This window comes from Notechis scutatus, chromosome 4, assembly GCF_049901735.1.
Source record: "Notechis scutatus isolate UNSWTSFEM ecotype Mainland chromosome 4, rNotScu1.2, whole genome shotgun sequence".
NCBI lineage: Eukaryota > Metazoa > Chordata > Lepidosauria > Squamata > Elapidae > Notechis > Notechis scutatus.
The window spans coordinates 53,492,061-53,780,418 of NC_142012.1; the positions used below are offsets into that span (position 1 = coordinate 53,492,061).

General features: G+C 43.3%; 3 protein-coding genes across 47 annotated transcripts; 2 read left to right on the top strand and 1 right to left on the bottom strand.

Annotated features, from left to right (window-relative positions):
• The first annotated feature begins 11,163 nt into the window (after positions 1-11,163).
• APBB2 (amyloid beta precursor protein binding family B member 2) lies at positions 11,164-106,835 on the top strand. 16 transcript variants are annotated; one of them, XM_087965778.1, is made up of 15 exons: positions 11,164-11,251; positions 23,333-23,443; positions 29,207-30,025; positions 50,922-51,130; positions 54,761-54,823; positions 55,261-55,346; positions 57,172-57,232; positions 65,131-65,277; positions 67,071-67,198; positions 90,789-90,903; positions 94,045-94,132; positions 95,807-95,890; positions 97,950-98,065; positions 102,334-102,513; positions 102,991-103,940. In XM_087965778.1, exons 2-15 carry the CDS (start codon positions 23,398-23,400, stop codon positions 103,156-103,158), a joined length of 2,310 nt encoding a protein of 769 aa, XP_087821904.1. In that variant the 5' UTR covers positions 11,164-11,251; positions 23,333-23,397; the 3' UTR covers positions 103,159-103,940. The 16 variants fall into 16 exon arrangements, with proteins under 16 accessions (XP_087821904.1, XP_087821907.1, XP_026531131.2 ...); XM_087965781.1 differs by having other exon boundaries at positions 95,810-95,890; XM_026675346.2 differs by having other exon boundaries at positions 50,925-51,130.
• A 5,705-nt stretch (positions 106,836-112,540) lies between these two features.
• On the bottom strand, positions 112,541-142,535 carry NSUN7 (NOP2/Sun RNA methyltransferase family member 7). The gene is made up of 12 exons (XM_026675336.2): positions 142,253-142,535; positions 137,405-137,779; positions 135,025-135,083; positions 134,127-134,257; positions 133,638-133,790; positions 129,783-129,966; positions 128,929-129,139; positions 128,138-128,281; positions 126,115-126,216; positions 123,792-123,909; positions 122,843-122,966; positions 112,541-114,029 (listed from the first exon to the last, which is right to left on the bottom strand). The coding sequence occupies exons 2-12, from the start codon at positions 137,724-137,726 to the stop codon at positions 113,385-113,387; spliced, it is 2,193 nt and encodes a 730-aa protein (XP_026531121.2). The 5' UTR covers positions 137,727-137,779; positions 142,253-142,535; the 3' UTR covers positions 112,541-113,384.
• A 28,571-nt stretch (positions 142,536-171,106) lies between these two features.
• Positions 171,107-273,680, top strand: RBM47 (RNA binding motif protein 47). 30 transcript variants are annotated; one of them, XM_087965803.1, is made up of 7 exons: positions 219,190-219,271; positions 219,703-219,768; positions 228,525-228,594; positions 246,378-247,545; positions 267,499-267,705; positions 272,267-272,469; positions 273,297-273,680. In XM_087965803.1, exons 4-7 carry the CDS (start codon positions 246,408-246,410, stop codon positions 273,537-273,539), a joined length of 1,791 nt encoding a protein of 596 aa, XP_087821929.1. In that variant the 5' UTR covers positions 219,190-219,271; positions 219,703-219,768; positions 228,525-228,594; positions 246,378-246,407; the 3' UTR covers positions 273,540-273,680. The 30 variants fall into 30 exon arrangements, 24 of the variants coding, with proteins under 24 accessions (XP_026531127.1, XP_087821922.1, XP_026531124.1 ...); XR_015749564.1 differs by lacking the exons at positions 219,190-219,271; positions 219,703-219,768; positions 228,525-228,594 and adding exons at positions 174,368-174,519; positions 253,555-253,625; XR_015749568.1 differs by lacking the exons at positions 219,190-219,271; positions 219,703-219,768; positions 228,525-228,594 and adding exons at positions 174,368-174,519; positions 253,555-253,625 and having other exon boundaries at positions 267,502-267,705.
• Positions 273,681-288,358: the final 14,678 nt, after the last annotated feature.

Below are 288,358 nucleotides of genomic sequence, written 5' to 3' on the forward strand. Positions count from 1 at the left end.
GAAAGGGAGAAAGAGGGAGGGAGGGAAAGAGAAAGAAATGGAAAAAGAGAAAGAGAAAGGGAGAAAGGGAGGGAGGGAGGGAAAGAGAAAGAAATGGAAATGGAGAAAGAGAAAGGGAGAAAGGGAGGGAGGGAGGAAAGAGAAAGAGGGGAGAAAGGGGAAAGAGAGGGAGGGAGGGAAAGAGAGAAAGAGGGGGGAGGAAAAGAGAGAGAGAGAGAGAGATGAGAGATCCTGGTGTTTTGTTTTCTGTGGGAAACGGGTCCAAATGACTCTTGAGTATTTAAGGTTGCAGAAATAGGCAGCCAAGCTAAGTGCCTGAAGGACCCCATCCCGTCAGTGGGAGTCCAGGCGCTTCAGCGAGCAGCATGCTGGATTCATATTAGTGCTCTGCGGGATTTAAAATTGATGGTCCCTGAGTTTGGTGGTCCCTGAGGTCCAAAAGGTTGGCGACCCCTGTTTGGAGAATAGGTTGACCTCCTGTTTTTAGTAATTTAAAAAGATAAAAGAAAAATTCTCTCAGAAAAATAGACATTTCTGACAGAGCCAGAAATATTCATGAGGGAATTCCCAACACATTTCAAATCATTTTCTTCTTTAGGGTCTTTTTTTTTCTGAAAAGAAGAAAAATATTCTTATCGAGGACAGAAGCAGCATTAGTCTGATTTTATGTTTTTTTTCAGCAGAACGACAAGGTTTATCTCTGAAGCACAAGATAATTCTCTAAAACGAAACTGGGCATTTTTTATTTCATTTGTTCAATATTTCTGGCTCGTCCTCCTGCGAGATTCATCGTTTTCATAACCGATTTTTTTTGTTGTTGGTTTGGATTTTTCTGCTTATTTCTCCAAGCATTGCATTCCTTTCTGGCCTAATTGGAAACTGTTTTTCTTGAGATATTTTATCATTTCCTGTTTGGTTTTCTGGACTCAAGAGAGACGATCTTTATGCCTTGGTGGGGGTGGGGGGGGGAAATTGGCCTGCAAAGAAAAGTATTCTCAGTCTTACAATTTGTGTGGCCGTCCCAAAAGCCACATTTTCAAGGCTTCCTTTTACCTGCTTGCTGTCTGTGCCGCATAAATGGTTGGTTAAAAATGTCACTGAGGAGGAGAACAAAGCAAAGCAAAGCAAAGCAAAGCAAAGCAAAGCAAAGCAAAGCAAAGCAAAGCAAAGCAAAGCAAAGCAAAGCATATATATATATATATATATATATATATATATATATATATATATATATATATATATATGTATATTATATGTATATGTATATGTATATGTATATGTATATGTATATGTATATGTATATGTATATGTATATGTATATGTATATGTATATGTATATGTATATGTATATATGTATGTATGTATGTATGTATATATATATTATCATAAGAATAATAACTGAAATAGGAGGTGTGCAAAGAACAAAGCAAAGCAAATAAGTATGTTGTGTGTGTATATATATATATATATATATATATATATATATATATATATATATATATATATTATCATAAGAATAATAACTGGAAATAGGAGGTGTGCAAATAAGAGCCAGGGCTACAAGTTTGTCATTTCCTGTCACAGCAGCTGCTGAACAATAGCAGCTGTAGCCCCTTCTCACGGCTGGAAAGCAGGAAGAAATAAATATTTTCCCAGCCTAGACTATACAGGTGGTACTCAACTTTGGTTCGCTTATTGACCGTTTAAAGTCACAACAGCACTGCAAAAAGTAACTTATGACTATATTTCACACCATTGCAGCATCCTCATGATTCATATTTATGACGATTGCAGTCTCCTGGGGTCACGTGATCCGCTTTTGCAACCTCCTCACCAATACAGCCCAACGGGGAAGCTTAACATTGCTTAACAGCCCTGTGATTGATTTAGCAGGGGCAAGGATTCACTTAATGACAGTGACAAGAAAGATTGTAAAATGGGACGGAATCCACTTCCTGGCTGTCTTGCTTAGCAAGGGAAATTTTGGACCCCAAATTATACATATATAGAGAAAGAGAAGAAAGAGAAGAAAGAGAAGAGTGAAGAAAGAGAGGAGAGAGGAGAGAGAGAAGAAAGAAGAGAGAGAAGAAAGGAGATAGAAGAGAGAAGGAAAAGGAGAGAAAGAAGAAAGAGGTGGTAGATAAGAAAAAGGAAGAAAGGAGAGAGAGAAGAAAAGAGAGAGAGAAGAAAGAGAGAAGAAAGAAAGAGGAGAAAGAAGAGAGAAGAAAGGGGAGAAAGAAGAAAAAGAAAGAGAAGAAAAGGTGGTAGATAAAAGAAGAGGAGGAAGAGAGAAGGAGAGAATAAAGGAGAGAAAGAAGAAAAAGAGAGAGAAGAAAGGTGGTAGATAAGAAAAGAAGAGGAGGAAGAGAGAAGAAAGAAGGAGAGAAGAAAAAGAAGTGAAAGAAGAAATACAGAAAGAAGAAAGGAGAGAGAGAAGAAAGGAGAGAAAAGAAAGAGAGGGAGGGAGAAAGAGAAGATGGTGTTTTTTATTTTAATTGAAAGGTCTATCAACTGTTTAACTTTTTTTCACGTTCACTCGTAGCCTCAACCCGAGGGGAGGCCAAATTGTTGACAGCACAGCTTGGCACCAGCAAAACACATCTTAATTGTTTCAGTTCAAGGGCTGGGCGTGTTTATTTTTACAACAGATTGTTTCTTTTCTAAAGAGGTCAAAATACACGGTGTGCCATGAGTAGCTTCCATGGGCTTTTAGCCTTAGCTTTGTTGGCCGACTTCTCAACATTCTTTCATCGGTTTCTCTCTCCATGGCGCTGTGTTTCAAGATGTCGACAGAGCCTTTACGGCTGGGTCAGTCTATCTACCCTCCAAGTGCCCCCGTCCCAGATTAGAGGAATCGGAAAGTGACAAGCAACCTTTGGCACCGAAGAGTTGTTGTTTTTTTCCCTTCTCCTTTCTGCCCTTTGAGATAACATTACCCTCAGAGGTGGTATTCAGCCAGTTAGGACCAGATCTGGCGTACTGGTAGCGAAAATTTTAACTGGTTCAGAGAGACCCGGCAAATACCACCTTGTGCGCTCCGAACAGGTAGGAACATTTTTTGAAACCCACCCCTGATTACCATCTAGTGCAGTGACGGTGAACCTTTTTGTTGTGGTGTGCTGAAAACGCACATGCGTGCCAGCAGTCACAATGCAATGCACCCCACATCCCAGGGGCTTGAGGGAGGCCCCTGCAGCTTTTGGAGGCCGAAAAACAGGCACGTTTCGTCACTTCCAGTATTTCCGGAAAGCCTGTTTTTTGGCCTTCTGAGGCTGCAGAGGCTTCCCTCAAGCCCCTGGGAGGGAAAAAAACAAGCTTAAATGGGCCGAAAATCAGCTGGGAGGCGCACGCATGCACAGTGCAGTTAAGTTTGGCTGGGGCTCGCATGCCCACACCACATTTCCCTGAAAATATGACCTACCCTGAAAGTAAGTCCTACTTTGATTTTTACACGTGCACCCAATATAAACCCTACTCCCAAAATAAGCCCTAATTAAGATCCCGCCCACTCCAAAGTGGACGGGTAAAAATTAAGCTAGGCTGGGGATGGAGCGGTGGAGTTACTGCTTACCTTTGGACAGTTGTAGCCAGGCCTTGCACATCCTGACACCTGCCTTCTGCAGCCAGCAAGACTGGCAAGGCTTTCCTGAAGGCCTCTGTAGCTGAGAACAAAGCTCCGGATTGATCTGGAGCTCTCTTATCAGCTGCAGAGGCCTTCAGGAAAGCCTTGCCAGCCGCAGAAGAAGTTCCTGAAGGCCTCTGACAGCAAAAAGGAGGCTGGGGGCGATGCGGGCAAGTGAGGTTAGTCAGTGGATGGCATACCCTGAAAATAAGACTTGGTGCCATTTTTGGTGGCAAAAAATATAAGACAGGGTCTTATTTTGGGGGAAATACGGTACTTCTTATAACAAACGTAATAGCAGGTTTGCGAAGGTGAAAAACTGAAGTCAGATTTTATTTCTATTATGATTGGCCATAGAAGTGACATTAAAGCAAAGCCGTATCCATGCCTTGAGGTAGCTGCTGAAATGAGACACCTAGCCATAATGAGGCTGGATGGAAATGTTTATTTTGCAACCAGTTTTGGAGATTCCTCTTTTCTTGGATTCATCAAGCGAAGGTTATTTTAGTCATGATTATAGAATAGATCTAATTCCCTGCTTGGTAAAGGCAATTTCCATCATTGGAGTTCCTCTTCAGAACAGTAAGGTTAAAAGTACCCATCTGAATAGTTGCACAGATTTGTGTGTTTCCCCCTCCATTTTCTGTACATGCCATTTACCTCTTTTTCTCACAAATGGAGGCAAACATACGTGTCTCAGGATAATGTTGCAGGATCCAATCTGGATCGGGACCAGAGGTTTAGTCTTCCGATTTTCAGACTTGTGCTGGAGGGAACTTCTCTCTAGCAAAGTGTTTCCTTTGGGGTGTTCTGTGTGGCGTATTTATATGGTGCCTGTTGTGTGTGGCCTTTTAGTTGTGGATTGGGGTGTTGATGGCTGGCTATTATGTTAAGGTAATGAAGATTTAATAGCTGACCAGCTGCTGTAAGGCTGCTGTAAATGCTGATGCAATGAGGATGAATCAGCAGGGTTATTGCTGCTTTAAGACTGAGGGTGGGTTGGCAGGGTTATTGCCACTATAAGAAACTGTCTTAAAGTGAGGCCATGAGAGGAACCCACCCCTCTCTCTCTTTCCCTCCCTCCCTCTCTCTCTCTCTCTCTGTTCTGTCTCCATTGTAGTTCTCCGTGTAGAGCTGAAGATTGCTTGCTTGCCTGGTATGTGCCTAATGTGTACGTATGTATGTAGTAGTCTTGTATATAAACCACTGTTAAAAGACAAAGCCTCTGTGTCTTGTGTTTTGCTCCTGGGTTGTCTCACAATAGTAGTCACGCTGTAAACACTCTGACATATTAAGTCATTGGCTGTTGTTTTCTTGGGCTGCCAATCCTTCACCTCCTAAGGTACTTGATGAGCTGGTGGTAAATCAGCATTCCTGTTGACTGACGAGGGACCCCATTTCCCAGGCTTCAATCACTTCCCTGCCTGTTTTTGTGCCTGCTCGTCCAACAATCTTAGTAGCTGCAAAACTGAATAAATATATCTGTTAGCGTTCCAAGTAATGCATCCAAAGACATCAGAACCCCATGGCAGAAACATTCGTCAGAGAACATGTTGATTGGACCCATCATATCGGCACAACCAGTGAAAACCGACTCTAAAAATTTCCCGTGGTTACCATGTAATTAAAAGAGCAATGGTTTCCCTCCCCAGGTGTCACAGGTCATATTGTCCAATCGAAGCAGATGGTCCTTCTTCTACTGCCACCTGTTGGGATGACTTTCGTTCCTTGGAGACTCTTTATTTTGTCTACAAGACGGTCTAACTATTTCCCCCTCATCCTCCCCCCATAGTGTGTGACCACTATGAAGCAGCGCAAAATTGTTTCAGCCTGGTTCGATTCAGAGTTGGCAGTATCTCCTTGGTCATTGTGAAACATATTTTCTCATATTCAAAAGTGCTACTTGAAATATAAGCATTTAGCACTTGCCTCTTATGATTTCTGCAAATGTACAACTTGAACACAACAGATAAGTAAGAGACTTCTGTTGTTTATTCCCAAGATTCATCATCATTTATTCCATGCTGTAGATTATACATTGTTTTTTTTTAAATAAGTGCAATTCTATGAACATTTATGTGAAAGGAAGATACTGGGTAAAGAATGCCATGAAGCATGTCCAGCTAACTAAAACTGGATTTCATTTGTTTGTTCATTCATTTTCAATTTTTTTGCTACTGTAAACATTTTGGGAGGACTGGGAGACCATCATATTTTGAAGATGTTGCAGCTGTTCAAACATGAAATATGAAAAATGTATATATGAAAAGAGAGCTACCGTGTTTTCCCGAAAATAAGACCCCACTGGAAAATAAGGCCTAGCATGAATTTTCAGGATGCTCATAATGTAAGCCCTACCTCCAAAAATAAGCCCCAGTTAAGATTGTCAACAAGATGGACACATTTAGTACAGTATTTTCCCCAAAATAAGACCTAACTGTAAAATGAGCCCTAATGGAGCAAAGATAACAGTTGTTAATATAATTAACTTGAAAATTAAACGAAAATGTTGAAAGCAGCCCCAAACATCATGCACTGAGTCTGCTCTGTGTTTTGCGTAGAGATTTGGCAAAATTGCATTTGCTAGATGACAAATAAGAACATTTGCGCTGATTTATCAAAATCAGGATCTTCAATATTTCGGAGAATAAAAAGGTCACTTGGGATCCTGTCCCCCTCTTAATATACCTTTAAATGCTGCTTCATAACAATGCTGACAGCACTCTGAGAAAGAGGCACAAATTCTTCCTTTCTTTAAACATGATCCAGGCTCCCTTAAATACATGTCTAAGATTGAATTAGCCAGTTAGGCTGCCTTAAACAAGTCCTTGTTCTCTTGAGGCCAATTGATTTGCTTTAAGGATTTTTTTTTTTTTCCAGATTCCTCTGTAGTCAGCAGTTTCATCTGCATGCAGTTCTGCTTTGTCCGTGTATCATTATTTGATTTGACCATTTGCTGGATTTATATTTGTAATAGCGTGTGAGAATGACCTTGGAACACAGAGGGAAGAGCTACAATCAGGTTGATCCTCTGCAGAAAAATGGGAACATTTTAAAGGTCGTAGAAGTGACCCTCCTTAATTTTGACCAGAGATGAATCCCACCACTGTTGTATCATTTGTAAATTTAGTAATAGTATTACTGGCGTGAGTGGGAATGCAGTCATGCCCATAAAGAGTATAGAGTAAGGGACTCAACACGCAACCTTGTGGTGTACCAGTGTTAAGAATAAGGGCTGGAGAGATATGACTCTCTTAATCTGACCCTCTGGGAGTGGCCACACAGGAAATCCATAATCCAAAGGCAGATTGAATTTTACAACTTTTCTTGTCACAATCCAGAGATGGTATTCAGCCAGTTCAGATGGGTTCTGGCGTACCGGTAGTGGAAATTTTGACTAGTTCGGAGAACTGGCAAATACCACCTCTGGCTGGCCCCGCCCATCCGCCCCCACCCTGTCCTGTCCTATATTCCCTTGTGTTTTACCTCAGCTGAGTGGATTGCCGTGCCTCAGCTGAGCTAAAAACAGCTCACCTCAACAGCGCTGACAGAGAGTACTTTTTGAGTGCTGCATGCGTGCAAAGCATGCTCTCATAGAACCAGTGGGGGGAAAAAATTTGGAATCCCACCGCTGGCGCAGTCATTCAGTGAATTATTGCAGTTCTTGTATTAGCAACACAGTTGTTAAGTGAAATGAAATGCAATCGTTTTGAAATTGAAATGAAATTGTTTCGACCATGACAAAAGCAGGTAAAAATCCATGTTCTCATTCAGCGGATATAATCCTTGTGACGTGAAATTGGTAAATTAGGACTGTGAGTTTTATTTTTCCTCTAGTGGAGACTATATCAAAGAAGATATAATTTCTCCTGAAATGACTTTTGCCCTTCTTGTAATATTTATTTCTGTAGAATTGAAGTGATTTGAGCCTAAGGTTTACAGCATTTTCCCCAACTCCAAAAGCTGCATATTTGAAATATTTTTCTTTCGCTAGAAATAAAATATTTGAAATATGCAGCCTGCTGAATTTCCAGTTGAAAAATCCTGTATTGCATCGCTTGGAATATTCCGTTGATTGTGCCGTTCATTCGAGATAGTTTCAAAATTAAATGTTACACACACACACACACACACACACACACACACACATACCTAAATGGAATTAAAAACTATACCGAGGCTGTGATTATTAAGGAAATGAATTTATGCTTAGTTAACTTGTTAATTTGGTCTGTGTATTTTGCTTAATCTACGTCTAAGGTGCCCTGAGTCATTTGGGAATAAATGGTGTGATTTTGCTGTGTTGCCTTGCTTGTAATTGTAAATCCAGCACTTTCCAAGATACCTTTCTTTTCTTTTCTTTTTAAAGTATTCCTACAATCTCTCCTTAATTAACTTTCAGGAGGACTTGTTATTTCTTTAACGAGAGATTTTGGTGGTGATTGGCAGAGTAATTAACCTTTCCTTCAGGAAAAGAAACTTAGCTTGGATTTAGAGGTTTGGTGGCAAAATTTATTCCCACAATAGTTTTTTTCCACTGCGACTTTGAAGCAGCAGCTGAAACCCTTGCCTAAAAGGACCTCTGAGATTTTAGCCTTACATTTTCCATCCAAGCCTTTACACACTAATGGGAGATGTTTACCTCCGTTGTGAATAAGTTTGGAAGATGTTCAAGCAATAGTTTTTATGTTCAGCCTAGTTTTTATGCCTGGGTCGAGGGAAAAATGAACCCTGATCTCTTGAGTTTCAATGTTTAGTTGATCTAAAAATACCGAGCTAATTTTCATGGCATCATTTGATAGAGGGTGTCTTCTATAGACCCAAATTTTTATTAAATTTAATTTTCCTCACTGTTGAGGAAGTTTCTCCTTTAATTCCTTTGATTAGCTAGTTTGTTGTTATGGATAAAACCAATAATGTATCCAGTTAGACTTTTTCTTCTCATTACAGGTGCTCACGTTCATAAACAGGACAGAGAGGTCCAGTGGTGAGCTGCTGTCGGTTTGGACCGGTTTGCCAATCAGTTGGCCCCATCCACTCACCCACCCTCGCCCTGTCCTGTTTTACATTTAGGGGTGGGATTCTACCGGTTTGTCCTGGTTTGTACGAACTGGTTTGCTCTGATGATCAGCTGTTGCTCTGACGATCAGCTGATTTTATGACTTTCCCTGCCATAGTTGCTCAGTGAATCATTGCCATTGTTAAGTTAGTCACACGGCTATTAAGTGAATCTGGCTTCCCCATTGACTTTGCTTGTCTGAAGGTTTAAAAAGGGGACCACGTGATCCCCCCAGGGACCTCTGCGACCATCGTAAATATGAACCAGTTGCCAAGCGTCTGAACTTTGATTGCATGATCACAGGGGTGCTGCAAAAGTCATAACTTTGACAAACGGACGTAAGTCACATTTTTCAGTGCTGTTATGTGCCGTATATTTTTCAGACTATAAGACATACTTCTACTCCCACCCCCCAAAAAGTGGGTGGAAATGTTTGCGTCTTATAGAATGAATACGGGCCTGTTTTTGGCCTCCTGAATGATCCATGGGTCCCATTTTTGCCCTCCCCGGTGTCCAGAATCACTCTGCAGGCCAAAAATGGACCTTCGGAGGCATCCGCATGTCCCATTTTTGGACTCTGACGCTGGGGAGGGCAAAAACGGGACACGTGGAGGCAAAAAAACCTATTTTGGTTTGTTTTCCTCCTTTAAACCGAGGTGCATCTAATCGTCTGAAAAATACGGTAACTTTGAACGGTTTTAGCCTCCAGCTTCCTTAACCATCTTTGTTGCTTTTCTCTATTGCCCTTTATAGTGTCTAAATACCTTCATTTTCTCTGTTTGGATGTCACTTTAACCTTTTGAATTCTCCAAGGGGTTCTGACTTTTCACCCATACTGCAGGATGATCCCTGTCATCTTTCCCCCATCCTGTAGCCATCTTGGACAATAAATAGCACTTGTCTGAAGATTATCAAAGCTACGAATGTCTACAGCCCATCATGAAGGGTTCAGTGTCTCCTTTCTTTCTTGTCCTGAACTCATTAAGGCTGTAAATCTTTGCTAAAGGGGAAAAGGTTAAAGTTCTGTTTTCTTTCTTCTAAGTGGACCTTACGGGCTGGGGTTGACCCTGTGTTTTCCGACTCCTGCAGGCCAAATGCTCCACATAGTTGTCATTCCACACTCAGTGCAAAATAGACAAATCTCGTTGTATGTTGCAGACGTTAGTATTGGTGGAAGAGACCAGCAGCAAATATCTTAAGCGGTTTAGCGAGCCTTCCTTAGAAAGAGAATAACTTTTTTTTTTGCACAACGATGGAAAAATGAAAGGGATCACTACAGATGAAAATGTAATTTTTAAAAAAGTATTAGAATGCACAGAAATGGATAGATTAACACTCAAATAAACGAGAAGGAAGACATGGATTATTTTTTTAACATGGGATTCGTTTTATCAATGGTTAGTTGACAGAAACAAAAGTTAGAAACCCAAAACTTCCTCTTGGCTTCTAGGGGCTCACTAAGAAAGGATTTTTCCAAATGACCATCAGAGCATTAGTATTTCCTATATTATTATTATTAACACACTCTGATGCTAAGGAGATCTACTCCCCCTCGCAACCTGAAAAGAAATCTCTTCCAAATGCAAAACCCAAGCAGAGGAGAGGGAGTGTCAGTTTCAGTTTTGGAACACCAAGCAGCTTTAGTACAGAACAGGTGAGCTAAGCCATACCCAGGCTCCGTGCTGTCTCCTTCTTGCTCACATAGCAAATACAGTTTCAGTTTCCAAACAGCCCTCAACTCTCACACTGACAAGACGCTAGCCAGGTGAATACTGATGGATGCTTGTAGGCAGAGGCAGAATCCCCCCCCCCTTTATTTTCCTCCCCAAAAACTAAGTCCGACCACATAGTTTCGTAGCGAAGCACAGGTATCGAGCTAGTAAATAATAAAAAGAAAAGAAAGAAAGAATAAACCTACCACCACAATTGAGGCTAAACTTTTTGAACAACAGGTATTTTATTTCCTCTTGCAATGTGGGTCGTTTCTGGGTTGTTTTCCTTTGAATTTTATTTTAGTAGTGTGCCTTTTTGTGGCTGAGGTCTAGGAAGGCAATTCGCCTGTTTAACAAGAATGTGGATAAGAGGAAAAAGATACTGCCTGCAAAATGTAAAAATAAATGTAACTTCTACGTTGATTTGTTTGGTATAAACATCAAGGCAGATACCAATAGTCTTTGATTTACAACAGCTGGTTTAGCGACCATTTGAAGTTACAATAGCCTTGAAAAAAGAGACTGAGGGCCGTTTTTCATGGTTACGACTGTCGTAAAATGGGGACAGAACTCACCTCACGATCGTCTCACTTAAGAACAGAAATGTTGGGCTCCACTGTGCTTCGTAAGTTGAGGACTACCTGTACGCTACCCAGAGTTAACATAACCTCAGGTTAGGCAGCTGGATAAATGCATAAAAAATAAATAAGTCTTTTGTATTTAATTTTTCCTTGTCTTTTTTTTTGTTTGTTTGTTTAAAAAATATTTCTAGGTTATTTCCAATGAAGGGAGCCCCTGAAAGTCGGCGCACGTCGTGCCTAAATTAACGTCTGAGAAACGGCAGCCGTCCATTAAAGCGTGAGTACGTAAATAATAATACATCTTTTGCAATTCTTCCCAGCTTGATTCGATGGCGCGGTTTGAAAAAGAAAAAACCTGTTTAGCTAAAGGAGCTGGGAAGAACCAGGTGTTGCTACACTGCAACTCTCACCGGCAGAGTCAGGGTCCCAGGGCAACAGCTGGAGATTTCTTATCCTTCCAGTAAAGGATGGGTCATTAGATTCAGAGTTGGAAGGGACCTTGTAGGTCATCTAGTCCAACCCCCTGCCCAGACAGGAGACCCTACACCATTTTTTTACAAATGGCAGTCCAATCTCTTCTTGAAAGCTATCTATCATCTATCTATCTGTTATCTCCCTAACGAACTATATCTAACAGATTAACAGAGTTGGAAGGGACCTTGAAGGCCATCTAGTCCAACTCCCTGTCCAAGTACCATTTCTTTCAATCTCTTCTTGAAAGTCTCCAGTGATGAAACTCGCACAACTTCCAAAGGCAACTTCTGTTCCATGGGTTGATTGCTCTCACTGTTAGAAAATTTCTCCTTATTTCTCAGTTTGAATCCTAGGTGGGCGTAGCTTGATGGGCGTGGTGTTCTGTGGGCATGGCATGACGTGGCTTGGTGGGCATGGCTTGGTGGGCGTGGCAGGGGAAGGATACTGTAAAATCCCCATTCCCTCCCCACCCCACTAACCTGCTTTCCAGCTCCATTCTCCTGTGCAGGGCAACCAAAGAAGACCCAGCCCATCAGCTGGGACTCAATGGGAGGCGGAGAATAGATGGGGGCAGGGGCAGTCAGAGGCGGGATTTGCCAGTTCTCCGAACTACTCAAAATTTCCACTACTGGTTCTCCAGAACCTGTCAGAACTGGCTGAATACCCACCTCTGCTCCAGTCCCCCTGGAGGCAAATGCTATTTTATTATGGTCCACTGGATCTCTTTTGAGAAGCTGTAGAGGGCATCATAGGTCTGTCTTGGTGTAACTTCCAAATAGTTGGTGGCCAGGAGACAGTTTTGCTGGTAGCCTCCAGAACTAAGAACCATTTGGAACCTGGTTCTCCATGGAAATAATGTCCCCCCCCACCAAAAAACTGATAGAAGATAATATTTGGAGCTCAGGGTTGAACTGTGCGATCCTGGGTGCTTTCTGAAGTTGGCTGTTTTCCTGCAGATGTTTAGTTACCAAGCTAATGGTTTTTGTATTGTGGCTAGTGAATACATTCTCAGTAGTAATGAGTGTGGTTTGCTCCTTCTTTATGCACAGGAGCTCTCAACTTGGTTGTGTCATGCCCCTGGTGGAGACTGACTCTGAGGGAGAGGAGGAACAGCCAACAGAGAGTGGAGGTGTGGCTCCAGAGGTTGTGGAGGAAGCTGGGGAAGGGCACAGGCCTGCTGGGCATTCAGGGGAAGACCCAGGCCCATCCCCTCTTCATCCTAGGGCACGCAGGGAGGAGTGGATAAGGGAGAAATGTGAATGGCATGGTCTACGGGGGTGGAAAGTGCCCTGATCCCCTTCATGGGCTGCAGCTGTGAGAACTGATTAAAAGGACGGACATGTGTATGGGCCAGTGCTGGAAACAAAGCATGAAAATATTTCTAGTCTGCCCGTTCTTATCTGAGTTTGGCACCCTTCCCAGTGTGTATTCCGATATCTGTGGATGTCTTCATCTTGCCTGGTTCCCTTAATTATTTCAGTGTGGTTTGTGTTGTTTTTTCTATTTATAATTTATAGGTATTTTTAGTTTAAACGGCATATCCTCCTTTTTGCAACTGTTTGTGGGGGAGTTTTTTGTCTCCAGTCAAGGATATTTGGAGCTTTGAAGCCAAGTTGAAGGAATTAAAGGGGCTTCACCTGTTTTTGTGACTTCGTTGACGTTGTATCCCACTCTGGGTCATCACAGATTGCTTCTTTGCAGATGTTTCCTCATCCCAACTGGGTAACATCATCAATGCTTGTTTTTGAGTTTGCCATAAGTGGGAAGTGGGAGGGGAAACCCTGAAAGAGCAGTACGGCAATAAAAACCAGAAGTACCTGAGAATCCTTTGTTGGAGAATGTGATTGATGACACCCGGCCCATGATTGTGCTAAACCACATCCCAGAGGGCAGGAACTTTCTGGCATGACAAAGAGGGAGATGAATGGAATATAGCATATAGCATTCAACTACCTCTTAGGCAGCTTCCAATTCAAAGTTACGCCTTTCAGACATAACAGGTAACAGATAATCAGAGTTGGAAGGAACCTTATAGGTCATCTAGTCCAACCCCCCCGCCCAAGCGAGAGACCCTACACCATTTCTGACAAATGGCAGTCCAGTCTCTTCTTGAAGGTCTCAACTGATGGCGCTCCCACAACTCCCGAAGGCGACTTCCTTTCCATTGGTGGATAGTTCTCACTGTCACAAAGTTTCCCCTTATTTCCAGATTGAATCTCTCCTTGTTCAGTTTCCATCCATTATTCCTTGTCCGGCCTTCGGGTGCCAGAAAATAGCTTGACCTCTTCTTCCTCTCTGTGGCAGCCCCTCATATATTGGAAGACTGCTATCCTGTCTCCCCTGGTCCTTCTCTTTCACTAGACTAGCCAGGCCCAGTTCCTGTAACTGTTCTTCATATGTTTTAATCTCCAGTCCCCTAATCATCCTGGTTGCTCTTCTCTGTATTTTTTCTAGAGTCTCAACATCTTTTTTATAATGTGGTGACCAAGACTGGATGCAGTACTCTAAGTGTGGTCTTACTAAGGCTTTATACAGTGGTATTAGTACCTCCCTTGATCTCGATTGAATCTCTCTGTTAATCCTAAATTGCATTAGTTTTTTTTTACTGGTGCTGCACACTGCTCCCTCATATTTAGCTGGTTGTCCACTAAGACTCCAAGATCCCTCTCCCAGTTACTGCTATTGAGCCTGGTTTCACCCAGTCTGTATGTGTCGTTTTGGTTTTTCTTGCTTAAGTGTGGGACTTTACTTTCCTCTACATTGAGTTTCATTTTGTTAGATACAGTGTTCTAGTCTGTCAATATCCATCTGGATCTTGAGCCTATCTTCTTGGATGTTAGTTATTCCTGCCAGCTTAGTATTATCTGCAAATTTGGTGAGTTCCCCTTCTATTCCCTCATCTAAGTCATTAATGAATATATCAAATGTCGTTAATGAAGATATGAAATGAACATATAGAAGACATATCAACGTCTTTCACTGCAAATAATATTTGACTTCAATCGTTGACTTGTTGACTTCAATAGCATTTGAACATGATTTCAGTTTGTGTTGTGGAACTCCTGGAAACTTCGATGATGCCAGCCAGCAAATCATTTCAATTGTCAGTTTCCAGTGCTGTCAGTCTGCCATCTGTCTGAATGGTTGATATTTTGTGCTATTTAAGAACGGTCAGTGATGTAACTGTCTTCTCTCTGCTGATGAATTGGCTTTCCATTAGTGTAACAGGCTGGCTAGCATTATTTCACGTAGTCAAAGTTTAATGCAGCTTTTAAAAACCGGCCTCTCTTGGCCTGCTCAAATATATATTCTGTTTGCTCGTGTTTCTCTTATTGGTATTTTTCTTTCCTTTCTCTTGACTTTTTGTCAAAGTCAAAGCAAATAAATAAATGGTTAGCAATAGCGTACATAATACATTTATTGATTACATTAATTTATTTAATACATTAATTCTTAGAAGTTAGGTTGCGGTTCTAACAAAGGGTCTCGCCCACAATCTTTTAAAAAAATAGCTTTTTCTTGGCTTACTCAGTTCAGGAATGGTTCTAGGTGTCATCTGAACCTGGATTTGTGGTTAGCTTATCAGTCATGAGGCCCCCAGAAAAATGTGCTAGAGCAGTGGTTGCTAACCAGTGGGCCAGGGACCACTGGTGGTCCGCGAGAAAATTTTGGTGGTCCACATAAAAATGTCACCCCCAAAGCAATTAATCCAGGCTGTGCAGGAACACAAGGCTGCGCTGCCCACATGGCCCACGGGAACACAAGGCTTGCGTCGCTTGCATTGCAAACAACATGAGGTAGTGAGGGGAGGGAGGAAAGGGCGAATGGGGAGAACTTGCCCCATTCGCCCCGCATGCCTGGCCTGGCCACCGGGCTGCTTCTTTCCGCTTCTCTCTTTTGCTTTTGGCTGCACGCAAGGAAAGCAGCCAAAGTCTTTCTTTCTCTCCCCCAAACTCCGCCAGAAATGAGTCTTTGGGACCTTGCAAGGCCTCCTGCTCCAAGAGGCTCCGCTGGCAAAGATTCATTTCTGGTAGAGTTTGGGGGAGAGAAAGAAAGGCTTCTGCTGCTTTCCTTGCTTGAAGCCAAAAGTCTCTCTCTCTCTCTCCCTCCCCTGAGAACGGAGCTGGAGACGGTATCCTGTGATCCCCAAAGAAGAACGATTGACCAGTAGGAAAATGGGGTGGGGAATTTCCCTGCATACTTTTGGGGGGATTTTTCCCAGGGTCTCTGGTCCGCGGGATTTAAAATTATGCGTTTGGTGGTCCCTGAGGTCCAAAAGATTGGCGATCCCTGTGCTAGAGTGCCAGAAGGGCGACAGGGAATAGGTGTTCCTGAGTAAACATCTTTGGTTGTTTTACAGAATAACAGAGTTGGAAGGGACCTTGGAGGTCTTCTAGTCCAACCCCCTGCTCAAGTAGAAGACCCTATACCATTTCAGACAGGTAACTGTCCAGTTTCTTCTTCAAAACCTCCAGTGATGGAGCACCCACAACTTCTGGAGGCATCTTCTGTTCCATTAATTGATTGTTCTCATTGTCAGGAACTTTCTCTTTAGTTCCAAACTGGATCTTTCTTTGAAAACCTTCCATCCATTGCTTCTTCTCCTTCCCTCAGGCGCTTTGGAGAAAAGATTGTCCCCCTCATTTTTGTGAGAGCTTCTCAAATATTGGAAGTTGGCCATCATGGGACCTCCTCGTCCTTCTCTTCATTAGACTAGACACACCCAGTTCCTGCAACCGTTCATCATATTTCTTCCATAGCATCAATTTCTTGTACAACATGTGGCTTTGGTCCCCAATGAAGCTCTTGTTCTGACCTGGGCTTCACAAAATCACGAAGCAGACGCCTCGTCCCGACAAAACCCCTTTTTTATTTAGGCTAATGTGAATTCCTCTCATTCACATCCAGCAAAGTCCCAGCAAACAGTCTTTCAAGGGTGAATTTACAACCACAGACCTTATCAGGCTTGGAGAGTTGCCAGGCCGATAGCTTCCAAGCGCAATGCTGTACAAGGAAATACTTGGCAAGGAGTCTCTGAGAGTCACGAACAAATCTTCACACTAATTAAACGAACTAATTGTCTCCTGCAAACACCACTCCCCCTTTCGCTCCTCTTTATTCCCTATGGGAGGAGCCATTCACCATCCACCTGTAGCTTTACTCCCGAGTCGACCCTTGTTCCTTAACTGTTCCCTTCTCCTGGCAGCTCTGTGCATGCGCACACTGGGAACAGGCTCCAGCTGTTCTTCTGCCCCACTGATCTCTGACTCCGAAGGCAGCTGATAACTGTCAGGCGGCCCTGGCCCCATCTCTGCCGCCAACGCAGAGCCCTCATCAGAGCCTTCCTCAGACTCCAGGACTGGCCCAAGTTCCTCCCCAACCTCCTCACTGTCCGAGTCTGCTGCCAGCTCTGCTGACTGCTGGTGGGCCACCACAGCTCTTAGCAGCTGAGATAATCATTATGGTTGGTCACACAGTCATCTAGATGTTTAGAATGGATTTGGCGTTGTTATCCACCTATCAAGTCCTTCCCAAGTATAAGAGAAATGAAAAAAAGAGAAGTTGGCTGGCCAGCCAGTTAAAGATGTAACACCCCACTCCACAAATGCATCTCTTAACATAGTTTAACACATCATCAAACATGTCCATGGTCTGCTTTAAAAATCCTTCCGTTGTTTTATAACCAGCTGAAGGAAGGAAGCTGATGTAACCTTGTATTTTCTTAGCAACTGTTTTTTCCTTCTTTGAAAGGCATTTTCCCTTTTGGGATTTTAACAGTAGCAAAAAATAAATCTTACTGAGTAGACTTCAATCTAATTGTGTGGTATCCGGATTGATTTGTATCCACTGTTTTAATGCTCCCAGTAATTAACAATTTTTGCTTTACCTTTTTTCTAAAAGTTTAGTGGAATATCCTTATTGTTATCTGCTTAGAAAGTTGGGTTAGGTTGTGGTTTGCCGGCAGCAGAATCAAACAGTGGGTGTTGTGGTTAGCTGGAAACAGGTGCAGACAGCTGAGGAGAATGTGGACTCAGATCAGGGGCCAGTACCATTAGGGAGTGGACTGCTGCCTTCAGAGATTGTGGGGGCTGGCAGCAGCGATGAGGAGGTTCCCAAGGAGCCTGTGCCAAGTGCGCGTGTGTGCAGGGTTGCTCTCAGGAAAGAGCAGCTGCAGAGAGCATGGGCGACTCGGGAGTAAGGCTGCAAGGTAATGGCCCCTCTTTCAAGAAGATAAAAGCTAGCTGTGAAGCGGACGTTCTTTGCAGGAAGCAAAAACGTTTTGAAACTCCAGCCTCGTGGACATTGCAGTATCTTAAGTTGGTAATTGAAGACTCTTGTGTTGTAAAATATTTTTATCTGTTATTCTTGGCAACCTCGCACAGTTTTGGCGAGGCTTGTGCTTATCAGAGTTAATTAGTTTGCAGCAGCCTTTTAACCAGGGATTTGTAAGAATCATTAAAAGGTTTCTGTTCCCTTTGGTTCGTGTTTGTTTTATTGGAAAAGGGTTTGGGTCAGAACAGTGAGGAAGAAAGGAGACGAGTCAGGGTGTCTGGAGAGGACTGGGACGAGGGTTCTGCATCTGATGCAGAGATGGGGCCAGGGCCATCTGGGAGTGGGGTGCTGCCTCCGGAGCCTCCGGAGCTGGCAGCAGCGAGGCAGAGGACCCAGGGGAGCCTGTTCCCAGTGCACATGTGTGCAGAGCTGCTAGAAGGTGAGAGCAGCTGAAACAAAAGGGGTGACTCGGAAGTGAGGCTTGGAGGTGATTGCCCCTTCCCTAAGGTATAAAGGAAGTACAAAGGTAGGAAAACCTTTGCAGGAAGCAACGTTGTTTGCTCTGATCGGTTTGGACTCTGAAAGCTGCGTTTTGTTCTCCGTTTTGGTTTTGAAAGACTAATTGGGACTTTAGTCGTTGGCAGCACTTCAAGTCAGATAAAGGTGTGTTCTTATCAGACTTCTCCTGAAGGACTTTGGCAGACATTCCTGGGACTATTTATAACCGGTTGAAACTCTTTCCGGGCTGTGAATGATGATAATTCACAGCCATTGAACTAAAATAAAAGGGTTTGGGATTTTATGTGTGTTTGTTGGTGTCTCAGGAAGCCTTGGTCAGAACAGGTTGGGAGGCAGCATTCATGTCTTGACTATATAACTGAAAGGAATGCAGGTAATGTTTTGTAAGGAATGAGGTTGGTGAAGAAGGAACCAGCAATTCCGGGCTGGAGAAAGGATCACTAGGATTAGGAAAGGTCCGTCTAAGGCCTTCGAAATGGTAACAGAGTAGCTAAATATCTGTTGACTCGGAAGTGAAGGAGGAAAAGGCCTGGAATTAGAACTTTGGAATAAGAAGCTTGTAGATGGGCTTGGTGTACCCCATTAGGTAGAACTTCTGCTATTGTGGTTGCGTTCTTGTCTCCAGTCAAGAAATGAATGTCACAGGGTCATGTCTGGGAAGCCAACATTTCCAGATCTGCCTATGGAAAGCCTTACTCAAATGCTGTACAGCTGTGGCTTCCTTCCTTCCTTCCTTCCTTCCTTCCTTCCTTCCTTCCTTCCTTCCTTCCTTCCTTCCTTCCCTCCCTCCCTCCCTCCCTCCCTCCCTCCCCCTCCCCTCCCTCCCTTCTTCCATTTCCCATCTCCCTCCTTTCCTTCCTTCCATCCATTCATTTCCCCCTCACCCTCTGCCTGCCTGCCTGCCTGCCTGCCTGCCTGCCTGCCTGCCTGCCTGCCTGCCTGCCTGCCTGCCCTATCTATCTATCTATCTATCTATCTATCTATCTATCTATCTATCTATCTATCTATCTATCTATCTATCTATCTCCATATCATCTATATCATCTCTTCTATTTATATGATCTATCAATCTGTCATCTCTCTATTATCTCTCTATGATCTCTCTATGATCTGTCTGTCTGTCTATCTATCTATCACTACTACTTACCTACCTATCCATATCCATATCATCTATATCTATATCATCTTGCTATACAGTTTGTATATCTATCTATCTATCGATCGATCCATCCATCCATCCATCCATCCATCCATATCTAAATATCCATCCATATCTACCTACCTACCTACCTACCTGTCTCTCTATATCATCTATATCTCTCTCTACTTCTCTCTATATCTATCTCTATCACTCTATCATCTGTCTATCATCTATCTAAAGGAGAATATTACATAAGTCAACTATACATATTATATTGTATTATTATTGTATCATTAGACTCAATATGAATGTATGTTTGGAAGGGGAAGACTGTTGATATTGTGACATTGCACGAAAGAAATGTACCAACCGACACACTGTATTTTGGAAGATGGTTTTAAGTTTGTGTTTGTTAGTGTTTGTTTTTAAAAAATAAAAAACTTTAAAAAAAAAGAATATGTATATGTATATATGCGTATACTTGTGTGTGTGTATTCAAAATATATATATATATATATATATATATATATATATATATATATATGCATATGTATATATATATATATATATACAGTATATACACTCACATACACACACACATACACACTAATATAATTAAAATATAATATAATAATATAATATAATAATATAATTAATATAATATAATATAATATAATATAATATAATATAATATAATATAATATAATATGTTAATATAATATATAATATAATATAATATAATATAATATAATATAATATAATATAATATAATATAATATAATATAATATAATATAATTAATATAATATAATATAATATAATATAATATAATATAATATAATATAATATAATATAATATAATATAATATAATATAATATAATATAATATAATTAATTTCCATATTACTTTTTCGGGCAGGCTTGGAGCACTGAGCTCCTGGATCTTCTCTTTCCAAACAGAGGTGTTCATAAGGATGTTACCAATTATACCAAGTGGTGTGGAAATTTGTCCAGACCTTTGGGAAGTGGTGGGGAAACAATCAACACCGACAGTGTGAAAACAAGTCACAGGCAGAGATGGCTGTTGTTTATTCAGCCTTCTGCTCTTGTTAACTATGCAAGAACAGCCCCTCTGGGAGAAGATATTTCCAAGAAAAGAAAAATAGCCAAAAAAAAAAAAAAGCAACCTGTAACCTAAAAGGAAAAAGAAAAAAATGTCTTTTTTGGATAACAATCCAAATATTTCTTGAAAAGAAAATTTCCATATGGGCTTTTCTTACAGGAATATTTTAGGCTGTGTTTTGTTTTATTTTATTTTATTTTATTTATTCTATTTATTTTATTCTATTTGTTTTTTACTTTATTATTGTATTTTATTTCATGATTATATTATGTTTGTTTAGTTTTATATTTTATTTTATTTGAAGAATGGGTGGTGTTGTTTTTTTAAACTGCAGCTAAGGAACCATTAATTCTTACTAATAGGTAGCTTCTTAGTTTTCAAACTGTTTTGAAGGTGGCTTCTTGGTATCCACACCGGCTTTGTAGTCAGCTGAATCAGTGAGATGGGCAGACTTGGAAATCAATAAAGAAAACAAAAATAAATAAAACAAGAAAGCATCCCACAATCCTAATAAAGGCCACCATGTAGTTGTGTGGGTTGAGAATTTTTTTATTGTAATCCTAACTATCTAGAATGACTGGTCGCTATTTTTATTTTAAAAGAGGTATCAGTGTTGATGCGGTGGCTCAATGGCTAAGATACTGAGCTTGTCGATCAGAAAGGTCGGCAGTTCGAATCCCTAGTGCCGCGTCATGGAGTGAGCTCCTGTTACTTGTCCCAGCTCTGCCAATCTAGCAGTTCAAAAGCATATAAAAATGCAAGTAGAAAAATGGGGAGCACTTTGGTGGGAAGGGAACAGCGTTCTGTGCACCTTCGGTGTTTAGTCGTGCCGGCCACATGACCATGGAGATGTCTTCGGACAGCGCTGGCTCTTTGGCTTTGTAACGGAGATGAGCATCGCCCCCTAGAGCCGGAAACGACTAGCACGGAATGTGAGGGGAACCTTTACCTTTACCATAATGTTGAAGGAGATCTGTCTATCTCAAGGTGCTTTTTCGAAAGGCAACTGGGCTTTGTTTTCCCAGAAAAGTTGTAAAATGGAGCCCAGCTCACTTAAATTTCTCACCTAGCAACATAAATTCGGGGCTCAATTGTGTCGTACATTGAGGCTTATCTGTACTCGTACTGGAACCAATGATGTTACCGCATGTGGTAGTGAAACATCTGCAAGAAAACAACCAAGAGCCCCAAGGATCCCTAGTTTTATCCACTTGCTAATTGTTAGTGGGAGAAGATTCAGATAACAGATAATCAGAGTTGGAAGGAACCTTATAGGTCATCTAGTCCAACCCCCCGCCCAAGTGGGAGACCCTACGCCATTTCTGACAAATGGCAGTCCAATCTCTTCTTGAAAGTCTCAAGTGATGGCGCTCCCACAACTTCTGAGGGCAACTTCTGTTCCATTGGTTGATGGTTTTCACTGTCACAAAGTTTCTCCTTATTTCCAGGTTGAATTTCTCCTTGTTCAGTTTCCATCCATTATTCCTTGTCTGGCCTATAGGCGCTTTAGAAAATAGATTGACCCCCTCCTCGTCTCTGGGCAGCCCCTCAAATATTGGAAGGCTGCTCTCCTGTCTCCCCTGGTCCTTCTCTTCCCTAGACTAGCCAGGTCCAGTTCCTACAACAGTTCATCGTATATTTCAGCCTCCAGTCCCCTCATCATCCTGGTTGCTCTTCTCTGCATTTTTTCTAGAGTCTCAACATCTTTTTTATAACGTGGTGACCAAAACTGGATGCAGTACTCTAGGTTTGGTCTTACTAAGGTTTTATAGAGTGATATTAGTATCTCACTTGATCTCGATTGTATCCCTCTGTTAATGCAACTTAGAATTGCATTAGCTTTTTTGGCTGCTGCTGCACACGGCTGGTTCCTATTTAGCTGGCTGTCCACTAAGACTCCGAGATCCCTCTCCCAGTTGCTGCTATTGAGCCTGGTTTCACCCAGTCTATATGTGTCCTTTTGGTTTTTCTTGTCTAAGTGTAGGACTTTACTTTCCTCTACATTGAGTTTCATTTTGTTAGATACGGCCCAGTGTTCTAGTCTGTCAAGATCCATCTGGATCTTGAGCCTATCTTCTTGGGTGTTAGCTATTCCTGCCAGCTTAGTATCATCTGCAAATTTGGTGAGTTCCCTTTCTATTCCCTCATCTAAGTCATTAATTATGATATTGAAGAGTCCTGGGCCTAAGATGGAACCTTTCCTGCCCAAAGCCTTGAGCGATAAATCACCACATTAGAACCTTCATGTGCAGATCTGGTTCTTCGCACGTGACACTCCCCTGTTTCCCTGAAAATAAGACCCAACTGGAAAATAAGCCCTGGCACGATTTTTCAGGGTGCTTGTAATAAAAGCCCTACCCCCAAAATAAGCCCCAGTTAAGATTGTCAGCCAGACAGATGCATTTCGAACTGTATTTCCCCCCAAATAAGACCTAACCAGAAAATAAGCCCTGAATGCATCTTTTGGAGCAAAAACTAATATAGGACCCGGACTTATTTTCGGGGAAACACAGTAACAAGCCTATGGCCGCAGTGTGTAGCTTGAACTGTGGTCCTACCAGGTGTGCCAGGCTACCTGCGCCGTCCTTTTCCCCATCTGCCATGTTGGCTGGGAGGTGATTTATCGTTATCAGCCTAGAACAAGTCGAAGTAGTAAATTTGCTCGGGGCTGACAACGCAGTGGCTCATCTCTGCTGCTGGCAGGAGGGTGAATAATTTATAAAGCCGTTATTCAGCGGCAGGGAGAGGGACATTAGCATTTTAATGAAAACAATATAGGCATTGTGTTAAATCTTTGCATTCTTCTCCTTCTTCCTTCTCTTCCTCCAGGAAAGCCATTCTGTCAAGTGCTTTGAAAACAGCTGACAACACCGGATAATGTGCTGACGAGCACTATGGGCAGGCGGTACCCAGGAGCCCACTATCGTCAAAGCAATTCATGTACGTTTGCAAAAACTTCCCCGCTTAACCGAGTTAGCAAAGCCCAACAAACCACGATACGACCTCAATTTAGCCCAACATTTCTAATAAGGCAAGTGAGACAGTTGCTGAGTATTACGACTTGTGTTGCCGTGGTTGTTAAATGAATCCTGCTTCACTTATCAATGAATCTGACTTTGCGTATCAGAAGGTCGCAAAATGGGATCCCTTGATCCCGGGACACTGGAAACGTGAACCAGTGGCCAAGCAGGGGTGGGCTGCTACCGTTTTGGGTGAACCGGATGTTAATTTTACATCTGGTTCACCGAATCAGTAGTTGCAATGATTGGCTGGCCCCGCCCACCCCGCCCAATCCCCCCAGGCCCCATTTTGGGTCCCAGGTAAGTGCAGGGCTCGCGTGGAAGGTCGGGGTGGGTGAAAAACAGGCCTTCCAGAAGGCCGGATATGGGCCCATTTCCTGCCTGCAGAGAGCCTTCAGAGCATGGGAAGGTGGGAAACAGGCCTTCTAGAGGTCAGTTAAAGCTTCCAGAGCCCAGGGATGGGGAAAATGGGCCTCCCAGAGGCTCTGGAAGGCCAGAAATGGGTCCGTTTCCCACCGCCAGAGAGCCTTCGGAGCCCAGGGAGGGGGAAACAGGCCTCCCGGAGGCTCAATAAAAGCTTCTGGAGCCTACGGAGGCAGGAAACGAGCCTTCTAGAGGCTCTGGAAGGCCGGAAATGGGCCCGTTTCCCGCCGCCAGAGAGCCTTCGGAACCCAGGGAGGGGGGAAACAGGCCTCCCAGAGGCTCTGGAAGGTTGGAAATTCGCCCATTTCCGGCCTCCAGAAGGCCTCTGGAGCCCAGGAAGGCCATTTTCGCCCTCCTGGAGGCTCAAGGAAAGCATCTGGAGCCCCCGTGGAGGGCAAAAATACTCACCTCCCACCGTGATGCAGGAGGCCGACTAGGCCAGGCCCACCCAGCAACCGGGCAGAGAACCGGTTGCTAAATTTTTTGAAGCCCACCCCTGGCAACGTCTGAATTTTGACCACGAGGATGCTGGAACAGTCCTAAGTGTGAAAAATGGTCATGTCACTTTTTTCAGTACTGTTACAACTTCGAACCATCACTAAGTGAACTATTGTAAGTCTAGGACTACCTGTAGTAAGTAGCTTTGCTTGGCTGTCTTGTGGCCTTTTGAGATGGCGTGGCCACGGCTGTAGACATGGTGATTTATTGGGATATCTTTTATCGCCGCAGGTGTGAAATTGTGGTAGGTGTGGTTTTGAAGCCCAGGTGAGGTTGTTTTCAGAAATTTTTCCAGCTGGAGAAGGAAAAGTTTGCTGCGTGTCAGTTACTCGTTCCTCTGAACTGAATTTTTTGTTAGGCACAAGTTGAATTACAGCGTTTTGAAGATTTTCTTTTCTTGCTAAGTTCAATATGGCTTCAGTCAGAAATATACACATTTCTCAGATGAGTAGATTGAGTTCTTTAAAAAGTATTCTTCCTATAGCATAATTCTATGTTTTGGTAATGTACTTCTCGACTTATAACCAGAGTCGAGATCAGAATTTCTGTTGCTAAGCAGGACAGTTGTTGTCACTTAAATGAACTGTTGTAAGTCAAGGACTATCATGCAACTCTCAGCACCTTACAAGGAAAAATGACACAATACAAATCTATATATATAAAAGCGAAATACCACTCATGCATCATCACAAAATCTACAGAATTGTAAAGCCTACAAACTTGAAATTTGGCACGTATGTTCCTCTTGGCTTCTAGAGGCTCACTAAGAAAGGATTTTTCGAAATGACCATTAGAGCATTAGTATTTCCTATATTATTATTATTAACACGCTCTGATGCTAAAGAGTTCTACTCCCCCTCCCCACCTAAAAAAAAAAATCTCTTCCAAATGCAAAACCCAAGCAGAGAAGGAGAGTTTTAGTTTCAGTTTCAGTTTCACAGCAGCACCAAGCAGCTTTAGTACAGAACAGGTGAGCTAAGCCATGCCCAGGCTCCTTGCTGTCTCCTTCTTGCTCACACAGGGAATACTGTTTCAGTTTCCAAACAACCTTCAACTCTCTCACACACTGACAGGACGCTAGCCAGATGAATACCGATGGATGCTGGTAGGCAGAGGCAGAATTTTTTCCCCTTATTTTCCTCCTCAAAAACTAAGCCCGACCACATAGTTTCATGATGGGAAGGTAACAGCTTTCCGTGCATCTTCGGCATTTAGTCCTGCCGGCCACATGACCATGGAGACGTCTTCAGACAGCGCTGGCTCTTCAGCTTTGTAACGGGGATGAGCTGGAAATGACTAGCATGTATGTGCGAGGGGAACGTTTATCGTTACCTTAAGATGGGTGAATATAGTTGATCTGAACTATTGGATGCATTGTCCACCTTAACTGACCAGCCCAACATAAATTCTGCAAACTGAGAATGGCTACAACAGGGTTGTCAAACTGGATTTCTTCAAGGGCTGGATCAGCATGTAGTTCTCTGCGGGTCAGCTGGGAGGGAGGGAGATGGGATGGACGTCTCCTGAAGCACCCTGCCAGCCAAAACGGGACATGCGCAACCTCCCTGTACCCTGTTTTGGCTGGCAAAGTGCTGCAGGAGGCTGTCCAGGCCAAAAACTTGGTGCCGCGGGGGTGGGTGGGCTATGCCCTGTTTTGACTGCCAGAGGCACCGCAGGGTTGGTCCTTTGTTATTTCCAGGCCGGCGAGATTTAAGAACCCCATGGGCTGGATCCAGCCCGCGGTAGTGGTGCTATTCCAACGGTTCGGCCTGGTTTGGCCGAACCGGTAGCTCCGAGCATCATCTGTGATCGAATCGGTTCGCTCCCACGATCAGCTGCTGGGCCCTCCCACCTGCCTCCGGCTCTATATCGACCTTTATTTCCCGCTTTTGAAACTCAGCTGCTTCACGCCTCAGCTGTTTTACGCACAGGGCTTGCAGCAGAAGGTGAGTTGCAAACGCTGCAGGTGCGTAAAGTGCACGCTCACACCAAACCGGTAGGAAAAAGTTTTGAAACCCATCACTGGTTCTATTCCAATGATGGCGAACCTTTTTGTTGTGGTGTGCTGACACCCACAATGCGCTGCGCCCTGCCCTCCCTCTGTTCATGCACGCGCAACACCCCCACCCCCTTACCTGCACTGCATATGCGCACGCCCACAAAGGGAGAATGCAGGATTGCAGGAGAAGATCAGTGTCAAACCCTCTGGGCCTGCGCAAAGTGTGCGTTCATTGCGCATACGCGCACCAAGCACGCCCACCAAGCCACGCCCACAGAATCTGTGGTAAAGCAAGTTGAATCCCACCTCTAGCCCGCGGGCCTTGGGTTTGACACCCCTGGACTACAACAACATTAGGTTGTTTAATTTTTGTATTTTAGGGATTGAATTCCAACTCCAGGAGGTCGGCAATTTCAAGAGCGCTTTTGATTTGTGGAGTTGTAGAATTGGAGGGAAATAAGAGAGCTAAATAAAGCCTTACCTTTTCAGAATGCGGATGAGATATTTGAATAAAAGATCTTTCATCTATTCCTCCAGTGTTGGCCTCCTGCCGTAAATATTGAATACTTTTAAGACAAAAATCTTACCCTTGCATGCAACCCCAAAATTAAAGTCCCAGCTGCATTGTGGTTTTTTTTTTCCCTGTAAGAAGGCAAAGTTTTAGAAGCTTAACTCATTTGCAGTAAATAAAAGGTGCCAACATATGCAGCGGCTATAAAATATCCATCTTGGCTGATCTCCCTCTTCACACCACCCGCAACTTTTCTCCTGCCCTTTTGTGATAATTCCCTTAGTCATTTTATAGCCTTAAAAGAAGCGGGGGAGAGAGAAAAAAATCCCAGGGTTACAGATTTCAAGAATACAGATTTACACTTCCGAAAGGGGAGAAACGGTATAAATATTCTTACATAGTGAGAACCTTTCATGATTAGAATTTGGCATTCTTTCCGAGTCTTTCTTTTTTATCATAAAAAAGAGCTAATAAATTTTCTACTCGTTGTAGCCAGCCTTTAATGCGGGTTCTAATTTAATCCAACTTCAGGAACAGTTAGTTGAAGTTTACTAGGGTTGTGGGCCAGCGTTAAAGTAGAAGCTTTTGTTCTTCCTGTTTCTTTCCATCTCTTTTACGGATAGTTACACCTGTTCATTTTATGACCATTCAAAGTTGTCACAGCACTGAAAAAAAGGCCACACATGGCTGTTTTTCACACTTACAGCCGGTGGAGCACTCCTGTGTTCACACGATCAAAATGTCGCTACTGACTCATATTTATGATTGGTTGCAGTATCCCAGGATCATGGGGTTCTCCTTAACAACCATGTGACTAACTGTTCTGACCCAGTTCCCCAAAGACGACAAAACTCTTGCCAAGTTTGAAGACCCTCCTTGTCTTAAGCTGAAAATCTTAGGTGCTATAGCAGAGGTCTCCAAACTTGGCAGCTTTAAGACTTGTGGACTTCAACTCCCAGAATTCCTCCTCCAGTCATGTTTGCTCAGGAATTATGGGAGTTGAAGTCCACAAGTCTTAAACTGGCCAAGTTAGAAGACCCTAGAAGACTCTAGAAGTTTCTTTTGCATCAAACATGTAGATCAGGGCTGTCCAACCTTGGCAACTTTTAAGACCCACGGACTTCAACTCCCAGAATTCCTCTTGATCAAATATGTAAATCCAGGATGTCTTCTGCATCAAATGTTTAATTCAGGGTGGGTGGGTGGGGGTCCAATCTTGGCTGCTTTAAAAACCTGTGGGAATTCTGGGAGTTGAAGTCCACAGATCTTCAAGCTGCTAAGTTTGGACAGTCCTGAGTCTTGAATTCTCCCGCTGCTGGGCAGGTAGGGAGATAAGCATCATCTCAAACACCACAAAACAGAGAATTCTTAAATCAGGAGTCCCCAACGTATGGGCCTCTTAGCCACTGGGCCGTGTGATTGGCTGGCCATTGTACACGCCTGTGCACCTGTGCGCACACTCCCCACTCACGCTGGTGTCACCATGAGCATTGCATGGGGGCTAATGTCATGAGCGTCACGTGGGCGCTAGCGTTGCTGCATGCATCACGTGTCCATTGGCAGCCCCGTGCGTTCAACCCATTCACACATACATGCATAATGGTGCCTGCCCCTCCCAGATTAACAGAGTTGGAAGGGACCTTGTAGTAGGTCATCTAGTCCAACCCTCCCCCGCCCAAGCAGGAGACCCTACACCATTTTTGACAGATGGCAATCCAATCTCTTCTTAAAAGCTTCCAGCGATGAAGCTCCCACAACTTCTGAAGGCAACTTCTGTTCCATGGGTTGATTGTCCTCCATGCCAGGAAATTTCTCCTTATTTCCAGGTTGAATTTCTCCTTGTTCAGTTTCCATCCATTATTCCTTGTCTGGCCTTCTGGTGCTTTAGAAAACAGCTTGACCCCCTCCTCCTCTCTGTGGCAGCCCCTCAAATATTGGAAGACCGCTATCATGTCTCCCCTGGTCCTTCTCTTCACTCGACTAGCCAGGCCCAGTTCCTGTAACCGTTCTTCATATGCCTTAGTCTCCAGTCCCCTAATCCTCCTGGTTGCTCTTCACTGTACTCTTTCTAGAGTCTCACTATCTCACCGGGTTGGGGAAATCTGTCCCAAAATGACCACATTAAGACCTTGATCCCAACTGGAGACCATGCAGAAGATGAAGCATCTTGACGTTTTGGCCACCCTGTTGTGATTTGCACCGGGTGATCGCGGGCGTTGCGTTTCTCACCAGCCTTTGTCTTTCTCCTCTAGTTGATTCCGGTGTGGAAACCTTGGCGGGGTTTATGGCAAGTAACGGCACGTCAGACGTTGTGAATCGCAATGGACCCGCCACGCCCCCCAACACCCTTCACCTGCGCTCCTCTCACAACGAGTTGCTGAATGCCGAAATCAAGCACACGGAGGTCAAGAATGGCACCCCTCCCAAATGCAGGAAGAAATACGCCCTGACCAGCATTCAGACAGCCATGGGCCTTTCGGACCCTGCAGCCCAGCCTTTGCTGGGCAGCAACTCCTCCAACATCAAGCTGGTGAAAAACGGAGAAAACCAGCTTAGGAAAGCAGCCGAGCAAGGACAGCAGGATCCCAACAGAAACCTCGATGCACCATCCGTGACGACGGGTCTAAACATAACTTCTGAGAAGTTGGAGGGGAAGGAACCAAGCCAACAGGACTCTTCCAGTGGTGAAATCCTGCCCACCCAACACCGGAGATCGAAGAGCTTCCTAAACTACTATGCAGATCTTGAGACATCAGCCAGGGAGGTGGAACAGAATTATGGGGAGAGCCAAGAGGCGGCGGAGGATAAATTGCCTTCACAGTGCCATAGCCAAGCCTCCATGGTTAATGGAGATACATTGCTTCAGAAGCAAAACAAGGCAGAGAGCCCCGAAGATGGGCCAGCAGCTACCATCTCTTCCAGTCCAGAGACTAAAAAGGATCACCCTAAAACAGGTGCCAAGACCGACTGCGCGCTCCACAGGATTCAGAACCTGGCTCCGAGCGATGAAGACTCTAGCTGGACCACATTGTCTCAAGACAGCGCTTCTCTGAGTTCTCCAGATGAAACGGGTAAGGATGCTTCTTGGATGTGTCTTTGGGCCTGGGTGGAGGCAGGTGAGGTGCGAAATATAATCCTTACTAAGTGTGAAGATACGGAGGAGAAGAGCAGGCAGAGTTGGAGGGTGAAGTGAAATACGTCATCAGCTTAGAGTAGAGAATACAGCCGTGATGGTGAACCTATGGCATGTGTGCCACAGGTGGCATGCAGAGCCATTTATGTGGGCACGCGAGCCTCAGCCAAACTTACCCCCACTGCGCATTGTGCATGGCTTCCGGCTGATTTTCGGCTGGTTTGAGGCCTTTTTCGCCCTCCCAGAGGCTTGAGGGACGCCTCTGCAGCCTTGGGAGGCCGAAAAACGGGCATTCTGGAAATACCGGAAGTGCCTGTTTTCAACCTCTGGAGGGCCTCTGGAGCCTGGGGGAGGCAGTTTTCGCCCTCCCAGGGGCTCGAGGAAAGCCTCTGCAGCCTTTGGAGGCTGAAAAACAGGCCCATTTTTTGGCTTCCAAATGCTGCAGAGACTTCCCTCGAGCCTCCGGGAGGGCGAAAAAGGCCTCAAAATGAGCTGGGAGGTGCGCGCATGAGCAGTGCAGGTAAGGGGGCAGGGGGGTGTTGCGCGTGCATGCGCAGGGGGACGGGGCGCATTGCATTGTGGGTGCCGGCACACCATAACAAAAAAGGTTCGCCATCAATGGAATAGAACCAGTGATGGGTTTCGAAAAGTTTTCCTACCGGTTTGGTTTGAGTGTGCACTTTGCGCAACGTTTGTAGCTCACCTTCTGCTTCAAGTCCTTTGTGTAAAACAGTTGATGTGCGGCAAAACGGCTGTGCCGTGAGAAGTAGCTGAGGTTGAAAAGCAGGAAATAAAGGTCAGTATACAACGGCACCGGTGGGAGGGCCCAGCAGCTGATGGTCAGAATGAACTGGCTCACTCACAGATGGTCATCGGAGCTACCGGTTCAGTTGAACCGAGCTGAACCGGTAGAATACCACCACTGAATAGAACAGAATAGAACATCGGAGTGGAATGGAGTGGAATGGAACACAATACAATGCAACACAACGCAACATAAGACAACATTTGGCCATGTGTGGTTAACACACAAGGAATTTGTCTTAAAGTCATTACGTTCCCACAATCCGTCCAAGTTCAACCCCCCCCCCTTGAATTCCATTGACCCGTATCTGGTTCCACAATTTAGTGTTGAACTTTAGTTGACCAGATCCTTATACATGTGCTTGAATAAATCTTCTCTGCTACAACTTAATGGACGGTCTTGATCCCTTTGCAATTGAGATCGATCTAGTCAGCTAAAATGCAATGCTAAATTAACACCAGATGTGATGACCCAGGGTGGGATACAAAACAAACACAGTCACAAAAACCCCTTTTATTCCTTCACTTTGCTTCCACGCTCCAAATATCCTTGACTGGAGACAAAAAACTCCCACACAAGCAGTTACAAGAAGGAGAGAAAAAAACAGCACAAACCAGGCAAGATAAGGGTTGGAGGACATCTACAGATAACAGAACACACACTGAGAAGGACGCCAAACTCAGAAAGGAATCATAAACTAGAGATATTTCCACACTTTGTTTCCAGCATTCACTTGTACGCATGTCCGTCCTCTTAGTTGTCACAGCTGCAGCCCATGAAGAGGATCAAGGCCCTCTCCTCCCGAATAGACCATGTCTCCTCCCTGCATGCTCTAGGATGGATAGGGGATGGGCTTGGGTCCTCCTCTGACTGCACAGCCAGCTTCTGCCCTTCCCCAGCCTTCTCCACAACCTCCGGAGCCACACTTCCACTCCCTGTCGGCTGTTCCTCCTCTCCCTCAGAGTCAGTCTCCACCAGGGGCATGACACCAGATCAACGGAAAGGTCAAAGGAATTCAGGAGGGGTTGAACTTGGACCATTTATGCTAACATAACAAGTCTAAGCTAATGACTCTCTTAACTCCACCACTACCCCCAGCTCTGCCTGCTCTTCTACAATTCACTAGCTTCAAGGGTTGCTGCGAAAATTGCAAATATTGTGCTTTGGTTATAGTACAGTGTTTTGTGTTTTTGGGATTATGGTGCCTGTTACTTTAATTTTCTAAAGTCTTCATTGATGGTGTTTAGGAAATGTTTACGGTAAAATCAAAGAGGCTAGTCCATCAATCATGACTCCGGGAACATTTTTTCTCTGCTTTTAAATATTATGCGCTGTTTTTGGAATAGAAATGTAAAGTCAACTTAGAATAGAATTCTTTATTGGCCAAGTGTGGTTGGACACACAAGGAATTTGTCTTGGTGCAAATACTCTCAGTGTCCATAAAAGAAAAGATACATTCGGCAAGAGTCAAGGATCATAAGGTGCGACACTTACTGATAGTTATAGAGTACAATAAGCAATCAAATCATACTAGGAAACAGTCAATATAACTTGTAAGGATACAACGACAAAGTTACAGTCATACAGTTACAAGTAGGAGGGGATGGATGATAAGCAGTGATGAGAAGATTAAAAGTAATAGTAGTGCAGACTTTGTAATAGCTGAACAGTGTTGAGGGAATTAGTTGTTTAGCAGAGTGATGGCTTTCGGGGGAAAACTGTCCTTGTGACTAGTTGTTTTGGTGTGCAGTGCTCTAGAATGTCATTTTGAGGGTAGAAGTTGAAACAGTTTATGTCCAGGATGTGAGGGGTCTGTAAATATTTTCACAGCCCTCTTTTTGACTCGTGCAGTATGCAGGTCCTCAATTGAAGGCAAGTTGGTAGTGGAAATGTAAAGTCAACTTAGAACTAGCAGCCTCTAATTCTCTGGAACCTAAAGGTAAGGGAGGGGAGAGATGCTTTCAGACTTGAAGGTTTCTGTTACTATAACCTAGAGTAAAACATATCGATATGCTTGGTTTTGGTTTTGGTTTCTTGAACTGGGGTTTCCCCAACCATGGCAACGTTACAATGTGAGGACTTCAGCTCCCAGAATGAGACCACATCTGGAACACTGCAACCAATTTTGGTCACCACACTACAAAAACAATTTTGGACAAAGTGCAAAGATGAGCAGCTAAAATGATTTAAACAACAACTAAGATTATTAAAGAGACTAAAACATATGAAGAACAGTGGCAGGATTTGGGTTTGGCTAGTCTAGAAAAAAGAAGGACTGGGGGAGGGGGGACATAATAGCAGTATTTCAGTATTTGAGGGGTTGCCACAAAGAAGAGAGGATCAAATTGTTCTCCATAGCACCAGAAGGCAGGACAAGAAACAACAGATGGAAACTCATCAAGGAGAGAAGCAACCTGGAATTAAGGAGAAACTTCCTAATAGTGAGGACAATTAACCAGTGGAATGGCTTTTCTTCAGAAGTTCTGGGTTCTTCATCACTGGAGGTTTTTAAGAAGAGACTGGATAGCCATTTGTCTGAAATGGTGTAGGTTCTCCTGCTTGAGTAGGGGGCTGGACTAGAAAACCTCCCAAGGTCCCTTCCAGCTCTATTCTATTCTAAATTCTATTCTAAATTCTCCAACCGGCTATAGCTGGCTGGGGAATTCTGGGAGTTGAAGTGCACACGTCGTGAAATTGCCACAGTTGGGAAACACGACTATCCGGACTACCTTGAAATTCTGACATATATTGATCTGTGAACCCTGACTGTAAAAGATCCAGCTAATTCTTGCCACCAGAGTGACATGTAAATGGGCTGCAGTTGCCAGCAGAAAACACACAAAATGACTTCACTATAGAAGAATGCCATTCTGTGTCTACAAAATTCCAGTTGTGTTTTTTTCAGAATTCTCAGCAATGATGTACTTGAAAAACTTACAACTGAACGCAAATCTGAAGTTCCAACCATCTCTCTCTCTCTCTCTCTCTCTCTCTCTCTCTCTCTCTCTCTCACACACACACACACACACACACACACACACAGGAGAGAGAGAGAGAGAGAGAGAGAGAGAGAGAAGGACACATTGCTGAACAGGTAGTCCTTAAGTTAGTAACCACGTTGTTAAGTGAATCTGGCTTCCCCATTGAGTTTGCTGGTCAGAAGGTCGCAAAAGGGAATCATTTGACCCCCAGGACACGGCAACGGTCATACACATGAACTCATTGCCAAGCGTCTTGAGTTTTGATCCCATAATCATGGAGACGTTGCAAAGGTTGTAACTGTTGTGGCCCACCGGCGACTGGTGGAGCTGGCAGCAGAGTCGGACAGTAGTGAGGAGGTTGGGGAGGAACCCGGGCCAGTCCTGGAGGCTGAGGAAGGCTCGGAGGAGGGCTCTGCATCAGAGGAAGAGATGGGACCAGGGCAGGCTGGCAGTCATCAGCTGCCTTTGGGCTCGGACAGCAATGAGGCGGGGGAGCTTCTGGAACCAGTTTCCAGCCTGCGTACACACAGAGCTGCCAAAAAGGAAGGCACAATTAAGAACTCAGGGTCGACATGGGAGTAAGGCCACAGATGGACAATGAATGGCCCCTCCCATCAGGATTAAAAGAGGAGCAAAAGGGGAGGGGGCTTTTGCAGGAAACAACTCACTTGTTTGTTCGTTCCAAGCTGACTGTGAATGAAATAAATTCACATTATAATGTAATCAAAGAGGTTTTTGCCAGGACTTAAGAAATCCAAACAAACCTAAAATCTAAAATAGGTCTAAATAAATCTAAAACCTAAAATAGGGGCGTGCATAAGCGCAAGGAGGCGTGCATAAGCGCACCAACGTGCCTCACCGTCCCTGTCCTATTGTTTCTCTTATTCTTTTATTTTTCTTATATGTACCCATTTCATGTATTCACAACTATGTATACACTTATACTTATTATCTTGTAAACAATTGGCAAATCAAATAAATAAATAAATAAAATAAAATAAAAAGTGATTTAGTGCTTTTTGGGGAGGCCTAGGACAGAACAGTAACTCTGAAAAACGCCTGTGAGTCACATTTTTCAGTGCCATTGTGACTTTGAACGGTAACACTAAACAAACTGTTGTAAGTCGAGAAGTACCTGTAAAAAAATTGGGGAAAAAAATTGTCCACCCTTCTCCAGAAGGTAACTTCTCTGGCCTTGTCTGCCAAGTTTGAAATTCTTCTGTGGTCATCTCTGTTTAATGATGAGGCAAACCAAATGGAAACCCAGTTCCTTGCAGATTTGTGATGCTTTCCATTCCCCCCGCCCTTTTATCGCAATCCGATCAATTCTTAAAAGCCATAAAAAGATTCTGAAGTCCCTGAAGGACAGTAGAGCCATTAAAATAGGTCACACTCACAGCCTGATGGGTCCAATTGATCCACAGATGTTGCTTAGACATTAACCTTGATGGAGCTTGCTGGCTTGGCTTGGCGGAGAAAAGGTGACTCTGCTAAAGAGCTCCTAAACATGACAAGTGAGCAGATCGGAAGTCTACTGTATCTCCTCTTTTCTTGTTCGCTCTGTGGTTCAAACGATTATAGAACCCTGGGGCTGGAAGCAGAGGTGGGATTCAGCAGGTTCTGACCAGTTCTGGAGAACTGATAGCGGAAATTTTGAGTAGTTCAGAGAACCGGCAAATCCCACCTCTAACTGGCCTTGCCCCCATCTATTCTCTGCCTCCCGAGTCCCAGCTGATCGACTGGGTCTTTTGTTGCCCTGCACAGGAGAATGGAGCTGGAAAGCAGGTTAGTGGGGTGGGGAGGAAATGGGGATTTTACAGTATCCTTCCCCCAGGAGTGGGGGGGGAATGGAGATTTTGCAGTATCCTTCCCCCAGGAGTGGGGAGGGAATGGAGATTTAGCAGTATCCTTCCCCTGCCATGCCCATCAAGCCATGCCACACCCACCAAGCCACGCCCACAGAACCAGTAGTAAAAATTTTTGAATCCCACCACTGAAGGGACCTTGGAGGTACAGGAGTATCAAACTCAATTTCGTTGAGGGTCGCATCAGGATTGTATTTGACCTCGGGTAGCCAGGGTGCGCATGGCCAGGGTGGGCATGGTCAGCTCGACATCACTTGTCGGGGGCGCCTGTGACAGCCCGGGCACTCTGCCAATGAAAATGGGCACTGGAGCTCAGTTTTTGGCTGCAACAGCCTCCTGTAACCCCTCTGCCAGAGAAAATGGAGCTCCATTTTTGTCAGACTGCGCACAGTGTGCCTATATGAGACAACCCAGGAGCAAACACAGTAAGCAGAGGTTTGTGTTTTTAAATAGTGGTTTTATCTACAAACCATATATACATACATGTAGTTTAGTCAGACCGCAAACAGCAGTCCGCAATTACAGCATGGAAGCACACACAGATACGCCCCAGTAGAGCCTCTTCTTATTACAGGCTCTTAAAGTGATATCGGCCCAAAAACCTTGGTAACTCATTCCCAGCATTACAGCAGCTGCTCAGCTGTTAAATCATTACCCTGACAATTTTCACTGGCAGAGGCCCTGTGCGCCGGTCCTTCTCTGTTTCCAGGTTGGCCTCGTGGGCCAGATCTAAGCATCCTGTGGACCAAATCTGGCCCACGGGCCTTGAGTTTGACACTCCTGTTCTAGTCCAAGGGTTCCCAACACATGGGCTGCAGCTCAATTCTGGGCTGTATCCCAATCACTGCCGGACCACATGTGCACATGGCCCCACTCACATAAGCCTTGTGGGCACTGGTGGCCCCACTCACATGAGTGTTGCCATGAAAATTGCAGGCGCTCACATGCCTCCACTCCCACAAAATCATCCCTGCTCTGGCTGCCAACCAGGAAAGATTGGGGGAACTCTGTTCAAGTCCAACCCCTTGTGCAAAGTAGGAATCTGTACTCTATCCTGGATAAATGGTTGTCCAGTCATTTATTGAAACCCTCCAGCATCCATAATTCCAAGAGGAAAGCTGTTCCTTCTTTTGCCATCCTCGTCTGTCATGCCCCTGTCGGAATCTTACTCAGAGGAGGAAGCTGAACAGCTGACAGTGAGTGGGAGTGTGGCTCCATTGGCTGTGGAAGAAACTGGGGAAGGGCAAAGTCCGGCTGGGCAGAGCAGGAGAGAGGTAGAGCAAGGAAAAGGGAATTCAGAGGAAGACCCAGGCCCCCACCCCCTCTTCATCCTAGGGCACGCAGGGAGGAATGGAGAAGGGAGCAACGTGGATTGCATGGCTTATGGGGGAGGAAAGGGCCCTGATTCCCTTTATTAGCTGCAGCTGGGAACACTATAAAAAAGGCAAGCTGCGTGCAGCAAGCTGTTGGGAGCAAACGTGACTTTATATTGCATCGCTGTGGTTTATCTGTGTTCCTGGCATCTTCCCAACTCTGTAAGTTTTGCCATGCTTTCAAGTTTGAATTCTTGCTCCTGCCCTGCCAAACTAATTACTTCAGTTTGGTTTGTTTGGATTTTAAGTTACAGTTTGTGTTGACCATGTTTTGGACTTAATTTTCTGCAGTCAAAGGCTGTTCCTGGGAGAGTTTTTCTCCAGCCAGAAGGTAACCTGGACATTGGGGACAAAGTTGGAGCTAATAAAGGGACTCTTATTGCTTATCTGTCTGTGTTGCCTTTGTGCCACGCCCCGGGTCATCACATCGTCTCTCTTCCTTTGCTCGGACTAGCATCTCTGGCTAATTTGGGCGCTATCTAACAAAATGAAATTCAATGGTGAAAAAAGTAATGTTCTACATTTAGGCAAGAAAAACCAAAGTGCACAGGTACAGTATATGTGGTACTTTGCTCAATAGTAGTAACTGTGAGAGGGACCTTGGCGTCCTAGTGGACAATCACTTAAATATGAGCCAGGCATATGCTGCTGCTGCCAAAAAGATTAAAACTGATGCTGGATGGCGTTAGGTGCAAATTAATGCACAAGGGAGACGAAGGAAACAGTGAACACATTTTTTTCTCCATGAACATGATTGATGAGAAAGATCCAGTTTCTGCTACTCTCGGTCTCATCCAAAATACAAAGTTTGCCATCTGCTTTCGATTAGCCCCCTTGGCCAAAAGTAGTAAATTTGGATTTTTGGCAGGGCAGAGAAAAGTAGAGACAGAAAATACAGTATGTTTGTGCTTGTTGTTGCATCTGAGTTATAATAAACGGCACTCTAAGGAATAATCCAGGAATACATTCAGCACTTTGTAGTCTTGTGCAAGTCAGATGCTTCTTTAGTATAAGTGGCGATCTAAAAATGGAGAGGGGTTTTGTCTCGTTTTTTTGTATTAAAAAAAAAAAATCAAGAGGTAAATGTATTTAAAACAGCAGCAAGGCCCAAGGAATCGGAAGCAATTACGACAAAAATCATACAAAAGTCCCAGGGTGACAGTGACATGTAGAAGAAACCACTGTGGGTTCTATGGACGATTATTTCTAACCCAGGTATCCCTCGACTTAAAACTACAATTGAGCCTCAAATTTCTGTCGCTAAGTGAGATATTTCTTAAGTGAATTTTGCCTCGTTACACAGCCTTTCTTGCCACAGTTGTTAAGTCAATCGTTGCCGTTGTTAAATTAGTAAAACGGTTGTTAAATCAATTTGACTTGGACTTTGTTTCAGGAGTGGGATTCTACTGGTTTGGACCGGTTCTATAGAACCGGTTGTTATGATTCTGCACAGTTCGGAGAACTGGCAAATCGTGCCCCTGGCTGGCCCCGCCCCTCTCCACCCACCCCTCCACTTACGGCATCGTGTGATGCCTGACATAGCTGACTGCATTCTCCGCCCCCCCAGCTTCTCCTTAAGGTATTTCCCCCCCCCGTCCCGACGATCAGTTGTCCTGATGATCAACTGTGTCGGGATCCCCCTTGCTGACTTACTCCTTCGTCCAGGAGGCTTCCCTGAGGCCCAGGAGGCAAAAGGGGGCACAGGGGTGTGTGCAGGGAGGGAGCGATCCATTTTTTTCTAGGCCCCGGGGAAGTCTTCTGGGAGCAAAAACACCCCCCAGGAGGCTTCCCTAAGGCCCAGGAGGCCCAAAAATGGGGGGTTGCTGCAAAAAAAGCCACACCTACCCAGTCACATGGCCACGCTCACCTAGCCATGCCCAAAGAACTGGTTGTAAAAAAATGTTTAATCCCACCCCTGCTTTGTTTTGTCAGAAGGTCGCCAAAGGGGATGACGTGACCCCTGGGACATAGCAAAGGTCATAAATATGAGTCAGTTGCCAAGCATCTGAATTTTGATTACGTGACGATGGGGATGCTGCAATGGTCAAAACTGTAAAAAAATAGACACGAGTCAATTTCAGGGGTGGGATTCTACCGGTTCAGACCCGTTGGAGTGAACCGGATGTTAAAGTGACACCTGGTTTGCCGAACTGGTAGTTGAACCGACTGGCTGGCCCTGCCCATCCAACCCTGCCCTTCCCAGGAGTCTCCACATGGCCCATTTTGGATACAGGTAAGTGCAGGGTCCTCATGGAGGCTCTGGGAGGGCAAAAAACAGTTGAATCGGGAGTTCCAGAAGTCCAGGAACGGGCCTGTTTCCAGCTTCTGAAGCCCCTCCAGAGGCCGTGGGAGGCCATTTTTGCCCTCCCAGAGGCCCAAAGGAAGCCGAAAAATGGCCCTTCCAGAAGTTCCGGTAGGCCACGCCCACCATAGCCACACCCAGGCAGCAACCGGGCAGCGAACTGGTGGCTGGGATTTTTGAATCCCACCCCTTGTCAAATTTGTAACTTCAAACTGTCCCTAAACGAACTTTTTTTCAGTTGAGGTCCCCCTGTATTTATGATAGTTGCACTGTCCCAGGGTAGTCAAGATGCAACACGGCATATAGCAAGGAGGACTAAATGCAGATAGTCCTGGATTTCTGACCACAACTGAGCCCAAAATTCTTTGTTAAGTCAGACATGTGTTAAGTGCCCCGTTTTACGGCTTTTCTTGCCACATTTGCAACTGCAGCAAATCACTGCAGTTCTTAAATCAGTCACACGGTGTTCTGACCCAACCGGGTTCCCAAAGAGCAAACACAGACAAAGGCAGCAGCCCCCACCTTTTAAGGTTTAATCATGAATTTTGTTCCTTTACAGATAAAAGGCTGCTCTCCACTAATTAGCCCCGACAAAAAAAAGCCTTGCCAAATTGTTTGTCAATGATACCAAACCCCCCGAGATAAGACTAATTTACAAGATTCTCCAAAAACAAACTAAGAGGTCCACAAGTTGAGCTTCAGAGCTTCTTTGCCTTCTGCAAAGAACTCTTCCAAACCTGGCTTTTATCCTCTTGAGGGAGGGGCCATTACCTTGCAGCCTTACTCCTGAGTCTCCTGTGCTGCTGTAATTGTTCTTTCCTCCGAGCAATCCTTCGTGCAGGTGCACTTGGCACAGGCTCCTTGGGAACCTCTTCATCACTTCTGCCAGCCCCCAGAAACTCTGAAGGCAGCAGTCCACTCCCTGGTGGTCCTGGCCCCTCATCAGAAACTTCGCTCTCCTTAGCCATCTGCACCTGCTGCCGGCTAACCACAACACATGGTTGTTCAGTGAATCTGGCTTCCCCATTACCTTGGCTTGTCCGAAGTTCACAAAAGGGGATCGTGTGGCCCCGGGACACCATGACTATCATAAATAGGAACCATCTGAATGTTATTCTCCTGACATAAGGATGCCATGATGGTTGTAAGTGTGGGAAAAGGTTGTAAGTTCCCTTTTTTCACTGCTGTTGTAACTTCAAACTGTCACCAAATGCACTACTGTAAGTCAAGGGACTGTCTCTTTACAAATTTCTCCTGAAAGGTTCGAGGTGACCCTTTCAAGGAGAATCAGGACCTTCTGCAGATGATCTACTCTATGTTTGCATGTCCTTAGAAAGTCTAAATCGGAAGTCTTCCACAACTGATCAGAAATTCTAGATGTGGGCCCTTCATTCCTTCCGTGATCTCTCCCTTGACCCACCTGTCCTGGGTGGTTGTTGTTTGTTAATTATGTTATTATGACGGACTAGGATCATATTAGGACATCTAGTTTTTGTCATGCTTCTGTTGGAGACTGATTGTCATGATCCTGGTGGAGACTGACTCTGAGGGAGAGGAGGAACAGTCAACAGGAAGTGGGAGTGTGGCTCCGGAGGTTGTGGAGGAGGCTGCAGAAGGGCAGAGGCTGGCTGTGCAGTCAGAGGAGGACCCAGGCCCATCCCCTCTCCATCCTAGGGCACACAAGAAGGAGAGGATAAGGGAGAGATGTGGTCTACTGGGGGGGGGGAGAGGGCCTTGATCCTCTTCATGGGCTGCAGCTGTGACAGCTGGATAAGAGGACGGACATGTGTACGGGCAGGTGCTGGAAACAAAGCATGGAAATATCTCTAGTTTATTGTTCCTGTCTGAGTTTGGCGTCCTTCCCAGTGTGTGTTCTGATATCTGTGGACGTCTTCGAGCCCTTATCTTGCCTGGTTTGTGTTGTTTTTTACTCTTTATAATTTAAACGGCATTTCCTCCTTCTTGTAACTGCTTGTGTGGGAGTTTTTTTGTCTCCAGTCAAGGATATTTGGAGCTTGGAAGCAAAGTGAAGGAATAAAAGGGGCTTCACCTGTTTTTTGTGATTGTGTTTATTTAGTATCCCACCCTGGGTCATCCCACTGATTTTGCGGAGGAAGATGAGAAGGAACTGGAGCCGACGGAGATCGAGGGGGCGGCTTCTTTGGTTTCGGAGGAATGTGTGGAGTCAGGCCAGGGCCTTTCAGGATTGCGATGGCTTGTAGGCAGGGAAGAAGGGGGACAGGATGATCAAGAGAGGCTAAGCAGTGAAAATGAGAGGCAGTGCTCAGGCGATGAGCAAAGACTGCCCCTTCCTGATCCTCAAGCACAGAGAGTGGAGAGTAGACTGACCCAACTACTCGGGAGGAGAGCACCTCGCCCCTCCTCACAAGGCACAACTGGGGACTGAGACTTAAAGAGAGGAGGGGCATTTGCCGGGAGGGGCATTTGTCGGGAAAACACTGAATTCCTTTTTTTTTTTAAATAAAAGTTTTATTGTTTTTTAAGACAAACATAGACAAACCCAACATAAAAACATCAAGCCATCTTCCATATATGTACATACAGTGTGTCGGTTGGTTTACAGATTGTTTTGTGCTTCCACTTCATAGTCTTCACTTACAATTACATTGTATATGTTCTAGTTTTGTCAATCAAATATTCCTAAATACATTAATATCATTGTTCATCATTTGACTATGGTATTATTCATTCATGTTTTACAAGGTAATCCATATTTTACTTAATTTGTTTTATAGCAGTTCATATTATCATCTCAAATCTATCCTATAATCATTTTGTAGATATAATAAAAATAATACATCTTTATATATTCATTATATTTTAAAAATCTACATATTTCATTACCATGTTTTATTGCCTAACCATTGATAGAATAGATCCCAAATCTTATAAAATTGTTTATCTTCTTGTTCTCTGATTTCAAATGTCAATCTACTCATTTCAGCACATTCTAGTATTTTCTTAATAACTTCCTCTTGTGTTGGTATTTTCTCATTTTTCCAGTTTTTAGCAAATACGATCCTAGCCGCAGTTAATACATTTACAATCAAATATTTCAATTCCTTACTGTATATTTCAGGTAAAATTCCCAATAAAAATATCTCTGGTTTCAAGTCTATATGCTTTTTTGTCATTTTTTCCAACCATGTGTGGATTTTAGTCCAATATTTTTTAGCATCAGCGCACGTCCACCATATATGGTAATATGAGCCAGGTATCTGATGACATTTCCAACATTTTTCAGACTTGTTCTTGAATATTCTTGCTATTCTTGTCGGGGGGAAATGCTACCTGTAAAACATCTTATACAAATTTTCTTTATATGCTGTTGACATTATCATTTTATAATTTTGAGACCACAATTTTTGCCATTTCTCTTGATCAATCCCATATCCAAAATTCTTCCCCCAAGCAATCACTGTTTCTTTAACTTGTTCTTCTAGTTTAATTTCTAATAAATATCCATACAATTTTTAATCACCTTTTCATCAGTACCTGTCAAAATCTTATCTAAATCAGTCAATTTATCATAGAAACCTTCTGTTTTAGAGTCTTTATCATACCTTGAATGTATTTGCGCATATGAAAACCAATTCATCTTTATATCTTGTTCCTCTAGTTTTTGCATAGATGTAAGTTCACCCCTTTCATTCAATATTTCACTTTATCTAACTGTTTGTTCCTTTTTGTATATTATAGGATAAGAGAATGCTTCAATAGTCAATAGCCAGACTGGAATTTTCAAATAACATTGTCTTTTAATCTTCTCCCAGTTTAACCACAGAGACTCCCGTATATAATGTCTTCTAAAATACCCCTGTGTTTTAGTTCTTTTATACCATAGGAAAGCATGCCACCCCAACAACAGATCATGTCCTTCTAATGTTGAATTCCTGGAGTGTTGAGTGCCATTGCTGACATTGGATGTTTCCTGGATTTCCTGCTTGCTTTCTGAATTAATTGCCTTGCGCTTTTGCTTCTTGGGCTCAATGCCTTGCCTTGCTGGATTTCTTGCTTTGCAGCCGTGGTGCTGATAGCTTATTATGATTTCTTGGAAATTTCAGAAGGTGTAGAATTCTGTGGTTAAAATCAGTTAAAATCACCAGCATTCTGAAAATAATATAGTTTAGGAAAGAAAGAGGGTCTTTCACTGTGTTCTAAACACCTATCTCCTACACCAGTGGTCCCCAACCTTTTTTGTACCACGGCCCAGTACAAAATGATCCACGGACCAGTACCGGCATCAGCACGCACGACCAAGGCAAGGCGAGCCGAGTGACTGGCCAGCCAGCCGTCCCCCGCATCTCCCCACCACCTTCAACTCCTCCTTTGTACCTTCTTGTGGTCGATGGGCTTTTCGGGCTCTCTCTTAATCTCCTCCTGAGTAACGTGAGATTCCACTGCCATCGGGACGGCTCTTCGTTCAAAGCCGCCCCCCCCCCTCTTCGACGAAACTAAGGCGCAGGGATTCCTTCAGCACCCAAACACCGCTTTCCAACCGACGACCGACAAGCTCACCCGGAAGCACTTTCTCAAGCACCGATTAATCACGATTATTCATTCTTTGCGGCCCGGTACAAAATGATCCACGGACCGGTCCGGGGCCCGGTGGTTGGGGACCCCTGTTCTACACCATGTAGCTTGGAAGCAACTATGACAATATTATCAAATGGAAGTTTGAAGAAACAATAAGGCACAATATTGGACATAAGTTTTGTCTATAACAAGGAATCTCCAAACCTTGGCCACTTGAAGACTTGTGGACGTCAACTCCCAGAATTCCTCAGCCAGCCATGTTGACTATGGAATTCTAGGAGTTGAAGTCCACAAGTTATAAAAGAGCTAAGTTCCCATGCCAGCTCAGGAATTCTGGGAGTTGAAGTCCACAAGTCATAAAAGGGCCATGTTGCCATGCTGGCTAGGGAATTCTGGGAGTTGAAGTCTACAAGTCTTCAAGTCGCCATGGTTTGAGATTTCTGTTCTGTATAAGTACAAAATGCAGAGTCCTTAGAACCACATTTTTATTAGTTCCTCTACAATGGGCGAGGGTTTTTTTTTTGACAGCTAAAAAAATGATCTAGGGATCCAGCACACAAATAAGATTCCCATAATTAATTTTTGAAATAACGTCCGATGTAGACTTGAATTTGATTTCAATTTCAGCCGTGTTTTTTTAAGCAGGAAAAAAACAAAAGGCAGTTTCGCAGGTCCTTTTGGCTGACACAGTTCTTGGCATGGCTTAAATTATCGATCGAAGCGAGGAGGAGGGCCTTGAGTAGGGCAGTACTTTTTCTAATAGAACCGTTTCCCTAAATCAATCGTACCGTTACTGCAACGTATCTTCAGGGAGTTGAAGGTTGCAGAAGCCTTATGCGGAATATGTATATATATTTGCTAGTTGCTTTTAAGGAAGCGAACCTTTGTGATAAATTTTGTTCAATTTTGAAGTATTCCCTTCCTTTTCCTGCCCTGCTTTTTTTTCCCCCTTCCTTTTTTTGAAATATCGAGGCATCTTTAATGCGCATTTACAAGTGGGAGGCAAGCCTTCGATGAGCCAGTTCAACCTTGATCTGAGCCGTGCTTTACCCTGAGATGGGTCCAAATGGTGTCACGTTGGACCCCGTCGGTCAGGAATTACAAAGCTCTGGCAATCTGACATCGGTTCCGTAACGAAGGCCTGGCAAGTACACAACGTTGGAATTCCATTTTTTTTTTTTTTTTTTTGATGCATTAGAGAAGGCATTCATTTATACCTGCACCCTGTCTTGTTTTCCCTTGGCAAGCTGCAGACCTTCTATCCAATGACGGTTGGGTCTCCCACTTTCAATTTCATTCCATCTTAGACTAATTAAACAAATGGCATGTAGGAAGCGGAAGGATCTTAATACGCGCGCACGCACCCCGCTTAACTGTCAGGGCCACCTGGAGGTCTTAGCCAAGTGGGGGAGCCACAAGCAGCCACGAAGATGTTAGAACATGTGCAGAGCGAAGTTAAAGGATGCCGATAGCAGGCCAGACAAGATGGAACTGCCGAGGACTCTCTAGCAAATGTAAGTGGGAACATCACACGGGATCCTATTCAGTGGTGGGTTTCCAGATTTTTTTTTCCTACCAGTTCTACACGCAGGCGAAGGACTCAAAGTCCGACCTCTGTCAACGCTGGTGAGCTGAGCTGCTTTTTAGCTCAGCTGAGGCATGGCAATCTGCTCTGTTGTGCGAATCAGCTGAGCTAAAAAAACAAAGGAATATAGGAGAGAGAATGGCAGGGATGGGTGGGCGCGGCCAGCCAGAGGTGGTATTTGCCGGTCTGCAAACTACTCAAAATTTCCGCTACCGGTATGCCAGAATTGGTCCGAACTGGCTGAATACCACCTCTGATGCTGTTCTAACTAATCTGTACAATTGTGCTATTAGCAGCTTGGTCTTCTGTGTAGACCAGTGATAGCTAACCTTTTCGTTGTCATGTGCTGAAAGTGCACGCACATGTGTGCCTGCACCCATAATGCAGTGTGCGCATGATATCCCCTGCCCCCTGTGCATGACACGCCTGCGTGCCGTGTGCCTCTGCGCATGCACGCATGCACTGCCCCCGCACATGCCCCGCCTCCCTGCACATGCGTATCAGATACCCGACAATCAGGTGGCTGGCGGGAGGCGTGCGCGCATGCTCAGTGGATCTGTTCCGGGCGACAGCTCGTGTGCCAGCAGAAATGGCTCTGCGTGCCACTTCCGGCATGCATGCCATAGGTTCACCATCATGGGTGTAGACCAATTGGTTATTTAGTCTGAAAATTGTAATCTACCTTGTGCATTTGCACGTAAATCTTAGCATTTTACTTTATTCTATTTTATTTTTCTGCAGATTGTGTGATTTCCTTTCCCATGTCACAAATCTCTTCCTGGTGCTTCTCTCTTTTTCTCTCTCCTCTCTCTCTCTCTCTCTCTCTCTCTCCCTCCCTCCCCCCTCCCTCCCCCCCCCCCTCTCTCTTAACTCATCTTATCCTCTCAACTTTTTCAACCTGAAGCTGAATGAAGTCAGTCTGCCATATAATGGAAGATTAGTTTTCAAATGCTCAGCGTTTAGTCAGTTAGATCTGATTGGTTTCTGTCAGATGGCTTTGATAAATAATCAGGAATTATTCTCATCCCATTTCATCGAGATGACAGTTGTTTTCACACCACGGATTAATCACCTGTTAAATTGATCAGCCTGGAATAAATGTTGGTAGAAGCCAGTTAAGAAAAAAAAAGTTGATCTATAAATCAGTTATGGATTTTTGTTCAGCTGCAATTATATTTATATCTAGTCACAAGAATTCATGGGTTTAAAGATATTAATGAGGAAAGGTCTCGTTAGTTAGGGTTGAACAGTCAATCTAATTGCACTCTGGGACATTGGTGTGCTTCGGATGAAATTTCAGCCGGATGAAATTTCAGTGAAAACCTACAGATGCCTGTTGAATTATACTGCCATCCTTAATTAAATTCCAGAAACATCAATGCTATGTCACCCTGCAGCTAAAGTTTGGTACTTCCTTCATTAAAATTTGCCGCTGGAGAAAGGCTATCTGGATAGGTTAAGAAAGAGTTATGGAAAAACTTCCTATAACAGGGAGATTAACTAACCAGTGGAATGGCTTTTGCCTTCAGAAGTTGTGGATGCTTCATCACTGGAAGCTTTTAAGAAGATACTGGACACTGGACAGTCACTTGTCTGAGATTGTATAGGTTTTCCTGCTTAAGCAGGGGGTTGGAATAGAAGACCTCCATGGTTCCTTCCATATTCTATTCTATTCTATTCTATTCTATTCTATTCTATTCTATTCTATTCTATTCTATTCTAATTCTATTCTATTCTATTCTATTCTATTCTATTCTATTCCATTCCATTCCATTCCATTCTATTCTAATATCTATTCTATTCTATTCTTTATTCTGATATTCTATTCTATTCTATTCTTAATTCCAAGTTTTCACTACCGGTTCTCCAGAACTGGTCAGAACCGGCTGGATACCACCTCTGGGTCCTAGCTTTGATTTGGCATTTAATATAGCCAGGGTCTCTAAAATACATTTTTGTCTTTTGGGGAAATTGGAAGTGTTTATGACTCTAAATGTAGAAGTTGCTTTCAGATCCATGTTGCCTTTTACTAGGTTTATTTATGCTGTTTTTTTTCTGGCTTAGCTACAGTATTTGTTTTGCATGTTGTTTCCCAGGGAAAGAAATTGAATTTCTGATTGTTTGTGGTGTGCAGAGCTGCAAACCATGAACAATTATTGCTGTGTTCCTTTCATCTTTGTGCAGCTGCTTGATATGGAAGTAATCGCTCATTAGGAGCAGCTGGGTATATTTTGCCTTCATACGGATGTTATTTTGAGCTGGAGTTGCACTAATTCATTTTTGTAGTTCCATAGCTACTATTTGCAATATTAAGGGACACACAGCAGGCAGTGCCTAAAAACCAAATTTGTTTGGTAAATGACTCTTAAAGCAGCCCCATCATTTGAAGGGGGGGGGGAAATGAAACTTTGAGTTTGAGTTTTGCTGATTAGAAAAGTTTGCTGTTATAGAAATGATTTACTACTATATAAAAAGTAAAAAATTGAGGCTGTAATATTACTATCTTATTCTACTGCGCTAAGAAGAGTTGGAAATGATTTTTTTCTTTCTTTTTTTCCATTTTCCCCTACTCCTTTTCCTCTTCCCTTTTCCCTCCTTACTTTCTCATGATTTTCCTTCTTTATTGTAATTTTATATTTTGATAAGCTAGTAAAACATTTGATAGTTTATGTCTAATCTCCCTTCCGTTTCTTTCAAAGCCTCCTAAGATCTCTTCATGAGCCAGACAACTTTGTGTGTGTGGGGGGGTGTTATTTTCTACATACTTATTTAAAACATTGTAAATTCTGAATTCATATTTCAGACAATTCAGAACTGACTTTTCGTCTTCCACAGAAGATTTAAAAAAACAAAAATGAAATGTATAAATGCAGGGTCGTATTGGTTCTGCCCTTGGTTTGACACAATTTCAGTGACTTTGTTAATAGAATAGAATAGAATTCTTTATTGGCCAAGTGTGATTGGACACACAAGGAATTTATCTTGGTCCACTTGATCCACCACTTGGTCCACTAATCCACTAAGCTAAACCATAATGTGATTTGTTTTAGACTTTTCCTTATTTGAAAGACCTTGTTTGTAAAGATTTGTTTATGGCTCAGCCTCTTACATTAAATCAGGCCATAATAGTTTAAAAGAGACTTTCCGATTCAGCAGTCACAAAACGGACAATTTGAAATGTGAATAATGTGCTTCAGGAGTTGGATAGTTTTCAACTTTTGCACTACCCCAAATCAGTGAACAAACATGGTTGGTTTTAAATAATACTTGGTTATTCTGGTGTGACAATAATTGATTCAGTTGATCGTCTGAGAGGTGAGATGTTAATTTATTTTCAGAGTTAAGCGGGAATCTTAAAATCAAGCCCTTCTTGAAGCTTGCTTTGCTGACAGAATGGCCATTTTGTCCCAAAGATGCTTTTGCAAGAGGCCAACTGGACTTCCTTGTTTTTCCTCGAAGACATTTTGCTTCTCATCCAAGAAGCTTCTTCATTTCTGACTGAATGGTGGAGGATAGAAGGATTTTTATTCCTTGCAGTCATCTGGTCATTAGTACTCTTTCTGAGAGTCGTTGAGTCCACTTGGAGGTTTATCTGTGTCCTCAGGGTCACCCGAATAGTGCAAATGGGTGTGGAACCTTCTCGGACCTGCTGTTCCATCCAAACAGCACTAAGCCTCCCCAAACAGCACTAAGTCAATTCTGAGCCCCGGCAAAAACCTCTTTCATTACATTAATGTGAATTTATTTCATTCACAGTCAGTCAGTGGCTTGGCAAACAGTCTTGCAAAGGTATACTAATGAGCTCAGACCTTTATCAATCCTGGAAGGCTGCCCGGTAAATAGGTCCACACTCAATGCTGACAGGGAAGGGCTGGGTTATACAGACAAATCCCCACAAGGCTGGAACGAAGGAATGAGTGAGTTGTTTCTTGCAAAAGCCGTCTCCCCTTTTGCTTCTCTTTTAATCCTGATGGGAGGGGCCATTCACTGTCCACCTATGGTCTTACTCCCATGTCGACCCTGAGTTCTTAATTGTGCCTTCCTTTTGGCAGCTCTGCGCATGCGCAGGCTGGGAACTGATTCTAGAAGCTCCCCCATCTCACTGCTGTCCAAGCCCAAAGGCAGCTGATGACTGCCAACCTGCCCTGGCCCTACCTCTGCCTCTGATGCAGAGCCCTCATCCGAGCCTTCCTAGGGCCTCCAGGAATGGCCCGGAGTCCTCCTTAACCTCCTCACTACTGTCCAACTCTGCTGCCGGCTCCGTCAGCCGCTGGCGGGCCACAACACCTGCTGAAAGTTCAGCAATTCAGCAGAATGAGAGCTAACAACCAGAGGACTGCAAGGATTATAAATCTGCCCCCTTTCAGTCAGAAGTGAAGAAGCTTCTAGAATGAGAAGCGAAAGTCTTCAAGGAAAAACAAGGAAGTCCAGTTGCCTTTCAAGAAAGCACTTTGGGGACAAAATTGACCTGGATGATGTGAGACTCTCCATAGATCAAAAATGGAAGGACATTTGGATTCCCACAATGGACGAATGACTGCAGAGGTTGATGGACGTAGCAGAAATGGCTAAACTGACTGCTTTGATTAAAGAAAAAAAACCACAATTACTTTTGTTTCTACTTGGAAACCACTTCTGGACTTTGTGCTTGAGGTGGAAAAAAAACCCTGAAACTTTGATTTTGGGTTTACCAATTAGATAGGTTTGTTATGATAGAAATGGGTAGTTTATACTATTATGTATATTATATATTACGTATAGGGGTCAGTTCCCAGCCTGCGCATGCGCAGAACTGCCAAAAGGAAGGCACAATTAAGCCGGTATGGACCAGTTTGGGCAAACTGGTAGTTCTGGTGATTATTTGGCTCCGCCCACACATCCCTGCTCTATTCTGTTCTATATTTCCTTTGTTTGAAGCCCAGCTGATTGGTGCGGTGTATTGCCGCACCTCAGTTGTTCTTATTCACCCAGGATGCAGTAGAAAGTAAGTTTTCCTTCTATTTTCAAAAGTACCGTGCGTGCGAAGTGTATGCCCACCGAACTGGTTGTTACACCGATTCAATCCCACCACTGATTACGTATTATGTAAAAGTAAAAAGCTGAGGTTTGATGTTATTATCTGATTTTACTGCCCCTCTTTTATACACTTTTCCCTTCCCCTTTTCCTCCCATATCCTTCCTACTATTTTCTTTTGTAGTTTTGTATCTTAGAATATCAATAAATAAAATGAGAAACTAAAAAAAGAGAGAATCTCCATAGACAATGGCCATTTTGCAAATATTAGACCCTAAATTCCCCCCCCCCCTTTCCTATTCGTTGTAAGCTTCGCAGTGAAAGAGACTTTTGGGTGGATTCTTATTCCCAGCAGATATTTGGAGCGATCATTCCTTTCAATCCGACCCTGATCTTCCACCGGGTTGGAAGAAGATCAGCGATATAGCGGGCGTCTATTACTGGCACATACCCACAGGGACCACTCAATGGGAACGCCCCGTCTCGGGGCCCACAGATCTTCAGTGCTCAAGGAAAGGCTCTTTGAGTTCCCTCACCTCGTCGCCTACTCCAGAAACTGAGGTAAGGGTTGAATGCCACCTATGATCAAAGAGGGAGAGTAAACCTTGTTTTAAATTAAATTAAAGCAAAACAATCAGCTGTCTATATGGTGCAGTGGCCTAGGGATTGGAGCTCTCGCCTCACAATTAGGAGGCACGATGAGAATATGTCTGTTGGGGGGAAAAACTCCGCATTGGTGACAGGGAAGGGCATCCGGCCAGTAAACACTTCAGCACCATTCAGTTGCCCTGACTCCACCCAGCAAGGGTCATTAAACGACCAAAAATAAAAATAAAAACAGCTGTCTATATCCCTCAAATGATTGCCTTTGTTTCTTGATGCATGGATCTGCATGCTGGGTTTTGCACAGATTAAATGGGTAGTGTTAGAAAATACTCCTGTGATCTAACAAATCTATCTATCGGTAAGAGAACATTCATAAAATACAATATTTAACAAGTGATAAAACATCACTGTACAATGCCATTTATCTTCAGAAGATACACAGTTCGGACATAGCAATATACCAATAGCACTTAGACTTATATACTGCTTTATAGTGCTTTACAGCCCTCTCTAAGCAGTTTATAGAGTCAGCATACTGCCCCCAACAATTTGGGTCCTCATTTTACCCACCTCAGAAGGATGGAAGGCTGAGTCAACCTTGAGCCTGGTGGGATTTGAACTGTCAAACTCTAGGCAACTGGCTGCAGAGGTAGCTTGCAGTACTGCACACTAACCACTGCGCCACAGAGGCTTCTAATACTGCACTGTCATGAATCCTTGTTGTTAGATTGCAAAGTATTGCAAGTGTATAATGCTGATTTTTTAAAAATCAGATAATGGATGAAATGTATAGCTCTATTAATCGATAGGATTTATTCACTGCCTCTCGCAGTCTGACTGGATTGCAGGAAGTTTGCTGGCATATATTTTATTTATTTTTATTCCCGACTTTATTTACTTTTGCAAATAACTGAAGGCAGCGAACATATCCAACACAACTTCCCTTCTCCTACTTGTCTTCCATGATGATAAACATCTAATCATAGTTTTTGATCATTTTAATCATTTGAATTTTTTAAAATACAGTATTAAATTAATAATTTCCCTTTTTCTAGTTGGTGCATTTCTGACACAAGACGAGATTGTAGAAAGACAATATATTTTCACAGATAATATTCATCTGGGTGAGCTCGGCTCTTTGCCAAGGACCCGGAATAATGACTTATGTATGATTAGGAAACCATATCTTAAGATAATCAATTGATTATCTTCCGTCAAGTCACCTGGACAAATTCTTTGGGGAGCTGCCATATTGTTATACCTGGCCTCTGACACTGATGAACATCCATTTTTTATTTGGATAGACAACTTAATTTAAGTTGTCCTCAGGGGAGCAACTTTGATTTGCTTTGAAGGAATGGAATATAGCCTGGCGGTTTGACCTCATTCTTATTAAAATTGCATTTTTGCAAGGCAGGATGCAATTAAGCAGGAGATTCAACCAGGGTAATTCCATGAGGCAGGTGGGAACGATTTAGAAAATAATATTTATAATTGATCCTTAAGCTGTTTGCATCCTCAAGCCTCACTGTAGGTATCCTGTTTCCCTGAAAATACGACCTACCCTGAAAGTAAGTCCTAGCTTGATTTTTACATGTGTGCCCAATATAAGCCCTACTCCCCAAAATAAGCCCTAATTAAGATCTCATCCACTCCAGAGTGCAGGGGTAAAAATTAAGCTACGGTGGGAATAGGGTGGTGGTGGAGATTCCCTACTACTTACCTTTGGACAGTTGTAGCCAGGCCTTGCTAACCCCAATATCTGCATTTGTGGCCCATTTCTTCTGCAGTCAGCAAGGCTGGCAAGGTTTTCCTGAAGGCCTCTGTAGATTGATAACAAAGCCCAGGATCGATCCAGAGCTCTGTTATTGGCTGCAGAGGCCTTCAGGAAAGCCTTGCCAGCCACAAAAGCAGAAGTTCCTGAAGGCCTCTGACAGTGAAAAAGAGGCTGGGAGCGGCGCGCACAAGTGAGGTTAGTCAGTGGATTACATTCCCCCGAAAATAAGACCTGGTGCCTTTTTTGGTGGCAAAAATAATATAAGACAGGGTCTTATTTTCGGGGGAACACAGTAGCCATTAACATAGTCTCAATGACTTTCCTGCCAAATACAGATAATCCTTGATTTACAAAAGGGGTGTCCAACTCAATTTCATTGAGGGCCGCATCAGGGCTGTGATTGACCTCAGGGACCCGGAGGGGCATGGCCAACTGGGTGGGTGTGCTGCTGAGTCAGTGTGGCCAGCTTGACGCCACTCCCCAAACTGCTGGCCTAATTGTTCCTCCTCATATTGAGTAGACCAGGACAACCCTCTGGGCCGGATCTGACCACATCGTGAGCCGTATCTGACCCGCGGGCCTTGAGTTTGACACCCCTTCCTTAAACAATCTTTGGTAAATCAAGGATTATTCTTTTTTTGGCAGGACTGCCTCTTGAGAAAAATCTTTGAGACTACGTTAATGCCTACCGTGTTTCCTCCAAAATAAGACCTTGTCTTATATTTTTTTCCACCAAAAAGGCGCCAGGTCTTATTTCCAGGGGATGTCATCCACTGATTAACCTCACTTGCGCGTGTCGCTCCCAGCCTCCTTTTTGCTGTCAGATTTTTTTTTCTTTCCTATCCATGGTGATGAAGGCTGAATTGGTGAATAAGACCAAAAATTTATCCTAAAGCACTGCTTTTTTAAAAAAAACCATCATGGCTTAAAAAAGGAAACAACGTTCAGTTATGTTCTATGCATGGGCAGTGATTGACAGGAAAAGAAAACCTGTATAAAGGCACCTCCGTATGTGTTCACTGATTTCCAAGGAGTCTGCAAAATAATGTTTGGCAACCTATTTTGTTTTCCCCCTTACTTCCAAATCTCATTGTATCGGGGCTGGCTCAGAGGACTTCTAAGCTAGGCAACCGGCTTTCGTTAACATCTCTTCAAAAATGTGTTTGCTTGATGTTTGATAGCAGTACTGGCCAATTTTTTGGCCTAGTAGTAACCACAGCCACGGGGAGTGGGAAAAATTGCATTCTGTGTTGGTTGTTTGGTCTTTGCATGATTGAGAAACAAAAGCAGAACCAATCTGGAAAACGCCGGAACCTGAAAAAGGAAAAACAAATCTTCCACTGCTCTTTTTCTTAAAAACCAGATCAGCTTGCTGATGATCAGAATTGATGTGACTATTTATGAGGATAAACCCCTTCAGGGCAAGCTCCTTCCAAGCAAATCTCCTGCTTGAGTGAGGGGTGGTTGGACTAGATGACCTACAGGGTCCTTTCTGACTCTGTTCATCTGTAAATCTAAAAAGCTTTAAGCTTTTCTGAAGGTTTGCGCCTCAGTGCTTTGAGCCAGCTCCGCTTTGCCGTAAAATTATATTTCCGTGAAATGTTAAGGTGTTGTTATGTTCCCTAACCCAGCCTTTAAATATCGGTGCTAACAGAGGTGTTCTGTGTTTTCTTCCCTCCCTCCCTCCCTCCCTTTCCATGCCCTTCTTGTTTATTTTTATTCTTATTTTTTTTTTTAAATCAATACGCTTTTTCCCGTATGAATATATACATATATGCACGCACACACATATATATATATATATCTAGAAACAGCCCTGGAGTGATTTTGCGGTGCTGAATGGGGGAAAGATTAATAGTGACATTTGGAAGGCAAGTATCTGGTCAGATTTCAGAAGAGCTGTTGACACTCGTTTCAGATTTTATTTATTTTTATTCTTTTTTTTTTTTTTTTTTTAAATGATCCATATTTTGCATGGCTGTAGCTGTACGGCTGCTCTCCCCCCACAAATATCACTCGCAATAACAAAATCGGCCAAATTAATGTGAGCTTTCTCCCCAACCCCCCATCCTCCCAAAAAAAAACACGAGCTTCCCACGCTTGGTCTTTTCACACAGCCCAGATGTGCTTGTTTTGTCATTCCCCACGTGCTTGCCCTTAACCATTGTGCTGTGAACATGCATGCTTGTGTGTCTGCCGAGCATCGTTGCTGCTATTGTGATTGTTTTCCACCACCACCCTCTCTCTTTAGGAGGGAGGGGTGCTCTCTTCAGTGGGCTTAACGCAACTGCCTTTCGTCGTTCCGCAGGACCTACATGCGGCCACCGTGAATCCCGACCCCAGTTTAAAAGAGTTTGAAGGAGCGACCTTGCGATATGCTTCCCTGAAGCTCAGGTGAGAAAGAGGGAATTTCGGTGTATGAGGCGGTGAGATTCCCGTTGAGATTATTTAAGTGCTCGAGCCAATCGGCACTAGATAGAAGTCAACAGAAATTCAATGGGGCTTGGGCTTAGAAAACTTATGGGAATATAATGATTCCAGGCTAATTCCTCTTTTGACTCCAACCCCAGACATGGAGGCTTTTCCTCCTCCTCCCTTCCTCCTCCTTCTCTCCTCCTCCTCCTTTCCTCCTCCTTCTTCTCTTCCTCTTCTCCTCCTTCTCCTCCCCCTCCTCCTCTTCCTCTTCTTCTCCTCCTCCTCTCCTCCTCCTTCCTCCTCCCCCTCCCTCCCCCCTCCTCCTCCTCCTCTCCTCTTCTTCCTCTTCTTCTTCCTCTTCTTCTTCTTTCTCTTCCTCCTCCTCCTCCCCTCCTCCTCTTCCTCCTTCATCTTCTTCTTCCATTCCTTGACCTGTACAGGTAATCCTCAACTTACAACTGTGTCTTTAGTAACCATTCAAAGTTATGATGGGAAAAAAAAGGACCTGCAACCGGTCCTCACTCTTATAACCGTTGCTGTGTCCCCATGGTCACGTGATCAAGAGTTGGGCATGTAATCATGACAGTTGCAGTGTCCTGGGGTAACGTGATTGCCACTTGTGACCTTCTCACCTGGCCTTCCAACAAGCAAAGTCAACGGGGGGGGGAGGAGAGCCTGATTTGCTTAATGATTCACTTAACAACCTGGGTGTGATTCGCTTAATAACCATAGCAAAAACAGATTGTAAAATCAGGTTGGTCCAGTTTTTTTGTCAAAAAGACTGTAATGGATGGGCTCCATTACACTTGTTAGTTGAGGACTACCTGAATTTGATGGCGATTATCTATCTATCTATCTATCTATCTATCTATCTATCTATCTATCTATCTATCTTATCTAACTAACTAACTAACTAACTAACTAACCTACCTTCCTACCTACCTACCTGTCTGTCTGTCTGTCTGTCTGTCTATCTATCTATCCTTATATTTATCTATCTCTACTGTCATTTATCTATCATTTATCTATCTGTCTTCCATATATATCATCCATATCTATTTGTCTACCTATCTCTACCTATCATCTATCTATCTATCCTTTCTATCTATCTCTATTGTCATCTATCTCTATCTATCCTATATATCTATCATCAAACTTATTGGCTGCCATTTTACCCTAAGAACTGTTAATTCCACAAAGAAATGTTGGGAAGAAAACCAAAAGGAATTTTTTTCTTTTTTGCTGGCGGTGAAGGTTTCTCTTTTATTAATGTTTCATTTTCGTTTGGTTGTCAGTTGTGCGTTGTTGTTTTTACCTTGCTCAGTTAGCTGGACAAAGCCCGAGAAGGGCCCCCCCCCCCCCCCCCCCCCCCCCCCCTCCCCCCCCCCCCCCCCCCCCTCCCCCCCCCCCCCCCTCCCCCCCCCCGGTCCTTGATTTCTGCCGGTCCCTGGTACAAAGGTTGAATCATTTTGAATCGTGTCCTGCCTTCAATTTCCTGACTGCTGTTATCGGTCCTTAATTATTATTATTTTATTGTGTTCTTGTGGCACTGTATCAATGCGCAGTTCTATTTCAGTTGTGCTGTGGTGGGCTGCCTATAATGTACAGAGTCACATTTAAAGGTACCAAAATGTAGCACCAGCACCTTTCTAGCCCATCCTGTGAAGTCTGCCCAGTGTTTTGGAATCGCCAGTGTCAGATTTAAAACATTTTCCCCCTCCTTGGTGTAATAGTTTGGAGTTTCTTTTGACTTGTCGGTGTATATTTGAACCTTGGTCTGACAGAAGGTTCTCCTCTTCAACAGAAATGTTCCGCAGTGCGACGAAGATGATTCCTGCAGCATCAACAGCGATCCGGAGGCAAAGGTCAGTGAGCAAAATACAAGTGGTCCTCCACTTACGACCGTGATTGAACCCAAGCTTTCAGTCGCTAAGTGAGACAGGCGTTTCATGAATTTTTGCCCTGGTTATACGACCTTTCTTGCCCCGGTTTGTTAAATGAATCACTGCGGTTGTTATGTTCTGACCAAGACTTCCTGAGACCGTAATTAAGCACACGCTTAGTCCAAACAATTCTTGTTTTATTTCAACGCTGGGAATTATGTTCATTCCCAGCCCGTAATGAGTCCCAAACAGTCCCTCGAGATAAGCACCCACCTTTATCTCCTTTGAATTGCTGCCAACAACTAAAGTGCCAAATGAACTATAAAAAAAATCAACTGAAGTACAAAGTCCACACAGCAAACAACGTTGCTTCCTGCAAAGGTTCCTGTCCTTTTCTCCTCCTTTATGTCTTATGGGAGGGGCAATCACCTCCAAGCCTTACTCCCGAGTCTCCCCGCCCCTTTTGTCTTAATTGTTCTTGCCTTCTGGCAGCTCTCTACACATGCGCACTGGGAACAGGCTCCCTGTGATGACCCGGGGTGTGGCACAAAGGCAACACAGTCAAATAAGCAAGAAATGTCCCTTTAATACCTCCAACTTTTCCCCCAATGTCCAGGTTACCTTCAGCTGGAGAAAAAACTCCCAAGAACAGTCTTTAAGTGGAGGAAATTCAGTCCAAAAACAAAGTACATACAAACTATAAATAAAAATGCACACAAACCATGCTACAGTAATTAACTGGACAGGGCAGGAGAAGGAATTGCAGACTTGAAAGCCCAGCAAAACACACACAGGTGAGAAGACGCCAGGAACCCAGATAAGCCTCGACGATACCAGATAATTCACAATTTGCTCCCAACAATTTGCTGTGCGCAGCTTCCCTTTTTAAACACTGTGTTCCCAGCTGCAGCTAATTAAGGGAATCAGGACGCTTTCCTCCCCCGTAAGCCACGCAACTCATGTTGCTCCCTTCTCCGTTCCTCCCTGTGTGCCCTAGGATGAAGAGGGGGTGGGCCTGGGTCTTTCTCAGAATTCCCTTTCCCTTGCTCTACCTCTCCCCTACTCTGCCCAGCCGGACTTTGCCCTTCCCCAGTTTCTTTCACAGCCAATGGAGCCACACTCCCGCTCCCTGTCAATTGCTCGGCCTCCCCCTCTGAATCAGATTCTGACAGGGGCATGACAGTTCCCCTGTTCCTCTGCCTTACTCCTGTCAGATTCTGGAGGCTCTGGAGTCAGCACATAACTCCCAGATGGCCCTGGCCCCATCTCTGCATTGGACGCAGAACCTGAGTCCTCCCCAGACTCCCGGTCTGGTCCCCTTTCTTCCCCACTGTCCGACTCTGCTGCCGTCTCCGCAGATTGCCGGCAGACCACAACACATTAGTAGCACAGTTGACCAGTGAAGCTGCCTTCCTCATTGACTTTGCCACGGGACACTGCAATCCATCATAAGTATGAATCCGTTGCCAAGCACCTGAATTTTGATCGTGTAACCGTGAGGATGCTGCCATGGTCATAACTGCGAAATCCAGTTGTAAGACACATTTTTCAGTGCCGTTGTAACTTTTGTACGGTCACTGAATGAACCGCTGTACATTGAGGACTAGCTCTGTACCCTGACGTAGGGTGCCACAGTTAAGTCTCAGTATTATTTTACACCAGTGTAAATTTTTTAGTGATCGGGGCATGAAATGGTAAAAGCAACCCGGTTTGGAGCAGATCTGCAATTTCTTGCAAGCTGTCCACTTAACAAAGCATCGTGTGGCAAGCATTGTCTACAAGTATGGGGCGCATTTCCCCTTTCAGTAGTGCTGCCGCGAACAGCACAAGAGTTGCCCATCTATGGAGACTGAAAGAAGATATGAAGAATGGCTACAGGATTTGGGTCTGGCTAGTCTAAGAAACAGGGACGCAGTGGCTCAGTGGCTCAGATGCCGAGCTTGTCGATCAGAAAGGTTGGCAGTTCGGCGGTTTGAATCCCTAGCGCCGCATAATGGAGTGAGCTCCCATTCCTTGTCCCAGCTTCTGCCAATCTAGCCGTTCGAAAGCACGTTAAAAATGCAAGTAGAAAAATAAGGACCCCTTTGGTGGGAAGGTAACAGTGTTCCATGCGCCTTTGCCGTTCAGTCATGCTGGCCACAGGACCACAGAGAGTCTTCGGACAGCGCTGGCTCTTCGGCTTTGAAACGGAGATGAGCACCGCCCCCTAGAGCCGGAAATGACTAGCGCGGAGGTATGAGGCGAACCTTTACCTTTACCTTAGTCTAAGGAAAAGAAGAACTAGGAATGACATAATAGCAGTCTTCCAGTATTTGAGGGGCTGCCCCCAAAAAAGAGAAGCTCAAATTTATTTTCCAAAGCGCCAGAAAGCAGGACAAGAAATAATGGTTGGAAACTCATCAAGGAGAGAAGTAACCTGGAATTAAGGAGAAACTTCCTAACAGTGAGGACAATTAACCAGTGAAATAGAAGTTGCCTTCAGAAGTTGTGCATAGTTTGTGGTGGTTTTTATGAAGAGACCAAACAGTCACTTGTCTGAAATGGTATAGGTTAATGGCATTTAATGGCATCTGTTTGTGTACGTATGTATGTATGTGTGTGTATGTATGTATGTATGTATGTATTTATTTGTTTATTTATTTATTTATTTGATGGCATTTACAGCTACATAATATCTCAAAGCTTCTAGATGCTCTCAAATTAAAATGATTTTGGAGTTGCTCATTGGCTGCAGTTCAGGGAGAGAGTCACAAGATGGCAGCAATGTTAAAGAAAATGCTAATAAGAATTAACATTTCTGTGCCTTTAAAAATAAACATTAATCTTGCATTAATCGTGCCCCAGAAACGCAATGCTTTTAACCACTGATTAATATCCAGTATCATTGTACCGATATTTATTTATATTTATTATTCAACATATTACCAGTAGATAGATAGATAGAGATAGAGATAGAGATAGAGATAGAGATAGAGATAGAGATAGAGATAGAGATAGAGATAGAGATAGAGATGAGATAGAGATAGAGATAGAGATAGGGATGGATGGATAGATAGATAGATAGATAGATAGATAGATAGATAGATAGATACATACATACATACATACATACATACATACATACATACATACCGTGTTTCTCATATAATAAGGCCGGGTCTTTTTTTTTTTGAGCCCCGAAAAAACGGCTAGGCCGTCTTTTTGGGGGTGACTTAATTCCCCCCCCTTGCATCTTCAGGCAGGCAGGCGGCGACGGCTTGGATGTTGACCTCGGCGTTGGTGGGGCACTTTGTATCAGGGTCAACGCAGGCAGCACCATATCCGGGTGTGCAACAAAAGTACTTCCTAACAGCAAGCCCCCCTGCCATTTCCCCCCCATTTTGCATGTTTTAATATAGGCCTTAATTTGGGGGGAGGGGCTTAATTTCATTTCATGCCTATAAAACATGCTGGGACTTCCTATTGGGGGAGGCCATATTGTTGGAGAAACGGTACATTCATTCATACATACATACATACATACATACATACATTTGTTTTCGTAGATTTTCACGGGTACAGGTATGCAGGTCAACTTTTGTCTGTCAACTTTTAAGACTTGTGGACTTCAACTCCCAGAATTCCCCATGCTGCCTGGGGAATTCTGGGAGTCCACAAGTCTTAACAGTTGCCAAGTTGAAGATGTCTGTTCTAAGGAGATTGGACTCCTGAAACATTTTATTTCTTTCAAAGTATTTTTTTTTAAATCTTCCCACACGCCTTCCAGCTTTAAGCTACGCCAGTATATCTGTAATATTGGCAGCTTCGAGGCATAAATTCCCCAATTAAAGCTGAGAAACAAACAATAGTTACTAATAATATGATCGTTTACTTTTTTTTCTTCCTTCAGTTACATTTGCAAAGTAAGCCATATGCCCCTGGTAATAAATTTAGCTCTTCAAGGTGGGGAGGATTTTTATTTAATACTTTAAAAAAAATCATATATTTTGTCAAGTTAAAATCCTTGCGTATGGACCATATTTTTATTTATTTTATTTAAAGCTTTTTTTAGAGGTCTCCCCTCCATCATGTAGCCAATTCCAGGTGGTTCTAAAAGAAATCAAAGGTAAAAATAGTATAAAAACCGTTTTTTATAAAAACTACAAAACTAAACACATTACAAACAACAAAACACCTGGCGACATTCTCTTCCCAATTTTTTTCTTTAGTAACGGCGAGGTTCAATCAAGACAGAACGTTTTCCCAAAGTATTCCAAGGAAACTGTAATAATATTAAACTTGGGTTTTCTAGTTCCTGGTCCAACATCATAGCTTCACAAACATTATAATTATTTACCAGCAGCTATCAAATATTGCAAAAAACCCACCCATCCCCGCTGCCCCTTACCTGCATTGCACCTCACAGCTGATTTTCGGCCAGTTTGAGGCCTTTTTCAGCCTCCCAGAGGCTTGAGGAAGGCTTCTGCAGGCTTTGCAGGCTGAAAACTAGGCCCGTTTCATCACTTCCGGTATTTTTGGAAAAACAGGAAGTGACAAAATGGGCTAGTTTTCGGCCTGCAAAGCCTTCCTTAAGCCTTTGGGAGGTCGAAAAAGGCCTCAAACTGGCTGAAAATCAGCTGGGAGGCGCACGCATCTGCAGTGAGGTAAGCTTACCTGCAGCTCACGTGCCGGCACAAATAGCACGTGTGCCATAGGTTCGCCATCATGGGTATAAAGCCTAAATGTATACATGTACGTGTATATATATGTGTGTGTGTGTGTGTGTGTATGTATGTATGTATGTACCGTGTTTCTCCAACAATACGGCCTCCACCAATAGGAAGGCCCAGCATGTTTTTTGGGCATAAAATCAAATTAAGCCCCTCCCCCAAATTTAGGCCCTTTTAAAATATGCAAAACAAGGGGAAGGGCGGGAGACTTGCCGTTAGGAGCGCCCGGCGGGCCGGAATTCCTCGCCACCAGCCGCTCCTAACGGGCGATCATGGCGAAGCACAGAGAGCTCCCTACTCCCACCAAACACCTTTGCTGCAGACACCTTTGGCACCCGCCGCTGTTGCTTTCCCTTCTGCCCATTACGCCGCCACGTTTGGAGCTGCCGCTTCCGTGTTTGGAGTGCCGTCGCCATTTGGAGCTCCAACGCGGAAGTGGCAGCTCCAAACATGACGGCGGGCGATCTTTTTATTTTGGTCCGCGCGAAGTTCAGAGCGAGCAAGAGAGGGAGACTGCGATGCCTCTATCCGAGATGGCAACCTCACTAGTGGATCACAACGTGGCTGGAAGCCCGAATCGGCGGGATACGATGGCGATCTTTTGGAGCGAGAGGAAAGGGAGAGAAGAGTTGCGAGGCGTAATTTGCAGGAGGAAGTGGGTGTACCCCACGGCAGGGAGCCCAAGGAAGAAGGGCTGGTAGGCAACGGAGAGCGTCCCGTAGCTCCGGAAGCAGCCTAGAGACGCGCCGGGAAGAGGCGCAGATGCTGCCTTGTAGTCCCCAAGCCAACTGCGTGCGCCGCCTTTAGTTATGTGCGCTCCGCGCTTTGGGCATCTCCGTGTGATCGCGACCCTGTCCTTTCCACCTGGCGCCCTTGCTGCTTTCTGGCTCTTTAGCAAGGCATCGCAGTCTCCCTCTCATGCTCGCTCTGAACTTCGCGGCGGACCAAAATAAAAAGATCGCCCACCATCATGTTTGGAGCTTCCGCATTTGGAGCTTCGCCGCCGTTTGAGCTCCAAACAGCGGCAGTGCTCCAAACACGGCCGGTTGCTAAAGAGCCAGAAAGCAGCCAGCCGTGTTTGGAGCACTGCCGCTGTGTGGAGGCGGCGTCCCTTTGAGCGGGACTGGATTTCTTTAGTGGGTTCCCTCCTTTGCCCTCCGTTGTAGCAAATTCTTCGGAAGAAGCGGGAGGGGGAGGGAAATACCGACCCCCTTCTCTCCCGTTTGTCAGAGCTCTCCGAAGGAAGTGTCGCCGTGTTTGCTTCCCACCCAGACCCAGCCCTGCCCGGCCTATTAACGTTCGCCAGGTTCCGTCCGGCCCGAACTTAGGTGGCTTCGGGAGAGAGAGGGGGTTAAGGGGGAGGGAGAAAGAAGGAGAACGAGGGGCGCTGCTCGCTCCTCTTGGTTTGCTCTCACTTTCGACGCCCGCGTGCTTCCCGTTGTCGGTCTCCCGCTTCCCCCGCCCCGCCCCTCTTCCAGCCCGGCTGGATCCGGGGAGAGGGAAGACGAGCACCAAGGAAACGCGGTGCGCCTTTGCCCTTGACTCCTGCGCTGCCCCCATTGATAGAATGACTCTCTCTCTCTCTCTCCCCTCCGCAAGAAAGGAGAGTATTAGAATCCAGCCCTTTCGTCTCCCTCCTCCCCCCACTCGCCGCCCGGCGTTTTCCCCTACTCCGCCCCCAAACGAGGGGGCGTGAGGCGTTTATTGGCTGCCGCTATTAGTGCGCCGTCGAACAAAAGCGGCTCCTTTAATCCCGAGTCTTTAGTGATTTCTTCTCCCTTCATCCCCCGACTCCCTCCCTCCCTCCCCCACCTCTTTTTCGCTCCTCGCCTTTCCGGTAGCCTTTCCTCGAGCTGCCGCTGCCGGCCGCTGATTGGGCCCGCCGGCTGGGAGAGTGAACGCCCGCTGCAGCTTGCGCGCCGTCCAAAGCAGGCTCGCCTTCCAAGCGCCGGCTTCGGCTTCCACTTTGCCTCCTCCGCTTGCCTCCTCGGGCCGCCTTCGCGCCCGCCGTCGCGGCACCCGAGCGCCTGCAACTTCGGACGGGGGTGTGAGGAGGAAATCTCCAGCGAGAGCCTCGGGAGAGCACCTCTTCCCGGGCGTGTCTCTAGGCTGCTTCCGGAGCTACAGGACGCCTCCGTTGCCTACCAGCCCTTCTTCCTTGGGTTCCCTGCCGTGGGGTACACCCACTTCCTCCTGCAAATTACGCCCGCAACTCTTCTCTCCCTTTCCTCTCGCTCCAAAAAGATCGCCATCGTATCCCGCCGATTCTGGCTTCCAGCCACGTTGTGATCCACTAGTGAGGTTGCCATCTCGGATGGAGGCATCGCAGTCTCCCTCTCTTGCTCGCTCTGAACTTCGCGCGGACCAAAATAAAAAGATCGTCCGCCGTCATGTTTGCAGCTGCCACTTCCGCGTTTGGAGCTCCAAATGGCGGCGGCACTCCAAACACGGAAGCGGCAGCTCCAAACGTGGCGGCGTAATGAGCAGAAGGGAAAGCAACAGCGGCGGGTGCCAAAGGTGTCTGCAGCAAAGGTGGGAGTAGGGAGCTCTCTGTGCTTCGCCATGATCGCCCGTTAGGAGCGGCTGTTGGCGAGGATGCAAGGGGGAATTAGTCACCCCCGAAAAGACGGCCTAGCCGTTTTTTCGGGGCTCAAAAAAAAATAAGGCCCGGCCTTATTATGTGAGAAACACGGTATGTATGTATGTATGTATGTATGTATGTATGTATGTATGTATGTATATAAATGCTTATAGTTTCTTTTGATCTTTTCTAATGTAAAATGTAAAGACTGAAATGTATGTTAAAGTCCACCACGTTCGATATTTTTAAAGTTTGTTCTCAATAAAAATAAAAAATCTAAAACCAGTAATAGTATGCTGCCGGTTTGCACCGGTTCTAGCGATCCGGTAGCGCCGGTCAGCAGTTGGCCCCGCACCCCTGCCCCACCCTTTCCTGTCCTATATTTCCTTTGTTTGTAGCTCAGCTGATAGGTGCGGCAGAGCAGGTTGCCGTGCCTCAGCTGTTTTACTCACCAGCGCTGATGGTAAGGGTAAGTGTTCATGCTTAAAATTCCCCCATTTTAGAATGGTCCTCCCGCGCCCGCAGAACTGGTTGTAAAACTATTTCAAGTTCCACCACGGTCTGAAACGTCATTCCTGATCTCTTCACAGTGCTTCGCCGTTCGTTCCTTGGGATGGGTCGAGATGGGGGAGGAAGATTTGGCTCCCGGAAAAAGCAGCATTGCGGTAAACAATTGCATACGGCAACTCTCATACTGCAAAAACGACATAAGAGATACCGTTGGCATTTGGGGAGAGGTAAGAAATGTTTTATCGTTTTATCTGTAAGCCTTCCTTCGGTCTGTTTGGCCATGTGGTTTTCCGGCTTCTTTGAAGGCCAGGCCAGCCTTCTCTGTGAAATGATCTCTTTTTTTTTTTTTTTTTTTTTGGGGGAGGGGGGGACGGACACAAAAGTTTTTGTATTTTTTAATTATTTAAATACATCTTTGAGAGACCAGTGTGGTTCCAGGTGTTTTACATTTTAAATCAGTCATATCCATAGTCACAAACACAGCTTTCTAACATCACATCATTATCTATTACCAAGTTTTCTTCTTTACCTTGATCATATATTCTTATGTTCAACATGTTTACAGTTTAATCTATTCATACCATTTCATTGATCATTCAAAATTTCACCTTAATTTATATTATCTCCTGTTAAATCCACTTTCCAATATTACATTTATCATTTTTTCACAAATATATTTTCCATCTTATCTATTACCAAATTTTCTTTATATTCTCATAAATTACTTTATATCAGTCTCTTTATTTTTAATCAATCTCTATTTTCCTTGATCATATATTCTTATGTTCGACATATTTGCAGCTTAATCTACTCATACCATGTTATTGACCATTCAAAATTTCACCTTAATTTATATTATCTCCTGTTAAATCCCCTTTCCAATATTACATTTATCATTTGTACACAAATATATTTTCCATCTTATCTATTACCAAATTTTCTTCTTTATATTCTCATAAATTACTTTATATCAGTCTCTATTTATTTTTTATAAAGCTTTATTGATACTATTTGTATTTTGGATGGAAATACGGAAGGCTGCCCTGAAAGGAACTTCTTCTCTAGCTTTTGTCATCAGTGAAGGTGATGGGAACTTCACCAGAGGCCGTCACAGTCCTAGGAAAGCTTCAGTGGGAATGTTTCCTTCAGCTTCCAAATGGGTCACCTTCAACTCCCAGAATTCCCCAGCTACTGTGGCTATGGCTGGGAATTCTAGGATCTGAACTCCACATAAATTTGTGGTCTTTTTATTTAGATCAGGATCTAAAGACCATAGCAATTTGTGGACTTCGAGTGTCAGAATTCCCCGTCCATCTAGGTGTAGCATCATCAGTACTAGATGCTGCTCTCTCCATACCTGCAGCAAACCCTACTCCCTTCTAGCACTGATAATGTTCCCTAGTTGAGTCATGAAACGTATGCAAGAAAACCACCAAGCTTGTGGAGCATCAAGAACCCATGCAGTGGTGGTATTCAAATAAAGTTGCCACCGGTTCGGTGGGCGTGGCTTGGTGGCCGTGCTTTGCACGCATGCACACATGCGCCAAACATGCACTTTGCGCAGGCGCAGAGGCGTTCTAATTCGCCTCCTGCAAGCCTGCACGATGGTGGTCGCTGCAGCAGCTGCCGCGTGACGCTATTCTGCACCGCGCAAAGCAGCTGCGCTTTGAATTCTGGCCATAAAAGTGAGTATGGGAGCCTGGGCGGGCGGGTGGGTCAACCACAGAGCAGCGAAGAGAACCGGTTCGGTCTCCACTGCTCATTGCCGCTACCAGCTCTCCAGAACCAAGCAGAACCGGTTGAATACCACCACTGAACCCATGGTTATATTTTTCTTATGTCCGCCTTCTTTTTTCTGAAATAAGTGTTGCAAGGTGAAAAAGATTTGTGCTGAGTATGTTTTTTTAATTCTTTCCTCCCTCTCTCTCTCTCTCTCTCTCTCTCTCTCTCTCTCTGTCTCTCTCTGTCTCTCTGTCTCTCTGTCTCTCTCTCCCCCCTCTTCTTTTCTTTTTTTACTTAGGGAAAAGATATGTATCTTATCCTGGAGAACGATATGCTAAATTTGGTTGACCCCATGGACCGTAGTATTCTTCATTCTCAGCCCATCGTTAGCATCCGAGTTTGGGGAGTTGGTCGAGATAATGGCCGGTAAGTTTTGCAATATGTTTTGTCTTTCTTTATGAGATGGACATTTGTTAAGGCGCGTATTTCAGATAGATGTAGCTGCCGACAACCTATTGAATGTGTCTTTTGTGTTCTCGTTGCATCCATTGGTATTCATCTGGCTAGCGTCCTGTCAGTGTGTGAGAGAGTTAAGGGCTGTTTGGAAACTGAAGCGGTATTTGCTGTGTGAGCAAGAAGGAGACAGCAAGGAGCCTGGGCATGGCTTAGAAGAGATTTCTTTTCAGATGGGGAGGGGGAGTAGAACTCCTTAGCATCAGAGCATGTTAATAATAATAATAATGTAGGAAATATTAATACTCTGATGGTCATTTCAAACAATCCTTTCTTAGTGAGCCCCTAGAAGCCAAGAGGAACATGATACGTGCCAAATTTCAAGTTTGTAGGTTTTACGGATCTGGAGATTTTGTGATGATGCGCGAGTGGTATTTCACTTTTATATGTATAGAATATTGTTGTGTTGTCCTAAGAATAGGCTGTAAGCTGCCAGTGTCTTCAAATGTCCCTGAAAGGCAGATTTAACACGCATTAAGTAAACAAACAAGACATCATTCTACATTATGTCAAAACTCCAGAAAACTTGTAGGGAATCTTAACTGTGATTTATTTTTTAAAAAATTATTTTTAAAATCGAAAAAAAATATTATTAAAAATTGAGACTTGGTGGAAGAAACGCAGAAGTTGACACCTGAAAACCCTCTTGTAGTTTGAAAGGTTAAAAAAGAAAGCAATTTTTTTTTTTTTGCCTAGAATTCATTAGAACGGCAACAGTTCTGATGTCTTCACTTCAGAGGAGCCCACAAAGCAAATAACTTTAAAAAAAAAATGCTTTTATACGAGCGCTGGGTTTGAATTTAATTAATTAGGGTTTTGGTTGACTTCATTGTCCTAGTTAAGCTCACAACTGCAAAGAGATCTAGCCAATCTGAAGTATATCTTCTATGATTTGAAGAACAGACATTAAGCAAAGGATCCTCTCTTTTTTCATGCTTTTTGGACTTTTAAACAATATCGTGAAAGTGTTGGTCATATGGCAAAGCGTAATAGGAATGAAGGAACTCAGACAGTACAAATTTGTTCGACAAATCTTACAGTTGGATTGGGGAATTATAGAATGGTTTGCATGTCATTTTGGAAATCTTTGCTGCTGTTGTTTAAAAGCAGTGGTCTCTCCTTATTTGAGGAATATATCATTGTTTGAAGAATTATAGCTACATCACACGACCAAGGATTGCAAATAAAAAAGAAGAAGAGGAGAGATAAGTCAACATTAGAAAGTCAGACTTCATCCCAAAATTAACATAAGTGCTTACTTTCCATTTGTAACATGGCATGCACTGCTAAATAGTGTTTTATGTGGCCAAGGTTTAATAACTTATTCTAACATTCAGCAGCTTGGTATATATTTTTCATTTTTGCATCCGTTTCTTTCGTATTCCTTTTGTGCATAAAGATTAAAAAAAGAAATTATATATTCTTCTTAGAAGACAGGGTTACATCTGAATGGAAAATGAAGCCATTGAGAGTAAAGTTACCTTGGTCTGGGAAGCAGAAAGATTGCTGAGGGGGATGAAACCGTGTGCACAGGAGGCAGTGGTGGGATTCAACCGGGGTAACAACCGGTTCGGTGAGCGCGCGCTTTGCGGTACGTTAAAAAACAGCTCTAAAACTTACTTTCAGCCCCAGTAAGTAAAACAGCTGATTCGCCACAATCTGCTCTGCCTTGCCTATCAGCTTGGCTTCAAACCAAGGAAATATAGGACAGAAAAACAGGCCTTCCAGAAATACCGGAAGTGCCGAAACGGGCCCGTTTTTCGGCCTCCAAAGGCTGCAGAGGCTTCCCTCAAGCCTTCGGGAGGGCGAAAATGGCCTCAAACAGGCCGAAAATCAGCCGGGAGGCGCGCGCATGTGCAGTTCAGGTAAGGGAGCGGGGGGTGTTGCACGTGCATGCTTGGGGGGGCAGGGCGCATTGTATTATGGGTGCTGGCATGCGCACTTTCAGCACACCACAGCAAAAAGATTCGCTATCACTGCACTAGGGTGAAGATTTTAGTCTACCAGTAAACGAATATATTGGCAAAGTGAGGTCTGCTGGCAGTCATTTTCTGCCTTACTGATTTCCACTCCTCATCCCATGTTCCTCTGCTCTGTCTTGTGATTCTGTCCTGCTTTGTTGGATCTCGTAAGTGCCAGAGACCGTCCCCCCAGGGATCAAAGGAAGCTTTGTTACCACAACAGCGTCATTCACAACACTATATGGTTGATCACACTGAATTTTTGACATTCCCCATTGTTCTTCTTCTCTGGCATTTTCAAGATTTGTTTTTTTCTAAGTTACATCTTGGCTACTTGTTGAAGCTGTCCAGCTGCTCGCTCGCGTTTTTTTAGCTGCCATGGAATCCTTCCCTCTGTGTCGTAATCGAACAGAACAGAATAACAGAGTCGGAAGGGACCTTGTAGGTCATCTGGTCTAACCCCCCATCCCACTCAAGCAGGAGACCCTACTCCATTTCTGACAGTCTCTTCTCGAAAACCTCCAGTGATGAAGCTCCCACAACTCCTGAAGGCAACGTCTGTTCCATGGGTTGATTGTTTCTCACTGTCTGAAAATTTTTCCTTATTTCCAGGTTGAATCTCTCCTTGTTCAGTTTCCATCCATTATTCCTTGTCTGGCCTTCAGGTGCTTTAGAAAATAGCTTGACCCCTTCCTCCTCTCTGTGGCAGCCCCTCAAATATTGGAAGACTGCTCTCCTGTCTCCCCTGGTCCTTCTCTTCACTCGACTAGCCAGGCCCAGTTCCTGCAACCCTTCGCCATATATTTTAGCCTCCAGTCCCCTCATCATTTTGGTTGCTCTACTGATTTATTTGGAGGGCTTTCTGTGTGTCAGTGAGAAAGCATTTTGAAATATGTTGCAAAGTCTTGATGTAGTTTGAAAATGCGCTGGGATTTTAAGCTGTTTGAGCTTCAGGTGTCTTTTGACGCTTCTGTGTTACGTTTAATGGTGTGAACAAGATTCCCTCAGTTCTTTTATCTTGTCATGAAAAGGCATCTGACAAAGGATTTGATTGAAGCAAAATTCTACGTCCAACATGAGCCTTCAAAAGTCCTTTTTTCAATATATCAGAGCAACGAAGGTTCTTAAATCTTCCTCTTGCACCGCCAATCATTCAGTCAGAGAGAAGATTTAGTCTCACGAAAAGAGAGCAAAGGCGTTGGAATCTCTGGCTTTTAACAGATGGACGTATACATAGCTCAGATAGCTGGAGAGGAGGCAACCTATGCACCAGATGTGTGTCTTTGGGTCTCCGCGTTTCTGCCTTTTCATCACCTTGGCATTACACGGCGGGAATCTGAGGGTAAAATGAACAGTGTGGCACAGGGTTAAATCTTTATTTCGCAAAAATGAAAAATAGGAATGGGAATAGGAGTCCTGACCTAGATTTCCCCAACAGCACAAAGCCGAGTCCGAGTCACAATAAACTCCTTTTATTTAATTTACAATGAATTTCCTCTCCAACAAAGTCCCGGCCAATAGTCTTTCAAGATAGTTCCCAGTTACAGACCTTTATCAGGCTTGGAGTGTTGCCAGGCCGATATCTTTCAGATGTCACAATACTTGCCAAAATGAACTAATTATCTCTTGCAAATCCCTATTCTCCTTTTGCTCCTCTTTTATCCCCTGTGGAAGGGGCCATTCACTGTCCACCTGTGGCTTTATTCCCAAGTTGGCCCTTGTTCCTCAGCTGTTCGCTTCTTCTAGCAGCTCTGTGCATATGCACATCAGGAACAGGCTCCAGCTGTTCTTTTGCCCCATTGATCTCCCACTCCGAAGGCAGCTGATCACTGTCGGATGGCCCTGGACCCATCTCTGCCTCCAATGCAGAGCCCTCGTCAGAGCCTTCCCCAGACTCCAGGACTGGCCCATGTTCCTCCCCAACCTCCTCACTGTCCAACTCTGCTCCAGCTCCGATGTCTGCTGTCGGGCCACAACAGCAGTCTCCCCTCCCATGCACTCAATCTCTATCCTCCAAAAGGACAGCCGATGCGCCACTTAATTTTGCTGCTTGGCTGTTATAATTTCAGCCTGTTATCAGGTGTTTGGGTTTGTAAGGGATCGAAATTATCTGCTGCCTCCAGGTCCTGCCACCTCACTGTGCAGCCTTTTTTGTCTTTCTTATCGACAGTTGTTAACTCTGGGATGTTGGGTGACAGACGCTCGTCTGTCTGAATTCTTTTTTTCCTTTTACATTCATTTGACATCAGCTTCTGCAACCATTCATCTATGGTAGGAATCGAAGCATCCTTCCATTGTTGTGCATACAATAGTCTTGCTGCTGTCAACCTACATAGCAACAAAATTCCAAACTTTTTCTCCCAATTCTTTCTCCATGAGAACCAAAAGGAAAAGTTCTGGTTTCATTTTTATCTCTGTTTTCAAAATCTTCTCTATTAAAATATGAACCACACTCTTCCCCCCCATTTTTTTTTTATTATCACAGATCTACCATAGATGGTAAAACGTCTCTTTTACACTTCCAACATTCATTGGACATACCTTTGTACATCTTAGATAACTTATCTGGTGTTAAATACCAATGCTACATCATCTTATGGAAATTTTCCTTTAGATTATACAGTCATTTAATGTAAATTTTAAACCCTTGGTCCACATATTTTCCACATTGTTCAAGCCTACCCATGATGGTGAACCTATGGCATACATGCCACAGGTGGCACACAGAGCCATTAGTGCTGGCCCGCGAGCTGCTGGCAAACTTACCTCACTAGGCATGCACGCGCCTCACAGCTGATTTTTCGGCTGGTTTAAGGCCTTTTTCGGCCTTCCAGAGGCTTGAGGAAGGCTTCTGCAGGCTTCTGCATGCTTTGCAGCCCAAAAACTAGGCCCACTTCATCACTTCTTGTTTTTCAAAAAATACCGGAAGTGACAAAATGGGCTTAGTTTTCGGCCTGCAAAGCCTGCAGAAGCCTACCTCAAGCCTCTGGGAGGCCGAAAAAGGCCTCAAACCGGCCAAAAATCAGCTGTGAGGCACAGTGCAAGTAAGGGGGTGGCGGGGGTGGGGGGGTAGGGATTGCACACGCATGTGTAGGGGGCATGGGGAGCGCATTGACTTCTGGGTGCTGGCACGCGAGCGTGCATGCGTGCACACCATTTTTGGCACAGGAGTCCAAAAAGGTTAGCCTCCACTGCTCTATACACCATAGGCCCACCACAATATTGTGACACCATCTAGTTACACACACAGCCGCAAGCTGCAAAATCTGTTTTTTTGCTTAAGTCATAATCCTTTTGACACCCCCTCTCCCGAAACCCAAACACACAACATTGTGGGACCTGGAAGCATTTTTCATTCTTGAAACATTAAAAAAAAAAAAACACTCTCAGAACAAGAAGCTATCAACTTGAAGTAGATTTTCACTACCTACAGAAAACAGCTGAAGAACGTGGGAATCAAACCTGCACCGAACCCAGAAGTTGTAATTTTCCCCAATCCCTAGGCCAAATTTTGCATCCAGGATGAAAGAGGCCCTGTCTTCTTCGTTCCCAAGGTGATAAGACGCCAACATCAAACAGCAATAATGCTGTACTGAATTCGAAGTAGGGAAACTTCACAACTGCAGGAAATTTGACATCAGGGCTCCAAAATTAAGGATAAAGGAATATTTCTGGCTCTCAGGATGCTCCCTTCCAGATCTCCAAGTGGTGGTTTGGAGAGGAAGAGGGGAAGAAAAGATGTTTTAATTAGTGGCGGGATTCAAAATTTTTTACTACCAGTTCTGTGGGCGTGGCTTGGTGGGCATGGTGTGGCTTGGTGGGTGTGGCAGGGGAAGGCTATACTGCAAAATCCCCACTCCATCAACCTGCTTTCCAGCTCTGTTCTCCTGTGCAGGGCAACCGAAGAAGACGCAGCCAATCAGCTGGGACTTGATAGGAGGCAGTGAATAGATGGGGGCGAGGCCAGTCAGTGGTGGTATTTGCCAGTTCTTCGAACTACTCAAAATGTCCACTACCTGTTCTACAGAACCGATCCGAACCGGCTGAATACCCAGCTCTGGTTTTAATAGCACAGCCGAGCGAGACCTTGCTGAACTCACCTATGTCAAAAGATGTCAGGCAATTCAAACACAAACACAAACACACACTGTGTGTGTTTGTGTGCTTTTTAAACACATTATAGGTAAACCTCAACTTTCTACAGTTTGCTTAGTGGCTGTTTGACGGCACTGGGAAAAAGCAACATATGATCCTTTTTCCACACTTACGACTGTTGCAGTGTCTCCATGGTCACGTGATTTATATTTGGACGTTTGGCAACCGACTCACATTTATGATGGTTGCAGCTTTGGTCAGAGTTAGCCTGCAGTCTGGCATTCTAATTACTGGGAAGGGAAGGAAGGAAGGAGGGAAGGGAAGGGAAGGAAGGAAGGAAGGAAGGAAGGAAGGAAGGAAGGAAGGAAGGAAGGAAGGAAGGAAGGAAGGAAGGAAGGAAGGAAGGCTGAGTCAATATTTCAGCCAGTCAGGATCGAACTACTGGCAGTTGGCAGAGAGTCAGCCTGCAATAGTGCATTCTAACCACTGGGAAGGAAGGGAGGGAGGGAGGGAGGGAGAAAAGGAAGGAAGGAAGGGTATCAAGCATCTAGAAAGTATCCATGATATCAATCACTCCGAGACGTTATCTCTCCAATTGATTGAAGGGAGGGAGGGAGGAAGGAAGGCAGGCTGAGTCAATCTGAGCCAGTCAGGATCAAACTCCTGGCAGTGGGCAGAGAGTCAGCCTGCAATACTACATTCTAACCACTGCGCCCCCACGGCTCTTAATAATACATACATACATAAAAGATCTTTTTTAACTAGCCTCAAGCAATAATTTAAGTCTTTCCTGGACAAAAGAACTATTTGCACAACGAATGCATGCCAAATCATGTGTATTTCTTTTGCAGGGTATTTGTTTTACTTTGATCCCGGGCATTTAACAGTTAATTTGAGCAGCTGATCAAATGAGAGGGAGGGGGAGAGAGGGAGGGGGAGAGAGGGAGGGAGAGAGAGAGAGAGGAGAACCTTGTAATAATAGAGATGCACAACGAGGACGGTGGGAGGAGTGGCTGAGATCTTTTCCTAGATAGAGAAATGTGAGATTCCAATCATTATTTATTTTTTTAAAGCGGGTTTTTAAAGCAAGGAGGAGCCGTGGAGTTGCTCAGAAAACCTAGCGGTATCCTCCCCCCCCCCCCCATCACCGAGCAAAGTGGGAATTAGAACATCTGGCAGGGTTGACTGGTCCAACTTGATGCGGGGTGAATGAGCTGTCAAGCCCAGCTCTCTAGGAATGCTTAATACGAGAGAGAGAAAGAGAGGGGAGGGAGACACTCCAAAAGAGGGAGGGGGGGACTTGGTTGAGGAAGGGAGAGAGAGAAACGCGCTTTGTGCTATCTGATCTCTATGCTAGGGTCTGAAAGGGGGGGGAGTGGAGGGAGCTAGGCAGACCCCTCCCCAAACGAGCTGTGTGCTTTGATCTGCTGGCTGAGAAGACCCTCATAATTCTTGCTCTTAAGATGAGTAAGGTCAGAAACTTAGGAGAGCTGCCAGTGGCTGGACCGATGGAGATCCAGTGCTGAATAAGCAGAGAGCCGCATGCCTTTTGTCCTGCTTTCCTTCCCTGACTCTTCGCCGGCTGAAGGTCCCCCCCCCTCCCCCCCCTCAAAGTGCGATAAAAAGCCAAGGACGCCTCTCATTTTCTTTTTGGGAAGCTGTGGCACCTAACATCTGCTGGGCAGAATAGCTGGACTCCCCCGTGGAAGGAGAGTTGCACTGTGAGTAGATTTCCTCCCTGAGTAGACTTCTCTCCTCAGCAAAAGCCGGGTCTTGGATCCCTCAAGAAGATCCCTCTGGCAGCTTTTTTTTGGGGGGGGGGGTGTTTTTTAATAATTGTATTTATAGGGTTCCCTCCCCCCCCTTTAAACTACACAAGTGCTTGGTGAGTGATATATTGTCTAGGTCAATGTACTTCAAACAGAAGACTAATAGCAGTGACAATAATGTTTAGGTAGGTGTGTAGTAAGCCTCCCTCCACTTACCTGGGAGCCAAAACGGGGTGCGTGGAGACTCGTGGGAGGGGAGGGGAGGGGCCAGCAGAGGTGGTATTTGTCGGTTCTCTTTGAACCAGTCAAAATTTTCACTACCGGTACATCCGAACCGGTCTGATCTGGCTGAATACCACCTTCGGTGCTGATAATCTTTCAACTTCTCACATTTACATCCGGCAGCTTTTTATGGTGGATTCTTTGGTCGGAGGTCTGCTGGGTGTGGGGTAGAGGGTGTGACTGGGTTCAGCTATCGATCTGCTTAAATTGGCACCTTGCCCCCCCCCCCTCCTCGCTGGACAATTTGCTCTTAGAGTTTAGGAGGGGTCAGATTGGGGGTGGAAATGTTTGAAACTGCCAATAATGAACAGGATATTGAAATAGGGAGAGACCTGGACTGGTGGCGCACGGGGGTTTGTTGGTGCCAAGGCGGCCTGCGTGGGGTTGTATGAGATGCTACGTTCCTATTTTTCGGGTTCTGGAGCATTTGGTTGTTTAATTTGGAGACACGTGGAAGGGGAAACCGCTTTTTTGCAGCCTTTCCTTGATGAATGGCACCCTCTTGCATTGCTCATGAATTGTTAATCACAGTGTCTTGCAAGTTGGGAGACCCACAAACACGCCCCAAGATAAATAAAGTCTCTTTCCTTTGAACCAAAAAGCAAAACAAAAGCCAAAAATACACACTCTAGGTGAGAGAAATGCTTTGAGATTAGTAGAATTGCTGGTCATTCTTTGCTTTCTTTATCCTTGATATATCCGCTGAAGAATAGAAAACAGAGAAGTGTCTTATCAGTGTGTTAAATTATCTATATCTATATCTATCCATCTAATCTATCTATCCATATCTAATCTATCTATCTATATCTAATCTATCTATCTATATCTAATCTATCTATATCTATATCTATCTAATCTATCATCTATATCTTTATTTATATCTAATCTATCTATCTCTGTATCTATATCTATCTATCTAATCTATCTCTGTCTATATCTATCTTATCTATCTATATCTATCTATTTATCTATCTCTATCTAATCTACCTATCTATAAGAAACCTCATTAAGGTGGTGAAGAGGAGGATTTGAAAGAACACAGGGTCCTATCAATCTTGTTTCCTTTCTTTCTTTCTTTTTCCCCCTCACCCCTCAACACACGTGAGGAGAAATTTCCACTTAAACTATTGTCTATCCTTACGCGTTGGTTTTCCAAGTGTAAATGATAAAGCCGACTTGTAATCCGATCCGTAGCAAATTGTACAAAGCCAAAGACTTTAAATTATTATATGTTTGGAGCGGTTACTTCTCCATTAACATAATTCAGCGACAGTGACATACCAGTTTTTTTTTTAATTATTAATTTCAGAAATGTGTTTTGGGAGGCACGCATATTGTAAATAATTTATTCTAGCAATGGAAAGCTTCCTTCCTTCTTCCCTCCCTCCCTCCCTCCTTTCTTTTTCTTTCTTTTTCCTTCCTTCCCTCTCTTGTTTTCCCTCCATACCCTCTCCCCTCCTTTTCTTTCTTTCTTTTTTCCTTCCTCTCTCCCTCTTCCTTCCCTTTTTTCCTCCATACCCCCTTCCTTTCTTTTTCTTTTTCCTCCCTCCTCCCTCCCTCCCTCTTGCTTCCATCTCTTCTTTTCCTCCATTTCCTTCCTTCTTCCCTCCCTCCCTTTCTTTCATTTTCCTTTTCCTTCTTTCCTTCCTTCCCTCCCTCTTTCTTTCCTTCCTTCTCCCCTCCCTCCCTCCCTCCTCCCCTCTCTCTCTTTTCTTTCTTATTTGCTAACTTAATCCAGGCTCTATATTTTGAATATATAAATCACTTTTGAAAACAGTGCATGTAATTTTTAAAAAGATGCACCCGATCTGTAACTGTTTAATATTGCAGCTGGGCTAAATATAAGAAGGGGAGCTACTGATTTATGACACCAATGAATGATTAGAAAATGTAGGAGTCTAGATCTTTAAAAACTGTCTTGTTGTGGTACTCTTTTCAGGTTGCTTTTAATTCTGTTTAATTCTGCTTAAAGGTGGGAGGGTGGAGAAAGTTACAATAATTGTGTCCATTAGTTCAGATTGGGAAGAAGAAAATATGATTTGGAACACAGGTGGATAGCACATAGCACCTGTCAGAAATTCTTCATATCAAAGCCTGCTTCTTCCCAGCTTGTCCTGCAGCTGCAAAAGTCAGTCCTACAATCCCAGGAAAATGCACCATTACTCTTTAAAGAGTAACTCTTTGACTTGTGCTATGTAGCATCTCTTCAGGGTCGAAAACAACTTTTGTTCCACTAATCCAAAGCCTTGCACAAATCTGATAATCTTCAAATGTTGGTGGGGAGGAGGACCTGGGGACCTGGAGTCTGAAACTCTAAATTCATACCTGAGAAGAGGCATTCTGTAAATACCTTGGGAGGAAAAATCAAATGACAGCATGAATTTATCAAGACGGGTTAAAACAAAAACAGTGCTCCAGTAATTTCTCTAGTGGATTGGGGGGTGGGGAGGGAATGCTGTAGACATAATGTATATGTCAACTCATAAAATATTTCTAGAGTCTTTTTAGAGTTGCCAACAGAAAGGGAGGATGGAGGAGTGCAGCCACTTGCAAAGCCAAAAGTGCCTTTTTAAACAGTTTTCCCAGCTGCAGCCAATGAAGGGGGTCAGGGCCCTTTTCTCTCCTGTAAGCCACATTGCTCCCTTCTCTGTTCCTCCCTACATGCCCTGGGATGAAGAGGGGGTGGGCCTGCGTCTTCCTCTGAAGGCCCAGCCAGACTTTGCCCTTCCCCAGTTTCCTCCATAGCCATCGGAGCCACACTCCCACTCCCTGTCAGCTGTTCATCTTCCTCCTCGGATTCAGATTCCACCAGGGACATGACACAGGTAGTTCTCAACTTACAACGGATGATTTACTTTCTGTTCTAAGTTACAACGGTGCTGAAAAAGTCACTTATGGGCATTTTTCACACGTACGAACGTTGCATGGTCATGTGATCAAAATTCAGATGCTTGACAATTGATTCATAGTTATGACGGTCAAAGTGTCCCAGGGTCACGTCATCCCCTTTTGCAACCTTCTGACAAGCAAAGTCACGGGATTCACTTAACAATGGTGTCACTAACTTAATAACGGCAGCGATTCACTTAACAATTGGGTCCAGAAAGATCGCAAAATGGGGCAAAACTCAGTTTTTACAAGTGTTTCACTTAGCAACCAAAATGTTGGGCTCCATTGTGGGTCATAAGTTGAGGACTACTATACAAGATTAGTTGGCCACCCTGCTGTGTGGAGTTAGAAAATATTAAACAATACAAAACGAACAAATAAATTCAAATAATGACATTTTCCTGTTGATAATTTGGTCCTGCGTGTTTCTCTTTTTTTGGCCCATTTATTTCTTTTTAATTTGGCCTTTATTTCTCCCCCCTCCCCCTTTCCATTTAATTGTCTGTGATTCTTGAAGATTGTCTGGACAAATCCCTGGAGAGAGAGGAAAGGGAAAGGAAAGGAAAGCAAACAGAAGGAAAGGAAAGGAAGGGAAAGGAAAGAAAAGGAAAGGAAACAGAAGGAAAGGAAACAGAAGGAAAGGAAACAGAAGGACAGGAAGGGAAAGGAAAGGGAAGGAAAGAGAAGGAAAGGAAAGGAGGAAGAAGAAAGGAAGAGAAAGGAAAGGAAACAGAAGGAAAGGAAGAGAAAGGAAAGGAAAGGAAGAGAAAGGATAGGAAAGGAAACAAGGAAAGGGAGAGAAAGGAAAGGAAAGGAAGGAAAGAAAAGGAAACAGAAGGAAAGGAAACAGAAGGAAAGGAAACAGAAGGAAAGGAAGGAAAAAAGAAAAAAAAGAAAGAAAGAAAGAAAGAAAGAAAGAAAGAAAGAAAGAAAGAAAGAAAGAAAGAAAGAAAGAAAGCTAAACCAAGAAAACAATAACACTCACTATAAATGTCAAGGAACTTGGATTTTTAAAAGCATCCAAGGGAATATCTTAAAGAGTGATTGTGATTACAATAAATTGGACAACTCATCTAGAGATATTCAGAAACTTGTCAAGATGAGGAAGGTGAGTAGGGTAGGAGGGGTTGTGCGTAGCACAACTCCCAAACTGTCGTAGAAGGTGCAGTGGAAAAATACGACCCAGCCGTGTGTGTCAGCGGCCCCCCAAAAAAGCCAGTGCAATCCTGGGCTGCATGACAGATAACAGATAATCAGAGTTGGAAGGGACCTTGTAGGTCATCTAGCCCAACCCCCTGCCAAGCGGAGACCCTACACCATTTCTGACAGATAGGAGTCCAATCCCTTCTTGAAAGTCTCAAGTGATGGCGCTCCCAGAACTTCCGAGGGCAAGCTGCAAGAGTAGAGGGATAGCTTAGAGATCACATGAAGTTCTACTACCGTTTTACAAAGCCTTAGTAGGACCACCCTTGGAATATTGTGTCCAGTTTTGGTCACCATGATGTAAAAAAGATGTTGAGACTCTAGTCCCGTGATGGTGAACTATGGCACATGTGCCACAGGTGGCATGCAGAGCCATTTGTGCCGGCACGCAAGCTGCAGGCAAACTTACCTCACTGGGCATGCGCGTGCCTCACAGCTGATTTTCGGCTGGTTTGAGGCCTTTTCGGCCTCCCAAAGGCTTGAGAAAGGCTTCTGCAGGCTTTGCAAGCTGAAAACTAGCCCCGTTTTGTCATTTCCTGTTTTTCCGAAAATACCGGAAGTGACAAAATGGGCTAGTTTTCGGCCTGCAAAGCCTGCAGAAGCCTTCCTCAAGACTTTGGGAGGCTGAAAAAGGCCTCAAACCAGCCGAAAATCAGCTGTGAGGCATAGTGCAGGTAAGGGAACAGCATAGGTGGGTGGGGATTATGCGCGCATGTGTAGGGGGTGTGGGGGCGTGTATTGCCTTCTGGGTACTGGCACGCAAATATGAGCATGCAAACGTGCGCACAATTTTTGGCATAGGAGCACAAAAATGTTAGCCACCACTGCTCTAGAAAGAGTGCCGAGGAAAGCGACAAAGAGGGTTAGGGGACTGGAGGCTAAAATATACAAAGAACAGCTAAGAAAATTAAGTATGCTTAGCCTAATTAAGAGAAGGATTATGAGGGGACCTAACAGCCATTTTGCAATACTTGAAGGACTGAGGTCATTGGTTTAGTCTCCATTTCTTTCCAGCTTTGAATAAAATTAATTTATTTGCAGAATGTACTATAAAGAGCTGGAAGGGATTGTTTTGTAAATGAGAAGACCTCTTCTACTCCATAGCAAGAATTTGTAATGTTATTTAGATTTACTACCTTAAGCCAGCTGACTTTGGTGCCACCATAAAGTGTCATATCATAATCCTTCTTTTAAAACGTCACCGAAGTTTATATCAGATATTAATCTATTGGTTACATAGGAAATTCTGTGTCATTACTTATTGGATGATATAATTCTACTGAAATTATTATTGTTGTCATTAATATCCACCTCAGTTGTGTTCAGAAAACGCATTCATAGATTTGATTACAAGTATAAAAAGTCATTTCTTACATCCATAGCAGCATTTATAAATGTGTTTGAAAACAGTCTTTTTATACCAGTATGAAGTGTTACGAATGTACATTATTTTGGGAAGTCTGGGTCAGATGTAATGTTGACTTTGATTTCAAGAGACAATGACTTGCTGAACAAGTTTAAAAATTTAGGAGAGAGTTAAAAAAAGACACAAATTAAGTTGTCTTTATTATAAGGACATTCATAATATCCAACCTTAATGTATGCATCTTTTTTTCCCTTGCTGTAATAATTAATAACATGAATGTTTTCTTGGCATGACCTCTTTTTAAAATTATTATTATTTAGCCCAAAGGACGAATGGATTTCCTTTTTTAAAAAAAATCTGTGCACATAAAAGGATAACGAAAGGGGGAGAAAAAACAATTTTCTTTTCAGAATCGGTACAGAATCCAGGGTGTTGGCCTTAAAGAAAGGGAAAAAATGGGAAAGATGGTGGAAAAGCCTGCATTATGTAGTGCAAATGCATTACTTATTCATTTGTTTTGACATTGTCGCTTTCAATATGATCTCCTCTTGGAAAATGCAACAAGAAAGAGTGCACATGTCGTCTGCATTCCCGATTTTGATGTGTGATATTTTAAGCCCATATTTCACTTCATGTGTTGCCTGCCATTCAGCTCATCCTCCCAGGCCTCGTGACAACTTCCAAAAATATTTCCAAACATGGACAACCTCCAACTAGAACAGTGCAAAAGAGAAGTTGTTGTTCGACTTAGTCAAGGACAGGGAGGGTGAGAAGGGGGTGAGTTTCTTCTGTGCTTTTCCTAACTCTCTCTGCTCTATTTTTCCATGCTTTTCCGGATTCAGAGAAAGGTAAAAATGATGATTTTTTTCTATCTCTCTCTATTTCACGTCCTGCCTGCCTTTTGTCCTTGTGTTGCCTTGCAAGTTGTGGTTGAAGTATTGGATTATGGCTTTGGGTCCCTGTGGCTGATCGGATTGTAGTCTGTGGATCTCTTGAAGTGGTCCCAGGGTTTGCTTCTGTTTTCCTTCTCTAAGACAGAAAGAAAACTAGAGGGAATTCATTCATCTCAGGGGGAAAAGGAGGTTTTCTCATTCCATTTGCTCATTTCTGAATGATCTACTCAGACCCTGTCCTTAAATTCCAACTGAGCAGAAATTTAAACCGTGTTTTTTTCTCAATTTTCAGTCTAGTTATATATTGTAGACTTGGGAAATAGATGTCTGGTCCATTAGTGAGAAGGATGACCAGAGGAAGGAAGGAAGGAAGGAAGGAAGGAAGGAAGGAAGGAAGGAAGGAAGGAAGGAAGGAAGGAAGGAAGGAAGGAAGGAAGGAAGGAAGGAAGGAAGGAAGGAAGGAAGGAAGGAAGGAAGGAAGGAAGGAAGGAAGGAAGGAAGGAAGGAAGGAAGGAAGGAAAGGAAGGAAGGAAGGAAGGAAGGAAGGAAGGAAGGAAGGAAGGAAGGAAGGAAGGAAGGAAGGAAGGAAGGAAGGAAGGAAGGAAGGAAGGAAGGAAGGAAGGAAGGAAGGAAGGAAGGAAGGAAGGAAGGAAGGAAGGAAGGAAGGAAGGAAGGAGAAAGAAGAAAGGAAGGGAATAGAGGGAAAGAAGGAAGGAAGGAAGAGGAATAGAGGGAAAAGAAGGAAGGAAGGAGAATGGAGAGGAAGGAAGGAAGGAGAAGGAAGGAAGGAAAAGAGAAACAGAGAGAAAGAAAGAGAAGAAAGAAAACATGGATATACTTGCCTCTGTAGATTGATAGAATGTGGACAGAATAGGGTCCTCCTTCAACTCAGCACCTCTTCTGACCTGCTTCAGAAGACTCTGGAATCTTCTAGTAGAGATTTCACAACTGAAGAGTTGGAGAAGAAAGCTCACCAGGAGAAGAACAGGATATTCTTCTGTACAGCAATTCTCAGTTTCTTTGTTTCCTTGGGAAGAAATCAAGATCTTGTGAATGTTTACAAACTTGGAGAGAGTAGAAACTCACAAAGCTGCGTATGGGTTTAGATCTCACTAACATCTCACATCTTTCCTTTATGAAGATCTTAATTAGGGCTTATTTTGGAGGTAGGGCTTATATTGGACGCATGTGTAAAAATCAAGCTAGGACTTACTTTTGTGGTGGGTTGTATTTTCGGGGAAACGTGATTTTTGCAAGCTGCTGAAGAAAGTCAAGAGTAATTATTTAGTTGTCCGTCAGAAGACCACATCCTTAATGGACTTCCGTGCTGCTGAGAGCCCCAGGGAATTCAGAGTGATGTTGGTGAAGCGGCCTTCTTACTAAGTCTTGGAGAGACCATTTCTCAGTTCATATTTCATGAACTCCCAGGAGAAATTGAAGAAGTGTTATTACTTGGCTTTAAGTAGAACAGGAGCCATTGGATCAAAATTCCGAGCCACAGATATTATAAATAAGAACTACATATAAGCTCACTGTTGGATGCAAACCCAAGATCTGATTTTGATTATGGCTAGAATGCCATAGAAACATAGCTAGTCCTCAACGTAATGACTATAACCGAGCTCCACATTTCTGTTGCTAAGGGAATCCTTTCTTAAGTGAGGTTTGCCCCATTTTATGACTTTTCTTGCCCCTGTCGTTAAGTGAATACTGCTGTCATTCAGCTAGTGACATGGTCATTCAGTGACCCTGGCTTCCCTGTTGACTTTGCCTGTCCGACGGTCGCAAAAGGGGAACAGGTGATTCTGGGACTCTGCATCCATCATAAACACGAGTGTCTGAATTTTGATCATGTAACCATGGTCATAATAGGTTTTTTACCTAACAACCTGGTTACTAACTTAGCAACTTGCAGTGATTCACTTAATACCTGTGGCAATAAGTGAGGGAAAACTCACTTAACCTATGTCTCACTTAACAACGGAAATGTTGAGCTCGGTTATGGTCGTTAAGTCGAGGACTACCTGAGCAAGGCTCGGGAGCAGATGCTGGTTAAGACTTCCAAGCAGTTTCAGTGGATGACCAGTCTTTCTTAAAAAAAAACACACACACAACTTTAGAAAATCAACTCAGCGGTTTACTCCTGCTTGTACAGAATTATAACACTTTGCTGTTGGTGTATTGTCAAAAACCATTCATACAAAGAGGAGGGGGTCAAGTTATTTTCCAAAACACCTGAAGGCATATGAGAAGAAACAATGGATGAAAACTAAGCAAGGAAGAGAAGCAACTTGGAATTGAGGTGAATAGACTAGACTAGACTAGAATGGAATATGATAGGGCTGAAAGGGATCTTGGAGGTCTTCTAGTCCAGCTCCCTGCTCAAGAAGGAGAACCTATACCATTTCACACAAGTGACACTCTAGTCCCGTGACGGTGAACCCATGGCACATGTGCCACAGGTGGCACACATAGCCATTTGTGCCGACACGCGAGCTGCATGCCAATTTACCTCACTGCGCATGTGTGTGCCTCACCGCTGATTTTCAGCCGGTTTGAGGCCTTTTTCGGCCTCCCAAAGGCTTGAGGAAGGCTTCTGCAGGCTTTGCAGGCCGAAAACTAGCCTCGTCACTTCCAGTATTTTCAGAAAAACAGGAAGTGATGAAACGGGGCTAGTTTTTTGCCTGCAAAGCTTGCAGAAACCTTCCTCAAGCCTTTAGGAGACTGAAAAAGGCATCAAACCGGCCAAAAATCATCTGAGAGGCTCAGTGCAGGAAAGGGGGTGGTGGGTGGGTGGGTGGATTGCTTGCGCATGCATAGGGGGCGTGGGGGGGGCAATCATTGCCTTCTGGGTGCTGACACATGAGCGCAAGCATGCAAGCGGGTGCACAGTTTTTGGCACAGGAGCCCAAAAAGTTTAGCCACCACTGGTCTAGGTTCTTCTGCTTGGGCAGGAGGGTTAGACTAGAAGACCTCCAAGGTCCCTTCCAGCTCTATTCTGATTGACTGAGAAATTCCGAACCTTATAAAACTTTCCAAACTATGTAGAAATTGTTTTCCTTATGAGGAGTTGAGTGTAGAACCAGATTAACTCCCCATCCCTTCCTCCCCAAAAAAGCAATTATTCAGAAGATCTGTTAGCACAATTAGCTCAGGTCTACAACAACTCGCTGCAGCCAATTTGCTGCAAGCAACTTGCCACGCCGTGACCACCTTGCTGTGGCACAACTCGCTGCAGGACAAGAATTGCACAAATATCGAAGAAATAGCCAAACGGAATCATTCAAGGATGTCAAAATTAAAACGTGGACAACGTAACATGCGGATGAAAAAAATGAAAATAAAATGTTAATAATTTTATAAGTGATTCAGTTGAATTGTTGAATTGTCCTGCAACCAGTTGGCCACAGAGAATTAGGCAGTTGGCCTTTACTATAAATTATTTCAGCAGGAAAGTTGATTCATTAGATGATTTTGGGTGGTGGTGGAGGAATAAAAACCACAATCAAATGTTGATGTAAACAGCAGGATTGGATCTCAAAGAGGATTAAAGGCCACAGGAGAACCACAAGTGTGGGGTGCAAATTACAGTTAGCCAGGAATTGGAGAGCAGGAAGACATTGGGGCAACAATTGGAGGAGAAAAGCTTGCTCAGATTTTTCTATGAAACTTTAAAAGGGCTTTTTGATGTGAAAACTCTAGAAATGGATTTGTGGCTTCGGTGCCATCATTTTTTTTCATCCACATAAATTCACAGCATCTTTCAGGGGGAGACCTCAAGGGAAATTAATGCAATAAGTGACACACATTGGGCAAACTGCACATAAATTATTTTTATGTCACTGCATTGAGCAATTGTTGCTCGGTTAAATAGTGCTTAATTGGTTGCTAAATACCAATTCGTGTGATTATCCAAGCATTGCCATTGATTTTCCAACAATTCCAGATCCTCTCCGTTTGCAAGAATAAAAGTAAACGAATTAGAAACCTTTGCTATTTGTATTGCTGGTTTACAGCTCCTTTTTAAAACCTCCTTTTGCAAACAAGCCAATTTGGGTTCTTTAAATTAAAAGGATCCCCTTACTTTATTAAGCTAATTGATTAAAACAAGCCACCATCTTGTGTGCGGTAACGTTCCATTGATTGTCTTTACAATTCGTGTTACTGGTTTTAACACACAGCAGTGGTTCAGTTTAATTGTGGTGCGGTGGCCTAGAGGTAGAGTTCTCGCCTCACAATGAGGAGGCTGTGAGTTCGATCCTAGTTAAAGGCAGATATTTCTGTCTCTGGGCACATTGAGAATACATCTGCCAAACAAAACTCCGCATTGGTGACAGGAAGGGCATCCGGCCAGTAAACACTCAGCTAGCCCCATTCAGTTGCCCCGACTCCACCCCGCAAGGAATTATGGGCTCGTTAAAAGGAGATGACGATGAGTGGTTCAGTTTAATTCAATGGGATGTTGCAGAATTATTGTTAACCGGGGTTTGCTGATTCTGGATTTCAGTCCAGAAATCTGCAACCTACTAAAGCTGAAAATTAATCATCCCTTAACTCGTGTTGAAAAAAGTTAGTGTAAAGTATCTCTGTAAGGGCTTCATAGACATCAGCTCCTGCTAGGGTCTAGGTCACAGTATTTGAGGCACCTAAAGGTAGTCCTCGACTTACAATAGTTCATTCAGGGACCGTTCGAAGTTACAATGGCACTGGAAAGCATGACTTAGGACCGTTTTTCACACTTACGACCGTTGCAGAATCCCCATTGTTCATGTGATTAAAATTCAGATGCTTGGCCACTGACTCATAGTTATGACCGTTGCAGTGTCCCCGGGGGAGGATGGGTCAATGTGATCCCCTTTTGCGATCTTCCGACAAGCAAAGTCAACAGGGAAGCCCAAGATTCACTTATAATGACCGTGTTGCTCACTTAACAACTGCTGGGATTCGCTGAACCCCTGTGGCAAGAAAGGCCGTGAAATGGGGCAAAACTCACTTAACGAATGTCTCACTCAACAACAGAAACTTTGGGGTCAGTTGTGGCCCTACATCGAAGACTACTTGTACGATCATTTAAAGTAATTTGGAAAGTCACAAATCCTTTCTTCAGCCCTTTGCATGGAAGATTTCATAAGCATGTAAGAATAGTATTAGTATTAGTTTATTGTCATTGCACCTCGTACAACTAATTCAAACACCATCTTCAGTGCACATCATGACCATGAAAATAAACACAAACACACATCCTTCACGCTCCACACATTGAACCGAAAACCCCTGACATGGCACCAACACTGCACTATACAGTAGAATTCAAAAGAGCTGGGATAGAAGCTGTTTTTCAGCCAATTTGTCCTTGTTTTTATTATTCTGTACCATCTGTCAGATGGTAATAGTTCAAAAAAAAAAGGGGGTGCCCAGGATGAGATGGATCTTTGAGGATGTTTTGAACTTTCTTAAGGCAGCGGGAGCTATGAAGCTCTTCCAAAGAGGGGAGAGGACAACCAATGATCTTCTGGGCAATGACATTAACCCTCTGGAGTGCTGTCTGCCACTGTGCAATTGGCAAACCCTACACAGGTGCAGTAAGTTAAGATACTCTCTATGGTGCAGCGGTAGAAGGTCACCAGCAGTTTTCCATTCAGTTGTTGCTTCCTGAGAAGTCTCAAGTAGTATATAATCTCTGCTGGACCCTTTTGACCAAGGCTGCAATGTGAGCACCCCAAATCAGGTCCTATTTTATGGTAACACCCAGAAACTTAAAACTGGTCACTTGCTCCACTCAGTCCCCATTGATAAGCAAGGGCTGGATGTCTGATCTGTTCCTTCTATATAGTCCACTATCAGCTCCTTGGTCTTATTGGTGTTGAGGACCAAGTTATTGTCTCCACACCATGAAAGCAACCATTGGTCCACCTCATCTTAGTAGGCAGACTTATCCTCCCTGGAGATGAGTCCCACCACTGTTGTATCGTCTGCAAATGTAGCAATAGTATTACTAGCGTGAGTGGGAATGCAGTCATGCACATAAAGAGTATAGAGTAAGAGACTCCATACGCAACCCTGTGATGTATCAGTGTTAAGAATAAGGGCAGAAGAGGTATGATTACCTAACCCGACCCTCTGTGAGCAGCCAGACAGAAAATCCATAATCCAAAGGCAGATTGAATAAGAAAGTCCAAGGCCTTAACAGATTGTACCTCAAACATATCTTCCCTAAGGGGGCGGGGGCTTGCTGCTCTCTGAGCTTAGTTGTTTTCTTGCAAACCAATTCCCCCCAAAATGCTAAAGGATTGCTGGATGCCTGGCACCAGGGGTGGGATTCTACTGGTTTTGGCCCGGTTCGGCTGAACTGGTAGCTTCGAGGATCATTTGTGAGTGAACTGGCTCACTCCGATGATCAGCTTTTGGGCCTGCCTGCCTGCCCAACAGCTGATCATCGGAGCGAGCCTGCCTCTATTCTGACCTTTATTTCCTGGTTTTCAAGCTCAGCTGCTTCACGCAGCACACCAGATTGCCGCACGCCAGCTGTTTAAACACACAGGGAGATTGCAGGAGAAGGCCGGTAGCAAAACCTCTGCACCTGCGCAAAGTGCGCGCTCACAAAACTGGTTGTTACACCAGTTGAATCACACCCCTGCCTGGCTTTCAGATAAACTGGCCATCGACAGGCATATAGAGATAAGCAACATCTACACACCATTCAAAAGACACAATCCCAAAGACAAAAACAAAATAAAAACACCAAAACACTTCCTCACCAACAGTCAACACTTGGACGAGCAGAGATTAACGCTGACTAATATTAAAACAACAATCAAGAAGTAAACAATATCCCTATCAACTCAGACAGAACAAGCTAACAGGTTAACAACAGCCTAATCAAGGAGCCACCAAGACAACTCTTCACCAAGACTCACAGGGCAAACCCCTCATTTAAAGAGAGAGAAAGGTCTACCTCCTTCTAGGACTGATGATGTTATCTAGTTGGGTCACGAAACGTTTGCAAGAAAATCGCCAAACTCAGATAGCACCGAGAACCCTACAGTTCAACCCCAAGCAACAAATTCCATTGCTAACATTTTCTGTGACAGACTTTATCCAATTGTACAAATTCCCTTCTCTATCTTTAAAAAAAAATCTGCTTTTTAAACACCCCAAAGTTTCATTTAGAGGATTATCGTTTCCATGAATCATGTCAAAGTACCTTAGTGAGAATGCAGGGAGGTTTAAATAGGAGCTATCTCAATTATGCATGTGGGGAAGGAGTGTTTGGGATTGGATGGGACTTGATAGCATTGGAAATAATAACACTTTGTCTTGTTCAGATCTAGTTTTGAATACGGGTTTTGATTTAATTAATAATTGAACTCATTTTAATGTCTCGCCCTTGCCGGAAAGGTTTGATGGCTAATGCTGATGGATCACTTTGTAGCAGACAGCTTCTGGTGCTCTTGAATCCTCCCCAGACATTTATGGTTAATGGATGTGGCTTTTTAAAACAAAAACAAAAAACAAAGACAGTTATCTTCTAGTATAGTTTTCCTGACTGAAAATATATCTGCTGGAAAAAAAAACTCCGCATTGGTGACAGGAAGGGCATCCGGCCAATAAACACTCAACTCCATTCAGTTGCCCTGACTCCATCCCGCAAGGGATTATGGGGTCGTTAAAAGAGGAGGAGGAGGAGGAGGTAGATAGTGTTCCCAACCTGCAAAAAGCAACTTTGCTGGGGTAGTCCAACAACTGTGGGGGATGAATTAAGACTCTGTGAAGGAAGCATCTCAAGAAGATAATTGAAGACATCAGTCCAGCAAGTCCAGAAGTTAATTGAAGGAAGGAGGCTAATCCAAAATGTGGGAGGGATTTTGCATTTTCCCTAAGGGGGACCAGACACCCTCATCAAAATTTAAAGGCCTTGTTTTGAGAGATTCCAGACAAAGTTCGTTTCTTACAGAAGAAAAAATAGCAACCCGATTGGATCCACTGAGAATATTGCCCAATGGCTATTTAATTTCCCACGATAGACTTTTGTCATTTTAAATCCATCCCTGATATATTTCTTTGTTAGTTAACATCAGCCCTTGAAAGCTCATCGTAACAGTTTTTGTTTGAAGCTCTTTTGTTTGTTTTGTGCAGCATTTTATTTTGAGTGGCATGCACAATATTGGGAGAGTTGTATGTGGGTCAGTTGTGTGAGGAAATGTTCCTGATTCTCCATCTTTAACACTGCCAGAAATATTTCAATAGGATTTTACCCCTTGGGTGGAAAAAAAATGGAATTTTAATCTCCCATCAGCTAGAAGGCATGAAGCTGCAGAGCTCTGGATGAATTAGATAAAAGGCCTAGATATTAATATATAGAACACTTGTTTTGTGAACTCATGTATTTTAAAATGTAACTTGTAACTTAATATATATTTATTATGTATATGTATGTGTATGTGTAGATCTATCTATCTCATCCACCTATCTATATCTACCTACCTTATCTTTCTCTTATCTACAGTATCTATCTCAACTATCTATCTTATCTATCTCTTATCTACAGTATCCATCCATCCATCCATCCATCCATCCATCCATCCATCCATCCATCCATCCATCCATCCATCCATCCATCTATCTATCTATCTATCTATCTATCTATCTATCTATCTATCTATCTATCTATCCATACACATATACCCTGTTTCAGAGGTGGTATTCAGCAGGTTCTGACCAGTTCGGGAGAACCGGTAGAAATTTTGAGTAGTTCAGAGAACCGGCAAATACCACCTCTGACTGGAGATTTTACAGTATCCTTCCCCTGCCACGCCCACCAAGCCACGCCCACAGAACCGGCAGTAAAAAAAAAAATTTGAATCCCACCACTGCCCTATTTCCCCCAAAATATGACCTACCCTGAAAATAAGTCCAAGTTTATTTTATACACGTGCGCCCAATATAAGCCCTACACCCCCCCAAAATAAGTCCTAATTGAAATCCCGCCCACTCTCTGAGAGCCCTGTGTTTTAATCTGTGTTTCTTTTTTTGTTCCTTGTCCAGGGATTTCGCCTATGTAGCCAGAGACCGAGAGACCCGGATTTTGAAATGCCACGTATTCCGATGTGACACCCCAGCAAAAGCCATAGCCACCAGCCTCCACGAAATCTGTTCGAAGGCAAGTCCCCTTTGCTTCCTTCAAACCAACCGGTGGGCCTTGAGTGTCTGCTGTTCTTCACGGCCTCCTTCCACCGTGATTCTTCTTTGAGAAAGGGGCGCCAGCTTGTATACAGGTAGTCCTCGACTTAGAACCGTTCGTGGAGTGACCGTTCAAAGTTACCATATTTCCCTGAAAATACGACCTACCCTGAAAGTAAGTTCTAGCTTGACTTTTACAGGTGCTCCCAATATAAGCCCTACCTCCCAAAAAAGAAGGCCTGATTAAGATCCCGTCCACTCCAGAGTGCACGGGTAAAAATGAAGCTAGGGTGGGGATGGCGGGGTGGTGGAGCTGCCCTACTACTTACCTTTGGACAGGTGTAGCCAGGCCTCGCACACCCATTTCTTCTGCAGCCGGCAAGGCTGGAAAGGCTTTCCTGAAGGCCTCTAGCTGATAAAGCTCCGGATCGATCCAGAGCTCTGTTATTGGCTGCAGAGGCCTTCAGGAAAACCTTGCTGTCCACAGAAGAATAAGCTTCTGAAGGCCTCTGACAGCGAAAAGGAGGAGGTTGGGGGCGACTCACGCAAGTGAGGCTAGTCAGTGGATGACATCCCCCGAAAATAAGACCTGAAGCCTTTTTTTGGTGGCAAAAAAATACAAGACAGGGTCTTATTTTTAGGGAAACATGATCCAATGGCACTGAAAACAGGGACCTAGGACTGTTTTTCATACTTCGGACCGTGGCAGCATCCCAGCGGTCACGTGATCTCATACTTACGACGGGTTGCAGCGGTCCCGGAGTCCCGCGATCCCCTTTTGCGACCTTCTGATCAGCACAGACAAACGATTGAAGCCCGATTCACTTAACGGCCGGGTTTTTAATTGAGCCACTGCAGCGATTCACTTCACTATGGTGGGGGTTGGAAGGAAGGTTGTAAAATGGGGCTCACGTGACCCCGGGACCCTGCGACTGTCATAAATGTGAGTCAGTTGCCAAGCACCCAAATGTAAATCACATGACCCTGGGGGATGCCGCGACGCTCGCTCATAAGTGTGAAAAAGAGTCCTAAGTTGCTTTTTTTCAGTGCCGTCGTAACTTTCGAACGGTCATTAAATGAACTGTTGTAAGTCGAAGACTACCTGCACTTTCGATTCTCCCCTTTTCGCAAGACTGAGCCTTGAACCCAAACTCCATGCTCAGCAAAGCCTATTTTTAGCCAGTTCCTTTTTGAAGATTAAGAAAAGGAGATTAAGAAGTAGTCTAGTTCACTGTTAGATTCTGATGAAAACCTAATTAAAAAGGTATACAACTACTTACTGAATTTGACAATGGAAAATCTATCCATATAAAAGGGAAATACCACTCATGCATCATCACAAAAACTCCAGAACCATAAAGCCTACAAACTTGAAATTTGGCACACATGTTCCTCTTGGCTTCTAGGGGCTCACTAAGAAAGGATTTTTCAAAATGACCATCAGAGCATTTAGAGTATTTCCTATATTATTATTATTATTAACACGCTCTGATGCTAAGGAGTTCTACTCCCCCTCCCTACCTGAAAAGAAATCTCTTCCAAATGCAAAAGACAAGCAGAGGAGAGGAGTTTCAGTTTCACTTTTAGTTTCACAGCACCAAGCAGTTGTAGTACAGAACAGTTGAGCTAAGCCACGCCCAGGCTCCTTGTTGTCTTCTTTCTCACACAGCAAATACTCTTTCAGTTTCCAAACAGCCCTCAACTCTCTCACACACTGACAGGACGCTAGCCAGATGAATACCGATGGATGCTGGTAGGCAGAGGCAGAATTTTCCCCCCTTATTTTCCTCCCCAAAAACTAAGCCTGACCACATAGTTTTGTAGTGAACCATGGGTATCGAGCTAATTTATTATATTTTGCTTTTTTGAAAGGTATATTTTAACAAAATAATCAGCAGGCCTTGAGTTTGACACCCCTGTTCTAGGACAACTTGAATTTAAGACCTGGGAGGTCTCTGGGGAGAGCATCCAGAGAACATGGTGGCTTGTTGTTCCCATGGCCTCGTTCAGTTTATGACAGGAGGAACATGAAGCTCAAAGGCTACTAAATGTATTTTCCTTTTGCCCTTTATCTTGGAGACCCCATATTTAGTGATGAGTCACGAACGGGCTTTGTCTTCAGAAACAGGTGGGGTTGCACCTGTTTTATCTGCTTTGTGCATTCGTGTTTGCTGCAGTGTTAAGTCCCATCACTGCCAAAAGCTGTTTTCTAGAATACTTGACTGCAAAATAAATTGTGTCTATTCACACGTTGGTTAAATGCATATGCCTCACAGGCTGACAAAGATCTCCTTGGATCAAAGGAAAATATAACATTCCCCAATCAGTTCTGTCCTGACCTTTCTCCCAACGTCCTGGAGCTGTTGCTCACATAGCATCCCGCCGAGATGCTTCATAAAACCCACGCCTGCGTTAGCTGAATGAAGCTCTTTCCTACAAACAGATTAATATCCTGGACCATTAATGACGTGACCCGCATAAAATTCCAGTGAGATTTTCTCCTCAGAAGTTCGGCACGCGTTCCTACATCAGCTGGGCTTCTTGTAGGCGAAGAATCCCTCAACTAAACTCCATTTTCTATGGTCTAAATCAGGGGTGTCAAGCTCAAGGCCCATGGACCGGATCTGGTGCACAGGATTCTTCAATCTGGCGCTGGGGCTGGGCTGGAAATATCAAAGGACAGGCTTGCAGTGCCTCTGCGGGCCAAAACAGTCCTTGGGGGAGGCCTGCGTGCGCCCTGTGGCCCATTTTCGGCCTCCACAGCCTCTGGCCGAAAACAGACTGCACGGAGACACCTCCCCCCCGCGTTGTCCATTTTTGCCCTCTCTGGCCTCCAGCAGCGCTCTGCCAGCTGAAGAAGGGTCGTGTGGAGGGGCCTCCACGCGGCCCGTTTTCGGCTGGCAGAGTGCTTGCAGGAAGTGTCCCTGCTGCCTCACAAGCCCCACCTCCGGCCGGCCCACGAAGGAGAACTACAATGCTGACTCCAATTCTCCAATGAAGAAACCCAATTTTGATACCTTTGGTCTAAAATGCTGATCCTCGAAAACAAAAGTGGGTGTTAACGAATAAAATTCTCGCCCGAAAAGGGGAAAATAAGTTGCATTCTCCTCCTTTTCTGCAGATTATGGCTGAACGGAAGAATGCCAAAGCTGTGGCTTGCAACCCATTGCAGGAACGGACAAACGTCGTTCTTGAGGTCCCTTTGCAAGGTAAAACCTGTGAGGATGCGTAGGTTTATTGTTGTGATGGAAGGATCTTTGCTTTTTAGGGTCACGATAGAGCAGTTGCAGCAAATAGACAGAGAACTGGTCCTTGACTTACAACCAAAATTGAGATCTGAATTTTCATCATTAAGTGAGACATTCGTTAAGTTCAGTTTTGCCCCATTCGTTAAGTGAGTCACTGCAGTTGATAAGTTAGGAACACAGTTGTTAAGTGAATCCGGCTTTCTCATTGACTTGGGTTGTCCGAGATCACAAAAGGGACACAGCAAAGATCATATATCTGAACCCGTTGCCAAACATCCAAATTTTGATCACTTAACCATGGGGATGCTGCAAAGGTTGTAACTATGAAAACCATAAGTCACATTTTTCTTTGCTGTTTAACTTGGAACGGTCACTAAGAGAACTGTTGTAAGTTGAGGACTACCTGTGTCCATTTTTAATTGAGTCAAAGGCTAGGCCCTTATTTGGAAAGTTAAGGTAGATGTTGGCAAAGGAGGAGCACTCTCCATCCCAAGCACGTACCCGATGGTACAACAATCGTGGCTTTCGGATATTTAGCTTTTTCAAAGATACTGTAGGAGAAGGAATGTAATGGCGGGGTGGCCTAGTGGTGAAGACACTCACCTCCTACTCGAAAGGTCGAGAGTTCAATGTCTCCTAGGGCTCAAAAAAAATATCTGCTGTGAACACCAGGTAGGCATCAGGGAGGGCATCTGGTCAGTAAACGCTCGGCTCCACCCGTTTGCCCAGAGTCTACCCCAAATTAAGGGATTACAGGGATTTTTTTTACTGTAGGAGAAGGAATGGCAGAACCTGGGGAGGGAGGTGTGAAAAGAGGAACCAGCATAGAATCCCTACGCAGTCACAAGTAAACTAACTGCAACCTCCCTTAAATTCCATTGACCCTTATCTAACTCTAACCAGGCGCTGATCATACATTTAGAAGATTTCTGTGCATAGGCTTATAGCCAGGGGTGGGATTCCACTGGTATAACAACCAGTTCGGGGATCATGTGCTTCCTGCTTCGCATGTCAGAAAGGTTTTATACTTAACCTTCTTCTGCATTCCCTGTGACTAAAACAGCTGAGCCGCAGCTGTGCTCTCGCAAAAGGGACTAAAGTACAGGAAAGAGCAGGGGGGAGGCCCACATGCTTGTCGCAGCAAACTGGTTCTCTGCCAGCTGATGTTCGGAGCAAGCAGGTCACACGAACCAGTACGAACCGGTAGAACCCCACTCCTGCTTTTAGCAATAAATCAGTTTAATTGGACCTTGAGGTGTGCATCTGGTTTTTTTTTTCTGCACCTGATAGTCACAGCTGCATTCTGACTAAACCATTCATTGTTTGCAACCCTTGTGCTAGTCAGAAATGTGCGGATGTTGAGATGTGCTTAGGTAAGCTGCTTCCTTGACTCTACCTCATAACTGACACAAGAAGAGAAGGGTTTATTTTACGAAACGAAGATTTATAGCACTCTGTTCCTTAATTCCCCAGATATCAATTAGGATCCTTTTTTAATAGGACTTGGAGCAGAGGTTTATTGGAATCAATATTCTCAGCTACCTGATCTATCACTCTGGCTCCTGGCGTTAAAATAAAGGGAGGTGGCCTGGTGTGAATTGGATGAGATGAAATTGATGTTTTGCTTCCCTGCAGTAGATTTTCCAACACCAAAGACTGAGTTGGTCCAGAAATTTCATGTGCAGTACCTGGGCATGCTACCTGTAACTAAGCCAGTGGGTATGTAAGCGTATTTTTTTTCATGACTATCTATAAATGTGTTTGTGGTGATTCTTCTTCTTCTTCTTCTTCTTCTTCTTCTTCTTCTTCTTCTTCTTCTTCTTCTTCTTCTTCTTCTTCTTCTTCTTCTTCTTCTTCTTCTTCTTCTTCTTCTCCTCCTCCTCCTCTCCTCTCCTCCTCCTCCTCCTCCTCCTCCTCCTCCTCCTCCTCCTCCTCCTCCTCCTCCTCCTCCTCCTCCTCCTCCTCTTCCCCCTCCTCCTCCCCCTCCTCCTCCTCCTTTGCCAAAAGCCATATTGGTGTTGTAGTTAGAATGCAGTATTGCAGACTAACTCTGCTGATTGCCAGTAGTTCGATACTTACTGGCTCTCTCAGCCTCCCATCCTTCCGAGGTGGGTAAAATGAGGACCCAGATTGTTGGGGGCAAGAGGCTGACTCTGTAAACCGCTTAGAGAGAGCTTTAAAGTACTGCGATGTACTATATAAGTCAAAGTGCTATTGCTATTCTTCACCACCACCACCTCATCCTCCTTTACTGTTTCAGGTGTCTTTGAGATTGCTGAGGTAATCCTATCCTATCTCTAGCTTTTTGTAGACTTGCTAAAACGAGGTAACTAATATCTTTAGTAGTGTGGATCAAGGAAGTGACAGGTATATCGTAAAGCAGGGGTGTCCAACCTTGGCAACTTTAAGACTTGTGGACTTCAATTCCCAGAATTCCTCAGCCAGCTTTGCTGGCTGAGGAATTCTGGGAGTTGAAGTCCACAAGTCTTAAAGTTGCCAAGGTTGGACACCCCTGTCGTAAAGGATATAATTAGTTTTTCTATGATTTGGGAATTGCTGGAAATTTGGAAGAAGGCTAACAGGATTATATCTGTCAAGGCGAGAAGAATAGCAAAGTTTTCAAGAGTTGTGCATTCAGGTTTTATCTAATTTGATTGTCACTAAACTGGGGAATTACGCTGGGGAAGATAAAACCTAAGATCACACACTATTCCCCCTAGCATTCTTAGTCAGATACTAATTGGGGGGTCCTTCATGATCTCTGAGCTTGGTTATTTTCTCACAGACATTTCATGACCCAACTAGGTAACATCATCAGTGCTGACTTCATAACTTATCATCTGATGTGCGACAAAAGTTAACTGATGAAGTTCCCTGGTTGGGTCATGAAATATCAGCCAGAAAATCATCAAGCTCAGACAGCACCAAACCACTCCACAGTTCCACCCTGAGCTACAAATATTCTACCAATACTGAATTTTATGGAATCCACATGACCCAAGCTAAACAGATTTGCTAGGTTCATAAAGGTAAAGGTAAAAAGGTTCCCCTTGCACATCCATGCTAGCCATTTCTGGCTCTAGGGGGCAGTGCTCATCTCTGTTCCAAAGCCGAAGAGCCAGCACTGTCCGAAGACATCTCTGTGGTCATGTGGCTGGCATTGCTAAACACCGAAGGTGCACAGAACGCTGTTACCTTCCCACCAAAGTGGTCCCTATTTTTCTACTTGCATTTTTTTTTTTACATGCTTTCAAACTGCTAGGTTGGCAGAAGCTGGGACAAGGAACGGGAGCTCACTCCATTACACGGCTTTCTGATTGACAAGCTCGGCTTCTTATCCACTGAGCCACTGTGTCCTTTCATACAACACATTATGTTCATAAAACACATGAAACCACTCAAAATCGAAACCCCCAGCGAGAACTTAATATATGGTGGGAATGCACACCCTAAGTGGCCCACAGAGTTTCAAGCCCAGCTCTAAGACCCAGACTGCATTGCATTTGTAAAGCCAATGGGCAGGGTTTTTTTTTCATTCAGAGAAGGTTCCCACAGCAGCTTAACGAAGATTAGTAACTTCAGGAGTTAAAACCTAGATGATACAGTGGCAGAGAGAAACAGATTGGAGGGAGAGAAGGAAAAAAAGAAGCATGCTTGAGTCTAAAGTTAAAGTTAATCTGGACCAGAGAAGAATGTTTGAAGCAAAGGAAAACCCAACATGTTGTGAATCCCTCTAAAGTTCTAAGGTTGTGTGTCTGTTGTCTCTGTTCTTCTGAAGGTATGGACATGTTGAACGGGACTATAGAAAGTCTGATGGAGTCCTCCAACCAAGAAGAGTGGACACCTGTCACCATGAATGTGGCTGATGCTACTGTCACTGTCATCAGCGATGGAGTACGGTTCCTTCAACTTGTCCTATTTTAATGCTAGGATTTTAACTTGACCCAACAACTTTATTTATTTATTTTTGCAGTAGTGGTGTCGTGCCCCTGTCGGAATCCGATTCGGAGGGGGAGGCCCAACAGCCTACAGGGAGTGGGAGTGTGGCTCCCTTGGCTGTGGAGGAAACTGGGAAGGGCAAAGGCCGGCTGGGCAGAGCAGGAGAGAGGTAGAACAAGGGAGAGGTAGAACAAGGGAGAGGGAATTCAGAGGAAGACCTAGGCCCACCCCCTCTTCATCCTAGGGCACGCAGGGAGAAACGGAGAAGGGAGCAATGTGAGTTGCATGGCTTACTGGGAAGGAAAGGGCCCTGATTCCCTTCCTTAGCTGCAGCTGGTAACACAGTGTTTAAAAAGGGAAGTTACGCGCAGCAACCTGTTGGGAGCAAATTGTGAATTTATCTGGTATAGCCGTGGCTTATCTGCGTTCCTGGCGTCCTCCCAACTGTGTGAGTTTTGCCGTACTTTCAAGTCTGAAATTCCTTCTCCTGCCCTGTCAAGTTAATTACTGCAACTTGGTTTGTTTGAATTTTTAGTTACAGTTTGTATGTTCCTTGTTTTGGATTGAATTTTCTCCAGTTAAAGACTGTTCCTGGGAGAGCTTTTCTCCAGCCAAAGGTAACCTGGCAAAGTTGGAGATAATAAAGGGACTCTTCTTGCCTATTTGACTGTGTTGCCTTTGTACCACATCCCGGGTCATCACAAGTGGTGAATATTTGTACTTCGGGTGTAGGTAGAGGGTGGAGTTTTGTTTTCAGAGCTTGTGGGATGGTTTCCGAACATTTCGTTACCAGGTTCGGTAAGGTCTTCTGCGGAGTTTAGGGGATGTCACTGTTGGTGGTGTTCTCCTTATAAGGGCTTCGTATCAGTGGTGGCATTCTACCAGTTCGGCTCAGTTCAAGCAAACCGGTTTGTTCCAACGATCAGCTGCTGGGCCACCCCACCTGCCCCGGCTCCATACTGACCAGTATTTCCTGCTTTTCAACCTCAGCTGCTTCACGCAGCACGGCGGATTGCCGCGTGTCAGCAGTTGAACACAGGGAGAGTGCAGGATTACAGGAGAAGGTCCGTAGGAAACCCTCTGCGTGCGCGCAAAGCGTGCCCACCAAGCCACACCCACCGAACCAGTTGTCATGCTCTTGTTGGAGTCTGACTCTGAGGGAGAGATTGAGGAGCTGACAGGGAGTGGGAGTGTGGCTCCGGTGGCTGTGGGAGAAACGGGGGAAGGGCACAGTCCGGCTGGGCATTCAGAGGAAGACCCAGGGCCATCCCCTCTTCATCCTAGGGCATGCAGGGAGGAATGGAGAAGGGAGCAATGTGGCTTACGGGAGAGGAAAGGGCCCTGACCCCTTTCATTAGTTGCAGCTGGGAAAACAGGATATAAGTGGGGCATTTTAAATAGCTCTTTGCTGGAAGCAAAGCGTGCCTTATCTTGGTCAAGCCTTATCGGGGTTTTGGTGTCTTCCCAACTATGGTTTCTGCATTATCTTGTGGAAGTCTGCAATTTATCATCCTGACCTGCCGTGTTAATGACTCCAGTGTGGTTTGTGTTGGGTTTTTCTTTACTTCTAATTATCTTTACTTTTGGTTCGGACTGCATTTACTCTCTTCGTAGTCTGTTTTTGGAAAAGTTTGATATAATTATCAAACTTTAATTGGACATTGAGGCCCAAATTGGAGGCATTAAAGGGAATTTATTCTACTTTTGTGACTGTGTTATTTTTGGGTCATCACACCGCTGGTAAAACAAGTTGAATCCCACCACTGCTTCGTATGGTCAGTAGGTCTTGTGATGTGGTCACATCAGGTGAGGGTCCTCTCAGGTGAAGGGCTTGTGATGGGTCAGGTGTGGTCATGTGAAGTGAGGGACTTGTGATGGGGAGGTTATGTCAGGTGATATTCCTGTTGGGTCAGGGTCTTGTGATGGGTCTTTTGATGGGTCAGGCGAGGGTCTTGTGATGGAGAGGTCACATCAGGTCAGCATCATTGGGAGGTGAACTGCTGGTGGAGGGAGCTTTTGTGGGTTGGTTGTCTCTGGAGGGCTGTGCGGTTGATTTGGATTTTGAGGGGTTCATAGCAGAGGTGGGTATTCAGCAGATTCTGACCAGTTCTAGAGAACCAGTAACGGAAATTTTGAGTAGTTTGGAGAACTGGCAAATCCCGCCTCTGACTGGCCTTGCCCCCATCTATTCTCTGCCTCCCAAGTCCCAGCTGATCGGCTGGGTCTTCTTTGGTTGCCCTGCACAGGAGAACGGAGCTGGAAAGCAGGTTAGTGGGGTAGGGAGGGAAGGGGGTTTTGAAGTATATCCTTCCCCCAGGATTGGGGAGAGAATGGAGATTTTACAGTATCCTTCCCCTGCCATGACTACCAAGCCACACCTACCAAGCCAAGCCACGCCCACAGAACCGGTAGTAAAAAAAATTTGAATTGCATCACTGGTTCGTAGGCTGGTTGTATATCAAGGTGTCTGTTGATGGAATAGCTTGTGAAGTGCCCCAGGCTCTGATAAACTCACGAGCGTGGCGGGTGGTGGCGTGGCCAATGATTTTTCTGTGGCTCCAATCGAACTGGTGCTGTTTTGCTGTCGGTGGGGTAGAGATTCAGGATTTGGGATCGTGGCGTTTGACGGCCAGCGCTTGTCCACGGATCCCGTTTTTTTAATGGATGTGATGTTGGTCCCGTGTAGAATTGGTTGCAATGCTTCCAGTTGATTTTGTAGATCACATTGTTTCTTTCGTCCTTCGGTACCTTGTTTTATTTTATTTTTTTCTCTTTATTTTTTTTATCCAAGCCTTTTAAGGTTATGGGCGAAACGCAGAAAGATCTGTCTGTAGTGTCAGTCGAAACAGATTTAGCGGTGACAATGGATAATTTGCGCTGCATTTTCAACACACACACCCCATCTCCCATGTGCTACTATCTTCACTTACAAAAATAGCCAAATTGTCGATTTAATTAGCATTCCAAAAATTTTTTTTTTAAAAAAATAACCCTTGAAATCAGCGAGGCTTTCAACGGTAATTATCCCAGATTTAGGGAGAGAAAATTAAATGAATTGCATCGATCCTGCCTACAGTCTTAATTAACTGGAAAGTTAATTAACTTGAACTAGGCGATTAAGCCATGGTATGCGGCCCATGGAGCGTGTGTTCTTGCCACCTATGTACAGAAATAATGAAAAATTAAGTATGTTTTGCACCCCAGGGCACTATTTCTCAACCGTGGCTATCTTAAAGATGGCCAGATTCCTCAGCAAGCAGTTTGAAGTCTACACAACATAAAGTTGCTTAGGTTGAGAAACATTGCCATAGGTATCCAGCCCAAGCAGTAAGGGGGTTTTTTTTAAAGATTTTTTTTTTTAAATTCCTACAAGGTGCATAAAACGTTAGTAATGCACCTAGAAGTTATATAAATTTTATAACACATTCCAGTCACTGGATATTTTAGTGTCAACTCCTTTAAGAGCCTCCACTAGGATAATGAATGATGTCAAATTGAAATATGTGGTCGACACCTTTGTGAGTATGTGTGCATGCATCTGAAGGATGTTGTGGCCCGCCAGCAGTCAGCAGAGCTGGTGGCAAACTTGGACAGTGAGGAGGTTGGGGAGGAACATGGGGCAGTCCTGGAGTCTGGGGAAGGCTCTGACGAGGGCTTTGCATCAGAGGCAGAGATGGGGCCAGGGCCGTCCGACAATTATCAGCTGCCTTCGGAGTTGGAGGTCAGTGGGGAAGACAAATAGCTGGAGCCTGTTCCCAGTATGCACATGCACAGAGCTGCTAGGAGAAGGGCACAGTTAAGGAACAAGGGTTGACTCAGGAGTAAAGACACAAGTGGACGGGGAATGGCCCCTCTCATAGGGAATAAAGAGGAGCAAAAGGGGAGTGGGGTTTGCAGAAGACAATTAGTTTGTTTAATTAGTGTGAAGATTTGTTCGTGACTCTCAGAGACTCCTTGCCAAGTATTTCCTTGTACAGCATTGCGCTTGGAAGCTATCGCCCTGGCAACTCTCCAAGCCAGTTAAGGTCTGTGATTGTAAATCACTCTTGAAAGACTGTTTGCTGGATGTGAATGATAGGAATTCACATTAACCTAAATAAAAGGGGTTTTATCGGAACAAGTAGTCTGCATCGTGATTTTTGTGAAGCCTAGGTCAGAACCGGGTAACTGAAGCCAAGCCCCTTTTTATTTGTTAATGGCAACAAATTTTCCTTCACACCTAGGATGAAGAGGAGATTGTGGTGGAATGTCGTGTCCGCTTCTTGTCCTTCATGGGCGTGGGAAAAGACGTACATACCTTCGCCTTCATTATGGATGCAGGAAACCAGCATTTTGAGTGCCATGTCTTCTGGTGTGAACCCAATGCTGGCAACGTCTCCGAGGCAGTTCAGGCTGCTTGTATGGTAAGTAGGATGGTTCTATAAATAGTAGCCTACTCTGTTAAGATACAGCCTTCAAATGGCTTCTACTGTACTGCCTTAAAATGGTTTCTACTGTATAGCGCTATGGAGTTGCCATGGTAACAGCTTCACAGTACTCCACAAGGGGGCTCTCTCTGGTAAGGGGAAAAATCCAACGTTAGAAATTACATTTGTTCCGGACATTTTCAACAAGGCTTTGGTTATCCTTAAGGACTAATATAATTGTCGCCAAAATCAGGGCTTTTCCTGTCTAATACAGGATTAGGATAAATAAATACCTGGTTATCGGCTAGTTGTCAATAAAACACCGGGTTATCGGCTAGTTGTCAATAAAATTTTCAAGGGATTCTGTGTCTGTGTCTCTGGGTTTAAAACAACAACAACAACAACCTTTTAGGAAGTCTTAAGGTAGCCTGCAAAGCTACCTTACGATGTTGATATACCTTTGTTGTGTTGCAGCTGCGGTATCAGAAGTGTTTGGTCGCCCGACCTCTTTCGCAGAAAGTCCGCCCTCCTCCGCCTCCGGCAGACTCTGTGACAAGACGGGTCACCACCAACGTGAAACGCGGGGTCCTGTCCCTGATTGACACTTTGAAACAGAAGCGTCCTGTGACTGACATGCCATGACGGACCTGTGGGTGAGCCACCCCAGGCGTTCCCCGAAATGTCGTGCGAAAAAGGACAGAACAGCAGCCGCGTTTCAAAGAAAGAAGACTGGATGAAGGCGGCCTTCCGTCAGAAATCTTCACTTTCGGAAAAGTTAATGGGAAAAATAATATTAGACAAGCATGTTCTCACTCTTGCCGCCACCAAGTCATATTGAAAAGAAGCATGACCTCTTTTTTTTTTAAATGTTCATTTGATTTTTTTTTTTTTTTTGCTCCATGTGAGATAGCCGAGAAATGGAAGGCCTGCTTTCGGACTGTAAATAGGACGGACGTGACTTCGATTCATACATCCAAGAAGGAATGGATGCATCAGATGATCGCTCGTCTTTGCAAAGAACCCAACCCAAGGATTCTCACCGCTCCTGAGCACTATGCCTCTTTTTTAATAGTGAATTACACACCAAGTATTAGTTAACTCTTGTATTACTACACTACTAATACCAAGCTTCTTATTTTTTACAAAAGAGCATTCGTGATTAACCTTCCATCTTGTGCGCCGTGGTCATCGCGTCAACGCGGAGATGCCAGTCAGGTGTCCTGCCATGGAGAGGAAACCCCTCCACGCAGGAAGGATTGTGCCAGCTAGGTGACAACAGTTTGTGGCAACCCCGTGCATGCATAGGTCACACCGCACATCCAAGTGTTGCAGCACCTGTCCTTCGTTGTCTCTTTCTAGCACAAATGTACATAGAGGGAAGAAGACGGGCGTGTACCGTTGTCGCATAAAATCTCTCTTTGTGGTTTGCGTGGTTTTTCTTTCCAGAGAAGGGCTGCCCGCGTGGGAAACCAACACCATATTTGAAGTGGCCTTCAGTCCAAAAATTGTGTTTGTTTACATACTAAGTCCATGTTTGAGAAGTTTGGCAGGATAGAGACTGGGTTTTATTTCGGAACAGAATCCACCCCCAATGCTTATGGCGCCAAGGCTCAAGTGCCTCTTATATCCTTTCATAGATCCAGGTTATTCTTTTTTACATTTCACCAGGAGGCGTGCGCGAAACTGACCACTTGAGGCTACAACTGATGGCTTCCCCTCATGATAATATATATATAAATATATAAATAATGTGGGTGAAAACAAAGAATGTTCACTAGTTACTTTTCTTACGGATAGATTTGCACGGAAACAACCTGGATTTCCTCTTGACTGAAGTCCCGGACATTCAAATCATGTCCTTTTATTTTATTTTATTTTTGTTCTGCGAGATCCGTTCTACTTTGCAGCTTTCTTAGGAACTTTTATTGGACGGTGAGGTTGACCTAAAAAGCCATGCTTTCCAGGTAGAGGTTTGGGTTGAAATGCCAATAGATGTACGGTGGTTTGGCTTCGGGAAGTCCAAGCCACACATGTCACACCGAGCACCCTGTGGTGGTTTCCTTCTATTTTGTTATCACACCTTTACACAACGGTGTGGTTTCCATTGATCAGGAGTGTCGGCAAGGTTTGGTTAAACAAAAAAAAACCCGAAAAAACAAAAGTCAAGATGATGGCCACAAGGCCGGCATCTAAGCACCACCTGATTCTTACAGGCATCGCAGGTGGTGCTTCGATCTCAGTGCTGTGGCTGACATCTGGATGTTGGGATCACACCTGGCTGGTGCCCTTTGTGGCTGTTGACTGTTTAATCCCTTTTGTCAGAGGTGGGATTCTGCCACTTCGGACTGGTTCGGGCTAACTGGTTCACTCTGAAGATCAGCTGGGAGTGAACCAGTTCGCTCCGACAATCACGTGGGCCCGCCCGCTCGCCCCTGCACTGCACTGAACTTTATCGTCTCAGCTGATCAGCGCGCGGAAGAGTGGATTGCCGCTCCTCAGCTGTGTTACTCCCCCAAAGTAACATAGCAGGTAAGGATTTTTGCATTGCTGTTCACGCACGCGCAGCGTTCAAAGCCTGCGATCACCGAACTGGTTGTTCTACCAGCAGCATCCCACTCCTGCCTTTTTGTGTGTCCTTTTGATCCTTTGTATACCGTGTCACGTGAGTCCCACTTGATGCCCTGCCAGAGGAAAAGGCTTAGAATTCCCCAGGGACGGACAGACCTCTTTGGGGAGGCAATGGAGGAAGTGAAGTGATGGTCTCAAGAGGAAGACTAGGGAGGCCGCCTGAGATTTCTTTGAAGCAAAATGATCTGTTCACCGATGCTCTTGGGTCACAGCAACTTGGAGAGGGACCAATGGAACCATGATGCCAACTTGACCAAGCATTCAAAAAGGGCGCGCTTAACAAGCTATAACCTCACTCTGCTCCTGTCCCGTCTAAAAGAAGATAGGAAGTCCTAGCATCCATCAGCCTAGAACAAGGTTTCTCAAACTTGGCAACTTCCAATCGTTGTGGACTTCATCTCCCAGAATTCCCCAACCTGACTGGCCGGGGAATTCTTGGAGATGAAAGTCCGAGCTCTTGAAAGTTTCCAAGTTTGGAAACAAAAAAAACCAACCACCTTCTTTGAACTGCCCCTTTAATTGGTTTGGACAGTGGTTGCTACAGCAAGATCTAACCTTGAGAGACATTAGAGGTCCTTGGACAATTGTTTTTTTCCAGCTCTAAGAAAAGCATCAATCATGCCTTCCCAACCCTCGTCTCTTCTGCTTACGCTTGACACAATTTTGTATCAGCCTAAACACCACTTCATAAGTGTGCTCTTTTCCTACGCAAGTATAGAGCTGCTTGCTGTAAACTGGCCCCAAGCCAGAGACCCACACGAATCAAAAGTAGCAACAGGGAATAACAGAGAGTAGTAGAAGGCCAAAGTGGACCTCCCAAACTTTTAATTTCTTCAGTTATCTCATAAAAGCCTGCACCTTTCTTGCTCCAAAGAACAGTTGTTTTGCTTTGTTCAATGACGAGTTAAGCTTTTGATATTAAGGTGCTGAGCTTGTCGATCAGAAAGGTCAGCAGTTCTAATCCCTAGTGCCGCGTAATGGAGTGAGCTTCCATTCCTTGTCCCAGCTTCTGCCAGCCTAGCAATTCAAAAGCATATAAAAATGCAAGTAGAATAATAGGGACCACTTTGGTGGGAAGGTAACAGCTTTCCATGCACCTTCGGTGTTTAGTCATGCCGGCCACATGACCACGGAGATGTCTTCGGACAGTGATGGCTCTTCGGCTTTGTAATGGAGATGAGCACTGCCCGCTAGAGCCACAAACAACTAGCACATATGTGTGAAGGAAACCCTTACCTTTTACAGGCAGCAGAAAATCACCTGTGATTCACACCAGAACATCAAAAGGATGGTGATACAATCACATCCCCTTCAACCCACTGCTTCCCAGGGCAGCAGTCCACGAATCCAAGAGTTGACTTCTTGTGCATGTGTGAACTAGTTCACAGGGCTCCACATCGACAACCACAGTCTTCCTCTGTTTTTAAGCTGTACAGCTGTCTAGATAGATATTTGTGTATATGTACAATTCAGGTCAATGAAACTTTTAGAGCAAGGCAATTATTGTCTGATGTTCTGACATCACCACCTATGCAAAGAAGACATACTTCTGGGTGAGGGAAATAAACTAACCTACATGGGTATGAAAATTTACCGGCTGTTACAAAAATGGAAACAATAAACCAAGTTTTCCTTAACTCGCTTAACTAAGGCCGCCAGTTGCAGCTCTGTTGAAGGACTCAATTTTTTTTTTTAAAAAAAAATCCCCATCCTTTTTTTCAGAAACTGCACGCTAATTATTAATGTTTATTCTTTTCCATTGTTCATTTGGAATAATCTCGTAATGGAACAAACAATGTGGAATAAACTTCCAATTTTAAGCCAGGAACTGGGAAGAGCCCATATTGACCACCTCAAAAAATCAGAATGGTGGCCTTGATCCCTGCCCCTTTTCGAGATAAGAGGGCGGGGCTGTGTTGGATGGTTCTGGCCACCATTTTGAATTTGTTGACATGAAACCTACCCTATGGATGCCCCTACCCAGGAATTCTGTGTATTCCCTTCGCTCGTTTTTCTGAAACATTCATCTGTTTGGCAGCCAACGGAGAACATGAAATATTTTTATTTTGGGGTTGTTGACCAAAGGAATAGGAGTTTTAAAAAGCACCAAAGGTGCTTTTTCCAAATGGCAATTTGACTTTCTTTCTTTCAGTTGGACTTTTCCCCCCCCCTTGAAATCGTTTCATTTCGGAATTGTTTGGAACAAGAATAATAACTTCAGTAGAATATTCATTTTTATTGTAGCTATTCTTTCGACCATCAATAGTTGTAGGTTTTGTACCCAGGTTGTTATTATTCTTCCAAACAACTCCGATAAAAGGGGTGGGTTTTTTTTGAGGACTTAAGTGAAATCGTTTCACTTCTCATCCAAGGAGAACTGAAGAAGCTTCCTGGATGAGAAGCAAAACATTTTCAAGGAAAAACAACAAGGAAATCCAATTGCCTTTTGGAAAAACACCTTTGGATTTAAAACTCCTTATTCCTTCAGTTAAGGGATGCAGTGGCTCAGTGGCTAAGACACTGAGCTTGTCGATCAGAAAAATTGGCAGTTCAGTGGTTCGAATCCCTAGCGCCGCATAGTGGAGTGAGCTCCCATTACTTGTCCCAGCTTCTGACAACCTGGCAGTTTGAAAGCACGTAAAAAATGCAAGTAGAAAAATAGGGACCGCGTTCTGTGCACTTTGGGCGTTTAGTCATGCCAGCCACATGACCATAGAGACGTCTTCAGACAGCACTGTTTCTTCGGCTTTGTAACGGAGATGAGCACTGCCCCCTAGAGCCGGAAACGACTAGCATGTATGTGCGAGGGGAACGTTTACCTTTACCTTATTCCTTTGGATAGCAGCCCAAAACAAATAAGATTTTGTGTTCTCCGTTGCTTGCCAAACGTGTGTTCCAGAAAAACGGGCTTAGGCAATACACAGAATCACTTCCCTTCTCAGCCAAGAAACTTCTTCAGTTCAGAACTGATGAAGCTTCCTGGATGAGAAGTGAAACGTTTTTTGGGGGGAACCAAACACCAAGAAAATACAGTTGGTTTTGGAAAAGCAACTTTGGGACAACCGTGGATAATGGAGAATCTCCATAGACTAGTTTTAAATTTGAATAAAATTTCAGTGTTGAGCTGGGCTGGCTGGCAACAAACCCATTTGAAGTCAAGTTTTTGGAACACACTTGAAACATCTTAAATCTGATTTTTCTGAAGGGCCTTCGACTTAGCTTTCGTTGAGAGAAACAGTTTTGGAAACTCCTGGTGGGCGAGCAAGTTCAGGATGGTATTTTCTGTATCCAATAAACCAGGTTCTTCCCCCCACCCTCCCCCAGCAAACGGATGACAAGTGTGAACAAACCCCAATGCATTTACAGAGCGTTTGTTGTGCTGCTTCTGTGATCTATGCATTCTCCTCTGTCTCTTTGTAAGGAGCGATGCCTGGTCCATTTGGGATGAACCAATTCAATGCAGCTTCCAATGTTTTCACAGGTGGTCCTCGCCTTACGACCACGGTTTGAGCCCCCAAATTTTATGCTGCTGAGCACAATGTTTTGTGAAGTGACTTTCGCCTCATCTCTTGCCATGTTTGTTTTCAGCAAATCGCTGCAGATGTTAAATTTGTAACACCATCATTAAGCGAAGCTGACTTTCCCGTGGACTTTTGCCAAAGGGGGATTGCGCAACCTCGGGATGGCCGCGGCCGTCATAAATGTGAACCAGTTGTGCCGAGTGCCTGAAATTTGCTCGCGTGACCATGAGGGATGCTGTGCCAAGTGAAAAACTACATTCATAACAACGTTCACTTTTTTTCCAGTGGCACTGTAACTTTGAGAGGTTACTTAAATGAACTGTTGTAAGTTGAGGACTATCTGTATTTTATTTTTTACCAAATTATCCCATTTATGGAGCAGCCAGGTGCAAACTCAACCCATCAATCCAGCCCTAACTAAACACAGTGTATCATAGGGAGGAATTTCCTATTATTTGTAGTCGACCTTTTTAACGACGTAAGAGAAAATGATAAAATGACGTGTAATGGCTTCTCTTTTTTTGTTTTGGAAACACACAAGCCAAGTTAGATTCTGCTTTCACTGGGCAACCTCACTGATCTACTCCAGAAAGGGGGTTAATTATAATTGAACTAATTTGTAATCACTTCCTGCCTTTTCTCTGCCTTGGTCCACCCAGCATCGATTTAAACGAGATTCATGGCCTCGTTCAAAAAAATAAAAATGAAGAGCTACTAACAAGACAAAAGAAACTGCATGAAATTCCATTTTCTAAGTCAAGGAGTTTCTCCCTGATTAAACTCTGGGTGCAGAATTATCAGGCTTGGGATAAAGGGACAGGTGGAATGTGTTTTATCCATCACTTTGAAAAGCATTTTGCAAATTTCCAAGAATTGCTTTTTTTAAGAAGAATTTTGGAGGCAATGAAACAGAGCAGGCTCATCTAATGCAGAAAAAAAATCTACTTTTATTGTTCCCCCTCCCCAAAGGCAACTGGACTTTGTTTTCCCTTTGAAGACAGATAACAGATAATAAGAGGAAGGGACCTTGTAGGTCATCTAGTCCAGCCCCCTGCCCAAGCAGGAGACCCTACACCATTTCTGATAGATGGGAGTCCAATCTCTTCTTGAAAGTCTCAAATGATGGCGCTCCCACAACTTCTGAGGGCAACTTCCGTTCCATGGGTTGATTGTTCTCACTCTCAGAAGGTTTCTCCTTCTTTTAAAGTTTCTCCTTTGATGAGAAGACATTTCGCTTCTCATCAAAGAAGCTTCTTCAGTTCTCGGATGAGAAGCGAAACGTCTTCCAGGAAAAATAACATCCAGCTGCCTTTTGGGGAAAAGAAATACAACCCTGACCTGGATGATAATCTCCATAAACAACGAGATTTATGGTGTCGTCCTTCAAAAATCACTGCCTCTCTCGAATTGTCTTGATCTAGACCTCTTGTCATTTTGATCCTTGGCAACTCTCTCTGGCATCACGAGTTTCAAAGAAAAATATGTACGTTTTATTCCCCCCTCCCTTTCCGTCCAAGGGAACGGAACAAAAACACACCGAGTTGGTATCAGTGAGAGCTCCTTGTGTTTAGGTGAAATGCTCTGTTTTGAAATAAAATGTTCTTTTTCCTTCCCTCCCAGACACTGTCCACCTCTGACACCTTTAAATGTAATCCATTGCAAGAATAAATTTAATTACATGAACCGTTTTGTCTGCACATTCATTGAACTTTGGGAGTGGTCATTTCGCCAGGCTGAAAGTGGGCAGGGGGGGGGGCAGTAATTTTTTAGCAGATTTTGCTATTGTATTTTGCATTGCTCCAAACGTGTTTATCAATAAGAGCATTTTGCTAGGGTAACTTTAAAAAATGAAATAAAATGGTGTCTTCCATCATGAGAATTAAGGCTATACATAAATTGGAACTTTAGTCATAATCTTGACTGGATTTTCTTTTTTTTAACCCTTGTTATGGATACCGGTGCACTCAACGAAAGAATATACTAATTTGTTCTCTTCTAAAACAAGCTGCGTCAAACCCTTGGCAACTTTTAAGACTTGTGGACTTCAACTCCCAGAAATTCCCCAGCCAGCTGTTTGGAGCAAAGCAAGTTGGAGAGCTAAATTTATTAGCTAATCATAAGCAAGCAATGGTGTAGCGGCTAAAATACAACACAATGCAACCTAGAGAGCGGTGGGATTCAACTGGTGTAACAACCGGTTTGGTGAGCATGCAGTGCGCAGGGGGTGTTTGAAAACACCTCTAAAACTTAACCATCTACTGCAGCCATGGTGAGGAAAACAATTGAGGTAAGGCAATCCAAACTGCCATGCCTATCAGCTGAGCTTTGTTCCGACCAAGGCTTCCTGAGACATGCTTAGTCCAAACAGTTCCTCAAGATAAGCACCCACCTTTCTTTCCTTTGAATTGCTGCCAACAACTAAAGTGTCAAATTAAATGTAAAAAAAACCAACCTAAGTACATCATCCAAACAGCTTTAAGGTTTAATCCGAACAGAGCGAATGACTTTGCTTCCTGCAAAGGTTTCTCTACCTTTGCACCTCCTTTATCCTTTATGGGAAGGGCAATCACCTCCCAGCCTTACGCCTGAGTTGCCCCCTTTGTCTCAGCTGCTTTTGCCTTCTAGCAGCTCTGTGCACACACGCACTGAGAACAGACTCCCCTTGTTCCTCTGCCTCACTGCTGCCAGACTCCGAAGACTCTGCAGTCGGCACCCTACTGATGGTACTGGCCCCATCTCCGCATTGGAGACTCCCGGACTGGTCCCCGTTCTTCCCCACTGTACGATTCCACTGCAATCTGCTCCTGGCGAACCACAACAGGCTTCAAACAAAGGAAATATGGGACAGACTAGCACAGGGGTGGGTGGGCAGGGCCAACTCATCGCTGGAACTACCAGTTCACCCAAACCAGTCCATACTGGCTGAATCCACCCCTGAACCTAGAGCTGAATTAACTGAAAATGTGGGACCAGACTCTGGAGAAGCTCAGTAGCTTAGCCAAACTACAGGTTAATCCTCGACTTACAACAGTTCATTTAGTTCAAATTTACACGGGCACTCAAAAAAGTGGCTTACGGTTGTTTTTCACACGGCCCTTCCAGTATCCTCATGATCATGTGATCAAAATTCAGAGGCCTCGGCAGCGGGTTCAATATTCATGATCTCTGTTGTGTCCCGAGGTCACGTGATCCGCTTTTGCGACTTTCAAGTCAATGGGGAGGCCTGATTCACTTTTAACAAACCTAGCTTCGCAACCGCAATGATTCACTTGACAATCAGGAGGGAGGCAAGAAAGGTCATAAAATAGAGTGAAACTCACTTGACCAGTGTCTCGCTTAACATCAATTTTGGGGGGCTCCGTTCAGTGGTGGTATGCTATCAGTTCACACCAGTTCTAACAATCTGGTAGCGCTGGTCAGCAGTCGGCCCCGCCCACCCATTTCCGCCCTTTCCTGTCCTATATTTCCTTTGTAGCTCGGCTGATAGGCATGGCAGTGCGGATTTCTGCACCTCAGCTGTTTTACTCACCAGCGCTGTCGGCAAGTTTTCATGCTTAAAATTGCCTGTTTTAGAACGCTCTGCACACACCCACAGAACCGGTAGTAAAATATTTTGAATTCCACCACTGGCTCCATTGTGGTTGTTAAGTCAGGGACTGCCTGTACGATTTCTAGAAGCAAGTTTATAATTGAAATCAGGAAATGCCCATCGATTAGTCTAGAAAGGATGCCATTAATCGACGGTTATGAAGAACCTTATTTCTAGAACCCACAAATTGGTTCCGACATGGCATACATTATAACCAGATTCGCTCACTGTTTTTGGCAGGGGAAAAGAAATCATTGGTTTTTTTTTAAAGAAGCCAAGAAAAGAATTAATCAGGAATTGTTTAATATGCTCCGTTTCCAGTCAACCGTACGGCGTTAATAACTTGATGATTTATACTGAGTTGCTAATGAAGCCCAGGATCACGTGGAAGCCGAAGGAAAGCATGTTAATAGTGACACCAACGCCAGAAAAAAAGCCTCTTGAAATCCAAATGTCTGTTGTTTAGTTAGGATTTCTCTTCCAAAGCCAGTTTGTACTTTTCAAAGTGCGGTTCTTTCTTAAGAGTGGGCTTTTAATCCAGCGGGAGTCTCTACAAAGATCAGTTGAGGTCAGAAACTAAAGTCAGAAACAGGGAACGCATTCCCAATTCCCAAGAAAAAAAAAATGATCTGAAATATCTCGGGGGGGATTAAAAACGAAGCCTCTTTTATTTTTCTATGTAGCCCCCCCGCCCTGGTTTTCGTTTACAGTTCACCTTTACAAATTCAAGTCGCTTCAAAGCCATTCAGACACAAGTAGGTCTGTCCTGGCTTAACATACTAATTAGCTCTAGCCCGCATCAAACTTTATATAAAGTTCCCTCCAATGATAATCCAAGTGTGCTTTTTTGGGGGGGGGGTTGACATTCAAAAGGTACCGAAACTGGATGCAAGCATGACATCATAATAATTTTAAAAAAAAACAGCTCGTTTGTTAATTTGTAAAACAGCTCGTTTGTTAATTACCTCAAAAAGAGGTCCAGGTTTCCAATTTCTTTTCTAAAAGCACTTTAGGGCCCAAAACGATATTCAGGGAGCTGACTTGTTAAATGAAAATCGGTCTCAAATTCTGCGGGGGTGTGTGTGGAAAAACAAAACAAAAACAAAAGAAACCAAGATGGCAGTCAAACTTCAAAGCCACGGACGAGAGTGCTTGGTTGCTGTAGACGAGGAAGGCTCTTTGGACTTAATCAGTCTTTTGGATGCTGAAGGGCTGAGTGCCCCGTGTTTTGCCCCGAACCAGCGGTAGTAACAGTGGTTCGTGGAAATCTGGGCCCTGTTCCCTTGGGGGTTAAAATACGGCATCATCACCGGGGGGAGGACAATCTCAACCGGCTTCAAAATCATGACTCGGTCATCGTTCCTGGCCTTCCCGGCATTCCGTTGTTTCTCCAAGACCTTTTGCATGGTGGAGGTGGCGGTGAGATTATTCTTGGCCATTATGGGCAGAGATGAGTTCGAAAGAGGGCTGGTCGCTTTCTTCAAGGTGATGGGCTCGCTGGCTTGGTTCATCACCTGAGAGCTGCTGGAAGGCACCTTTGACCCGGGAGAGGCAGTCTCCATCGTCCCAGATTTCATCTCTCGTTCCAGGAACTCCTGAATCCGGGATTGCATCACGGCCTCTTTAATTGGATTCTTCAACGGGGCGGCTCGGTGTTTCTTCTTCTTTTTCTCTTCTCTCTTGGATGGCTTGGCCAGGTCGATCCCGTCCAACAGGCCTTTGGCCGCGGCACGGGCCAAAACGTCCTTCACGGACACCGATTCAGATGGATCGCGCTATAAAAAACAAGCAAAGGAACACCGATTAGCCAAGCCGGAAGTCCCCCCCCCCCCCGGAACAGTTATTGGAATATGGGCAGTCCTCAATTTAACGGCGACAAGGAAGCCCCGAAATGAAGGTTGCTAAGCGAGAACATTGGTTCAGTGAGGTTCACCCCATTTTATGACACACACCCCTGACGAACCCAAGCTTCGTCAAATGTAATTAAACACAAACTTCTTTTAAAAGCAAAACCTATTTTATTGCAATGCTGGGAATTGCTTTCATTCCCAGCCAGAACTAATCTTAAACAGTTCCCCAAGATAAGCACACATCTTTCAGTGCTGTGGAATGCTGCCAGAAACAGAAGTATCCAATTAATGATAACAGAAACCAACCGAAGTACCAGAAAAAAACAACCAGATTTCACAGAGCTTCAAGGAGGACTCGAAATCTATCAAACTACTTTGCTTCCTGCAAAGGTTTCGTCATTGACGTCTGACTTTTATCCCTTATGGGAGGGGCAATCACCTCCCAGCCTTACTCCTGAGTCGCCCCTTTTGTCTCAGCTGCTCTCACCTTCTAGCAGCTCTGTGCACACCCACACTGGGAACAGGCTCCCCTTGTTCCTCTGCCTCACTGCTGCCAGACTCCGGAGGCTCCGGAGGCACCGCCCCACTCCCAGATGGTCCTGGCCCCATCTCTGCATCGGATGCAGGACCTTCGTCCAAGTCCTCTTCAGACTCCCTGACTGGTCCCCTTTCTTCCTCACTGTCCAATTTCGCTGCCACCTGCACCAGCTGCCGGTGAACCACAACAGTCCCTTGCCAAAGTTGTTCAGGGAATCATTGCAGTGGTTAAGGCGATGGTGCGGACGTTAACTGAGTCGGGCTTCCCCGTTGGCTTGGCTTGTCAGACCCCCCAGGACATGGCAACTGTCATAAACATGAGTTCCAACAAGCAATGTCAATGGGGAAGCCAGCTTTGCTTAACCGGGTTACTAGCTTAACAATTGCCAATGATTCACTGAACTGTGGCAAGGAAGGTTATAGAACTCACTTAACCAATGTTCCGCTTAGCAACATAAATCTTAGGGTCAATTGTGGTTATAAGGCGAGGACTACTTGTATTTTACTCAGTACCGTAGGGCTAATGGTAGCTAGCTGCATTTTATGGAAAGAAAAGCTTGTAATTCTGTATTCCAAATGTCTGTACAGACAATCAAGCTTAGCTCCCCTTTCTCATTTTCTTTTTAAATCATTATTCAGAAGTTCAAATACAAAACTCCCAATAAAGGGGTGGAGGGAAATCACAGAAGCAAAACAAAAACAAAAAACAAGTAAGCAAAACATCTAAAAAGTATATTTAAAAAACCTTCTGTTCTACCCATTATTTGGCATTAATATAGTAATAAAGTAATACTAGCTCGATACCTGTGCTTCGCTATGAAACATTGTGGTGGGGGCTTAGTTTTTGGGGAGGAAAATAAGTCTCTGCCTCTGCCTACCAGCATCCATCGATATTCATCTGGCTAGTGTCCTGTCAGTGTGTGAGAGTTGAGGGCTGTTTGGAAACTGAAACCGTATTTGCTGTGTGAGCAAGAAGGAGACAGCAAGGAGCCTGGGCGTGGCTTAGCTCAACTGTTCTGTACTAAAGCTGCTTGGTGCTGTGAAACTGAAACTGAAACTCCTCTGCTTGTGTTTTGCATTTGGAAGAGATTTCTTTTCAGGTGGGGAGGGGGAGTGGAACTCCTTAGCATCAGAGCATGTTAATAGTAATAACATAGGCGGACTTCCGGTGGCAGGACAGGGACGTCCAGAGGTGGAGAAGCCCAGCTGTGGCTTTCAATCACCTCTTCTCGCGTTTGGAGGGATCCCCAGTGGATACACGAAACCCGTAGAGCTTCGTGTCAGAAAAGAGGACCCCGGGTTGCTGTTTGGGGAAGGCAACTCCCCAGCAACGAAGGAAGAGCCTCTAAGACCAGCGCGATTGAGCCAGCCGCCAGCTAATGGCGGCTCCAAAGTCCCGTCTGTCACTGAACTGACGAAGCGAAAAGTGACAGCCTGAAAGATCCGAGCTGAAAAGGGCAGAAGGACTACAAAAGCCGTGAGTGAGATTGGTCTGACTCTCCCCCTTTCATTGTGAGTAACAGTGGGGGAAAGCTGGAGACAAGCGGCTAGAAAAGCGATTCGAAAAGTGAAAGGGGGATTAATGCAGACAGAATGGCTCAACATTTAAAATGAAAGTGTGGATTGGAGCGTTTGGAAGAAGATTGTCGAGGAGAGAGCTACACTGCCTACAAAACTGATTTCTAAAAGGGATCGATTTGAGGCGGACACTCAAAGTGATTGTGGACTGACAATTGCTGACAGAAAGGAAGAAGAGGGAAGAAGAAGAAGGAAGAGACAGACGGAATCCTGGTAAAGACTGGTAAAGACCGAATGCTGAGTGCTGACAGCAATTAGTCAGCACTTCCTCCCTCTGCTCCTTCGGTGCGCCCAGGAAGAAAGGCTATAAGACTATAACACCAGCCCCAACTCAGACTTGTTTTTCTATGGAACTAATCCCACAGATACGTGTCTAGTGATTCCCTGAAATCTAAAAGACCCTTCTCTTCCCGCACCCTTTCTCTCTCCCTTTCTCTCTTAGTCTTTCCTTTCTCTCTATAACAATTATAAATATAGATGTAAAGGCAAACTGCTTATTATTGTTATTAGGGTTTACTGATTAGAGTCTTTTGAATATACAAAAATTGGAAGGTCTGTTAAATTGGGTTGACTTAGATCAACTGGAACCTTGAATATTAATTACATTATAGGACAAAGGTATATATAGAGTGAGAAATTTCAGAGTTGTTTGTTAGCTGTAAATAAGTTTGATTTGATATGATATTGATTTATTAGGGGTTAAATATAATTAATGAATTTTTGGTATATGAACTTAGTATAGAGAACAATATATAATACTTAATATATAATATTTGATAATATTCTATTTATAGTATGTGATAACACTTTATTGAATTGGAATTTAAACTGCCTAAGCGACAAATTGGGTCGAAGAAAGAGATCTAAAATAACTTGGTGTGTAAGCTTAGTAAATAGACTTGCAATCACATTTAAAGGGCTATTACATCGAATGGTGATTTGGGAAAATATTCTTAACATTATCCAATTGCAAAAACAAATCTTATCAGAGATGACTTCCACAACAACCACAGCCCTGAAAACGGGAAGGAAGAACACCCAGACCTTGACGACAACTTTGGCAACTGCCTCCCCAACAACGCAGAAAACTATAGAAGAGACCTTGACAGGAGAAAAACAACCGACCGTCACTAATGCCAATCTGCAAGCGACACTATTATCCCTGCAAGAGTCAATGTCTAGAATGCAGGAGATTATGATTAGGAATCACAATGAGACCAGAGCCGATATTAGCGAACTGAAGGAAGAAATGGGGAAATTAAAAGAGGAGATGAGAGCAGATATACAAAAAGTCGAAGATAAGGTGGGGACAATGCAATTGGCTATGGAAAGAACTGAAATAAAAATAAAAGAAATAGAGAGGAGGACAGAACGAGCAGAGAGGAACCTAGAAAGGACTGAAGAAGGCTTTAAAAGTATTAATAGAGAAATGGAAGATTCCTTGGTCCAACTTGAGATGGACAGAGCAGCGGCATACCTAAGGTTCCAAAACGTGGAGGAATCCAAAAATGAAGAACTAGCGCAATTAATGGCAGGTTTGTTGGCTGATCTAGTTGGAAAAGAAAAGATGATTTACTCAAAGAATTCACGAAGTCTATAGGGTGAATACCAGTTACGCAAGGCGTCACAAGTGCCCAAGGGAGATCCATATCCGCTTTTCAAGAAGATGCGTGAGAGACCTAATACTTAGAATGGCCAGAGATGAGAGAGTATTATATATGGGCAAAGAATAGTTCTCAAGCAGATTCCAAGAAAAGTGAGGGCCTTAAGGCAAGAATATAAATTTTTAGCTAACCACTTAAATAAAAAAGAAATTTCATTTAAATGGCAAATTCCAGAAGGGATGCTAATATGGTGGAAGGGAAGGAAAATTAAAATAGATTCAATAGAACAAGCACAAGACTTTCTAGAACAGCTAACAACCACGGAGGATCAACACACTAAGGAGGAAACCCAAGGGAACATGCAGGAAGATCGGAACCGCCATAGGAACAAGGAAGAAAGACCCGTCCAAACTCAAGGAAAAGACAACTTACAACAAGAAAGAGTAGAAACATCCCCATACCTCCTACAAGAAGAGAGCCGTATAATTACGAGACAAAAAGCGAGGCAGACTTAAGTAAATGGAGGAAGGAAGTAAAATCCTTTCCATCAACATAAACGGCCTAAATTCAAGAGCTAAAAGGAAGAGGATTCTAAATAAACTAATAAAACAAAACGTTGATATAGTTTGCATACAAGAAACACACATTAGGAAAAGTGAGGAGAAATTTCTAGATTGTCCGAAACTGGGAAAATTATTCACAGCACCAGCAGATGAGCACAAAAAGAAAGGTATTGCAATATATGTGAGAGATGATTTAAAAGCGGAGTTAATCTGGGCGGATCCTGAAGGAAGAACCCTGGTGGTACAAACTTCAATTAATGGCATTACATTTTTACTGGTAGTAATCTATGCCCCAAATGATGATCAAGGTAAATTTTTCAAACATCTTCACCAAAAAATAATAGATTTCGGAAATGGCAATATTTTTCTGATTGGCGATTTTAACTCTATTGCTGACTACCGGAAGGATCATAGTAACATGAGTAAGAATAAAAAAGGAAAAAGAGAATTTTCGAAGCCATGTAAGGATATGATGTACGAACTGAATCTGGTAGATATTTGGAGAAAACTAAACCCAAAAAAAGAACAGTTTACCTTTTACTCTAACCCACACAAAATTTGGACAAGAATAGATATGGCTTGGATAAATGGTGAATTAATTAATGAAATCAAAGATAGCGAAATCTTACCAAACGACTGGGCTGATCACAACCCAATTCAAATAACCTGGAGAGGTAGAAGAAAACCAAAAAGAAGATGGACTCTTAACACTCACTTAATAAAAGAAGAAGAATACACTAATAAATTGAAAGAAGAACTGAACTTCTTCTTAAAAGAAAATAATAATGATCTAACTTCGAAACAAAATATATGGGACACAATGAAGGCATTTATAAGAGGAACAACTATCTCTTACAATGCTATGAGAAATAAAAGAAAGTATGCCCAACAAAGTAATTTACAACAAGAAATTAAGGATTTAGAAACCCAACTACAAAAGAACCCCAAAAATCAAAGAATACAGAATCAGTTAATAACAACTAAACACAATCTAAATTTATTGGAACAAGAAAAATTGGAGAGTAGTCTGAAAATGACTAAACAAATTTATTTTGAGCACGCAAACAAGCCAGGGAGATGGTTAGCCCACAAACTTAAGAAAATGAAAGAAAAAGATTGATACACCAATTAATGGACGAGAGGGGCAATTTGCAAGAGGAGATAGAGAAGAAAAAAGAGATCACTTTTAAATACTTCAGGAAATTATACAAAAGGAAGACGTTTGTGAGGACAAAATAATGAAATATCTAGAGGAAGCAAATGAAAAAGCAATTGGAGAGGAAGAGATAGAATTATTAAACAAAAATATAACATGGTCGAACTGAAGTCAGCAATAGAGAAGCAAAGTAACAATAAAGCGCCAGGACCGGACGGGATACCTGTAGAACTTTACAAAACAATCATAGAACAAATTGGACCACTGATGCTGGAAGTATTCAATGAGGTACTCCTAGTAGCCAAGATGCCGGACTCGTGGAGGGGAGCCTTAATTTCGCTGATCCCGAAGGAGGACCTAGACCATAGACTTAATAATTATAGACCAATCTCGCTCCTGAATGCAGATTACAAACTATTCTCTTCTATAATAGCTAATAGACTAAAACAGGTTCTAAACACACATATCCATGAAGATCAAAATGGATTTCTCCCATTTCGACAAATTAAGAATAATCTAAGAACAGTGATAGACATTTCAGAATACTACGAAGCCCATCCGGAAAAACAATTTGCTTTTATGTTTTTGGACGCTGAAAAAGCATTCGACAATTTAAATTGGCATTTTTAATTCAAAAATATACAATATGAACCTTGGCACTAGATTCGAAAACGTCGTCACTACAATTTACCATACTCAACAGGCAAATATTCTAATAAATGGGGAACAAACTAACCCGATAAAAATAGAAAAAGGGGTTAGACAGGGTTGCCCTCTCTCTCCTCTGCTTTTCATATTCGCCCTAGAATCTCTTTTGACGTATATTAGGCAAAATTCGAGAATTAGAGGACTGAGGATTAAATCAGAGGAGTACAAAGTACAAGCCTTCGCTGATGATTTGGTTTTTTTTCTGGAGGAGCCTATAGAAAAAGGACATAACTTATTAGAAGAACTAGAACGATTTGGAGAAGTCGCAGGATTTAAAATTAATAGGGTAAAACGAAATTAATGTCTAAAAATTTAACAGGAGACCAGAATAAAGAACTAGAGACAATAATGGGAATACAGGTGACAAAAAAAAATTAAATACTTAGGAATTTGGCTTACTCCACAAAGCAAATCATTAAAAGAAAACAACTATGACAAACTTCTCCAACAATCCAAGAAAGATTTAGATTCCTGGAGTACATTACAACTTTCCTTATTGGGCAGGATTGCTCTGATTAAGATGAATATTCTGCCAAAATTTCTATATCTATTCCAGACAATTCCAATCAAATTAAATAAAAAATTTTTTATGGAATTAAACAAGATAACACTGAAATTTATTTGGCAGGGGAAAAAAAGCTAGGATTAATGTAAAAGCCCTACAAGATTTGAAAAGCAGAGGAGGGTTAGGCCTGCCAAACTGGGAAGTATATTACAAGGCAGCCACCCTACTATGGATAAAGGAATGGGTGAATTTAACTAACAAAAGAACACTAATATTAGAAGGCCACGATATGCAGAAAGGATGGCATGCTTTTCTGTGGGAAACTGGGAAACCCAGGCAATCATATTTCCATAGGCATCTTATCAGGGACTCTCTATTAACCAATTGGAAAAAGTACGTAAAAAACTTTATCTAAAAATACCGATTTGGCTATCTCCAATGGAAGCGATAGTACACCCTAATAATTTGGATATAACTAAAATGATTAAGTACGAAAATTTATTAGACCCACAAGGAAAATTGAAAACCCGACAAGAATTACAAGAGCGAGGATTTAAAATTGATCAGTGGGTGTACCTTCAAATTCATAGTAGATATAAACAAGATATTAAGGAATTTGGAATCTACAATAAATTACAGACTTTAGACAAAATTCTATTAGGACCGAGCAAAAAAATATATCTAAATTTTACAAACATTTATTAGAAACTGAATTAGAACAAGAAATTGTCAAAGGAAATATGATTGCGTGGAGCAGAAACGTGGGACGGAGCATTACGCTAGCAGAATGGGAAAGGATCTGGAACAGGAACATTAAGATCACGAAATCAGCAGCTTATAAAGAAAACGCATATAAAATGTTTTATAGATGGCACCTGCCCCTTCGAGATTGGCGAAGATGCACCCCAACACGAGCCCCAATTGTTGGAAATGTCAAAGCATAGAAGGTACCTTCTTCCATTTGTGGTGGTCGTGCAAGGAAACCCAGAAGTACTGGCAAAAAATTAGGCGCTGGCTAGAGGAAATAACCAAGGAACAAATAGAGTACAAACCAGAGTCCTTCCTTCTAGGAATTTTCGATAAACAAATATCCAAAAATCGAAGTATATTGTAATTCATATCTTAACCGCAGCCAGACTGGCATTTGCCCAGTGCTGGAAATTATCTTCCATTCCCTCTGAACATATGGTTATTCAGAAAATTTTACAATGCTCCGAAATGGACAAACTAACCCAAGCACTAAAAATAAAGAATCCTCATCATATTACAACAATTGGAATCCTTTGTATAATTGGCTAAACCAAAGATAGATCATCTCTAGGAAAATTATGGCCGAGGGCCTCCGAAGCAGAGATAAAGAAAAGCACCGCCGATGATACTTTTGAAGAAGAAAGGATCTTACAGACAGTCACAAAATATGGTTTTATTTTAACTGTTTTCCCTACTCTAGTCTTCCCTCCCTTACTCTTCCCTTTCCCCTCTCTTAGGCTTTCCTCTCTCTCCCTCTTGGTCTATGCCAAGGCCTATTTTTCTTTTTGTTGTACATAATTTGTAGTTGTGTTGTTTTTTTAAAGGTAAAACTAATAAAGTATTTTTCCAAAAATAGTAATAACATAGGCAATACTCTAAATGCTCTGATGGTCATTTTGAAAAATCTTTTCTTAGTGAGCACCTAGAAGCCAAGAGGAACATAAGTGCCAAATTTCAAGTTTGTAAGCTTTACGGTTCTGGAGATTTTGTGATGATGAGTGAGTGGTATTTCGCTTTTATACACACACACACACACACACATATATGTGTATGTGCACGCGTGCATAGACACACATACGCATACATATATATGGTATAATATACACACGCTATATTATATATATGTGTGTGTGTACACATATACACACACACACATAATAGACAGGTAATAGGTTAATAATTTGTAAACAGAATTAGAAGTTTGAAAACAAGAATTCTGGGGCCTGTTTCGCTAGGAGTGGGAAACTAATATTGTAATATATTGATCAGTATTCAACTAGAGAGGATAATACCACATTCCCCTCCCTCATGAGCTGTAATGAAATTCATGGCTTTACCTCTCGGGTTAAAACCGCAATAAAGCAGCTATTTGAAATATCTGAGGGCTCCAACCGGAAGAAGTTCTGTTCAGAGATGTTGACTTCTGACTTGGAACACAAAGGAAGAACTGGGGGACAAAGCCTGCAAGAATTGAAACACAGGATGCGGAAGGCATTATGTCAAATACATCGACTCAATTCATGGTCCCTCTCTTTCTCTTTCTTCTCTCTCTCTCTCTCTCTCTAATGTTCAAAAGCTGTGCTGATAAGCACCTGGGACTAAGTCGTTTGGTCACTAAATGAAGAACCAAAGGATTTTTGTCCCAAAGGTGATCTTTCAAAGGGCCAAGGGACTTTGATTTTCCTTGAAGACGTTTCTCATCTGAGAAGCTTCTTCACCTCTGACCGGATGGTGGGGAACGGAAGGATTTATACTCCTTGCAGGTAGCTGGTCATTTGCATCCTTTTAGAGAGTCGCTGAGGCCACTTGGAGGTTTATGTGTCCTCGGGGTTTGAGTGGTGTATTTTTGGCCCGTTTGAGGCTGTTTTCGCTCTCCCAGGGGCTCGAGGGAAGCCTCTGCAGCCTTTGGAGGCCGAAAAACAGGCCCATTTCATCACTTCCAGTATTTCCGGAAGACCCATTTTTCAGCCTCCTGAGGCTGCAAAGGCTTCCCTCGAGCCTCCGGGAGGGCGAAAACAGCCTCAAATGGACCAAAAATCAGCTGGGAGGCGCGCACATGCGCAGTGCAGGTAAGTTTGGCTGGGGCTTGTGTGCCCGCACAAATGGCTCCGCGTGCCATATGTTTGCCATCACGGGTATAGGGTCTCCTGCTTGAGGAAGGGGTTGGACTAGTAGACCTCCAAGGTCTCTTCTGGCTCTATTCTGATTCTGAAGATGGAACCATGCAAACAGCACCACTGGAAATAAACGTTCTGAGGAAAAGTAGCCGAAGGGTGTGTTCCTTACTTGTACAGCTGGGCCTTTGCTCCTTCCGCTCCAGATGCCAACGCTTTGTTCACTACCACTTCGTTTTCTTCTGGGTACAACGAGCAGGTGCAGTAGATCAGAGCTTGTACTTTAACAACTGCGGGGATTCAAGATCAGGATGAGTGAGTCCAGGGAATTACTCAATTTCAAGGACAAGCTTTGGAGAAACTTCTAAAAGCGGGTGCAAATGGTGCAAATTCAGAAAACCTTTGCCCTATGGCCATGATGGTGAACCTATGGCATGCATGCCAGAAGTGGCACGCAGAGCCACTTCTGCCGGCATGCGAGAGGTCACCTGGAAGAGCCCCACTGTGCATGCTTGTGTGCCTCCCACCAGCCAGCTGACTGTTGGGTATCTGCTGCGCATACGCAGAGGCATGCGGTGTATGGGGGGGAGTTGCGTGCACATGCACAGAGGCATGCGGTGTGCACACAGGGTTGTGCGTGCATGCACAGGGGGCAGGGAGAGTCGCGCACGCATTGCATCATGGGTGCAGGCATGTGAGAGCGCATGCATCAGGGGTGGGATTCAAATTTTTTAACAACCGGTTCTGTGGGTGTGGCTTAGTTGGTGGGTGTGGCTTGATGGTCATGTGATTGGGTGGGCGTGGCTTGGTGGTCATGTGATTGGGTGGGCGTGGCTTGGTGGTCATGTGATTGGGTGGGTGTGGCCAACTCAACATCACTCACATCGAGGCACGCATCTCCTCGCCTGGCCTCTCATGACTGTGGGGATGCTGCAACAGTTGTGAAAAATGGTCATGTCACTTTTTTCAGTGCCATTGTAACTTTGAATGGTCACTCCACACAAGCAAAGTACCAGCAAAGGAGGGGGAAAAACTCCAGAGAAGTTCCAGAGACAGGAAGTCTAGTCCTGCCAAGAATGTAATAAGGGTGGAGAGGCAGTTTCTGTAAGCAACACCAGAATGTTTCCTTCCTGCCTTCCTTACAGGATTAGGCCAGTAATTTCTTCTAACAACCGGTTCTCCGAACTGCTTAGAATGGTAACAACCGGTTCTAGCGAATAGGTGCAAACTGATAGAATCCCACCCCTGGCATACATGCATGCATGCACACTTTTGGTACACAACATGGAAAAGGTTAGCCATCACTGCCCCTATGGGGATTTTGGCACTCTGTAAGCTTGGCTGTTTTCTTGCCTTGTTTCCCAATTAGGTAACATCATCAGTGCTAAAAGGGGGGGGGTGGATTGTGGAGAGGAGGAAGAGGAGGAAGAAGAGGAGGGGGAAAGGGAGGAGAAGAAGAGGAGGAGGTTGTCTATAGGGTTCTTGATACTCTCCGAGCTTGGTTGTTCCTTTGCAGACGTTTTATTACCCAACTAAGTAACATCATCAGTGCTAAAATAGGAGTCTTATGGAGAAAAGGAGAGAGGCGATGAGAAGAAGGATTATGGGGTTCTTGGTACTCCCTGAGCTTGGTTGTTTCTTTGCAGACATTTTATTACCCAACTAGGTAACATCAGCAGTGCAACCTGATGGTGTTACCTAGTTCTGTGATGGCGAACCTATGGCACACATGCCACAGGTGCCATACAGAGCCATTTGTGCCGGCATGCAAGCTGCAGGCAAACTTACCTCACTGGGCATGTGCGCGTCTCACAGCTGATTTTCGGCCGGTTTGAGGCCTTTTTCAACCTCCCAAAGGCTTGAGGACGGCTTCTGCAGGCTGAAAACTAGCCCTATTTTGTCACTTCCTGTTTTTCCTAAAATACCGGAAATGATGAAGCGGGGCTAGTTTTCGGCCTGCAGAAGCCGTCCTCAAGCCTCTGGGAGGCCAAAAAAGGCCTCAAACTGGCTGAAAATGAGCTGTGAGGTGCAGTGCAGGTAAGGGGGCGGAGGGGGTGGGTGGGGGTTGCATGTGTAGGGGCCATGGGGGGGTGCACATTGCCTTCTGGATGCTGGCACACGAATGCAAGTGTGCAAGCGCGTGCACAGTTTTTGGCACAGGAGCCCAAAAAGATTAGCCACCACTGACCTAGTTGGGTCATCAAATGCTGCAATGACTGTGTATTTTGCTTTCCATATTTGGGAAATACAACTCTGGGAATTGAACTCTCTGTTTCTTAAAGTTGCCAAGGTTGGGGAAACATGGAGCTTAAAATTCAGATTTTGTCCATCACACCCACAGTCTGCTAAGACCTAACACCGAAGGCTTAGAGTACAGAAGAAACAAATCTTGCTTTTCATAAGAGATAAAGGAACAAAAATTGGGAAGGGTGCATTGTTATAGGTACACAATTGTCATCTAGTACAGGATTGAGTTCATGACACATAAAACTCACACTGCATGGCGTGGGTCAGCTCCTTCAGCTGCTGTTGAGCCAGAGTGCTTAGTTTGTCCTCAGCTACCGATCCTTGAGACAGGTCCCGAAGTAACTCTGCATCTAAAGAGGAAATTAAATAAAGTTACGACGGTAACAACGGGATATTAGTGGCCTCAAAACAGCGATTACAATGTGCCTTCTCATTTAAAATTCACAGGAGCAGCTAGCAAAGGCAAACAAATATACTCTCATGCAGTGGTGGGATTCCAAATTATGTGCTACCGGTTTGCGCCTGTGTGCAGCACTCAAAAATCAGCCTCTGTGAGGGGAGCTGTTTTTTTAGCTCAGCTGAGGCGTGGCGCACAAATCAGCTCAGCTGAAAGTCAATGGAATATAGGACGGAAAAGGGCAGGCCCAATTAGAGGAGGTATTTGCCGGTTCTCTGAATTGGTCAAAATTTCCGCTACCGGTACGTCAGAACCGGCCCGAACCAGCTGAATACCACCTCTGGTCTCATGACTTGCTTCCCAAAGTCAGGTGTGGTTTATGCATTCTAGAATTCACTGTGTTTTGCTTCTGCTGTCCCCTAATTATCATGGAGCACCTTCCTGAGTTCAGTGTGAAACCATGGCTTGTGTCTGGTTAACTTTGGCCCAAACTCAACCCCTGATCTGGTTCCTGGGAATTGCAACGGGTCCTTCGGGCATTGAAATGGTGCTCATGTATTTATTGATTTGATTTGTCAATCACTTAAAAAATTAAAAATAAAAAAAATAAACAAAATTAAAAAAAGATAAAATAAATAAAAAAAAAAAAAAAAAAAAAAAAAAAAAGAAAGTAGGCCCGGTGGTTTCCGTATTCCCCCTCCCGCGGCCCCCCCCCCCCACCCCCCCCCCCCCCACCCCCCCAAAAAAAAATTTTCCCTTTCAAAAATTTTTGGTTCTTTCCTTCTTAATAATTTTTAAATAAATATAAAATTTTTTTTTTAAAAAAAATAAAATTTCCTCTTTCAAGAAAAAAAAAAAAAAAAAAAAAAAAAAAAAAAAAAAAAAAAAAAAAAAAAAAAAAAAAAAAAAAAAAAAAAAAAAAGAGGAGAAGATAAGAAGGAAGAAAAGATAGATGAGGATGAGGGAGAAGATCAGAGAAAATGAAGGAGCAGATAGATGAGGATGAGGGAGGGGGAGGAGAAGATAGAGAAGGATGAAAGAGAAGAAGGAAAAGGAAGATAGATGAGGGAGGAGAAGGAGAAAGAGAAGGAAGAGGAGGAAAAGAAAGGTAAGGAAGGAAGAGAAGGAGATGATGAGGAAGAAGATACATAAGGATGATGGAGGAGAAGAAAGGAGGAAAAGAAAAAGGAGAAGATAGAAAAGGGTGAGGGAAGGGAAGGAGAAGATAGAGAAGGATGAAGGAAAAGGAACATAGATGAGGGAGAAGGAGAAAGAGAAGGGAGGAAAAGGAAGGTAAGGAAGAGGAGAAGGAGGAGAAGGATACATAAGGATGATGGACGAGAAGAAAGAGGAAAAGGAAAAAGAGAAGATAGATGAGGATGAAGGAGAAGATAGATGAGAATAAGGGAAGGGAAAGAGAAGATAGAGGAGGATGGAGGAGAAGAGGGAAAGGAAGATAGATGAGGGAGGAGAAAGAGAAAGAAAAGGGAGGAAAAGGAAGGTAAGGAAGGAAGAGGAGAAGGAGGAGAAGGGTGAGGAAGATACATAAGGATGATGGAGGAGAAGAAAGAGGAAAAGGAAAAAGAGAAGATAGATGAGGATGAAGGAGGAGAAGGAAGAGGAAAAGGAACATAGATGAGGGAGGAGAAGGAGAAAGGAGGAAAAGGTAAGAAAGGGAGAGAAGGAGATGATGAGGAAGAAGATACATAAGGATGATGGAGGAAAAGAAAGAAAAGGAAAAGAAAAAGGAGAAGATAGATGAGGATGAAGGAGAAGAAGGAGGCCAAAGGGGACTTAAGAGAGTGACCAGAATTGCAACCCAGAAAGAAGCATCGTTCCCTAGAACTAAGCATCGTAAACCTTCAGAAAGTTACCTTCGTGCTCTTTTAAAATAAATTCAATCGGATTGCTGACCCCCAGGCCAGAACAGCGAGGCAGGAGCAATATCACTTTCACTTTCTGCAGCTTGGAAAACGTGGGCTCGATGTTGGTAAAATCTTCATGAAGCAGCTCGATATCTGGCCAAGCAGGAGGAAGAAGAGGAGGAGGAGGAGGAGGGAAAACGAAAGGAAGGCAAGTTTAGAACGAGATCAAAGGGATGCTGCTGTTGTGGCCCGCCAGCTGCCAGCAGAACTGACGGCAGACTCGGACAGTGCGGAGATTGGGGAGGAACATAGGCCAGTCCTGGAGTCTGGGGAAGGCTCTGACGAGGGCTCTGCATCAGAGGCAGAGATGGGGCCAGGGCTGTCCAATATTTCCCAGCTGCCTTTGAAGTCGGAGATAAGTGGGGAAGAAGAACAGCTGGAGCCTGTTTCAGATGCGTGTATGTGCAGAGCTGTCAGGAGAGGAGAACAATTAAGGAACGGGCCAATTCAGAAGGAAAGGCACATGTGGTTCCTCCCCAACCTCTTCACTACTGTCTGACTCTGCTGCCAGCCGCCAGCGGGCACAGACAGGCATGTGATTTCCCTTTTTGTAACCTTCCGATAAGACAAGTCAACGGGGGAGCCACATTTACTTAACAGTAGCAAGGAAGGTTGGGGTAAAACTCGCGTAATGTCTGTCTTGCTTAGTGACAGAAATGCTGGGCTCCATCGCAGTCGTAAATTGAGGACTACCTGTAAGGCCTCTTTTACCAAAATAATGCCACAGAACTTGCACTTACTTTTACACTCCATGCGCGCAAAGAGATCCTTCAATTCAGCCTCTCTGGCTGCAGACTTCACTCCGCATACAAACACCCGGGAAGTGTCCTGATTGGTCAGCACTGACATGTGGGCCACAGTGAGCCAGGACCCCATTTGTGCAATTAAAATATCGTCGTCCATATTCAGCAGAGCTTTCACCGAATGTACAGCCAGACTCCGGGAGTTATCCTAAGGATGAAAAGGAAACACCGGTGTGGGAATTATTCAGCTTGCCTCTAGGTGCAAACAGTCCAGCCCAACGCTGTGAGCACCACAGTTACGAAGCGAGAAATCCAGAAAGAATGCAAGGAATCCAGGAAAGTTCAAACGTCTGCACTCAACACACTCCAGGAATTCACAGTGTTCGTTCCCGACAACTGTCCCTCCCCACAGCGTCTCCTTAAGTCTCAGTCCCGTCCACACCCCCATACTCCCAGTTTGCCTTGTGAAGAGGGGTGGAGCGCTCTCCTCCCGAGTAGTTGGGTCAGTCTATGCTGTTCTCACCTTCTCTCCACTCTCTGTGCTCTTAGATCAGGAGGGGGTGATCCCTGCTTCATAGCCTGAGCTCTGTCTCTCATGTTCACTGCTTAGCCTCTCTCATGTTCACTGCTTAGCCTCATCCTGCCTGTGTTCCTCCCTGCCTACAAGCCGTCCCAATCCTGAAAGGCCCTAGACTGACTCAGTCCGCTCCTACCCACATTCCTCCGAAGCCAACGAAACCACCCCCTCACTCTCTTTTGGCTCCAGTTCCAGCTCAACTTCCCCCACAGATTCAGGCTCCGACGGGGGTGTGACACACTTCTTCAGGAGAGTGCCCACCCTTCTCACTTACTTGCAAGAGGAGCTTGTGATCAGTGTAGAGCTCCAAGGTCAGCAGCTTTTCTTTAAGAGAGGACGGGAAAATGAGTCCATCTTCACAATGCTTGTCCAGGCAATACGTGTCACCATCAAAATTGGAGATGGACTGTACTTTGGTGAAGCCTTCTTTCTGTAAGAAGCTGTGGACTTCTTCCAGACTGTGCAATAAACCACAGGTGTTATTAACACGGCACATTACGGAAGCGAAAAGGAACTCCTCCCAAAAAATCAACTTTAGGTTTGTAGGTACAGGTAGTCCTTAACATACGACCAAAATTGAGCCCTGAATTTATGTTGCTGAGAAATTTTGCGAGTGAGTTTTCCCCCATTTTATGACCTCTCCCGCCCCACTTGTTAAGTGAATCACTGTTGAATCAGTAACCCGGTTGTTCAGAGGTTTTGCTCATCACGTCAGCGTCCGTCCCAGGACACTGCAACCATCATAAATGTGAGTCAGCGGCCAAGGATCTGGATGTAAATGTTGTGGCCTGCCGGCAGCTAGCAGAGCTAGCAGCAGAATTGAAGAGTCAGCAGGTTGGGGAGGAACATGGGCCAGTCCTGGAGGCTGAGGAAGGCTCTACGTCGGAGGCAGAGATGGGGCCAGGGCCATCTGACAGTTATCAGCTGCCTTTGGAGTCGGAGATTAGTGGGGCAGAGGAACAGATGAAGCCTGTTCCCACTGTGCGTATGCACAGAGCTGCCAAGAGAAGGGAACAGTTAAGGAACAAGGGTCGATTTGGGAGTAAAGAAGCCACAGGTGGACAAAGAGAGAGAGGCAGAGATGGGGCCAGGGCAGACTGGCAGTTATCAGCTGCCTTCAGTGTTGGACAGCAGTGAGGCAGGGGAGCAGCTGAAGCCGGTTCCCAGCCTGCGCATGTGTAGAGCTGCCAAAAGAAAAGAAAAATTACGAACTAAGGGTAGACGTGGGAGTAAGGCCACAGGTGGACAATGAATGGCCCCTCCCATTTGAATTAAAAGAGGACCAAAAGGGGAGGGGGATTTTGCAGGAAACAATTTGTTCGTTGCAGCAGTGTGAAGATCTGTCTGTGCATCTCAGAGACTCTATGTGCTGAATCCTTCCATGTCAGCACTGCGTTTGGAAATATTTACTTGGCATCTCTCCAAGCTAGATAAGGTCTGTGCTCCTAATGACACCCTTGAAAGACTGTTGGCCAGGCCTTTGGCTGAATGTGAATGCAAGAAATTCACCTTTGTTTAATAAAAGGGGTTTTGCCGGGACAAAGAGTCTGCTTAGTGCTTTTCGGAGAAGCTGCAGTCAGAACATTAAGGACCTGACCATGCCGCAATGATCATAAGTGTGAAAAACAGTCATTGGTCACATTTTTCAATGCCATTGTTAACTTCCAATGGTCACTAAGTGAACTGTTGTAAGTCAAGGGCTACCTGTATAGAAGGCATCTTATCCAGCTTCTGGAGAATCTCAGGATCATTTATGGTCATGAATCCTGATCGTACAGAAGGTCTGCAGCGCCGAAATACTTATCTAAAATGCTGAATGCCTGCCGCAGTGGCACTGATGAAGCAGGGTTGTGCAAAATGTCACAACACGCTGCAAAAACACACTTTTGGGGCCACAAATCAGGTTTTTGAGAATCTGTAAATTGCCTTCTCCATGTTCAGGTCTCTGGCTAGAAAGAAGGTTTGATTGGGGGGCATCGGTGGGGTCACCCCTCCAAAACCTCCACATTAAAAAGGGCGTTAATTGTGCAGTTACAATCTCTGTTTTGAGGGTTTTTTTATTCTCCCCATGATCACCTGGGACAGAATCCACAGCATCTGCAGAACTAACCCTAAAGACAGGCATAAAAGACCAAGGTGGGCTATAAGTTTTATTTGCCATCAGTTTGTGAATTGGGCACCTCAATTTTGCAAAAATACCTGCGACTCTTTCATGTTTATTGAGAAAAGGATGATACAATTTGAAAAAGAAGTTGTGTGATGCTTGTGTGATATTTGAAAAGAAGTTGTGATGCTTCTTGCAGGCATTGCAAAATAGCATCTGGTCTGTAAACTTAATTTTGTTTTAAGATGTTTTTTTTTTTAAATTCATTGACCAGCAAAAAATGGTAAAAGCGAAGTAAATGCTCAGTATTGGTGGTTCTGGCACATTTTTTAATTTATATTTATCATTTGTGCTTATTAGTGTTGTTTAAGTACACAATAAACCCTACCAACAGAATATTTGTTGCTTAAGGTTGAACGGTGGGGTTGTTGCTGCTCTCTGAGCTGGGTGGTTTTCTTGCAGATGTTTCACGACCCAACTAGGTAACATCATCAGTGCTAGAAGGGAGTGGGGTTTGTTCTTATTTTATAAACCTAAGCGCCAACCCCATTCCCTTCTAACACTGATGATGTTACCTAGCTGGGTAAAGAAATGTCTGCAAGAAAACCACCAAGCTCAGAGAGCACCAAGGACCCACAATAAACACTGTTTAAAAATACATTCATATTTATTAGTGTTCTTGTACTTTTCTTGTTTAGTTCTTAGCTTTCTATCCTGCCTTTTCAGCCGCAATTCAAGATGTCTTACCTCTTCCACCAGTTTATCTCAACAACCCGTCTGGTGACCTTGGTTGGTCTGGTTTTCTGGAACCAAGATACTCAGCCAGCTTCAAGGAAACGACTATTAAATTCAAGGGATTCAGCTAAAGCACGGGGCTTCAAACTTGACAACTTTAAAGATTTGTGGACTTCAGCTCCCAGAATGCCCCAGCCAGCTATGCTACCCTGTTTCCCCAAAAATATGTCCTACCATGAAAGTAAATCCTAGCCTGATTTTTTTTACATGTGCCCAATGTAAGCCCTACCCCCAAAATAAGCCCTAATTAAGATCCCGCCCACTCCAGAGTGCATGGGTAAAAATTAAACTAGGGTGGGGATGAGGGGTGGAGTTGCCCTACTATCAGAGGTGGTATTCAGCAGGTTCTGATCAGTTCTGGAGAACTGGTAGTGGAAATTTTGAGTAGTTCAGAGAACCGGCAACTACCACCTCTGACTGGCCCCGCCCCCATCTATTCTCTGCCTCCCGAGTCCCAGCTGATCGGCTGGGTCTTCTTTGGTTGTCCTGTACAGGAGAACAGAGCTGGAAAGCAGGTTAGTGGGGTGGGGAGGGAATTTGCAGTAACCTTCCCCCAGGAGTGGGAGGGAATGGAGATTTTACAATATTCTTCCCCTGCCATGCCCACCAAGCCACGCCCACCAAGCCATGCCCACACAACCGGTAGTAAAAAACTGTGAAACCTACCACTGCCTACTACTTACCTTTGGACAGTTGTAGCCAGGCCTCACACACCCCAACATCTGCCTTGCTGGCCCATTTCTTCTGCAGCCTGCAAGGCTGGCAAGGCTTTCCTGAAGGCCTCTGCAGCTGAGGACAAAGCTCTGGATCTATCCAGAACTCGATTATTGGCTGAAGAGGCCTTGCTGTCTGCAGAAGAATAAGCTCCTGAAGGCCTCTGACAGCAAAAAGGAGGCGGCTGGGGGCGACGCACACAAGTGAGGTTAATCAGTGGATGGCATCCCCCGAAAATAAGACCTGGTGCCATTTTTGGTGGCAATATATATATATATATATAAGACAGGGTCCTATTTTCGGGAAAATATGGTAAGTCCACAAGTCTTAAAAGTTGCAAAGGGTGGAGGCCCTGGGCCAAATTTCAGACCCTTCTCCAGACTTATGCAGTTAATTTTATCACCGGTGTGTTTCAAGAGTCACGGTCACCGAAGATTGAAAAATTTGCACATTTGTAACCATGAAGCAAAACGGCAGGCAAAAGTAAAGAAAAAGCAAGAAGTCCATGGACCTCACCTGACTTTCAAGGTGTTCACCCAAGCGTAGAGTGGCAAGGTCGAAGCCCTCTGCTCCTGCCTCCGAATTGTTTCCGGGAGGATATGTTCGATCGTAAGAGCATCGTGTTTGATTCGGCATCTCGCCAACGCGGCTGCCAGCTTGGTCTTAAAACTAGAGATTCCAAAAGGAAGAACGTTGGAGGAGGAGGAGGAGGAGGAGGAGGAGGAGGAGGAGGAGGAGGAGGAGGAAGAGAAGAAGAAGAAGAAGAAGTAGAAGGAGAAGGAGAAGAAGAAGAAGAACAACAACAACAACAGCCCTCAGAAAGCAAACCCCACTCCCTTCTAGTGCTGAAGAATTGCCTAGGTGGACAACAAACCCACAGCAAACCTTTATAATTAAATAATAATAGGATTCCATGCATGTTTTTTTTTTTTCTCCTCCACATGGGAGACAAAATTAGTTTTCACGACCAGCAACCCACCAAGAAGCCCTTTCTGGACTTTCTACCTGCAGAGATAATGCTCCACTTCTTGAACTTCTGCTACGGTTTCTTCATCCTCAGGAATCGAGCGTGCTTCAAACTTCCGGTCCTGAAGGTCATACAGCATCACCACGACTAAGCTGGTCAGGTCATCTGACTGTAAGAGGACCAGTTGGGCGTCAAGGTCAAGAAACCCGAACACCGATCGTAAACTTACAACTGTTCATTTAGTGACCATTCAAAGTTACAACGGCACTGAAAAAAGACGACTTTTGACCATTTTTCACACTTATGACCAGGGGTGGGCTGCCACTGGTTTGCCCCAGTTTGGGTGAACTGGTAGCTAATTTTATCATTTTTAATTACCGATTTGGTGAACTGGTAAATCCCACTCCTGGCTGGCCCTGCCCATCCCTCCCCTCCCCGGAGTCCCCACACAGCTCGTTTTGGATGCCAGGTAAGTACAGGGTCCATGTGAAGGCTAAGGATGGCCGGAAAACATGCCTCGGGAGCCCGGGGAAAGCCGTTTTCCCCCTCCTGGAGGCTCTCTGAGCCTCTGGAGTCTGAGGAGAGTGAAAAATGAGCCTCCTGGAAGTTACAGAAGGCCAGAAATGGCCTCTGGAGCCTGAGGGAGGCTGTTTTCACCCTCTCAGAGGCTTGAGGAAAGCCTCTGGAGCCTGGGGGGGTGAAAAATGGACCTTTCAGAAGGCCAGAAATGGCCTCCGGAGCCTGGGGGTGGCTGTTTTCACCCTCCTGGAGGCTTGAGGAAGACTGCGCCAACCAAGGTGGAACTTCCAAGCAATATATGAACATCGTACTTATTTTTAACATGAAACCCAGTGCGTCTGCAATAAGTTTTGCTTGAATTATGTTGCCGTGGAAACAAGATTAATATTTGAAAAAAATAATTCAGTGTCCACTCACTATGGATTGCAATGGGTAAACGCCGCTGTCTATCAACATGTATTCCAAAACGTCTTGATCTGCAGGAGAGGAAAGGAAGAAGGTAAGGAAAGGCAGTGCAAACGACCCCACAGCGATCTTCAAAGGATCAGATAGTATTTCAAAAAGTTTAATGGCCTGAAAATAGATATACAGATACCAGATTACAGATGTAACAGAGTTGGATGGAAGGGACCTTGTAGGTCATCTAGTCCAACCCCTCCCTCAAGCAGGAGACCTTACACCATTACTGACAAGATGGCAGTCCAGTCTCTTCTTGAAAGCCTCCAGTGATGAAGCTCCCACAACTTCCGAAGGCAACTTCTGTTCCATCAGTTGACTGTTCTCACTGTCAGGAAATTTCTCCTTATTTTTAGATTGAATCTCTCCTTGATTAATTTTCATCCATTGTTCCTTGTCTGGCCTACAGGTGCCTTGGAAAATAGCTTGACCCTCCTCTCTATTTAAGCCCCTCAAATATTGGAAGACTGCTATCCTGTCTCCCCGGTCCTTCTCTTCCCTAGACTGGCCAGGCCCAGTTCCTGCAATTTTTCATTGTATCTTTTAGCCTCCAGTCCCCTAATCCTCCTGGTTGCTCTTCTCTGCACTCTTTCTAGAGTCTCAACATCTTTTTTTATAGCGTGGCGACCAAAACAGGTGCAAAGGAGGGAATCACAATTCTTTAAGTTCCAGGTTTGAACTCAAGGCCGCCATTTTTAGAGACACGTTAGAATCGGTGGCTCAGTGGCTAAGGACGTTGAGCTTGTCGATCAGAAAGGTCAGCAGTTCGGTGGTTCGAATCCCTAGCGCTGCGTAATGGAGCGAGCTCCCGTTACTTTTCCAGCTTCTGCCAACCTAGCAGTTTGAAAGCACGTAAAAAAAATGTAAGTAGAAAAATAGGGACAACTTTGGTGGGAAGGGAACAACGTTCCGTGCGCCTTATTGGCGTTTCGTCATGCCGGCCACTTGACCATGGAGATGTCTTCGGACAGTGCTGGCTCTTTGGCTTTGTAACGGAGATGAGCACTGCCCCCTAGAGCTGGAAACAGCTAGCACATATGTGCGAGGGGAACCTTTACCTTTAGAACCCTGTACTTTTGTCCCCTTGTTAGGTTACATTCAATCTCACCCACGGGTATATGTGTGAGAGAGAGGGGGAGGAGGAAGAGTGGGAGGGGGAGAGGGGGAGGGAGAGAGAGAGAGAGAGACTGATCACTGCGAGAAAACAACAGATTCTCTTCTTGCATAGGGGAACAATTTTCAGCCGTTTCCTAGGGACTCAGACTGGATTGCTGTCTTTTGGCACAGCGATTCAGACATAGCTGCCTCTGTTTTGCCAGTTACCCAGGGTAACTCTCTCACCAGCCCACTTTTACTAATGATTGACCTTTCGGGATTAAAAAGATGATGATTGACTTTCGGGGGTTGGATGGGAAAACATTTGCATCGTCTTCAAAATGGAAGATTCCTCCAAATGCTGGGAGATTCAACGATGTTATGTTTGCATGGATTGAGTCCAATTCTTTCCTCTTTTTTTTTTTTCCTTTTTGGGTAGGGTTGCAGGTTTTAATGGATGTATTTTTCCACTTTTTTAAATATTTACTTTTTAAAATATTTTGTTTTTGGAATATTTACATAGCCACCCACCCACCTTCTATTTTACAGTTTTTGAAATATTTCCGACAATGCGGAAGGATGGGGTGGCTAGGTAAACATTTTAAATAAACTACACAGGCAGCCCTGGATTTACAACCGTTCGTTTAGAGACTTTGGACGGTCACTAAAATGAACTGCTTACCTGTGCGCTATGATTGATGGGCCTGCCAGTGCAACACGGAGCTTTATAAGTATAAAGCAGGGGTGTGAAACTCGATTTCATTGAGGGCCACATCAGGGTTGTGTTTGGACTTTGGGATGCCCAGGGTGGGCGTGGCCAGCTTGATGTCACTCACCAAGGCTCCATTTTTGGCTGCGACGGCCTCCTGCAGCCCTCTGCCAGTGAAAACAGAGCTCAGGGAGGCCGTGTGCACCCAGCCTGGGCTTGGTTTTCACTGGCAAAGGGCTGCAGGAGGCTGTCGTCACTGAAAACGGAGCCCAGGGGGGCTGTGTGTGGCCTCCCCCAGCTCCATTTTTGTTGGCAGAGGGCTGCAGGAGACTGTCGCAGCTGAAAACGGAGCCCGGTTGTGGCTACATGTGGCCCTCCACAAGCTCTGTTTTCACCGTGGGCCGGTTCTTCTCTATTGCCAGGAGGGGCCTGATCTAAGCATCCCGCGGGCCAGATCCAGCCCCTGGGCCTTGAGTTGGACATCCCTGGTATAGACTTGAGGTGACGCCGAGGCCCGCAAATGCGTTTTCTACTTACATTTTAGAGCGCTGAACGCCAGTTCGTAGGACAAACGCTGGGATTCTTCGTCTTTGAAATCCGGAAGAGATGGCAATGTCCCGGTGCCATATTTCACCAGGATTTTGTCGTGAGGTTTTTCATTACGGACGCTTTGGAAAATGTGGGCGGCACTCAGGTATAGGGGGTCCTGATACCCACTTTTCACAACCACCTCTGTCGAACTGATGTCAGAAGGCAGTATCTCACTGGAAAATATTGTTTCGTGCATGCCAGAAAGCTCGTTTGCGAAATTATGGTCTGCGGACCCCAAGCTGCTCCTTAGAATTGGCATTGTTGTCATCACAGATCGGGTTTTTTTGACGTTGCAGGTGGTAAATCAGAATCTTAAAAGCCCTGTGGAAATACAGAGAAGGCCCAAAATGGGCATTTACAAGAAACATCCGGTTGAAATTCATTTTGTGCCTTGCAACCTTGCAACCCGACATGCAACCAATCAATCCGTGATGAAAACATAACTATGCCATAATAGCCAAATGGACCTTTAGTTGTCCACATACCTCCCTCTGAGGTCACATATCTAGGGAAGTGAAGCTGCACCAGTTGAATATCCAACTATCAGCATCAGCCAATGTTTGTTGCAAGAAGGATGGCGAAAAACCACACAACCCACCCCAAAAGAGCAACAGTTTTGAATTTGGCAGCCTCAGGTTTTGTGATGACCTGGGGTGTGGCACAAAGGCAACAAAGCCAGAGAAGAGATATGAGCCCTTTTATTTGTTCCAACGTTGGCCCCAACGTCCCGTTTACTCTCCAGTCTGGAGAAAAGCTCTCCCATGAACCTGCAACAGCCTCTGGCCTCTGTCCAAATGCTGTAAGCAGAATGACTGCAGTCAATCACTTCAGCAGGGCAAGATAATGAGTCCCAGAAGCAAAGAATCACGGCAATAATTCCAGCAAGGCAAGATAACACACAGGAGCACGGCAATAATAATTCAAACAGTCAGGAGGAAGGCCAGGAATGCAGGCCATAACTCTCAACACTAGATGAATTCAGTGTTTGTTCCCGACAAATGCCCCTCCCAACTGCCTCTCCTTTAATCTCCCTCTCCAGGTGTACCTTGTGAAAGGAATCAGGGCCCTTTCCTTCCTCGTAAGCTACACCACCCACGTTACTCTCTTCTGCGTTCTTCCCTAGGATGAGGAGGGAGTGGGCCTTGGTCTTCATCTGAACCCACTCTCCCTTGTTCTACCTCTCTCCTCCTGCTCTGCCCAGCCTGACTTTGCCCTTCCCCAGTTTCCTCCACAACCAACGGAGCCATGCTCCCGCTCTTGGTCAGCTGTTCATCTTCTGTCTCAGAGTCAGACTCCAACTGGGGCATGACAGGTTTGGGGCTTCAACCACCCTCATGCTAGCCTTTCTCTGCACGAGAGTCAGATTAGAAGACCCCTGAGGTTCCTTCCCACTCCGAGACCATCCTAGAACAAGCCAAGTCCAAAAATGCCAGAGGATTTTATAAATCAGCCATCCACAGACACATAGACATGAACAACATCTATAGAGGATGCAAAAGAGGCCATCAAACAAAGCACCTCTCTGTCAACAATCAGCAACCAGATCAACACCAAGGTTAACATCAGCTCAACAATCAAGTCAACAACGCCCCAATCAAAAAACTGCCAAACATACTTCATTTTACGTGTATTAATGGCAGCAAGAATTGTGTTTGCGCAACAATGGGGAAAAAATGAAGAGATCCCTACAGATGAAAGTATTATTTAAAAAATATGACAAAGTGCTGAGGTGGATAAGTAAAGGTTCCCCTTTCACATATGTGCTAGTCATTTCCAGCCAGCGCTGTCCGAAGACGCCTCTGTGGTCATGTGGCTGGCAGGACTAAACGCTTTCGAAGGCACATGGAACGCTGTTCCCTTCCCACCAAAGTGGTCCCTATTTTTCTACTTGCATTTTTACATGCTTTAGAACTGCTAGGTTGGCAGAAGCCGGGACAAGTAACGGGAGCTCACTCCATGACGCGGCGCTAGGGATTCGAACCACCAACCTTTCTGATCAACAAGTTCAGTGTCTTAGCCACTGAGCCACTTAAAAGAAAAGGAAGAAACAAAAATACTTTTTAACATGGGACTTGTTTTACCAATGGTTAACTAACAAAACAGAAGTTAGAACCTAAAAAAAAACCAAAAAGGAAAATGTTTTGGTATTGAAAAATTTATAAGATGGGCAAACTGATTGTATTACTATTTTGTGATTAACATTGATATGTCTATTATGATTAATGTTGTATCTCTACTTACAACTGACTGTGCCCAGACAACACGCTGTTCAGACAGACATGGAATTTTTTATTTGTATTTTTAAAAATGTATTAATAAAACATACAAAGAAAGAAAGAAAGAAAGAAAGAAAGAAAGAAAGAAAGAAAGAAAGAAAGAAAGAGAAAGAGGAAGGAAGGAAGGAAGGAAGGAAGGAAGGAAGGAAGGAAGGAAGGAAGGAAGGAAGGAAGGAAGGAAGGAAGGAAGGAAGGAAGAGCCAAAGAAGCCACAACCCAAGAATCTCTTAAGACCATTGACAGGGCAAGCCACTAGAATATAAACTGACAGCAAACCCCACTCCTTACTGACACTGATGATGTTACCTAGTTTGGTAACAAAACGTCTGCAAGAAAATGTCTATGGAGATTTTTTTTAAAAAAAGAGGTGACTGGACTTTCTTTGTTTTTTTCTTGGAAGGCATTTTCCTTCTCATCCCAGCTTCCACTCCGACCGGATGGTGGGGAATATCAGGATTTATAATACTCCCTGCAAACAGTCATTTGCATCCTTTTAGATGACCCGCTGTCTGCAAGGAGTATAAATCCTTCCATTCTCCACCATCAATTCAGAGCTGAAGAAGCTTCTTGGATGAGAAGCGAAACATCTTCAAGGAAAAATAAGTAAGTCCAGTTGCTTCTTGGGGAAAAAAAAGCACCCCAGGACATAGTCAAAGCTCCAAGTGGCCTCAACGACTCTCTAAAAGGATGCAAATGACCAGATATTGGACAAAAATATATACGTGGTTAGAAAAGATGATACAACATATTGATTTAAAACCTGAATTTTTTTCGTTGGGAATTTTACCTGAAATCTATAGTAAAGAGAGTGCATATTTAATTATCCTTGTATTAACTGCAGCTAGAATTGTATTTGCACAAAACTGGCAAAGCGAAGAGATTCCTACTGATGAGAGCGTGATCAGGAAAATATTAGAAATGTGCAGAAATGAAAAGGTTAACGCTAGCAGTTAGAGAAGGAACAAACTGAATATTATATGATATGGGTACTATTTTATCGATGGCTAGAGAATAAATATGAAAACTAGAAACAAAAGAAGGAAATATAGAAAACATGTTAATAGAATTAAATACGTTAAGATTGTTATAATAATTAGATATATTATGTATATCAATATTAAGAGTAGAGAATTAATAGCAATGTAATGAATAACGCTGTAAACTCTTAATTGTTATTGCACAAGATATTTGTACCCAGACAACACACAGGTTAATGGAAGATGGATTGTTTATATTAATGAATTAATGAATGAATTCTTTATTGGCCAAGTGTGATTAGAATAGAATAGAAAATAGAATAGAAAATAGAAAAGAAAAGAAAAGAATTCTATTTGGACTTGGACAACCTAGAACTACGCCTGATCTAAGCTTGGTACACAAAATTGCCTGCTACAATGTCCTACCTGTCAACGACTACTTCAGCTTTAACCACAATAACACACAGGCAAACAATAGATACAAACTCAAGGTAAACCGCTCCAAACGTGATTGCAGAAAATACAACTTCAGCAACAGAGTGGTCAAAGCCTGGAACTCACTACGTGACTCTGTTGTCACATCCTCAACCCCCCAAAACTTTAATCTTAAACTGTCTACCATGGACCTCACTCCATTCCTAAGAGGTCTGTAAGGGGGCGTGCATAAGTGCACCAGTGCGCCTACCATCCCTGTCCTACTGTTCCCATTTATTCGTATGCATTGATTATGTATATACTTATACCTGTTTATACTTATATGTTTATATATTATGTTCATACTTGTTATCTCATACATGCTTGACAATCAAATAAAATAAATAAATAAGAATAGAATAGAATAACAGAATAGAAGTAGGAATAGGAATAGGAATTGGAATAGGAATAAGAATAGAAGTAGAACTAGAAGTAGGAATAGGAATAAAAATAGAAATAGAGTAACAGAATAGAAGTAGGAATAGGAATTGGAATAGGAATAAGAATAGAAGTAGGAATAGACTAGAATAACAGAATAGAAGTAGGAATAGGAATTGGAATAGTAATAAGAATAGAAGTAGAAATAGAAATAGGAGTAGGAATAGGAATAGAAAAGAATATTTATTGATCAAATGTGATTGGACACACAAGGAATATGTCTTAGTGCCCATGCTCTTCACAAAGAAAAGATAATTAAAAATAAAATAACAATTTCATTTAAACAAAAATCTTCAAAGAAAAAAAACCAAGGAAGTCCAGTCGCCTTCGGTGGGGTGGAATAAATGCATCTTGGGGTCTGCGAAGAAACTCGGGGACCACCCAGGACCTTCCCGTTGCTCTGTGAAGGACGGCTTGAGAAGGCAGCAGGCCGAGAAAAGTTCCCAGGCTCTCCTCCACCTGTTGAACGGCCAGCCCTGGCTTCTCTCGCTGGGGCAAGCCAGAACCAAGAGCCTCTTACCTGCCCGGCCCTGCCAGTCTCACCTGTCAGATCTTCTTCCCGCAAGGATGCTGGAACCACCACCCCCACACCCGCCCCCCAAAAACCCCAGAAGCCCGGAGGGACTCACCTGGCGCCTCCTGCCCACCAAAGCCGAGCCCTCCAGCCGGGGGACCCTTTATTTAAAGACGGCGGGACTCCCCCCTCCTCAAAAGACCCTCCGGCGCCGGTCACTTCCAGGCGCCTCTGGCCCCCCCCTCAATCTTCAGCGCGCCGGTCCTGTCCCCTCCACGAGGGGAGGGGCGGGGGCGTCGCCTGGCCACACCCACCACCCGGAGGGGTGGGGGTCGAGGAAGAGGAGGAGGTGGGGGGGGACCCCAGCCCCACCGGTCGTTTCATTCAAATCAGGACTCGACCATTCTGAACAAGAGAGAAAAAAGGGAGGGTTCCAGTAGGGGGGGAAATGGGGCAACCCCCTCCCCATTTTAGGGTCTCCCCCTTTGGGAAGGGGGGGTCTTTGGGAGTCTTGCCAATCCTTCTCGACCCCTCCAGAGACCTTCCGCCCGACTTTTGCAACCTTGCCGCCCCCTCCCCTTCCACCCCCGCGACACCTGGCGCTTTGGTACAGTCCACGGGCTGCCCGGGGATTCGCTTGTCTCTGTTTGCAGGTAGCTCCGTTGCTGGGCCGGGCCGGTCGGCTGGCTGAGCTGAGATTTCTTACGGGGCTGGGGCCGTGGAGCGCCTTTTACTGCTACTATTACTACTATTACTACTACTACTACGCCTGGATTTTGCAAAAGAAAGCAAAAGTCTAGTTGGACAAAGAAAGCAAAAAAAAAAAAAAAAACCCCTACAGGTTTGTACTTTGCAAAAGAAATATAATACTAATGCTAATAATAAATATTTTTGCAAGCCTCGACTCGAGTCTCACTCTTTGGCATCTCCGTGGTTCGGGGAAACTTCTGGGACCTTACAAATACAACTACTACTTGCAAAAATATTTATTATTAGTATTAGTATTATATTTCTTTTGCAAAGTACAAACCTGTACGGTTTTTGGGTTTGTTTTTTTGCTTTCTTTGTCCAACTACAGTCTTTTGCTTTCTTTTGCAAAATGCAGGTGTGCTATACATACATACATATATAAATTTATATATATATATATATATATATAAGCAATCTTGCTTTATTTTGCAAAAACCAAGTGTGCTATATTATTTATTTATTTATTTTGCTTTCTTTGGCCAACTACAAACATTCTTTCTTTTGCAAGAAGAGTTGCTTCCCAAATTGCGGTGTTATTTCATCTTACAGTTACAGAGGGGTGAGCCCCCCGGATCTCGCCATCTCTGCCTGCTTGTGTCTCTTCCAAGGATGCATTTTCTGTCAGAAAAAAATAATGCATATCTTTGATATATAGGTGATGCATCAGAAACAACTGATCATCCAATAATATATTGATTGCATGTACATTGAATATGCTATATAATATATTGAATAAGAGGAGGGGAAAACGATTCTGGATAACATTCAACAAGTGGCAAATTTATGGGTTACTTTATTTTTTCCCAGCTGGATTTGTATCTTTCTTAAAATGTGGGAGTGTATTTTTAACTTTTGTATCTTTCTTAAAAGTTGAAAGTGTTTTTTTCCCCTTTTGTGTCTTTCTTAAAACTTGCTAGTTTATTTTTTTCCTTTTGTGTCTTTCTTAAAACTTGCAAGTTTATTTTTTTTTCCCTTTTGTGTCTTTCTTAAAACTTGCAAGTTTATTTTTTTTCCCTTTTGGGTCTTTCTTAAAACTTGCAACTTTATTTTTTTCCTTTTGTGCCTTTCTTAAAACTTGCAAGTTTATTTTTTCCCTTTTGGGTCTTTCTTAAAACTTGCAACTTTATTTTTTTCTTTTGGGTCGCAAGTTTATTTTTTATCTTTTGTATCTTTCTTAAAACTTGCAACTTTATTTTTTCCTTTTGTGTCTTTCTTAAAACTTGCAAGTTTATTTTTTCCCTTTTGTGTCTTTCTTAAAACTTGCAAGTTTATTTTTTTTCCTTTGGGGTCTTTCTTTAAACTTGCAAGTTTATTTTTTCCTTTTTGGGTCTTTCTTAAAACTTGCAAGTTTATTTTTTCCCTTTTGTGTCTTTCTTAAAACTTGCAAGTTTATTTTTTTCTTTTGGGTCGCAAGTTTATTTTTTACCTTTTGTATCTTTCTTAAAACTTGCAAGTTTATTTTTTTCTTCTGTGTCTTTCTTAAAACTTGCAAGTTTATTTTTTTTCCTTTTTCTTAAAATTGTAAGTGTATTTTTTTTTTTTTTTTTGTAAGACGATGTAAAAAAGATGTTGAGACTCTGGAAAGAGTGCAGAGAAGAGCAACAAAGAGGATTAGGGGACTGGAGGCTGAAACATATAAAAAACAGTTGCAGGAATTGGGCCTGGCCAGTCTAGGGAAGAGAAGGACCAGGGGAGACATGATAGCAATGTTCCAATATCTAAGGAGTTGCCATTAAAGAAGAGGGAGTCAAGCTATTCTCCAAAGCACCTGAGGACAGGTTAAGAAGCAATGGGTGGAAACTCATCAAGGGGAGAAGCAACCTAGAGCTAAAGAGAAATTTCCTGACAGAACAATTAACCAGTGGAACAACTTGCCTCCAGAAGTTGTGAATGCTCCAGCACTGGAAGTTTTTAAGAAGAGATTGGACAACTATTTGTCCGAAATGGTATAGGACTTCCTACCCGAGCAGGGGGGTAGACTAGAAGACCTTTAAGGTTCCCTTCCAACTCTGTTATTCTAAATACTTCTAAATCATCTAAACTTCCTTTGTCTTGGTATGAACGTTTCACAGGGAAAATAACAAGATGTAATCTGCTATTTCTGTTCTATCCAAAATGTCCTCATTTTTCGTGCTTTTGTCTGAGCAACTTTTGAGTTGGCATCGAGATATTTTTTTATCATAAGATACCTCATGGATTAAAGAGGATATTTGTAGCTCAGGAGCTAACTGTGAACCCCTTGGTGCTCTCTGAGCTTGGTAGTTTTCTTGCAGGCATTTCATGACCCAACTAGGGAACATCGTCAGTGCTAGAAGGGAGTGGGGTTTTCTCTGTGTTTATGTACAAGTCGTTTGGCTTGTACACCATTCCATTTGAACACTGATGGTGTTACCTAACTGGGTAATGAGATGTCTTCCAGAAAACCAAGCTCAGAGAGTACCAAAGACCCTGCAGTCTTCCTTCTCCATTCGACAGACCCCCCACTCCTGTCTTGACACTGATGATGTTACCTAGTTGGGTCATGAGATGTCTAGAAGAAAATCTCCCAGCTCAGAGAGCCCCAAGGACCCCACAGACTTCCTTCTTCTCCATTCCACAAAACCCACCCCTGTCTGACACTGATGATGTTACCTAGCTGGGTTATGAGATGTCTAGAAGAACACCTCCCAGCTCAGAGAGCACCAAGCATCCCAACACCTCATGAATTCCATGACTTGATGAATCAACAGTGTCACGATGAAGGAAGCGTGGAGTCCGTTACCTTCATCAGCCAGGTCTCATCCCCAGCAAAATCTAATTTCCTCGGATCCATTCAAAACCTCAATCATACCTGCGTGGTTCACTTAAGATCTAAGCAAATACGTTGCGCAAGGTTGGAAGTGCCTGAGATAGGGTTGCGTTACCCAGGGCATTGTGGTAAGCGCACAATTTTTCAAAAGGGGCTAGAAATGAAGGCCGTTTCCTCTTCAGAAGTTGCCAAGTCATAGTTGGCACGAGGCAAAGGAGGAAAAAGATCAGTGAGGGAAAGCTTTGTACAGCCTTTTCCATGAATTACATCGGAAGGGTAGGGTGAAGAAGAAAAGAGGAAGAAGAAGAAGAAGAAAAAAGAAGGCCCTGGCCAGGAACAATGACAAAGAAAGCACTCAGAGAAACTTGCTTTGAAGGCGAGTTATCTCAAGATAAATCAAGGTGGAAGTTGGGACCACAAGGTCATATGCCTTGCATGTGAAAACAGCATGGATTGGGATCGTGTGGTCAGAAAGGCAAATTATTCTTGCACCTATTAACCGAGTGTGTCTATGCATTTATTTTGGGTTCTTGACGTTGGGTTCTTGATGCTCATTGAGCTTGGTGGTTTCCTTGCTGACGTTTCGTGACCCAGCTAGGGAACAACCATCGGTGCTAGAAGGTTGCGTGGGGATTTGTAGAGTGGAGGAAGGAGGAAGAGGACCGTGGGGTCCTCTCTGAGCTCGGTTGTGTCTTTGCAACCGTGTTTCATGGTCGACTGGGTGACATCTTCGGTTCTAGAAGGGAGAGTGGGGCGATGGCCTAGAAGTGGAGCTCTCCCCCTACGATCGGGAGGTTGTGAGTTCGATCCTAGCTAGAGGCAGACATTTCCCTCTCTGGGCACAGTGAGAATGTATCTGCCGAACAAAACTCCACATTGGCGACAGGAAGAGCATCCGGCCAGTAAACACTCAGGTCCATTCAGTTGCCCAGACTCCACCCTGAAGCAAGGGATTATGGGGGTCATTAAAAGATGACGATGGGAGTTTTAGAAGGGAGTGAGGTTTGTGAGGAGGAGGAGGAGGAAGAAGACTCTGGGGTCCGTGGTGCTCTCAGATCGTGGTGGTTTTCTTGCAGACATTTCACAACCTGGCTAGGTAACATCATCAGTGCTAGAAGAGAGTGTGAGGTTTGCTGGCTGTTTATATATAGTAGATTGCCCAGCTGCTCTTCTTCCTTGATGGATGTCTGATCATTAGGCTATGTTTCATCCCTGAGGTTTGTCTGGGGTTATTTGCTGCTTATCTGAGTGCTGGCAGCTGGAAAGGATGTGTTCCAGCTGTTTGATTCCTTCCCGGGCTTTTGATTACAGTTTGATCGATGGAGTGCATGTAAATGAGGTTTATCTCTATAGGCCTGTTGATGGTTAAGTTGTCTGAATGCCAAGCGTCCAACTGACTCAGTCTGTCCACGACTAAGGAGATTTTGTCCTGTTTTCTGACTGCTACTGGTAGTTAGTGTTCAGGGATGGGCTCTGCTAGATCTCTACCGGTTTGTCCTTCACAGTGGCTGTTACAGTCCTTACATTGTCCATTGTAGATATCTCCTGGTGGGTATGGTTTGTTATTTTTTTTCCTTCTTCTTTGGCTACCAGATCAAGATGTTCTTATTTGATTTTTTTCTCTCTCTTGCTTGTCTCTACTTTGTTACCACCAGCACCGTGTAGATTGCACACACGATATTCTCCACTTCTTTTTATTCCTTTGGTCTTTCTCTGTGGCTGGAGCAGAACAATGTGTGGATTCTAAGGACCGGTTTCAAACGGTTTTTTGGTTTTTTTTTGTATTCTTCCAGCTGGAAGAACAATTTCTTCAGTTTTGCTCTTCAAGTCCTTTCGGAATTAGATTCTTGAAGCTATTTTTCTTCACTCCAGTCCCTTCTGTTCCAAGCTTCACTGCCTTTGGTGCAATTGTCGTCCATTTGTATCCCTCGCTAGGGATATTTTGTTTTTTACAGTCCATTCTTCTTCCTAATAGTTGCAGAACAGCCTGCTTTCAAAATGGAAGTGTCGTCCAGGGGTCTCCAACCTTGGCAACTTTAAGACTTGTGGACTTCAACTCTCAGAGTTCCTGTGATGACCCAAAGGGGCGTGGCACAAAGGCAACCCAGTCAGATAATCAGTAGGAGTCCCTTTATTAGCTCCAACTTTGCCCCCAATGTCCAGGTTACCTTCTGGGCTGGAGAAAAACTCTCCCAGGAGCAGCCTTTGGCTGCAAAGAATCAAGTCCAAAACGTGGTCAACAAAAACTGTAACTATAAGTTTAAACAAGGCAAAATGAGGTAATTAGTCTGGCAAGGCAGGAGAAGAAATTCCAGATGGCAATAACTCAACACGGTTGGGAAGACGCCAGGAACACAGATAAGCAAAGTCAACACAAGATAAACTCACGTTTGTTCCCAGCAGATGCTGCACTCAGCATGCATCTCTTTTAAACTCTCTTTCCAGGTGTGGCTAATGAAGGGAATCAGGGCCCTTTCCTCCCCCATAAGCCACACAACTCACATTGCTCTCTTCTCCATTCCTCCCTGCATGCCCTAGGATGAAGAGGGGGTGGGTGTGGGTCTTCCTCTGAACTCTCTCTCCCTTGTTCTACCTCTTCCCTGCTCTGCCCAGCCGGCCTTTGCCCTTCCCCAGTTTCCTCCACAGCCAACGGAGCCCCACTCCCACTCCCTGTCAGCTGTTCATCTTCCTCCTCAGATTCAGACTCTGACAGGGGCATGACAGTCCTCAAGTCTTAAAGTTGCCAAGGCTGGAGACCCTGGTCCAGATTCATTACTGGATCCCCAAACAAATAGGCCTGTAAGTTTTATGTCCACAAGTCAACATCTGATGTCCAAGATGTTGCTGACCTGTGGATTTCAACTCCTAGAATTTCTCCAGTCACTCATGCTGGCTAGAGAATTCTGGGAGTTGAAGTCCACCTATCTTTAAATGGGCAAGCTTGAGAAATATTGAATTAAAGGTAAGCATGGGATGCGATTTTAGAGGACCTAATCCAACATTGCACTAAGAGCCCAGTTTTCTTCCATAAACACAATATGCTGTATTAGAGGCCTCCTCTCTTTTGTCAGAAGCCTGGAGTTGATTTTGTCTCATAAACACAGAAGTAGAAAGCTAAAGAGATGTAAAAACAAGCCAGGAATCAAAACGATGGCATTCACACAGGCATTGACAACTCCTTGATCAAATATTTGGGGTTTGCCAAGTATCCTCAAATCTGGTTAGACGCAGTGAGAGCATCACAGGAGCTGTGATATTCCATGATGCATGATGTGGTTGTCAACTCGTAAATCATTCCTATGCCTGTTTCTGAGTTGCCATAAGCAGGGGGGAAAGGCCTGAGGGAGCAGTGCGGCAGAGAGCCAGAAGCACATTCCCCGCTTATCTTGTGGAGATTGTAGCCTAGGCTACTCGATCTTCTGCCCTCGAAAATCCTTCATTGGAGAGAGTGATTGATGACACCCAGCCTGTGAACGTGTTTCGTTGGAGAATCTGATTTATGACACACCCAGGGGGGTGGAGGGAAAACAGGGCCATAGGTGATCATAAATTACATGTCTCAGAGTTGGCTTCATACGGGTTAGTGCCGGACATGTTGCTCCTAATAAATCGTTTGGATTCTTTTGAAGCTTGGCTGGAGACTCGTGATTTAATTAGGGCAATCGTCAGAACCCTGACAGTGGTATTATGCCCCTCCTAAGTTTGGCGGTAACTTTATTTTTATTTTATTTATTGATATCCTGCCTTTTATTATTTTTACAATAATAGTGAACATAGCAAACACCTTCTTCTTCCTACTTTTCCCCCACAAACAATCCCGTGAGGTGGGTTCGTGGCTAAGGTGTAACTAGAACTCACTGTTTCTTGGTGATTGACACAAAGTCATCCAGTCAACTTTACATGCCTAAGGCAGGACTAGAACTCACAGTCTCCTGGTGATTGGCCCAAAGTTACTCATTTGGCTTTCATGCCTAAAATGGCACTAGAACTCACCGTCTCCTGGTGATCGGCCCAAAGGTGTTCATTTGGCTTTCATGCCCAAAATGGTGCCAGAACTCACCATCTGGTGATTGACACAAAGTCATCCAATCAACTTTATATGCCTAAGGCGGGACTAGAACACACAGTCTCCTGGTGATTGGCCCAAAGTTGTTCATTTGGCTTTCCTGCCTAAAATGGCGCTAGAACTCACCATCTCCCGGTCTCTACCCTGGTGTCTTAACTACTAGACCAAACGGGCTCTCATATAAGCAAAACAAAACACCATTTGAAAACCACACTCAAATATATTAGATTTGAGATACGAAGCGACCTCTTCACCACGTACTCGGGTTTCTACATATGCAAAGTGGAGGGTGTTTGAATAACTGCGCGGCCCTTGCTGTCACCTGCACATTGGTAGCTTGAAGTAAATTCCACCAGACAAGTCAAGGCATATGGGTTGGCAGAGATACTTAAGTTCTGAAAAGCATACTCACTGGGGTTTCACAGGGAGCACTTAAGGAATGGAAAATTAGCTGCTTAAAGAGAGCAACTGAGCTGGCAGAACGTCAAGTCCTTCTGTTTCATTGTTTCCCCTTTCACCAAACCGAGCCTTTATCACACCCATGAGGACAGCTGATAAGAGACGTTCCACTAATTTAGCAGTGTTCCAATATTCAGCGGTTTCCACAAAGAAGAGGGGGTCAACCTATTCTCCAAAGAAGGGGTCTCCAACCTTTTGGACCTCGGGGACCACCAAACTCATAATTTTAAATCCCGCGGACCAGAGACCCTGGGAAAATCCCCCAAAAAGTTTGCAGGAAAATTCCCCACCCTGTTTTCTTACCGATCGATTGTTCTTTATTTGGGATCGTAGGATACTGTCTCCAGCTCTGTTCTCAGGCGGGGGGGGGGGGGGAGAGACTTTTGGCTTCATGCAAGAAAAGCAGCAGAAGCAGCAGAAGCCTTTCTTTCTCTCCCCCAAACTCCACCAGAAATGAGTCTTTGTGAGATTTGTCGTGTCAGTGTAGCCTCTTGGAGCAGGAGGCCTTGCAGGGTTCCAAAGACTTATTTCTGGTGGAGTTTGGGGGAGAGAAAGAAAGACTTTTGCTGCTTTCCTTGCGTGCAGCCAAAAGCAGAAGAAGAAAGAAGCGGAAAGAAGCAGCCCGGTGGCCAGGCGAGGCACATGGGGAAAGTGGGGAAAGTTCCCCCCTCTCTGCCCTTTCCCCCCTCCCCTCACTACCTCGTGTTGTTCACAATGCAAGCGACGCAAGCCTTGTGTTCCCGTGGGCCAGGTGGGCAGCGCAGCCTTGTGTTCCCACGCAGCCTGGATTAATTGCTTTGGTGTGACATTTCTCTGCGGACCACCAAAATTTTCTCACGGACCACCACTGGTCCCCGGCCCTCCGGTTGGCAACCACTACTCCAAAGCACCAGAAGGCAAGACAAGAAACAACGGGTAGAAACTCATCAAAGAGAGAAACAACCTAGAACTAAGGAGGAATTTCCTGAAAGTGAGAACAATTAATCAGTGGAACAACTTGCCTCCAGAAGTTGTGGGTGCTTCATCACTAGAGATTTTTAGGAAGAAACTGGACCGCTACTTGTCCAAAATGTGATAGGGCCATGATGGTGAACCTATGGCATGCATGCCGGAAGTGGTATGCAGGGCCATCTCTCTGGGCATGCCAGGCATCGCCCGTTGCTCTTCTGGTTTCCAGCGTGCACATGTGTGCTAGCCAGCTGGTCTTCATGCACGCATGCGTGCCAGAAACCTGAAGACCAGGTGGCTGGCGCGCATGTGTGCGCCGGAAACTGGAAGCTCAGCTTCCCCGCACATGCATGCATGCCAGGGAGCTGCTCTTCCAGTTTCTAACCCTCCCCCCTGCCCCGCATATGCACACCCGTTTCAGCACCCGGTGCCGAAAAGTTTCACCAACACTTTGACAGGCTCTCCTGCTTGAGCAAGGTTGGATTAGAAGACTGTACTTAATTTATCTGGGTTTCTGTGACAGTGCATGCTATCTGTGATGACCCAAAGGGGCATGGCACAAAGGCAACACAGTCAAATAAGCAATAAGAGTCTCTTTATTATCTCCAACATGGCCCCCAATGTCCAGGTTACTTTCGGCTGGAGAAAAACTCTCCCAGGAGCAGCCTTTAAGTGGAGGAAATTCAGTCCAAATACAAAGTACATACAAACTGTAATTAAAAATCCACACAAACCACGCTGCGGTAATTAACTGGACAGGGTTGGAAAAGAAACTGCAGACTTGAAAGCCCAGCAAAACACACACAGGTGGGAAGACGCCAGGAACCCAGATAAGCCTCGACGATACCAGATAATTAACAATTTGCTCCCAACAACTTTGCTGTGTGCAGCTTCCCTTTTTAAACACTGTGTTCCCAGCTGCAACTAATGAAGGGAATCAGGGCCCTTTCCTTCCCTGTAAGCCATGCAACTCACGTTGCTCCCTTCTCCATTCCTCCTTGCATGCCCTAGGATGAGGAGGGGTGGGCCTGAGTCTTCCTCCAAATTCTCTTTCCCTTGTTCTACCTCATCTCTGCTCTGCCCAGCCAGCCTTTGCCCTTCCCCAGTTTCCTCCACAGCCAATGGAGCTACACTCCCACTCCCTGTCAGCTGCTCAGCCTCCCCCTCTGAATCAGATTCCGACAGAGGCATGACACTATCAGTTGTGACCAGCATTGGTTGCCGTGCTGCAAAATGTGCCAACCACTACAGAGAAGATTCTAGAAGCTGTAAAAAGCAATGGTGAGCACTATCACGAGTCAACAACTTACCTCCTAATGATGCAAAGGTTTCAAACATTAAAGGAATGCTAGTGAACAATCACTTAAACATGAGCCAGCCATGTGCGGCGGCAGCCAAAAAGGCTAATACAATCCTTGGTTGCATAAACAGAGGCATCGAATCAAAATCACGTGGAGTATTAGTACCGCTTCCTAAAGCCTTAGTAAGGCCTTTCCTGGAAGACCGCATCCAGTTTGGGTCACCCCATTACAGAAAAGATGTTGAAACTTTGGAAGAAGTTCAGAGAAGAGCAACTAAGATGATTAAAGGCCTTGGAGAGTAAAACATATGAAGAAGGGTTGCAGGAACAGGGCATGACTAGTCTAGAGAAAAGAAGGACTAGGAGTGACATGATAGCAGTGTTTCAGTATTTGGGGGGGCTGTCCCGAAGAAGATGGGGAGTCAAGCTATTCTCCAAAAGCACCTGAAGGCAGAATGAGAAGCAATGGATGGAAACTCATCAAGGAGAGAAGCAACCTGGAATTCAGGAAAAACTTCCTAAAAGCGAGAACAACCAACTAGTGGAACAGCTTGCCACTAGAAGTTTTAGGGAGAGGCTGGACATCCATTTGCCTGAAATGGGATAGGGCAAATGCTGTATTCTGATTGAATAGTTGCATACAAATAATGAAGAATGGGTGGGACAGAATGAACTCACGTGCCTGGCCATTAATCTTGGATTTGGTCATGTACACCCACCGGAGTTAATTGCCGCGGTATCTAAGAGTAACCAAATCGCGAGCTCTTGTTCTAAGCGGTGAATCAGGCACTGGGTACAATGTTCTTACTAGCGTACACACTACTCCTGCCAAGAAGGAACTTGGAAGTGGGAGCCAGAATTTGAGGCCACTGAGAAACAAAAGCATCTGTTCAAAAAAGGAAAAACAAAAACCGGTTGGCAGCAAGTTAATGAAGTATAAAAACTCAGGGGTAGGACAGGAGTGTTGGCATTTGGTATCATAATTAAAAATGACCAGGATAGGCAGGGATTCAGCCGAGACCGAAGAGAACTAATTTGAGCTTTGGTTCATAAACATAAAAAAAACTGAATGAAGAAGAAGGGCCCACTTTTAATTAAGGAAGAAAAAGCAAACTCAAGTCCATTTGCATATTGTTTCAATAGCGGGTTACCACTGTGATGGAAAAGAGTCAATTCTTTTTTTAAAAAAATAACATTGCTCTAACAGTTGCTTTGACCTTGTTTATGAGATGAAAAGCCCGAGATTTCATGATGGGGAGTTATGGGAAACACCCACATTTGTGTTAATCACTCCAAAAAGAAGAAGGAACAGGGGCAGGATTAGGGAGAAGGGAGCGGGGAAGAAGGAAGGAGAAGAAATAGAAAGAAGGGAAGAACAGGAGCAGAAGGAACAGGAAGAATGGCAGAGGAGGAGGAGGAGGAGGAGGAAGGAAGGAGGAGGAGGAGGAAGGAAAATGAATAGGAAGAAGGGACGAACAGGAGCAGAAGGAACAGGAAGAAGGAAGGAGGAAAAGGAGAGAAGGAGAAGGAGGAAGGAAGAAGAAAGGAAAAGGAATGGGAAGAAGGAAGAAGGAAAAAAAATAAGAGATGAACAGGAGCAGAAGGAACAGGAAGAGGGGATGAGGAGGAGGAAGGGAGGGAGGAGGAAGGAAAGGAATAGGAATAGGAAGAAGGAAGAAAAAAGAGAGGAACAAGAGCAGAAGGAACAGGAAGCAGGGATGAGAAGGAGGAGGAGGAGGAAGGAAGAGAGGAGGAGGAAGAGGAAAAGGTGAAGAAGAAGGAAGAGAAGGAGAAGACGGAGGAGAAAGGGAAGGAGGAGGAGGCAGCTAAGACAGAAAACAGTGATAGTCATACACCCCTTCCAGGGCAAGTAGGATGCACAATTTCACTTTCTGGTGCAATACTACATGTATGTTTAGTTACATTTAATTAAGGCCAATGCACTTTCTAAGAAATTCAGTGCAATTCCTTTGCTTGCAGTATTAGTCACTATCTTATAGGGAAGACTCTGTCTGTCTGTCTGTCTGTCTGTCTGTCTGTCTCCATCCATTATCTTTCTATCATCTATCTCTGTCTATCCGTCCATCTATCTTTCTATCATCTATCATGAGCCTCCATCTCCCCATATTTATCTCTCTCACTCTCCATCCATCCATCCATCCATCTTTCATCTTTCATTCTCCATCATCTCTCTCTCTCTCTCTCATCTTTCATCCTCCGTCATATCTCTCTATCTCTTTTCTCCATCCCTCCATCCATCATCTCTCTCTCCATCCATCGATCCATCTCTCTCTCTGCCATCCTCCATCATATATCCATCCACCTCACTCTTTATCTTCCTCCCTCCATCATCTCTCTCTCTGTTTATCCATCCATCTCTCTCTATCATCTATCAACCTCCATCATATATATCTCTCTCACTCTCCATCCATCCATCCTCCATCTCTCTCTCATCTCTCATTCTCCATCATCTCTCTCTCTTTTTCTCCATTCATCCATCTATCCATCCATCCATCATCTCTCTCTCTCTCCATCCAATCTATCCATCTCTCATCCTCCCTCATATCTCTCTATCTCTTTTTCTCCATCCCTCCATCCATCATCTCTCTCTCCATCCATCGATCCATCTCTCTCTCTACCATCCTCCATCATAAATATATCTCATTCTATATCCATCCGCCTCTCTCTTTATCTCCCTCCCTCCATCATCTCTCTCTGTTTATCCATCCATCCTCTCTCTATCATCTATCAACCTCCATCATCTCTCTATCTCTCTCTCCATCCATCCATCTCTCTCTCTCTCATCTCTCATTCTCCATCATCTCTGTCTCTCTCTCCATTTCTCTCTCTCCTAGCTATATCTTTTACAATATAAGCAATTTATTACTGCCATCTGCTGGAAAATTGGTGTACAGATCCGTTACTTTTTTTGGGTCTCCATAATAAATTTTGTTGTCCAATCTCTTCTTAAAAACTTCCAATGTTGGTGCACCCACAACTTCTGGGGGCAAGTTGTTCCACTGATTGATTGCTCTCACTGTCAGGAAATTTCTTCTTAATGCTTTATTTATATAATCTAATGTATTGAGATTATTTATAGAGCTCTCCATGTCAGAACACTGTCTCCTGGTGGCGTGTAAAATTAAAACAGCCACAATTCCCCAACCCAATCCACAGGTTTAGAGGTGTGATAACCCGGAGTGTAACACAAACGTAACAAAATCCAAAACGTAAATAAATGTCCTTTAATGCCTCCAACTTGGCCCCACTGTTCAATAATTCTCCACTGGAGATAAACATTATTCAAAAATAGTCTTCAAAAGAAAGCAATGCAGTCCAAACTTAATGAGCAGATAGAGGTGAAATTAAAAAAAAACCAAATGAGCTACAATGAAGGAATTTCCACAACGGACCAGGATAAGCAATTACCAACTGCAAGGAGATAACAAGGCACCATCTGTTGGAAGGATGCCAACCAAGATAACTTCAGCCCAAAATAAAACACGCTTTGCTTTGGCAACGCTGTGTTGTAACCATCTCTCTTATAAACTATTCTCCCCAGCTGCAACCAATGAGAGGGATCAAGGCCGCTTCCTCTCTCATAAGCCAAGTTGTTTCCTTCTCCGTTCCTCCCTGCTTGCCCTAGGATGAAAAGAGGATGGGCCTGTTTCTTCCTCTGACTGCCCAGCCGGCCTCTGCCCCTCCCCAGCCTCTTCCACAACCTCCGGAGCCACACCTCCACTCCCTGTCAGCTGTTCCTCCTCTCCCTCAGAGTCTGACTGTAACAAGGGCATGACAAGAGGTTAAAAGAGTAATCCCAGCACAGAGGTAGTCCTCAGTTACAACAGTTCATTTAGTGACCGTTCGAAGGTACAATGGCACTGAGCAAAATGGACTTACGACCAGGGGTGGGATTCAAATTATTTTTAATAAACTTTATTTGTCTTTGATGTCTTTTAAAAACAAAAAGATAATCATTACATTAACAGTTCTGTGACATCAATCTCATACATTTCTATCTTTTGCGCATATTTACAAATATATATAATTTGTGCAAATATATACATTCAATTTATAAATTGCTTATCTTAAATTCCTTCATTTTCCATCTATCTTAATTCAATCCAATTATACCATTTTTCCCAGATTTTGTAATATTCATACTCATCTTTCTCTTTTTAACATTAAGGTCAGTTTGTCCATTTCAGCAGATGTCATAATTTTTTGAATGATCAATTCATCTGGGGGAAATACAGCTGTGCTTCCAGCATTGAGCGCAAGCTATTCTGGCAGCCGTTAAAATATGTAATACAATATATTTCATGGTTTTTTTTCCATATTTCTTTTTAAATATCCCTAACAAGAATCATTCTGGTTCCAATTCTATTTGATCCTTAAGAATTTCTTGCAGCCAATATTTCATTTTAAGCCAGTATTTCTGGGCCTCAGGACAAGACCACCACATATGATAGAAAGTACCCTCTTTCTTTCTACATTTCCAACATGCAGGACTCATGGTGGGATTCCAATTTTTTAACAATTGGTTCTGTGGGCATGGCTAAGTGAGTATGGCCATGGGACTGGGTGGGCATGGTGTTTTTTTCAGCAACCCCCCCCTCTATTTTTTTTTTGCCTCCTGGGCCTCAGGGAAGCCTCCTGAAGGGGCGTTTTTGCTCTCAGGAAGCTTCCCTGAGGCCCAGGAAGGCAAAAAAATGGAGCGTGGGGGGGGGCACCCCCTTTTGCATCTTAGGCCTCAGGAAAGCCTCCTGGACGAAGTACTAAGACAGAGGAGGGGATCCCAGCACTGCTGATCATCGCAACAGCTGATAGTCGGGAGGGAAAAAAGAAAGAAATACCTTAAGGAGTGACTGTGGGTTGACCCAGGGTGGGATACAAAAGCAACACAGGCACAAAAACAGGTGAAGTCCCTTTAATTCCTTCAACTTGGCTTCAAAGGTCCAATTATCATTGACTGGAGAAAAAACTCCCCCACAAACGGTTGCGAAAAGGAAGAAATGCCATTCAAACTCAAAATACATATAAATTAGAAATAGAAAAATAACAACACAAACCACACTGAGGCAATTAATGAGACAAGGCAGGATAAGGGCTTGAAGACGTCCACAGATATCGAAATACACACACTGGGAAGGATGCCAGAACTCAGATAAGAACTGACAGACTAGAATTATTTCATGCTTTGTTTCCAGCACTGGGTCATGCGCAGTTTGTCCTTTTAAACAGTCCTCACAGCTGCAGCCCATGAAGGGGATCAGGGCCCTTTCCTCCCACGTAGACCACGCCGCTCATGTTTCTCCCTTATCTGCTCCTCCCTGGGTGCCCTAGGATGAAGAGGGGATGGGCCCAGCTGGCCTGTGCCCTTCCCCAGTTTCTTCCACAACCTCTGGGGCCACACTCCCACTCCCTGTCGGCTGTTCCTCCTCCCTCTCATAGTCAGATTCTAACAGAGGCATGACAGATTGGACAGGGAGTCAGTCAGTGATGCCATGCATGATGTTGTGTATGCGCAATAAGGACTGACTGGGTGGGTGGGGGAGGGGCGGGTGGAGACGGGCGGGTCCAGCCAGGGGCACGATTTGCCAGTTCTCCGAACTGCACAGAATCATAACAACCGGGTTCTATAGAACTGGTCCGAATTGGTAGAATCCCACCCTTGCTTACGACCATTTTTGATGGATCCCAAAGTCACGAGATCCCCTTTCGCGACCATCCGACAAGCGACCACAATGGGGAAGCCAGATTCGCATAACATTTTACAGGTTGCCAACTTATCAACTGCAGCAATTCCCTTTTACAACGGTGGCAAGGAAGGTCATCAAAACTGCCTGAACCACAAATGTCTCACTGAACAACAGAAATTTGGGGCTCCATTATGGTCGTAAGTAGAGGACCACCTATATCTATATTTTTTTAAAAAAAGAACTTTAAGCCAACATAATAAACCAAACCTTTTGATCCCAGCATATGGGGGGAGGGGGAACAGCGAGATTTTCAAAGCCTGACCAAATATTACAAGGGTTCAAAAGTTCTCCCGCCTCTACTTTTCTCTCCACAACAATCCTGTGAGGTAAGTCACTGCTAAGACTTTCTCAAAGGAGGTGACCTTCTGTGGAGGACGGCTATTCCTTGTCCTCTAGTGTTGTCTGAGCAAACCTTGTTTTGTTGTGGCCCGCAAGTGGCCAGCAGAGCTGGCGGCAGATTCTGACAATGAGGAGGTTGGAGAGGACTGTGGCAGCCTCTCCATTCACTACAGATCTTACAAAATTCAAAGTCCAGGTGCTTGGCAATGGACTCATAGTTGTGATGGTTTGCAGCATCCTGGAGTCACATGATCCCCCTTGGGCAACCTTCTGACAAGCCAAAATGTCAACAGGGAAGCCAGATTCACTTAACGACCGGGTTACTAACTGAACAACTGCAGAAATTCATTCTACAACCGTGGTGTGAAAGGTTGTAAAATGGTTTTGTAAAATTCACCGAATGACAATCTCACTCAGCGACACAGAAATGTTGGTCTTCCTTCTTGATCCTAAGGCCGTGATGGCGAACCTATGGCACACGTGTCATAGGTGGCACACGGAGCCATTTGTGCGGGCACGTGAGCCCCAGCCAAACTTACATGCACTGCGCATGTGCGTGCCTCCCAGCTGATTTTCAGCCCATTTGAGGTCATTTTCGCCCTCCAGGGGGCTCGAGGGAAGCCTCTGCAGGCTCGGGAGGCCGAAAATGGGCCTTCTGGAAATATTGGAAGTTACGAAACGGGCCTGTTTTTCGGCCTCCAAAGGCTGCAGAGGCTTTCTTCGAGCCCCCAGGAGGGTGAAAACAGCCTCAAACAGGCTGAAAACCAGCTGAGAGGCACGCGCAAGTGCAGTGCAGGTAAGGGAAGTGTTGCATGTGCATGCGTAGAGGGGGTGGGACGCATTGCATTGTGGCTGCCAGCGTGCATGTGCGCTTTCAGCACACCACAACAAAAAGGTTCGCCATCACTGTCCTAAGGCTGGCATTACCTGTACTGGAATTGGCCAATGAGCACTCTGCACAGATGGGGGAGGAAGTGATGATTGGCAGCAGCATCTTGTAATGGGTACCCCCCCTTCTTCGTTCTAATAGGAAACCAACTGTTTTGAAGTTAGTTAGTGTAATAAGGTATTTTATCAAAAGACACAATGCTTACCCACAGCAGGATCCTCATTTGATGTCTGCTGCATAGGGAGATCACGAAAAAGGAAAGGCTATTATATGAATTATCATCCATCACTAAAGATTTGACAGGTTTTCTTTCCCCATTCAAAAAAGAGAAGAGGGGAAAAAATGCAGCACCCTAAATAACTTCCCCAAACACCAAGATTTCACACACAAAAAAGGCATTGTTAGTCAGAAAGAGACCGTGTTTCCCCGAAAATAAGACTGGGTCTTATATTTCTGCTCCAAAAGATGCATTACGACAGTGGTGCTAACCTTTTGGGATTCCTGGGCCAAAAGTTGCTTATGTCCACGCTTGTGTGCCAGCACCCAGAAGGCAATGCACACATACCCTCATGCTCCCTGCATATGCGAGCACGATTCCCCCCCACACGCTGCTCCATTACCTGCACTGTGCCTCCCAGGTGATTTTTGGCCTGTTTCAGGCCTTTTTCAGCCTGCCAGAGGCTTGAGGTAAGCTTCTGTAGGTTTTGCAGGCCGAAAAATGAGCCCGTTTCATTGCATCCAGTATTTCCGGAAATACAAGAAGTGACAAAACGGGCCTATTTTTCGGCCTGCAAAGCCTGCAGAGGCTTCCCTCAAGCCTTTGGCAGGCTGAAAAGGGCCGAAAATCAGCTGGGAGGTGTGCACATGCACAGTGAGGTAAGTTTGCCTGGGGCTTGTGTGCCCGCACAGTGCCCACATAAATGGCTCTGTGTGTCACCTGTGGCACATGTGCCATAGGTTTGCCATCACGGTATTAGAGCTTAGTTTCTGGTTAGGTCTTGTTTTCGGACAAATACAGTACTAAATGCATTCATCAAGTTGACAATCTTAACTGGGGTTTATTTTGGGGGTAGCGCTTATATTATGAGCATCCTGAAAAATCATGCTAGGGCTTATTTTCCAGTTGGGTCTTATATTTGGGGGAAGGGTATTTTTTTTTTCTCCCAGTGTTACATAGATTTGGAAAAGAATGAAATTGAGGTTAAAGTCTGGAGGGGACATCTGGAAAGGGGCGGGAAATAAAACGGAGCATTTTGTTCCCCGGTCCATAATTTGTGTCTGTTGCATTTATGTTTGGAATGTGCCTCTGGGATTAACTTTTTGTGCATATGTGAGGAGGGCCTTTGTTGCTTGAAAATGAGAAGGTCTGTCTTGCTCATGAAATTTAGACTATAGAGTAGAAGAGAGAATTGAAATGGATTTCCTTTCAAAAGGTTTACTGGGGTTCGTGTCAGGGAGAAAATCTATCCATGTGAGGAACGAGACACAACTACGCTTAATGGTAGATAATCGGACGATGTAGCAAGAAATGGTCCTCTTCATTTAAGGAGAAGAACCATTCTTTCTTAAAAGGTGACTCTACCAATGCATTATCCCCCATTCCCTGTCAGCACTGATAATGTTAGTTAGTTGGGCAATGAAACGTCTGCAGGAAAACAACCAAGCTCAGAGGGCACCAAGGACCCTGTGATAGATGTACGTAGAAATTCGTGTTCCTATATTCATATTTCCTTCTAAACAAACCTATTTACTATAGTGTTATAAGAGGAAGTGTTTATCATAGAACAATTCCAAATTTACTGTCAAATTTACAGCTGACAAATTTACCATCAGCTTGTATTTCTTGTGAAATGTGTGTGTGTATGTGTGTGTGTACACACACACACACACACACAAGCTGGATACCCGTGCTTCGCTATGAAACTATGTGGTCAGGCTTAGTTTTGGGGCATCCATCAGTATTCATCTGGCTAGTGTCTTGTCAGTGAGTGAGAGAGTTGAAGGCTATTTGGAAACTGAAAGAGTATTTGCTGTGTGAGCAAGAAGGAGACAGCAAGGAGCCTGGGCGTGGCTTAGCTCAACTGTTCTGTACTAAAGCTACTTGTTGCTATGAAACTAAAACTGAAACTCCTCTCCTCTGCTTGTGTTTTGCCTTTGGAACAGATTTCTTTTCAGGTTGGGAGGCGAGTAGAACTCCTTAGCATCAGAGCGTGTTAATAATAATAATATACGAAATACTAACACTCTGATGGTCATTTTGAAAAATCCTTTCTTAGTGAGCCCCTAGAAGCCAAGAGGAACATTATATGTGCCAAATTTCAAGTTTGTAGGCTTTACAGTTCTGGAGATTTTGTGATGATGCATGAGTGGTATTTCGCTTTTATATACAGTATTTAGAAAGATACACACACACACACACACCCCTAATGGAATGCTTTTGTTAAAAAAAAACCTAACAGTTAATTTGTTCAGAAGCAAATTAGCATTTAACAGCCTGAAGGATGCCAGCATTTAAACCATTAGCATTAATGAAAATCACTGTAAGGATTGTTTTTTAAAAAAAATAGTTGTTTTAATTTGCCCTGGAAATCAAGATTGACAGCTCTTGAGGTACTTTTGCAGCTAATTAAAGGTGTGGCTGAGAAGATGGAGCTTCCTGTGGCCTGAAGCTAAGATATATATTCCTTAACTTAGGGAAGCATAATGCAAGAGATTCAAGGAAAGTACCTACACAGGAATAATACTTCTGGGTAACAATAAACTCCCAGAAGTTTCTCTCTAGGGAAGGAATACAGGTCATCCTCGGCTTATGACCACAATTGAGCCCCCAAATTTATGTTGCTCAGTGAGATGTTTGTTAAGTGAGTTTTGCCCCATTTTATGACTTTTCTTGCCACTGTGGAGTGAATCATTGCAGTTGTTAAGTTATGCCACCACAGTCATAAGTGTGAAAAATGGGTCATCAGTCACTTTTTTTTCAATGTTCTTGTAACTTTGAAGAGTCACTGAATGAACTGTTATTCAGGGACTTCCTATATAAATTGTTATACTATCGTAATAATTTTGCACCTAAATTGTGTTCTGCCGAGATGTGACTACTCATCAGCATATAATTATGAAGAAAGTCCAGTTGCCTTTTGGAAAAACACCCTTGGTCAAAACCATGATTGGGAATCTCCGTAGACATTTACTTTCTACATAAATAATAAGTACCGTGTTTCCCCAAAAATAAGAACCTGTCTTATATTTTTTGCCACCAAAAAAGGCACCAGGTCTTATTTTCAGGGGATGTCATCCACTGACTAACCTCACTTGTATGTGTCGTCCCCCGGCCTCCTTTTGGCTGTCAGAGGCCTCCAGGAACTTCTTCTTCTGCAGCCAGCAAGGTTTTCCTGAAGGCATCTGCAGTTGATAACAGAGCTCTGGATCGATCCAGAGCTTTGTTATCAGCTCCAGAGGCCTTCGGAAAGCCTTGCCAGCCTTGCTGGCTGCAGAAAAAATGGGCCGGCAAGGCAGGTGTCGGGGTGTGCAAGGCCTGGCTACAACTGTCCGAAGGTAAGTAGTAGGGCAGCTCCACCCCACATTCCCCACCCTAGCTTCATTTTTACCCTTCCACTGTGAAGTGGGTGGGATCTTAATTAGGGCTTATCTTGGAGGTAGGGCTTATATAGGGGGCATGTGTAAAAAATCAAGCTAGGCCTTATTTTCAGGGTAGGTCATATTTTCGGGGAAAGAGGGTACATTGGTCTGTGGAACAATTTGTCAATCAAGTTGCAACCTACCACAAAAATTACAACTGACAAAGAGATTGTCTTAACGTCTTCTTTGGCATCATCGCAAATTGAATCTGAAAATAATCTTTGGATTTATCTCTGAGTTTTCATCTGGGCTGGTTAGATCTTCCATCCCAGATGTGTTTGCATGCCACAATTTTATACTTTGTTGATGCCTCCCAAATTCTAGATAAGCCTCTTTACATACTGGCTCCTTGAGCTTTTCCGCAATTAGACCGAGAGGTGAGATTTTTGTCTCAAAACTTCCCTTGTGTTATGATTATATTAACTAGCCTCACTTTGAACTCAGCGTTCCCGGTGGTGGCTTTGCACGCGAGAAACACTGGAGGGGCTTAGACAGCTTAACATTCTGGCAACCAGAGGCAGTCCCTCCAAGACACAATGGATGGAAACATAGGTCGAAGGTATTTCCCCCCTCCCCCAAACTGTAAAATTTGGGCTGCCACAGGCTAACACATGCTTCCTCTTTGGAAGCAATCAAAAATCAGTTTTGTGTTGTGGCCCGGCAGTGGCCAGCAGAGCTGGCAGCAGACTCAGATAGTGAGAAGGTTAGGGAAGAACCTGGGCCAGTCCTGGAGTCTAGGGAAGGCTCTGATCAGAGACAGAGATGGGGCCAGGGCTGTCCCATTTCCCAGATGCCTTCAGAGTTGGACATCAGTGGGGCAGAAGAACAGCTGGAGCCTGTTCCCGATGTAGACATGCACAGAGCTGCCAGGAGAAGGGAACAGTTAAGGAACAAGAGTCGATTCGGGAGTAAAGGCAGAGGTGGATGGTGAATGCCTCCTCTCACAAGGAATAAAGAGGAGCGAAAGGGGGGAGGTTGTAGGAGACAATTAATTTGTTTAATTAGTGTGATGATTTGTTCGTGACTCTCAGAGACTCCTTGCCAAGTATTTCCTTGAACAGCGTTGCACTTGGAAGCTATCGGCCTGGCAACTCTCCCAGCCTGATAAGGTCTGTGGTTGTAAATTCAGCTTTGAAAGATTGTTTGCCAGGACTTTGTTGGATGTGAATGAGATGAATTCACATTAGCCTAATAAAAAAAGGGTTTTTTTGTTGGGACAAGGAGTCCATTTCGTGATTTTGTGAAGCCTTTGTCAGGACATTTTGTGGGGAAACCTGGCTTTCACTGGCATTCATTTTTGCAAATACAAACCACGACAATGGGTTCATAATCGTTAACAGAAATCATTGATACCACAAGCTTACCTGCAGTTTGTTTCCCCGCAAATCATTAGCTCAAGTTTCTGCAATCATATTAGAACCACGTCTAGGGTCTCCTGCTTGAGAAAGGGATTGGACTAGAAGACCTTTGAGATCCCCTGGCCAGTCTGTTATTGTGTTAAGGCACTCTAAACCAGGAGTGGGCAATGATGGCCCTTTTATAGCCTGTGGACTTCAATTCCCCAAGTTCCTGGAATTCTGGGAGTTGAAGTCTACAGGTTGTAAATGGGCCATAGTTACCTATCCCTGCACTAAACCATAAACTAACATTGTTTTGATATTTATTTATTTGTCAGTTGCTTCCATTTATGCGCTGCCCATCTCAGTATTCAAAGCGATTCTGGGAGGCTTACAATCTAATACAAGCAGAAGTATAAAAACCATTAAAATTAGGAGGAATTAATACCATATATACAACATACTTTTCTGTCTTGCTTAGCAAAAGGTATTTTGGGTTCAGTTCTGGTGGTAAGTCGTAATAATCAGATTTAAGTTAAGTGTAAGAGTGTCAAACTACTTTTGATAGGAGATATATGGGTCTCGTTTGGGAGGAGAAGGGACATAATAAACACCCAATAATTTCATTGTGGCGACAACAGATTGCAGGAAAAGGAAAACATTACACAACTTATAAAACAAATTCTATTGTTTTGCTTTCAGAGAGCTGATCTTTAAAACCACACGCTGGAAGGAAGCAGACATCCTGGTTCTTCATATGTCATATAATCAAATCTCTCTATATAAAAGCGAAATACCACTCATGCATCATCACAAAATCTCCAGAACCATAAAGCCTACAAACTTGAAATTTGGCATGTATGTTTCTCTTGGCTTCTAGTTGCTCACTAGGAAAGGATTTTTCAAAATGACCATCAGAGAATTTAGAGTATTTCCTATATTATCATTATAGCTTTGATGCTAAGGAGTTCTACTCCCCCTCCCCACCTGAAAAGAAATCTGTTCCAAATGCAAAACACAAGCAGAGGAGAGGAGTTTCAGTTTCAGTTTTAGTTTCACAGCACCAAGCAGCTTTAGTACCGAACAGTTGAGCTAAGCCATGCCCAGGCTCCTTGCTGTCTCCTGCTTGCTCACACAGCAAATACTGTTTCAGTTTCCAAACAGCCTTCAACTCCTTCACACATTGACAGGATGCTAGCCAGATGAATACCGATGGATGCTGGTAGGCACAGGCAGAATTTTCTTTTCCTTACTTTCCTCCCCCAAAACTAAGCCCAACCACATAGTTTCATAGTGAAGCACAGGTATCGAGCTAATATTTATTTATTATTATTATTTTTTTAAAAAACCACCCCATTCTCTTCCTATGACTTTGGGCATCTAATTAAAGGAGAATTAACGAAAGAGATTCTCTAATCATATGGCAGAGTATATTGCAGAACATGTCAAGAGTTCTATCATTAAGAAATCTACTTAAATTTTGATTCAGTACATTTAAAGTGGAACGATATTCATGCTTCCTTGGAGAGTAAGGCCATTATGTTCAATGGACTGTGGTGACAGTTTACCAGATTGGGTTACATGGCTGTAAATGACCACTAGGGGGCAATATACAGACAGAGAATATGCTTGCTCTCTGGCGCCATCTAATGGTTGTCCCAGACTCTGCAGCCCAAATCTAACAGCCAAAGTTGAAGGGCAACATTGAGGAGATCATGAGGAACAACCAACCCTACATCATTGGACCTATCTGCCTTTTGCTGATGCGTCTTATCAAGAAACCGCTCCTGCAAGTCATCCCTTCTCTAATAGACCATATCTCCAACACGTTACCTTCACATGGAAATATGGAGATGTTGGACAGATTGTCTAGAGCCTTTGTCCAACCAGCTATTTTGCAAGAGCTACAAACTCTAGATATAGGCAGTCCACAACTGTAACTTTTTTATTTTTGTCTTTTTTATTTTTAAATTTATTTACTGAATGTTTCAACAATTAAAAATAAAACAGATTCCCGTACTTTGCAACGATACTGTAACAGTGTTTACATTGATTAATAACTGTGTTATCCATAGCTGTATTAGATTCTTCCTCATTCTAAATATTTTTATACATATATACATATTTTTACACATATGATATTACTTTGTACTTTCTCACATACTATCATTGGACACCTTTGCGTCTTCTCCTAAGTCATTTGTACCAAACATCCGATACCTTGTAATACTCTCCTTCTTCCTTATTTTTCAATAGCATCGTCAATCTGTCCATTTCGGTGCATTCAAATATCTTACTGATTATTGCGTTTTCTGATGGGGTCATAGCTTGTTTCCAGTTTTGGGCGAAGAAAATTCTAGCAGCAGTTATAATATGTAGTATTTGTCTTTTAATGACACTGATTGGAGCTAGCTGAGTGTTTACTGGCTGGATGCCCTTCCTGTCACCAATGCGGAGTTCGTAGCAGATTTATTTACATTGTGCACAGAAAGAGAAATATCTGCCACTGCCTAGGATCGAACTCACAGCCTCTGATTGTGAGGCAAGAGCTTGTGATGACCCAGAGTGGGATACAAAAGCAATGAAGTCATAAAAACAGGTGAAGTCCTTTTAATTCCTTCAACTTGGCTTCAAAGGTCCAATTATCATTGACTGGAGAAAAAACTCCCCCACAGACAGTTGTGAAAAGGAAGAAATGCTGTTCAAATTCAAAATACATATAAATTATAAATAAAAAAAACCAACACAAACCACACTGAAGCAATTAATAAGACAAGGCAGGATAAGGGCTTGAAGACGTCCACAGATATCGAAATACACATACTGGGAAAGACACCAGACTCAGATAAGAACTGAAAGACTAGAATCATTTCACGCTTTGCTTCCAGCACTGGGCCATGCGCAGTTTGTCCTTTTAAACAGTCCTCACAGCTGCAGCCTGTGAAGGGGATCAGGGCCCTTTCCTTCCCCGTAGACCACGCCATTCACGTTTCTCCCTTATCCGCTCCTCCCTGCGTGCCCTAGGATGAAGAGGGGAAGGTCCTGGGTCTTCCTCTGAATGCTCAGCCAGCCTGTGCCCTTCCCCAGTTTCCTCCACACCCTCCAGAACCACACTCCCACTCCCTGTCGGCTGTTCCACCTCTCCCTCAGAGTCAAACTCCAACAGGGGCGTGGCAGAGCTAGGCTACCACATGACACCAACTGTAACTGAGCCTGGGAATTTCGGTCATAAGTTATGGCATTTGTAAAATGGGTAACCACATCCCATCAAGGAAAAAAAGCAGTTTTGCCCCCCAAAACAAGACAGACACATCCATAAAATCTGAGCCTGAATCCAAATCAGCTTGGAGATTTTATTTGACTCAAATCCCTGCCTTGATTTCTACACCGAGAAACCTTTACCCATTGCTCAAAGTTTAATCTCTATTTGAAAAAAACAAACAAACAAGGAAGTGAAGTGATTTTATTCTCGAAAGAGTTTCTGCCCTTGCTTTGTGTGTGTGTGGGGGGGGGAGAAAAAAACCCAACTTTTTCTCCTGCATGCAATCAAAGCCCAGCAAAAAAAGTCTTTAACTTAGCCTTGAGGTGGCGCTGTGTTTTAACCTAACTCTGAAACTTTTTAAGGAATCGCTTTGAACTGCTAATTTCTTGCTCCAAAGAATGATATTTTTGACTCAGTTTCACTACCGTGTTGGAACAAATGTTTCTTGCAGGGAAGACTGGAGGCCAAGAGAGTTTCCAGATGAGTAAGGAAAACACACACGACACCCATTTTCCATTCTTCTCTAGGGAAGCAGAGTGTAGAAATAAGGGAAGCTGCTCTTTACAACTCCAGTTAAGAATTGTTTATTTATTTTATTTTTATTTATTTATTTTGTCAAGCAATTATAAGTTAACAGGTATAAGTATAAACATAGTTATGGATACATGAAATTGATACATATAAGAAAAATAAAAGAAATAAAAAGAAAAAGAAACAATAGGACAGGGACAGTAGGCATGTTGGTGCACTTATGCACGCCCACTACAGACCTCTTAGGAAAGGGGTGAGGTCAATAGTAGACAGTCTAAGGTTAAAGTTTTGGGGGTTTGGGGAAGAAACCACAGAGTCAGGTAGAGTATTCCAGACATTGACCACTCTGTTGCTGAAGTCGTATTTCCTGCAATCAAGTTTGGTGCAGTTAACCTTGAGTTTGTATCTATTGTGTGCTCTTGTATTGTTATGGTTGAAGCTGAAGTATTCATTGACAGGTAGGACATTGCAATATATGATTTTATATACTATACTTAGATCGGACTGAAGGCGGCGTAGTTCTAGGTTTTCTAGGTCTAGAATTTCGAGTCTGGTGGCATCAGGTATTCTGCAACGAGTAGAGGAGTGGAGAACTCTTCTTGTGAAATATTTCGGGACTTTCTCAACTGCATTTATATCAGATACGTAATGCGGGTTCCAGACTGATGAGCTGTATTCAAGTATTGGTCTAACAAATGTTTTGTATGCTCTCATTAGTAGTATGATATTACAAGAGAAAAAGCTACGTAGGGTTAGGTTAACTACTCTTAATGCCTTTTTGGCTATGTAGTTACAGTGGGCTGTAGCACTTAGATCATTAGAGATGAGTACTCCAAGGTCCTTGACAGAGTTTGGATCATCAACAAGGTCTTGACTATTCAGCCTGTATTTTATTTTCTGATTTATTTATTTTTGCCAATATGTAGGACAGAGCATTTATTTGTTGAGATTTCAAATTGCCATTTGTTTGACCATTCTGATACATAGTCAAGGTCTTTTTGAAGGGTAGCAGTATTGTCTGTGGTGTTGAATAGCTTTACATCATCAGCGAAGAGAACGCAGTTGTTCTTAATATGATCACAGAGATCATTTATGCAGAGTATGAAAAGAGTTGGTCCTAGAACACTGCCTTGGGGGACACCACTGTTGACAGGTACAGAATTTGATAGGACGCTCCCAATTTTGACCATTTGTTGTCTGTTTGACAGGAATGCTTCTATCCAGCTATGCAAGTGTCCAGAGATACCATAAGATTTTAGTTTTAGGAGTAGTTTGTCGTGTACCACTGAATCAAAGGCTTTACAGAAGTCTATGTAGATTGCGTCTATTGCTTTGCCCTGATTGAGTTATGTAGTCCATATGTTTCTGCAGTGTAAGAGTTGCTGATTACATGATAGTTTTTTTCTGAAACCAAATTGAACTGTGAACGGTGGGCTTTTTGTCCTTAAAAAAATAAAACAGGATGCAAAAAAAAAAAAAAGATTTTCCCAACTGATCTCAACACCGAAATTAAAAACTATGTAAAAACAAAAGCCATAGAACATAGGATGTGGTTGATGTACGACTCCAGTTGAGCCCCACACTTCTGTGGCTTAAGTGAGACATTGAAGTGAACTTCGCCCCCATTTTACGACCTTTCCCACCACCGTGGTTATGTGAATCGCTGCAGTGGTTCGGTTAGTGACACGGTTATAGAGAACATAGAGAGAATTCTTTTATTGGCCAAGTGTGATTGGACACTTAAGGAATTTCTCTTGGTGCAGATGCTCTCGGTGTACATAAAAGAAAAGATACATTCATCAAGGGTCAAGAATCACAAGGTACAACACTTAATAATAGTCACAGGATCTATATATAAAAGCAAAGTACCACTCATGCATCATCACAAAATCTCCAGAACTGTAAAGCCTACAAACTTGACATTTGGCATGTATGTTCCTCTTGGCTCCTAGGGGCTCACTAAGAAAGAGTTTTTTGGAATGACCACCAGAGCATTTAGTATTTCCTATATTATTATTATTAACACGCTCTGTTGCTAAGAAGTTCTACTCCCACTCCCCACCTGAAAAGAAATCTCTTCTAAATCCAAAACACAAGCAGAGGAGAGGCGTTTCAGTTTTAGTTTCACAGCACCAAGCAGCTTTAGTACAGAACGGTTGAGCTAAGCCACACCCAGGCTACTTGCTGTCTCCTTCTTGCTCACACAGCAAATACTGTTTCAGTTTCCAAACAGCCCTCAACCCTCTCACACACTGATAGGACGCTAGCCAGATAAATACCAATGGATGCTGGTAAGCAGAGGCAGAATTTTCCCTCCTTATTTTCCTCCCCCAAAACTAAGCCCAATCACATAGTTTCGTAGAGAAGCATGAGTATCGAGCTAGTATTTCATATTTTTGTGGTTGAGATCAGGTTGTCCTACAAACCACGAGAGAGAGAGAGAGAGAGAGAGAGTAGGAAACATGAACTGTAAGCTTTTCTGCACATCCTATTTTATGAACTTTCCAAATTTGAAAAGCAAAATTAATTGATCAGGTAGAGTCTATCAGTCAAAAGAAACATTGGGGTTAAAAATATGGATACATTATCATTGTATTCATCCACAAAGCTTGGAGTGCTCTTTACAAAATGCCAGATGCAATTGAAGCAAATCATTTAAATTTTGGTAAATCAAGCCAGCCATTCAAACACACACACACACACACACACACACACACACACACACAAAACTGTCACATTTTTCCCCATTGCATAACAACACAAGCAGGACTCGCAACTTTCAAAACCAAAAACGAGAAAAATAAAAATAAAAATAAAAAAAAACATTGGAAGCTGGAGGCTTCCTCTTTAAAGGTCTGTGGTATGTTTGAGTCACAAGGACTGAGAAGCTTGGGTTGATCACATTAGTCTCAAAACAGGGGGTGGGTAGGTAACGCAGAATGGCTAAACTGAATGCAAGAGTTTCTCAGCTTGTTTTGGGTAGGGATTCTGCGTAGCGATGAGGTAGATTGAAAATAGCTTCTTTTTTTCACTCAATTTTATTTCATTTTTTTTTTCAATTTTGCTTCCTTTTATTTTGGGTTCCAAAACCCCTCCCCAAGAAACCAGAAGTATGCCTGTGGGATGTGGGAAAAGGCTTTTTGCAAAACGATCATAGAAAGAAGTGAGAAATCAACTTTTCAGTCCAGACTCCACTTATTTTTCCTCCCAATCTGAAAGCCGTGCTACGATCTAGGTGAGTTCTTTTAGCCATCATTTCTCTTGGTGTTTATTACAATGGTAGAAGTTGGAGATTGCCTGCTCCCTCTACCAAATGTAGGCTTGTGATTGGCTCATGAGTACTATTGGATTACCACTCGGTTGTTAATAAGTTTGGGATTGATTGCGGAGTTGTTGTTTTTGTTTTTTTAAAAGATGGATTGCTTTGCAAAATTTAAACACACACAAGGCTTTGGAAAGGAATTCAGAGAACTATAATCTGTTTGAAATTTGAATTCATCGCTCTTGGGAAGAAGACGAGATTGTGTGTGGTTGAGTTGTCCAATTTTTCCCCCCCTCCGCTGGTTCAGCTGCATTGTTTCTAACTTTTATCTTGAAAAGTGCAGGCAGCCTTGATATCCCACAGTTCTGCTTCTAGGGAACCTCCTTAAAAATATCTGTAGAAAGGTAGCTAAATTGGAGGCAAGGTCAGCTGCTTTCAGAATGTGTCTCGTTAATGCTGAATTTTATTGAAATTGCCCTACCAAGTCTACCCCCAGTGCCCCATTTTGCATTGTTTTGGAATTAATTTCATTTAAAACAAAAAAAAACAAAACGCTGAGCATGCCCTGCCTGGAAACCTGCCAAAGGAGAGTGATAAAGGCCAGAGCAGCTAGTCTTCAACTTACAAACAGTTCGTTTAGGGACCATTCGAAGCAGTGGTGGGTATTCAGCCGGTTCGGACTGGTTCTGGAGAACCAGTAGCGGAAATTTTGAGTAGTTGGAAGAACTGGCAAATCCCTGCCTCTGACTGGCCCCGCCAACTCCATCTCTTCTCTGCCTCCGATTGAGTCCCAGCTGATCGACTGGGTCTTCTTTGGTTGCCCTGCACAGGAGAACGGAGCTGGAAAGCAGGTTAGTGGGGTGGGGAAGGAAGGGGGATTTTGCAGTAATCCTTCCCCTGCCACGCCCACCATGCCACGCCCACCAAGCCATGCCACGCCCACAGAAGCAGTAGTAAAAAAAAAAAAATGAATCCCACCACTGCTTTGAAGGTACAACAGCACCAGAAAAAAAGTGACGTATGACCGTTTTCCACACTTACGACCAGGGCTGAGCTGCTGGGGGGTTCACAGGGGTTCGGGGGAGCCCCTAAGCTAAGATTCTGTACAGTTTGGAGAACCCACCAAATCCCACTCCTGGCTGGCTCCGCCCACCTCGCCCTGTCCCTCCCAGGAGTCCCCAGGATTCAGGTAAGTGCAGGATGTGCATGGAGGCTCAAGGGGGGTGAAAACGGGCCGCCTGGAAGTTCGGGAAGGCCGGAAATAGGCCTGTTTCCAGCTTCCAGAGAGCCGTTTTCACCCTCCCAGAAACTCGACAAAAGCCTCCGGAGTCCAGGGAGGGCAAAAACACCCGCCCCCATGGTGCAGGAGGCTGAGTAGGCCACGCCCACCATGGCCACGCCCACCCAGCAACCAGGCAGAGAACCCTTTGCTACCATTTTGGAAGCCCACCCCTGCTTCAAATCGTGGCCGCTGGCCGATATTGTGGTCGTGAAGTCAAGGATTATAGCTGTCTTGGGGATTCATTTCATTCCTGAACCTTGAGTGCGCCCTGCCCTGGAAACCCGTCAAAGGAGAATCATAAATGCAAATAAGAGCCCTTTGCAGAGTAGAAATTAACACCTTGCACAAGGTGGATTTTTATGGCTAAGGGCAAATGTGGTAGAAAACTAGCCGAGATCAAGAATTAAGCTGGAGGCTGTTGATTTGTTGTGATCTTCTTGACAGATTTATGGGAGGCTTACATTCAAAGGCTTTTCAGAATTAAGCTTAATCGTGGATTGTAATGAGAACCATCCACCCGTGCTGCCTCCCGCAGGGGTGGGAGCTTCATCCCTGGAGACTTTCCAGAAGAGACTGGACTGCAGAAATGGTGTAAGGCAGGGAAGGCGAACCTTTTTGTTGGGGTGTGCCGAAAGTGCGCGCGGGCGCCAGCACCCACAATGCAGTGTGCTCTGCCCCCTGTGCATGCACACACAACACCCCCCACAATCCCTTTATCTGCACTGTGCATGCATGCACCTCCCAGCTGATTTTCAGCCCATTTGAGGTCTTTTCGGCCTCCCAGAGGCTCATGGGAAGCCTCTGCAGCCTTTGGAAGCTAAAAAATGGGTCCGCTTTTCAGCCTCCCAAGGCTGCAGAGGCTTCCCTCGAGCCTCTGGGAGGCCGAAAAAGGCCTCCAATGGGCCTCAAACCAGCTGGGAGGCGCACGCATGCGCAGTCAAAGGAAGGTAAGTTTGGCTGGGGCTCATGTGCCTGCACAAATGGCTCTGCGTGCCACCTGTGGCACGTGTACCATAGGTTTGTCGCCACCAGTGTAGGGTCTCCTGCTTTGGATGGGTGGGTGGGGGTTGGACTAGATGACCTGCAAGGTCCCTTCCAACTCCGTTATTTCTGTCCCACCCTTGGCTTTCTACAGTTTTTTACCTTCCTGCCCTGAAGCACCGAAGCAGATAAAAGTCAGCAAAGCAGTGGATTTTGGAACAAACAAATAACAAATAAAAAGTCAGACCCAAATGGATATGAAATGGTGTAGGGTCTTCTGCTTGGGAGGGGTTGGACTAGATGACCTACAAGGTCCCTTCCAACTCTGTTAATCTAATCTATAAAGTGATATGTTGGTCTGGACAGGAGAGAATGAGAGGTGTGGAGGGGGGAGGCAGTTTCAGGGGGGGGGGAAAGGGGGTTTCTAAAGTTTCTCCTCCTTCTCTGTTCTCCAACTTCGTTTTTTCTCCCCCTGCAGGAGAAAAAGGGGCCAAGGTGAGCGACCTTGCCGGGAGAACAAAAGGCTCCCGAGGGAGGGGAGGGAAAAGGGGGGGGGAGGTTGAAATTTCAGCAGCTCAGATTTATGGGAGGGCCGTTGTGTGAAGTCAGTGCAAAAAATCTGGTTAGGTGAGTTTGAGAGCCCGGGAGTCAAACCTGGCTGGAGAAAGAGGGAGGAAGAGGAGGAGGAAGAGAAGCGGTCCTTGCCCCCACCTCTGCCACCTTTTCTCCCTTAGAGACCCACTGCAAGCCGGCAGCGTTGCCTGTCGCTGTCCCGCTTTAAGCCCGGGTAAGAATTTTTTGGGGGCGGGGGACGGACGATGTAGGTCTCGGATCTTGGAAAAGGGAGAGTTGGGGTCCAAGCTGGCTCGCGCGTAATTGCGCTTTCTCCACTGCGCGGAAACTCCCAGGTAAGCCTGGGAAGCCAGGTGAGGTTGCCCTCGAGTGGCGCTGCGCGGAGGTGGCTCAGGGATCTTAACCCTTTCCCTTGGGCGTCCCTTTTCGGGTGGATGTAGTGGGGTGATGGTGTCTTACCTTTGCTGCCTTCCTTCATTCCTGATTTCAAGACACCGCGGAGCAAGGTAAAACTTTTTGGAAAGTTGCGTTCTACGGAGTTTCTCCATCATCCAGGTCGGGGTTGTTGTTCCCAAAGTGCTTTCTTCTCCCTCTTCTTCCTCTTCCTCCTCTTCTTCCTCTTCCTCTTCTTCTTCTTCCCTTTCCTCTTCCTCTCCTCCTCCTCCTCCTCCTCCTCCAGACTAGGTTTGGCTTTTTGCCTATCCTATGGGATAGGCAAATCTGGATGTTTGATGGTGTTACAGATATTATTATTTTTATTCAATAAACATGAAATTCAGTCAATTCAACATTTAAAAATGTATCACAAATATCATTGACTGGCACTGATGGTTGATACGGGTTTTGCTGCTGGCATCCTAGGTATCAACCAAGATTATTATTATTGGTTAATCTTTAGTGAGATTCACAGCCTTTGGGTTTGGTTGGTAGCTCAGCAGCTCAAGTCCTAACCAAGGACCTAGGAACTGTTCAGGTAGTGTCAGAGGATTTAAGCTGTTCCAAGCAGGGTGTTTTTTTTATAGAATCAGGGTATTCAAGTCTGATAAATTCAGAATTTCCAAATAGCGAGGTAGCCCTTTAGGTTATTGCTCCAAGGGCTCCAATTACAATTGGGATAACAACACACAATTTCTTTTTCCAAAGTCGCTCAACTTCAATATTTGTAAGTCCCGATACTTTGTGATTTTTTCTTGCTGTGCGTCTTCAATTCATGCATCACCAGGTATTGCAATGTCAATGAACCAACCCTTTTTCTTCTCAACTATTGTTATGTCAGGTGTGTTGTGGGCCAACTGCCTGTTAGTCTGAATTCCGAAGTCCCACAAGATATTATTATTATTATTATTATTATTATTATTATTATTATTATTATTATTATTATTATTATTATTATTATTATTATTATTATTATTATTATTATTGATTTAATCTTCAATTCAATTCACAGTCTGGGACTATTATTGACCAGGGGACTTATTTTTCCTGCCAAACAGGAACAGAGAGTTAGTTGTTCCATCTTCTATATTTATTTATTCCTCTGGAATGTGATTTGAATAGCTGTCCCCTTTTAAAGCAAAAAGAGAGAAAATTTATCTTTGGTTTCCCTATAAGACTCTTTGGGCAAGTTTGGATTGCTTGGTTTATGTTTAGCAGGCAGCTTCCATCAGTTGATTTGTGCACAGACCGTTTTTGAACCTGAAAGGGTTAGTAGCAACTTTGTATAAAATTGCTATTGCTATACTCCTAGGAGGAGGCAGTCTGATGCTTAATTATTTGGACAGGTTGCGAGTAGAAATGTGACTTTGTGCTCCTTTCCACTGGGATCCATCTTTCTCTTCTTGGCTAAACAATTTGCTTCTGTAATTTTCCACTTTAAAATGAAAATATTAATCCGAGAAACTGAACAGGATTGTAAGAATTAATCCTCTCCCTTGGCTTATTGAGGGCATCCAGCTGATCTTAACTCTGAAAAGTTTTGAGCTTTGACGTTTCTTTCTGCAGTTTGCACCTGTGTATTTCAAAACCAAGTGAGCATGTATGTTTGTTAGGAGGAGCCAAAATCATTGTCCTTCTCTTGCAAGGAAGATTTAACTTAATTTCTTTCCAGGGTAGTGTTCCTTAGCTCCGTGTTACCGGCTACAGGTGTGTGTGTGTGTGTGAGATCACAAAGTTATGTGTTCATTTGGACATGAGCCGAAGCCTGGGGAAATCAACACAATGGATGCTTTGAAGGAGGAAATTAGAATAAGAGAAGAAATTGTCTGTTGGGGTTTTTTTTTTGGTGGACTACGACAGAGACAAAAACGTGTATTGGTTATAAGTCTAACACAAAAAAGGAAAAGTTCTGTTTTGTTTCCCTGCTACACATAGTACTGTGAGAAAAGTCTGTTTCTTTAAAGCTAATTAGTTTTAGACCATTTGAATATGTTTCTAATTTTATGGAAATCTCTTTAAACTCGTGCCTCCTAACTTTAAGAGGGCACTGATTTTGCACCTGTCAACTAAGCAGAAATGGTTTCCTGAGTGGGAAAAACATTAGAAAATGAAGCCAGGTGGTTGGATGGCGCTGTCAAAACTGCCTTACACAGGAGTAAATGCTGAAATTCAATCCTGGGGCAATGCTGATAGACACAGTTGACAATTTCCCAAGTTGTAGTGCTATATATATATATATATATATATATATATATATATATATATATATATATATATATATATATATATATATATATATATATATATATATGGTAATCCTTTTGCATTTTGCACAGTCACTAAATGAATTGGCATAAGTCGAGCACCAGCTGTACTTCTAACGTGGTTCTGGCTACACCTAGCCCTTGCCAAGGGGGGCATTGGTCAAGACCTGATTAATATCTTTGCGTAGATGGAATTTAAACAATGTTGGTGATGCAATTCAACCCCGTTTGAATTGCAAAGGCAACAGACAAGCTTACAGATTATACAGAATTGGAAGGGACCGTGTAAGTCATCTAGTCCAACCCCCTGCCCAAGCAGGAGACCCCACACCATTTCTGACAGAAGGCAGTCCAGTCTCTTCTGGAAATCTTCCAGGGATGAAGCTCCCACAACTTCTGAAGGCAACTTCTGTTCCATGCATTGATGGTTCTCACTGTCAGAAAGTTTCTTCTTATTTCCAGGTTGAATCTCTCCTTGATCAGTTTCCATCCATTGTTCCTTGTCTGGCCTTTGAGTGCTTTGGAAAATAGCTTGTCCCCCCCTCCTCTTTCTGGCAGCCCCTCAAATATTGGAAGACTGTTATCCTGTCTCCCCTGGTCCTTCTTTTCATAGGAAATACTAATGCTCTGATGGTCATTTTTAAAAATCTTTTCTTAGTGAGCACCTAGAAGGCAAGAGGAACATACGTACCAAATTTTAAGTTTGTGGACTTTACAGTTCTGGAGATTTTGTGATGATGCGTGAGGGGTATTTTGCTTTTATACATATAGATTCTTATTCTTATAGTTCGGATCCCTAGGATCCTTGGTTCCTTGCAAATTTCTGAAATGAAATGCACAAGCCAAGCAAATAGTTGACAAGCAGCTTATCAGAATTCTTCTCATTCCCTCCACCCCTCAGGATGGAATGGATGAACTACTAACCAGGATTCCTAAATTATTCCAAGGTAAACTCGCCCCTGCTGTTCTCCTAATCCAGACATATGGATAGAGGAGATCACATTCTCTGCTGTTTTTTTTTTTTTTAAGGCGGATCTTTATCTTTGACCCTTATTTATGCAGGTAACATGTAAGAATTGGAACTGCATTGCTGGAGGCCGAAGACATTTTCCCAGGTTGGCCTAATCTGAGCTCACATCAGATAACAACTATCTTGAATCTATTCTTTTCCAGTTTTGCAAACTGCCTAGATCTTATTAATAGCATACTAAAGGTGGCTTAAGAAAACCAGTTTGCTGTAAGAGGGAGGAGACTCACTTCAGAAACAGGGAGGCTGAAAGTTTTACTTCTGCCTTAGGCACCCAGCCAGCTGGGTGACTATGGGCCAGTCACTTTCTTTCAGCCCTAGGAAAGAGACAATGGCAAACCCTTTCTGAAAAACCTTGGCCAAGGGATTTGCGAGAGCTGTTTTCAAGAACTGAACACGATTGAAAGGGGAAAGTGATTTAAATTGTCAAACAGACCCCCTAGTTCTATATTGTACAGCTCCACCTCCTCCTCCTCTCGATTCTAGCACTGATGATGTTCCCTAGTTGGGTAATGGCAGTGTTACTAATTTTACAACTGCGGCGACCCACTTAACAAATGGAGCAGGAAAAGTCGTACAATGGGGCAAAACTCACTTAACAAATTTCTCACTTAGCAATTTTTTTTTAAACACATAAACAAGCAAACAAAACATAGGATGTAGTAACATAAAATATCTTTTTCTAAAAAAAAACCATAGAATATCTTATTTAAAGAGCAAAATAATTCCAATTTATCACATTTCTATACAAACACAATTTAATATATATATTTATCTTATCTGTTCAACTTCATATCCTTTCCCAATTTCTCTTTACTGCTCCCTTTCCTTCTGTTTAATTGTATTTCTTTTACCTTAAATTATGTATATAATTTCATTAATTCCCTTCCAACATCCTTTCAAACATTACACAAAACATAAATTCATAAAACTTCTTTTTGGAAAGTGGCTTACCCCGGGTTAGATCTTTTTGTACAGACATAAATCAAATTCGTGCTCACATAATATACTATTTCATATCTTAATTAACATTCTATATTTTCTATATATTTTCTCTCTTCTATTCATTCTTTTAATTCTATTTTATTTATTTCATCTCAATTTAAATAATTATACTTGCATCTTTTGTCTGTTCTCTTTCAATCATCTATTTTTCCTTCCTTTCTAATACAATATGTTTCCTGTAACCACTGGTTGAAGTATGACAGCTTTTTATCTTTCCCCTAAATTTTACACTTAAAATAATACATCCTTTCCATACTGATTCTGCTTCGTACATTCTAAGTACTACATTTCAAAATAATAAGACAAGCAAATAATATTAAATTTAATAAGTAATAATAAAACCAAAAAAGAAGAGATATTGAGTTTATAATATAATAAAAGCAATATTTCATAGTAAATTAAACTCTGTTATCAAATCTTAAACATTTTCAAGCTTCTCTTTAATGCATTATTGTAATATTTGTAATTTTCTATATTCATGTAATATTTTAATTTTCTAATTCAATTTCAAATACTAATATCTACCATACAATCTTACGTACTTTTGCAGAATCATTTTTATAAAATTATATCTTACCCCTTATCTCTAAAAAAACCCTGTTTTTTGGCATCTTGTTTAAAGCTTTTATGACTTCTCTTTCCTTCTCCCCTTCCTTTCTTATCAATTCTAGCTTTTTGACCCCCCCCATCTCTCAAGTTTCACTCTCTTAATCTTCCCTCTCTGTTGTATTTCTCTTTTCTGTTGCTTTCTGACATCATATCGATTTTTCATCTTATTTTTCTTTTTCTTGGTTGCTTTTTTAAGTCCTGAATTCACCATTTCTTTACCCCCCTTATGCTTTTCTTCCTCCACTAAAAGTATCTGTCCATTAAAGATGGCTTCTTCTTCTTCTTCTTGGTCCCAGTCTTCCTGTCGCTGTTGTATTTCTTGATAGGTAGAAATCGCCATTTCTAAAAAATGGAAAATAGATCCAGAAGAGCCCATGCCTTCCTGTTCCTCTTCTTTCAATTTTTGAAATTCCATTTGTAAATCTTCAAAAGATAATGCCATTTTTTCCCTTTTTTAAAAACAACCCAAATATCTTTAATCTTTCAAGAAATAGCTCCCAAAGATCCCAAAGTCACAAAGCAAACCAAATCAAAACAAACAGTTCCATTTAGCACTTTCTTCTTTCTATATTTTCTATATTTTCTCTTCCTAGGGTAGAATTCAAATACGCAGTTCCAAAGTAATCTTCTAGAAGTCGTGATACCTTTTATTTCTGATCTTATAAACTCAAAGCAGTCTCCTTCAATACAGTCATAAAATAAATCTTTACCTCTTCCCTTCCACTTATAACAAATAAAAAGAATTTTAAGTTTTTAGTTCCAATGTCCAGAAATCCTTTATCCCCTTGGCTTTAAATTTCAAGTTTACCTTCTATGCCCAAGCAGGTTTTCCAGATTTCCAACTGCTGTTTCTGTGGGAAGGGAGAGTAAAAGAAAGTAACTTTCCCTTTCAGCTTTTTTTTTCACCGCTTTTATGATGTTCCTTGGGAGACAATGTATCCTTTAAACAATTTAGTTTCCAGGGTATTTAGAGGTTTCTTGTAGTCCCGGTTCAGCCAAAACTTTCACCTTCACCTGCTTCCTCCAGCACAAATCTTACCTGGCTGCAGGCTTCTTTGTGGCGGCCATTGCTGACCGCTGCTCCACCGCCTTGGGAAAAAGGGGTTTTGCCGGCTGAGGAGGGGGTTTGCGATACCCTCAAACCCAAATCCGGATCCCCTCTCTCTTCGGCTGCCTCTACGGGGCAGCCCTATTCTCCGGATCCGTTCGGATCGGAGGAACCTCGGCGGCGAGCGCAGCAGGAATCGTGGAGGATCGTGAATTCCTGCCGCCGCCGAAGCCTTGCAAAACCGGAAGCCCCGGCTGGCCGCTCCTTCTTTCAGTGTATGGTGTGTATGATTTTGTGTGTGTTTTGGATCCTTTCCTTGATTGACTCCTGTGGGGCAAGGAGCATCTATACTCGGCAAGCCTTGTTACAAATTGGACTGAAATGTGAAAGGCTATTACGGATGATTTTATACATTCTCATAACATACCGATAATTCTCAGTTATACCTGACCTGGGGTGCCCACATTGCAGCAGTGGTCAAAAGGGCCGATCAGAGATTATACTACCTGAGACTTCTCAGAAAACAACAACTGAATGAAAAATTGCTGGTGACCTTCTACCGCTGTACCATAGACAGCATTTTAACATACTACACCTCTGTATGGTTTGCCAATTGCATAGTGGCAGATAGGACAGCACTCCAGAGGGTTAACGTCATTGCCCAGAGGATCATGGGTTGCCCTCTCCCCTCTTTGGAAGAGCTTCATAGCTCCCACTGCCTCAAGAAAGTTCAAAACATCCTTAAGGATCCATCTCATCCTGGGCACCCCTTTTTTTGAACTATTACCATCTGGCAGATGGTACAGAATAATAAAAATAAGGACAAATAGGCTGAAAAACAGCTTCTACCCCAGGGCTGTAACTCTTTTGAATTCTGCTGCATAATGCAGTATTGGTGCAGTGTTGAGGGTTTTCGGTACAATGTGTGGAGAGTGAAGGATGTGTGTTTGTGTTTATTTTCATTGTCATGGTCATGATGTGCACTGAAGATGGTGTTCGATTTCATTTTATGAGGTGCAATGACAATAAAGTAAACTAATAATAACTAATGATATTTTGGGCTCCATTGTGATTGTAAGTTGAGGATTATCTGTATATCCACACCAGACAGAAACTGAAACCTTTTGAGATTTAAGGTAGGACCCTAACAATCTTGTTCATTTTTTAAATTATATATTTAAATATTTGTACCTGGTCCCCAAAATGATGCTGATTTTGGCTTAGTCAGATAGACCAATCTGACCAGCAGAGTTAACAAATCTTCTTGGGGTGTCTCTATAATAAACTGAGAGCTAATTATCTGGTCCTAAGAAGACATTGCTTTCTAGAATTGTAAGGAGTCCAGAATTTGCCTGTCCTTTGATTTCTAGCCCCTGCAGAAATATTTTTTGACTGATGGAGCAATTAATTCCAGAAAGGCTATTTGGAAATGCAACAATTTCTCAACTTCCCTCTGATAGTTAAGGTTAATCAATGCACTGTTTTAAAAATACAGAAGTCGTACTGTATATACCATTCCTACATAGGATTTCCTGCCTTCAAAAAGCTTAGCTGGTTTAAAATTAGTTTCATTCTTGGAGCTTTTACAGATCCCAAACAATTTCACCTAACTGGCTCTTACTATGTTAAGTTGGTGTTTCTCAAACTTAGCAACTTTAAAACCCGTGTGGACTTAAAACTCCCAGAATTCTGGGATGCTGGCTGGGGGAATTCTGGGAGAATTCTGGGAGTTGAAGTCCACAGGCCTTAAAGTTGCCAATTTTGACAAGCACGACACTAATTTAATATAAAACCTTTGATCTTTGCACTTGCTTGCTGAGCTACGATTCTAGGCAATCTATATATTCCAAACTGTAAAAGAAGAAAATAGTTTTTTTAAAAAAATTGACTGTATTGTATAAATGGCTGGTAAGCACAGATTGTGGAATTAGCACACTAGGGAAGAAACTATCAAGCATGGTTTGCAATTCCCAATGGCTGTGTTCACACATCACATCAAGGTCAAAACCAAACAGATGTGACAAGTGAGAGATGGATACAATTCAGGAAGTCTAGCTTGATTTGACATGGTGGCTCAGGGGCTAAGAGGCTGAGTTTGTCGATCAGAAAGGTCGGCAGTTCGGTGGTTTGAATCCCTAGCGCTGTGTCATGGAGTGAGCTCCCATTCCTTGTCCCAGCTTCTGCCAACTTAGCAGTTCGAAAACATGTAAAAATGCAAGTAGAAAAATAGGGACCACTTGGGTGGGAAGGGAACAGCGTTCCGTGCGCCTTTGGTGATTAGTCATGCCAGCCACATGACCACGGAGACATCTTTGGACAGCGCTGGCTCTTCGGCTTTGTAAAGGAGATGAGCACCGCCCCTGAGAACCGGAAATGATTAGCATGTATGTGCAAGGGGAACCTCTAGCTTCAGCTTGATTTAGCTGATGACTTTGCAATGAGACTCCCCAGTAAAAACCAATTTTAAGATTGCAGCCATGAATAATAAGAAGAGGGGATTAAGAACTGAATTCAGAATAAATTGGGGAAATTTGGAAGAAAATAAATCAGCCTGGCTGAGAGGCCCCCAAAAATTCCACAGAACTGAAGTTGTTTTTAATTAACAATATAAAAGTACCATTGATTAAAAAGATGATTAACCTCATGAAAAAGGCATGACAGTTGTGGCTTTTTCTTGGTCATTGTTGCTGGTTGGCATTTTGCAACCTCCAATTTTTTTTGCTTGCTTCATTCGTATTGTGACTTGGGATTTTGAGCACGCACACACACACACACACAAAGCTTCATCATCCAATTGCATCTTGCAATTTGTTGTTATTTATCTTAGAATTGAACCTTAAATTCTAAGATAAGCTTAAATTCTAAGAAGCAAAATGATGGCAAACTTTTAACGGCTTTCCTGTTATGTAAACAAACAAACAAAATCACAAAAGATGTTGGCATCTTAAAATGGATAACAACAGAGGAAGTGTGGTTCCCTGGCACAGATAACTAGTGGAGGTTTTTTGTTTTTTTTTTGTACAACAACACACAATTCCAGACCATTAAACCGGTAAGTCAAGCAGAGCTCTTTAAAATGGAGCCTGGTGTATGAATTGGATTCTGTGGTGTTTTTTTAACAGATTAACAGATTTTTTTTAACAGATTAACAGATAATCAGAGTTGGAAGGGACCTTTAGGTCATCTAGTCCAACCCCTCCACCCACGCGGGAGACCCTACACCATTTCTGACAAATGGCAGTCCACTCTCTTCTTGAAAGTCTCAAGTGATGACACTCCCACAACTTCCGAGTGAAACTTCTGTTCCATTGGTTGATGGTTTTCACTGTCAGAAAGTTTCTCCTTATTTCCAGACTGAATCGCTCCTTGATCCGTTTCCATCCATTATTCCTTGTCTTCAGGAGCTTTAGAATATAGCTTGAGCCCCTCCTCCTCTCTGGGGTAGCCCTCGAATATTGGAAGGTTGCTCTCCTGTTTCCCCTGGTCCTTCTCTTCCCTAGACTAGCCAGGCCCAGTTCCTGCAACCGTTCATTGCATGTTTCAGCCTCCAGTCCCCTAATCATCTTGGTTGCTCTTCTCTGCATTCTTTCTAGAGTCTCGACATCTTTTTTTATAGTATGGCGACCAAAACTGGATGCAGTACTCTAGGTGTGGTTCTACTAGGCTTTATAGAGTGGTATTAGTACCTCCCTTGATCTCGATTGTATCCCTCTGTTTAGGATTGCATTAGCATTTTTGGCTGCTGCTGGCTCCTATTTAGCTGGTTGTCCACTAAGACTCCAAGTTCCCTTTTAATTTGTCTTTAAAAAAAATAATTGAAAACAAAAGTCCTGGCAAATGTGAACTTCCTTAATCTTACTCAGCCTCTGTTCTTTTCCGGGGTACACGCAGTGGTGGGATTCAGCCAGTTTGCACCAATTTGGGAGAACCGGTTGCTAACTTTCTGAGCAGTTCAGTGAATTGGTTGCTGGAAGAAATCATTAGGGCAGAGAACTGGTTGTTAAATTATTTGAATCCCACCACTGGGTACATGCTGTATTTGGTCAATGTTGTGTCAACTCACAAAACACTCCTATGCCTGTTTTAGTAGTTGCCATTAAAAAAAGTGGGGGGAGGAAGGAAAGCTGGAAGAGCAGTGCCGCTGTTTGAAAGCGAAAATACATTCCAACTCTTTATCTTTAAAAGATTGCAACTAAAATACCAGGGCTTTTGCTCACAAATATATTTAATTGGAGTATGTGATTGACAGGGTCATAGGTGACTGTAAATTATGTATGCCAGAGTTGGCTTCATATAGGGCAGTGCCAGTATGTCACCTCTAATAAATCCTCTGAAGTTTTTTTAAGTTTGGCTTGAAAATCATGATTTAATTAAGGCGATTTCTGGAATCCTGACACATGGTGTTGTTTACATGTCTCCAAAAGCTTCTCGGCCTTTTCTTGAGGCGACAACTCTTGAGTTGGGTGGATTGCAGAAAAGCAAAGCGGAGTTCAACTTTAGGAGTAAATAGTCAGGAGGCCACCAGGAAGTTCTAGATCTGTAGGCTGGATCTGAAAGTTCAGTGTCATCCTAAGAGAGGCGGTTGAGCAACTATGCTGGTACTGAGCCATGAAAGTGTCGCCAGGAATTCAGGTTGATATGAAAGAGTTTCACTTCTGCCCTAGCATAGCCTCAGGATCTCTTGGTGGTCTCCCATCCAATTTAAAACAAAAAAAAAAAAAATCTTCTTTTTTTTTTCTGCCCCTATTGTTATTAATGTTTCCTAAATATGGTTGATAATTTTTATAAATATTTAATAAATAAATAAACTTTATATAATATTTTTTTTTTTTTTTTTTTTTTTTTTTTTTTTTTTTTTTTTTGGTGTCTGACCCATTGCAACCCCATGGACAACGTTCCTCCAGGCCTTCCTATCCTCCACCATCTTCTGGAGTCCATTTAAGCTCACGCTGACTGCTTCAGGCACCTCAGTCTCTGCCATTCGCTTCTTCTTTTGCCCTCCATCATTCCCAGCATTCGGCTCTTCTCCAGGGAGTCCTTCCTTCCTTCCTTCTCATAAGGTGGCCAAAGTCTTTGAGTTTCATCTTCAGGATCTGGCCTTCTAAAGAGCAGTCAGGGTTGATCTCCTCTAGGACTGACCGGTTGGATGGCCTTGCAGTCCAAGGGACTCGCAGGAGTCTCCTCTTCCAGCACATGAGTTCAAAGGCCTCCATTCTTTGGCGCTCAGCCTTCCTTATGGTCCAACTTTCCCAGCCATACATTGCAACTGGGAAAACCATAGCCTTGACTATACTCACATTTGTTGGCAGGGGGGTGTCTCTGCTTTTGAGTAGGCTGTCTAGATTTGCCATAGCTTTCCTCCCCAGGAGTAAGCATCTTTTGATTTCTTGGCTGCAGTCCCCATCTGCGGTGATCTTGGAGCCCAGGAAAATAAAATCTGTCACTCCCTCCATTTCTTCCCCATCTATTTGCCAGGAATTGAGAGGGCCAGATGCCATGATCTTAGTTTTCTTTCTTTTTTCTTTTTTTTTAAATAATATTTTTATTGTTTTCAATTAATACAAATAATAATTACATTTTCGACAGCATTTACATCGAAATATGTTATTATCTCATATTTCTATCAACTATTCATACATATCTCCAATAATTATTATATATATATATATATATATATATATATCTGTCATTGGTGATTATTATATACATATCTCTCATCAATCATTGTTAATATCTAACTTTATTCTACATATCTACATGTCTATGTATCACTATCTTGAATATTCTCCTATTTGATCATTCTGTTTCAATTTTTATCTCTATTTTGTAACCATTCGTACCATCTATGCCATACTGAGTAGTAATCGGATTCCTCTTTTTCCTTCATTTTAAGTGTGAGCATATCCATTTCTGCGCAATCTGCAATTTTTTTTGTAAAATTAATTCTTCTGTTGGGACTTTGGACTCTTTCCACATTTGCGTGTAAGCTATTCTGGCCACTGTAAGTATATGCAACATTATATATTGATCTTAGTTTTCTTAATGTTGAGTTTCAAGCCAGCTTTTGTACTCTTCTCCTTCACCTGCATCAAGAGGCTCTTCAGTTCCTCTTCACTTTCTGCCATTAGAGTGGTAAACTCTGCATATCTGAGGTTGTTGATATTTCTCCTGGCAATCTTAATTCCAACTTGTGATTCATCTAGCTCCATCTTTTTCATGATGCGCTCTGCATATAAGGCAAGGCAACAGTATACAGCCTTGTCAAACTCCTTTGTTGTCTAAAACAAACATGGGTGGCAGGTGATTTGATGCAATTTGGACTTGAGAGTCTACACTAAACGTTTCACGATTTGTTTCAGCCCATGTTTTGTGTATCGCTGGATTTTCCTCTGTGCAAACCGTTGATCCACGAATCTTTCATTGGATGTAAAAAATGTAATAATCATTGCACTGCCAGTATGGAATCTGGTTAAATATTACCAGGATATGAGATTATGTCCTTTGTCCTTACATAATCGTGGTTTCTGCTGGGAATGGAGATATATTTGCTGAGTAAACAGTACACAGAATAATTTAAAGCAGTGCTTTTCACCTTTAGCCAAGGTTAAAAGCTGGGGACTTCAATTCCCAGAATGCTAAAAGTATAGATGGCTGGGGAATTCTGGGAATTGAAATCTTTAAGTTGCCGTGGTTGAGGGACATTGGTACCATGCACTTAGAGCATGCATTTATTTATTCATTGTTTATGCCGACCCTCTCCCTTACACGATGACTCTGGGCAGTTATGAATTATTTCTTCAAAGAATGGTTGTTGTCATTCATGCAGAAAATAAATCCCAAAGCATTTTACAGCAGACACCCCAGTCCTATGCACATTTCTGAATGAAATTTGAATGGTAGAACATTCTTTAAAAAGCAAGCATGGGGCGCGTTTCACAGCTGGGGGAAAAAATAACCCCAAATGGCTTTCTTTTTCGTAATGCTGAAGTTTCTCACCATCTTTTGTGTTTCAGACTTTGGCAAAAGCAAATTCTCCGTGATTTCTTTTGTTACTCTCTTTGAGTAATCTTGTACCTACAAGGAAAAAGGGGAGGAGGAGAGGGGGTGGAGGGGAGAGAGAGAGAGAGAGAGAGAGAGAGAGAGAGAGAGAAGGAAAAAGAAAGAAAGGAAAGAGAAAGAAAGAAAAAAAGAAAGAAAGAAAAGAAAGAAAGAAAGAAAGAAAGAAAGAAAGAAAGAAAGAAAGAAAGAAAGAAAGAAAGAAAGAAAGAAAGAAAGAAAGGAGGGAGGGAGGAAAGAAAGAAGAAATAGGAAGGAAGGAAGGAAGGAAGGAAGGAAGGAAGGAAGGAAGGAAGGAAAGAGAAAGAAGGAAAGGAAAGGAAGGAAAGAAAGAAAGAAAGAAGGAAGGAAAGAGAAAGAAAGAAAGGAAAGGAAAGAGAAAGAAAGAAAGAAAGAAAGAAAGAAAGAAAGAAAGAAAGAAAGAAAGAAAGAAAGAAAGAAAGAAAGAAAGAAAGAAAGAAAGAAAATTTCCTTCTACACTTGTGGTGTTTTTTTTTTTCATTTTGTGAATTACATCTACTTTGAATTAAGAGTCTCCTGCAGCAATCAAATGACTCTTTGTCCATTCCGAGCTGAAGGAGTTAAATAAAAAATTATTCTAATCTCTTTATCCTTGTCACACAGCTCTGTTATGCTGTAATACACCCAAGAATTTCTGAAGGCAAACACAAGGACAGGGAAATGCTTTCTCCTGGGTTTAAAAGGTGAAGAAATTTTTCACACACACACACACACCACACACACGCAAGCTGGCTTGTGCTGAAATATGGGGGCTATCTTGCTGTGTTTAAGCAGAAAAGGATGTTAGGTTATTGGAAACAGTGATTTGCCTATATGGAAACCAAAGCTTGATTTGATTTTCTTGTTGGAAACCAAAGTTTGCCATATAGGCGAACCTGCATATACCTGTTTTGCATAAGGTCAAGCCCAGCTGCAAACAATATCCGGGTTTCTGAAGATTAAAAATGTGAGGTGCTCCTTTAAGAGAACTAGAACAGCTTCAAGGCTAATAATCCTGAAAGAGAAAAGAACTTGTAGCAATAAATTAAATTTGTTCTTGTGCTGGTAACGAATGGATGGTGCTTGGGGACAATTCTTATGCCAGGTGTGTGCATAGCCAAAGTGACACATTGTGCAGAAGTAATGCTCAAATGTAATATTTGCTGGACAGATTAAAAAGGCCATTTTTCTGGGCAACGTAATAGTAGTTGCAGGCACTGTGTAAAGAGAAAAAATGTAGATTATAACCCCAAAGGATATCGGTAGTCCTCGTTTAGTGACTGCAACGGGTTCCCATGAAATGAACTTTCTGACTCCATTGCTGTAAAGGACACAAATTGCTACCTCTGTTTCTGTTAAGTTATCTTATATAGTGTCCTGTGTTTAACCTGTTTTCCCCCCTGTTATTACTTAAATAAACTACAGTATCTCTTCCCTCCACATCCTAGCAGGTCCCCGCAGAATGATAACTGGGAGTAACAAACTCTGTGACCTTATTTAGTTGATTATAACCCTTCCTTTGACTGGCAGTAGCTGCCTGAAACTGACCAGACCTTAATCAGTTTCACACCAAAGGCTTCTGTTGTCCTAAATGGGGCTCCTTGGTCCTAAAGTTATTTTTTATATCATCTTCCTAATTGGGAATAGCTAGTATCTGAGACAATTGAACGAAGATTATTTCATATATCGATGTGAGTACCTTAAAGGCCTTACAGGTAGTCCTTGACTTATGACCACAAAGGGGGCCCAACATTTCAGTCACTAAGCAAGATGTTTGTTGAGTGAATTTTGCTCCATTTTACAATCTTCCTTGCCACCGTTATTAAGTGAATCACCACCTAAATTAGTTTTAAAAAAGGTTGTTATGTGAATCTGGTTTTCACATTGAATTTGCTTGTCAGAAAAGACGATCCCCAGGACATTACAATGGTCATAAGTGTGAGACAGTTCCCAAGGGTTCAAATGTTGATGGTCATAAGTGTGAAAAATGGTCATAATTCACTTTTCTCAGTACTTTTGTAATTTTAAAAGGTCACTAAATGAACTGTTATAGGACTCATATCTATATCTATATCTATATCTATATCTATATCTATATCTATATCTATATCTATATCTATATCTATATCTATATCTATATCTACATCTACATCTATATCTATTTGTTTTCGTAGATTTTCACGAGTACAGGTATGCAGGTCTTGGAGTGTTCGGGTCTTTTCCCGTGTAAGATCTTACACGGTAAAAAAACCCAAACACGCCAAGACCTGCATATATATCTCTATCTCTATCTCTATCTCTATCTCTATCTCTATCTCTATCTCTATCTCTATCTCTATCTATCTATCTATCTATCTAGCCAGATTCCATACTGACAGTGTGATGATTATTATAATATATAGTACATATACATATACATATACATATACATATACATATACATATACATATATACATACATGTATGGTATGCTTTGATCATTCAACTTCAATGGCACCAAAACCTTTTAGAAAACCCAGCCACAGAATTATCAGAGAAGCCATAGAGATTGAAAAAAGACCTGAAAGCATGAATAGAAGAGATGATTCCACCAGACTGTCAATTATTTGGAAGCCTGCACTCACAAACAAAAAAATCTCCACACCACTAGCCAGGCAAACACCTGGGCACAAACAGATCCCCCCTGATACCTCCAGCTCAAACACACTCCAACTAGGCACCCAGATGAAACCTAGCTTCCTAACAAATGATAGCCGTCCATTTACTCGGAGCCAAGCTGCACTAAAAGCCTCCAATACAGGAACACAATGTTGCCAGCCAACCAAGACAAAAAAAGCCACAAAACAGACAGAAGATATTAGAAACACCAATCAAGCAGAACACAGCAAACCCCAAGACCAATAAACACAGACCAAGACTCCCAACCAATCAGGATGAAGGCATAGCAGTAGGTTAGCCCCAAATTTAAAACTGAAACAACTATAAAAGTCTGACTCACAGACGAACACAATACAGAAGCCTGATGATGGCAGATGAGATTCTGCCGAAACGTTGCTACAACTTTAAAAGCACAACTATAATGACGTAGGAAAATACCCGAACAAAGCTGAATAACATACATACATACATACATACATACATACATACAGAGAGAGAGAGAGAGAGAGAGAGAGAGAGAAATTCTGCCTCTGCCTACCAGCATCCATTGGTATTCATCTGGCTAGCACCCTGTCAATATGCGAGACAGTTGAGGGCTGTTTGGAAACTGAAACCATATTTGCTGTGTGAGCAAGAAGGAGACAGCAAGGAGCCTGGGCATGACTTAGCTCAACTGTTCTGTGCTAAAGCTGCTTGGTGCTGAGAAACTGAAACTGAAACCGAAACTCCTCTCCTCTGCTTGTGTTTTGTATTTGGAACAGATTTCTTTTCAGCTGGGGAGGGGGAGTAGAACTCCTTAGCATCAGAGCCTGTTAATAATAATAACAATATAGGAAATACTAATGCTCTGATGGTCATTTCGAAAAATCCTTTCTTAGTGAGCACCTAGAAGCCAAGAGGAATAAACATGCCCAGTTTCAAATTTGTAGGCTTTACAGTTCTAGAGATTTTGTGATGATGTGTGAGGGGCATTTCGCTTTTATATATATAGAGAGAACTCTGTTTCCAAAATTAATAATGATCATATATCTTGAATCTGTTCTTGATTCCATCTCTAGGTAGTCCTTGACTTAGAATACTTTAGTGACTGTTCAAAGTTACAACGGCACTGGAAAAAGTGATTTATGATAATTTTTCACACTTAACGACCGTTGCAGCTACCCAATGGCCATGTGATTTACACGTGGATTTTTCATAATGGACTCACATTTATTACCATTGTAGTGTCCCAGGGTGCCATGATCCCTTTTTGCGACCAGCAAAAGTCCACGGAAAAGCCAGATTCACTTAACAACAGTATTATTAATTTAACAATGGCAGTGATGAGAAAAGTCGTAAAGTGAAGCAAAACTCAGTTAGCAAATTTCTTGCCTAGCAACATTAATTTGAGGCTCAACTGTAGTTGTACATCGAGGACTTCCTGTATACAAGCCAGTTCTATGTAAACAGAGAGCAAACCCTACTCCCTTCTCGCACTGATGATGTTACCTAGCTGGGTCGTGAAACATCTGCAAGAAAACCACCCAGCTCAGAGAGCACCAAGGACCCCCCACAGACCTCAATTTGTGTGCTTTAAACTTCTGCACACATACACAGAGTCCTCTCCCCTATTTTACATACATACGTACACAAAAGCCCACTGCCAATAGGTAAAATATGCCTGATTAAAACTTCCTTTTAAACTGAGTGGATATTCCACTTGAATGGACACCCCAGTTCCCCCTTCCCTCATAATATTCACTTTAGAACTACTGTTTTAGTTACTTGGAGTTCCTGGATCTTTCATGGCATAGTAAGCGTGCATTGCAACATTCCTCTTCAGCTCTTCCTTGTTCGCTCTTAAGCTCGAAATATTTTACAGATCCATTTGATTTCAAAAGACGCTTGTGGGTTGCCGTTGTAAAACTGGGGAATTTTTTTTCAAGCAGTTATTCAGAGCATGGGTGGGGACAGGGCTAACCGAGAGAAGGAAGTGTCTCTAGATGCAATACAGAAATCTTAAATTCTGGCTCTGAATTGCCATATGGTTCCATTTCAGTTCGGGGGGTTATTTATTTTTATTTAGCTATTTAGAAGATAACTTGTTTGAGGTGTTGTTTTTTTTAAATGGTCGCTTGCCACTTGCAACGTTCCGGTGTCCAAGAAACCGAACTGGCTGTGTTCCTGAAGTGGGTAAGATAAGACAAGAAAAGTCAACCTTTTGTAAGGTTGTGACCTGCTGTGGAACACCGTAGACTTTTGAACTGTAATTCTTGAATTGCAGGGGTTTGCGGTGCGTTATAGGGGTGAGGCTGCTACCGGTTCGCACCAGTTCAGGCAAACCAGGTGTTAATCTGACATCTGGTTTGCCGAACCGGTAGCTGCAATGACTCGCTGGCCCCGCCCACCCCACCCCTCCTCTCCTGTGGAGGGGTCTCCACACAGCCTGTTTTGGATCCCAAGTAAATGCACAGAGGCTCCGGAGGATGATAGGGCCTCCTAGAGGCTCTGGAAGGCCAGAAACAAGAAAAAGCTCCGGAGCCTAGAAGGCTCTCGCCTGCCATGGTGCAGGAGGCTGACTAGTCAGAGGTCGCCAACCTTTCGGACCTCAGGGATCACCAAACTCATAATTTTAAATCCCGCGGATCACTAATATGAATTTTGACTGACAATGGCTTGCTGACGTTAGTGGGGAAGTCGGTCCCCTATTCCAGAGCTGCAGGAGTCACAGGACTGGTCATCCCAGACCAGCTGCTCCTCCACCCGGGTGCACAGGCCTGCCATGGACTAGAGGAGCTGCTCCAGGATGACCAAAGGGCCAGTCCTGTGACTTCTGCAGCTCTGGAATAGGGGACCGACTTTCCCACCAACATCAGCAAGCCACTCCGGGGTGGATTTCCCTCCCCTGCCATTGGTCTTACCTTCCAGTTCTGGCTCGCCTGGCTCTACTCAAGGTAAGGTTTGCGCTCGGCCAAAGGGTGGGGGCCAGTGGGTGGGCGGGCCACGTGGGCGGTTCAGCCTTGTGTTCCTGTGCAGCCTGGATTAATTGCTTTGGGGGGGACATTTCTCTGCAGAACACCAAAATTTTCTCGTGGACCATCAGTGGTCTGTGGCCCACTGGTTGGCGACCACTGGACTAGGGACATGCCCACCCAGCAACTGGGCAGAGAACTGGTTGCTAAATTTTTTGAGGCCCACCCCTCAATTTTACATGGAGAGCACACTTTTTACCAGCAACGCCTCCCTTAGTTCAATTCCAAGCTTGGGGTGTGCAGGGAAATCTTGTAGCGTTCTGAAGTTCTTGAGATGATGAAAGCTACAAATTAACATTGTCAACAGCATATAAAGAATATCACTATATAATGTTTTATAGATTGCATTTAGCACCAGCAAGATTGGCAAAAATGTACCCAAATACAAAATCAGAGTGCTGGAAATGCAAACGGAAAGAGGGAACTTTTTTTTTTTTCCATATCTGGTGGCAATGCCCCCAAACCAGAAAATATTGGATAAAAGTACCAAGATGGCTACAGGAGATAATGGAACATCAAATAGAATTTAAACCTGAACTATTTCTACTGGGGATAATTAAAGGGAAATGTAGCAAACAAATCCAATACATCATATTGCACATAATAACAGCAGCGAGGATAGTTTTTATGCAGGTTGGAAACTAGAAAATACACACCGTCCGAAGAGATATTAATACAAAAAATATTAGAATGTGCCGAGGTGGACAAATTTACAATAGAACTAAAAGGCAAGGAGGAATCAGAATACTACGCGGTTTGAGATAGATGGTATAAGGGGATAGAACATAGGAGTAAGGATTAATGTACAGAAATAAATGTAAATATATGTAATATTGGTGACACAATACTGTTAACAATGTAAATAGAGAAGTGTAATTTTGTAAAAGAAAGAAAGAAAGAAAGGAAAGAAAGAAAGAAAGAAAGAAAGAAAGAAAGAAAGAAAGAAAGAAAGAAAGAAAGAAAGAAAGAAAGAAAGAAAGAAAGAAAGAAAGAAAGAAAGAAAGAAAGTAAAAAAGCTGGTCGATCGTCTTCTTAGGTTGACTTGGCAAATCCCAAGAATTTAGCTGGTTGAAATGGCTGAAATGAAAGAGAAGCACTTTGATTCAAAATGAAACTCAGGCCTGTGCTTATCATTTCCACATCTCTTTAAAAGAGGGGGGAGAAAGAAAAAAACCCTTCTCTTAGAATTGATGACTAAGAATTCTCCATTGTCTCAGGCAATTATTTTGAGCAATGAGGAAATAGAGGAGGATTTGACTTCTTCTTCTTCTTCTTTTTCTTTCATTCTCTGTTATTTTATTTTATTTTTTTTTGGTCTTGAGGCCTTTTTTATTCTCTGTAAAACAACCTCAAGGCAGATCTGGCCTGCTCTTGTTATAGGGAGGTGGGATGGAAAAAACTGGATTTTTTTTTCCCTCTGAGCACAAAACCGGAGGCGGGGAGTCCTCGCAAAAGACTTTTCGGAAGCAGAATGACCTTCTCACCTCCAGCTCTAGCTAATGTACGAATGATTGACGTCTATGGGAAGGTAATTCTGGGGTGAACCAGCATGGGAAGTTGGTTTTAGGCATCCAGTGCAGTGCCCTTCGGACAGGTTGGATGACATCTTCCATCCTCTCCAGGTGGCTTTCCTAGACAAGGCCAAGTTGAAGGAGCCTGCTAGAAAAACTGAGAGAGAGTGGGGAAATGTGGATTCTGCAAATACTCTGGAGGCTCTTGGCCAGAAGTCCTCTTGAAGGCTCTTGCGTAGCTGTTTGAGGACTTTCTGTGTCCACAAATCCAGAAGACACAGTCCTGGTGGGTGGGTGGGTCTTTGATGCATGGACGTGCATGTTGAGATGACCCAGGCTCGAAATTTTGGACCTGGACAACCTAGAATTATGCCGCCTACGGTCTGACCTAAGCTTAGTACACAAAATTGTCTGCTACAACATCCTACCTGTCAACGACTACTTCAGCTTCAACCACAATAACAAACACAGGCAAACAATAGATACAAACTCAAAGTAAACCACTCCAAACTCGATCGCAGAAAATACGACTTGAGCAACAGAGTGGTCAATGCCTGGAACTCACTCCGTGACTCTGTTGTCACATCCTCAAAACCCCCCAAACTTTAACCTTAAACTGTCTACCGTGCACCTCACTCCATTCCTAAGAGGTCTGTCAGGGGGTGTGCATAAGTGCACCAGTGTGCCTACCGTCCCTGTCCTACTGTTCCCATTTATTCGTACTCATTGATTATGTATCTACTCATACCTGTTTATACTTATATATTTATACGTTCTGTTCATACTTATACTTGTTTTCTCATACATGCTTGAAAAACAAAATAAATAAAAATATAATAAAAATAGATAAATAAATGACCAGCAAGAACCCTGGCTCAACCATCATGGCAGACTGATATTTTGTTGTCGCTTTCAATGCCTTCCAGGATTTAAGAAGTTTCCATCCATTGCTTCTTCTCTTGCCTTCTGGTGCTTTGGAAAATAAATTGACCCCTTCCTCTTTCTGGTAGCCCCTCAAATACTGTAAGACTGCTATCATGCCCCCACCCTAGTCCTTCTTTTCTCTAGATTAGCCAAACCCAAATCCTGCAACTGTTCTTCATGTTTTAGTTTCTTTAATCATCTTAGTTGCTTTTTAATTGTCTTAGCTGCTCTTCTTTGCACTTTTTCCAAAGTCCCATTTTTATTTTTTATTTTTTTGTAATGTGGTGACCAAAACTGGATGCAGTATTCCAGGTGTGGCCTTACTTAAGGCTTTATGAAGCAGTACTAATAATTCACGTGATTTTGATTCTATGCCTCTGTTTATGCAACCAAGGATCTGTGGACTGCTTCAGCAGAAAGAGATACACCCAGAGACAAGGTTTTACACCTGGGAAGGAAAAAACGAAGGTACAAATTAGAGATGAGGCGAAACCTGGCTCAAAAACAGCAACTGTGAGAGGGACCCAGGAGTCCTAGCCAACAATCACTTAAACGTGAGCCAGCCGTGGGCAACAGCAGCCAAAAAGACTAATACAATCCTTGGTTGTATAAACAGAGGCATAGAAACCCATTTATATATATACAGAAGCCTGATGATGGCAGATGAGATTCTGCCAAAATGTTGCTACAACTTTAAAAGCACAACTATAATGATGTGGGAAAATACCCGAACAAAGCTGAATTTTCCCACGCCATAGTAGTGGTGCTTTTAAAGTTGTAGCAACGTTTCAGCAGAATCTCATCTGCCATCATCAGGCTTTTGTATTACAATACAATACAATACAATACAATACAATACAATACAATACAATACAATACAATACAATACAATACAATACAATACAATACAATACAATACAATACAATACAATTACAATACAAAAGCCTGATGATGGCAGATGAGATTCTGCTGAAACGTTGCTACAACTTTAAAAGCACCACTACTATGACGTGGGAAAATACCCGAACAAAGCTGAAGGCCATACATGTAAGTACCCACGAAAACTTAAGAATATATATATATATATATATATATATATATATATATATATATATATATATATATATATATATATATATATAAACACATACATACATACATACATACATACATACATACATACATACATACATACATATATACATATATAGGAAAAGACATAAGTAGTGGAAAAAGAATAAAAAAGATGAATAGAAGCGGTCATGAAAATGTATTACTGAGTATGGTGGTTAATCACAATCCGTCCTGCAAAATAGCCATCCCAACACTCAATTTGCTGAGTGTTGAAATGCCTGTCAATCATAAACTTCTTCTCTGAAAGGAAGGAAGTTGGCTAGAGGAAAAATTAAAGCATCATTAGCAACAACTTTGCTTTGGCTACCAACCTGCTGATAAAGTGTTATTCAGCAGCCAAGTTTAATTCTGGGTAAAATTATATTTTTTCTGTCTCATCTAACTAAAATCATGCTAAATAAATATTAGATTCAGTACGGGCCATCCTCATTTTACGACCGCAATGGTGCCCAAAATTTCTGTCACTGAGCAAGATAGTTGTAATGTAAAATGGTCATTGAGTAAGTCTATCTGTAATTTAAGTTTATAGAGATTTTTGGTTGAAGTTAAATCTTGTCTCTTTAGGTATTAATGTTATGTTAGGTTGTTTCCAAGGCTTGGCGTCTTACCTCCCTGAGAGGTAGAATTCATTCATATTTTGGAGAGGTTGTAAAAATTCATCCTCAAAGCATTGGTAACGAGGACCTGATCATGTATCTGGTTTTGATATGCTCCGCTAATATTGTCGGCTTAATTATTTATTTTATTTATTCATATCCTGCCTTTATTAGTTTAGTTTAGCTTACTTTATTGTCATTTCACATTGTAAAACGAAATTAAATACCATCTTCAGTATACTATACAGTAGAATTCAACAGAGCTACTGCCCTGGAAGCTGTTTTTCAGCCTATTCGTTCTTGTTTTTATATCCTGTACCGGCTGCCAGGTGGTAATAGTCCAAAAAAAAAAAAGAGGGTGCCCAGGATGAGATGGATCTTTGAGGATGTTTTGAACTTTCTTAAGGCAGCGGGAGCTATGAAGCTCTTCCAAAGAGGGGAGAGGGCAGCCAATGATCCTCTGGGCAATGATGTTAACCCTCTGGAGTGCTTTCCTATCTGCCCCTGTGCAATTGGCAAACCAGACGCAGGTGCAGTAAGTTAAGATACTCTCTATGGTGCAGCGGTAGAAGGTCACCAGCAGTTTTCCATTCAGTTGTTGTTTCCTGAGAAGTCTCAAGTAGTATATAATCTCTGATGGGCCCTTTTGACCAGGGCTGCAATGTGGGCACCCCAGGTCAGGTCCTCTTTTAGGGTAACACCCAGAAACTTAAAACTGGCCACTTTCTCCACTCGGTCTCCCTTGATAAGCAAGGGCTGGATGTCTGATCTGTTCATTCTATAGTCCACTATAAGCTCCTTGGTCTTATTGGTGTATTACTTATGACTGTTTCAGCATCCTTGCGGTTGCCTAATCAAAATTCAGGCGGTTGACTACTGATTCATATTTATGATGAGGGGTGTGTCACGCAACCTTCTGCCAAGCAAAGGGGAAGCCCGATTCATTTAACGACTGCGTGACTCGCTTAACAACTGCCGGGATTCCCTTAATGACTGGGCGAAGACAGGTGACCAAATGGGGCAAAACAAACGCCTACACTGAGCAGCAGAAATTTGGGGCTCGGTTTGTGGTCGAGGACAATCTGTGTTTATTTGGAAGGGAGGCATTTAAACAGTTCTCGCTTCACTTAAAGCTATCCGCAGGAGTAAATCCTTGAAGCCGGCACCTTCAGACACCACGAGAAAAAGAGAGCAGCAGGTGCCCGGGGTGTAATCTTTGTGTAGGAAAAGTTATTGAATTAGAAACGTCCTTTTTTTTGGGTACAGATAACACCAGGCAAGGTTTTTTTTTCTTTATTTCTCTAACCAGCTGTTCTCCTTCAAAGCCAGCAGTTGTTGTTTCCTGAGAAGTCTCAGGTAGTATAATCTCTGCTGGGCCCTTTTGACCAGGGCTGCAATGTGAGCACCCCAGGTCAGGTCCTCTTTTATGGCAACACCCAGAAACTTAAAATTGGCCACTTGCTCCACTCGGTCCCCATTTATCAATGGGGTCCAGCAAGGGCTGGATGTCTGATCTGTTCCTTCTATAAGCTCCTTGGTCTTATTGGTGTTGAGGACCAAATAATTGTCTCCACACCATGAAAGCAACCATTGGTCCACCTCATCTCAGTAGGCAGATTCACGCACACACACACACGGAGATGAGTCCCACCACTGTTGTATCATCTGCAAATTTAGCAATAGTATTACTAGTGTGAGTGGGAATGCAGTCATGCACATAAAGATTATAGAGTAAGGGACTCAACATGCAACCTGTGGTGTACCAATGTAAAAAATAAGGGCTGAAGAGGTATGATTATCTGTTCTGACCCTCTGTGAGCGGCCAGACAGGAAATCCATAATCCAAAGGCAGATTGAATAAGAAAGACCAAGGTCCAGAAGTTTAGACACTTGTCTACGTGGAAAAATTGTGTTATTATTTTTCGGAGTGGTATGGTGGCCTAGAGGTGGAGCTCTCACCTCACAATCAGGAGGCTGTGAGTTCGATCCAAGGTAGAGGCAGATATTTCTCTCTCTCTGGGCACATTGAGAATATATCTGCTGAACAAAACTCCGCATTGGCAACAGGAAAGGCATCCGGCCAGTAAATGCTCTGCTAGCTCCATTCAGTTGCTCAAACTCCACCCCACAAGGGATTATGGGGTCGTTAAAAGAGGATGATGATATCCCACCTTTATTATTTTTATAAACAACTTAAGGTGGCAAATATATCAAAGACTCTTTTCTCCTCCTGTTTCTGCATCACAACGTCCCTGTGAGGTGGGCTGGGCTGAGAGACATGGTCTGGCTCAAAGTTACCCAGCTGGCCTTCATGCCTAGGGCAAGGACTAGAACTCGCAGTCGCTTGGCCACTGGCCCAAAATCAGCCAGTTAAGGCGGAACCAGAATTCACTGTCTTCTGACAATTGGTTCAAGAGTCACCCAGCTGGTTTCCATGCCTCAAAGGGGGTCCAGGTAAGATTTCCTGGTAGTCTTCCCATGCAAATATTGATCAGGTCTGAGCCTACCCTACGTGCTGCCTAGGTCCAGATGACGTTCCCACAGATGCTGCCAGGCGATGAGATAAATCGTTTAAATGTGATTACAAAGCTCCAACTCCTGGCTTGTTACGATTTAACTTTTTTTTTCCACTTAAACTTTTGCTCAAGAAATAGGTTGTTTAACTTGGCACATTGAAGTCTTCATAGGAGTTTTTAATTGAGTGGCTTAATTTATTTCCAGGAAAAGAGGTGGGGTGGAGAGACACCTTTGCTAGGTGTTACTGAAATTAAAAAGTAGCAACTCTGTTTCTAGTTATAATTAGTTTCCTTAAATCAGAATAAAGAAGTGTGTGTGTTTAGATATAGATAGATAGATAGATAGATAGATAGATAGATAGATAGATAGATAGATAGATAGATAGATAGATAGATAGAGATACAGATAGATAGAGAGACAGAGAAGACAGACAGACAGACAGATAGAAAGATAGAAATGTAAAAAGAAACAGGGAACATTCTTTCACATGTGGTGGTCCTGCACTGAAGCCCAAAGATACTGGCATAGAATAAAAAAATGGTTAGAGGAAATAACGGCGGAGGAAATTGAATTAAAACCAGAATTCTTCCTATTGGGGATATTTAATAGATAAATTTCTAAAAATGTCAAATATATAATACTGCATATTCTCACTGCAGCCAGAATAACCTTTGCACAGTGTTGGAAACAAGCAGATATTCCAACAGAGGAAATGGTTATTCAGAAGATAACAGCCTGTGCAGAGATGGACAAGTTAACCTTAGCACTTAAGGAAAAAGAAACATCAGAATATTATAGAAGCTGGGAATGCTGGTATGACTGGATAGAACAAAAATAGAAAATATATTAGTAAATAACGTAAAATGTAAATCATAATTATATATTCGCAATAAGATGTATTTGTAAATATATCACCAATATTGATAACAAACAAGGAACCATAGACTGTCAATAGTAGAATTGTTAGTTTTCAATCATTTTCTTTTTTCCTATTTCTTTTTTTTCTTCTTCTGTGTGTTGTGTATGTGTTTGTTTGATATTTTAGTTTTATAATCAATAAAGTTTGTTTTTAAAAAATTTAAAAAAAGAAAGATAGAAAAATAGACAGACAGATAGACAGACAGACAGATAGATAGAAATATAGACAGATACACATACACATACACATACACAGATAGATAAATGATAAATGATAGATGATAGATAGATATACAGATACACAGATACAGATAGATAGATACAGAGAGAGAGAGAGAGAGAGAGAGAGAGAGAGAAAGAGAGAGAGATTTGTATAAGTAAATATAGAAGTATAGAATCTTATTTGTAACTCCTAAGCCTGGTGAGCCTACAAAATGAAACCAAAATAATAATAATAATAATGGCAGGTCAGCTATCTTAAAATATTCATTTTAAAACCAGAAGAAAAACCTGTTGGACCTTCGGATTGCAACCATTCCATCTCGTCCTGCACCGAAGATGGTCAGGTCCCAAACTGCTGAACTGGAACTGAAAGCCATAAAGGGGAACCCGGACTTTCCTGATCAGAGAGCCGACATTTTGTTTTTAGAGTCAAGGGGACGGGCCATTTGGAGATGCTTTGCCGAGTCTCTTTCTGCCTCTGTCTTCAGTGCTCGGCTGTGAGGGCCCCGTCCAAGGCCTTTGATGTGTTGGCCGTCTTCTCAGGAACGAGCAGCCCATAATGTTCATGAATTTTGCTTGGCATGGGGTTAATTCAGATGTTTTAGATAAGGAAGATTTTGTTGTTGTTTGTTCTTCAGAAGTTTTGTTGTAGGAGACGGATTCTGGTTTTGGCAGCTGAGGAATTCTGGAGGCCTCCTATATCATTCATAGTTTATCTATCTATTTATCTATCATCCATATCTACCTACCTATCATCTATCTATCTATCTATCTATCTATCTATCTATCTATCTATCTATCTATCTATCTATCTATCTATATCATATCTATCATCCATCTATCTATCTTATCTACCTATCTATCATCCATCTATCTTTCATCCCCATCTAATCATCCCTATCTATCATCCCTATCTACCATCCACATCTGTCTATCTAGTTATCAATTGTCTATTTTTCTATATTTCTATCTATCACCATTCATATATGTGTGTTTGTGTACACACACACATACACATGTATATGTGTTTGTGTGGGTCTGCCTGCCTGCCTGCCTATCATCCATATATTCACCTGTCATCTATATCTATCTTGCTGTCTGTCTGTATCTGTCAATCTATCTATCTGTCATATCATATCATATCATATCATATCATATCATGTCCTATCATCTATCATCTATCTATCGTTTTCTATCTATCTTTCTATCATCTAGCTATCTGTCTGTCTACCTACCATCTATCTCTCACCTTTGTTATTTTTGCAAATAACTCAAGGTGGCAAACATATCCAACATCCCTTCCTCCTCCCATTTTCCCCACAACAACTCCATGAGGTGGGTTGGGCTCAGAGAGAGTGATTAAGCCAAAATCACTCAACTGCCTTTTCATGCCTAACACGGGACTAGAACTCACTATCTTCTCGTGATTGACCCAAAGTCACCCAACCGGCTTTCATGGCTAACGCAGGACTAGAACTCGTGACCTCCTGCTTTCGATCCCCGGACTTTAACCACCAGGCCCAATTGTCTTTCTTTGTTCTTTGGCTAGAGAAAAAAAGCCACAGGCTTACCTTGGTTCAAATTACGCTGGCAAAATATTAATTATTCTGCTCAGTAAACAACTTCCTTCTCCATTTCCACTAGCCTCAAACGAACAATTATCTCGAATTATTATTGCTTTGCAGGGCATAATGTTTGGGCGGTTGTAAATCTAGGAAACGTCCGGTGTGTGTCATTTTCTGCTCCAGTGACTTAAGAATACCTAATTAACTGGGATAATTCCACACATCCTCCTATTTGTTGTGATATATCCGAGAAGAAGATGATGAAGTTTAATTCTTAGCAGTCAGGTTGCCCCCTGTTTTTTTTCTGGATTTATCCCATGGAAATGAACAGAAGCTCTTAATTCTCAAGAAAAATAAAACATATTTATTTTTTGTATAAATATTTCACTTCTAAACTGAGATTGTTGATTGGGGTAGGAGCAACCTGGCTTTTAAAATAAGCCCATTTGCTCCAATGTCTGTTTTTTCCCCTCACCTTTCCCCAAATACCTACCTGGGTCGACTTACAGATAGTCCTCAACTTACGATGGTTCATTTAGTGACTGTTCAAAGTTACAATGGCATCGGGGAAAAAGCGACTTATGACCATTTTTCACACTGATGAGACCATCCCCGTGGTCAAGTCATTTATCTTTGGATGTTTGTTAGGTATAACATTGATACCAAATATGGTTTGGGTGAATAAATATATAAAACTTAGATATCATGGTTTAAGTGCTTATCACTTTAAGCACAATGCAGCAGGCAATTAGCCGATTAAGGTGCGTTGAAGTTACAATATAAGGAAGCATTAGAAGCTGGAAAGCTTACTGACTATAGCTGTAACTGTGTGCTGCTGCGACTAACTGCGATTTACTGACTATAGCTGTAACTGTGTGCTGCTGCGACTAACTGTGATTACTGACTGTGAGTGCCTATGACTGAACTGTTATTGTTTACTACTGTTTGCTGAATATCCAGCGTTTGTTTCTCTGGAGAGTGAAACCGGAGGAGGAGAAGATATCTTTATCGGCTGATAAAGATATTGCAAGGACTATTAACTTGGACTATACTAGTGAGTCTTACTGGATGGAAATACTGTGAATGACTTAATGGACTGAATGACAATGCTTAAACTCTAACTGGATTAAAAACTATTTAAACTACAAACAGTGTTTGTGTTCAGTGTGTGTATACTCTGGGGCCCTTCCGCTCTCGTTTGGCTTCCTGGCTTGACTACTGCTGCAATACTCTTCTAAGGGTTAATCTCCAAACCCTAACAATGGTTATGGGCCCAGCAGCATAGTCTAACCAACCAGGATATAGCAGAGAGAGTTGGTGTGAGTTGCACATTACTGTAAAAACAAACTGTTTTAATTAGTTTAAAATAGTCTAAATATCTGAAGAGTAATGGCACAAGTAAATTTGTCACAACTGTCCATGATATCCAGGCTGGATGGCACAAACTATGTTTCATGGTCAATGAAATGTAGTTTACTTCTACGCAGAGAAGGTTTGTGGGACATTATAGCAAACCCACCAGATGTGAGTAGCTGGGATCCTGCTAATGATGATGATAAAGAAAAGTTACAAGACTTTAAACTGAAGAATGAGCAGGCTTTATGCATCATAGGACTGACTTCTGTGATCAGCAGCTTGTCCATATTCGTGGAGAAGAAAATGCTGCAACTGTTGGGAGAACCTCAGGAAGATTTATGTTGGGACAGTGTAGGAGCACATATAAATCTTACACGGAAGCTTTTTCGAACGCATCTTCAGAGGAATGGAGATATGTTAGTTCATTTAAACTGTATGAAGAGCATTTTTCAAGATTTGCAAGAAAAAGAGCTTATATTTAATGAACTGCAACAAGTCTACATAATATTATCTTCATTAGATCAAAGCTATGATGACTATGTGACTTCGTTAGAGGTATTGCCAAAAGAAAGCCTCTCATTAACCGAGATTACAGGCAGGCTACTAGAAGAAGCCAGAAGAAGGCGTGAGCGTGACGAGCTGAGAGAAGATAAGAAAGAAGAGAATTTATCTTCAACGGCATACACAATTAAAAAGTGTTTTAATTGTGGAAGCAGAGGACATTTGGCAAGATTCTGCAAAAGAGAAAAGCCAGAATGTAAAAAGCCAAAGAAAGCATTTGAACTAGCCACGTTAAGCAACTCTGATGTGAAGAATAATTTATGGGTGGTTGACAGTGGCGCATCCCACTGCATCACAAGAGATAAGACAAAATTTATAAAAATGTCTACAAGTTCTCAACATATATCACTTGCAAAATGGCTGGAACCTGAAAGCGAAAGGTCAAGGTTTTGCACGTTGTCCGTACATAAACCAGGATATAAAATGTTGTATGTACCGCAACTAAAGTTTAATTTGCTTTCAGTAAGGGTATTAGATAAATTAGGTTATGTAATTACTTTTAAGGATAATAATTGCATAATTGAAAAAGATAACAAAAGGGTAACTGCAGCTTTAAATGGAACATTATATGTCTTAGATAATAGTAAGAAAGGGAGGCTCAAACTGTATTTAATAATATAAAACCTCATGAAGAATGTATCCATTTATTGCATAGGCGTTTGGGGCATGTAAATTTTAAAATGCTAAAACGTACAGTTGAGTTATCTGAAGGAATAAGGTTAAAACCTTGTGATAAATATTTGCGTTGTAATGTTTGCTGTGAAGATAAGAGCAAAGTATTGCCTGCAAATAGGCTAAATGGTTTCAAAACAAAAGAGCCTTTAGAAGTAGTATTTGCAGACATAATAGGTCCAAAGAAACCCAGTATGGGGGTGCTAGATATATACTGAGCATTATGGACCATTATTCTAGATATGGGTTTTGCTATTTAATGAAAAGCAAAACTGAAACATATCAACATTTTTTCAATTGGCTTAGGTTTGCTGAAAGAAAGTCTAAACGTAAACTGATAACCCTGGTGACAGATAATGGCACGGAATTTGTTAATAACAAATTCCAGAACAGACTTAAGGTAGCTGGAATAGAGCATAAGAAGTCTGCTCCATACAGGCCAGAACATAACGCTTTTATTGAAAGAAGAGGCCAAACACTACAGGCAATGGTTAGAACAATGTTAAATGATTCTGGGTTACCTGATTCTTTGTGGGGGAGGCTACAATGTGTGCTAATAACATATTGAACAACGTTGTTAATACAACAACAGGTGAAATACCATTTACCAGATGGCATGGCAGGAAACCTGATCTAAGTTACCTGCACACATTTGGTGCACCAGCATGGGTGCATATTCCTGCACAACTCAGAAAAAAAGGGCAACATAGAGCTAAAAGATTTTTCTTCGTTGGTTATCAGGCAAACCATAGGGCATATAGATTTTGGGAGAAAGGCACATCTAAAGTGTTATGTAGTGCTAGTGCCCAATTTCTAGAACATGAAGGATGGGAGAAATTAGAACAGGATGCCAATAAAGATGTAATTATTGAATCCTATAGAAATCCCATTAGTTATCCCTGTAACTTTAAAAATAAAGTAAAGAGACAAATACAGGATGAAATAGTGCCCATAAAGGAAGAAACAGATTCAATAGCTGAACAGGATGAGGAAGATGAACAGATAGTAGTTCAACAAAGTCCTCCTGTAAGCCCTGTAATTCCCAGAAGAACTACACGTATAACTAGACCGCCTGATAGGTACCAGGCTAACACAGTGTGCCAGATTAATCAAGTTCCTAATTCTGTTGAAGAAATTAAAAAGTATCCTATTAAGGAAAAAAGAAAATGGTATGCAGCAATGAATAAGGAACTGAATTCATTAAGAGATATGAAGGTGTATGAAAATGCCAAATTACCTGTAGGAAAGAAATCCATTGGCTGCAAATGGATATTTAAGGTAAAAACAGATAAGGATGGTAATTTAATCCATAAGGCAAGGTTAGTAGCCCAAGGTTTTAGGCAGAATGCTAATGACTATGATGAGGTGTTTGCACCTAGTCTTAAGGCAGCAACCTTGAGGGCAGCTTTAGTGTGGGCAGCTAGTAAAAACTATATAGTTAACCATTTAGATGTGGAAACTGCTTACTTGCACGCCCATTAAAACATATTATTTATATGAAAAACCTGTTGGTATTAAAAGTGAAAATAAGAATAATAATGATTGTTGGTTGTTAAAGAAAAGTCTCTATGGTCTTAAACAATCAGGCTATGAATGGAACCAGTATATTGTAAAGCAGGGATCCCCAACCTTTTCGACGCCATGCTGCCCGGTTCCGACATCAGCTGGGCGCATGCCCGGTATCGGGCAACAACTGGGCGCCGCCATCTTTTATGACGAAAAGGCGCTCCGGTGACGCCATCGAAGCGTTAGTTTGGCCATAAAAAGATGGCGGCGCTTGCTTCTGGTGAGCTTTTTCGGCAGAAATGGCTTTCTACCCGGAAAGCTCATCGAGCGTTGGCGCCGCCATCTTTTATGATGAAACAGCGCCCGGTGAGCTTTCTACCCGGAAAAGCTCACCAGAAGCGCTTACCAAAAAGATGGCGGCGCCCAGCAACCAGCGGCCCGGTAAGGGTTGTTCGCTGTCTCGGCACCGGTCCGCGGACCGGCGGTTGGGGACCCCTGTTGTAAAGGAACTAGACAATATAGGATTTAAAGCTGGTTTAGCCGATCCATGTCTGTTTAAGAGGGAGACAAATGGGAAAGTATCATTATTATTACTATTCACAGATGACATTGCATTGATAACTGAAACTAATGATGAAGCAAATAAAATAATAGCATCATTAGGAAAGAGAATAAAGATCAAGCAATTAGGGGAGATAAAGAAGTATCTCGGTTTGAATATAAAGAAAACACGGAAAGGTTTTAAGATATCTCAGGAAGATAAGATAAGCAAATTGCTAAAAGCTTACAAGATGGAGCTTTGTAAGCCAGCTAAGACTCCAATGAGTCAGGAGTTTAGCAACACTGATGTACAAAGCCCTGAGTTTGATAAGGTGATTTATCAATCTTTAATTGGTAGTTTGAGTTATATTAGTAATTGGTCTAGACCAGATATATCGTACTGCGTGAATCAGTTGGCTAGATTCAATTCTGCACCATGTGAAAGACACTGGATTGCAGCTAAGAGGATATTAAGATATCTTAAAAAGACAATGAATTATTCATTGTATTTAGAACCAAAGGGTGATTTAATTTTGAGTGCTTATGCAGATGCTAGCTTTGCATCAGAAAGAGACACTAGAAAGTCGACTTCAGGAACAGCCATAATGCTGGGTAAGACATTAATAGGCTGGAAGTCAATAAGACAACAGCATATAAGTTTGTCTACTATGGAGGCAGAATTCTCCTGTTTATCATTGTTATGTACAGAATTAATAATGTATAAACAAATGTTAATTGATATAGGTATAACAGTAGATTATCCTATAATTATACATGAAGATAATCAGGCAGCAATTCAAATGGCCACAAATATTGGAGTAAAAACAAGAAGCAAGCATACAGATCTAAGATATCTAAACGTGAGACAATCTGTAAGAAGTAAGATGATTCAGCTAGAGTACTGTATGTCGGAGGACAATTTAGCTGATAATTTTACTAAAGCCCAAGGTGCCAATAAGCACCAGGAGAGTTGTGAAAATATGGGATAAGATTGTAAAGGAATTATATATTTATTTCACCCAAAAGGGGAGTATGTTAGGTATAACATTGATACCAAATATGGTTTGGGTGAATAAATATATAAAACTTAGATATCATGGTTTAAGTGCTTATCACTTTAAGCACAATGCAGCAGGCAATTAGCCGATTAAGGGTGCGGTTAGAAGTTACAATATAAGGAAGCATTAGAAGCTGGAAAGCTTACTGACTATAGCTGTAACTGTGTGCTGCTGCGACTAACTGCGATTTACTGACTATAGCTGTAACTGTGTGCTGCGACTAACTGTGATTACTGACTGTGAGTGCCTATGACTGAACTGTTATTGTTTACTACTGTTTGCTGAATATCCAGCGTTTGTTTCTCTGGAGAGTGAAACCGGAGGAGGAGAAGATATCTTTATCGGCTGATAAAGATATTGCAAGGACTATTAACTTGGACTATACTAGTGAGTCTTACTGGATGGAAATACTGTGAATGACTTAATGGACTGAATGACAATGCTTAAACTCTAACTGATTAAAAACTATTTAAACTACAAACAGTGTTTGTGTTCAGTGTGTGTATACTCTGGGGCCCTTCCGCCTCGCTTGGCTTCCTGGCTTGACTACTGCTGCAATACTCTTCTAAGGGTTAATCTCCAAACCCTAACAATGTTTGACAATGGTGGCAAGGAAAGTGTGAAAATGGGGCAAAACTCCCTTAACCAAGTTCTCACTTAGCAACCTAAATTGTGGTCGTAAGTTGTTGGTTTTTTTTTTATAAGTTTTTATATATTTTTTTAACTTGAACGTATCCTCTTCCATTAATCAGTGTGTCATCTGGGTGCAAATGTTTATTTATTCATTTATTTATTTTTATTTTTGTCAAATGCTTACAATGTAATAGAAATAAGAATAAACCTAAGTTTAAATACAAGAAATAGGAACTAATAATTGGGGACAATAGGACAGGGGTAGTAGGCACAATTGTGCGCTTATGCACGCCCCCTTACAGACCTCTTAGGAATGGGGTGAGGTCAATAGAGGTTAGTTTGAGGGTAAAAGAGTGGGGGTTTGAGCAGGTAGTGTGTTCCAAGCATTGACCATTCTGTTGCTGAAGTCGTACTTCCTGCAATCAAGTTTGGAGTGGTTTACATTAAGTTTATATCTGTTGTGCGCTCTTGTGTTGTTGTGGTTAAAGCTGAAATGTTCATTAACTGGTATGTTAATTAATGTCTCTGTATATATTACAATCCAAATTTACAATATTCATTACACTGATAATCATTCTCTAATCTTACAATATTAATAATCAATTAAAACTATTCATTTCTTCCTCTTAATATATCTTCTAATGAAAATATTGTCAGCGCTCCAGAAAACCTCCACTCCAACAAATAACGCCAAGACAGGCATCTTCTCAAAAGTTCTTTTTTTATTGGATAGTAAATTGGCACAACTGGGGAATCCCGAATCTGAAAGTTCCAGCCTTCCTTGCAATAAGTAAAAACTACAAATCCATCCCCTGCACCCATCATCACATCACATGTCCCAATCCCCATCCGTCCCAAGTTAAGACTTCCTCTCACTTATGCGCAAACTAACATGACCTTGAATTAGAAAAAGAATGTTATTATGCCTAACTACATACACTCCAAGAAATTCCCCCCTCCCATTTTCCCAGGCTCAAAATGCGGCAGCATGGGAGCATCTGGTCTCAGTATGGCTTCCAAAGCTGACAGGCGTCCCCCCTTGAAAAAAAATCACATCCCGAAAAATACAATAAACAAAACACAACAAGGAGTTAACACATTGCCCCCTCCACAAATATAATATTATATTAGTCATGGTAATCTTAACAATCATATATAGTAATCATATGGTTTACATCTCTATCTTAACATATCTTCTTTATTTCACTCATCTCCATTTATTTCTCACTTCTGTTTTTATTCTCCAACCCTCCATGAAATAGCTCCCATGTCATATAAGATTTAGTTGGTTCTTTCTCCTTTATAGCAAGCGTTAATCTGTTACATTTCTGCACATTCTAATATTTTCCTCATCCCATTCTCATCTGTAGGAATCTTATCACTTTTCCAATTTTGTGCAAATACAATTCTAGCTGCAGTTAATACAGGTATAATTAAATATGCATTTCCTTTACTGTAGGTTTCAGGCAAGTTGTGGTTGTAAATTGAGGACCCACCTGTCTTACTATTACAGCAAGTCACAGCGTGGTTACATTGCTTTCCAAAATACGACAGAAATGTTTGGCAAAGTTTGAACTTTCCAGAAAGTGGGGGTTGTCTGCTTTTCTCCACCGGCCTCAATCATTTAAAATATTTTACTTGCTCTTAGTATGACCCTACGTGGCATGATGGTGCAACACTAAAGCACCGGTAGAAACAGGTTTGGTGGCTTCTGGAGAAAGAGAGAGGTTATGAAACAGCTTTTCTGCAATTCCTGAGTTTCAGGGTATATAATTTTTCTACCTGCCCCTGGAGATGAAAATTCAGCCTCGATCAACAGAGCTCTTGAATGTCTAAATTAAAAACAGATCTTTCTTCTTCTGCAAGAGGTTGTGCAAACAATAGTTGCTTGAAGATCAAGTACAATTAACTAATGGAACCTTTGCCAATCTGGGTTCTCCAGATGTTTTGAGGGACAAATTCCCAGAAATTTGTCCGGCGTGGCCAAACCCTATATAGAATTAAAACCACAATGTCAACAGAGTGGAGGGCAAAAACAAAAAACAAAACCCACTTTTAGCGACCAAAGAAACTCAATGTTGGAGATGTTTTTCTGCTCGGGATTTTGGCTGACCCAAGTGGATCTGAGACCGGTCACTAAACATGGCATCTCTGGGGTTAAAATCAGGGAAGCCTCTATTATCTTTAGAAACAATCGGTAATAAAAGTAACAGCATGAAACAGAAGATGAAAGTGAGCTGGAGAACTCTGGGGTTCGACCAGCTTCAGCGGGGATTAAAACCAACTGTGGTGGCCTCAGGGTAAAGGCAGAAAGTCCAAGAGATGGAGTTGACCTGATTTGACCTCAGCAGTATTTGCAGAGTTGTCAGTCGTGTTATTAGTTGAGGAACCATGTAATAGCAAGCAAAGATCTTCCTATACAGAGGTCCTCACCAATTGAAGAATTGCAGTTGAAGGACCACTGCTATAAAGTCTACCTAGACTTCAAGGGGCAGAGGTCCTCACCAAGAGTTTGAAGAGATCCCATTGAAAGACCACTGTTATAAAGATCTATCTAGACTAGGAAGTGCAGAGGTCCTCACCGTGGTTTGAAGAGATGCTGTTGAAGGACCACGGCTATGAAGTTGGACATAACTATTTTGGGGGACAGATCACTCTTTTCATATGGGGTCTGGAGTTCCTGTCAGTGTGACTTTCTTTAGCATTTTTGTCAGTGATCAAAGAATAATGTGAGGTGTGAATTTTATCTTGCTATTTCACTGACCCATCTTTCTTACCTCTTTAAGAACATATGAAATATTTGGGGCTAAATATTTCTTTTTTTTTAAAGCTTGGCAATTTCATATGATTTGTCCAGACAAATCGTAGAAATACAGGAAGATTATTTTATTTATTAATCGAATTTATATGGATTCCTTTTTTTTACAACAAGCGACTCTGGGCAGCATACCGGTCAATAGAACAATAACGATAAAATAACAATGACCTAAAACCATTATACATAATTATTTTTAAAAGACATTAAAAACTCTAAAGGCAGAACTAAGCAAGAAAAGAAAAGAACAGAGGGTTGTTCATCATAACAGAGCCACCTCGCTATATACTTATTAAATTTATAAAGCCACCCATCTCAGGGAAAATGGCTCTGGGAAGTGTAAAATGATACCATAAAACAATAAATATTAATTGTTACCTAAATAGGTTGCCTCTTATCAGGAATTTGAGGGTGTGGAGCGATATGTTCCTTCTGCAGTGTTTGCCAGTTTTATCAAGAAAGTCCAAGGACTGAATTTGGCACCTTCTGTCGATCAAGAAAATGTTATTTATTACCAATTAGGGCTCCACCTTTCATTGTGGGTTCCATTGCTTCATTGCTCTCTGAACTTGGTGGTTTACATGCAGACGTTTCATTACCAAACTAGGTAACATCATCAATGTTAGAGGGGAGAAGGGTTGGCTCTCTATTGATATACTAGTGGCTTGCCCTATCAGTGTTTGGTGAAAATGGTGGTTAGGCTGTTGTTTACTTTTTAGGTTGTTTATCTGAATTGGTAGTTCCTTGACTGGGGAGTTGTTAACTTCGTGGTTGTTGGTTTGGTGTTCACCTTAATCTCTGCTTACCTGGCGGTTGATTGCTGATCAGGAGATATTGTGGTCTTCTGGCTTTTTGATTGGCTTATCAAGGAACCACCAAGAACACTCCGACTACACTGATAGGGCAAGTCACTAGTATATCAACAAAGAGCCAACCCTTTCCCCCTCTAACACTGAAGATGTTACCTAGTTTGGTAATGAAACGTCTTTATGAAAACCACCAAGTTCAGAGAGCACCAAGGACCCCATGATCCTTTCCTCCTCCTCCTCCTTCTCCTCCTCCTTCTCCTCCTCCTCCTCCTCCTCCTCACAAACCCCACTCCCTTGTAGCGGTGATGATATTACCCAGTTGGGTAATGAAATGTCTGCAAGAAAACAACCAAGCTCAGAGAGCACCAAGGACCCGATAAGTCCTCCTCCTCCCTACAAACCACATTGGGTTTGTACTGTGGATTCCACAGTAATAATCTTTCTTCTCCTCCTCTTTCCCTTTCCTTCTTCTCCTCTCTACAAACTCTATTCCCTCTATTCCCTTCTAGCACTGATGATGTTACCTAGTTGGGTCATGAAACGTCTTCAAGAAAACCACCAAGTTAGCGAGCATCAGGGACCCCATAGTCGTCGTCCTCCTCCTCTCTGCAAACACCCTTCCCTTCTAGTACTGATAATGTTACCTAATTGGGTCATGAAACACCTGCAAGGAAACCGCCAAGCTCAGAGAGCCCCAAGGACCCCACAGTCCTCCTCCTCCCAAACCCCACTCCCTTGTAGCACTGATGATGTTGCCTAGTTGGGTAATGAAACATCTGCAAGAAAACAACCAAACTCAGCCACACTAAGGACCCCACAATATATCACTCGGCTCCTGGAATGAATGAATGAATGAATGAATGAATGAATGAATGAATGAATGAATGAATGAACAAAACAATTCTCATTTTGGTTGATCTTAAACCAGATTAGGACCGGGTTGGGACTGAATAGGGGACCAGCAGAAGCATCCAAAAGGTTTCTTTCCCTGGATTGAGAAATAAAAATAAAACTATCCCAGAAGAAGGCGCAACCATCACTTGGATGATGTTGCAAAGAATACCACGTGGACATCTTCACACGGTCGCTGGGGAGTCAGGTTCAGCTGAAAATAATCTCTACCATTTGAATGCCTTAGGATAGTTCACCCATTGAGTGATGTGGCTTTTCTAGAATATTTCTGGATTCTCTTCTGCTGTAAAAACCGAATCTCCTTTGCACAGGAATATGTTCGCTTTGCTGTAGGAGATGTCAGGGTGCAAACCAGGTTGCCCAAATTAGCCAGAGGAACACAGATAATCCTTGGCTTATAGCAATTTGTTTAATGATCATACAGTGGCACTGAAAAAAGTGACTTGTGACCATTTTTCACACTTACGACTAGGGGTGGGCTTCAAATAACTTAACCGGTTCCCTGCCCGGTTGCTGGGTGGGCGTGGCCACACTGGGCATGGCCTAGTCGGCCTCCTGCACCACTCTGGGAGCGAAAACGGGCCACGGGGTGGGGGGGGCATTTTCACCCTCCTTGCACTCTGGAATCTTTCTTCGAGCCTCCCGAAGGCCGTTTTCGCCCGTTTCTGGACTTCCACTTCCAGAAACTTTCAGAACTTCCAGGAGGCCTGTTTTTTTTTTTTTTTGCCCTCTCCGAGCCTCCTCATGGGCCCTGCACTTACCTGCGATCCAAAATGGGCCACGTGGGGACTCCTGGGAAGGGTGGGGTGGGGTGGGCAGGGCCAACCAGGGGTGGGATTTGCTGATTCGCCGAACTGGAGATAAAATTAACAACCGGATCGCTCGAACCGGTACGAACCAGTTGCAGTCCACCCCCCCCTGCTTTCAACCGTTGTAGCATCTCCTTGATCAAGCGATCAAAATTCAGACGCTTGGCAACTGACTCATATTTATGACAATTGCGGAGCCATGCAATCCCCTGTTGCGACAAGCAAAGTCCCATTGGGAAGCCAGATTCACTTAACCACAGGGGCAAAGAAAGGTCGTAAAATGGAGAAAAATTCCCTGAACCGACGTCTCACTTAGCAACAGAAATGTTGGACTCAGGGGTTGGTCAGTATGTCGAGAATGCAGAATTACCCTGGGCTGAAAGTTTTCTCTGCAGAGAAAACTTTCAAGCAAAATTCCGCCTTTGGTTGGTGTTTTTCAAAATGATTTTTAAAAATATATATATATGCAAATATTCCTTCAGAATTTGCATGGTTGCTGGTGCTGTTAGGACAGCCCCTGGGAGAGGACTGTTTGCAAGGACGGGAGGCGTGCGTGCTTAGATTTCCTGCCTTCCTCTTCATGTCCCTTCCCAGTTCTCATTTCTGTCTCTCTTTTCTCCCTCCCCTCCCGTAGTAGCACTAATATCTTGCTTGTAATATCCTGCTTCTGGAGTTTTTAACCTCCTCCTGGTTGCAACCTCTACTAGTCCCCTCCGCCACCCAGTTCCTGCTCACAAGGAAGTGTTTGTGGATATGCAAAATTTCCTGCTGCAGGGACATGTACACCCGTGAGCTTAGAGATTATCTTTTCACTGATGTCACCAGTACAATAATCAGTAGCAGGGAAGGGCCACTGTGCACTCCCCAACATACACACTCCTGGCTTGCAATGTCCTTTAAAAAAAAAAAAAAGCAGTTCCTGGTTTAAGGAGGCCTTGGTAGTTTCAAGTTCCTTAATGCTCCTTTCCTTTCTTCTCATTTCTAAATTAATCTGGGGTTTTTAAGCTGGCCTACTATGGTCTTTTGGGCGCCTGCTAGCCCATAGGTTGCTGGATAAGTGAAACGGCAATTGCTCTGCTCACAGCTCTCATCCCTGTAGCAACCTTAGGCGATAGCAGGCGCCATGTCTTGTTTCTTTCTACCCCTATCCTTGCTAAAAAGCCTAATGCAGTTCTAGGTTGTTTCAAGATCGTGTGAAGTGATCGTACCGCTTTATGCTGTACTGGTAAGGCCAGACTTGGAGTACTGCAGCAAATTCTAGTTGCCATGAGGGCAATAGCAATAGCACTTAGACTTATATACCGCTTTGTAGTGCTTTCCAGCCCTCTCTAAGCAGTTTACAGAGTCAGCCTCTTGCTCCCAACAATCTGGGTCCTCGGAAGGACGGAAAGCTGAGTCAACCTTGAGTCGGTGAGGATCGAACTGTTGGCAGTCGGGCAGAATTAGCTTGCAATATTGCATTCTAGCCATTGCGCCACCACGGCTCACATAGCAATGGCATTAGCACTTAGACTTATATACCACTTCATAATCTTTACCGCCCACTCTAAGCGGTTTACAGAGTCAGCCTCTTGCCCCCAACAATCTGGGCCTCGTTTGACCGATCTCAGAAGGACGGAAGGCTGAGTCAACCTTGAGCCGGCGAGGATCGAACTGTCAAACTGCCAGCAGCCGGCAGAAGTAGCCTGCAGTACTGCATTCACTGAGCCATCATGACACAGTGGTGCAAAAAATAAAAATGTGGAGAACCCTGGAAAGGATGCAGAGAAGAGCGATGAAGATGATCAGGGGACTGGAGGATAAACCATGCATTGAACAGTTGCAGGAAATGGGCATATCTAGTCCAATAGAGAGAAGGACTACGGGTGACATGATAGCAGTCTTCCAGGACTTCAGGAGGGTTTGTGCACTGCGTCAAGGAGGACGTCTAAAACTCAACTCTTCAGTAGGTCAGAGGACTCTCCACCCTTGGCCTTCTTAATAATTACCTTTTGGCTATTTGTGTCCCTGTGATAATAGCTTTGGAATGCAGTGGGAGTCTTGTTTTGCTTGGGAATAGTTTTGTCGCTTAAATATGGCAACAATCTCACAAGGGAGGGAAGGAGCTTTGGAGAGCGTGAAGGAAGCTGGGCAGATGCTTGGAGTAAGCTCAAGCCACATCCCCATCTTTGTGCATCAGACTACAACTTCCATCAGCTCCGTCAGTTATCCGTTGTGGCTCCCAGGAGGAGACTTAGAGGATGTCAACGTCTAAGTTGAGATGAACTGTAGATTAGCTAGAGTTTGTGAATTTCAACCGATATAGGCACAGGTTAACAGAGTTGGAAGGGACCTTGTAGGTCATCTACTCTAACCCACCACCCAAGCAGACCCTACACCATTTTTGACAGGTGGCAGCCCAGCCTCATCTTGAAAGCTTCTATGGATGAAGCTCGCAAAAGGCAACTTCCATTCGGTTGATTATTCTCACTGTCAGAAAGTTTCTCCTTATTTCCAGGTTGAATCTCTCCTTGATCAGTTTCCATCCATTATTCCTTGTCTGGCCTTCGGGTGCCTTGGAAAATAGCTTGACCCCCCCTCCTCCTTTCTGTGGCAGCCCCTCAAATATTGGAAGGCTGCTATCCTGTCTCGCCTGGTCCTTCTCTTCACTAGACTAGCCATGCCCAGTTCCTGCAACCCTTCTCCATAAGTTTTAGTCTCCAGTCCCTTCATCATCCTGGTTGCTCTTCTTTGCACTCTTTCTAGAGTCTCAACATCTTTTTTATAGTGTGGTGACCAAAACTGAATGCTGTACTCCAGATGTGGTCTTACTAAGGCTTTATAGAGTAGTGTTAGTACCTCCTTTGATCTTGATTGCATTCCTCTGTTAATGCAATTTAGGATTGCATTGGCTTTTTGGGCTGCCGCCATATACTACTGGCTCATATTTAATAAAACGGCAATGGATGTGGCTGACAGATCAGAATTAGCTTGGTCTTCTTCATCTTTTTTATAAATTGTATTTCTGGATGCTTAATCTTAGTTAAGTTATAATATAATGCATCTGGGTATGTTCTTCTCACCTTCTCTTGTTCCTCCCATACCTCTATTTCCCACTTCTGATTTCTCAGCTTTTGACTAGAGCTAGGATTATAGATATTTCTACTAAAGGATGCTTGCTCCTGGGGAGGAAAGCTATGGCAAATCTAGACAGCCTAGTCAAAAGCAGAGAGGTCCCCCTGCCAACAAAAGGTGACTATAGTCAAGGCTATAGTTTTCCCAGTTGCAATGTATGGCTGAGAAAGTTGGACCGTAAGGAAGGCTGAGCACCAAAGAATGGAGGTCCTTTGAACTCATGTGCTGGAAGAGGAGACTCCTGCGAGTCCCTTGGACTGCAAGGCCATCCAACCGGTCAGTACTAGAGGAGATCAACCCTGGCTGCTCTTTAGAAGGCCAGATCCTGAAGATGAAGCTCAAAGACTTTGGCCACCTCATGAGAAGGAAGGAAGGACTCCCTGGAGAAGAGGCGAATGCTGGGAAGAGGAAGAAGAAGGGGACGGCAGAGAAGGAGGAGGCTAGATGGAGTCACTGAAGCAGTCATCGTGAGCTTAAATGGACTCCAGAAGATGGTAGAGGACAGGAAGGCCTGGAGGAACGTTGTCCATGGGGTTGCGATGGGTCGGACACAACTTCACAACTAACAATAACAACTTTATCCATTGATGATGTTGGGATGTCTCCCTATGTGGAATGTAACCACTTCTGGATTTTGAAGGGGTCCCTTGTCAACTGAAACAAGATCCAACTTGGTTAGAAAGACCTTCTCCCATAATCTGGTACCTTCCTGGTGGATTGGGCTGCCAATCTTAAAAATCCTGGCTGGGGATTATGGGGGTTAAAACCTGACACCTTTGGCAGAGATCAGTATGGGGAAGGTTGATCTCTGGCCTGCCACGAGGACTTTGTCATTTCAGATCCTCTCCGGTGTGGCGAGTTTCTGTTCTCTTTTGTGTAATTTTTAACCAGAATGGAATGCAGAAAGGCTGGCTCCAAGGTGGTAGAGTTTTAACTTGGGGTAGATGTGGAAAACTGGCAGTGAAGGAAGACAGGCTGCCTTACGGGAAAACATGTATGTGTGTGTGTGTTTGTGTGTGTGTGTGTATGTGTGTGTGTGTACGTGTGTGCTCACACACACTTGGGAATTGTGTGTATCTTGTCAGTGAAAGTTTCGTGTTCCTGTTCCCATTCACCTTTTTTCCCCTCCAGCCTTTCAGCTTTCAGATGGTTTATTATAAATGGCTCCTGGTTTTGTTTTTTGTTTTTTTAAATAACATTGATAAACTTATCTAGATGTTTCGGACTGGCTGTAGATTTATTAGGAAACCTGCTTGTGCCCCGTTCTTTATTCATGGGGGGTTTCCCCCTCCCCAGTCCAACATGCCTTGACTTCACAACCCATTTAACGACGAGAGAGAAGCGATCCCACTTTGTGCCCAAGAATTACGTGGGAATCATTCTTGACCATCCGTTTCCTACCTCCCCCTTTAGGGTTGCCTCGCCCTGCAGCCTTCGACTCAAAAGCCCTTGCTCTGTTTGGGTTACCTGCCCGCCAGGTTGCATTGCTTTTGTTGCCTTAAATCCTGTGTGCTGCTGTGTTTGCATGAAGGGTGGGACGAGAGGCTGGCGAGAGTCTTGTAAAACATTTACAAAAGCCAGCCAGCCATAGATTTGAAGGGCATTCCACTGCCAAGCTGGCTGGGGGGAGGAGAAAGAGGCGAACGTTACGTGAGCAGACGAAGGACAGCTACTTGGCAGGTACGCTGGTGATATTTTGCTTTTTCTCCCCTTCTTTTTGAGATTCAGGGTTGGAGGGGTGTCGTTGGCCCGGCGGGGCTTGGGAATGAAAGCAATGCCCACCTCCCTTTCTGACAGATTTAGAGAAATCCACTGAGGGTTGTGACAGTTGTGATTTGTGATTTTTTGAAATAATATATAAATATATGTACCTTTTTTTTTTTTTAAAGGTAGCCAAAAGTTTAGGACTTGCAAAGGTGCGGGGTTTCATAGCCCAAATGAAGTTTACAGCTGATTTCAAGTACCGGGGTTCTGCTAAATAATCCGGGGTGTGCAAGCAGAAGGGTTCAAATCAGCAATTCCTGGGAACGTTTTAACGGAGGGGGGGGGGTGGATTTCATCGAATCGAACCTCCGAACGATAGTAAGAAAACTTTTTTTTTTCCTCCTTAGAGGGTTGAAGGAGGATGTTTTGCTCGTAATTGGAGACTCCGTCGCATGCAGTAAGATATAGATTAGGTGAGATCCTATCACAGCCATTACACCTGACCAAGGCTTAAATCTGATTTGTAACTTGCCCACGCTGGTTCTGCTGCTGGTTCGTATTGCTGTTCTGCAAATGCACTACTACTAATCAAGTTATTAGGAGTTAATCAGGAGTTATTTTTCTATTCATGATTTTTCTTGTGGTTCTCTCTCTCTCTCTCTCTCTCTCTCTCTCTCTCTCTCTCTCTCCCTCCCTCCCTCCCTCCCTCCCTCTCTTGCTGGTACTGTAAATTATCATAACGCTTTGGGCAAAAGTTCAGAATTTCTATTGCCTGGGAAAAGAGCCCTCAATTGTTTCATAACCACAATATGATATATATCACGCTGCCCTTTCTTTCTTTCTTTCTTTCTTTCTTTCTTTCTTTCTTTCTTTCTTTCTTTCTTTCTTTCTTTCTTTCTTTCTTTCTTTCTTTCTTTCTTTCTTTCTTCTTTTCCTTCCTTCCTTCCTTCTCTTCCTTCCTTTCTTCTTTCTTTTCCTTCCTTCCTTCCTTTCTCCTCTCCTTTTGTCACTTGTTCTCCCTTCTTCAAATTTCTTTCTTTCTTTCTTTCTTTCTTTCTTTCTTTCTTTCTTTCTTTCTTTCTTTTTCTTTTCCTTCCTTCCTTCCTTTCTTCCTTCCTTTCTTCTTTCTTTTCCTTCCTTCCTTCCTTTCTCCTCTCCTTTGTCACTTGTTCCTTCTTCAAATTAGGCAAAAATCTTCTTTCTTTCTTTCTTTCTTTCTTTCTTTCTTTCTTTCTTTTTCTTTCTTTCTTTCTTTCTTTCTTTCTTTCTTTCTTTCTTTCTTTCTTTCTTTCTTTCTTCCTCTCTTTTTCTTTTCTTTTTTGCTATTTCAAATGGTCAGGTTCTTTAGAACTGGTAGCACCCAGATTGAAATAACACAAGTTAAAAAAAAAAAGATGTTACTCTTCAAGAATAGGATTGGCGTGTTTGAAGTGCCCTTTTAAGCAAACAAGGATCCAAAAATGGAAGCTTCACGTTGAAATCTTAAATTTCGACAGGTTTATTTCCATCAGCTCCATTCCTGCCTGCTTTTAGAATTTCAGTAGGGAAAAGGAGAGGAGCGTGCGAAAGGGTCATAGTTAATAACATTTTTACAAATCTTTCTTGGAAATGCATAACTGAGAACCACAATTATATGGTTTTTAAAAAGTGGTAATCAGAAGAATTAAAGTGGGTTTAGGAGAGAAATCGCATAATGGAGTGTTAGTAGTGTTTTAAAAGGTAAAGATTTGTTTGAGTTGACTTGACGAATGTGGATAAGTCTGTGCCGCTTGCTAGGCATCAAAATGGAAATTATTTAATGTTTCCTTTTCCTTTCCTCACAACCCCTGTCTCCCATCCAAGTACTAACCAAGCCTGACTCTGCTTAGCTTTTTGAAGTTCAGCCACAACTATCTATGTTCTATGTGAACCCATTGGGTAATAAATAGGATTGTATCTAGCACAACGTATTTCCCAGTAAAGTGTTTAAGGTTGCAAACTTAAGTTCGTTATATTGTGTTATTTCTTTGGAAGGACGGGCTTATGTTTTTTTTTTTCTAACTGAGTTTGTGGGCTTGTGAGAGTTTGTTTTCTAACCTTTTTGAGTTTGTTGATTTGCTTGATCGGTCTGCTGAAAATTTCTTACGTTTCTTTCTAAAGATCAGCCTTCTTTGGCCTGAAAACTGGGTCGTTGTTTTGTTTTTTAAATCCCATTATTACCATGGAAATGTAAAATAAAAATCCTAATTTTAGTTAGGACTTTGCGATTAAGGCAGCCCTCCGTAGAGTCCAATTTCTCGTTAAAATGCTGAAGGATAATTTGGGTGCCTTTTGTTAACATTTTCCCTTCGACCTTGAAGGTCATTGAATGTTTTGAGACAGACAAAAAAACACATATTGAGTTTCTTCATTAGAGAGGCAGAATAAAATACCACTAGTCCTCTGCTTACGATAGTTTGTTTAGTGAAGGTTCAAAGGTTAGAACTTATGACCATTTTCCTCACTTACAACTGTTGTAACAACACCAGGGGGATTCGGACACTTGACAACAAATTCACGTTTATGACAGTTGCAGTGTCCCCTAGATCATAGAATAACAAGAGTTGGAAGGGACCTTGGAGGTCATCTTGTCCAACCCCCTGTTCAAGCAGGAGAGTCTATTCCAAATATTAGCCTCTACCTAGGATCGAACTCACAACCCTCCTGATTGTGAGGTGAGAGCTCTACTATACCTCTAGGCAACCAGAGCCCTGGGTTCACGTCATCCCCTTTTGCAAGTCAAGGGTTCACTTAACAACCAACTTAACAACTGCAGTGATTCCCTTAACAACGGTGGCAAGAAAAGTCATAAAATGAGACAGAGTTTGCTTCAATGCCTCGCTTAGCAACAGAAATGTTGGGCTTGTCAGATGTGGTTCCATTCAAAATCCAAGAAAGAAAAACTTAGGCTCCATTTAAAATGGAGAAAAGGACTTTTACTGAATACACCCCCCAACAGTTCAAATTGGACATCCAATCTGAGGTGTGGATAATGTCATGTGGGTACATCTTCAGGTGGCATTTCACATATCTGGTATGCTAAGATGGTCAACTTTGGCCAAGGAAAGATAAGTGGCTGCATTTGCCCAGTAAGCAGGAAATAATCCCAAGTTTTACAATTCACACAACTTCAACCTCCAGCACCCTCCCCTCCCCACGAAACCCAATTATTCCTCCCCCTCCCCATTTCTCTGGCATCTGGAAAGAGTCAAGTGGAAGAAGAAATCTTGGAGGCTGACAGGACTCGACTATGGTCGTAAGTCGAAAACGAACGTTCTGTTTTAGAGTTCAGATTCTGCTCGTTAGCAAAACCGATGCACTTTCCTTTTCCATCTTAGGAGCTTTCATTTTTTTTATGTGCTGCAATTTTAGTAGCTCCAAATCAGGTGCGCTTGACATGATCAAATGTCAAGATTAAAACAAAAAATGAAGGAAAAAGAAGAAGCTTAGCCATTTTGTTTTATTCTTTTACAGTGTTTAAACCAGTAATTGAAAAAATGGCAGAGCTCTCTATAGTAATTGGAGAACAGTTAAGCTCTGATTGCATTGTAACATAATCGAAGATCGTAGTCTTATTTTTAGAGAGATATCTTTGATATTAGCGTAACTCTTATCCTGCAGGAAGTTGTCCCATGACTAGTTGGCCATGGCAAGTTGGCCGTGAAAAGTTGGCTCTAGCAAGTTGGCCGTGACAAGTGGGCCATGATGAATTGGCCATGACAAGTTGGCCTTGGTGAGTTGATCATGATGAGTTAACTGGCCATGATATGTTGGCCTTGGTGAGTTGACCACGATGTGTTGGCCATGATAAGTTGGTCATGGTGAGTTGACCACGGTGAATTGGCTAATGGAATAGGAAAATGGAGGATGTCCACAAGTGAGGGGAGAAATCTTGGACCCTGTTCTGATATTATGAGTGAAATGATGGTTACCCCATGCTGTTTGTCTAGGGCAGCCTTGTTTACTGATCAGTTACACCTGTGCAGGTATGCCAAAAACCTCCTGAAGCAACGTTTATTTGTAGAGAGCAACTGAAGTGAGGGCGTGATTGTTGCTGTTTTTGTAGTGGAAACCAGCTTCCTTTGAGTAATTTAATGTATAAGTATGTTCACAAACATGACAACGCTCACCCATGTGTTGGCTTACTCCTTCTAAGAGGAAGCTCTGGGTTTCCTCAATGGTACGACTTGTATTCCTAGGTCAAAGGAGGTGCTGTAAGAAAACGGTGGTGGAAAGCTTAAAGGTTGAAAAACTTGATGAGCACTTCAATTCTTGTCATCAAGACCTGAAGCTTAACTCCACTTAAGGCAACAAAAGTCTGGAGTCACCTAATTACTCAATTAAATGAGGGTGTCATCCACCTATCTCCCCTGTTTATTTAAAGCCAGTGTGAACAATGGAGAACCACACTATCCCCCCCCCCCCCGTGGCTGAAGACCATATTGATATACGGGTAGTCCTCAACTTAACGACCGCAGTTGTTAAGTTGTTAACAGAAATTTCTGTTGCTAAGTGAACCATTTATTAAGTGAGGTTTGCCCCACTTTTCTTGCCACTGTTGTTAACTGAGTTGTTAAGTTGTTAAGGTCGTAGCACGATTGTCTCCCTAGGCTCAAGGTTGACTCATGAGCTTTCCACCCTTCCGAGGTCGGTAAAATGAGGACCCAGATTGTTGGGGGGCGGGGGCAAGATGCAGCCTCTGTGAAGTTGGGGATGCTGAAAGTTTTTCAGAAGAAATTGGACAATTTGTCTAAAATGGGGTTTCCTGCCCTAGCAGGGAGTTAACAGATAACAGATAATCAGAGTCGGAAGGGGACCTTGTAGGTCATCTAGTCCTACCCCCTGCCCAAGCAGGAGACCCTACCCCATTTCTGACAGATGGGAGTCCAATCTCTTCTTGAACGTCTCAAGTAATGAAGCTCACAGGACTTCCGAGCGCAACTTCTGTTCCATTGGTTGATTGTTCTCACTGTCAGAAAGTTTCTCCTTCTTTCCAGGTTAAATCTCCCCTTGTTCAGTTTCCATCCATTATTCCTTGTCTGGCCTACAGGTGCTTTAGAAAACAGCTTGACCCCTTCCTCCCTGTGGCAGCCCCTCAAATATTGGAAGACCGCTATCATGTCTCCCCTGGTCCTTCTCTTCACTAGACTAGCCAGGCCCAGTTCCTGTAACCGTTCATTGTATGTTTTAGTCTCCAATCCCCTAATCTTCCTGGTTGCTCTTCTCTGTACTTTTTCTAGAGTCTCAACATCTTTTTTATAGCGTGGTGACCAAAACTGGATGCAGGACTCTAGGTGTGGCCTTACTAAGGCTTTACAGAGTGGTATTAGTGCCTCCCTTGATCTTGATTGTATCCCTCCGTTGATGCAATTTAGGATTGCATTAGCTTTTTGGGCTGCTGCTGCACACGGCTGGCTCCTATTTAGCAGGTTGTCCACTAAGACTCCAAGATCCCTCTCACAGTTACTGCTATTGAGCCTGGTTTCACCCAGTCTATATGTGTCCTTTTGGTTTTTCTTGCCTAAGTGTAGGACTTTGTTTTTATCTACATTGATTTTCATTTTGTTAAATAGGACCCAGTGTTCTAGCCTGTTGGTCTTGTAGACTAGAAGAACTCCAAGGTTCCTTCCAACTTGGATATTCTGTTATTCAGATTCTGGTAGGCCAGTGGAGAAGAATGTGTGAACAGCAGTAAGGGCAAAGAGCATGAGAAATAATCACACACACACACACACAAACACACACATATTGTTTGAACAAGCTGTAGAATATATAGACGTGCAATGAAGAAGAAACATAGTAGAGGAAAAAGAATAACTTCTGTATGTAAAAGGACCTCACCAATAGTACATTTTCTATCTCTTGTACAGAGAAGAGTGTTCCCTAACAAAAATAGGAGTAGCTGGCCTCTTATCACTTCCTTGTAAGTCATTCTTTACAGGAATAGTTTGGAGAAGTGAAAGGCGGCATTATTATGTTTTGTAAGTTATGAACACTGTGCAGTTTAGAGCAATAGAAATTTTATGATTAACTGAAGACACCTTGAGTGGCTGGAGAATTCTGGGAGTGATTATGGGGCAGGGTTGAATTATTGACATTGGACAACGTCTCCATTGGACATTGGGAGATAAATATTAGAGATAAATATTGGTTCAAGATCTGAGCACAGTACATACAACTTAGCAACAAAAGCAGAAGTTAGAGGCAAGGATCTTGCCCAAACCCACAACATTAATGTAAAGTAGCATCAGATATCAAGTTCCAATCTACCCTGTTTCCCTGAAAATATGACCTACCCTGAAAGTAAGTCCTAGCTTGATTTTTACATGTGTGCCCAATATAAGCTCTACTCCCAAAATAAGCCCTAAGATCCCACCCACTCCAGAATAGACAGGTAAAAATTAAACTAGGGTGGGGAATGGGGGATGGGTAGAGCTGCCCTACTACTTACCTTTGGACAGTTGTAGCCAGGCCTCACACACTCTGATACCTGTCTTGCCGGCCCAGTTCTTCTGCAGCCAGCAAGTCTTTCCTGAAGGCCTCTGTAGCTGATAACAAACCTCAGGATCGATCCAGAGCTCTCTTATCGACTACAGAGGCCTTCAGGAAAGCCTTGCTGGCCACAGAAGAAGAAGTTCCTGAAGGCCTCTGAGAGCAAAATGGATGCTGGGAGCGACACACGCAAGTGAGGTTATCAGTGGATGGCATCCTCCTCAAATAAGTCCTGGTTCCGTTTTTGGTGGCAAAATAATATAAGACAGGGTCTTATTTTTGAGGAACCACAGTAGTCTTGGGTGTTATATCCTCTGCTGCATTATTACCACTGCCAAGCAACAAAACCAATCAGGTTAATTTTCTTCCATTGAGTCTCAACCCATAATGTCCATAAGAGAGAATTTTGTGGCCCTTACTTAGGTTGGTGACACAATTAAGGTCAGACACTCTTCCCAATTTGGTAATCGTAGAATCAATGGGGGTGAATCGCTTGGTAAATTTGCAGCTGGCACTGTGGGGTGACTTCACGGCCTCGAAGCTGATACTTTGAGTGGTCAGTCAGTGGGGTCTTGGCCCAGCTTTCAAAAGCAGCAATGCACCGTCTTGTTCAGCTCAAGTTATATTCAGATTGGCCCTGTGCAAGAATAAATCCAAGTAGCAAAAAAGGGTTGAGGCAGCCATGCCAAGCCATTCTTATTCTATTCCATTCTATGCCATGCCATGCCATTCTCCATTCTATTCTATGCTATGCCATGCAAATCTCTATTCTATGCTATGCTGTGCCATGCCATGACATTCTTATTCTATTCTATGCCATGCCATGCCAAGCCATTCTTATTCTATTCTATTCTATTCTATTCTATTCTATTCTATTCTATTCTATTCTATTCTATTTCTTATTCCCTTATTCTATTCTATGCTATGCTATGCTATGCTATGCCATGCCATGCCATGCAAATCTCTATTCTACGCTATGCTGTGCCATGCCATGCTATTCTTATTCTATTCTATGCCATGCCAAGCCATTCTTATTCTGTTCTGTTGTGTTCTGTTCTATTCTATTTCTTATTCCTTTATTCTATGCTGTGCTATGCTATGCTATGCTATGCTATGCTATGCTATGCTATGCTATGCTATGCTATGCTATGCCATTCCATGCCATGCCATGCAAATCTCTATTCTATGCTATGCCATGCCATGCCAAGCCATTCTTATTCTATTCTATTCTATGCCATGCCATTCTCTATTCTATGCTATGCTATGCCATGCAAATATCTATTCTATGCTGTGCTGTGCCATGTCATGTCATGCCATGCCATAATTATTCTATTCTATGCCATGCCATGCCATGCCAAGCCATTCTTATTCTATTCTATGCCATGCCATGCCAAGCCATTCCTATTCTATGCCATGCCATGCAAATCTCTATTCTATGCTATGCCATGCCAAGCCATTCTTATTCTATTCTATGCCATGCCATCCTATTCTCTATTCTATTCTATGCTATGCTATGCCATGCCGAGCCATTCTCTATTCTATACTATGCCATGCCATGCATTCCATTCTATGGTATGCTATGGTATGCCATGCCCTGCCATGCCCTGCCATGCCCTGCCATGCCCTGCCATGCCTTGTCATGCCATGCCAAGCCATTCTTATTCCATTCCATTCTGTTCTGTTCTATTCTATTCTAAGCTCCATTCCATTTGCACCCTAGTTATGCAGAAGAAAAAAGGGAGGTATTTTAGAGAAAAATTAGAGATGGCCTTTGACTTTTAGTGTTGTCATTGTCTTTGTTCCCTTTTGGATATAATTTTTCAGCTGTAACATAGAGGGTGGCCATGAGAAATGCCATTTTGGATAATGGTGTTTTTTAGCTAAGAGGCCATTTTGGCATTGAAACGGTGCATGCCGTAGGATGAGTTAGGATTAAGTACATGAAAAATGCCAAACCATTCTCTATTCTATGCCATGCCATGCCATGTCAAGCCATTCTTATTCTATTCCATTCTATGCTATGCCATGCCAAGCCATTTTATGAAATTGAAGAAAGAAATTGGAAGTACTTTTTTTCTGACTAACAAATGTTGTGGAAAGGCATCTGGTGAAGGACTCCACATACAAGTAATCCTCAACACACGGCTAATTTTTTTAGTGACTGTTCAAAGTTACAACAGGCTCTGAAAAAGGGACTTATCCCAGATTCAGAGCTGTGGCATCTGTCACCAAATCCAGTCACATCATGGCCACATTTTGGCCGCTCAGCATTGATGTTTGTTTGCAGCATCCTTCTGTCCTGGCAACATTTTATAGAGGCACAATTGAGAATGTTTTAATAAACTGCATCCCTGTTTGGTTTGGTGGCTGCAGCATCTCAGATAGAAAGTCCATACAGAGAGTGGTGACAACAGTGGAGAAGATGATAGGATGATCGCTTCCGGTGATTCAGGATACTGCTTATAAGCACTATGTGCTATGAGCTCAAAGCATTGTTAGAGACCACACCCACCCACTTTACAGTCTGTTTCTGTTGCTCCCCTCTGGGAGGAGATCCCGAAGTATATCTAGCAGGACTACCAGATTCTGTAACAGCTTTGCAGCAGGGGTGGGCTGCTTCCGGTTCGGACTGGTTCTAGAGAACTGGAACGAACGATGATCAGCTGGCCCCACCCACCCACCCCTGTCCTATCCTGTCTTCCATTTCCTTCTTTTGCAGCTCAACTGATTCATGCGGCAAAGTGGATTACTGTGCCTCAGCTGTTCTGCTTACTGGGGAAGGCTAGAAGGTGAGCTGTAATGGATGTTTATTGAATGCTGCGCACGCCAAGTGTGCGCTCACAGAACCGGTTGTTAGACCGGTTTCAGCCCCGGCCCTGTGGTTGAAAAGTCCCACTTCAGAATAGAAACCATCGTTGTTCTCAAAGTTTGTAGAGCTTCTCAATCCTCCAGGTCATGATTGTCTCAAAGGTGTTTTTGTTTTCACTGGACTTTCTTGTTTTTTCCTTTGAAAGTGTTTCGCTTCTCATTCCAAGAAGCTTCTTCAGCTCTGACAGGATGGTGGGGAATGGAAGGATTTATATTCCTTGCAGACGGCTGGTCATTTGCTTCAAAGAAAAAAATAACCCAGAAAGTCCAGTTGCCTCCAAGTGGCCTCAACGACGCTCTAAAAGGATGCAAATGACCAGCTGTCTGCAAGGAGTATAAATCCTTCCATTCCCCACCATCCGGTCAGAGCTGAAGAAACTTCTTGGAGGAGAAGCAAAGCATCTTCAAAAGAAAAAACAAGAAAGTCCAGTTGCCTCCAAGTGGCCTCAACAACCCTCTAAAAGGATGCAAATAACTAGCCAACCCTAAGCCCCTTGGAATGTTGTGGGAGTAGGAATGGATTTCCAGAGGGGGGAAAAATTGCAGACTACAGGAACCAGGAGCACCACTCAGGTGACCTTGAGGACACAGACAAACCTCCAAGTGGTCTCAACGACCTGCTAAAAGGATGCAAATGACCAGCTGTCTGCAAAGAGTATAAATCCTTCCGTTCCCCACCATCCGGTCAGAGCTGAAGAAGCTTCTTGGAGGAGAAGAGAAACGTCTTCAAAAGAAAAAACGAGAAAGTCTAGTTGCCTCCTGAAAAAAAAAAAAAAGCACCTTTGGGACATCCTTGTTCTTAGTGACTGCCTACAAAATGCAAGTGGGAAGCTGTGCCTAAATTGGATTTTTTTCCCCCCACCTGCCCTTTGAACTCCAGTGAGCTCTCAACAACCTCAAACTTGTTTTCAAGGTGACAAGCTTCACTGTTTTTGGAGGGGAGAGTTCAGAGCGAGTCAGGTGTTCATATCCAAGGGTTGTTTTATTTCAAATTGGTTGCTCTCTTGACTGACTGGCTAATGATTGTCGAAGAAGTGAATGATCAACCTTACAGAGAAGTTACTGCTTACCCAATTTAGGCCTCTGCTAGGAACTCTTTTCAAGGATTTGAATCTCAAACCATCGGGGACTATGTCAGAATAACAGAGTTGGAAGGGACCTTGGAGGTCTTCTAGTCCAGCCCCTTGCTCAAGCAGGAGACCCTATACCATTCCTGATAAATGGCTAGTTGCCTAACATCGTCATTGCTAGAAGGGAGTGAGGTTTGGGCTCTACCATTGATGATTTTTACCTAGTTTGTTAAGGCAGTGTCCACAAGAAAACCACCAAGCTCAGAGAGTACCAAGGGCCCCATAGTCTTCCTCCTCCTCCACAAATTTATTTCCTTCTTGCACTGAAGGTGTTACCTAGTTGGATCATGAAATGTCTGTAAGAAAATCACCAAGCTCTCAGAACACCAAAGACTCCAGTCTTCAAACAACCAAGCTCAGCTCCTTCCTCCTCCTCCTCCTCTTCCTCGTCTTCTTCTCCTTCCCCTTCTTCTTCTTTCTCTCCTCCTCCTCCTCCTCCTCCTTCCTCCTCCTCCTCTTCCTCCTTCCTCCTCTTTTTTTAAACAGTTTATTTATATATTTTCCGTGACATACACGTGCTTTTTGGACAGCGTATAGTCTGGGTTAATTTGCTTACATAATAGTATATAATATAATAATATCTTAAACATAAGACATACATAATGGTATTTTTCCAATTTCTAATTTCTACTTCTATTGTCCAACCATTGATAGAATAAGTCCCATGTTTGAAAATATGCTGTATCTTCTTTATCTTTTATCTTTAATGTCAACCTATTCGTGTCTGCACAATCTAGGCATTTTTTAAAATTAATCTTCTTCTATGACTGGTTTCCAGTGTTGTTGCATATCGAACTCTTGCTGCCATCAAGACCTGTAATATTAAATATATATATACTCTTTATCGTATTTTTCTGGTACTATGCTTAACAGAAATATTTCTGGCTTATAGTATATGTGGTGCTTTAACATTTTTTTCTAACCTTGTATGTTCAAGACTGAGCTACAAATATTCTTTTCTATGGAGACCTCTGGCCAAATTTTATTCATTTTCTTGCTCAGGCCCCATTCCCTGTTTTATACTGTAAGATGGTGTTTGATCAAGGATGCTTGGAAGGTTGAAAAATGTGCACGTTTTTTTGGATTGACAATGTGGATGATCATAATTGAGCCAAAGAATAATGAAGATGGGATTGGCCCATTTCACTTGGTACAATCAAAGGTAAAGGTTCACCTCACATATCCATGCTAGTCATTTCCGGCTCTAGGGGGGTGGTGTTCATCTCTCAAAGTCGAAGAGCCAGCGCTGTCCGAAGATGTCTCCGTGGTCATATGGCCAGCATGACTAAATGCCAATAAGGCGCATGGAACACTGTTACCTTCCCACCAAAGGGGTCCCTCTTTTTCTACTGGCATTTTTTACATGCTTTCGAACTGCTAGGTTGGCAGAAGCTGGGACAAGGAACGGGAGCTCACTCCATTACGTGGCGCTAGGGATTCGAACCACCGAACTGCCGACCTTTCTGATCGACAAGCTCGGCATCTGAGCCACTGAGCCACCGCATCCCCTTGGTACAATAGGGAAGGGCAAAAATGGGAATACGAAAGAGAAATAGGAAATCTATCAAAGCTTGGAGCCTGGATATCAATCAATCAGAATAGAACTGGAAGAGACCTTGGAGGTCACCTAGTCCAACCCAATACAATTTCAAACATACCATATACTTGTGGAATGAGGTCCCTTACTTTCTGGCTGCATCCGACCTGAATTTCTTCACATCCCGTAAGCGCATATTTGCAAATACAACATTACTTTTTTCTTGTTACATTAGTCGTGTTGAGTTGGCAGGTCTCCCAGACAAAAAGGGTGTGTGTGTGTAAAATTAGCCTTGGTTTGTTTGTGGATGACTATTTGTAAACTGTACAGGTGATGTGGAGGACTCTTTCAGATAATGTTTAGCCTGCAAAGAATTTCCATCCATTGACACACTGGAATATTGAAGTTTTAGTCTCCATCTGCTCAACATTTTACTTCCTAAGATGTCCGCTTTTATTCCTTCTTGCTCTATAAACATCAGAACGAGAAGCAATGGATGGAAACTTCTCAAGGACAGAGCCAACCTAGAACTGAGGAGACATTTCCTGACAGAACAATGAAGTCCATCAATGGTTTGACCGCTGGTATCTAAGACTCTCCATTTAAACATTTTCCTCACTTGGGAAGTTGTTGAGAGTCAAAACTGGATGGATTAAAGTACTTTATAAACAGAACTAACTCGATACCTGTGCTTCGCTATGGAACGATGTGATCGGACTTAGTTTTTGGGGAGGAAAATAAGGGTGGGGAATTGTGCCTCTGCCTACCAGCATCCATCAGTATTCATCTGGCTAGCTTCTTGTCAGTGTGTGAGAGTTGAGAGCTGTTTGGAAACTGAAAGAGTATTTGCTGTGTGAGCAAGAAGGAGACAGCAGGGAGCCTGGGCGTGGCTTAGCTCAGCTGTTCTGTACTAAAGCTGCTTGGTGCTGTGAAACTAAAATTGAAACTCCTCTGCTTGTGTTTTGCACTTGGAACAGATTTCTTTTCAGGTGGGGAGTGGGAGTAGAACTCATTAGCATCAGAGCATGTTAATAATAATAATAATATAGGAAATACTAATCCTCTGATAGTCATTTTGAAAAGTCCTTTCTTAGTGTGCCCCTAGAAGCCAAGAGGAACATACGTGCCAAATTTCAAGTTTGTAGGCTTTACGCTTCTGGAGATTTTGTGATGATGCGTGAGTGGCATTTCGCTTTTATAGAGAGAAAGAACCAAGTTCAAAGGGACCTTTGAGGTCTTCTAGTCCAACTCTCTCAAGCAGGAAACTCTATACTCAGGGGTGGGATTCAAAAATTTTAATAACCGGTTCTGTAGGCATGGCTTAGGTGGTAGGCGTGGCTTGGTGGTCATGTAACTGGGTGGACATGGCTGGGTGTGGCCAACTCAATATCACTCACATCGAGGCACGCATCTCCTTGCCTGACCTCTCATGACTGTGGGGATGCTACAACAGTCGTAAGTGTGAAAAATGGTCATAAGTCACTTTTTTCAGTGCCACTGTAACTTTGAATGGTCACTCCACACAAGCAAAGTACCAGCAAAGGAGAGAAAATAAACTCCAGAGAAGTTCCAAAGACAGGAAGTCTAGTCCTGCCAACAATGCAATAAGGGTTAACGGAGAGGCAATTTCTGTAAGCAACTCCAGAATGTTTCCTTCCTGCCTTCCTGAGAGGATTAGGCCAGTAATTTCTTCTAACAACCGCTTCTCCTAACTGCTTAGAATGTTAACAGCCGGTTCTAGCAAATAGGTGTGAACTGGTAGAATCCCACCCTTGTCTATACTGTTCCAGACAAATGGCTGTCCAATCTCTTCTTAAAAACCTCCAGTGATGGAACATCCACAACTTTTGGAGGCAAGTTGTCCCACTGATTAATTCTTCATACTCTCAGGAAATTTCTCCCTAGAGGACTATAAGAATTCTCTAGTGAACATAGCAAAATATCCGTACTATAATCTATTAAGAGCATCTTACCTAAACGCCATCACAATTTGAACAATCACACTGTCAATAACAATCTTTTATGTTGGGCATAGGGAAAGAACAAGACTCTACCCCAAAAAAACACACCCCTGTGAAACAATTTTGCGAAGTTGGCTGACCCAGGAATTGTGCTGACCGCAACTGTTTTGAACCATGTTTCAAATCAGCTTTCTAAAGAATGAGTGATTGTGGTGAAACAAAGGCCAAAACTTCTTCCTGGCTAATTTTAAAATGGGAGGCCAAATGGCCATGCTACTGGGTTAGCCGTTTAAACCTTGTGTGTAGGAGGAGGAGGAGGAGAACGCAACTTTTGATAATTTCAGGACCGGCCTTTCCTCTACTCCCCCCTCCTCAGTTTCTTTCCACTTGCTGGCTCGAGTGTTTTTAGCTTGCTGAACTGACAGGTTTTAACACCGGTTAGTTAAAACGGAGTTTAATTGTGGTGTTTACTTGATGGAAGCATTCTGCAGGCTGAGAAATTGCATTTCACACAGGAACAAAATAAAAAAAAAAACCTTGCTCTTTACTAAAATAGCAATACAGGCAGTCCTCGGCTTACCACGGTTCATTTAGTGACGGTTCAAGGTGACAACGGCACTGAAAAAAGGGACTTATGACCGCTTTCCACACTTATGACCAGGGGTGAGATTCCAAAATCCCAACAATCGATTCTCTGCCCGGTTGCAGAGTAGGTGTGGCCATGGTGGGCGTGGCCTACTGGAACTTCGGGGGCGGTTTTTCACCTTTCCCAGAGTCTGGAGGCTTCCCTCAGGCCTCTGGGAGGGCAAAAATGGCCTCCTCCTGGCTCCGGAGGCCCTCCAAAAGCTGGAAACTGGCCCGTATCCAGACTTTTGGAACTTCCAAGAGGCCATTTTTCATCTTTCCCAGAGACCAGAGGCTTCTCTCAGGCCTCCGGGACGGCGAAAACTGCCTCCCCTGGGTTCTGGAGGCCCTTCAGAAGCCGGAAACATGCCCATTTTGGGACTTTTGGAACTTCCGGTTTGGCCATTTTTCACTTTTCCCAGAGTGTGGAGGCTTCCCTCAGGACTCTGGGAGAATGAAAATGGCCTCCCCTGGTTCTGGAGGCCCTCTGGAAGCTGGAAACAGGCCCATTTCTGGACTTTCAGAACTTCTGGGAGGCCGTATTTCACCCTCCGAGAGCCTCCATGCAGATTCTGCACTTACTTGTATCCAAAATGGGCTGCATGGAGTCTCCTGGAAGGTAAGGGGTGGGCGGGCCAGGCAGTCAGTTCAACCACTGGTTTGGTGACCCAGATGTAAATTTAACATTCGGTTCACTCGAACCGGCTGAATCCCACCCCTGCTTATGACCGTTGCAGCAACGCCCGTAGTCGCACGATCAAAATTCAGACACCTGGCAACCAATTCCTATTTATGATGGTTGCAGTGTCCCCGGGGGTCACGTGGAGTCAGACAGGTTCACTTAACAACCGGGTTACTAACTTATCAACTGCAGGGATTCACTTAACGACCGTGGCAAGAACGGTTGTCAAATGGGACCAAAAAAAAAGCCACTTTACAAATGTCTCGCTTAGCAACAGAAATTTGGGGCTTGGTTGTGGTCGTAAGTCAAGGACTGGCTGTACATTTCTCTCCATGAGGTATTCCTTGATTGCTGATGTTGTAAAAGAAGAACCATCACAATCCAGGATAAGTGGCAAAAAAAAATTAATTTTTTTTTTTTAAATCAAAAATTTAGCAGTGCCTTTTCCAACGACCTCACAGGTTGTCCTCAGCTTATGACCACAGTTCAACCCCAAATTCCTGTTGCTAACCAAGATGATTGTTAAGTGAAGTTTACCCCATTGTACAACCTTTCTTGCCACCAACGTTAAGTGACTCACCACAGTTGTTCAGTTAGTGACCCAGTTGTTAAGTGAATCACAAGGTCAAGTGACCCCCATCGTAAATGTGAGTCGGTTGCCAAGCATCCAAATTCCAATCACATCATCCTGGGGAGGCTGCAATGGTCATAAGTGTGAAAAAACGGTCATAAGTCGCTTTTTTTTCCAATGCCGGTATAACTTCAAACAGTCACTAAATGAAACTGTGTAATTCAAACACTCTCTGTACTTTATTAAAAGTTTCTGATGAAGTGAATTGCAATTCCTGGGAACGGATGGTGGCTTGTCACAAAAATCTGTTGGTAGGGCTACATTCCTTCTGCTTCTTGCTGAGAGAAGCCGCTACTCCTGGGTTACTCCACCCACGGAGCATTGTAACCCTATGAAGTCTGGCTTGGTTTTTAGTTCCTGTTTTCTTTTCCCTTGGGATGTAATTCTGCTGGTCGAGCAGAACGATCTTGGCCAGCGCCCTAAAGTTGGCATAAAAAACGTTTTTTTCTCCCAAACAAATCCGCCTGCCAAGCAAAATTCCCTCCTCCTCCTCATCTTATCTGTATTGAGTTTGCACAGCCGTTGTGCAAGAAAGCATTGTTTGTATATGATTCGCCCTTCTTCTTCTATTTTATGTTTCCTTTTTTTTCCTTTCCCCTTCCCCCTTTTACCAAATTGGATTTATCTTTTCTAATTCCTGGATTGGGGAGAGGTCAGGGGGAGAGAAACATCAGAGCCTGCCTCTGGCCTTTTTAAACTTTAAGACATCAGCTGTTATAAAAACGGATTATTACAGATGGATTTCCAAATTTACTTTTGCAAAGTGCTGCGATAAACTTTCTCGGAGGAGGTGGATGGGTGGGTGAGTAAGTGGGTTGAAGTTCCACCTCCTTTTTGCACACCCTTAGCAATCTCCTGCCGTGGGATTTAAATCACCAAAGCTCATTGACCAATAAAGCGATATGCCTCCCTGTATAATAACGTTGCCCAGACCTCGTGACTAGAGGGTAGGTTGGAAAGGTTATTCTGGCAAAGGTAGAAGTAGAACTAACCTGTTGCAAGAACTGGCCAGGTGAGTGGAAAATTTCTTTGCAACGTAAGCGCCTGCTTCATATTACGTGAAAGCACTCAGGTTAAATGCATGGATGCACCTTCTTCTTCTGGTCTGTTAAAATATGTTCCTCTTTGGGATTAGGGAGAAAGAGAGAAAAAGAAGAATTTGAGGATAGGGTGAAGGGGGAGGAATTATAAGCAGCTTTCAAAAATGCAATGGGAATGACATTTTTTCTTCCCCTCCGCAGACTGAACATGCTTTAAAGTCAAGTTGCCAATTCTTTGAAATCAGTGAGCAAAAATGGGACCAATTCGCCTTTTGTCGTTCTCTTTTATATGGGAACTCTGTTCATCTTATGGAATGGTTTTTTTGTGTTTTTTTTCAGGCCCATCTGATGGAGTTGGTCCTTTTTTTTGTAATTATATTTTTATTTTTGTAATTATTTTTTTATATATTTTTGTAATAATTATTTTAATTGTATATTTTAAAAATGTGGTTCCAGGTTTTTACACTTCGATACAAAACATCACCTTAGTATATATTTATCTTTCACATTCAATTCTATGTCATATCAGTACTTCCATTTTCCAATAAATTTTCTCCATTATTTTTATTTTCGTTACACTTATTGAATCCATTTTCAATTTATGTCTTAAGTCAATACCTTTTTCTTTAAATGTTCTCATATCTTATTCTATAGTGTAACCTTTTTCTTATTTTTTTAAATTCTAGATTCATTATTCCTTTATAGTTTAATCTGTCACATTTGCAATTTTTTCATATACTTTTATTTCATTGTTCAAGAGTTGGTCCTGAGGATTTTGAAACAAGAAAAGCATGATTACGTTTGGGATTTTCGGGATGGATGGAGGAGAGTGGTTGGGTTGGTTAAAAAAATAAGATTGTGGGATTTTTCTTGCTGCACTGACTTGGTGCGCTGGGTGTTACTTTTAAAGGAACTTTCAAAGTTGCAAAAGGCACTTTCACAGTTGCAAATGTGTGTGTGTGTGTGTGTGTATGTATATATATATGTATGTGTGTGTGTGTATGTATATGTGTATGTGTATATGTATATTTTCGTAGATTCTCACGGGTACAGGTATGTAGGTCTAGGTGTGTTCGGGTCTTTTCCCATGTAAGATTAAGAGTATCTTGGCGACGTTTCGGCGAGGTCCCACTCACCATCTTCAGGCTGGTGCTTTCAGTTTCGTGCCAGTGCAAGCAGATGTATATATATATATATATCTATAAGTTTTGAGTCGCTCTGGTGTTGATTTATTTAGGACCCACAGTTGGTTCAATTATTTTTTGTAAAGGGTTCGTTTTTAAAAACCTTCCGTATAGGAATAGAAAACAAAGCCCAGCAAAATTTTCAGTTCTTGCTGTGGGTGTATTATGGATTGTGGTTGCAAGTAAGGGAGCCAGCCCTTAGACTCCAAACAGGAAGAGTTTCGGCTTGTTGTTTGAAATAGTCTTTGTACTGTTTCATATTTTAATAGATCATGACACTTTTCAGAAAGATGATATGAAAAGTTGTGCTTTGAGTTCCACTGGCAAGGGAAAAAAGGGAACACAGGTTTCGGAAATAGTTCGACGTTTCATTAATACGCATGCTGTCCTTTTGAACAGGTTAACAGGTAGACTACGATCTGCCTGGATAATTTCAGGAATGTTACCTTACACTACAAAAACATTGATTTTTTCCCCCCCCCGGGGACTTAGATCTACCAGATCTATGCTTGATTTCATTGGTCGGGTCCAATCAAAGAGCAGATTTCAAAGTTGGCATTTCACTTCTCTCCATTCAGCAAATGGATGAAGCCTTAACTTTTTTTTTAAACGTCGTTTCCTTTTCACCCAAACCCAACTTTAAAATTAGAGGTGATTTAACATCTGTCAAACCTTATTAAATATATGTATATTCTTGAAAGGATCTTGTTCCTGGTTAAAAAATTTACCATATATGAGGAAGGGAGGGAGAGAGAGAGAGAAAGGGGGAGAGAGGGAGAGGGAAGAAGAGAGGGGGAAGAGAGAGGGAGGAGGAGAGGGGAGGGGGAGGGAATAAGTGAGAGAGAGAGAGAGAGAGAGAGAGAGAGAGAGGAGAGGAAGAGGGAGAGAGAGGGGAAAGGAGAGAGAGGGAAGAGAGACAGGGAGAGAGGGAGAAGGAGGGAGAGAGGGAGGGAGAGAGGTAGAGGGAGAGAGTGTGTGAGAGAGAGAGACAGAGGAGAAGAAGAGGGAGAGAGGGAGAAGGAGGGGGAGAAAGGGAGAGAGGGGAGGAGAGAGAGGGAGAGGGAGTGAGAGAGAGAGACAGGAGAGGAAGAGGGAGAGAAGGAGGGAGGGAAGGAGAGGGGGAAGAGAGACAGGAAGAGAGGGATAAGGAGGGAGAGGGAGGCGGGAGAGAGAGGGGAAGGAAAAGAGGGGGCAGAGAGGGAGCAAGGGAGAGGGACAGAGGAGAGGAAGAGGGAGAGAGGCAGAGTGGGGAGAGAGGGGGAAAGAGAGGGAGCGAGGAGAGGGAGAGAGTGGGACAGAGGAGAGGAAGAGGGAGCGAGGGAAGGAGAGTGGGGAGCGAGAGAGATCTCAACACCTGACCAAAACTGAGCCCAAAAGTTCTGCTGCTAAGAGACACAGTTAAATGAATTTTGAATCCCTGCAGGTGTTCAATTGGGAACACGGTTGTTAAGTGAATCAGGCTTCCCCATTGACGTTGCCTGTCAGAAGGTCGCAAAAGGGGATCACTTGACCTCCTGGGATACTGCAGTGTTCCTAAATAGGAGCCAGTGGCCCAGCATCCGAAATTTCGATCGTGTGACCACAGAGATGCTTTGATGATCATAAGTTTGAAAAAAAAAAACGGTCCTAAGTCCCCTTTTTCCCCCCCAGTGTCATGACGTTGAACAGCCTCGGGGTGCTGTTGTTCTACCTGTTGTTCATCTCAGGGGAAACTAATTTCATGGGATGCTCGATTTCCCTCAGCACCGCTAACACTTATTTTACCATTTCAGCCAGAGGGTTCAAAGGTTTGTACACTCTTCGCCCTGCCAGAGATCAGGGAACTGGATGGCCACACTGCTCTTTCGCTCGGGTTTTGGTGAGGTGGGGTACAATTTTCACACGGCCATAACTGTGGCGTTTGACTCCAGTCGTCCATCCATTTCCCCTCCCCCCACCCCTGCTATGCTGAGGCGATCTCAGGCACTTTGGAATTAATGAATAAGTCAACGACACTTGACTTTCAACAGTGGTGGGATTTATATATATTTTTTAACTAACGGTTCTGTGGGTGTGGCTTGGTGGGCATGGCAGGGGAAGGATACTGCAAAATCCCCATTCCCTCTCCACCCCACTAACCTGCTTTCCAGCTCTGTTCTCCTGTGCAGGGCAACCAAAGAAGACCCAGCCAATCAGCTGGGACTCGGGAGGCAGAGAATAGATGGGGGGTGGGGCCAGTCAGAGGTGGGATTTGCCAGTTCTCCGAACTACTCAAAATTTCTGCTACTGGTTCTCCAGAATTGGTCAGACCGGCTGAATAACACCTCTGCCCCCCCACTTCTAGCACTGGTGATGCTACAGGCATGGCTTGGTGGGCATGGCAAGGGAAGGATACTGCAAAATCTCCATTCCCTCTCCACCCCACTAACCTGCTTTCCAGCTCTGTTCTCCTGTGCAGGGCAACCAAAGAAGACTCAGCCGATCAGCTGGGACTCGGGAGGCAGAGAATAGAAGGCGGCGGGGCCAGTCAGAGGTGGGATTTGCCAGTTCTCTGAACTGTTCAAAATTTCTGCTACCGGTTCTTTAGAACCGGTCCAAACTGGCTGAATACCACCTCTGACTTTTGAGCACAAGGGGAATAAGAACCTCTGTGTGTGTGTGTGTGTGTGTGTGTGTGTGTGTGTGAGTGTAGGACGGGAGTGACTGCATGCCCGTGAGTATGCAAGGCGGAGAGAAGGAAGTGGAACATAGGAAAATGCTGACATTTTAGGCCTCGCTGATTTTCCTTTGCAGAAAAGACTGTTTCTTTATCCGTGAGAAGTACTGATCAAGTTTCTATGGAGCTTCTCGGTCACCCAGCTCATGATTGTCCCAAAGGTGCTTTTTGCAAGAGACAAGTGGACTTTCTGGTTTATCTTTGAAGACCTTTCGCTTCTCATCCAAGAAGCTTCTTCAGCTCTGTGGAGTATAGCTAAATGTGTATGGAGCTTCTCAGTCATCCAGGTTGTCCCAAGTTGCTTTCTCAAAAGGCAACTGGACTTCCTTGCTATTCTTTGAAGGCTTCTCACCCAAGAAGCTTCTTCAGCTCTGTAGCAGTGGTGGTATTCTACCGGTTTGGCCCAATTCTACCAAGCTGGTAGTAGTGGAGACCGAACCAGTTCTCTCCAACACTCTGCTGCTGGGCCCACCCAGGCTCACGTACTGACCTTTATGTCCTTCTTTTGAAGCGCAGCTGCTTTGCGCGGCCCAGCACATTGCCGCGCGGCAGCTGCTGAAGCGACGGGAAGAGTGCAGGATTGCAGGAAAGCCTCTGTGCCTGCACAAAGTGCACATTTGGTGTGTGCGTGCAAAGTGCACCCACCAAGCCACATCCACCGAACCAGTGGTAAAAAAATTTGAAACGCACCACTGCTGGGTAGCATGTACAGTAGCTAAATGTCTATGGAGATTCCCAGTCATCCAGGTCATCGTTGTCCCAACGGTGCTTTTTTTTTCAGGAGGCAACTGGACTTTCTGTTTTTCTTTGAAGACCTTTTGCTTCTCCTCCAAGAAGCTTCTTCCGCTCTCTAGTGCAGTGATCCCCAACCTTTTACGCCGCGGCCTGGTATCCCCAACTTTTTATGGCGCGGCCCGGTACCGACATCAGCTGGGCGCGCCATCTTGTTTTGATGAAAAAGTGCTTCCAGTGAGCTCACCGGAAGCACTTTTTCATCAAAACAAGATGGCGGTGTGCGCGCTCGGTGAGCTTTTCCGGTAGAAATGGCTTTCTATCCGGCAAAGCTCACCGGAAGCATAGCGCCGCCATCTTGTTTCGATGAAAAGTGCTTCCGGTGAGCTTTCTACCGGAAAAGCTCACTGGAAGCACTTTTTCATCAAAACAAGATGGCGGCGTCCAGCAAGCCAGCTGCCCGGTAGGACTTGTTCCATGGACTGGTACCGGTCCGCGGACCGGTGGTTGGGGACCCCTGCTCTAGTGTACAGCTGAATGTCTACAGAGATTCTCGGTCATCCAGGTCATCGTTGTCCCAACAGGGCTTTTTCTCAGGAGGCAACTGGATTTTTTGGTTTTTCCTTGAAGATATTTCACTTCTGAAAAGCTGAAGAAGCTTCGTGGATGAGTAGCGAAACGTCTTCAAGGAAAAACCAGAAAGTCCAGCTGCCTCTTGAAAAATAAAACACCTTTGGGACATATTGATGAAGCTGTTGTTGCTTTGACATCCAAAGACGCAACTTTTGCAGAGAAGAGTGACGAAGATTGATAAAGAAGTTTAGAGGATTAAATCATATGATGAACGGTCAGTGGAATGAGATATGTCTAGAGAAGGACTAGGAGAGAGGTATAGCTGTCTTCTATACTTGAGGGGCTGTCACAGAGAAGAGGGGAGGAGGGTCAACTGATTCTCCAAAGCACCAGAGGGCAGGACAAAAAGTACAGGTCGTCCTTGACTTATGACCGCAATGCAGCCCCAAAATTTCTGTTATGAAGTGAAACATTTGCTCAGCGAGTTTGCTCCATTTTTTGCGAACTTTCTTGCCAGAGTTTTTAAGTGAATCACTGCAGTTCAGGGGTGGGATTCAAACCTTCTAGCAACTGGATCGCTGCCCAGTTGCTGGGTGGGTGTGGCCATGGTGGGCACGGCCTATCGGAACTTCCAGGAGGGCCGTTTTTCACCTTCCCCAAAGTCTGGAGGCTTCCCTCGGGCTTCTGGGAGGGCAAAAATGGCCTCCCCTGGCCTCCAGAGGCCTGAGGGAAGCCAGAAACAGGTCCGTTTCCAGATTTTCAGGAGTTCCAGTTTGGCTGTTTTTATTTTTATTTATTTATTTATTTATTTATTTTGTCAATTGCTTACGAGATAATAGGTCTAAGTAAAAACATAGTTATGAATACATGGATACATATAAGAAAAATGAAAAATAAAAGAAACAATAGGACAGGGACGGAAGGCACGTTGGTGCACTTATGCACGCCCCCTATAGACCTCTTAGGAAAGGGGTAAGGTCAATAGTAGACAGTCTAAGGTTAAAGTTTTTCGGGTTTGAGGAAGAAACCACAGAATTAGGTAGAGTATTCCAGACATTGACCACTCTGTTGCTGAAGTCGTATTTCCTGCAATCAAGTTTGGGGCAATTAACCTTGAGTTTGTATCTGTTGTTTGCTCTTGTGTTGTTATGGTTGAAGCTGAAGTATTCATTGACAGGTAGGACATTGCAATATATGATTTTATATACTATACTTAGATCGGACCAAAGGCGGTGTAGTTCTAGGTTTTCTAGGTCTAGAATTTCGAGTCTGGTGGCATAAGGTATTCTGCAATGGGTAGACGAGTGGAGAACTCTTCTTGTGAAATATTTCTGGACTTTCTCAACTGAATTAATAATTTTCACCTTCCCCAAAGTCTGGAGGCTTCCCTTGGGCCTCTGGGAGGGCAAAAATGGCCTTCCCTGGGCTCCGGAAGCCAGAAACAGGCCCATTTTTGGACTTCCAGAACTTCCAGGTTCAGCCCATTTTTCACCCTCCCAGAGCCTCCACGCAGACCCTATACTTACCGGCATCCAAAATGGACCACGTGAAGACTCCTAAAAGAGGCGGCAGGGCCAGCCAGTTTGTAAATTTAACATCCGGTTCGCCTGAATTGGCTGAATCCCACCCCTGCTGCAGTTGATTCATTAGTAACCCGGTTGTTAAGTGGAACTGGTTTTCCCTGTTGACTTTGCTTGTCAGAAGGAGATCATGTGGCCCCTGGGATGCTGCAACTGTCATAAGTTTGAGGCAGTTGCCAACCATCTGAATTTTGATCACATAATCATGGGGATGCTGCAACGTTGTCACTGTGAAAAACGGCCATAAGTCAGTGCCGCTGATGGGGATAATATGAGGCTCCAGCCAAGAACAGGGAGTTGAGTGAGATGATGTTTGGTCCCATTTTATGACTTTTGTCGCCACATCCATTAAACGAATCACTGCAGTTTGTATATTAGTCACCCGGTCGTTAAGTGAATCTGGCTTCCCCGTTGATTTCGGTCATCAGAAGGTCACAGAAAGGTGATTGCAGCATGATTCCAGGATGCTGGGACCATCATAAATGTAAGTCGGTTGTCAAAGCATCCGAACGGAAATCACGTGACCAAGGGGAACACTGCAATGGTCATAAGGGTGAAAAATTGTCACCAGTCACTTTTGTAACTTCAGAAACGGTCACTAAATGAACTGTTGTATGTCGGGGACTACCTATACGGATTTCACTAAAGCTGAAATCCTAACCCTGTGATTATTTTTTTGTCTTCAAGGTTGGAAAATGTAGTGAAATCAGTCGCACAGATCCCAATTTAGGTCTTACATTTGGAATAAATAGACAAAGATTGGTTAATCAAGGCATTTCACTACATGTATTGTATCTTTATGGAGGCCTCTTACTTGTAACTCTTACACTGACTGGCAGTTAAAGTCAGGAGGCCTCTTGGTATCACATTTTGGGATTAGCAAATGCTATTATAATTCATAAGCTTCTGAGAATTGCCATTGACTGCATCTGATGCATAGAATGGAGAAACTGACATAAAATTGTGGGGTCCTTGGTGCTCTCTGAGCTAGGTGGTTTTCTTGCAGAAGTTTCATGACCCAGCTAGGTAACATCCTCAGTGCTAGAAGAGAATGGGGTTTGGAGGGAGGAGGAGGGGGGAAGATTGTGGGGTCCTTAGTGCTCTCTGAACTTGGTGGTTTTCTTGCAGACATTTCATGACCCAGCTAGGTAACATCCTCAGTACTAAAGGGAGTGTGGTTTGCAGAGAGAAAGGATAAAGACTATGGGGTGCTTGGTGCTCTCTGAGCTGGGTGATTTTCTTGTAGATGTTTCATGACCCAGCTAGGAAACATCCTCAGTGCTAGAAGAGAGTGGGATTTGGAGGGAGGAGGAAGAGGAAGAAGAAGACGATGACTGTGGGATCCTTAGTGCTTTCTGAACTTGGTTGTTTTCTTGCAGACATTTCATATCTGAGCTCATCATATCTGAATATTTTGTCTGCCGCTTTCTGTTATTTGTGTTAAAAGATCTAATGCAAGGGTCTTCAAACTTGGCAAGTTTAAGACTTGTGGACTTCAACTCCCAGAATTCCTGAGCTAACATGACTGGAGGAGGAATTCTGGGAGTCGAAGTCCGTAAGTTTTAAAACTATCAAGTTTGAAGACCCCTGACCTAATGCTACTGTTCTACATTGTGGTTTGCTCTTATAGCAGAACAACCTGCTCCCTCAGCAACCGTTGTTTTCTATCCCAGTTATATTTTGACAGAGTAGAAATCTGCCAATCCTTGTAGCCTTGGCTGTCGTACTGGGTTTCCAAGAATTGGACAAAAGCATGGTTGAATTTTTTTAAAGTCAAAGTGGATTTTCGAATTTGCAAAATTATGTTACTAGCTGGATACCATGCTTTCGACAAAACTTTGTGATCAGGCTATGCAGAAGAAATTCCGTTCACAATCCATTGGCTCAGTGGTGGTCAGTGATTGAAACTCATAAGGGAATATTGCTCCCGCTGCCTTGAGTTTGGAAGCAGTTCCATAGGTGGAACGCGTAAGACATTTTGGTGAGGTACAGATGTTTAGTACTATAAGGAGCCCCAGTTTGCTCCTGAGTGAGGGAATGGAACGTCTGACAGTTTGAACTGAGGTAACGGAATGTGAGGCAACTGGCAGTTGGAACTGAGTTCTTTTCAGGTGGGGAGGGGGGAGTAGAATTCCTTAGCATCAGAGCGTGTTAATTGTTGTATTAAGAAATGCTAATGCTCTGATGGTCATTTTGAAAAATCCTTTCTTAGCGAGCACCTAGAACCCAAGAGAAACATATGTGCCAAATTTCAAATTTGTAGGCTTTAAGGTTCTGAAGATTTCGTGATGAGTGAGTGGTACTTGGCTTTTATATATAGAGAGAGATTAAAATCAAATTCTGGAATGACTTGCTTCCAGAAATTGTGAGTGCTTCAATGCTGGAAGTTTTTAAGAAGTGATCAGACAACAATTTTATCTGAAATGGTATAATTTCCCGCCTGAACAGGGGGCTGGACTAGAAGACGTCCAAGGTTCTTTCCAACTCTGTTATTCTGTTAAATTTGCCCAGAGAATGTTCTTTCAGAAGGTATTTCTATAGATAAATTCACCCATGGTGTGCTTAACAGGACTGACATATATTCAAACCGATCGTGGCTGATCGACTGGTTTATCACAATATGGTTTTAGCGCGTTGCTAGTTGAAACATTATTTCTTGTTTAACATTGTTGGATTTTTCCAGGAATCGCAGACTGGATTGTCCAAAAAGTTCCAAATAGGAATGTGCAGTTCTGTCCAGGGGGACGGTTAGAGACAGTTCAAGGTCTAATTCCAAAGAATATTTAAGAGACTTACAAATGAAGAGTCTGAAGGGAGAAACCAAACCGATTTTCAGGATCCAATCTGGGTCAGTCACCAGGACCAGAGGTTCTGTCTTCTGAGCTTTTTTTCATGCTGGAGCCCATCTTCAGGGAATTCCTCTCTAGCAGAGTGTGTGTCTTGGGCTATTCGATGGTACTGTGTTTCCCCGAAAATAAGACCCTGTCTTATATTTTTTTTGCCACCAAAAAAGGCACCAGGTCTTATTTTCGGGGGACATCATCCACTGACTAACCTCACTTGCGCGTGTCACCCCCAGCCTCCTTTTTGCTGTCAGAGGCCTTCAAGTACTTCTTCTGTGGCTGGCAAGGCTTTTCTGAAGGCCTCTGCAGCCCACCACTGAATTGGGGGCACAATTGTGGTAATAAGTTGACCACTACCTGTATAGGAATCTTAAATTTGTTGCAGGTCAGTAATCATGAGGTTAGTCAGTGGATGACATCCTCCAAATATAAGACCTATCGGTTCCTTAGTAGCATCTGATTGATGGGATTCCTTCTCTTTTCTTTCTTCAGGTATCTCCAGACTTTGATGATTAGGCCATAATGACAGCTGAAGATTCTACTGCAAGGATGAATAATGATTCCTCCAGCATGCAAACCAATAAAATCCCCGAAGGGCTCTCGGGCGCTCCAAATGAGGCCGCACTACTGCAGTTATTAGACCGCACTGGCTACACCATGATTCAGGAGAACGGGCAACGAAAGTATGGAGGTCCACCTCCTGGCTGGGAAGGCTTACACCCTCCTCGGGGCTGCGAGGTCTTTGTGGGCAAAATTCCTCGGGATGTCTATGAGGACGAGCTGGTCCCCGTGTTTGAGACCACAGGACGGATCTACGAAATGCGGCTGATGATGGATTTTGATGGTAAGAACCGTGGCTACGCCTTTGTGATGTATACCCAGAAATATGAAGCCAAGCGTGCAGTCAAAGAACTCAACAACTACGAGATCCGTCCAGGAAGACTGTTAGGAGTATGTTGCAGCGTGGACAATTGCCGGCTCTTCATCGGTGGGATCCCCAAGACGAAGAAGCGAGAGGAGATTTTGGAAGAGATCTCCAAGGTGACGGAAGGGGTGCTGGACGTCATCGTCTACGCCAGCGCGGCCGATAAGATGAAGAACCGCGGCTTTGCTTTCGTGGAGTATGAAAGCCACCGAGCGGCCGCCATGGCAAGAAGGAAGCTCATGCCTGGCCGAATCCAGCTGTGGGGGCACCAGATCGCCGTTGATTGGGCCGAGCCGGAGATCGACGTGGACGAAGATGTCATGGAGACGGTGAAAATCTTGTATGTGAGGAATTTGATGATTGAGACCACGGAGGAGACCATTAAGAAGGTCTTTGGCCAGTTTAATCCCGGCAGCATAGAACGGGTGAAGAAAATCCGAGATTACGCTTTCGTGCATTTTACCAGCCGGGAGGATGCGGTTCACGCCATGAATAACCTCAACGGCACCGAACTGGAAGGATCATGTCTGGAGGTCACGTTGGCCAAGCCAGTAGATAAAGAGCAATATACCAGATACCAAAAAGCTGCCAAAGGAGGAGCAGGAGCAGGAGCAACCGCAGCCGAAGTGACTCAACAACCTAACTATGTTTACTCTTGTGACCCGTACACTCTCGCCTATTACGGGTATCCGTACAATGGCCTGATTGGTCCAAATCGAGAGTACTTTGTGAAAGGTGAGTATATGAATTTTGGCACAGTTCAGGAGGGATTAGAGTTATCTTGTCGGGGGGGTCAAAAGCTGAATAGAGTTGGGACTTTGAATAGGAAAGCTTGAATGGAAAGTTGAGGGGGGACTTTCTGGGGGAAAATGGCATCCTACTCTAATTAGAATAGAATAGAACACGAGCTGGAAGGGGCCTTGGAGGTCTTGTAGTCTAGCCCTCTGCTGAAGCAGGATACCCTATACCAGTGGTGGCTAACCTTTTTGGGTTCCTGTACCAAAAATTGTGCGCGCTCACATGCCAGTACCCAGAAGGCAATGCACACTCAATTCCCCCGCCCCCTTACCTGCACTGCGCCTCCCAGCTGATTTTCGGCTGGTTTGAAGTCTTTTTCGGCCTTCCAGGCTTGAGGAAAGCCTCTGCAGCCTGAAAAATAGGCCCGTTTCGTCACTTCCGGTATTTCCAGAAATACAGGAAGTGATGAAACGGGCCTATTTTTCAGGCTGCAGAGGCTTTCCTCAAGCCTGGGAGGCCGAAAAAGGCCTCAAACCAGCCGAAAATCAGCTGGGAGGCGCACGCATGTGCAGTGAGGTAAGTTTGCCTGTGGCTCCCGTGCAGGCACAAATGGCTCTACATGTCACCTGTGGCATGCGTGCCATAGGTTCACCATAGTGGTGGGGTTCAAATTATTTTACTACCGGTTCTGTGGGCGTGGCTTGGTGGGTGTGGCAGGGGAAGGATACTATAAAATCTCCAGTCAGGGTGGTATTTGCCGGTTCTCCGAACTAGTCAAAATTTCCGCTACCGGTTCTCCAGAACTGGTCAGAACCTGCTGAATACCCACCTCTGGTTCGCCATCATGGCCCTATACAAACTCGGACAAGTGACTGGCCAGTCTCTTCTTAAAAACCTCCAGTGATGGAACTTCTGTTCCACTGGTTAATTGTCCTCACTGTTAGAAAGTTTCTCCTTCATTCCAGGTTGCTTCTCTCCTTGATGAGTTTCCATCCATTGTTTCTTGTCCTGCCCTGTACAGACAAATTGTACAGACTAATTGTATATTAATTGTACACATAATTGTATCGACCCTAATCGTATAGAGATCCTAATTGTATAGATTCTTATTGTATAGAGATCCTAATGGTATAGGGTCTGCTGCTTGAGCACAGGGTTAGACTAGAAGACCTCGGTGGCCCCTTCCAGCTCTATTCTAATTGATATTGATTCGTACCCCTCTCTGTAGCCAAGGAACATACTTATTTGGGAGTGTCCATGAAGTCATCAAGCCTGGAGCTTGGCTAGAGGACATTTTTTGTCTTTTAGTCTGGCTGGGTGACAGCATCTTGCCAGGTTTCAAGATTAGCCCTTGGATGGGAGACCACAAGGAGATCCCAAGGCTATAAGCTAGACTGGGAGAATAGAACCTGGAGGGACGGGTTATTAAAACACTCCTGTACCATTGCCAGGAAAATCCTGCGAATGTGTTCATGAAGCCACCAAGAGCTGAAGGGATTCTTTTTATTGTATTTATTTTATGACCGAGGCCCATGTTTCTTAAGTGGCTTCCCTCATTTTAATGCTTTCCAGATGTGCTGGGCATACAGTTCCTAGAATTCTTAAACCTCGCGGCCAAGAGGTTTGTCTCAGATTGGGGAAGGTTGATCTTTGACCTTGTTTAAGTTGTGTACAACATTTTTTTAAAAAGAAAAAAGAAATGGAAATGCTTTGTACTAAAAATATTTCAACGTCTCAGCTCCAGCATAGTTCAGTTCTGACAGAAAAGCAAACACACAACATGAAGGGGGGGGGGGAGAAAAATTATAGCAATTCCTTCCTCGGTTTTAATTGTCATCACCTCACATACTGAATTTGGAATTATAGACTTTCAACCATTCGTTTCCTGACTGTTGGAGTTACAACCACACTGAAAAAAATTGACTTTTTCCTATGTTTCTGTTCTGACCCAAACCCTTTTCCAATAAAACAAACATGAACCAAAGGGAACAGAAACCTTTTAATGATTCTTACAAATCCCCAGTTTAAAAGGCTGCTGCAAATTAATTATCTTTGATAAGCACAAGCCTCGCCAAAACTGTGCGAGGCTGCCAAGAATAACAGATAAGATTACCTAGAGATATTTCACAACACAAGAGTCTTCAAAAACCAACTTAAGGTACTGCAATGTCCACGAGGCTCGAGTTTCAGAACGTCTTTGCTTCCTGCAAAGAACGTCCGATTCACAGCTGGCTTTTATCTTGCAGCCTTACTCCCGAGTCGCCCATGCTGTTGTAACTGTTCTTTCCTGTGAGCAATCCTGCGTGCACACGCACTTGGCACAGGCTCCTCGGGAACCTCCTGATTGCTGCTGCCAGCCCCCACAATCTCTGAAGGCAGCAGTCCACTCCCTAATGGTCTTGGACCTTCATCTGAGTCCTCGCTCTCCTCAGCCGCCCACACCTGCTGCTGGCTAACGACAACACTTTCACATTTACGACCATTGCCCCATCCCTCTGGTCACATCCGAATTCACAGATGCTTGGCCACTGATTTATATTTATGTTGGTGGCGATGTCCATACCATGTGATTCACTTTTGCAACTTTCTGACCAGCAAATCCAGTTTTACTTAACAACCGTATGACCAATTTAACAACTACAGCAATTCGCTTAACAAACATGGCAAGAAAGGTCGTAAAATGAAGCAAAACTCACTTTGCAATTGTCCTGTTTAGCAGCAGAGATTTTGGGCTTCATTGTAGTCGTAAGTTGAGGATTACCTGTATATTTTGATGGAGTTGAATGCTACATCACGGTAAGAAAGTTCTTTCTGGTTCTTGAAAGATTCCAGAGGTGATCCAGAGGCAGTTTTTGCATCAGATAAAAATAAATAAATTCAGGGATGGAAGGAATTTTCAAAAGTCTATTCACAGGTCCTTAGGAGCAAGGAAACTAGCATGGCTACCTGGGGAATTCTGGGAAGTGGAAATCCACAGGTCTTAAAGTGGCCAAGGTTGGACATCCTGATGTACAGTATGGGGAACCTTGACTTATGACCACAATTGAGCCCAAAATTTCTGTTGCTAAGCGAGAAAGTGTTAAGTCTCTTGCCACAGACGGACACAGGCCCCTCCAGCAGTTGAATCAGAGGAGGAAAAGGAGGTGTGGGAGTCAGGTTCATAATCAGGACAACCTGAGAGCTCTGAGGAGGAAGGGGGAATGGAGCTGACAGAGCGAGAGAGACAGAGGCGGAGCCTGAGCTGTCTGTCAGCCCTCAGATGGAGAGTCAACAGCTGCCAGGTCTGGAGGTGGCGGATGAGGAAGAGGAGGAACAGTTGGGTCCAGTGCCTGACACACGGATGCACAGAAGGCAGAGGAGAGGAGAGCAATGGAAATCTATGGGCCGGTCCTTGGGACGGAAGAGCTACTGCTGCTATCAAAGCCTCACCCTAGCTCTGGGGATAAAAGGCAGGGGGCGGAGATGAATAGATGTGGCAGAAGGTCGCAAAAGGGGATCACATGACCCTGGGACACTGCGGCCGTCATAACTGTGAGTCAGTTGTCAAGCGTCTGAATTTTGATCATGTGACCCTGGGGAAATGCTGCAACAGTTGTAAGTGTATAAAAGGGTCATAAGTCACTTCTTTTTGGGGCCATTGGAACTTGGCACAGGCACTTAAGTGAACTGGCGTAAGTCAAGGACTACCTCCTATTGCTGAAAAGCAAATGGGAACTCTTTCTGGATTTATTTTTTCCAGAAGTAGGCTTACATTTAATTCTACTATCTGTTAATGAAGTCCATTTTATAAAAGGTGGCAATTTTGTTATCTCAAAAGCTAGGAAAACATTTAACCAGTTGCTAGAATAGAATAGAATAGAATAGAATAGAATAGAATAGAATAGAATAGAATAGAATAGAATAGAATAGAATAGAATAGAATACACTATGGAATAGAATATGGAATGGAATGGAATTAGGAAAACATTTAACCAGTTGCTAGAATAGAATAGAATAGAATAGAATAGAATAGAATAGAATAGAATAGAATAGAATATCAAAATATAGAATAGAATAAGAATAGAATAAGAATAAGAATAGAATAGAATATCAGAATATCAGAATATAGAATAGAATATCAGAATATATAATAGAATAATATCAGAATAAAGAATAGGATAGGATAGGATAGGATAGGATAGAATTAGGATGGGATAGGATAGGATAGGATAGGATAATAGAGTTGGAAGGGTCCTTGGAGGTCTTCTAGTCCAACCCCCTGAAAAACAATCCGAATATCTATAAGAAAAAAGGAGGAAATAATGACTAAGTGAAATGCAGCAGCGGAATATTACAGAAGTAACTCAGCTTAAATTTTAAACAACAAATTTAACCTCAACTGTACTATCTAGTCTTTCCATTTCTTGATTAAAAAGTCAGTTCAGTGGCTATCAAGCAACCTTTGATATCTGCTCCAGGAAAATTAACAAATCTCTCTTTTTTTTCTTTTCCCCTTTTTGTGCAAACAATATCCAAAGTTCATAAACAGATTGACAATTTGAGGTCAATGATTTAACCACACATGAATACCTTTATGTCCCGACTGCCCTAGGACACGTCTCTTCCATTTGCTTTCATTTTATTGTACTTGAGCAGATATTTAAAAGCACCATCAAGAAAAGCAGAGGAATACAAAAGGAACAATAAAGAAATAGAGATTTTAAACGTTGTGCAAAATTGAAGAAGAATAATTTGTAAGTCGCCTTTGAAATCACATATACAAATAGATGGATGATAGATAGATGATATATGACTTTGAAGAATTAAGATCCCACCTACTCCAGACTAGACAGGTAAAAATTAAGCTAGGGTAGGGATGGGGTGGTGGAGCTGCCCTACTACTTACCTTTGGACAGTTGTAGCCAGGCCTCGCACACTCTGATACCTGTCTTGCCGGCCCAGTTCTTCTGCAGCCAGCAGGGCTTTCCTGAAGGCCTCTGTAGCTGATAACAAACCTCAGGATCGATCCAGAGCTCTCTTATCGACTACAGAGGCCTTCAGGAAAGCCTTGCTGGCCACAGAAGAAGAAGTTCCTGAAGGCCTCTGACAGCAAAATGGATGCTGGGAGCGACACACGCAAGCGAGGTTATCAGTGGATGGCATCCCCCTCAAATAAGTCCTGGTTCTGTTTTTGGTGGCAAAATAATGTAAGACAGGGTCTTATTTTCGGGGAAACACGGTAGCATAGTTTCAAAGCAATTATGAAAAGAAGGTGAAAAACTCAACAGCTTGTCCAATTTTTTTTAAAAAATAAATCAAAATTCAGAAAAATCTATCGAGGCTTATTTATAAATTATCATTCAAGTATGATTCATAAACTGAACGATGAAATGTTTGCAGAGCTTAAACAGACTCACTGATATGTAACCCTGGTGAGATAATTAATGGAATTTATTGCAAACACTATGCCCGGTAATGTTACAAGCGGTACAAGGTACTTTTGCATTGGAATATCTGTTTTTCAGAATAGATCATTCATGTTAAAATTGCTGGAAAGAATCAGGTTGGGCCAGTTTTTTTCCCTCCCAAGTCTTGACAATATCATATAAGTGCAACAATTCAGGAAGATGATTGACATATAATGACTTATATTCAACATCAACCTTTCTTTCCTGCCAGCTTTTTCTGCTAAGTCTGATTAAGCTATAAAAATATGTGGAGTATTATGGTAACAGCAGTCAGGATACTTATTTTTCCTACAAGAAATTACAAACAATAGGGTACGTATTTGAAGATTTTGGAGCCAATTTCTGACATTTTAAGGAGAAATTTTCAAAAGATTTTCTTTTTATGTTATTTTTAAAAAACAAATAAAAATCTTGCACCCTTTAAGAATGATCATCTCTCCGAGGATCAATTTTTGGGGAACGTTAAGTCTGCATAAAAAAAACTGTATTGAAGCAAGGGGCTATAAATATGGACCCCCGTATTTTAGTACACTATTCATAATTTAATAATCTCTTATAGACTGGACTTCTGTTTGTACCCACCCAAAGATAATTATGCGCGCCTTCAAGAGATCTGCTCATTCAGTAGAGGTAACCCAGCCATATCGTGATATGATCCAATTTGTAATCCGAATTAAACTGACTTTATACCATAGTTCGGAGATTTGATACAGCTGGTCTACCTCAATCTTTGTGTGTTGCAAAATCCTAAATGAAATCCTCATTCTTCTACTTGACCAAATGAGTAGGTTATATGTGTCTTGCCCATTGATTGAATGTCTTATTGGAATCTTTTGAAAGAGAAAGTGGCTAAAATAGAACGATATTCATATTCGCCCTAATCAGAACAAGCTCAACCTTTTTCACCATGAGATATCTACCCGTGATATTTTTGCAAATCTGGTGAAATAAATACGCTTCCGTAAATTTGCAGGCGTTTCATCCGTTTGAACAGGGAGATTTGATCCTGTTAAAATTGCTTTTTCTCTTCCAATGAATTCCACGCAATCGTGTGTGCTTCTTAAATCATATTCAACTATTAGCTGGATGTTAAGAATAATGAGACAGTAGGGCATGACCAAATCATGTGTCTTAGTGGTCCTTCAAATTTTACTGCATCTGCAGCATAGAAAGGTAGATGACCAACTTTTAAAAAAGATTGTGGTAAATTTCTTTTACGTTCCTGTGTTTGTCTTCTGGGGTGAAATATGATAAATGAGGCAGAGGTATTAATTAACATGTCTTATCTTTTGAGCTCAAATGTAAGTTTCCAGCATTTGGGATCATATCAGATTAAAATCTATTATCTGGAGTCGATCACAAGAGTGGTGTGGTGGCTCGAGGTGAAGCTCTCACCTCACAATCAGGAGGCTGTGAGTTCAATCCTAGATAGAGGCAGATATTTCTCACTCTGGGAACACTGAGAATATATCTGCCAAACAAAACTCCACATTAGCAATGGGAAGGGCATCCAGCCAGTAAACACTCTGCTAGCTCCATTCAGTTTCCCAGACTCCACCCTGCAAGGGATTATGGGGGTCATTAAAAGAGGATGATCAGAAATCAGGGGTGGGATTCTACTGGTTCGGACTGGTTCTATAGAACCGGTTGCTTTGATTCTGCGCAGTTTGGAGAACCGGCAAAACATGCCCCTGGCTGGCCGCACCCAGTCAGTCCTTATCGTGCCTGCTCAACATCACGCACATGCTCGACATTGCCGACTGCGTTCTCCCTCACCCAGTCACTCCTTAAAGTATTTCTTTTTTCCCCCCTCCTGACGATCAGCTATTCCAATGATCAGCTGTGCTGGGATCCCCCTCGCTGTCTTACTGCTTTGCCCAGGAGGCTTCCCTGAGGCCCAGGAGGCAAAAGCGGGTGCGAAGAGTGGGGAAGCTGTGCCCCCCCTCCATTTTTTGCCTTCCTGGGCCCCAGGGAAGCTTCCTGGGAGCAAAAATGCCCACCAGCAGCCTTCCCTGAGGCCCAAGAGGCCCCAAAATGGAGTGGGGGGGTTCGTGCCCCACCCAGGCTCCGTTTTTGACTTCCTGGGCCCCAGGGAAGACTTCTGGGAGGAAAACCGCCCCCCCCCGGAGGCTTCCCTGAAGCCCAGGAAGCCCCCAAATGGGAAGGTGCTGCAAAAAAGGAGGCCACACCCACCCAATCACATGGCCATGCCCACCTGGCCACGCCCACTGAACTGGTTGTTAAAAAATTTGAATCCCACCCCTGTCTGGAATCGACAGCAAAATCCGGAGATTGCAGAAACGAACTACATGTGCTAAGAATCCTTGTTTTGAACGTTCTTTCTACGGATGGGCCTCAACTTAGCGGATTTGCTTAGCGGACGTTCCAAGTTATAACGGCACCGAAGTACCCCCATGGTCATATGATCAAAATTCAGATGCTTGGCCACTGACTTGTATTTATGACCGTTGCAGTGTCCTGGGGGGTCTTACGATCCCCTTTTGCAACCTTCCAATAAGGAAATGAACCTGGGGAAGCCAGATTCACTCTACAACTCGGTTACTAACTTAACAACTGCAGTGATTCTCTTAACGATGTGGCAAGAAAGGTCGTAAAATGGGGGCAAAGCTCACTTAACAGCTGTCTTGCTTAACAATGGAAATGTGGGGCTGAACTGTGGAAGTAAATCGAGGATTAGCCGTATTTTATTCTCTGACAATGATACGCATTTTGCCAATATTTTACGTAAGCAGTACGTGTTTTTATTTTTTCCCCTTGTGACTTCAATAAAAATCGCTCAGCCATTCTGGCTGATGTGTTTGAACAGTACAATGTCTAATTCGAAGGTTGGAGGAGTTGAGATATGATGATGATGATTATTATTTTTTAAAGCTACACCAGGTTTATTCAGCTGGGCCCAGAAATGAATATCTTCCTTTGGTTTCCGTGGGAGAATATGAGCTCATTGATCATGCTCGCTCTCCGTTCTTAATTATTTCATACAAATAGGCTAGATCAGTGGTGGCTAACCTCTTTCGGCTCCTGTGCCGATAATTGCATGCGTTCTCTCTTGCGCGTCCAGAAGGCAAAGCGTGCTGGCCCCCTCGCATGCCCTCTTTGCGCATGCACATCTTTGCGCATGCGTGCGCGATTCCACCCCTCACGCGTCACACATCTGTGCATGCATGTGCAATTTGCCCCTCGCACGCAGCGCATCTGTGCATGTGCACACATCTCCAATGCACCCTCCCTCTGCCCCCCCCCTGCGCATACGCACCAGGTACCTGACAATCAGCTGTCAGACGGTGCCGCACGCTTGGGCAGTATGGCTCTTCCGGGTGACCTCTCACCTGCCGGGGGAAATGGCTCTGCGTGCCACTTCCTGCATGTATGGCATAGCTTTGCCAGCACAGGGCTAGATAGAAGAAGTGGATTTACCTCGCATTTCATTCTTGCAAGTTTTTAGATGACACGACGTGCTTTTGTCAGTGGTGGGATTCAAAAATTTTTACTACTGGTTCTGTGGCCGTGGCTGGGTGGGCGTGGCAGGGGAAGTTTACTGCAAAATCCCCATTCCCTCCCCACCCCACTAACCTGCTTTCCAGCTCCGTTCGCCTGTGCAGGGCAACCAAAGAAGACCCAGCCGATCAGCTGGGACTCAATGGGAGGCAGAGAATAGATGGGTTTGGCGGGGCCAGTCAGAGGTTGGATTTGCCGGTTATCCAAACGACTCCAAATTTCCGCTATCGGTTCTCCAGAACTGGTCAGAACCTGCTGAATCCCACCTCTCGTTTTTGTTTTGTTGTGTTACTGTTTTTACTGTAGCAAACTAACAGAGGTAGCTTTGTGTAGGTTGTCGCCTCAGAAGAGATGACAACACTCTTAGAAATTTTGAATATAAACAGATTTCATAAATGAAATGTTTTGTGTGTAATCAAATAAGTACCTCTCGTAATATTACCCTGATGGACTAAAATAGGGCAGGGCCTTGTTTAGTGTTTTACTGGTATCATGATAACAGGGGATTCTAGATGCAAATTGTCAAGATCCAATGTGGGATTTGGTACGAGTTGTCAGGCAGAACTGGTGGGGTTGGATGGACGCCTTACAGAAAAAAGGACAGGCATGCATTGTTCAAAAAAAAACAAAAACCCGTGATTTCATTAATCAGCTCAAAAATACTTGATTCAATTAGAAAAGTCAATTCTGGGGAGAAGCAGCTTTGAACTGAATTCCTGGGATGTTCTCTAGTAATTAGGGGGACCTACAAGAAGAAGAAAAGGGTAGTCCAATAAGAGTGATTTTACCTCCATCCAACCAACCAACCAACCATCCATGATGCTATTCCTTTTCATTATTAGAAGCATTTCCCAGAGGGAAAGAGTAACTGAGATGGATCCATAAGTGCTCTTTCATCCCAGCTTGGTCAATCATTTCTTATAATGCTTTTTATAAAGATAAGGAAAGATTAGATTATCCAATTAGGTAACTTCATCAGTTCTAGGGAGGGTTTGCTCTCCATTGATGGACAGTACCAGAAACTGTGAGCATCCTAGACCCGTGATGGCACAGGTGGCACGCAGAGCCATTTGTGTGGGCAGACAAGCCCCAGCCAAACTTACCTGCACTGTGCATGCGTGCGCCTTCCAACTGATTTTCGGAAGTGCTGAAACGGGCCCATTTTTCAGCCTCCCAAGGCTGCAGAGGCTTTTCTCGAGCCTCCGGGAGGGCGAAAACGGCCTCCCCCGGGCCCCAGAAGCCCTCCGGAGACTGAAAACAGGCACTGGCAGTATTTCCAGAGGGCCCGTTTTACGACCTCCCGAGGCTGCAAAGGCTTCCCTCGAGCCTCCAGGATGGCAAAAATGGCCTCAAACGGGCCAAAAATCTATCTGGGAGGCGCACGCATGTGCAATGCAGGTAAGAGGGCAGGGCAGGGGTGTTGCGTGTTCATGCACAGGGGTGCATTGCATTGTGGGTGCAGGCACCACAACAAAAAGCTTCGCCATCACTCTAGACCAATCTAAATGCCCTCCCCCCCACAAAAAATGCTAGGAAATTCCTGAAAGCTTGGCATTCCAACAAATCAGTCGTCAATAGACAGCTAGAGATAACCCACACCATCCAAAAGAGACAATAAACAAGTTAAGAAGGAAACAAAAAGACCAGAATACACCCTCTCCAATAAGCAACACGCAGATAAGCAGGGTTTAATACCAGACAAACAATCCAGCAAGAAAGCAATGCCCTAATCAAGGAGAAAACCAATATTAGCACAGCAAACTACTGTAGATAAACAGGGAGCAAATCCCACACTCACTAGCACTGATGGTGTTACCTAGCTGGGTAATGAAACATCTGCAAGCAAACAAGCACACTCAACAGCACCAAGGACTCCACAGTTTAAACAAGCAAACAAACAGATTAACAGAGTTGGAAGGGATCTTGTAGGTCATCTAGTCCAGCCCCATCCAGTTCAACCCTAAACTTGATCTAAGATTGCTTGGAGGTTCCTGTACGACCCATGCAGTCTAAATCTGGGCTCTTCCATTGCCAGGGCAAAGTTGTGTCATTATTGTGGCGTGATGGCCACAAATTAAGCAATGCAAAAGAAGTGACACTGTGTCACTTGTGGCATGATACCATTCGACAGGCTAGTGTGTCATTTTGGAATTGTAAGAGGAACAGGCAAAACTTGAAAAGTTACATTTGTGTTTTGCGTTGGCAGAGTGAGAAGGCAGGCAAAAGAGGAATCATATGATGGTGTAGGCTTTTAACAGGGATGAGGTCGAAGTTGTTTGGATTTTTAATTTTTGAAGAATGCTAGAGTGATGGCGAAGTCTGTGATTGCAACACAGCTGCCCAGGAATGCAGATCTATCTCTATCTCTATCTATCTATCTAACTCTCTCTCTATCTCTCTATCTCTCTGTATCTCTATATCTCTATATCTCTATGTCTATCTCTCTATCTATCTCTCTATCTATTGCTATCTATCTCTATATCTATCACTATCTATCTCTATCTATATGTATACCTACATCTATCTATCTATCTCTATCATCTGTCTGTCTGTCTATCTCTATCTCTATCTCTATCTCTATCTCTATCTCTATCTCTATCTAACTATATCTATATCTAACTATATCTATATCTATCTATCTCTATATCTATCACTATAATATATATGTTTTCTTAAGTTTTTGCGGGTATTTATATGTATGGTATTCAGTTTTGTTCAGGTATTTTCCCATGTCAATGTGTGTGTGTGTGTGTGTGTGTGTGTGTGTAGGTCTAGGTCTGCTTGCACTGGCATGAAGCAGAAAGCACCAGCCTGAGGATGGTGAGTGGGACCTCGCCGAAACATCATCAAGATACTCTTAATCTTACATGGGAAAAGACCCAAACACACCTAGACCTACATACCTGCACCCGTGATAATCTACGAAAATGTATGTATGTATGTATGTATGTATGTATGTATGTATGTATGTATGTATGTATGGTATTCAGCTTTGTTCAAGTATTTTCCCACGTCATTATAGTTGTGCTTTTAAAGTTGTAGCAACATTTTGGCAGAATCTCATCTGCCATCATCAGGCTTCTGTATTGTGTTCATCTGTGAGTCAGACTTTCACAGCCGTTTCAGTTTTAAATTTGGGGCTAGCCTACTGCTGTGCCAGAATGGTTTTTTCTTCATCCTGATTGGTTGGGAGTCTTGGTCTGTGTTTATTGGTCTTGGAGTTTGCTGTGTTCTGCTTGATTGGTGTTTCTAATATCTTGTCTGTTTTGTGGCTTTTTTTGTCTTGATTGGCTAGCAACATTGTATTCCTGTATTGGAGGCTTTTTTTTTTTTTTTTTTTTTTTTTTTTTTTTTTTTTTTTTTCCCTTTTTTAAAAAAAAATAAATTTATATATATTTATAATAAAAAAAAAAAAAAAAAAATAATTTAAAAAATAAAAGAAAGTGCAGCTTGGCTCCGAGTAAATGGACGGCTATCATTTATTAGGAAGCTAGGTTTCATCTGGGTGCCTAGTTGGGGTGTGTTTGAGCTGGAGGTATCAGGGGAGATCTGTTTGTGCCCAAGTGTTTGCCTGGCTTGTGGTGTGTAGATTTTTTTGTTTGTGAGTGCAGGCTTCCAAATAATTGACAGTCTGGTGGAATCATCTCTTCTATTCATGCTTCCAGGTCTTTTTTCAATCACTATGGCTTCTCTGATAATTCTGTGGCTGGTGTTTTCTATAGTGGCTAGGGTTTTGGTGCCATTGAAGTTGATGCTATGACCTGTGGCTTTCATGTGTTGGACTACTGAGGAAATGTGTTCCAGCTTTTTACTGCATTTTTGTGTTCATCCAGGCGGGTACTTATTCTTCTATTGGTCTGTCCAATGTATGTGGCAGGGCATGATGCACAGGGGACAGCTCTTCCATAGGTCTGTTCATCTTTATGGAAGAGTTGTCCTGCCCTACATAAGAGGTACTACAGACAAAATCAGCAAGCTACTACACAGGCATCACATCAAGACTGCCTTCAAAACAGACAGAAAAATAGCAGCCGTCCTAAGAAACCCCAAAGATAAAATTGACCTGGAAAGCCAAGGCATATATGAAGTCCCCTGTGCATCAAACCCCAGCCACAGAATTATAAGAGAAGCCATAGAGATTGAAAAAAGACCTGAAAGCATGAATAGAAGAGATTATTCCAGATGCCCTAAGCTTTATGGTCTCCCAAGATACACAAAGAAGGAACCCCACTTAGACCAATAGTCAGCTCCATAGGCTCACCTCTACAAAACCTAGCCAAATTTCTTGCCAAACAGCTATAGCCCTATGCAGAATCCATCAACTCGCACGTAAGAAACTCATTCCAGTTCATCGAGATCATAAAGAAACAAAACTTACAACACAGCGACCTACTAGTGAGCTTCGATGTCATATGCCTCTTCACCCAAGTGCCTATAAAAGAAGCCTTGACAGCCATCCAAAACAAATACAACCCACCCAAGCACATCCTAGATCTGACCAACCACTGCCTATCCAATACATACTTCACCTACAACGGACAAAAATACAAACAAATAGAAGGAGCACCCATGGGATCACCCTCTCACCTGTCATCGCAAACCTCTACATGGAACACTTTGAAACACAAGCTCTAGAAAAATATGATCACAAACCCAAACTCTGGCTCAGATACGTAGATGACACCTTCATAATCTGGCCACACAGGAAAGAAAAGCTGAACAACTTCCTCACACATCAACAGAGATTCCTGAAAGCATGAATAGAATTTAGATTATTCCAGATGCCCTAAGCTTTATGGTCTCCCCAAGATACACAAAGAAGGAACCCCACTTAGACCAATAGTCAGCTCCATAGGCTCACCTCTACAAAACCTAGCCAAATTTCTTGCCAAACAGCTATAGCCCTATGCAGAATCCATCAACTCGCACGTAAGAAACTCATTCCAGTTCATCGAGATCATAAAGAAACAAAACTTACAACACAGCGACCTACTAGTGAGCTTCGATGTCATATGCCTCTTCACCCAAGTGCCTATAAAAGAAGCCTTGACAGCCATCCAAAACAAATACAACCCACCCAAGCACATCCTAGATCTGACCAACCACTGCCTATCCAATACATACTTCACCTACAACGGACAAAAATACAAACAAATAGAAGGAGCACCATGGGATCACCCCTCTCACCTGTCATCGCAAACCTCTACATGGAACACTTTGAAACACAAGCTCTAGAAAAATATGATCACAAACCCAAACTCTGGCTCAGATACGTAGATGACACCTTCATAATCTGGCCACACAGGAAAGAAAAAGCTGAACAACTTCCTCACACACCTCAACAGCCTACATCCCAAAATACAATTTACCATGGAAACAGAAGCTAACAATCAAGTTCCCTTCCTAGATGTCTTAGTATACAAAAAATCCAATAGCTCCTTAGGACACACCATCTACCAGAAGAAAACACATACAAACTGCTATCTACATGCACTCTCACACCACCACCCAGCACAGATCAATTCCGTGGCAGACACTCATCTCCAGAACAAAATGCTTAGCCAACGAACAACACCTAAAACCGAACTATACATTCTAATGTACTAACAGCCAATGGATTCCAAAGAAAGAAGATTACCCACCTAATCCAAAAACAAACCCCAACCAAAATCCAAGACAGAGAACAAAGAGAAACCGCAAAGCCCTCCTCCCATATATAAAAGGTACTACAGACAAAATCAGCAAGATCCTCCAAAACCACAACATTAAAACAGCATTCTGCACAAACAGAAAAATATCCACCATCCTAAGAAACCCTAAAGACAAAATCAAGTTAGAAAACCAAGGAGTATATGAAATCCCTTGCACCGCCTGTCCCACCACATACATTGGACAAACTAACAGAAGAATAAGTACACACATTGAAGAACACAAGAACTCAATCAAAAAAGAAAAAACCGACCTCTTCCCTGGTCCAGCACCTCAAAGCCACAGGACACGAGATTGACTTTAAAAATACCAGAACTATCGCCAAAACCGAACACTTCAACAACAGAATAATCAGAGAAGTCATAGAGATAGAAAAATGCCCACACAGCATGAATAAACGAGATGATACCTCCCACCTACCAGCCATTTGAAACCCGCCCTCATTAACAAATGAGTACCTAACATGAAGAATGACACCAGACCCACACCCATGAGGGCCACACAAGATGCTACCACCACACTTCCATGTAGAAAGCAGACTCACACCCACACAGAAGATGAAACACGACCACGGACCAGAAGTCGTACCGCAGCTGCATCACTACCCACTTCAAACCCCTCCGACCCATACATGAAGTGAACTGACGCCCACCATGAAGATGTGACACGACCACGAACGTGAAGCCAAACAACAGGATCACAGCTCACCAGCTCAAATCCCCCAGCAACTAAGAATAACCTGAGCACAACCAAGCCCCCACCTGAACAGAACAGCCAATCAGAACACAGCCAACCCCCTACCAATCAGAACACAGCCAAACCCCCAACCAATGAGAACACACCCCCACCCAATCAGAACACAGCCAAACCCCACCCAATCAAGTCACACCCCCACTAGCAGTTAAAAGGAAGAAGCAGCTGCAAGCTCACATTACTCCAAGAAGCACAAAGCCGAAGACACAAGCCTGAAGATGATGAATGAGACTACATCGAAACGTCGCCTAGATACTTCCAATTTTACGCAGGAGAAAACCCAAATAACCAAAGATTCACACACACACACACACACACACACACAATATATATATATATATATATATATATATATATATATATATATATATATATATATATATGCACGACACACACACACACATCTAATCTATCTATCTAATCTATCTATCTATCTATATATCTACATCTATCTATATCTATCTATATCTAACCATATCTATATCTATATCTATCTATCTCTTTTATCTATCTATTTATCTATATCTATATATCTATTGATATTGATATCTCTATCTCTGGTTCTTCCTTGTTGCATGGCACTTTGGGTAAATGTGCATTTAGGAAAACACAAGATGACATTTAGAGAAAACGGAAGAAAAAGAAAGAAGAAGGGAAGGAAGGAGAAAAGAAAGCAGGCTGCTACCAATCTCCTGCCTGCAAATGTTTTCCCCTTTCCTGAGGTCAGAAATGGCATCGGGGTGGGCGGAGGGGGCAGGAAGACAAAACAGGTTGTACACCTTTTTGATTGCAGCTGTTGCTAGGTGAGGACACACAAGCTGGACTTGCTGTCTCGTAGCAATAAAACTAGCTGAGCTGAGAAATGACGTACAAAATAGGATGTGAGTCCCAAATCCCTTTCAGGACTATGGGCGAAAAAGTTTGATGGCAATGGAGCAGAGATTCCCCTATTCCCTCACCTTTTATTCATAATGTTAAGACGCACTCGTAATTTTGTTCAGGTTTTCTCTTGCTGAAAAGAGGGGGGAACACCTTAATTTTTGATTTATGAGTTTGAGAATCGGGAAGAGTAGAAAATATAAAGGCAGCTAAGGTACAACCCGTAAGAGAGAATAACATATAAATGTGACAATTCTAAACAAGATTGGAAATCATTTCTTTATATCTTTTTGTTTTGTTTGTTTGTTTTTCTTTTTGGTCTCCTCCCCCCCTCATTCTTTTCTGTTTGCTGATCCCTGTTTTTTACTCTGCTTTCAGTTTTCCTTCCACCTGAATTGTTCTTGCCCTGCAAAACACTAGTAAAAATTAAGAGAGATAGAGATAGAGACAGAGACAGACAGACACACACACAGAGAGAGAGACAGACAGACAGACAGACAGAGTGAGAGACAGAGAAAGAGAGACAGAAAAAGAAAGGGAGACAGAGAAAGAGAAAGAGAGACAGAGACAGAGAGAGACAGAGGGGGACAGAGAGAGACAGAAAGAGAGAGAGAGACAAAGAGAGAAAGAGAGAGAGACAGAGAGAGACAGAGAAGGACAAAGAGAGACAGAGAAAGAGAGAGAGTGCCAGAGAGAGAGACAGAGAAAGAGAGAGAGAGAAAGAGAGGGAGACAGGGAAGGACAGAGAGAGAGAGAGAGAAAGAGAGAGAGAGAGACAAAAAGAGAGAGAGACAGAGACAGAAAAAGAGAGACAGAGAGGGACAGAGAGAGACAGAGAGAGAGAGAGAAAGAAAGGGAGACAGAGAGAGACAGAGAAAGAGAGAGAGACAAAGAGAGAGAGACAAAGAGAGACAGAGAAGGACAAAGAGAGACAGAGAGAGACAGAGAGACAGAGAAAGACAGAGACAGAAAGAGAGAGACAGAAAGAGAGAGGGGGGACAGAGAAAGAGAGACAGAGAGACAGAAAAAGAGAGACAGAGGGACAGAGAGACAGAAAAAGAGAGAAAGAAAAAGAAAGGGAGACAGAGAGAGAGACAGAGAGAGACAGAGAGAGAAGAGAGAGAGAGAGAGAAAAAGAGAGAGGGAAAGAGAGAGAGACAGAGAGAGACAGAGAAGGACAAAGAGAGACAGAGAGAGACAGAGAGACAGAGAAAGACAGACAGAGAAAGAGACAGAGAAAGAGAGAGAGAGAAAAAGAGAGACAGAGAGGGACAGAGAGAGACAGAGAGAGAGAGACAGAGAGAGTGAGAACCTGTTTTCTGTCTGATAACAGCAAAGAGAAAGCACCAAATGTTATTTTTCCCCTCCTACGCCAATGACCTTACTAACATAATTTTTTTTTAATGATTGAGTTTTGCTGCTGTTTGCAAATTGGATGTTTCAATATGTCTGCAAGCTTTTACGGGAGTCTAGCATTGTTTTTATTTCTGTATCTTAAAAAAAAAAAACAAGCTAGAATGTAATGGAGGGACTAAGGAAAACCAGGAGTAAGATTGATGGCATAACATGCAATACAAGGATCTCCAGCAGTAGAAGGTAAAATGGGCCTTAGGAGACCAGACGAGCTAGGGAACGATCAGATAAGAGACTTCATAATCTGTAACTGGAGCAAGAAATGCAAAAGAGACCCCCTCTAGTTTCTCAGGAGGTAAAGGAGGGGGAGAGAATTATAAAGGCAGTCCTTGACTTAAGATTGCAATGGAATCCAAAATTTCGGTTGTTCAGTAAGTTCTGTCCCATTTCATGACCTTTCTTGCCTCCGTTGTTAAGTGAATCACTGCAGTTGATAAGTTAGTAACCCAGTTGTTAAGTGAATCTGGCTTCCCCATTGCTGGTCAGGGACAGGGCCACTGTCATACTTGCGAACCAGTTGCCACGTGTCTCAATTTTGATGCCGTCATGAAGGTGCTACAAAGGTTATAAACTCTGAAGTCCCTTTCTTTCAGCGCCAATGCAACTTTGAACAGTCATTAAATGAACCATTGTAGGACGAGGACTTCCTGTACTTGCAGATTTGCGAGATGGAGGTTGCCTTCCGAGGAAGACGACAAAGGTGACCAAGATGGTCCATTCTACTTTCTCGTAAAAGCTGCGCTGATAATAATCTTGCAAATCTGAAAATACAATTCTCCCGCTGTCACCTTTGCAGCCTGAGTACTTAGGGGAGGGCTTTATGAGCCCTTTATGAGCTTCAGCAGTGAACTATGCCTTCTCTTATCTGGCTGTTTCTAGGCATTTCTTCTCTTGACTCTGTCTCTCAAGGCCTTTCCCACATCCCTTTATACGAGAGGATTCAAAGCACCTGCCTGTATAGATCAGACTTCTTTGGAAGTCTGTTCTCCCTTCCACTCCCAAGTTTGGCTTCCTTCTGAACTTTCTAGATCAGTGTTTCTAGATCTCAGCAACATTCGGGTGTGTGGACACCAACTCTCGAAACAACTTCTACCCCTCTTAAAAGTTTGCCAAAGTTAGACCTGGGCCCTCCTGAACATCTCCCAGTCGAGAGATTTACTCTGCAAAATCAAGTTCTAGAGCAGGTGTCTTTAAACGGAGCAACTGGAAAACTTGACGAAGTCAACTCCCAGAATTCCCCAGCCAGCTACTCATGAGAATAACAAGATAAGGCAGTGATGGTGAACCTTTTTGTTGTGGTGTGCTGAAAGCATACTAGCAACCAAAATTCAATGCGCCTCTCCCCCCCTGCACATGCACATGCAACACATACCTTTCCGCTCCCTTACTTGCACCCCCCAGCTGATTTTCGGCCCGTTTGAGGCCGTTTTCGCCCTCCCGAAGGCTTGAAGGAAGCCTCTGCAGCCTCGGGAGGCCGAAAAACAGGCCTTCCGGAAATACCGGAAGTGTCCATTTTCAGCCTCCAGAGGGCCCGGGGGAGGCCATTTTCGCCCTCCCGGAGGCTCAAGGGAAGCCTCTGCAGCCTCGGGAGGGCGAAAAACAGGCCCGTTTTGGCACTTCCAGTATTTCCTGAAGGCCCATTTTTCGGCCTCCCGAGGCTGCAGAGGCTTCCCTCAAGCCTCCTGGAGGGCGAAAATAGCCTCAAATGGGCCAACGATCAGCTGGGAAGTGTGCGCAGGGGCAGTGCAGATACGTTTGGCTGAGGCTCGCGTGCCCGTACAAATGGCTCTGTGTGCCGCCTGTGATAAGGAGATAAGGTTTTAAGTTCCAGATCTATAAGTAACACTATATCACAGGGAGTGCCCAGCCATGCTGGTTGGGGAGTTTGGAGAGTTGAAGTCCACAAGTTGCCAAGTTTGGAGAGCCCTGTTCTAGAACAAGGGAACTAGAAAATATTGCAACAAACAAAACAAAACCAAACCCAGTTAATAAATCCCACGAGGTTGTGGCTGAGTGTGACCCATGCTAAAAGCCAAATCTTTGCCATTCCTGGAGATTGTGCTCCGGGTTAGGAATGTGGCAACATGTTTTCTGAGCTTTGCAATGTCTTTTCTTTTTTCCCTTTCTAGTCTTACATTTTAGTAGCCTTTGGGCGAAATGCGGTGGCTGGTTCCGAGTGTAACTTACCTGTTTGGCATTTTTTTTTTATGTTTTATTTTAAACTTACAAGCAGGCAACGTTAGAGGCAGAGGACGAGGGGCGGCAGGTAACCGAGCACCTGGCCCCAGAGGATCCTACCTGGGCGGTTACTCTGCAGGCCGCGGCATTTATAGCAGATACCACGAAGGGAAAGGAAAACAGCAAGAAAAGGGCTACGAGATGGTGCCCAGTCTGGAATTGCCTGCAGTCAGCTCCATGGCAATTAAACCAGGAACAGGTCAGTAGACCAATAGCCTTTATTGTCATTTTTTACTCCTTGGCACACCGGCACACATTAAAAATGAAATTATGTGGCCCGCTCTCAAGAGCGTACACCCATACATATAAATACACATATACATATACAGTACATACACATACACAAACACACACACACACACATATATACACATACGTATACATATATATATGTTAATCCAGTGATGGGATTCAAAACATTTTACTACGGTTCTGTGGACGTGGCTTGGTGGGCGTGGCAGCGGAAGGATACTGCAAAATCCCCCTTCTCTCCCCACCTCACTAACCTGCTTTCCAGCCCCATTCTCCTGTGCAGGGCAACCAAAGAAGACCTAGCCGATCAGCTGGGACTCGTGAGGCAGAGAATAGATGGGGTGGGGCCAGTCAGAGGGGGTATTGTCCGGTTCTCTGAACTACTCAAAATGTCCACTACCAGTTCTCCAGAACTGGTCAGAACCAGAGTTAATTGCCATCCATCTTGAACACGTATTGGAAAGAGGAAACTTGAGAGAGAGTTCACAAGGTTGATGCTTTATGGAGCAAAACTGTGGCTGAATCTGGATGTTCTCTTTTGGATACCACTGACCTAGGCTTCCCAAAATCACGAAGCAGACTCCTCATCCTGACAAAACCCCTTTTATTTAATTCCTCTCATTCACATCCATCAAAGTCACAGCAAACAGTCTCTCAAGAGATTTTACAACTGCAGACCTTTATCAGGCTTGGAGAGTTGCCAGGCAGATAGCTTCCAAATGCCACACGGTAGCAGAAAATGGTTGCTTCTGGCAGCTGTGTGCATGTGCACACTGGGAACAGGCTCCAGCTGTTCTTCTGCCTCACTGATATCCCACTTTGAAGGCAGCTGATAACTGTCGGACGGCCCTGGCCCCATCTCTGCTTCTGACATAGAGCCCTCGTCAGAGCCTTCCCAAAACTCCAGGACTGGCCCATGTTCCTCCCCAACATCTTCACTGTTCGAGTCTGCCGTCAGCTCCGCTGGCTGCTGGCGGGCCACAACAACCACCTCCCAGGAGGTAACAAGGAAAACAGGTTGTGAAGGGGACATGTAGTGTCCCAGGCAATCCTGCTCAAGCATCGCTTATATGCCATGTCCTGGAGAGAAGGGAGTGAAACTGCCAATAATCTTTTCTGGTGTCCTCACCACTCTCTGTACCTCCTTCCTGCCTGAAGCAGTGAGGCTCCCAAATCAGACTGTAGTGCAATATGACCAGATGTCCTCTATCGAAAGTGGTGAGGACAGTGGGAGGAAGATGTGCTTTTCTCATGCGATGCAGAAAATGCAGGTGCTGATGTGGCCTCTTCACCAGTGTCTCACTGTTGAGCGACCAGGCCAGCCTACTCCTTAGCTGCACACCCAGAAACTCGATGCTGCTTGATGAAGTATGAAATATGATTATCAGGGTGAGAAGGGGTGAGAAAGGATTGAAAGAAGGTTGGGTTGAGGGCCCTCTTGTTGAGGTTGGAGTGATACATGCCTGTCAGGCAGGAACAACCAGACCCCACAGGCAGAGTTCAAGCTCAATACTTTATTATGTTCTGCCTATAATACAGGAATCTTCCCAGTCTGACTTACTCATGGGAATAATTAGTCATGGGAATCATTAGATAAGATTCCAAGATCCAGGTCTATAAGTAATAATTTAATACAGGGATGCCCAACTATGCTGGCTGGGGAAGTCTGGAAGTTGAAGTCCTCAAGTCTTAACGTTGCCAAGATTGGACGCCCGTAGTTTAATATTTTTGAAGGTCCGCCAAGTCTTATTTCTGAAATCCATTTTGAGTAATTTCAAAAAATTGGATAAGTCATCATGGCTTCCTTCAAACTTTCTAATTAGCTTTCTCCCCTCAAGTGCCAGATGTCTGTAATATTTTCTGTGCAATGGTGAAGTATGAAATATGATTATCAGGGTGAGAAGGGGTGAGAAAGGATTGAAAGAAGGTTGGGTTGAGGGCCCTCTTGGGTTGAGGGCCCTCTTGTTGAGGTTGGAGTGATACATGCCTGTCAAGCAGGAACAACCAGACCCCACAGGCAGAGTTCAAGCTCAATACTTTATTATGTTCTGCCTATAATACAGGAATCTTAAATGGTAAATTTTGCTGAGGTCCTCTCCTCTTTCTTTCTGGCCAACTATGGAGAAGTGGAGAGATTTCCTTGTGGTTTGGACTCCAATATGCAGAAGCGAGGCCTAGGACTGCGCAAGATCCTTCTATGAAAAAATGTTAAACATGCTATCGTGGGTGACATGATAGCAATTCCCCAATATTTGAGGGGCTGCCACAAAGAAGAGGGGATCCAAAGCGCCTGAGGGTAGGACAAGAACAATTGATAACAGATAACCAGAGTTGGAAGGGACCTTGTAGGTCATCTAATCCAACCCCCTGCCCAAGCAGGAAACGCTACACCATTTCTGACAGATGGGAGTCCAATCTCTTCTTGAAAGTCTCAAGTGATGGCGCTCCCACTACTTCCAAAGGCAACTTCTGTTCCATAGGTTGATTGTTCTCACTGTCAGAAAGTTTCTCCTTATTTCCAGGTTAAATCTCTCCTTGTTCAGTTTACATCCATTGTTCCTTGTCTGGTCTTCAGGTGCCTTGGAAAATAGCAGAGAAATGTCACCTCCCAAAGCACCCCCTAAAGCAATTAATCCAGGCTGTGCGGGAACACAAAGCTGGCCCGCGGGAACACAAAGCTTGCATCAATTGTATTGCGAACAACACGAGGTAGTGAGGGGAGGAAGGAAAGGGTGGGGGGGACTTGCCCCACTCGCCCCATGCGCCTCTCCTGGCTGCCGGACTGCTTCTTTCTTCTTCTGCTTTTGGCTGCATGCAAGGAAAGCAGCAAAAGTCTTTCTTTCTCTCCCCCAAACTCCACCAGAAAAGAGTCTTTGGGACCTTGCAAGGCATCCTGCTCCAAAAGGCTGCGCTGGCACGCCAAGTCTTACAAAGACTAATTTCTGGCGGAGTTTGAGGGAGAGAAAGAAAGACTTCTGCGGCTTCTCCTGCTTTCCTTGCATGAAGCCAAAAGTCTCTCTCTCTCTCTCTCTCTCTCCCCCGAGAATGGAGCTGGAGATGATATCCTGCGATCCCAAATAAAGAATGATCGATCGGTAGGAAAACGGGGTGGGGAATTTTCCTGCAGACTTTTGGGGGGATTTTCCCAGGGTCTCTGGTCCGCGGGATTTAAAGTTATGAGTTTGGTGGTCCCTGAGGTCCAAATGGTTGGCGACCCCTGCTCCAAAGCACCTGAAGGCAGGACAAGAAGCAATGGATGGAAACTCATCAAGGAGAGAAGCAACTTAGAACTAAGGAGAAATTTCCTGACAGTGAGGACAATTAACCAGTGAAACAACTTGCCTCCAGAAGTTGTGGATGCTCCAACACTGAAGGTTTTAAAGAAGGGATTGGACAGTCATTTACCTAACATGATATAGGGTCCTATGTGGCTCAGTCCATGGACTGGCACCAGGCCACGGGATGCCAGAAACTAAGCTATACAAATGAGGGAAACCCCATCTGTGGAATGGAGGCAACACACAAAACCATGCCCCCCCCTCTGGTCCACTGATAAACCTCTCTCCACGGAACTGGACCCTGGTGCCCAAAAGGTTGGGGGCTGCCAGAATTGGGTCTCCTGCCTGAGCAGGGGGGGTGGACTAGAAGACCTCCAAGGTCCCTTCCAACACTGTTATTCTATTACACTTTTTTCTGAGTTGCACCTAGTAGATGATTTATTAGTTTCATCAAAGAGAGGGTCCAGAATGATTCCCGCATCGCATCAACTCCAAAAGGACATTGATCTGATCACTAAAGCTTGATTGCAGTGCAGAAGACCTTCCAAGCTACATTTCTGCTACAGATTAAAAGTTGTGGTGGCCCCCAGCGGCCAGCAGAGCTGGTAGCAGACTCGGACAGTTAGGAGGTTGGGGAGGAACCATGGGCCAGTCCTGGAGTCTGGGGAAAGTTCTGACGAGGGCTTTGCATTGGAGGCAGAGATGGGGCCAGAGCCATCCAGCAGTTATCAGCTGCCTTCAGAGTCGGAGATCAGTGTGGAAGAAGAATATCTGGAGCCTGTTCCCAGTGTGCTCATGCACAGAACTGCCAGGAGAAGGGAACAGTTAAGGAACCAGGGTCGACTCGGGAGTAAAGGCACAGGTGAATGGTGAATGGCCCTTCCCATAGGAAATAAAGAAAAGCGAAAGGGGAGTGGTGTTTGCAGGAGACAGTTCAGTTCATTAGGGTGATGATCTGTTCCTGACTTTTTGCTAAGTAATTGCTGCTACAGCATGGCATTTGGAAGCTATCAGCCTGGCAACTCTCCAAGCCTAATAAAGGTCTGTAGTTGTGAAATCTCTTGAAAGACTGTTTGCCAGGACTTTGCTGGAGAGGAATTCCCTTTAACCGAAATAAAAGAGGGTTTTATTGGGACGAGGAGTCGGCTTCATGCTTTTGGGAAGCCTGGGTCAGAACAAAAGCTGAAAGGTTAACACCCAGCCTAACCTGACCTCTTTGATCTTTTGCAGTGGCAATTCCAACCATTGGAACCCAGTATTCCATGTTCCAAGCCACACCAGCCACCAAGGTGATCGACGATGGGAAGATCCATGCAGTGGAACATATCATCAGTCCTATCAGTGTCCAGCAGGACCCAGCAAGTGCTGCGGCTGCTGCCGCAGTGGCAGCAGGTGCAGTCATACCTGCCGTTTCCACCCCGCCTCCTTTCCAGGTATGTTTTTTTTTTCTCAAAAAGGTGTGGAAACACCAGCCGTTTCTAGTCCTGCAGGTAAGAGAACACCGGCTTGTATTAAGAGGAGGAGACCTCTTGGCTAGCAAATACAGGTAGTCCTCGACTTACGACCACAGTGGACCCCAATATTTATGTTGTTAAGTGAGAAAGTTTACCCCATACACGAGTTTAGCCCATTTTATGATTTTTTCCTGTTCCCTTTGTTAAGTCAATTGCTGCAGTTGTTAAATTAGTCACATTGTTATGAAGGAGATCTGGCTTCCCCATTGGCTTGGCAGGTCAGAAGTTCATAAAAAGGGGATCACGCGGCCCAGGGACACTACAACTGTCGTGAATACGAGCCCATTGCCAAACATCCAAATTTTGATCACGTGACCATGCGGATGCTGCAACGGTGTGAAAATCAGTCCCGGGTCACTTTTTTCAGTGGCGTTGTAACTTTGGATGGTCACTAAAGGAATCGTTGTAAGCCGAGGTCTACCTGTAGCGGGCACATATTTGAATCTAGAAACTACAATTGGCGCCTTCGCCCTTTTGTTATGGTTACCACCTTGGTTTTCTGACATCATCTTATTTTAACAACATCCCTTGCCGAGTGGAGTCTGGGCAACTGAATGGAGCTAGCAGAGTGTTTACTGGCCGGATGCCCTTCCTGTTTCCAGAGGGGGAGTTTTGTTCAGCAGATATATTCTCATTGTGCCTGCCTCTACCTAAGATCGAACCTTGGCTTTCTGACATCCTTAGGGGAAATCTAGTTCCTTTTACAGATGGTGGCAGGATTAACTCTTAAATGCTCTCTCCCTCAGGGCCGTCCGATAACTCCCGTGTACGCCATGGCGCCTAGTATGCAGAGAATTCCAGCCGCGGGAATCTACGGCGCAGGCTACGTTCCATTCGCGGCTCCTGCAGCTGCCACCACAATTGCCACACTACAGAAGAATGCAGCCGCCGCTGCCGCCGCCGCAGCTTACGGGGGATATGCTGGGTACATTCCCCAAGCATTTCCAGCTTTTCAAATCCCCATCCACGATGTCTATCAAACCTACTGAGATTTGCTGGCCATTGGGGGTGGATGGGGGTAGATCGAAGGTGAAGGAACATTTTACTATTTATGAAGAAAAACAGAAAAACCTACTGTAGAATTCTATGCTTGGATGTCAGTAAACTGAGGATAAAATCCTGGAAGTGAAGTTTCTCAGCGAGATGGCATCGTGTTTGAAATCTTTTATACGGATGAAGTTTTTACTAACTTTGTAGGCCCTTTTTGTTTTTGTTTGCTCTTTTGTTTTTAAGAAAGAAAGAGGGAGAAAAAGTAATGTGAATCCCTACATTTCTAACATAGCTGGTTTTTTTAAGGCTGTGCTTCCCTACAGGTTTATATTCCATTGTAGGAGGTTTTTTTCCCCCCTTTTTTTAGCCGTTTTATTTTCTCTGCGTTTGTGCTATAATGAAGGTTATTTTTTAGTTAAGTTCTGCACTCCAGAATTGTGTATTTTGTAGGGCCTTGAATAATATATCAAGTAAATATTAAAAAAATAGGTGGGGGGGGGGAGTTTCTAAAACAATATATTTTGAAGACTATATTTGATATTTAAACCTTAATGCAAAAGATTTTTTAAAAAAAGTTATATATATATAGAGAGAGAGATAGATAGATAGATATACTTATAAATGTGTTTTATTTAAGAAGTGAAACTGGAAAGTGCAATTTGAAAATTATTTAGACCTCTGCATTATTGGCTGGCATTGATGAGATTTCTGGGTTAATCTAGAGCCATGATGGCGAACCTATGGCACGTGTGCCATAGGTGGCACGCAGAGCCATTTGTGCCAGCACCCGAGCTGCAGATAAACTTACCTCACTGCATATGTGCATGCCTCACAGCTGATTTTCGACCAGTTTGAGGCCTTTTTCGGCCTCCCAAAGGCTTGAGGAAGGCTTCTGCAGGCTTCTGCAAGCTTTGCAGGCCGAAAACTAGCCCCGTTGCATCACTTCCGGTATTTCTAGAAAAACAGGAAGTGACAAAATGGGGCTAGTTTTCGGCCTACAAAGCCTTCCTCAAGCCTTTGGGAGGCCGAAAAAGGCCTCAAACTGGATGAAAATCTGCTGTGAGGTGCAGTGCAGGTAAGGGGGAGGTGGGGGGATTGTGTACGCATCTGTGGGGGATGTGGGGGGGCATGCATTGCCTTCTAGGTGCTGGCACACAAGAGCGAGCATGCAAGCGCACGCACAATTTTTGGCACAGGAGCCCAAAAAGGTTAGCCACCACTGATCTAGAGCCACGTGTCCTTGTAGAGACTTCCCATTAAATAGCAGATCCTGTTAAAACGATACTTAAGGTTAAGGATAATTTTTATTTTGCATTCTCCAGAGAGTCATTCATGTTCATATATTTTTTTCCATTTTCACACTAAGTGCATAAGTCATTGGTGTCTTCGGAAAAAATATATAATTTTTCTTTCATTTATTACAAAGGCTGATACTCCTAGGATGGGTGGGGGGGAAACAAAATCACAATATGTGAACTTTGAGAGAGCTTTGATTGTTGCAAGTCCTAGCTGCAGGTTTCCATTTTTTCCCCCAGCCTGGTTACTTAACATTGGAAACAGTAGACATTTGGTCCTGTCCTATCCTGAAGCTCAGGGATTATTCAAGCATAGAATCATGGTTTATTTAGCCATTCCCTTTCATGAGGATCTTAGTTGAATAATAATTTAAAAAAAAGTCTTGGAACTTTTTGTCCATGTGAAAACAGCACTTGTTTTATCCAGATTCTCTAGCATAGTCAACCTTTGCAATTTTAAGATGGGTGGACTTCAACTCCCAGAATGCCCCAGCTAGCATTCTCTAGCATCGTGATGGCGAACCTATAGCACGCATGCCACAAGTGGCACGCAAAGCCATTTGTACTGGCATGTGAGCTGCAGGCAAACTTACCTCACTGCACATGCGCGCGCCTCACAGCTGATTTTTTTTGGGGGGGTTGGTTTGAGGTCTTTTTCGGCCTCCCAGAGGCTTGGAAAAAGCCTCTACAAGGCTTTTTCAGGACGAATTATAGGCCCATTTCATCACTTCCTGTAATACCAGAAGTGACAAAACGGGCCTATAATTCGTCCTGAAAAGCCTTGTAGAGGCTTTTTCCAAGCCTCTGGGAGGCCGAAAAAGGCCTCAAACCAACTGAAAAATCAGCTGTGAAGCACAGTGCAGGTAAGAGGGTGGCGGGGGGGAATTGCGTGCAAATGCGCAGGGGGTGTGAGGAGGTAGTGCGCACATTGCATTCTGGGTGCTGGCACGTGAGTGTATGCATGCAGGCGTGCACGCAGTTTTTGGCATAGGAGCCCAAAAAGGTTATCCACCACTGCTCTAGCATTTCTGTTTCTTAAATTCCTTCCTTGCTTAAAAACTGATATAAAGAATGAAAAGGCTTCGAAAACCAGAATAGAATTGTCGGCTCCTAAATTTATATTCATCCGAAATCCGTATTTCCAGATCAAACAGACCTTAAAGAAATGCATCAACAGTAGCTTCTAAACCAGTCCTCCCAAAGGTGGTTTTTTTTTTCTTTCAAAAAGCAGCTGGACTTAAACCCCTTTTTATTAGGCTAATGTGAATTCCTATCATTCACATCCAGCAAACTCCTGGCAAAAAAGTATTTCAAAGGTGAATTACAACCACAGACCTTTATCAGGCTGGAAGAGTTGCCAGGCTGATATCTTCAAACGCCACGCTGTAGCAGCAATTTCCTGGCAAGGAGTCTCTGAGAGTCACGAACAAAACTTCACACTAATTAAACAAACTAATTGTCTCCTGCAAACATCACTCCCCTTTCGCTCCTCTTTTATTCCCTACGGGATGGGCCATTCACCATCCACCTGAGCCTTTACTCCCGAGTCGACCCTTGTTCCTTAACTGTTCCCTTCTCCTGGCAGCTCTGCACATGCACACACTGGGAACAGGCTCCAGCTGTTCTTCTGCCCCACTGATCTCCAACTCAGAAGGCATCTGGGAAATGCCACTGATCTCTGCCTCCGACGCAGAGCCCTTGTCAGAGCCTTCTCCAGACTCCAGGACTGGCCCATGTTCCTCCCCAACCTCCTCACTGTCCGAATCTGCCGCCAGCTCCACTGGCCGCTGGTAGGCCACAACAGGATGTCTGTGTGGTTTTCAGGGGCATGTGGGGATGGGTAAAAAAAAAAATCAAGATCAAGATGAACCACGCTCTCATTTTTACACTACCTTGTAAAGTGGTTCAATCCCCATCATATTCGCCAAAGCCTTCTTTTTGTAATGGGTGTGTGTGTGCGTGGTACGATCATGTCCCAATGGTTGGGGAATTAAAAGGGCCATGGAAGGAAATTCGACTGGACTGTCAGGAGAACTTTCTTCCCGAGAGAAGTGCTGCCCCCAAACCTTGTTGCAACAGAGAGGCTCGGCTTGAAAGCAAGTGTGCAAATGCAGTTCATTGTGTGCCCAGCTGTTTAAGTGGAATCTTCCAGAATCCCAACTCAGGCGCTGACTGTGGGTTTCAGGTAGCCCTTGAGTGACGACCATAATGGAGCCTGCCCATTATGTGATGGTCGTAAGGCGAATCAGTCACATGACCGACCTCCTTTCTCAAACTTTTTTGCACTGGTCTTAAGCAAACTCTGCAATTGGAACAGTTCGCCCTGGGCCACGTTTTGCCAAAAACTGGAAGCAAAAGCTGGTTTTTTGTTGTTTTTTTGTGAGGGGAGACTGACATAGAACATTGTCACGTGACTGTGGGATACCACAAATGGCCATCAATGGATGGTCAAGTGACCTCTGGGGGCGTGGCCATTGAAACTTCGAATCTGGGTTGTAAATACCTGCCCTCCCCCCAGATAGGTTCACTAAGTGATCCATCATAAATCAAGGACTATTTGAGATACACAGTCAGCACCTGAGTTGGGAGAGCTGTGGTGGCGCAGTGGTTAGAGTGCAGTACTGCAGGCTACTTCTGCTGAATGCCGACTGCCAGTAGTTCGATTCTCACCAGGCTCAAGGTTGGCTCAGCCTTCCATCCTTCCGAGGTGGGTGAAATGAGGACCCAGATAGTTGGGGGGCAAGATGGCCGACTCTGTAAAAACCACTTAGAGAAGGCTGCAAAGTATATATACTCGAGTATATACTCGAGTATAAGTCGACCCGAATATAAGCCGAGGCACCTAATTTTACACAAAAAACTGGGAAAACTTATTGACTCGAGTATAAGCCGAGGGTGGGAAATGCAGCAGCTACTGGTAAATTTCAAAAATAAAAATAATTAATTTGGGAAACGATCTCACTATCATGAAAGGTTTAATTGATTCACTAACCCAAAAGAAGAAGATGATGATGACAGCGGGAGGCAGGAGTCACTCTCTTCCCCTCCCTCGGAGGCCCCCTGAGTCAGGAGTCACTACCGCCGGCGCGGCCCCAGTCCCGCCGCCTCGGGAAGGGAAAGGCAAAGCGCTTTTTGCCTTTCCCTTCCCGGCTAAGGCTGTTGGGAGTCGCTGCCGCCGGAGGCCGCGACTCCACACCATTTTTTTTTTCAGAGGGGAATCTGACTCGAGTATAAGCCGAGGGGGATTTTTTCAGCACAAAAAATGGGCTGAAAAACTAGGCTTATACTCGAGTATATACAGTAAGTCTAAATGCTACTGCTATTGCTACCTGAAATTCCTGTGGCGAAGTTGGGGTACGATTTGTGACTGCTATTTCAGTGAACAAATTCCTGGGCCTTTAAGGCTAACCTTTCGCCAGTAGATCTTGAAAGGCTAACCCAGAATGTTAACCTTTTCCAGAAGTGTCTTCCCACAATCAATTTTTTAAAAAAACAACCTTGCAAAATATATTATGAAAGTGACCAAGGGCTGTCATTCATTTTTTATATATATAGCCTTGAAAATATATCCTGTGGTTTGAATGATAGCTCTACCTCAAAGACCTGATTTTTGTATTTCCCATAAGAGTTAATGTGCCTTAAGCTAGGACTGTAAATATCTCAGCTCAGAGATTTCACCTTTTCTGCATACCACAAGTGCCTACCTTCACACACACAACACCCCTCATGGAAGGCAAAGACAAAAAACGTGGTGACAGCTATAAAAACACAGGTGGGCCCTGATTTAATTGAGGAATAGAGTTCTGCGAACCATATGGAAGATAAAGCTGTGAGCTCCAGTGTGTCTCCTGGTTTTATTTTTGATCTCAGCCTTGCAAAAAGAAAGGAGAGATGGTAGCAGTTTATTATTATTATTATTATTTTAAGTAACACCAAGGAAAGAGAGTGTGCCAATTATCCAAAATACCCTTAAAACAACCCTCAAAATGGCACTTTTGCTGTGTTTTATGTAGATATCCATCCTTCCTGAAAAAAAACACTGGATCTCTCAGGCAAACAAGGGGCATGTTTTGTTTTGTTTTAAATGCACTTCCCCATAGGGACTCAGAACTGTGGCTGGGATGCCAGTGAAGAGACGGAGGCGGGGTTGATCAAACATTGATTAACCCCAGTTTGAAACTGAACTTTACAACCACTTCTGTACCATTTCATTGACACACTACTGAGATAGGTTATGACTTGAAATGTGAAGTTTTCTTTTTCTTAGGTTAAGAACAAATGAGATTTTATATATATATATATATATATATATATATATATATATATATATATATATATATATATATATATATATATATATATATATATATACACATCTCCTTATTTTCTAATGTAGAATTAAAGTTGGTAATATTACCATATTGCTGTTCTTTTGTATGTGATGTTGTGCTTTCTTTTAAAAAATACTTTCTTAGGCTGTAGTAAATAAAAAACATTCCTTTAAAAAAGAGATCTTTGTCTTCCCTTCTAGATATTTTGCCACTGTTCAAATAAATTACAATGGTTTCGGGGGTTTGGCTCAAACTTCAGGCCAGAGAGAGAGGTTGAATTGAATTGAATTCTTTATTGTCATTGTACGTATATACACAGTATACATACAACAAAATTCACATAACACCCAGAGACCAGACTCAACATGCACACATACATGACAATCCCCAAACACTACCCCATCCACCAAAATTCCCCACCTCCTATAAAAACACAGTCATCCACACAACAGACCAAGTAATACTGTCCAACAGCTCACTGATGGTGGTCTTTAAGTTCGGGCATGTATTTATTTATTTGCTTTTCGTGCAACCTTTATAATGTTCATAAGTAACTCAAGGTGGCAAACATAGATAGTACTCTATTCTCCCTCTATTTTTCCCTACAACAATAACCCTGTCAGGTGGATGGGACTGAGAGAGTGTGGTTGGCTCACCCAGCTGGCTTTCATGCCTGAGGTGGGACTAGAACTTACCATCTCCTGGTGATTGGCCCAAAGTCATCCAGCTGGCTTTCATCCTATGGCAGTACTAGAACTTACAGTCTCCTGGTGATTGACCCAAAGTCACCCAGCTGGCTTTCATCCTATAGCAGAACTAGAACTCATTGTCTCCTGGTGATTAGCCCAAAGTCACCCAGTCAGCTTTCATGCCTGAGGTGGGACTAGAACTCACTGTCTCTTGGTGATTGGCCCAAAGTCACCCAGTTGGCTTTCATGCCTGAGGCGGGACTAGAACTCACCATCTCCTGGTGATTGGCCCAAAGTCACCCAGTCCTGTGATTGTATTTCTATTTTTTGAGGGAAAGAATAAGTCCTGTGGGACAAAACCAGATTTAGAATTGAACAAATCCTGGTTTGTGCTTTTTACATCAGGGGTCCCCAACCACCGGTCCGCGGACCGGTACCGGTCCGCGGAACAAGTCCTACCGGGCCGCTGGTTGCTGGGCGCCGCCATCTTTTTTTGATGAAAAAGTGCTTCCGGTGAGCTTTTCCGGGTAGAAAGCTCACCGGAAGCACTTTTCATCAAAGATGGCGGCAACCTCGTGAGCTTTTCGGGTAGAAAGCCATTTCTACCCGGAAAAGCTCATCGAGCTTACGCCGCCATCTTTTGATGAAAAGTGCTTCCGGTGAAGTCACCGGAAGCACTTTTCATCAAAAGATGGTGGCGCCCAGCTGATGCCGGTACCGGGCCGCGGCGCCCAGCTGATGCCGGTACCGGGCCGCGGCATAAAAAAGGTTGGGGATCACTGTTTTACATGACACATCAATGTGAGACTGTTAGCATATTTACTCTACGGTTAAAAGACCAATGGAAGCCATAGCCTGGGACATTTAAAATGTTCTTCAGTGGGGTCCTAAACTTATAGTTCTTGGTCTGTTTTGAGCCTGCAGCTCTTTCTTTTTACAAGCTGAGGTTGCAAAAATGAATCTTATTTCTAAAGAAGCTTATTTCACTGGAATCAGATTACTTTTTTCTTTCTTTCTTAAATTCACCTCCCAAGAAAAGCAAACTTCCTTGTTCCACAGCCATGTCCTTGCAGCTAAGTACACAATGCCCAGTGAATAAGGAAATTTACAGGGTTTGGCATTAGGTCCATCTTAAACTAGTTTTTCAACATTTTGCAATAAGGGCTGGTCATGTGATAAGCAAGAAAGGAAGGTTTAACAATCGCCCTTTGCCAGCAAGGAAGGTGTGTTTAAGAAAATCGTTGGGGCTTTTGTTTTCTTTTGTTTTCTTTTCTTCTCTTCTCTTTTTTTAAAGCTATAAATATGGTAGACTGATTATAAAAGCAGAGCGTTATTCCACCGGAGATGGCTGTGGGCAGGCGGGGTGTCAAAAAAGGGGAAGATGGAGTCTGCAGGATGAAAGGTTCACACCTTGTTATGTACATCACTGATTTCAAGAAAAGAGCAACCCTGGGGAGCAGAATTTCAGACAAATAGAACTGGAAACCAAAATGATGATTGCTGGAATTGGGTGTGTCTAGTTTAATGATCTTAAGGGACACCGGTGGCTCAGCGGCTGAGACACAGAGCTTGTCAATCAGAAAGGTCGGTGGTTCGTGGGTTTGAATCCCTAGCGCTGCGTAACGGAGTGAGCTCCCGTGACTCTTCACAGCTTCTGCCAACCTAGCAATTCAAAAGCACGTTAAAAAAATGCAAGTAGGAAAATAGGGACCCCTTTGGTAGGAAGGTAACAGCGTTCCATGCGCCTTCGGCGTTTAGTCATGCTGGCCATATAACCACTGGCTCTTTGGCTTTGTAACGGAGATGAGCACCACTCTCAAGAGCTGGAAAACAACTAGCATGTATGTGTGAGGGAACCTTTACCTTTAGTTTAATGAAATGAAGGACGGGGGGGACGACGACAGATTAAGACATGTTTAAGACTTGTGGACTTCAACTCCCAGAATTCCTCCTCCAATCACATTAACTCAGGAATTCTGGGAGTTGAAGTCCACAAGTCTTAAACTTGCCAAGTTTGAAGACCCTTGCTCTAGTCTATTCTAACTCAGGTCTATGGAAATCGGCAAGAAGAAGGTTCAGAGCTCTAAAAATGACTCCAAAATAACCCATCTTACCAGGAAAAAAGCAGAAATAAGATTGGCTTATATGAAGGCACGAAGGCTACAGAATCAAAATTAAGGAAGTGATGGTTTGTTCAACTTTTTCCTCTTCTCAAAGCAATGGAAAATATTGGTCTCCATCTGGGGACAACTGGGATGGGTGTGGCGAAATTTGCAAAGCAATGAACTATGGAAATTTGTCTTCTCTTGGGTTGCTGAATAGCAGAGTTGGAAGGGACCTTAAAGGTCTTCTAGTCCAACCCTTGGCTCAAGCAGAGTCCATATACCATTCCAGACAAATGGTTATCCAATCTCTTCTTGAAAACCTCCAGTGATGGCGCACCCACAACTTCTAGAGATAAGTTGTTCCACTGGTTAATCATTCTCCCTGGCAGGAAATTTCTCCTTAGTTCTAAGTTGCTTCTCTCCTTGATGAGTTTCCATCCGTTGCTTCTTGTGCTGCCTTTCAGGAGCTTTGGAGAGTAGCTTGACTCCCTCTTCTTTGGGGCACGCCCACAGAACCAGTAATAAAACATTTCAAATCCCACCACTGGTTAAATGCAATGTTTATTAATTCAGGAAAGAAAATACATTTTGTGGAATAGCTGAAAAGCATCTCCTTCCTTTAACAATGGAGCCTTCCTAAGTGGGAAAAAGAAATCCTCCAAAGAAATCCTCGGAAAACATTTGTGAATTATTTCAAGATAAGCTTGGAAAACATTGTTTAGGAAACTATAAAGAAATGTCTTCAATGATATATGATATATATACTCTCTCTCTCTCTCTCTCTCTTTGTGTGTGTGTGTGTGTGTGCATAGTCTCACCCATGGCGAAAGTTTTCTTTTTACTGCCATTTTGTCAGGCCCATCTCTCCAAATCTATAGCTATTCCTAGTAGCAATATATTTAAATTCAGTTCAGGCATCTCCGATATAGCAATCTCACTGCAGATAAATTATTGCCTCTGGACCTAATTGAAATATCATGCTGGAATGGAGAGCTGGTTGTGACGATGTAAAAATAAAACTTTAGCTCTAGCTGAGCTAAAGTTTGAAAGCTATCTTTTGGGTAAGGTCTTTTGCATAAGATTGGCTTCATGAAAGCTTAAGATGAAAAGAGGAATATATATCAGGAGGATGAGATTTGTGTAATTTAACAATGGAGTGTATTGTTGGTCTCGGTTTCTGGGCAGGAGGAGGTTTGTACACAGTGTAGTTTTCTCAATAACACGAGAACATCCCACTCAGCGAAATGTTTGGGAATTGCCAGAAGACAATGCAAAGACCATAGAATGTTTTGGTAAGAAGTCTGATGATGCAGAATGGGCACAGCCAACTGACTAGAATACACCCTTGTGTATGAAAGGAATTAGCAACAGAATTTATTTTTATGTTTGTGGAGTAGTGGCGAGCAGCGGGCTGTTTATAACACTGATTCGGAGCGTAGAGTACTGAGTTAAACTCTGATGTTTTTGGTTTGTATGTATGTAGACCACAACCCAATCAAGGGACAACCAAGCCCACTGCCTTCGACAAGGCAAGCTGCTAGTATATAAAATGAGAGTAAAACCCCCTCTGCCTACTAGCACTGGTGATGAAACCTACAGGGGTTATGAAATGTCTGCAAGGAAACAACCAAGCTCAGAGAGCATCAAAGGATCCCACATTTTTTCCTTCTACTCTTCTTTTTCTTCTTCCTCCTCCTCCTCCTCCTCCTCCTCCTCCTCCTCCTCTCTTAACTCCACAACCCCACTCCCTCCTAGCACTGATGATATTATCTAGTTTGGCAATCAAATATCTGCAATGAAACCATCAAGCTCAGAGAGCACCAAGAACCCATACAAATTCCTTACTGTAACAACAATAATCATATTCTTATCTTAATTTGCTACACATGATATATCTTATCATTATAACAATCCACTTCTTAATTCCTTCTCCTCTATATTCTTATATTTGGTTTCTAACTTCCATTTTTATTTTCCAACCAGAGGTGGTATTCAGCCAGTTCTGACTAGTTCTGGAGAACTGGGAGCAGAAATTTTGAGTAGTTCGGAGAACCGGCAAATCCCACCTCTGACTGGCCACGCCCCCATCTCTTCTCTGCCTCCCATTGAGTCCCAGCTGATTGGCTGGGTCTTCTTTTGTTGCCCTGCACAGGAGAACGGAGCTGGAAAGCAGGTTAGTGGGGTGGGGAGGGAATGGAGATTTTGCAGTATCCTTCCCCTGCTACGCCCACCAAGCCACGCCATGCCCACCAAGCCACGCTCACAGAACTGGTAGTAAAACTTTTGAATCCCACCACTGCTTCCAACCATTGATAAAATAATTCCCATATCATATAATATTCAGTTTGTTCTTTTTCTTTGACTGCCAGTGTTCATCTGTTCATTTCTGCACATCCTAATATTTTCCTAATCGCATTCTCTTCTATTGGAATCTTTTCACTTTTCCAGTTTTGAGCAAATACTATTCTTGCTGCGGTTAATCCATGAATGTTTAAATATCACTTTCAGGTATCATCCCCAACAAAAAATATTTCAGGTCAGAAATATTTCAAGCCTCAGCTCTTGGGATGCTACTTTTTCAGGGGGGGGGGGTTGTCCCCAAAGCAGCTGACCTGGTCAGAGAGCAGTTTACACAATCGAGTACAAATTACACAACTACTATTGGAGTAGGGATGAACTTTGTTGTTGTTGGATTTTCCCCTTTTCCGGAAGAAAGAAGCTGATTGATGCCATCATTTAAGACTCAGTTTGTCCAGGAAGTGAGAAGAAAAGAGAGAGAGAGAAAATGAAAGAGAGAGAGAGAGAGAGAGAGAGAGAGAGATTTGGATGTCTGGAAACCCATAAGTATTGGACCAAAATATGGAGTTGGATACAAGAAATAGTGAAAGATCGGATAGAGTTTAAACCAGAGTTGTTCTTGTTAGGAATAATAAAAGGGAATTCTAGTAAAAAGATTAAATATATCCTACTACATATATTGACAGCAGTGAGGATAGCCTTCGTGCAATGTTGGAAACAAAATAATATGCCGTCGGAGGAATTAGTAATTCAAAAAAACTTAGATTGTGCTCAAATGGATAAACTTACGTTAAATCTAAAGGATAAAGTAGAGTCAGAGTATTACGAAGTTTGGGACAGTTGGTACAAATAGTTGAACAATAGAAAGAAGAAGAATAGAGATAAGAAAATCGTACACAAAGGAATATGAATGTATATAAATGTGTGTGTGAGAGAGAGAGAGGGGGAGAGATTAGTATTAATAATGATGTCATTGTACTGTTAATGTTAAGATTAAGATTTGTAAAATGTGAAAAAGAATAATAAAAAAACAATAAAAAAGACTCTGTCCAGGAAGTAAGAAGAAAAGAAAGGGAGGGAGACACACACACACACACACAGAGAGAGAGAGAGAGAGAGAGAGAGAGAGAGAGAACAACATTGAACAATGGTTTCTCAGGACTTAAGCAGCTCCTTTGGAATTGAAAGCTGACACAGTGCAACAATGCGAGATGTGATTCTTCTCTGACTGTGTTCAGGGGAAGGACAAGATGGACAGAAAGAGGGCGAAGATGTCCCCATGTTGGGGTGTATGTGTGTGAGAGAGACAAGGTCTTCAAAAGGAGCAGAATGGAGATTGGATGCCTTCCCTGAGGCCTGGTGGCGTGCCAGGTGCCGAAGGTTGATCACAAGGTAGAACTTTAACCGAGGAAACCAGAATAAGTTACCTTGAGGAGGACAAAGTCTAAAGGCTCATCAGCTTGCTTACTGGAGGACTTTTAACATCTGAGGGTGTAACTCAAGATAAAGACAGAGAAAAAAAGCCAAGGGGGAGGGGGGGAAGTAGTTATTTAAATGGTCAACTTGTGTTCCAAAGCTGTGCTGAGAGATTTAGATTAGCTAGGAAGCAGGAAATGGTTGGATTTCTTGCTTTCTAGCTAGTCTTTAGATCTTCGACTCTGCTTTTAAGCACAGCTGAACCTCCCTTAATTATTCAGTGCAGACTCAAGACAAGCAAATTTGAGAGACTGAGCTAGCTGATGGCAGATAGATAGATCACTGAATGATTCTGTGAGCAACTCAATCTGCCTGCCTGCTTTGCCTGATTTTGGGTAAAAGTTGCTCTTTTTTTAAATAAAAAATTCAATATTTACATACATGGTGTGTTGTGAGTTAATTTTGTGACTTTGCTTGCTAGCAAATTTTATGAGTTTGCTTGCAAGCAAATTTTATGTGACAGACTGAGCTAGCTGATGGCAGATAGATAGATAGATCTTTGAATGAATCTGTTATTCTGTGAGCAACTCAATCTGCCTGGCTGCTTTGCCTGATTTTGGGTAAAGGTTGCTCTTTTTTATAAAAAATTCAATATTTATATAAATATTTATAATATTTACATACAAGCCATGCCCAGCCAGTCACATGACCACCAAGCCACACCCACAAATTAGACCATGCCCACAGAACCGGCTAGTGGTCGCTGGGATTTAAAATTATGAGTCCAAAAGGTTGGTGACCCCTGCACTAGACCTCCATATGGCCCCTTCCAGCTTTATTCTGATTGATTGATTGATTGATTGAAATAAGAGGGAAGGTTTAAGACGAACACACGACTGGTGTGGTGGCCTCGAAATGAAGTTCTCACAATCAGGAGACTGTGAGTTCCATCCTAGGTAGAGGCAGATATTTCTCTTTCTGGGCACAATGAGAATACATCTGTTGCGGACTCTGCACTGGTGATAGAAAAGGCATCCAGCCAGTAAACACTCCATTCAGTTGCCCAGACTCCAATTTAAGGGATTACGGGGTCATTAAATGACAAAAAAAAATTTTTTTTTTAAAGACCAACACACATAACAGGAACTACAAGCTTTGACCTATCCTGTTCACTGAAGTCAAAGTATGGTTGACCCTGGTTGCCTTCAGAAAAAAACCAAGAATGGGGGCTAACCTTGTGTTCTTAAAGAACTTTAACATAAATGTTAAGTGGAAGTCTCCAGATTCAGTGCTCCTTCATAAAACAGCCACTACAAGAAGAAAATCAGAGTAGCTTGGTTGGTCCAGAACAAAGGTGGACAGTCACAGAACCCAAAACAGGATAACAGTTTTATTAAAAGACACACAACCACACCGTCCCCAGTCCCCCGTCCCCCCAAAAAAAGAGCACATGCTTTTAAGAAGACAGGTAAAAGAGAAGTAAAGGGAAAGCATCGTAAAGGTTTTAAATTAGGCTTCCAAAATGCGCCAGCTGAAGGGTATGAGGTCCTCCAAGCCAAAAGGACCTATAGTGCCATCTCCTGCCATTGCAAAGGTTGGCATTTTGTTAGAATGATTCTGGAGGACGGCTGATGTTTGGTAAACTTTGACACCTAGTGTTTCTCAACCTTGACAACTTGAAGATGTATGGACTGTAACTCCCAGAATTCCTCAGCCAGAATTAATAGAATAGAATAGAATAGAATAGAATAGAATAGAATAGAATAGAATAGAATAGAAAATATGGAATGGAATGGAATGGAATGGAATGGAATGAAGAATAGAATAGAATAGAATAGAATAGAATAGAATAGAATAGAATAGAATAGAATAGAATAGAAAATATGGAATGGAATGGAATGGAATGGAATGGAATAGAATAGAATAGAATAGAATAGAATAGAATAGAATAGAATAGAATAGAATAGAAAATATGGAATGGAATGGAATGGAATGGAATAGAATAGAATAGAATAGAATAGAATAGAATAGAATAGAATAGAATAGAATAGAATAATGAAGAACAGAATAGAAAATAGAATAGAAAATAGATTCATTTAACAAACCATGCAACTAACTTAACAACGGCTGCGATTCCCTTAATATGCCCTTTGAGCATGTGACTGGCACCAAGATCTTGATTTTTTTTTTTGTCAGCATTTCCCAGACACCAGCGGTCCTTCCATCCCAACTTCTTTTGTGCATGAAAGCCATCCAGAAGAAATCTAGAATGAAAATCTTATCCCCTTTTTGTGTTCAGTGAGGAGAGAGTTGTTGAAAAGTTCTCAGATTCTCTACTTATTTCTAATGATGCCTTTTTATTTCATTTTGTAGCTCCAGGCTGGGTATTAACATATCTGGCAGCCTGGCTTTATTTTCACAGAATTGTCAACATCACCAACCATAAAAGCCTGAATCTATAACAACTTGGCTCTTTGAAGAGCAACTTTTTAAATGTATGACGTTGAATTGCTTATCAAATTAAACTCCTCGCTCCGTTCCCAGGGTGATGCGTACCGATGGCTTCCTTTCTTTTAAGTGAATAACTTAACTACCAATATTCACTTAACAACTGCAGTGATTCCCTTAACAACTAGAAAGGTCATAAAATGTGGCAAAACTCATTTGGCAACTGTGTGACTTAG

Excerpts from the sequence above, each read along its gene's own strand:
- NSUN7 (XM_026675336.2), bottom strand. The coding sequence starts at position 137,726 with ATGACAACAATGCCAATTCTAAGGAGCAGCTTGGGGTCCGCAGACCAT. Across the intron at positions 135,084-137,404 it reads GGCGTTCAGCGCTCTAAAAT|ATCAAGACGTTTTGGAATAC; the intron begins GTAAGTAGAAAA and ends CCTCTCCTGCAG. Across the intron at positions 129,967-133,637 it reads GTGAACACCTTGAAAGTCAG|TCTGGAAGAAGTCCACAGCT; the intron begins GTGAGGTCCATG and ends TTTATTGCACAG.
- APBB2 (XM_087965778.1), top strand. The coding sequence starts at position 23,398 with ATGGGCAGGCGGTACCCAGGAGCCCACTATCGTCAAAGCAATTCAT. Across the intron at positions 51,131-54,760 it reads CGCCTACTCCAGAAACTGAG|AAACAGCCCTGGAGTGATTT; the intron begins GTAAGGGTTGAA and ends ATATATATCTAG. Across the intron at positions 55,347-57,171 it reads TATGCTTCCCTGAAGCTCAG|AAATGTTCCGCAGTGCGACG; the intron begins GTGAGAAAGAGG and ends CCTCTTCAACAG.
- RBM47 (XM_087965796.1), top strand. The coding sequence starts at position 246,408 with ATGACAGCTGAAGATTCTACTGCAAGGATGAATAATGATTCCTCCAGC. Across the intron at positions 267,706-272,266 it reads GGCAATTAAACCAGGAACAG|TGGCAATTCCAACCATTGGA; the intron begins GTCAGTAGACCA and ends GATCTTTTGCAG. Across the intron at positions 272,470-273,296 it reads CCACCCCGCCTCCTTTCCAG|GGCCGTCCGATAACTCCCGT; the intron begins GTATGTTTTTTT and ends TCTCTCCCTCAG.